Genomic DNA, 288,358 nt, shown 5'->3' on the forward strand with positions numbered 1-288,358 from the left:
GAGATTCCTACCCTGCAATCCCATGCAGCCAGGGCATAAGCGAATATCCCTGCAGGATAACTCAAGGCTGGGCCCGTTCCCATGAACAGCTAATGAAGATAGCTGCTGCTGTGGTTTTATCACCCTCTCTGCCTTTTTGTCATAGTTCCCTTTCATCTGTGATAACCAATGCTAGCTCAAGCCCGTTTTCAGGTGGTAAATTCACACGAGCCCTCTGAGACCTTAACCTTTCTCAGAGAGCAGTAAGGAAATAACTAGCAAAGACTGACAAACCAACTGTGAGAAACACTTTCTAGAGCCAGTCCCACTGAGGAGACAGAAAAAGAGCCCTGTAGACGGTCAGCAGCTGCCTTCTGGCACAAAATTATGAAAGCTCCTCTCACCTGTTAATGATTTGTGAAATACTTCCACTGTACTAGGGCTGCAAATGGTTAAGTCAACATGTGGATCATTTTCTATCACTGTTGTCCATCTCACATGCATAAATTAAATGTGCTCAACAGCAAAGACCTAACGCTACAAGCCAAAATAAATAACGATAAAAACAGTAGGAAAAGGACAGCAACATGAGTTGCAGTGAAATACAGCTTACAGAGGATGAACTGATGCTCGGTTACCCAATATTACTTTGCATTCATTTTACAGGAAACCTCTCAAAATTGTAGTCTCTGACGTAGTTATTGCTGCAGCTGGAAGTGAGCCCTTTCCCTGCCATTTCACACCCTCTGAGGCAGGCAGCAAAGCCTGTGTTGCAAACATAGCCAGGGGATCTCACCTCAAGTTAGTCGTTGTTGTTGTTGTTAACTTAACGAATGCCCCAATGCCTTTATTTGCATTCATCTGTCAGACATTCGGCTGGTACCACTATAAAAGCCATTGTAATGAACGAAGTGACCGTTTGGGGACGGTAGGTTTGCGTGCTGTGTGCCCTCACATCACTGCCTGGGACACGCCAGCAGCTTTTCCCCAAGCAACAGCTCTGAACAACAGCTCTCCTGCAGGATAACTGTAGTGATAATGAGTGTTGGTCTGAGCGTTGCATTACAGGGCCAATACCTTAGTACATTTAGAGCATCTGCCACCATTCCTTGTTGATAGCCTGCAAGACGACAATATCCTATTTAAGCCCTTTATGCACCGGTTCCCTCTGTAGGTACTTGTACGCCCTAAATCCTTCCAGGGTGGTGTGGTGGTTAACTATAAGTTAGCAGGATACAGGTATCAGCGACAGATTAGAGATAAGATCTCTGTAGCAACATTTGGGGAGGGGATCTTGACCCTGGCAGAAAAGGAACAACAGTAATCAGGGAGAGGGATGATGAGATCCACTATATGAATCTTTGCTTGTGAGGCTGGACAGGAAAGCCAGCATCCCACAACTGTTAAGCTGCAAAAAACCCCCTGCATTTCTCAGACTTAGGGGGTGACAGATACAGGCCACTTACTATTACAAAAATTTAACAGGTACACTTGCATTTATGTAAGCCACAGAAACTAGCCCCAAAACCAATAAAATTATGAAAGTCCTCATGTTACTTTCAAGTCATTTGCAAAGACTAAGCTGTAACCCATTAAGAAGGCCACTTCCCCTTTAGAAGTAACAGATGTTCCCTCCTTATTTAGCTAATATCCACAGCCATTTAATTTGTCTTGCCAGGCCTTCCCTTCTCCCCTACCAATGGACAAAACTACTGTTCGTCTCTAGCTAATGGGGACAGTTTTTGCATTTTGTAACCACACAAGGAAGCTGTATCAGCAGAGGGGTGAGCCAGGGTGAACTAGCAAACTGCTGCCTTACGTGCCGAGTGGGTATTTACTCCTGCTGAGGAAACTGTCAGTGGGAAAGGTTGCCCAGGACTGGCCTTTGCATAGCTTGTAAATGCCACACAAGCTGCAAAGGGATCCTCTTACCTCGTTTGTCTTGTTCTTCACCCAACTCAAGGATACTCTCATCTTTTAAAAAACTAATCAAAACAATTTCTTGCTAATTTAACTACCAGCCCTTCTTCTCTTCCATCTATAACTGAAACAGTACTTTATACGATTGCTGATGCTCCCATTTTCATCTTAAACCTGGCTTCTAACTCAGCGCGACTCTCAAAATGCTGTGACTAAAGTTTCCAAGTAGGCAGATCCCTAGCCCTCGGCTGTTGTTGCCCTTGACATATCAGTCAGCACCAACGTGCTCAGCCATGGCCTTCCTCAGAGATCTTCATCTCTGTCCTGGGACCACTGCTTTTGGGGTGGCCAATATTGTTTCTTTGTGTTCCTAGGACTGCCTGTGTCCATCCATTGCAGTTTTTGCAGTCAAACTGAACTGCTTTCAGACAACAGCTGGGCTTTCCTTTTATTTTTGGAGAACATCCAGCAAAGCGGGGCACTGTTCCCAACTTAGTGCTTCCAGGTGATGCAGTAATAATATCATCATAATAACAATACTACTACTATTACTACTACTGTTACGGAGAACCAGGATCACATATTCCAGTGGCTACTGTTTGAGCAATTCTTAAGCCAGGTTTCCACGCCAGGTTTATTTGTTTAATCTGTTTTCATAAAGAAATGAGACAGGAGCTGATGGAACAAATGGATTACTGAAAAAGGGAAAGAGGGAGATCAGGTATTGTAAATTAAGCTGTGTTTCAGGGTTGGTCCTATGAGTTGGAGTTTGCCTCTCATTTAAATCACCTACCTATGTGGAAAATAAAAAATAAATCTGGAGCTCTGCATTCTTTCTTAAGTTTCTGTTTGAGCTGTTGGTGCTTTCCCTGCCCCTTCACACTGCCTCTCTTCTTTGCTTTTCTCTGTTTCAAGTTTGTCTTATAAAAGAGAAAACATCATGCAAATTTTTACGAGATTGTACAGCCCTTCGACCAGCTTCAGTGGGTGAATGAAAGAGGTTGGCAACATATAACACAATTCTATTTTTAATTCCTCAACATCTGTTCAGTATCAATAGATATCACTGCTGTTGTGGTCTAATACATGAAAGGCAGTCCCGTGTCTCTTCTCAAGAGAAAGTATTTTTAATAGTAGGAACACTGAAATTAAAAGTATGTCATATATATAGTTAAGCATGTGTATAAGAAGCTTACTTTTATGAGGCCCAACAGCTAATACAAAAATATCCAAAGTCAGAAGATGGGCGGGTGATTGTTGCATACACAGCTCACAGCTGCTGCTGCTGCTGTAACTCCCAAATTCCCAGTAGGGAAATAAGAAGAGCATCTGTGGGGTATCTGTTGGCTAGCAATGACAGTTTGCAGTCTCATGTTTCCTGGAGGCTATGACAATTTCACAGAAAACATACGTTTCAAGAGGAATGGCATAACCATAGCTGCCCCATGCTGTTTTGTAAGAAGGTTGCTGCTGTAGAATCATGAAATCACAGAATGGTTTGGGTTGGAAGGAACCTTTAAGGGTCATCTAGTCCAACCTCCCCTGCAATGAGCAGGGACATCTTCTGACTTTGGATATTTTTGTCGTCCGTCCAACCTGACCTTGAATGTTTCCAGAGATGAGGCATCTACCACCTCTCTGGGTAATCTGTTCCAGTGTTTCACCCCCCTCAAAGCAAAGAATTTCTTCCTTATATCTAGTCTAAATCTACCCCCTTTTAGTTTCAAGCCATTACCCCTTGTCCTATCACAACAGGCCCTACTAAAAATTTTGTCCCCATCTTTCCTGTAGGCCCCCTTTAAGTACTGAAAGGCCACAATGAGGTCTCCCCAGAGCCTTCTCTTCTCCAGGATGAACAACCCCAACTCTCTCAGCCTGTCTTCATAGGAGAGGTGCTCCACCCCTCTTATCATCTTTGTGGTCCTCCTCTGGGCCCACTCCAAAAGGTCCATGTCCTTCCTATGTTGGGGACCCCAGAGCTGGGCACAGTACTCCAGGTGGGGTCTCAGCAGAGCAGAGGGGCAGAATCACCTCCCTTGACCTGTTGGCCATGCTTCTTTTGAAGAAGACGGGTATATGTTTGGGTTTCTGGGCTACAAGCACACATTGCCAGCTCATCTCCAGATTTTCATCCACCAGTACCTCCGAGTCCTTCTTGGTAGGTCCGCTCTCAATCCCTTCATCCCCCAGCCTCTATTGATACCAAGGGTTGCCCCGACCCAGGTGCAGGACCCTGCACTTCGCCTTGTTGAACCTCATGAGGTTCACACCAGCCCACCTCTCAAGCCTGTCCAGGTCCCTCCAGATGGCATTCTGTCCCTCAGGCATGTCAACCGCACCACTCAGATTGGTGTTATATGTTACTACCACTACTTTTAAGACTACAGATGGGGTATTTCCACCTCGGCAGCGTCCCATGCCAGTGACTGTGTGTGGCCGCTCCCCTGCCACCTCTCCTTTTCACGGTTCCTCGCTGCCCAGAGCGGCACCGAGCCCGGGCCCGGGGTCTCCCTCAGGCCAGCCCCTTGGCAGCAGCTGCCAACCAGCCCCCGGGCCGGGAACCACCGGCCTTTTGGAACAGGCGCTGTGAAAGGCCGCCGAGCAGGGCACCGCTCCTCCCGGCACCGCTCTCTGCCCCTAACGATGGGCCCGTCCCCACCCGCAGCCCAGCCCGGCCCGGCCGCTCTCTCCTTCCTCCGCGGCGGGGGCTCCGACCGGGGAAGCCAGGGGGACCTTCGGCCGCTGGGGCCCGCCGGCTGCGGCTTTCCACAGGCCGGCGAGGGCCGGAGGGACAGCCCGTCCCCTCACGGTAGCCCGAGCGGGGAGCTCGGCCGCGCCACCTGCCGTCGGCTTCGGCCCGCCGTGCTCGGAGCCGTGGCGGGGCCGCGCCTCCCTGGGTCCCCCGCGGGAGCACGGCACCCAGGGACTCGCGAAATCCTAAATGCCAGTGGCTGGGATGGCCGTGCCTGCCTGGAAATGCGGCGGTGCCGGCAGGCAGCGTGTGCTCCACCTCTAATGCAGCCAGCTCGGTTATTCACCGCCATGGAGCTGCTGGAAGCGGGAAGGCCGTGTGGGGTGGCAGCACCCGAGGTGCAGGGCGGGCACGTCCCGTCTGGGCTGAAGCCCGGCCCGCCGGGGCTGTGCTGCCCGCAGGAGTTCGGCGGAAGGCGGCAGAGGCGCTTGCTGTGTTCGTCCCCATCCCCGACCCCCCCGCCCCGGCGGCAGCAGAACCGCCTGTTGGGAGAGGTTTGTGTTCGCTTCAGGTGGAGCAATCCACGAGGCCCAAACTGGGAAGTTTGGATGGCTGAGAGGCACCTCATGAAGTTCAACAAGGGCGAGCGTAGGGTCCTGCACCTGGGGAGGAATAACCCCATGCACCAGTACAGGTTGGGGGCTGACCTGCTGGAGAGCAGCTCTGCAGAGAGAGACCTGGGAGTTCTGGTGGACAACAGGATGACCATGAGCCAGCAATGTGCCCTGGTGGCCCAGAAGGCCAACGGCATCCTGGGATACATTAGAAAGAGTGTGGCCATCAGGCTGAGGGAGGTCATCCTCCCCCTCTACTCTGCCCTGGTGAGGCCACACCTGGAGTCCTGTGTCCAGCTCTGGGCTCCCTGGTTCAAGAGGGACAGGGAACTGCTGGAGATGGTGCAGCAAAGGGCTACCAAGATGATTAGGGGACTGGAGCACCTCTCTTATGAAGAAAGGCTGAGAGACCTGGATCTGTTTAGGCTGGAGAGGAGAAGATTGAGAAGGAATCTCACAAATGCCTATAAATATCTAAAGGGCAGGTGACAAGAGGGTGGGACCAGGCTCTTTTCAGTGGTGCCCAGTGACAGGACAAGGGGCAATGGGCACAAGCTGGAACAGAGGAAATTCCGTCTCAACATGGGGAGGAACTTCTTTACTTTGAGGGTGGCAGAGCACTGGACCAGGCTGCCCAGAGAGATGGTGGAGTCTCCGTCTCTGGAGACATTCCAAACCCGCATGGACACGTTCCTGTGCGACCTGCTCTAGGTGACCCTGCTCTGGCAGGGGGCTTGGACTAGATGATCTCCAGAGGTCCCTTCCAACCCCTACCATTCTGTCAGTCTGTATTTACCAGTTGCTACTCAAATGAAGCCAAAATTTTTCACACACAGAAAAAAAAAAAAAAAAAAGAAAAATGAGGCAACTGCATAAGATGTCAAAGCAAAGCTAGAAGAAGATGAGCCTGGAAGATCCCAGCACTTATCCCTAAGCCTAGATTGATCCATATCTAAACCTTAAATTAAAGCTACTCTCTTTCTTCCCTTCCAAAGACAGCTTTTGCAAAGTTGTTCCCCACTGACAATCACTTCAGTTATTGTTCAGGGGACCTATAACGCGTGCCATGAAATGGGCAACTATAATTTGTTCACAGCATTAGCAGACCATTAAGCTACAGCTGTGGTTACAGTTTGTTTAATTTCCTAAAATGTTCAACTTGGGCATGAATGCTATGTAGCTATGACAGCATTGGTCTGTGAGTTCTTTACACATTTTTGCAGACACTTAAAGCTAACAAATGACATCACTTGAAACCCTGCAGCAGATTCTTGTGTGATTTGGTCACACCAGTTTCAACAGCCACTGTAGAAGCCCATACAGAAAATAAGCCCCCAAAGTTATTGTCCGAAATCGGATAAAGTTGTGACTGCCTTGAGTGGACTGCAGTGGGTACCAATAAAGGCAGTCATAGCCTTGCTGTTACCTGGCCCTCTCACTTATGCTGATAAATTGTATTATCTCTGGCCAGGATATTTGTTTGTACGAACACTTTTGGAGCAGTTGTTTTGATACCTAGACATTGCTGAAATAAGCAACAGGAGATAAAATTCTAAATGAACAAAATTATCTATTTATGTCTCAAAATTGTTAGGGTAATGGATAAATGAAAAGGACGAACATATTTACAAAAATATATATGTGTGTGTGCGTGACAAGTTATATGTAGAAAGATCACACTTCTTTTTGTCAAGCAACAACTTCGTTTCATTCATCCCCCTTTCCCCCAACCTCTAATTCTACCCAGGTGGTCATGAACAAGCACTGAATAAAGGCTGCCTCAAAAACTTCAGTAAACTCTACAAAAATGGACAGCAAAGAATGCTTAATTTCTTCTCAAGGTGTTGTCCTGGGTTGAGCGACACAGGACTAATTTCTCTTCTAATGCTTGGGAAAACTGCACTTTTAGAAGACTCTAGTGTCTGAATTTGTGAAAATATTTACTTTATAGATAGCTATGGTATGTGGGATTCCAGGTCTCAGTGTTTTCAAGCCTTGCTGGGTGCAGGGATGAGGAGGAGCGAGGCCTGGGCATTTGACCCAGGCTGGCCAACAGGATTATTTCATACCATGAACATCACATTCGATATAAATTAGAAAGTTTGCTGCATAGTCTGTCTCTCCCTTGATGGCAGCGGTCCAGAGAAACTCCTTGCCCCAGTACCAGACCGCTGAGCCCTTCCCTTCGTCCTGAAGCCGTAGCGCTCGCAGCGTCCGACATTTGCTGTCCACTGCTGGGAGTGCACAGCTTCCTGCTGATAAAACTGGATGAGTATAATCCGTGTATATCTTATATTAGTATCAGGATCAATAGCGGTTCTTTAGTATTATTGTTAATTACTTAGTCTTATCCTATTAAATCTATTTATATTTCAACCCTCATGTTTCCCTGCTTTCCCTGATTTCCCTTTCTGGGTGGGGAGGGGTCATCGGGTGACAGAGTAATTGTCTAAACGACAATAAATTGTTATGGGTTTTCTCAAACCATAATAGGTGTTTACATATATGATGGGGGGGCTTGCATATGCGATGCTGTTTCTGATTTAGGAAGTGCTGTTCAGAAGTTACTCTGATTATATGCAGTATAGGCCTATGAGGAGGAGAACCTGCTGACTAGAAAGGAGTGTGAGTTTCTTGTAGCCGAGCCAGCTAGTCCATCTCGCCACCTTCCCCTGTGGATGGGGGAATTTTAATGGCTTTGATTCCAAACTCTGTGTGGTCTCTATGCTGTGACGCTACGTAAGCATGGATTACAAAGTCTGTAATTGACTTACAGATACGGTAAAACCATCTATTGAAAATGGTAGTGTCACTACAAAACTTGCCTTTGTGTCCCTTTTCGTTTGTGCACCTACTTGTGCTATGTGGCCCTGAAAGCTTCTTCGCATGAGAGAGTAACCGTATGCACCTGACACAAACTGTAGTGACCAGTGACAGTTTCCGTAACCCTGATTCTCCTTTTCAAGTCATTTTAGGTCAGACGGCGGGATGGGAGTTACAGGGGTGTTTGTAGCTGTCACTCTAGCGCTACTCTGTTCCTTTATAGGAAACTTTTACATAACAAATAAAGCTGCTGTCACAGTATGTCTCCTGTGTTTGAAAACAGATGCTTGATGGAACATGTGAGCTAAAACCTCTGGTTACTCCATAGTGATTTACACTCATTGGAGCAGAAAAATCTCCCTGGGTGGGCACGTGGTGTTTGGCTGCAGCCTTCCTTCCATTGTGGGGGGAAGAGAGAAACCATTCCACCTACGAGCCGATGTCCACAGACCCCTTACCTGGCATAGACCCAGCGGGCTAGAGCAGCTCACGTGTAACACAAACAGGACTGTGTAGCTTCAGAGCCGTTTTCCAACTGGGTTTATTGCTGCATTTACGGAATACCACACCTGAGCTCAGATACTCCCTGGAAGACAAACCGGTGCAGGCTTCAAGCTGGGAATGTCCTGCAGACCTGGGAATGTCCTGCAGACACACAGGCAGGATTCCGATGGGGACTGCCACCTGGGTCAGTGCTTGTGTCACACGGTGACTGTGCTAAAAAATCCCTCTCAGAATTAAATAGGAACAAAACAACCTGGTCAGATTGTACAGGAGGCAGGAATAATGAGGTAAGAATTGTTCATTACAGGATCTACTGCACTTCTCTTTGAAGGATCTGCTGTCGGTATTAGAATAAACCCCATTTTTCTCTATACGGCAGCTGCTCTACTAATGCATATAAGCTACCAGTGGTTAATGTTTTCTCTTTTATGGTGTATTTAAAATATCAGTGCATGTCAAACTCTAAATAGGCTAGCTACCAGCTGGGATTTCAGTGGCTTCTGTCAAGTGCTTTAGGCTGCATGACTCCAACATACCAGGATTTGTACTTGTTTCACAAATCGAGCATAAGGGGAAGACAGTCATCAGAAAGGTAACAACTTTCTGACAGACAGCTGGCAGGCAATGAAACGGAAAGTAATGAATCTGCTCCCTTACTTTCCCTTTCACACTTTTCTGTTTAGATTAATAAAATTTGCATGGGAAGAGTAACAGGTGTCTTTTGTCATGAAATCATATGTAGGAACATATAACTCCATATATATGGGCTATACCTTAATGCAAACCTTTCTGTCCCATTAATAAGACCCCTGTTGTTAACAGTAACTCAACCCCCCAATTGCAACAAGTAAGAAAACATTATATTGATAAAAAGCACTATTGAAATGTGGGCTTTCAGATTCTGCAATTCATAGTTTTATCCTTGAAAACAACCTACTTGGAAAAGCAACTGATGGTGTTCAGCATTTCTTCTGGGAGCGATATTAAATACAAGTAGCTGTTTGTACCCACAGAGGATGGGGAAAAGAAAGATGGGAAAGAAGTTAAATTCACCAGGATATGATGCGGAATGAAAATACTTTTGCCAGAGTTTCATAATAATCTTTCTGGAGTAACAAAACTTTAACTTGCATCATCACGACAAGCAGTAAGATGAAGTTTGAGGAGACAAGAGGTCTAAGAAATTATGCCAAGTCTGGGAACTAGCCTTTGACGAGGTCTTGCCTCTGAAACGCACACATAACTTCAGCAAATTTCCCAAGTTCTCACTATTGTATACAAGGGAAGGAAAGCGAGAGGAATATTTTTCTTAGTTCCTATTTATATCAATCAAGAACGTGAGGCAAAAATACAACTAAGGCAAAACTTTATTTTTTTTTTTTTGGTAGAAAGAAAAATGAAGCAGTCTTATAATTATGCAGTATTTTCTAGGTTTCTTCTGCAGCAGAACCTTCACCAAGCCTCATTAAACTGATAGTCTTACTCAGTGCATCTTGTTTTCAAGTAAAGCAAAAATGAGATTACAAGTGGCTATTTGGAATATTTCTCCTGACCATGGCACCCAAATGCCCATTAAAGGGGGATAACAGCCACTGCTATTTTTACTCACACACTTCTTAAACTGTGTCAATCGTACCAAATCTTTTTCCAGTTGCTACCCCACTAATTTTTTCATTTTGCACCATACCAAATATCAGTGAAACTACTGCGTTTTTGTCAGTTCCACAACTCGGCTCTTGGATGCTGGTACCTGGTTCAGAAATTGCTGTCCTAACCCAACTCACGTTAAATTTGAATACATTTGAAGGTCAGTACGACATACACATACATCTTCACACTACACTTGCCCGTTAGGCAAATGCAATATTACAGTATTAATTTTACTTGCACTTAGGTAAAAGCGGAACTCTATTTGTCTGCAAAGCAAGAGATCTTGAATGGTATTGCGAATCACACGTACACGCGTTCCTTCTGTAGTCTTATACTAGCTATATGTATACACAACTTAAGCAATGAAATGGTTTTTAGCTTGTTCTTTATACAGGACACTTGCTACATGCCCTAATAGTCAGTTTTCGGAAAAAAAAAACAAAAACAAAACTCAAACAAAACTGCATAATAGTGCTTTAATATTCATTTGTTAAAATCAAAACCAGCCTTGTGGTAGCTGTTAGGTAGTTACCAGTCTCTTCCAAAGACATGCAGTAATAAAGAAAAAAATTCTATCCTTAAGCAGCATCTGAGAAAACAACTTAATGTAGCTGCCACTTAGTGGCAGCAATCATTTAGGCATTTTTGGTATTGATACATTTCTTTATCATATAATTTGTGCATTAATCAACAAAAACGTAGGCCCCAATCCAGCAAGTACTTGCCTGTGTGCAAATGCTTTTCTTCCACGTGGAATATTTCAAGTTAAGGCTCATCAGATGAGCAAAGTTAAGAACTTGTATAGATCTCTACAGGAGGGGAATTCATAGTGCTTAAAACTTAACTGTATTACTTCATAGAACTAAGATCCAATTCTAGACTTAAGAGAGCGCAGGAAACACTCCTATAAAGAACAGATATGTTGCTTTAAGATAAATGCTTTCAAAGCTAACAAGAGCCTCTAGAAATGCATGTGCCTTCTCTCCGAACACTTTAATTCAACTTGGAGTAATGTGGGTCCAGTCTTATTGTCCTAGCTCCTGACTGCTGCATGAGGCATCAATAAAGTGCTTGTCACAAATTCCACAGTCGTAGAATAAAATAAAATTTAAGTACCTCCAGAATGTTTTCAGATTTATAAACGATGGATGAAGGGCGGATGTCTGATCCCCAGCATGTTTCCCTGAATCAATAACAAATATCACGTTCTTCATTCTGAAGATACATTAGAATTCTGCTAGGACTAGGTATATTTCACCTTTGTCCCAGTGAAGTCATCCTCTGCCTCCAGGGGAAAAGCTTAACTGGATTTAATTTCAATGTAAATGTTCATGCTTGACCAAAACATGATGCTCATGCAACTTCACAAGCACCAGCGTTCAATGTGACAGTTAGGTTTGTTTCATCAAGCATGAAGCACCAGTGTTGTTTACAGTATATCCACTCTGAATTGTGTTCATAATTTGTTCCCAAATGCACCATAATCCTGAGAGGTCTTGCTTGCCCTTTGACCTTTCCTTTGATTTGATGTGTTTTGTTCCTCTTGAATAAAGTATCTTTGATATTAGCTTTGATATAAATTGTGTTGGTCTTTGTGGCATCTTCTCATTAACATATTTCTGAATATCTGAATTACTAAAACTTTCTCTTTAGATAGATACATATATATATTTCAATTTTTTTGCTAGCTTTCAGATAATTTATCTATGAGAACTGACTTAGACCGTATGCTTCTCATACAAAAACAAATAACGGTTTGAAATATTTAGCCATGTGTTTGGATGATTATTTTTTTTTTAAAGGCTTCGGTGTTGCTTATATTTATCTTCCAGTCAGCTACAGGATAATAGCAACAGCAAACACATTGACAATGCAGTTCATTGTTCGGTTTTCCCATCTCACTGTGCAGGTTCCTAGAAGAGATTATTACAAAATAAAAATAGAATTCCAGTGTCTTTACTACATTCACATTTTCACATTGTAAATGATGTTAAATTAGTATGAATAATTCAGCTGTGATTTAAGGTAAGTACTATTATGTCATCTTGGCTATAAACAGACTACAGTCCTCAAAACACTTTCATTATCTTGTACATTGTTTACTACCTAACATGAGCCTTGGACGCTTAAGACAGTTTCCAGGAAAACACAATTTCAGTACTTCTCTTTAAAAGCTGGGCTTGAAAAAAATCCTTGAAAGTCTCATACTGAAATTGGCAAGATAATTGGATGAGAAATCAGAAAAAAAAAAAAGACTGGATCAAATACATTCTAGTGTATTTACTTTCTGTAATTTTTCCTCTTCTGTTGTATCAATGCCTTACAAGCCAAAGAAACATGAAGATTAAACTGTACTCTTTTACTTCATTTTATGATTTTATTTTTTTTAACCTTGGTTGACTTTCTAATGCCATCTCTATTTTAAAGTTAAATCTTGGTGCCCTCTTCTAAAAAGAGCTTTCTGAGTCTGTGACAGACATAAGATTATTTTAATCTTGTTTCCCCACAGTACTCGGGAACCTGGTTTAAAAATGCATTTAGAACTAATTTAGAAGCCAAAAAAACCTCATCCAAAGTCTGGCTGATAGTTAAGCAACTGAAAGACATACTGTTAGTCAAACTATTTCTATTTTTTACCAAGCCTGTTCTCCTCCAAAGTAGCACTGTCCCCTTACAGTGGACAGGCAGATATGTTTAAGACTACGCACTTGCATTTACTGCAAGAAACATTTTAATGCCTCTTCAACTGATCTATGGTTACTGATGAGAATTAAATGTTTTGACTCTTGTTTCAGAATGAAGGCATTTCTACTCCTGCTTCTCATAATTAACAAGCAATCGCTCTTAATGCAGGCACTGATGCTAACAAAATATTTCTGCTGGGATTGTAAACAAGCATCTAATCCTGGAAGCTACTGCTTCTCTATCACTTTTTCGAAAATGTTCAACCTAACTATTAGAACTGAGCAATAAGTAACATTTCTTTTACTACAAATTTTTAATTTAAGTAAGTGAGGAAACTTACCATCAGTTGTGGTATCCCAGAAGCACGAGCTTGCTGTGTGAAGACCAGCTCCACTCCTCTGCATCACCGCGCAGGTTACTGCAAGAGACAGTCATAAAGCCAAGGAATTAATTATTAAAGCAGAAGAGCTGAATCATTCAGTACTTCTGAACTCAAACCTGCGTTACGTTTTCAAATGACTGGCAGGTGGCATTCAGCTAAGTCAAAACCTTTTTGACAACCCCCTCACCCCAGTATTTTCCTCAAGAACTTGGCATTCATTTCACAACTATTTTTACTCACATAAAGACCATGGCTTTAACAAAACGCTTGCTAATAAGATTATGATTTTTATCTTTTAAACTACTTAGGTATGGCTTGTGTCATGTGCACCTCAGAACGGGATTGCAGGTGCTGTCCTCACAGCTACAGCAGAAGTTGCACTTGATGAGAGTCGTTTCCCAAAAGTACTGGTTGACTGCTCTCTGAAACCACACTCTAGTGACATGCAGCATTTCTAGACTGACCTGCAATGGTCATAAAACCAGTGACAATCTGAATCCAAGACTTTCAAAACAGAACAGAGTGCAAACACTTGCTACTACATCACTACAAAAGGACCGAAGTGCGTTAAACTTCCACTTATTTCCACTTCCCTTCCACAGGTGTAAACACAATGGGACACAACTTAGATTACAGGACTAAAGTCTTTCAAATATCTGTGGTTATAGGAAGCTTAATCCTACTGAAAATTTTATTTGAGATATGCAATTACTTCCTGAACTGATATAAAAAAGTTGATATAATTGTTTTGGAGCTGCTTAACAGGCAGGAAAGACTGTGTAACGTGTCATCTTCTGTGCCAAGTGTTGCTAGCGTGCTTAGCCCTGGTGAAACTGCCATGGTTTTACCGCAGGTATTACTAAAAATCTATATAACAGAAGAGTTCACGTATCTGCTCTGCTTTGTTTACAGTTTAAAACTTTCTACTGAATATGGAACTGCATTCAAATGAACCTTTCAGCGATTATTTATTGTGATAGTATCTGGTAGAAGTATGACTGCTTGTACTTACCGATGTACTTGTATGTTTTTCCAAGTTTTACCAGATGTGTCAGCGACTGTTCTACTATAGCAGCAGTCCACTGGTTGACTTTGTTGTGATTATAATCTGCCTTGCCTATAACACTTTCTATGCACTAAAATAGAGAAAAAAAATAGTTACAGTAAACATACTTCAAAATGTAGAGGCTTAAAACGTCTTGCATAATCTGAGGAATTTTATCCGGCAATTGGATTACTTTAAATCCGTTGGGCTCATCAGGTATCAGTTGCTGAATGGGAAGTAAAATGAGCCTTCTCAGAAACTTATTTTTTTAAACACATTACCACGTTACTACATCGTGAAAAATCAGAATCTGACTGAACATTTCTGGTAGGAAAGACCTTAGCCATATGCTTTCAGTACCAAGTTAAACTAATGGATCTATTTACCAGTGAAGATACTGACACATCCCACTGTTCCTAATGACTGCGTGGTTTTCAGAAGCTACTGTAATGGAAATAGTACTGCTCAAATCAATACTGTCCGCTTGGGCTGGCCAACCTTTTGGAGCCTGTGAGCAACATACCAAAATCTTCAGAGCTAGAGCAACAACAGTGAAATGGGAATAGTGAAACCCAGCTTAAAAGATGAGGAAGGTATGACAGTGAGAAACACTCAAGGGTCTTGCAGCACAAGAAATACCTTAATTGCTTGAAAATTGCATGTTCTCCCACAGTTACAGTTGGCCAACCCTTGCTTAAGCTTAAAATGATCGAACAGAAAGCCTTCTAACCGTAACTCCTAAACTGCACTCTTTACTCCTAAGAAACTCAGAATTCTGTGATGATGGATACTTCTTAAAACTGAGAAATTCAGATAAGAAATGCAGACCTGGAAAAGGAAAGTAAAATAAAACTGTTTTCTCATCTGATTCAGTAAGATGAATCCCACACACTAACCACCCACTAACAGGCTGTGTAAGAAACTTGTGCCCCAGATCTTAAAAAGCCCAATTAGTTCTGATTACAGTATATAAAGCTGGACAAAGGACTCAACAGAAACAAACATTCACAAAACAGTATAGAAGAAAGATAAGGGACAACAAGGTCCCTCAGGGATTTTGGTCCTTCCAGAAACGTACCCAGTACTAGAGCTCCTCAGCTCTGGTTAAGCTTTCAATCAGAGGCAGAAACACTTGACTTTATTCCCAGCGACAGGAGACTGTGTCATACAGTATTTGGCCTTTCAAGGCAGGGACAGTTATATAAAGGGTTGAATTGCCATTTATCTGACATCCAAGAGCTTTCTGTTGTGTACTAAAGCAGTTCTAAAAGTGCAGCCCTTTCCCTTGCTGACAGGGCAGGTGGGAAAGGACCTGCAGAGCCCCTCTAAGACCTCCTTTCTCAAAATGCTATTTCCCTGCCAAACCTGTCAGCATCTGTATGCCACAAGCTCTTCATTAATCACTTTCCAGTTACTAGGTATATCATTTAGACCATCAGGCTACTCACTTTCAGCCAGCTCTTTTTGTGTAAAAATTGTTTTTCAAAAGCATTGCTAGAATAACGAGCTCATGTAGTGCAACCTCCTGCTCAATCCAAGGCTAACCTCACAGTCTGATCATGTTGTTCAAGGCCTTGTCAAGTTTTAAAAGTCTCTAAGGCTGGAGACTCCACAAGCTCTCCCTGCAACCTTTCTACTGATTAACTACCCTCCAGCTGGATAAAAAGGAAAACAAAATAAAATCAGAGTGAATTTCCCTTGCAACTTGTGACTGCTGCCCCTCACCTTTCCACTGCAATGAGAATTCTGGCTCTCTTGTCTGTCATCTACCTTCTCCTCTTTAGGTAGTTGAAGACAGCAACTAGATGAAGCTTAAAGAAGCTCCAAGTGAAACTCTGTCTTTATTTGATATAAATAATACTTTCATATAAGATTAAATTTATCTGGGATGGTCAATGAAAGTAACTGCTTTCACTATAGTGCAAGATAAGGTAAAGAATTTCTTTGAAATACAGCTGTTAGCTTAAACCTACCTCTTTAACGATGTTATGGGCCTCATCAGCATTGAAGATCATCTGTAATAACGATTAATTATTATTATTTCTGATAGAAAAGTAAACAAATGATGCAGTCTTACTGTAAGTAACACGTGATGATCAGGCCCCATGTATTGTTATTTGCATTGTGTAGTCTGTTAGTATAATTCTAAAATCTTACTTTTTTCCCCCAGCACCATACATACATTATTTAGTATTGTTTTGCTAGTCACATTTGAGTGGGTCCAGAAGCTTGGGCCTCAGTGAGCTTGGAAACAGGTTCAACTTACACTTTCTGTAAAGATTAAATTCTACCACTGTCAAGAGAATATTCTCAAAGACAAAAAGTTAAATGGCAAATCTTTTCCTCTGGGTGTTAACCATGGTTTCTACTGGAGTCACAGACTTCCTAACCTGTAATATTTTGCCGCCAGATGGTAAAACAAGGTTTCGCAACCCTAGCATCAAAAAGACTGGTTTCCGTACTCATTAGCTTACCCAAGTAACTTTCTCGAGTGCAGAAAGAGCTTGCCAGTTTTAATATCTCCTATTTTCTGCTCATTCCTACTCGCCACTGCTTAGCTTGGCTTCCAAAGGAGACACAGCATGTGCCATCGTGCCATCTGCCCCTTCATAGCCATCAATTTCAAACACACGGGCGAGGACAGAAACCTCAAGGACAATAACGTTTCTATGCCGGTTTTTTTTTAACGAAAACCTGTGCCTAGAGACCCGCAGTGAGCCCCCCGGGGAGGGAAAGGCTCCCCGGTTGCGGCTGGCGGGGGCCAGCCTGCAGCACAGAGCGGGCCCGGCACTTGTTGGGTTTTTTCCAAGGCTGTTACAGGAAAAATGGCCGCGGACTGACAGCACCACAGCGAGCGGCAGCACCCCACAACACCGCTCCCACCGACCCTTTTAGCTCCCAAAAGCCAAGTAGGCCGGTAACGGCCGCGGCCCCGGGCAGGCCGAGGGCAGCGCCAAGCACCCCCAGGACGCCCCGCTCCGCCCCGAGGCGGGCCCACAGCTGCTGCCCAGGCCCCGGGTCTGCCCGAAAGACGCGGCACGGTGGGCACCCGCTGCACAGCCCGCCTCTGCAACCACAGCCTTACACCTGGCCGTCCCGGCCGGGGCAGGGCAGAGACCCCAGCAGCGCTGCCCGCCCTCCACCGAGCTCTCGGCCGGCTCCCTCCGGCGCAGGGCCCGGGGCTGGCTGGCGGAGAGCCCCACGCCCCGCCCGGGCACAGCCCGCAGCCCCCCGTCCCGCCCCTACCTCGTCGTTGTGGGGGTGAAACTCCTCCATGGCCCCGGTGCGGGCGGTGGCTGTTCCGGCAGCGGCGGCGCTGGCGGCGAGTCCTGCGCGGCTCCGCCTCCGACGAGCCGGGTCGGGCCGGGCGGGGCCTCCTGCGGCAGCGGGGCCGGGTCGGAGGGCAGGGGCGGCGGGATCGTCCCGGGCCGCCGGGTACCTGGAGACGGCCGTGCCGAGCCGAGCAGGAAAGGAGTGAGTGTGGGCCTCGCAGTCCAGCCAGGCCGGCAGTGACCACCTCCGGGCGCTCGGGCTGGCGGGGCCGCGCCGCTGCCCGCTGTGGCGGTGGGTCTGGGCCGGGCGCTTGCCAGCTCTCGGCAGCGCCGAGGCGGCCCTATACCGGTCATTGCAGGCTGGCGTTAGCTGGTGTCCCGCAATAAAGCAGTGAGGTGTCTATTTGTGACTTTATTGCCAGGTGTCTGCCCTTGGCTGGACGTATGAAACTCGTAGAGGAGCAGTTCCTCCAGAGGAGCAGCGATACCACGACCCCTCTCCCCCTTCCCCTCCCGATTCGGAATGAATCTGTGTCAATTATCTGACACAAAGTTGCCATTAGGTTTTAATAACTGCATTTCAGGTTCTTCTAATTCCACTTTATCACAGAATCACAGGATGGTTCGGGTTGGAAGGGACCTTAAAGATGACCTAGTTCCAACCCCCTTGCCATGGGCAGGGACACCTCCCACTAGGCCAGGCTGCTCAAAGCCCCATCCAGCCTGGCCTTGAACACTTCCAGGGATGGGGCATCCACAGCTTCTCTGGACAACCTGTTCCAGTGCCTCACCACCCTCACAGGAAAGAATTTCTTCCTGATATCCAATCTAAATCTACCCTCTTTCAGTTTGAAGCCATTACCCCTCGTCCTTGTTATAAAAAATTAATCCTGAGTTCTATATTGACTCAATACATTATATATATAAATACAACAGATCTTTTCTCTCTCTCTGAAGTTGCCTGGGAAACAGAAAAGATACCTAATACAAAACAATGCAGAATTTTCAAATGCTGGGTTTTTTTTTATTATTAATACTTTGAGGAAAGGTCTTGTGTTGATTTACCCCCTGTGGTATCTGGTCTTTCTAAACCAGACGGAACATGAGAGAGAGGACCAAGGCTGCCTTCAGTTCTAGTTTCAGTTTTGGCAGCGTATGTTTGGACTGATACATGCTTACTTGACAAAAGGGTCTTTTGCTCCATGTTAATTATACGTTCATTGGAAAAACCCTGAAAAACACAAAAGTAGAAGAGGAAGCAGAGGTAAATATTTTTATATTGCCTTGCCCTCCAACTAGCTTTCATGTTTAATATTTGCTAATAGCTATAGTAGGAGGAGAAGCCTGAACATAAAATCTCTTTAAAAGCAGATCTTTATGAGCAACCACAGATGGATGTAGTCATAGAAAAACATATGAAACAAAATCTCCTTCAGTATAAAGTTTTTTCGTGTTGTGACCTCTGCAGTATTTTTGCAGGCTAAGCTAGGGATAAAATTTCATGTTTATTTTTAAAGAAATAAAAGGTAGCAGAAGCCTGTGTTGCATATGCATTGGCATCCTGTAGACAAAGCTAACAGTGATAAAATAATTTACCCTTGGATTCTGTGCATTTTTTATTCTCTGTTTTTTCAGAGATCATGCATCTTTACATTTGTATCTTTGGATGCAGTATACTATCAAAGGAAAATAATTTCTAGACTATTTTTCAGCTCTGTTTAGAAATATTCAAAGACACACATCCTTTGAAATATTGACACCAAGTATCTCAGTGAATTCTATGGAAAATAGAGAGGGTTCCTGAAAGACTGATAAGAGGGTGTGTGTACGGAGGTCCTACTGCAGAGAAATCACCTATCCTTCCACCCCGCTACCCTTTACAGCAGGACATCTGAGGAAATTCTCAGTCCAGCGGGCTCAGCTCAACACCCAGAGAGCCGTTAGAAAAATATCAAAATGACAAAATAATATTAATCCAGGAAGTGTTTACGAATAAACACCCAGCGTCACCCATGAACAGCCAGCACAGATTTGTCAAGAGTATATGTCAAATAATCTGATTTTATTCTTTGGTAGGACAGCTGGTTGAATGGATGAAGAGGAAATAAATAGTAGGTGTGTTATTTTGTAGTAAATTAGTCTTTGTATGCTCTCCCACATAAGAATATATCATCTAGGGAAAAAGTAACCAATCATTCCTAATAAAAGGTTATCAAAGTAGGAGGAATAAACACAAGAAGATGGGTGGTTTTTTGCCCCAAGGGCTAATCGGTACTAGACGTAATAACTGGAATCATGGAATAAAAATGTTGCTTATAAAAGCTTTTTAATGACAGCACGTTGAAAGAAGTTACAAGCACATTGAATGACAGGATCAAAATTAAAAATATTGAATAGGTTGGAAAAAGCAACAAGAAGAAATATCATAAAAAAAATATAAAGTACTACCTGTAAAACAAACCAGGACATCAAATGCACAAATACAAAATGGGGACTCATTGCTGAGGCATTACTGCTGCAGAAAAGCACGGAATTACAAGAAATAGGAACCCAAGTATGATGTTATAAATAGCTAAATACATCAAAGAATACCATGAAGGGCACAAAAGGCAATCTTGTTGTTCTGCTTGGTGTTGACCAGGCATTGAATGTAATTCTCAGCCCAGTGTGATGGGTGGACAGAGACAGAAAAGCAATTCTTCCTGAAAGCAGCAAGACCGAAAGGAAGCTTAGAAAATGTGATTTGTGGAGGAACTGCATTTGGTTTATATCCCTTGCCCAGTCTTCCTTGTAGATGTCTCTGGCTGCGTAGCGATTTACTGAAAAAGGCGATTAACGAGACAAGGTATGATGAAAGGTAGGACAAGAAATAATGGCTTTAATTTGAAATCAGGGAGATTTATGTTAAATATTAGGGGAAAAAAAATCCAAGTATAAGAGTAATAAAGCACTGAAGCAGACATGGTTTTGGAATCACCTTTGCTGGATCAATAACACGTTAAATAACATCTGCCAGGCGTCTAGCTAACCTTTAGAGAGGAGGAGGTACTAAATCATCTTTTGAGATAGTTTTAGACTTATATTTATTCAACTTCCACAACTATTGAATGGTTCTTTTCCCTTCTTTTCTAACAGATTCACATTTTATCTAATTTCAATAACCAAAGTCACCAATATTTTTCCTTTTTTTTCCTGAGAATGACTAATGCTACTACTGATTTCACAAGAGCAATGCTAAATTGCAACAAGGAGCCAGTACACTTCTTTATTACACTACTGCAAATTTTGAACTGGAAAATGCAAATGGGTTGGCAGTATAATTAGTTCTGCAAGCTGTAATAGGAAATGCGAAAAGGGCTGAAAGAGGTGGCTCAGAAATACAACCCTAAATTTGAAAGAGCTGTAGGCTTTCATCTTTCAAATGCAGAGCAGGAGCTCTTAAAAAGACAGCGAATAAACAGAGCAGCTCAAATTGTTTGTTGATTAAAAAGCAAATATTTGAAGCGGATTTGGCATATTGGAGAGGTGGCAGTCTGTGCAGATCCTCCGCTGCTTGAGCACAGCCAGTAAAAAATGTGAATACTAATGCAGCTAAAATAGTACGCCTCCTGTCTCAATTTTTTCCTTTGGATTGTTGTAAACATTTTAAACCTTCACATCTACCTTGAACTGTTGAATACAAAATCATTAGAATTCTGGTATTTACTGTGTCTGACTCTAGTTCCTAAGCTACATGTGGCTGAATGCCGGAGGAAGGACCGGTGTCTGCTGCTCTTGTTCTTGCTCTCTTCCTACACACTCACTGCTTGGTACCACGGGGAACGGCGTGGTGGATGAGATGGACTCTTGTGCTCATCAATATGGCAGCATTTGTGTTGGCCACATGGGGGACGCTTGGCCCTAGCAGAGGTTTTCATGATTTGCTTTTCTGATTTTTATATTTTTTTTTTTTTTTCTGAGAGGTGTTTTAATGTTAACTCCAGCGACTTCCTAGAACTCCTTTGAAGAGCTGAATGCCCACTCAACAATTGTTTAATGAATTCTTTGTGAATTGTCAGAGACATCGCTATTTCCATAGCTACAAATGGTCTGTCAAAGCGGAGTCTGTATTTTTGGAATCGTCGCGGTACCAGAAAATCACATAGCGATCAGGAGTGAGAACAGGAGTACAGCACCCAGCCTGTGCCAGCAGCTCAGCCCAGCCCTGTGGAACAAAGCACGGAGCTGGAATTGCTGCTACCGCATCTGCGTGGTGCTGCCTTCTGTCCCTTCGGCTGCTGAGAGCAGGGCATTTGCCCAGTCCTGAACTGGAGTGGCTGTATTGCAAGTCCATTCTGGCTTCCTTTTGTTCGTCAGATGAGCTTTGTGATATGACAGGGCACACAGTTAATTTTAGGGTTAACCTTGACCACTGTTGAATGCCCTAAATATTTATTGTCTGTGGTCAGACGTACATCAAAGTAGAATAATTTTCCAGTGCTATTAAGTTTGCATAGCACCCACTGTAGTGGCTTACCCGCTTAAATGATCCAAACATTAACATTATTGTTATGACATCTGATAAATTAATAAATAGGAAGTTTTAATTCTCTTTCGTGATTAGTGTTACTTGGATTTTTATAAAGTTATTTTCTGTAAGCGTAGCTTACACAATGTTCTTGAAATGAGAATGAAACTACAATACTTTCCTCAAGTTAGATATCTCTTCCAACTATACAGAATTTTCTGATGCTACACATTTTTAAAATGTGCAATAAAACCATAATGGGTAAAAGCAAATGATCTAGTGAAATCTCTTCAAAGGAACAAACTAAAAACACATGCTTGCACTCTGCATTAAATGGTGCTTTGATGTGCGTGCTGTTTGTCTTTGAATGTGTGGAACCATAAGCTTTAGAAGGAATAAGAATTAATTCTTTACTTAAAGTATTGATATGCAAATTGGTCTATTTTTTAGATATCATTTGGTAGTACTGCTGCCAGTTGTTTAGGAGTTTCAATTGCGAGGCTCCACTTGATTGAGAATGCTTCCAAACTTCAGCTATTTGATCAAAAACTGTCTATGTAATTTGCTACTTCATGTTGGATATTTTTGGAAAATTAGCGTAAAACTGGTTAGGACACTTACTAAAATGAAGCTAAGGAAAAAATATTTTCATCACAGTAAAAAGACAGACAATTTTTACAGGATTTTATTTTTAGGAAGTCTAGCACCTTTATACTCTAGAAGAAAAAAAAAAAACGTATTTGGCAAGGAGATCATCCAAAGAGCAAATGTTAGAAGAGTTCTATGAAAACTCACACAAGCAGGTCCAATTATAGATCTCTGGAAAACTGTTTTCACATTTGCACAGGAGTAATAGTTTTAAACTGAAAGAGGGTAGATTTCGATTGGATATAAGGAAGAAATTCTTTCCTGTGAGGGTGGTGAGGCACTGGAACAGGTTGCTCAGAGAAGCTGTGGCTGCCCCATCCCTGGAAGTGTTCAAGGCCAGGCTGGATGGGGCTTTGAGTAACCTGATCTAAAATGGCAGGGGTGTTAGAACTAGATGATCTTCAATGTCCCTTCCGACCCAAACCATTCTATGAGTCTATGATTTTTAGAGTAAGTTTGTTAGAGGTCATCATAATTATTTAATTAAAAATTCTACTTGTACTGAATATGCTGCCTGTCTATGCTCTACCCATTAGCTACATGAGCACAACACGGCTTTGCATTCAGCTGCTGCTTCTGAAGGCCATTAGGGCTATGGCTGTTATGGGAATGCTTTCTGCTTTCCAGGTATTGCTGTGTAGTTGGGTGGCATCCTTATTTCATCTCGGGAGTAAGTGTGTTAAATAAATACCTTCCCTTTCCCATGCTCAGATCCCCTGCCTCCCAGCACCCTGGGCACCCTGCCCGGGCAAAACTGTGGCATTGAGAGACAGGGCAGTGGTCTGCACGGTTGGTGGACCAGGGCCCTTGTAATGGGCTGCAACACATCAATGGGTAGCTGCAGATGAACCTGTGGCACTTAGTACTAAAAGAGAGTACTTGGAGCTCTTCTTTTCTCAAGGGCTCCTGAAAAATCTTGTGTGTTAAGGCCACTAGAGAGCAACCAGTGAGGAGTAACCTCACTGGCTTAAAAAGAAAAGCCACTATCAGAGAAACAGAGTTGAGGGACAGCGTTACATCTGAAGATGGTATGGACAGTATAGGCTGAGACAGAGAGACAGACAGACAAGAAGGGAGCAGAAGCATGGTGGGGAGGGGATGAGAAGTTGACAGCCAGCATGGAGCATTTTGGAACACAAAGCCCAGTTTACCTGAATTTCAAAATGCCTGTGCTCATCCACAAATAGCTGTGAATCCCACTGGCAAAACGAAAGATACTCCACTATCGGAGAAAAGTCATACCCCTTCTTGCAACCCTAGGATTAATTTTCTTATACAGGCTTATCACAAACTCATGCCGGAGCCATTCAAATACAGCAACTCAGAAGCGTTATTCCTACGCAAAATGACTATTCAAACAGGAACTACTGAGCTGTAAGGGGAGCAGAGCGCTTGCCTCCTTCACTTCCTAAGCTTTGAAACTTATTCTAGCATGAAGCAGACAGAACAGTGTCATGTCCTTGTGCCCAGGCAACTCTACAAACCTATTTCACTTGGGATAAAAGCTGATCGACATTTTTAATTTCTTTTTCATGGGAAATGCTGATGTTTCAGACTTTACAGTTTTGGCAGAAATTCAAATTCCAAAACAAAATGCAATTTGTGGGAACTGGTCACCTGCTCACTGAAGGCAATATATTTGTTGTGGCTTTCATCACAGGGCAAAGCAATCCGTGATGAAAATAACCCACATTGGTCCATGCTGCATGCACACTCTGGAGCTATCACCAACTACTACCAACAAGCATATCTGGCAATAAAGAAGAAAAAGTGTTTGATGAAGATAGGATGAGGCACTAATAAAAATGTAGGATGAGACTGTCTGAAGAACTGAATGCTGCTGTGCGTGGCAGTAATTCATCAGGAGAAGCTGTTACCTGCCCTTAAGGATGTTTGCAGGATTTTCGTGTTCATAAGAACTTCTACCCTCTGCAAAATTAAAGCTGAGGAGATAAAAGCGGGGGGAGGAGGGGGAAGGATATGAAGAAGAGCTCTCCTGCAACAATATTTTCCTTGTCACTGAATGTAAGAAAAGCTAGTGATGTAACTAATTAATGTCTCTAGTTTTTAAATATAAGTGTTTGCCTCAAAGAAAGAGATAAGGGGTTTTAGGCTTGTTGATAATACTAATGTCCAAAATGGACTAATGTCCAAATTGGGCTAATGTCCAAATAATACTAAAGTCCTTGAGAGCAGTTCTCTCTTTTCTGCTTTTAGGAAAAAGGCAAACTCTTACCTAGAAAGAGAACAACATGCTTTTTGCCTTAACACATGGATCTGACTTCCTGTTTTGTTTTTTTCTGTGCTGGCATAGAGGTCCCAAATAATGGCACAAACCTCCTGTACTGTGTTTACATGGTAAGGTGCTGGCAGTGGTTGGGGGCCTGCAGGGGTGGCCTCTGTGAGAAGACACCAGGAGCTGCCCCCATGTCAGACACAGCTGGTTCCAACTTGCTCGAAAATGGATCCTTTGCTGCCCATCAGCCAAGCTGGTGGTGCCTCTGTGATAACATGTTTATGAAAGGGCAAAAACCACTGTGCAGCAGCTGTGAGAGAGAGGAGTGAGAAAAAATGTGAGAGAAACAGCCCTGCAGACACCAAGGTTGGTGAAGAAGGAGGGGGAGGAGGTGCTCCATCTGCTGGAGCAGAGATTCTCCTGCAGCCTATGGAGAAGACCATGGTGATGTAGGTCGCCCTCCTGCAGCCCATGGAGGACCATGACAGAGCAAATATCCACACTGCAGCCCATGGAGGACCCCATGCTGGAGCAGGTGGACATACCCTGAAGGAAGTTGCAGCCCACGGAGAGCTCATGCAGGAGCAGGCTCCTAGCAGGAGCTGTGGCCCATGGAGAGGAGCCCATGCAGGAGCAGTCTGTTCATGACGGACTATACCCCTTGGAAAAGGCCCCAGGCTGGAGCAGTTCCTGAAGAACTGCAGCCTGTGGGAAGGACCCATGTTGGAGAGGTTCGTGAAGGACTGTATCCCATGGGAGGGACCTCGGGCTGCAGCAGGAGGAAAGAATGAGGAGGAAGGAGTGTCAGGGAGGAGCTGTTATGGAATGACCGCAGCCCCTGTTCCTCATCTGCCTGTGATGCTTGGCGGGGAAGAGGACAAGAGTCAGGAACAAAGGAGTGAAGTTGAGCCTAGGAAGAAGAGAGTGTTGGAGGGAAGGTGGTTTTAGTTTCGTCCTTGTTTCTCACCATCCTACTCTATTTTTAACTGGCAATAGATTAAATTAATATTCCCCAAGTCGTCTGCTTTGCTCGTGACAGTAGTTAGTGAATGATCACCCTGTCCTTATCTTTACCCGTGAGCTTTTCCATCTTACTTTCTCCCCCTGCCCTGGCTGGGGGTCTGGCAACCGGAGAGGCTGCAGCCAGGGCTCCCCGTCTGCTTCTGAAAGCAACACGTTTCTCTAAACCACTAGCTGTACTCTGAAAGTGTTACGGAATAACTGTCAGCATGCCTTTATCCACTAATACTCGGTAATTAGAGACATAAGAAAGGCATGAGGGTGGAAGGTACTATTTGAAGGCCTTTGAATACCAGCTTTCTTAGAGCATGAGAGGAAGACGCATGTGCGTTTATCATTTGTTCCACCTCAGTCATTTTTTTTCACGATTTGGTAAATGCAAAACAGGAGCAGCAAGAACAGGTAGAGAACAGAATGATGAAGCAAAAACCTAGATGATATGACTGGGCATTCATCATCCTATGGTTTGTTTTTCTTGTTCTGAAAGTGATGCCTTAGTTCCAGTAAGACAAGGAAATGAGAATATATCTAACAGGTGAAAAGCAAGGGACACTACATTTAGGACGTATTACTAATTTTTTACATCTATTACAGAGCATTATGCTGTATTAACATCTTTTGGACCAATTCTAGCTATAATTCTGGATTTACAAATTCAATATATAATTGTGTGTGAGTGGAAAAGACTGGGTTTCCCGAGTAGATCAAAGACTGGGTTTCCCGAGTAGATCAAATAAGCTTTATAGAATACATTTTACTTTTCCAAAAATGTTAGCAAAACAATGTGCAAGGCAATTAAGTGGGAATTGCTAGTGATCAAAATTTAAAACTAAATACTTTAAAGTGAGTGAATTGCATGAGTTTATTCACTTTTTTTTTTAACCAGAAATTGGCTGAATTCAGTTTAGAATGTTTCCAGATCTATTTGTTCAAAATTCATCGAATGACTTCCTCCTACAAATCAAAATTCTCCACACATGGTTCTTGAACAATGTGTGATCCCTACATTGAAATTCTCAGTTGCTATTTGGTTTACTTAGGTACATGGGTAACCTTCAAAGTCAGAGAACCAGAAATAAATAAAGTTTTTGTGAGGCTATTCATATAGCTATGAAGGCTCAAAAATTTGGATTATTTCTGAGACAACTGTTTTATTTGTCAAGATTTCTGAAAATGGTAATGTGTGGTAAAGAAAATGACCTTTGGTGAGCTTGTCGTGTAAACATCAATGTCAGACAAGGCTCCCTGTTCACATGTTTCTATGTCTTCCTTTGCTCCTGTTAAATGATATTAAATAATACCTTAAAATGCATGGAATATGGTGTTGTTTTAAATGTTATTCAACCAGTCATCGTAGTGCTGATGTAAGATTATAAATTATGAGAACTTGTGCCCAAAAACTCCTACAACATGCATGTTTGAAGATGACAGGTTTTATGTTGTATAAACATTCAAGTAAAAATAAGAACTGCTTTAAAAAGTATTTGTTTAAAAACATTTAGTCTGCGAATTTTGTTACTGTGTACTATACATAAAACCCTCTTCATCTCAGTCTTTTATAATTTAGAAATGCTGCAGTATCAGCTGCTAAAAACAGGCACACTGCTACCCTTTTCTTGAATGCAAGACCTTAATTGCATGAAAGTTAAATAAAACATATGGTTCTTTACCATGACCAGAACTCTTATCTTTTAAGCTATTATTTGCTTTACTGAGGTGAAAAGAACCATTATAGGACTGGGATGCATTCCTGACAGTGTTCTTAACAGCTGATGTAAGATGCCATACCACTAGGTGTTGAATTAAAAACTGGAAGGAATGTTTCATGGATGGATTTACATTTTGGTGGTCTTACTTTTTTTTTCTTGTTGTTTGGGGAAAAAAAAAACACCCAACGCACATTATTTTTAAGGTGAAGGAAACACCACAGGACAGCTGAGCTGCTGTGAGGTCTCAGTGCCGGCGCGTGAAGTGGTCCAGCCCCTCTCCCCTCAATTCCCTTCCTCAGCAGCACAACTCTGCCTTCCCTGGCAGAGCCTCTGGTCCTCCGCTGACTCCTCACCCTGGGGATGTGGCTCACTAAACCAGCAGCAACAAAAACTGAGTAACTTCCCGCTGGTTTTCTGCACTGGCTTGCTAAGAGGTCAGACAGACAGCAGAGCAAGGGAGAGCATCGTTGAAAAACAGAGAAAAAGGTAGTAAATAGCGGGTTTCGCCTTTCAGTGGCTGCAAACTCTTAGGCAAACATAGCTTTTTAACCAAACATCAGCTCATTTTCCCCAGGTATCAAAAGCATTTTTTAAAATAATCTTTTTATATAGTGATTGTTTATCTATACCTGTACTAGGAGCTACTGTTAGGCAGCAAGAAATCTTAATGATTCTTGCCTGCCATAGTCCAACTTTAAGGCAATGAGTATTTATTGCAGCTAAAAGGGAAGAGCCATTGAATGTGCCTTTTTTTCATTCTGGCTGAAACAATAAAAACGTTGTCCAAAGTATTCTCCAACATACCACAGAAAAGCATGAAAATAACTCTTTTTTGGACTAACAGCCTTCTCTGAACTGGAGATATGGGAACCAGCAATTGTCTTCATGTGAGAAGGGAGGGCTGGCCAGCAGAGACGTGGTTGTGCCTAAGGACTCTAAGAAGCAGAGCTTAATTTGGAAAATGTGTTTTCTACAAAGAGAAAACTGGATGTCTGCATAGAAAAGTGCCTATGGAAAGTATTATCTTCCTATAGTGTTCAAGGCACCACAGTGTGGCTGTGTTTCTAAGTCACTTAAACCATGTTGAAGAAACGCTTCATTCAAGATGACAGCTTTTCTCGTAGCAAAAATTACCTCATAAGGCTACAACTGAAAACCAGTGCTTTGAGCAAAACATAATGCAAATGAAAGAAAGACAAATTAGTGTCTCTTGCCATGTCATTGAGTTTTCCAAAGGGTGAAGAATTCTTTTATAAAATAAATGGAAGTATCTTTTGCTGTGAAGATACGTTCGCCACCGTAGTTATTTTTCCAAACCCCGTTTCAAATGCAGAATGCAGCTTCTTGCTTCCTAAGCAGTGCTTCTTGTCAAGGACAAGTTGAACCAATTTGTTTGAGCTAATACGTCCTTTCAGTTTCTGACCAGAGTGGAAAACATCGGTGTATAAATCATGCTTTAAATGTCTGGTGTTGGTGTTAAAAAATATCTTTGCCTGCAGCAGAATACTTCCATAGATGAAAGACAAATTTGAGGATCAGTTGGTACAGGTAAAACCTGTAGTTTTACAGACTCATTTTCTGGTTGGCATGTGTTTGTACGGTAAATCAAGATGATGCAAAGACATTGGTGAAACATCTTGACCCTAAAGTAGTTCAGTGACAGCAAACACAGGAGAAAGAAGAGTTTTGCCTGAAACCCTAGAAATTTTTGCAAGCCACATATTATTGACAGGCTCTAAGGGTCCTGTGCGTGCGTTCTCAGACAAAGTAACTATAGTCATCTTCTAGCGTTTTAGGGAGGTTTTGTTAGAAGAAATGGCGCAACTGTTCACAGCTCCAACACCAATGTTGAGGTTGCATGAGAAAAATAATTAATGAGCTAGGAGAAGACTGTTTCTGCTTATTCTCTATTGTGGGGAATTTTAGGGGTGGTTTTGTTTTTTCCCTCTGCATCTTCCGAAAAGCCCTTGTCAATTGACGATTAGATGATTGCTAACATTTAGGTGACTTGAGCTATCTTCTTGATGAACCTCACAAACTTTATATATAGGAAATCAACTGTTCTAATGAAATGTTTCTGTATTTTGTAGAGGCCATTAAAATTGTTTGCAATAAAATATTTGAGAAAAATACAGGTATTTTACTGATGGATTTGCTAATTGATAGAACTGTAGCTAGCTATTTTGAAGTAAAATGGTAATTCTAAAAGTACTTTGGGACATTTAAGGTGAAATTATATGTTGTGCTCCCAGTCTATGCTTTGCAGGTGCATCATACATGTTCAAGTTCTTTTAGTGGTTCCTTCAGTGTTGCCTTGAGGAACTTCTTCATGTCCTGCTGTGGAACACAGTGCACCTGGATGTTAACGAAACATTTCTTTATGCAGCATTCCATTCTACAGCTCTTACTCACTTTGCATAGTTCGTGCTCGCGCAAAGAACACCATAGCTGACATCAAAATAATTGTCTAAGTAAAAAGTACACACAGTAATGGGGGCTGTAAGAGCACTCTCTTAACTTGCATGAATTCATTCTAGGCAGTAATTCAAATATCGGCTTAACACAGCACAGTGAGACGCCAATAAGTGCATTCTCTTATTCGTTTTCTTTTCAATGTACTGAAGAAAGGCAGGAGCAAGTAAATAGATTCCTCACTTTGTGATGTGAGAAAGGGAAATAAAAATGTGTTGCTGCATTTGATGTATCTCTAAGTTTGCTTTTAACTTCTTCTTTAGAAAGAACAGGAGACACTGTAATTACCCTGAAAAGCTTTTTGTAAATACCTGCTTTTCTAAATCTTTTCACTGGCTGAAACAGAAATGGCATTGTCTCAGCTAATGACATAGGTTCCCCCTTTTTCATTTCTAAGCCTGTGACACATAATTTTCCTGTTTATATAGTAACTAACATTAAGAAAAACAGAAAAACCTTAAATAATTGCCTTTTCAAAATGTTGCCCTCTTGTACAAGAGAAGGCTTCATTCTTCTTCTATGGCATTTTCTGCATCCTTATCTTGCGTTTGACATAACTTGTTCTGTATGGAGAGGAAGAGAAGGCTAAGACAACAGTGAATAACTGGAATGAAGCTTGAAAAATATTACTTACTTTTCCCTCAGAAGTAAATTTCTTGGCTTTGTAATAAGAAAACCTCTTCATGTCACATAAGTAAAAATAATGGGGCAAGTAAGCTCACCGACAAGAACCTCTGACTTGCAATTGACCCAATACTGTTGTCAGAAACACAAACCCCAAATCCTAAGGAAAGCAGATGGGTACAGATCCCACGGCTACTGGGTTGCACTAGTCTCGTGAACATTTATCATGCCCACTGAAAAAACCATAGTTGACAGGGCTATGTCCAATTCCAACAAACCCCATATGTCACACTCATCAAGCAGGAATTGAGAAGTAACAGTCTCATATGAAATTAAATATTCCTGCCCAGGGAAGTGCTGGAATCGCCATCACTGGAGATATTTAAAAGATGGGTACAAGTGGAGCTTAGCGACATGGTTTAGTGATGGTTTGGCAGTGCTAGTTGATGGTTGGACTCGATGATCTTAAAGGTCCCTCCCAACCTAGATGGTTCTACAATTTTAGGATTCTATATGTTCTAATAAAATTAAAACAGCAGGCATAATAAAATGTAATAAATCTACCTTCTTTCAAGAAGGAATGCTGAACGAGCTGACGAATGGTTTAAAGAAACATAGTGGTGCTATTGCTTCTGCAGCAGTTTCTGTATTTCTTGAAATGTTATTTTGCCTTATCATTCATTAGTGCATAACAGGTATTTTTTCAAAACATAAATCTGACTTTTTTCCCCTTTTAACTGGCAGTGGAGAGAAGCACATCAGTATTGCAAGCCACATTAAAATTTGAACAGGGAGCCTTTTTACAGAAATGCCAAAAAGTTCTTCATTTAAGATGCAGAACATAGATCTCAAACCACTGAAAAAACCACACAGCAATAGGACACTTCTATTAAAGTAGCTTCCATAAATTTCTGAAGTCTCTGTTTTTTTGCTCCACCAAGCAACAGCTCGAAACCCTGAGCAATGAGAGTTAGTAAAGAGCCCACTCCTCTCTCTTCAATGTGTCTGCAATTATACTTTTGGAAAATAGCCCAGGGAGTGCTTAAGTGGGTGATGAGAACTTGCATATCGCAGCTTCCTTGACAAAGCCTTCTTTTAAAATTTTGTTCTCAAATTCTGCTCCTATCACCTGTGTTGTTTAGGAGTGAAACGTAAATAGTTATCTCACAGCACCTCTTGCTGTTAACACCTATGGGTGTTTTTGAAAATATCTCTTTTCTATTTCATGCCACATGATTTCTTACTCAAAATCTTTTTGTTTAGCAAAATGCACGAATAGCCTAGTTTTCTGATATTTACTGAACAACTAGATTAAGGTGAGTATAAATAAAAGCTTGCGGAGCACTTTGTAATGCTACCTGAAATGAAAGCAAACTAGCTTTTGTTCATTAACACTATTGAGCTGAACTCTGTGTAATTTGTGCAAGTTCTCCATGTTTGGAAGATGTGGCTGTGTGAGCCAGGATATCAATAAATGTCTTAAGTTCCTTGATTTCTGGTGCGTGGAGTTAGCAGTTCTATATCCAGAGAAGAAAACCGTCTGGAAAACCACCGTCCCAGAGGACAAGAGAGTTGCCATAGCACTCTGGAAAAGGGCCATGGATACTATGAGCTGTTCCTAGCGGGAATGGGACCACAGTGGGGTAATCCTTTACAACGATGCAAGTGTTACTGATAGAGACTGAAGTCACCCATGAAACACTAGCAAGAATACGTTACCCTTCTAAACACACCGCAGATTTCTGTAATCCTGATCTATAAAGCCCTTGCTTCACGTGGTCTGTTATGGATCACAAAGGGCGCTTAATAAATATGTATTGGCATGGGGCAGTGCCACCGAAATGATATGGTTCTCCAGTCCCTAAGAACAGCTGCTTTATATCCCCACAGAAACACAGCAAGCCTGTGATGTTTCTCATAAATTCTCCTTGTACTTGGGTATCCTGGGTGATAATGCTGCATCTGAGCTCTCAGGCTGCTGTGCAAAGGGATATTCGCTCTTACTTTCACCAGCCTCTCCCCCCCTCCAACAATATTGATGAGACAAAACCATAAAAAAACCCCACATAAACCCGAAGCTGTTGTTTTAATACTTAAAATTAAACCATGCCTTACAGAATATATTCACCTGTGTATCTTTTTTGATAATGATTCACACTGTTATAGAGACCAATGTGTTAGCCTGGTAATTACAGGCAAATGATGTACCTGAGCATTTAATTTAGAGCAGATCCCTTCAGTAGCTTTTCCTGAACAAGTCAAAGAACGATGTTGTGAGGATAACATGTAACAAACTCAAATTAGCATTCAAATGTGTTATATTTACGTAGTAACCAAGTAAACATTGCACCTCCTAAGTACAAACTTCCCAACCTATGCATCATTTGGAATAATACGAGCACTGTAGTTTTTTAAAAAATGCAAGACTAGGAATTTGAAGGAATTACATTGCTATTGTGCATAAACTGCAATTTTTATGCTAAAATTTTATGTGTGAAAGCCGACCTGGAATTTTTTTTTGCATGCATTGACATTTTTTGAAAGTGGTAAAATTAGACCAGTTTTAAAGCCAGTTACAGCTGTGAAAAAGAAAAGCTCTTAAGTATTTTCACATGGCCAAGCTTTGTTTACTGCACCAGTTTCCAAACCATATTTTAACACATTAGGAAATACACATCAGTGCTAAATTAGTTTCCTTATCTTTCTTAGGTGCCTGCTATGTGAGCTCTTCAGGTGCCCGAGGATGCCTATGAGAGTGAATGAATCATTCAATTCATCTGGATGAATCAAGGTGCTGGTTTGCTTGGTTACCTTTGAAATTTGGAATATTTTGCAATACTTGTAGCTGTCTGATAAATCTAGCTCACTTGAACCATTAAAAGTGATGGTCATAAAATTTAAGAGCTATTGTATATAGCTGTAGGGAGGACAGCTGGGACAAGTGCCTTTTATTATACACTTACATACTATTTTACCCTTCAGATGCGTCCTCACACAGCGCACAGAACAGATACAGCCACTATGGTTGAAAAATCGTAAAACTGTCGAGTAAATACCGTTTTTTTTCTCCCCCCCTCCCGCTTTCCAAGCCTGTTCTGAGAAACCACTGACTTGCCTCCTGAGCCGCTAGCTACACAGAAGTAAAGCACCGCTGAAAAGGAGGAGATGGCGTTAAGGCAAAGCGCAACCACCGCAGCCAGAAGCGCTGGATGCGCACCCTCCCCCGGCACCGTCGGACGGGGAGACCGGCGCTGGCGACCGGGGGGAAGCGGGACCCCAGGGCGGGGACCTCCGGGGCGGGTAGGGGGAACGACAGGAGAGGGGCCACCTCGGAGGCGCCCCGGCCCCTCTCCCCGCAGTTCGGGACGGCGGCGGCCCCGGCTCCCGCCCCGCATCCCCGGCCCGGCTGCTCGCCGCCGGCGCGGGGCGCTGCGGGGCGGCTCGGTACGGCTCGGTGCGGCGCTGCCGGAGAGAGGGCGGCCGCTGCGGAGCGGCGGCGGGGCCGGCCCAGCAGCAGCTGGAGAGGTACGGGGGGGCCGGCTGGGCGGTGGGGCAGCCCCGGCCCTGCCCTGGGCTGCGGGAGGAGAGCGGGGCTGTGGGCGACGGTGCCAGTGTCGTCCCCCCCGTACCCCCGTGTGTGTGGGTGGGTCTGGACGCTCGGCGTGCGGGGTGCGCTCCCTGGCGGGGCCGGGACTTCACCCCCCAGCTCCACCGAGCTGCCGAGTTGACATCAGCTGTCGCGGCGGGGATGCTGCTGCTGCTGCTTGTGTGTATTCTCCTTCTCCTGCCGAGGCTCCTGGTAAGTCCTTCTTTCTTAATAGCAACTCTTCGGGGTATTCCCCCCCTCCTCCCGAGAGAGGGACTCGAGGGAGACAAGAAGAAGGAGGAGGAGGAAGGAGCCTGCGGCGCAGTCCCGGTGGAAAGCGAGTACCGCGGCCGGGTCGCTGCGCTGGGTTGGTCCCGCCGGAGCCCTCCCCGGAGCCGGGGGAATGCGCTGGCCCGGCTCCCCCCTAGCTGAGAGCGGGCGCTTTCCGGAGAGACGGTTAATAACCTGACGGGAGGTGCTCGGGTTTTATTTTTGAATGCTTTCTACCATACGTTACTGGGAAAACTGGAGGTGGTGGATCTTGCCCGTCAGTGATGCCATTTGTGGTTCTTGTTCGGTGGGAAGGGATAATAAGGAACAGGCACTTAATTGTCCTCTTCGTCACTGAGCAGGTGAGTGTCTCAGTGGCGCTCAGGTGAAAATCAGCTCTTGGTTGTGTGCTACCTGAAGTTTTCTTCCAGGTTTTCACTTTGAAAAATATAGTCTGCTTTTTATACTTCCATTTTATTATATGACTATGCAAAGAAAGGAGTAAATGATGGATACTGAGAACCACCTATATAAAGTAGTTTGGGTAACTTGGTAGTTACTGCGTGCAGCTAGCCAATATGCATTTCGGCATAACCAGTGTGGAGCTGTACCACAAGGAATAGTGAATCAAGGGCTTCTATGCCCTGGAGTTATTGATTTTTTGAAAGCCTTGGGAGGGTTGATGGTCAGTCAGCCAGGGAGTAGCCCTTTACATGAATACGAGAAGACAGAGGAGCAGGTGGGAAAATGACCTGTGAGGTACCCAAGTGTGACTGTTCCGCTGTATGCGCTTCAGGTGAGAGATTTGTGTGCAAGGTGTGTTCCACTGCAGTATATAAAACATTTAAAAGCCTCTCAGAGCATATGTTGTCTTGAATGGATCCAAAAGAATGAAAGAAGTGATTGGATTGTTGCCCATAAATGCCAAGGTGAGGCATAATGGGCTCTTAACTCAAGCCAGAAAAGGTTTAAGAACATCCGGTGTTGGAAATTTGAAGTTGGACATCCTGAAACTAGACAGAGAGTGCAGGTTTTTAAAGTAACAGCACTCATTACACTAATAAATTCTTAAAGCTTAAGAATTTATTAAGAAAAGCTTAAAGAACCAAGGATGTTTTTTCTAAAAAGAAAGATCAACCTAAAGACAAATCTGTTTTTAATAGGACTTAGTATGGGAAACTCTTACGGGCTACACATGGGGGAGGCTGAAACAGGTAATCATAATGAATCCTTATTGCCTCTATTGGTCATATAATTAGGAAAGCTGTGTCATCTCTAAGGGCATACTCTCTGTATACTCTTTCTTTCCCTTCCTTTGCTTCCCCCAAGTTTCTTGATGTAAAGGGACTCGATAGTATTAATGGTTAGCTTTTGGCTATGTGCTTTTTTGTGTATATCTAATGTAAATTTTTCACCAAATGCAATTGGATCCAGGGGTCTCCATGCTTCTGTTTTGCAGTCAAGTGATTATAGAGAAGCTCTGGAAGGTCAGAACTGCAATGAGAGTTGCTGTTTGTAGATCTGAGTAAGGTTTGAGGAATGTGGTTTGTAAGGCTGGAGGTGTGGGTATGATTTCCAGACCATATCAGTGTGTTTAAACATTTGAAGTAATTTAACATGTTAACATTTCTACGCTGTCTTCAGCACTATGTTTAACCTTAGGAAATATTTATCAGCGTGTTTTGACTTTCATAGATTTCATGGTAGTTGAAATCTTAAGTTCTTTTGGGGATGGAGAACTGCTTATTTAACCAAAATTCTCAGTGAATTTTGGATTGTAGCTGTATTTTTTAAAGTGGAAAAACAATCGGTATGAAGGATCTTGTTAAACAGTTTTCAGTGTGATGTTGCAGTCATCTACTTGTTTGCCTGTCTACAAAACATGTTCTTTATTACATAATGTTCTCTCCTCTAAATCTCCTTATCAAGAGAGACGAATTTCATATCTGATGACTAACTGCTGTCTATTAGTAAGACATTTGATCTTGCAGGGTGGGGAGGGAGGAAGGGAATCCATTTGATAGAGCGGCGGCTGAAGACAGCTGCAGTGCAGGATTGCTCTGTGACTGAGCACTTTGTTTCCCAGTTCTTTATTGCCTTGCCTACATTTACTCTGCCTTCTAATCAAACTTCCTTCATACCAGGGATGAGAACGCTGATGTGTTGTCCCAGAGCCTGGAAACCTAGGAGAGCAGAATAGGTAAGAACGGCTGGAAGAGTAGACCTTGAAGAACAGCGTGGGTTTGAGTCCAAGGCTGGTAGGTAGGAGCTATATTTGTGGTAGGTACAGGAAGCTGATACGTGCGGATTTCTTTTGGGATTTTTAGAGTAGTTTTTCTCATCTATTTATATAAAAGGACCATGTAAACATATACGTACAATGTATACTAATGAGCGTAAGATGAAGCCCTCTGCCTGTTTCAAACAGCCTGGCTCTGCTGTAAAGAAAAGGTCTTTTTAACTTTGTACCTTAATCTGTCCTGGATGTGACTGAGTGGCCCCATTCTGTGTGGCTTTCCGTAGGCTGAGGCACAGCTTCAGAGCAGAATCAATTGCTCAGGAAATGAATTTGTCTGTTGTTTTTATCTTGGCCTCAGCCTGCACTGAAATTTCTTCATAATTCAATTACCCTAATCTGTACCTTTTTATTTTCACTGTAACTTTTCCCTGGGAATGCTTTTTGTATTGCTTAGAAACCTAAATGAATATAAGAAATGAAACAAAATTACATCGTGGTTTGTACTAGATTCCACAAACGAGTATTAACAGGAATCTCCTTAAATGAGCATTTTATTTATTTATTCTTAGAAGAGTTGCTCTGCATCTTCACTTCAGTGCATTTCTGGAATATTTAAATTATCTGGAGCATCCCTCACTGTTGACATATAAGTTTTCTTTTTAGTTGCTCAGTCTTGATTGCAGATTAATTTGTCATAGCTTGCTTTTGTGAGAAATCACCTTTCACCACAGCCATTTTGTGTGAGGAAGACTGCTTTTGGGAGTTACGCGTTGGGATAACTTGTGATCTGAATGCAGCGTCTCTCTGCTGGGGCTCTGGTAACTTTTGGGTTAGACTAATACCTTTGACCTGTACAGCCTCGCAAACTGTGGAAGTAGCAGTGTATCAGCAGAGCGGAGGAAAGCATGTTCGCACATGAATGTCTCCAAGTTTTTATATAATGTATTACAGGGATGGGGACAGTAGAGGAATTGTATACAGCACCAATGCATTTCCAGGGGGTTGAACAGCAGAGTGGAGCTTGAAGGAAATGTTTGGGTTTTTTTATTTGCATGGTACAGAACTTGCAGGGTATTATCTGGATACCACAGAAGCAAATGTCCATGACCATGGGAACGCTGTTTCCAAGGATTCTGCTAATAGACAGATTTCTGTGAGAAAGCACTGTTGAAAGCAAGCCATTTGTCATTTGGAGATGGTATTTTTCATTTGCAGTCACTACATGGCACAGTTGATGGCTTTTTGAGGAATTGTGTATCAGCTGGATCTGAGCTTGTCTCCTTACTTCTGGGGGTATTGCAGAACTGTAGAAAAGGTCAGACTCGGGAAGAAATGTACTTAATATCGCTTCTAAAGCCTCATTCCTTTTCCTGAATCTTTGCACAAAATTCCTAGTGCCCGATGGGTTGGGGAAGAGAAAAACAGAGGAAATAAGGAACTGAATTCCCATTCTCACAATATTAAACCTGCTTAAGATAATACGTAGGCTAATGATGCCAGATGCTTATGCCCACGTGTGACTTTGGAAGGCTAAGAGAAGCACAAGTCATACATTCCATTAAATAAAGATCTGGTGTAGGAATCGCCATCCATTCACCGTAGGCATTAGTGCAGCAATAGTAGTGACCGCATTATGGAGAGTGTTAACAGAGATGGGCAAGAACATGAGATCTTATGTAAAGAACATCTTTATCTTGTGTAAAGTAATCCAGAAGACTGGAAGATGATGAAAGTGAGTATTCTCGAAACCCGTACATTCGAAACATGTTTTGGTTTTACATTGGAGATTAATAGTAAAAATTGCAATATGGCTGCCCGCAGTGATACGTTGCATTGCAGAAGGCACTTTTTCTAACAGCTTTTTCTGCACTAGCTGTTGTTTCTGTAACATTTTTACAGTTGCCAACTATGAAACAGCTTCTTTGACTTTTGTCATGCTTTGGAGTTATCTACAGGTATCTACTTCTCTCCAGGAGTGTTTCTGCCCCTTTGGTGTATAGATATATTTTAAGTAAACTAAGGCGATATGTTAGTGAAAATGTCTATTAACTGTTGGCAACTGTATCTAGATTAGAGCCCTCTCCGTTGTTATTACCAGTGATAAGTTTTAAAGGGGGAAAAAATAACAAAGCCCTAGCTAAGTTTTTATTTAAGCCTGTCTAGTTTTGAAACCCTTGCAGTCAGAATAATATGGACAAGTAGGATGCAGTCAGGAGAAGAAAAATCATTAATGCACTGGAGAATAATGAGTTATTAGGGGAGACAAAAAACTAGTAAGGGAGAAGGCAATACCGCCTCGGTATTTTCTGTTTCTGCTGTGAAAAGTTTATGGCAGCAAAGAAAGGTGGAGAAGCATGAGTAACCTGTGCAAACACAAGTGTCACCTGGCAGGCGCTGGGGTGAGTAAGGAGTGTCCTGAAAGACGAGGGTGTGAGGAATTCTGCATGCCATGGTGCTGCTGGTATATTTGTAAACCCTCTGCTTTCATTGGTATACGTTTGTCTGGCTTTGGCTTTTCTAAGTGCAGAACCTGAAAGGAGGGCATTTAGGCAAACATATCTACATGTTCTCCCAGTATTTGGGCTGTCAGCATCTCATGCTAGAAATAATATTCCTGTTTTTTCCTGAATGTCTACAGCAGGGGTTTATTTTGGTTATGACTGTGAGACTCTTTAAGGGAATTGTTTAAACAGTATTGTCGTGGTTTTGGCATGGGACAGCGGCCTTTGCAGGACAAGTATCATCCGTGATAGGGTACAAGTCTCCCTTGATCAGACATTTTCTTAAGATTCTTTTTTTTTTTTTTTTATGAGACGGTTTCTGATTTGGCAGGAATTTGCAGTTTGCCCTGAAATCACTTTGAATCATGACCTTGCCAATGACATTTCAGTCCTACTGTGGAAGGGCGCAGAAACATGTCACAATGATTTGTGGGATGTGAGTTTTGAAAGTGCACATTCTCAATTAAGTGTTTAAATAATTAATGTAATATTTTTTTATATCTGAATTGAAATTATGAGCTCACTTCTGATTAACTTTGTGCAAACATTTTAATGTTAGTTTGCCACACCATGTTCCCAAATATGAAAAGTCTGTGTTTGGAAGTAAAAGCAATTAAGCTTTCAGACATAAATCATTGATACCTGCAAAAGCCTTGTCACTAATTTAGCGAGGATAATGCTGATGATTGCTACAGGTGTTTCTAACGTTCTTGTTGTTCAGAGTAAGGTTGGGTTTTGAGGAAAACAAGGGAAAAGAAATGTTCAAAAGGATTTGTGTTCGTTGTCCACATCCTTCAGCTTCCAGTAAGATTGTAGGTGGTTTTAATTGATGAATTAATTTAATCTAATGGCTATTGCAGAAGGTCATCTACAGTGTCCTGGACAATGCTTGACCTTTGTCCAGGAACAAGCCTGGACAGAATCCTGCTTCTGCTTTGAATGGTGCTCTGGTAGCAGTGTCTCTCTTGTATGAGGAAAGGAAACTCAGTTACAGTCTACCTCCTTGCATGGATCAGGGATGCACAACACCAAGTACATTTAGAAGTACTCTACATATTTGGTGCTTTTACAAGAGTAAGACCTCTTGTTCAAAAGTAGTGGTATAAAATTGTTTTGCAAACAGTTTGTCCCCTTCTGAAGATTGCTCTTTCTCTCCCAGACTCAAGATTGAAGGACTTGCTCCTGGGTAAAAGCCAAAGAAGAGCTGTGGGGTTTGGGTTTTTTTTGTCTTGCTTTGAAAGTCTTTGCCCTCTACTGCTTTACTGAAACAACTGAGCTGGAAGTCCCCTTTCTGAACAAGTCCAGTCTTTCTCCTGGCCCATTCCTGTGCCTGCTCCCATTGAGAAGGTTCTGGCTTTCATTCACTGAACGTCTGTACTCATTCACATGTTGCCTTCTGATGAGATTGAAATAAGACAGTGTTGTTACTTGAGATGGATTAATTCCATTAACTTAACTTTAAACATACTGCAGATCAATTCAGAGACTGGCTATGTCTGTAGCATGCCACCTTAAAACGCATGGCAATGTTACAAATGATGTTTTATGAGCCTGATCTTTCTCTCTTTAATTGAAAAAATAATGTTAGAAAAAACAACTGTTTCTTGACCTTAAATCTGGGCAACACCCTATTTAATCTGATTCTGAAAACATAGCCATCAGCCAATACAGCATGGATTGCAAGTTTGTTCATGGGGTGTGTGTTAATTTGTACCACTAGCACACAAACAGCTGATCTCAAAAGTGAAAACCCCATGAATTAATAAAAAAAGAGAGAACTTTAATTGCACAAGCTGTTTATGGTGGAATAGGTTATTGTAAGTACTGTGTGTAGTACGTGCGTTTTGATCACCCTATGCTCAAAAGTTAGGAGTAATCAAAGTCTCCTTTGATACTCTTGTCTTTTGACTTCATATAATGCTTCTGATTGTACTTGGAAGTAGGCTGCACCTGATGTACAAACTTGTACTTTTTTGAAACTGCCTTTATTTTTGACGTTCTCAAAAATGCCCCCTTTGACCTTCTGGTTTGTGTTAATAGTGAGGGAATGAGACCAGGTTGAAGTTTCCCACTGTGACATTTGAAGAACAGACGAATGGCAAGAAGGACAGAACAACGTATCACCCTGTGGCAGCCTCACAGAGCCAGGCTGTGACTTTCTTTTTTCGATAGGGAATTCAAATGACAAAATAATCAGTAACAAGACAGGGATTGCTAAATAGAGCAGAGGTGCTTGTCTTCCTGTTGTCACTAGTTTTACAGTGGAGATACCTTTCACTTAACAGAGGTGCAAGCTGAAGCCAGAAAAAATAAGAGTGGTTTTCCCCCGTTGGCTTCAGGGTGCTCTGTCCCTCCTGGCCTCTCATTGCATCAGGGCAGGATACAGTGATGGTGGGCAGAGAACATGCTGGGGTCTATTGCATACCCCCAGGCGGCCGAATCATGTCACTCGGACTTCAGAAGGAGGAGAGAGCGAGCATGAAATGGGTGAAGACAATAAAAGACACTCAGAAGTTCAACGTTACAGTTTAACTGTAGTCTGTATAGTAAGAAAGCTGTAGCTTTATTCAAGAAGAATGAATATGTGTATATTCATATACATAGAAAACTCAATTCACAATCAGATTTTTTTGTTAATTAACTATGTAAATGTCTTCAGACAGTTATGCTTGAGGACAGCAATGAAGTAATGCTCAGTTATTAGTGCATTAATTATGTGAGAGAAGGCTGAAAGCTTTCTTAACATTACTGCAAATATTCTTGAGCCTTGCTGTCAGTGCAAGGTGCCCCACTGCTATCTTTACACCTTTTTTTTTTTTTGTTGTTGTTTTGGGGAGGAAAATCAAAACACCTGTAAATCGTGAAGGATAAAATACATAGCAAGATATTCTTCATTCAGTATTGTCAGCAGATATTTTAACCATGTTTTCGGAAGGAAAGCACTAAAAATATATATGATAAAAATCATCTAGGATATGAGGTCTTAAAAGTGTGGGTTCCTGGGGATCAATAATTGTGGCATCCTTTTATGTGATGGTAAGGTGTTTTCCTTTACTGTAATACTAACATGCATACCGACATAGCAAAAGAGTAGCAGCAGAAGGATTATGCAATATCACGTCTCAAGAGGGAGGAAGGAATAAGCAGGAGGCCAGTGATGATTAACGGTCTGTGTTTTGTTGTTTAGAAAGAGTTTCTTTTTGCATCCCAGTGGATTTCTCTGTTTAGTTTTGGAGGACCTAGTATATCTAAGCAGCTTCTTGTTCATTTTAAAAGCAACATAGCATAGACAGAAACTTGCTATTTTGAAAGAATATCTTAAAATATCACTGGAAAATTCCTCTAATGTTAAAGTGTACTCCCTGTGGTATGATATTCTTTGTTTACCAGTGAATATGGATAGTGCGGAAATCTGATAGTGTGGAATGCATGGCTCCCTAAAAATGAGGAGAATCTTTCAACTGGTCAGAGTCGGCATTCAAGCAAATGTTTCTGAACTAGCCAGATGACAATTACTTTTGTATTACAAAACTCATGCATCCTTAAATTAAGAGACTATGACCATATTCTTTGCCCTGAGTATTAATACGTTACAACTTTTCTGTTATTATTTAAGGAATCCCACGGTGTTGATCCACCCGACTTATTACTGCTGCGCCTCCACTTAATACCTTCTGGAGTTTGAGGACGTTGATTCAGAAATACATAGCACAGTTCAGTATAATTGTGGCTTTTTGCCTGTCGATTTTGTTGCACTGCAGTAGTATGATCCTTAGTAGTAGAGGCTGACTTCTCCAACTATGTTTTGAAACCCTATCATATAAAGAACTGTAAATGGAAGATCAGCACGAGACAATGTATAGAAACAGTTGAACAGTAATGATCACGACAGTGTTCTAATGAAATGCTGTGCGGTACTTGAGATGTCCAGGATTCTCTAGAAATAAATAGAAATGTTGCCAGTTATGCTTTTTGGTGGACTTTGGCTGAAAAGTTTTTCAGTGATTCTAGCAGAGAAAGAGTATGACTTAATGTGCTTGGGGACTGTGCTGCTTTATTGCAACTCCCTCACTACCTGAGACTTTTTTCTTTTTTTTTTATTTTTCCTTCTAACCATTGTAACAAAGCATTGTATTGAAGTGTTGAGTTTGAGGGGAAACTAAGAATGAAGCTGAACCATACTGGACACAACTGAAAATATCATGACAATTCTTTTTCTTTCAACAGAGCGGTATCGGTTTATATTACTGGAGGAGTTGGATCCTGTATTTAAAACAATTTAAACCGGGCTCTTCGTTCTCCTGAAGAATTCTGTCTGGCACAGTGGGTGGGGGGAGTCCTTTTAGTGTCCTTCCAGACACAAATTTAAATGGTTAATTCCCTCACACACATGGACACTCATATATGCACACCCCTGCGCATCTGGAAATGTGCTGGAGGCTGGTAGTTCTCAATCTTCTATGAAAACTCAAATCGTGTAAAATTGAGATACGCGCACATTCATGGGGGCAGGTTTTAATCACAAGCTTGAAAATAGATACAGGCTTTGTGGTAGTTCTGGATTGGAACAAAATCTATATTGACTGGGTTTGAGTAGATTTTATTCTAGAGTGAGTTTGAACAGAAAGATTGTCGCAGTGGCAATGGTTGAAACACAATGAAAACAATTGCCTCAAGCTCTAGTAAAAGCAGATAATCTTTCACAGCTCTAATTGTTTCACCCTTAGAGTCCTTTTTCCAACCCCTGGTACAATAGTTCTTCACTCTTTTATTCCCCTAGAGCACTAAGGACAGAGTGACTACCAAAATCCTGTTACACCTTCCCCATGCTGAAAGACTGCAAGTATATATGTGTCTGGAGACCTCATGAGGGGTGAGTAGAAGCTGTGACCAAAAACGGAGGTTGCCCACTTACTGAAGGAGAGCAGCCAGCCAAGCTGAAAACAGCAAAATAGTATTTAAGGCTTACAACCATTAACTGTGATATTTCGCTGAGGTGCAGTTTTTCATGTTATTGGAAAATACTGCATAACACCTTCATTTTCCACCCCGCAATTCTCCATGTAACTCCATAACTAAACGGAACTAGTGCCCCTATGCCTTCTCAGCTGCACTATTGCAATTCAGAGACCTGATAGGTGTCTAAAAAAATCAAAGCAAGCTTTCTAAATTTTGTGAAACCTACTGAAAGGAGTAGTTTATGTTTTGATACCCTAGGGTATTAGTCTTAGCTTTCAGTGCCTTGCGCTCTCAATCTACCCATTTAATTAACTTTTAAACCATTTATATTATTGACTTAGACAAGAAAGTCATCAAATGAATTGTTTGGTTTGGTGTGTAGTGTTCCTGCTTTTTGCTAAGTAAATACTTTCAGCTGTTCCAGAAACTTGAATTTCATTGCTTAAGGAATGACACAGATGTTTATAGAAAACTCTTGAAAGACCCTCCCTTCTGGTAAGGGTGAGAGCAGATGGAATTAGTTGATTTGGATGTATTACAAGTGGCATAACCAGCAAATTTTATAGATCAGGTTGCCCAGTATGTACTTACATATATATATGTATATAAGATGTTTTATATTTATTTTATTTTGTGGTTTGTTTGGGTTTTTTTCCTTCCCATTCTCCCCAAATTTGCCCAGATTTTACCCTTGGGAAGTTTCTGTCTTCAGCTATTTGGTAGCTCTAGCAAGTCTTTATCAAACTTGTACGAGCTATGCCTTCCTCCAGAAGCTTAAAATGTGGTTTTAACCAGATAAATTTTAACAGCGTCTGCAAGAAGATACTCCCTGATAGAAAATGCTCCCTATCCTGTTAAGTTTGAAATCCCTGTCCTGCAACTTGTATGTCAATTTGTGAAACTGGAAAATGACAAAGAGAGAGCAATGTGGGGGTTTTTCCCCTTGCTTTTTTTTCCGAAACTTTAGCTAAAACATGTCCCAAAACATCAGTGTGGGTATCATGGAAAACTTCGTCTCTGATGGGCAACTTGGTAAAGTTGTTAAGAAGATGACCTTTTATCGTAGAAAAAAATATGGGTTAGTTTTTAATGGAGAGGCTTCCTGGCCCATCTCATGTTATATGCAAACTGGAGAGAAAGGGACCCTTTTGGCCACGGAAAAGAAATTGAGGACTTTAGCAACTTGACTTAACGTGTGCATTTTAGTGAAATGTCTGGTATACCCATAATATCAGTGAGCCTCATGATCCCTGATGTATTTTCCCTTGAGTTATCCTCTTGAGGCAAGAGAAGGGGTTCTCCCAGTGTAGGCTGGGAGCTGAATTACGGAGAAGCTAAGAGATTTGCTGCGGTTTACACGCGCTGGAAATGGTTTCTTCCTAGTAGTAGTCTGCTGTTCCTCTCGGAGGATTATCATTTTTAGTATTTTTACGTGTTGATAGAGATTCTCATGAGCAGTGGTGAACTGATGATTTATATGACAATATATCACAGAACAAAATAATTTAATAAACTTCACAAGAATGTTGGGATTTTATAATCATTTACATGGAAATTACTTGTATGGATGTAACTTTTATTTTAGAAGTTTCTATAATAAATTACTGAGGAGACATAATCTGATTGAAGAGTTAGAGACAAATAATATTAAACCTGTCGTATGTTTACATGCCTTGAAATGAATTGTAGTAAGCTTTGACTGCTACTACGGGAGAAGAGAATATTTGAAAACTGGATGAAAATTTCAGAAAACTCAATACAAGCAAGGTGTCAGAGCAGGTAAATTGATGGATGGATTTTGAGAATAGTTTCATGTGAAATTATACACATACACGCACATAAGATGAGTATTATGTATTCCCCAGCATTCTGGTGAACTTGGCAGTCTGAGTCTTACTTACCCAATTACACAGCAGCATGGAAAATGACTAATCCAAGTAATCTGTGTCTAGCAATTAAGCGGTCACTTAATCCTGATTTCTCATCATCTTCTCCAGGCTGGAAGGTATGTTCCAGTGTCTAAAAGAATTCAGATACTTCTGTTCTCTTTGTATCCACAATCGGCCATGAGTAATCTTCTTGTCAGGTGGTTTGTACCAGCAATAAGGCCTGCACTCAATACATCTAGGATCAGTGGATTCATTTATTAAACCAATTTTAGTCCACACCTACAGACCTGGAAATCTAACTGTGCCTTTCCTTTAGCCTTCATGGGTAGGACTTCCCTGTTTCCAAACATTTGGACTGTGTATTAACAATTAAGCTTTTTTTATTTATTATTTAAACACAATATTTTTTCAGTACCCTGACTTACCCCCTTCACAAACAATGTGGAGAACATCCCATGGGTGAGATCATCTCCCATCTAGCTCCTCAGTGATTAGCCAGAGACACCCTCTCCTTGATCTGCCTACAGTCCCAGGGAGATGCTAGTCTGGCCTGGTGAAATAAGTCAGATTTTGCTTGCATGTGGGCAAGGTGTCCTTGGCCCAGGCCATCTCCAAACCTCTGCTTTCTCTTCTTTTGACGTGCAGGCTTGTGTCTGTTGTCGTGTCACAGGACATGTAGGTCTACCTTGAACCACGGGATAGATGCTTCCTGTGCACGTCAGGTCGTTTGGAAGGACTGGATCTGCACAAGGAAGCTACACCTGGGGATTGGGTTTCTTAGTGGGTTATGGCCAGGAGAGATGCTAAGTTGTGGTGGAGCACGCTAGATGTTATCCTGCCCTTTTATCTCATCTGCTAGGTCTGTGATGGAGCTGACCGGTTCATGCAAGTTCACAAACTGGGGGAAAGCACTTGTGTTGCTGTGAAAGAGACATAACAAAAAGGGAGACTAAGATGGGAGTTGAATGAATCTTACAGATGAGGTTTGACAGGTTTGCATCTCTGATGGTAAAATTCCCCTCAAAAAAAAGGTTGCTGCTGTTGAGAAATGAGGTCATCGCTATAAAGAAGTAACTTTATTCCTTTTTATGGTAATTCATGTTGCATCTGCATTCAAGCTGTATGCAGAAAATGTGATTTTTTAGGTGACACCGGAAGAATTGTGAGTGAGTAAGCCTTGCATAAGAGGCTGAGCTGTGGTTTGGATTTTCATGAACATAATGGAGTGCATCTTTGGATAACTTTTTGTACTGATGCATGTGAAACTAAAAAATTTGTTCCCTAAGGTTTTCTGTGGTGCCTGTAGCCCACTGTGGCAGTGGGACATTTGAATCCTATTGTACCATGAAAAAAGTAAAAATACATCAACACCACTCTGTGTGTGCACCAGTCCTACAAGTTTTTTTATTTATTTTTGCAGCTGGTTGAACTTCAGTATCTTCCTGCACACTTTTGGTGTACTGCTGGCAAAGTTGAACAGTATAGTAGAGAGAGACCATTCACTCATTTTCCACAGCTTAGTGATCATTACTGTACTATAATTAAACTCTAAGTGTATCTGTCTGTTAGTTTACAAAATCTATTGGGTAACATAGCCAAAATATATCCAAGTTAGTTTATCATGTCTTGGTCATGAAATTCAGTGACCTAAAGATTGATCCTTTTCATAGGAAAGTACATTTCAGCCTGCACCCCTTCTCTCTTCCCCCTGCTATGCACCAAGGAAAGCACCCGAGCTGTAATTTAATTTAAGGAAAGCTTAAACTTTTGTTGTTGTTGTTGAATGGAGCGGCGTTCCCTGCTTGAACGCCACATGTTTCCTTAAGGCAGGAAACCTCACTGAGGATGTTATATGCAAACAGCTCTGCATCCTGTGGTCTCTCTGCGAATGTTTGAACCCATACTGTGTTTGACCTATGGGCTGGCACAACCGCACTGCCGAGCTGCGCGATCAAATGGGCCGCTAAACAATGCTGAATTCAATTAGAAAGTTCTGCCATCTGCCATTCTGTATCATTTTGAAATGTATCGTGCTTCCATTTTTTAAGAGACTATTCAGTATTCCTGCAGGTAGTTCAGTTATAGATTTAAGAGGTGAAGGAGTGGAGGAAGGAAGGCTGTGAATCTCAATACATTTGCTAAAAAGTAATAGAGTTTCTAGGACTCATGGTTTAAAAGGGGAAGGAACTGCCCATTCTAAGGGTGATCTAATCTACTATTTCAGTAAAATCTTGTAGTTTTCTTAGCAATGGACTAAAGCAGTAAAGACAATGTTGTCTTCAGATATTATTTTTAACGAGCATTTATACTGAATTACACCTACAGAGAAAGTGCAGGTTGATAAAAGGGATCAGGCTAACCTCAGCTGTTGTTGGGGCTGGTCAGTAGTTTTTTTGGGTAAAGTCTGAAGCAGTTGAGAAGTAAAAGGTTTGTTATGGTTTGAGAAAACCCATAACAACTGGGGTAAACACGGAAACACGAGAGTTGAAATATAAATAGATTTAGTAGGATAAGACTAAGTAATTAACAATAATACTAAAGAGCCGCTATTGATCCTGATACTAATATAAGATATACACGGATTACACTCACCCAGTTCTATCAGCAGGAAGCTGTGTGCTCCCAGCAGTGGACAGCAAATGTCAGACACTGCGAGCGCTACGGCTTCAGGACGAAGGGAAGGGCTCGGGGGTCTGGCACTGGGGCAAGGAGTTTCTTTGGACCGCTGCCATCAATGATGAGACAGACTACGCGCAGCAAACTTTCTAATTTATATCGAATGTCATGTTCATGGTATGAAATAATCCTGTTGGCCAGCCTGGGTCAAATGCCCAGGCCCTGCTCCTCCTCATCCCTGCACGTGGCAAGGCTTGAAAACACTGAGACCTGGAATCCCACATACTATAGCTGTCTATAAAGTAAATATTTTCACAAATTCAGACACTAGAGTCTTCCAAAAGTGTAGTTTTCCCCAGCATTAGAAGTTAGTCCTGTGTCCCTCAACCTAGAATAAGGTTCAATAATCTGTTACTAAGTACAGTCCCCTCAGAGCAGAGGAGAATTTTTTATCCTTTTGATATGCTTTTAATAGCCTGAGGTGTGTTCTTTACTGGGCTATGCTTTTCGTTCAGTAGATCATGGGTGGCAAAGACAAAGCTATGTTATTTATGTTATTAGCTTCTGGTTATATTTTCTGCTTTCAAACAGCAGTTTTGAAACTGTAGTGTGTGTTATTAGCTGAATTTTACTGCTTTGTCCTATGCATTGTACAGCCCAAATAACGTTCACTCTAACTTTACTTTGATTATTTTTGGTTTTCTTATTACATCTTTTTTTGAAGCTTATATTAAAAAAGCTTATAGAAATATGTATTCCTTGATGGCTTGAAAGAAGTTGTCATCTCACAGCTGGAAAGGCCATTTAGCTTCTGGGACTGACTTTCTTAGTGTCTCTTGCTATCCTTTTGTTGGAAATGATTAGTTTTACAATAGTCCTGCTGCTTTTAAACAAATGTTATAGAGAACAGTTTCAGATTTCCACTTGATCTTAGATGCTCTGTTGAATTTGAATGTAGAAACTTAATCATGTTTCTTATAACTGGTTTCCCAGTTTATCAGTTTACCTGTGTCACTATCACTTTATATTAGAGTCATTGTTCTACAGTTCTGCAATGGGGTGTGTGTGCGCATATATATATGTATATATGAAAATATGTAATGGATAAAAATGGAGGTTTTTTCCCATAAAAAATATGTTTTGTAGCTTTTTGGAGGGCATAGGGAAGTCTTTGCAAGGAAAGAAGAGAATGAGTGAAGGATTCTTCTCTATAACAAGGTGAAGTATTCAGGTCCTCACACTCAGAGGTACTGGGAGAAGGTTATCAAACATTGGAACAGGCTGCCTGGGGAAGTGGTGGAATCACCATCCCTGGAGGTGTTTAAAAGATGGGTAGATGTGGTGCTGAGGGACATGGTTTAGCGGTGAGCTTAGCAGTGTTAGGTTGATGGCTGAACTTGATGGTCTTAAAGGTCTCTTCCAATCTAGACGATTGTATAAGTTTCTTTAAAGTCATATGAGATTATGGATGCTCAATATACTTGAAAAATCAGGCCATCTGTAACTGGAGCATCCAGCCATCGAGATACATTAAATTACTAAAATGTTTCCCTTCCTGTCCTGTCATTAACTTAAAGGATTTTGCTTTTCTATCTAAAACTTGAGATTATGCATCAAAAATACTATATAGATCTGTGTTTGTAAGGTACTTGGATACATGTGTACAAGTATGATAGACAAAGTCAAGTCTTCTATTAATTCTGTATTCAGGAGTGAGAAAACATGCCACAAGGGAGGCATGGGCTATATGCTGAATGGTGAAACTTGGAAGAAATTTTGGGCAGCTGTCTTGCTGTTGTATTTCCTGTGTCTTGAATGGAACTGGAGTCCTGTGGAAAATAACAATTGTGGTTGTGTATTTTTTTTAAGCTTTCTCATATTGCTAAATGAGCAGAATAAAAATTGACACGTTTTTAAGGTGTTGAACAGTTGAAAGGCTGATTTAGTACTGAAAGCTCTGCCTAAGACTTCATGGCTTAGGCGTTTTTGTTTTGCTTCTTGAAGAACTCCAGGAATAGCGTACACAATATAGTAATGATTGTGTAGGGGTTTTGTGCACGCACACAAGCTTAATTGCTGAGGGTTGGAATAGCACCGACGTCCATGAGTGGTAAAGGCAGGAGTTATTCTGGAATATTAACTTGGGATGACCAGAAAGTGTTTTAGTCAAGACCTCTTTTTTGTTTGCATTTATTTACTCTGGTTTCTGGAAACATTATTGTAGGGTCTTTGAAGAATAGATGAAAAGATGTGTGTTTGATCATGCTGATTTGCAATAATGATAAAGGAAAGAATAAAGATGTAATAGAGTAAAAATCATGCACTTTTTTAAAATCAAGGATGCTTTCTCATCTCGTAAAATAACAAGCTTCCAATCCTGACAGGTTCTTCCTCTGCAGTCTCTGAGGGGACCCGAATGGTTACAATCGGTACCCAATAGTCTACACGTGGAAATGTGGGGCAGTATTTGCTGGTAAGTGGTGTTTTAGTACCAATGGAATGGGAAGATCTCTTGATCTAATATTGGAATAAGTCACAGAAAAATTCATGTCCTTTTCTCTTTCTCAGCCATCTGGGTTTACCATGTAGGGAGACAGTTTTTTTCCAGATTTTCTTGGAAGATAAGCTAGTCTGCCCCAGACAAGGTGCATGCATGAATCCTCTTGAGAGTGCCTGCTAGGCTGAAGTGCATGAGCTGTGTGCAACAAGAAGCTGATATACTAATAAACATGGGGAAAATAACAAAACCTGCCCCAAATCTCTGCGTGAGTGAGTCAGTGATTGAATAGATACATCTTATTAACCTTTCAATAGTCCCAAGCTAAAACTGTCCTTATCACTCCTACATACTCCCTGAGGGCATCTATTAAACTATAGTTGCTGCACGTGATATGCAAGGAGAAATGCTCAGCTGTGGAACGTGGGTATCCAGCATTTGATCATTGGAAAAAATCTAACTCTGTTCGCACTGATAAATTATTAACGAGGCTTCCGTAAATGTATCCTTAACTTCCAGAAATCTGTATTGGTAAATGAGGAACTTGGCTTTACAGGTCAGGTTGGGATGGGCTCATTGGTGTAGGTTAGCAAGAGGCAGTAACGAGAGTTACTACTGTTAGCATCTCCTGACAATGTCCCCATCATCTTGGAGAGCAGGTGTTCTCCGGGTGAGGATGTGGAGCCACCATCCCTTCCATGCTGGCGAACTTTGGTTGCCTACTCCATGTACACTGGACCATCTTGGAGACAACTTGTCCCTCTCTGAAAGATCTTTCATAGATTTCTTACTGGAAGCACACATCAGTGATGCTTTCCATCTTAAACCCAAACCAGTGAGTAGTTTGACCCTCACGTAATGATACATGTTGGTACTGTTTCAAGTGGCATAAGCTGTCTGTATTGCAAATGCAGTCAAAAGGCCAAAACACTTGATATGTAGATTGCTGGAGTAAATCTTGGCCAAAAGGAGGCAGAAAGCTGCTATAGAAAGGTCAGGTTATTATTAATATCCCATGAGCACGACCCTGCACAGTCATTCTCCTGAATAATTTCTCTTTTGCCATTTTACCTAAAAGCTAATGTACCAGTAATATGGTATCTGTGCCCATCACCTGTTCTTCCAAAAGCTTTGAAGAGTAGCTCTAGGACAAGTAGCAACTCTGGAAACTCACCTCCAGGTTCCTGAACTCTTTTGCTTGTAGTGTGAATTGTAGGAATTACATACCTAGCTGGAAAGAGGAAGAGATGTTTAAAGTATGGTAACAAACAGAATGTGAAGAGAAGAGAACTGATTAAGGGTTTGTCTGTGTCAGAGTAAGAACTGCTTCTTGAGGGCTTCTGTGTCTTCCTGATGTTTGTACAGCACCCACTAGTATTATAGTATGGAATTACCTTGACAGGTCATGGCCAGAAGGATAGATGACAAAGCTTGTGATCCTTTTCTTACAGTTAGCATAAAGTATCATAGTATAGTGTACATTAAGTAGCCTTTACGTTAGAAAAATTCAGTTGCTAACAGAGACTGATTGAGACCTCAAGTATCCTAAGGTATTTCTGCAATGGAAATCTGTTTTCTCTCATGTCTTATAAAGTCATCTTTAGCAGTTACATCTGCTTCCTTCCAGTTTGGAGCACTTCCCACGCAGTGATCCCTTGTGCAGCTTTGAACTTCACTCCTCCAGCCCTGTGCCTGGCTGCTGCTTGCTAGCCAATGTTGAAGACACTGATGAATCTGCAGGTGCTTTTTTTGCCCAGTAGCCTGAAGCCAGACAGTTTGTTCAGCAGTGGCAACGTCAGCTGCATGCCCTTTTCTCAGGAGAGATACAACTGAGGAACTGGATGGGTTGTGCTGGGAGGGCAAAGCATTTTAAAGTGGCAAAGAAAACCATCCCAGATGTTCACTTTGTTTGATGAACAGTATTTTTGGAGAAGTCTGTTGCTTTTCTTTGCTTGTTATACAATGTATGGAAAAGGATGCTGATCCTGTGTATGGTGCTGTCAGGCAGTCTATATAGGCTTTTGCTGAAGTTGCTCATTGGATTCATTGGGGTACTAGAAGATCAGATGGCAGAGTGTAGTTTTTCTAAGCTCTGGTCCTTAGTCATAGATGATATGCGTGGCTGCTCCCCACAGACATACTGCTATTACTTTGAACTGTCTTGGATAGGCATTTATATTACAAATTGCACCTTGGGAAGCAAAGGAAAATCTCCACATACTCCACCACCTTCCCTGCCCTGCTGAAGATGATCCTCAGGATCTGATAGCTGATGCACAACCCAGTCTTCAGACTGACAGCAGTGTAACCTATGAAAGTGAGATTACATTTTCTAACTAGATTTTTGTGGGTTTTTTTTCCTGCCAGACACAAAAATTTTGGAAACTGATATGCTTACAAATGCAGACTTTCCCAGCCGTGCTCATTTTGAGGACACTGGGACAATGTACTGATGCACTTCGTGGCAAGAGTTAAGCAATCTGTTTGCTTTATTTGTTGTTTATAGAGAAAAACCTTGTAGCGTTATATTTAATGAAAAACAAAACAAGGCAATACTCCAAGCTCATCCCACTTTCTGATTAAGCTGTTTATATCCTCTGGTAGGTTTATGGACAAGTGTCCTTGTGAACAGCTCATTTTATACTGCAAATGAGAAGCAGGATGCATTTGCTCATGTGTTTTGTATGCCTGCATTTGAGGTAGTCGTGATGCATCCCCTTTACAGTCAGTGGAGAGAAATGGATGCTACTAGACAAGGATTCCTCTAACCTTTTAAAAATCTTCTCATGAAGTGAGTCATGCCCTAGAAATGCCTGTTTCTCTTCCTTGTAGAGTGGGGTTGGGATGACTAGGTCAGAATAAATAAGAGACATCATAGGATGGTTTGAGTTGGAAGGGACCTTTAAAGATCATCTAGTCCAACGTCCATATCCACCCTCCTAGCACTGGGCAGATGAATCTCCGGAAGATTTTTCACACCTGTCTAGACATAAGTCATATAATGTCTGATTATATAACTTTGGTGTGCATGAAAAAAAAAACAACTTATTTCTTTTCATTAAAACCTGAATCCAGTTGCTTTGCTAAATCAAATGGAAAGTTATTAACATACATAGTGGATAATGAGTGTTACTACACCATCCTGTTGTTGCAGAAGGGCAAATGAGCACTTAGCATCTAACAGGCTGAAATGATGGAGGACTGGATTTCTCACCTCCTACACACACATGCCACATGTACATTTTCTCATTCAAAGCACTCACACACCAGCTCTGGGGTTCCCTTCTGCTCAAAGCCAGAGGGGGTTTCACTGGCTTGGTAGATACTTTTCCAAATGGCCCTTCTTCTAAATGCTGGTTCCTTCTTCTCTGACTCTGCTGCCTGGCTGCTGGTCCTGAGTAGTCGTCTTGCAGCCCTCTTGCAAAGCTCAGAGATAATTTAATTTTTCCTCATTCATGAAGGAAGCAAAGTCAATGACGGAATTTTATTAAGTGGACAAAACCTCAGATTGATAGTCATGAGTTTTTCTGCAAAATTAAGTGTTTGATGAAGTCACGGCACCTTCTTTCGACGAGACTCAGTTCAGAAAATTAGTGAAAACATTTGAACTTGAAGACTTATAAACAGGTTTCTATTGAAATTTTTGAAGAATCCTCATCCATTTCTGTGGATTTTGATGTGGGGAAAAAGGTACCACAAATTTGGAAAGTAAACAGTTGAGAGATTTCCTTCAACTTATCTGTTAAATTTTATAACTGTGAGTCTTGGTTAAATTTGTCATTTATCCAGCTATCAAACAAAACTTATATAAGGTGCATATTAGAACTTGGTTTACAACTGTGTATAAATCTGTTCTATTCTAGGCCTCAGTTCACTTCTTTTCTTTCCGTTTTATCACAGAAAGTATAGAGACACAGGGAAGAACTTAAACGTATTAAGGTAAATTTCAGTGCTGAATGAATACTGCCTTCATACACACTGTGACTAAGCAATAAGTTGAGATGACTCAAGCCCTAAGTCATATTTTCATGGATGACTTAACATTGCACAGATGTTTTAGCTTAACAGTAGCAAAAATATTTTTCCTTCCTTCATTCCTTGGTTCAGATCTGTGCGTTTGTTTAATTTTGCTAGCTGATGCATTGAATTTTTTTTCCATTTGTACCCTGGGAGGTATCATCTTTTCTGGATAAATGCTCAGCCAGGACAATGACCCATGTTTACTCAATGATGAGCAAAACAAAATAAAAAGGTTGCCACCTTGTTGTGTCACTCTTCCCATGCCTTGCCTCCTGCGTGTAAGTATATTAGCTAAAGCAGTGTAATATGGAGAAGATTATTAGATATTTGTTTATTCCAAGGCATCACCTAAGGGGTTAAATTCTCTCATTTCAGTGTTTTGTAGGATCTCTGGGGAGCGTGGCCTTGTGTTCATAAGTGAATGCCGTCTGGTGTACTCTCTGCCTCTGGTCTGTTCTGCACTTGCTCCCCTGCCCGCGTACACGCTGCCTTTCTCCTGATGTAGTGCACTTGAAAAATAACCCGGGGTGGTTGGGTGTACCCAGCCCAGTGGTGTACTCTACAGGGAGATTTCACTGGGCAGTGGTGTTCCCTGTTGCACGTGATATGCAACCTGACAGGCAGCTGTGTGAGCCTAAAATTCTACAGCAAGGAAACGGAAAACGTCTTTTTTTTTTTTTTTTTTTTTAAATGCTTTTTCATGTTACTTGAAGTTTCTGATAAGGGCTGAAAAACAAGCAGAGGAAGACCTGTAGTAGGAGCATGGTTTAATGAATGGTCAGACCGGCAGTGCTGAACTTACTCTTGGCTCTCTTATTTGTATAATCAGGCATGTTAATTTACTGCTTTCTTACACTGTAAGGCGGAATACTTTATAGACTTCATGAGCTTCAACATTATTGCTTAAGTCTTTAAACACTTATGATTTTGGTTTTGGAAATGTTATTACACTAGTGCTAGAAACTAGATATAGCTCGAAGGCATTAACTGTGGTTGGAGAGAGATCCGCAGTCCTGTAGGTATATGACAGCTTTGCCAAGACATTACCAGAACGCTGGAACTGTGCCTGACCTAAAAAATGAACTGCTGCTGAATCCATTCTTTTTGTTTGATTAATGAATCTGAGTTTTTCTGATTACTATGAAGTCAAACACACTTATGCTACATGACTTAGAGAGGTAGACTTAAAGAATCAGAGTTTCAGCTTTTCTCTCAGCTTGCATTCATTCCAGTGCAATAATACAAATTTGCATGATAGTTTTCTGTGCTTTTAATGTCTCTTCAGACAATGTTGCTGCCTCTCATATGTGGCCCTTTCTTTAATGCAATATATGACTTGCCAATTCGTAAATCTTCCAGCTCTTATATCTAAAGATCTTTGAAGTTCGTTCTTAGTCAAAAAATCTGCTTACTGTTTGCGTTGTAATACCAACTAGAGCTCTCACTTGGTCACTAATCCATATGCCGTTAACCAAGATCGCATTCAACAAATTTGGTTTGCTTTGCTTTTCTTGCTGCTTGACTTCTGTGTCTTGAGTTGCTCTTCCTTACCTCCCAAATTTATTGATTTTGTGCAACAAGCACTTCCTGGTGCTTCATTGCCTGCTGGCACTTAGTTTGCTTACCTGGGCGTGTGCCCTCTGCAAACACGTCGCTGAGAAGTGAAGCTGGTTTTTCTTGCTCCTGTATATGGCAATTGTATATTCTGTAAGCGGTATGCGTAAGTTAAAACAGGAAGAGAGACAGGTTGGCCATTAGACTCTCAACATGGTAAGCTTTACATTTGCTAAAGGTTCTTAGTACAACAAGAACCTTTTAATGTCTTTCTGCCATTTTATTAGACTTAATGTTGGCAGTCCTTGCCTGCCTTCCTCCACCATAGGCTTGCCTACAACTGTGGGTCTAAGAAAAGATAAAAGACAACGTGAAGCATGTCTCGGTGGCTACCTAGTGATGCCATCTTAGTTTTGAATTTTATTTCAGACCCCGACAGGAGTGAACTCAGGACACATAGTACGGGTGTGCTTTGAGCATTGCATATATTAAACGTGTTTCTCTTCATTCGAGTGTCAAAGCTGGGTGCATTGGATCCAGATTCAGCAGGCCGTGGTACGTAGTGCCAGCACTGAGCTGGAAAGTGGGAACTGAGGCCACCTGAAACCTATGTCAGAGGCAGCAGTGCCATCAGTCCTGCTCCTGCTGGGTTTCAGACATTGCCATTTGCCTCCTGCAGTTTTAGTTTGGCCAGGGGTTTGTGCCTGTTTGAGAGACAATGGATCTCAGTTTGTCATGTGGCAAAAGTCAATTACAGTCCACAATACCATGCTGAATTCGGCTACTGCTGATAGGAATATCTTAACCGATACGGAAATACTGTTTGTGCCTGTCCCAGATACACCCGTGCTAGTAAATATGTGTAGTGCAGACCATGTTTCTCTGCTGGCAAAGAATTTCCCACCAGCAGTAGTGGAAGGTTCTGTCACTCAAGCAAAGTGAGGTGGTTGATGCTGTGGTTCCTGTACCACTGCAGTCAGTGCACATGGAAAATTCTGCTTCCGTTGCTGAGTCACTAAATTGTTCCACGTACTGGCTTCTGGCTAAGTAAACGTAACGGCTTGGTGGTGGGAGTAATTTCTTGCATCAAGCAATTTGATAATAGCACCATTAAAGAAAAGAGGATAATTCTGCTCCGTTCATCTCGCTTCCTTTCAGCTCTACTTCTGTATCTTGGGAACAGGATGCTTCTCCTCCTTCCTGAGAAGATGAGGGGAAAGCGTTTTGGAGTGCAGATGAAGCTGTTGATTTGCTTGAGGATACACGTGGCAGTGACAGTAGTGGTCACTGCAACTGTTGTATCTACAAGTGTAGCTGATTGTAGGGGATTCCGTATATCCTGTAGCTCTTAACTTAACATCCCACACAACGACTCAGTTTTGGGGGTCCTGTATTTCCAGTTGTCACAAGCAGCTATGCTAGCAGTTAGCAAAAAACATATATAAATAAATAAAGCGCAAGCATGTTCTTCCCCACCGTAATGCAGTTTTCTTTTTTTAAACAAGCCTTAAGTAATTCTTTTGCCCTGGGAGGGTGAGCAAATGCTCTCTGGATAGACATGGTACCTATGTACATTGGATGAAAGTATACTACAGGATAAACTGCACCTTATTCCTCAGTTGTAATTTTGCAAGAGCTGCCATGTGCTACCAAGTCTCTTATTTCTAACGTGTCTTCCTCAACATTATCTTCAGTGAGGAAGTCTCCATTCTAGAAATCCCTTTCCACAGGGATAAGAGAAGTGGGGAAACCATGCAGATAGTCCCCATGAGCAGTTCTTCTACTTCTTTTCATGAGGCAAGAAAAAAAAATCACATACCCAAGAGGCTCACTTATATACTGTCTTGCCATTGTGTCGCTTCATTCCTTCTCCTTTACCAGTTCCTTTACAAGTCCAACGTTAGATTATTGCATTATTCTGACATAGGAATTTAATACTCTATCTACAAATTGAATGTAGGTTAGAACTAGCCCCATCCTATTAGGGGACTTTGTGTTTTTCCATGTGTCCTAATCTGCATTTTAGCATTCCCCAAATGCTCTGTTGTGTGAAATCTTCACTCAGTTTAGGATGAAAACAACTACTTTTCCGTACCAGCCACAGGGCTGCTTAATAAAACATCAAAAGTCTGTTAAAAGAATCATTGTCGCTTTCTAAAAGCTGGCTGCCTTCTTTTGTTTTTAAACCCTAAATTGGTTCATAATTCAGCTTTTGTCAGCTGATTTATTCTGGACTGTTTTGAGAGAGAGCAAAAAGCAGTGCAGGAAAGAAGTATGAATTTTCCTATTAAATCTGTGAAACAGATTGGGTCAGGCCTGAAACAGGTACGGTCTCTAATCATGTGTTGTCTAAAGCAGGGAAGTCTTAAGTGGTAGTTTGTTACAAACAGTGTGTCATTACTTACTAGTCTCCTTTTCCATGCTGCAAGTGTTCCTGCTGGTTTTGCTGTCCCCGTTCTTTTTGTTTAACAACTACGTGTGTAACAGAAATACCCACCACTTACCACAAAAGGTATAGGAGCTAAACCAGAAGGTCTCCTGCTGTGAGGTGGGTGATGTTTTGGTACCTCTTGTACCAGCACATGTCAGTACGGAGGCAGTGTTATCAGAGTTTCAAAGCAGAATTTGCCTAATCAGGCAGGAATGAAGTAGGATGCAGGGACAAGGGATTTTTGACTAGATCTGTTTCATGTAGGGTACAGATACCTGCGCTATTGTGCTATTTTCATTCCTAAAATACAGCCTTGCAAGAGTAACCTTATCTAAGAATTGGGAAAACTTCGCTTATGCAAAGTTAACTGCTGCTAGTACTTCAGCTGGTTTGGGGTAGAGTGTATCACCTTGACAGATGTCATGAGTGTACTGTGTTTAGAAAGAATCTTGTCTGAACAAATACAAGCTTCTCTTGAGATGTGTTTTGAAGCTTCAGCAGCTAGGCAGTGTCTGGTTAGGATACGTCATATTTTTGAGTAGCAATTTCATAGTGCAGAAGAAAATCTGGAAAGTGAGGTGGGTCCGAATCTTAATGTCAACTGGCTGGTTGGTGCACATGCGTTAGATAGCTGTCAGACAGAATTCTGGGTTATTTCAGCATCAGAGATATTACTGCAGCCCCGAACACAAAAGCTCAGTGTTGTGCTGGAGACGGTGTTCCCCCCCTGAAGTAATAAGGGAAACCTGAGGATGCTGGTTTTTAAAGACGGTCGTCGGTGGGTTTTATGTCTTCCTAATACTGAGTATGAGATCATTAAAGAGGCTGCCGTCCTGGCTCTTTAGGAGAATATTTTTGCTAATTCACAAGATATTTTAACCTACACAGAATTGGTTGAACACATAAGCAGGTAAAATTGTATTTCCCAACAGTTGCTAAATCCCACTGTTATGTGATAAAAACAGTTAAAACTCACAAGCTTTTTGTCATAAATGGGACTGAAGGATTTATTCCCAGGTATGTTCAGTAAAAAATAGAAAGAAAGGAACAAAACCCATCGTGAATAGACTAAAACTTCAGTTGATCATAGTCTTTCTATAAGAATAGTTTTTACTCCAAACACCTTTTTGTTAATGTGGGTAACATAAATGTAATTTGGGTCGATCTGTCTATTTGATAAACATTATAATGCTCTGCATTATTCTCTATATTGCAAACTCTAACATAGTTTCTGTTGTCTTTACGAACAAGACTATAATAATTTCTATTTGAGATTCACATAGTTCCCCTGAAAGGCCAGCTGTCACCATGAGATACCAGAATTCCGTTGACTAGCCCACCATCCAGTGGGTCTGCTCCAGTCTCTCTAAGCCAGTCTCATCTGGCACAGAAGGCAGTGGTAACTTGGAGACCAGTTGCAGTGCCAGGTTGTGCCTGTGAGCAGGAAGAATAATTCTTCCGTTCTCTCCTTTGTTAACACCTTCTTGTGTGCTTCCACTCTCCAGGCCTTCAAACCTCTTACCACCACCTCTGGTGCTGGCCCATAAATCCAACCTCTTCCCCACCTATTCCTGAGAGTAGCCAGGTGTTGCTGTGACTGCCTGTTGATCTGTGGCTCGGAAGGATCTCCGTTCACGTGGCATTTAGGTCCTACCTTCCTTCTACCTGCACAAGTTGCCTCTGCTCCCAATGGTGCATGTTCTGTGGTTTAGGATTTCCTCACCGGCGAAAGCTATAAAAAGCTAAATGGAATGATCTTTCAGCTGATTTACATCTGTCACAGGAGAGCATAGCACTCCTTTAAATTTTAAGTCCATCTAATCTGACAGTTTGTGACCTCATCACCCTTGTCAGTGTTTAGTTCTGCCCTGGAGTCTACATATTGGACCCTATGATCCAGGTAGCAACTTAAATAACTGGATTCCCAATTATGGCATGTCAGCCTTAGTAATTTTGGTTTTCGTATGTGCCTCCCTGTATTTGAGAGAAAAATCTTCCAGGACATTCAAGGCAACAGATATACTTAGCCAAAGGGAATTTTTGTGGCTTTTGGATATTCTGGTAGGAGTACTAACCTCTTTAGAGTTAAAAGAAAAAAGCTCAGAAAATATGGCCAGATGTCAAGTTAATCTTTTGAAGTGTTTTTTCTTTTCCCCGAATTCCCAATACCAGAATACATCTTAAAAGGTAAAGTGTTCTTGTCAGCCTGCTTGTTGTACCACTGTGCTGTTCTGCAAAAACCCTAGTTACCCATAGGGCATCGTCAAGACAATAATGGTGCTGTCAGAGACCATTTTTAACACTTTTATTGTCCTAGATTTCTAGTTGTATTGCTCATTTTTAACCCTTAACCTCTTGGTTTTCCATTTTTCAATAAAACTTGGAGGGTTTTTTCTTCATTTAAAAAAAGGAAAAAAAGAAAAGCCTGTCAGAATAATGCTATGTGTGACCTACGCTACCCCGCAAGGCAGACTTGTGAACAAAAATTCGGAGCGCCTTGATCAGCCAAGCAACTTGACTTATTCTCTGACTGCTGAACTTGGCTCTCTGAGTTTTGTGCCTGTGGCCCATGCTCCCTGCCCCACTGATGTTAGGATCCGGTTGGGATGAAAGGACCGTTTTCACCAGGCATTTTGCTTCAAGAAAGAAGCTAGCCTTCTTGATAGTAACAAAGTATAATTCACATGTTGAGTTTCTTCCTTTTGCTTACAAGTAACTTGGCCTTATGGTATTAATAGAAACACCATTTTCAAGAATTTAAGAATAAACGTATCAATCCAGTGTTTTTTCTATCAAAATAAATGCAGAGAATCTTTTTTTTTTTTTTGTCCTGGTTTGAGGTAAAACTGAACCAATTTTCTTTCCAGTAATTTTGCTTTTCAGTTAAGCCTCTTCTAACTCTCGTGGCTTTTTATAATATAGCAATCTAGCCAGAAGTAGTAGTCTGTGGTTTGTTTGTTTCCCGATTTTCAGTAATAGTAAGCTCATAATTGGCAATCCTGACTTGTATTTCTGCCTTGCATTGACTTTTTGTGTGCTTTCAGTTTGAGTATGACCTTTCTGTCCCATTGTCCTACCTGATGAAAGTGACGCTGGTAGTTGGATACAGATTGCAGAAGCAGCGAGATTTATATTACTGTTTTCTTAGGTGAAAAAAAGGCGGGGGGGAAGGTGAAAATGTGGCGGTTGTGTATACTTAATGATATTTTCATTAATTTGAACATTTTAAAGATTAATTGAAACAGGTTACAAAATATCAGAAGAAATTCCCATGGTCATGTAACGCTAATAAGAGGGAAAATCTCCTTTGAATTTAAATTGTGACATTTGTATCCTTTATTATTTAAATAGTCAGATAACTGGGGGAATGGGGTATTTCAAAACTCATATTCTGAAGGAGTTGGTGAACAGCAACACAAGACTTTAATTTGATGCTATTGGCAACAGTATTTGGTTCTTCAGTGGTTATTAGGAAGGGAAACAGAAAGGGTATCTTGTCTTATAACCATAGTTGTCTTAGACCGTGAACACTACTCCTTCAATTCTCTGCGCTACTTATCTTTGTTAAAATCATTCCAAACTGTTGAAAGCTAGGGAAGCAGAATCCGCTTAAAAAAAAAAAAATATTAAATTTCTTAAAAGCTGTTTTAGTTCTTCCAGCATGCGTAATATAAAATAAATCTGCATTATCTTATAGCATATGTGCTGCTATATACGCACACATATGTATTTGCACTTATGTATGATGATGTGGTTGCATTTTTCGTGTATAAATGGGCTTATGTTTGTATACTGTCTATAATGTGTGGTATGCTTCAAAGTACAATGTGCATCTGTTCACATAGCTTAATTTTTTTAAGGAAAAGTGTCTTGGAGGTCATGCCTTGTTTCGATGTGAAACTCTGTGTTTACTTATGAGACTGTGAGGGCTGGATTTTCCAACCAGTTAACTGGTCAAGTTCAGAGCTCCAGTATGGACTAGGGTGTCTCTTCTGGTTTTGTTTGGAAGTTGTTTTCTGTTTAGAAATGACAAAAAAACCAAAAACAAAACAAAAATGAAATTTGTCTTACTTCTGGTTGGCGACATGTTAATGAGTCACTCTAAGTTCTTGCTGTATTTACTGTAAGGGAATGGGCATTTCTAGAACACATCATCCTAAATTAAATGCCTGCAATGGGTGGATAAATCACTCCTTGAAAGTTCCTATTTCTCCAAATTGACTGTGAAGCGAGCATAATGGATGACTTGCCAAGATGCAGGCGTATACTTGTTTTGAGCGAGTCTTACCTTTAGTGCTGTCCTCTGAAACCCTTCCACTTGTTAATTTTTACTTTTCCCTTAATCTCAGGGAAATTAGTAGAATCATTCCTCCTCCCTGCCCCCATGCTTATTACTGTTAGGATGGAAGTATTACAAGGTGAATATAGTCATTTAAATGTGTTGCAGTAGGAGGATAATTGCGGAGCCCTTGTGGGAGCATAATAATCAAACATTAGTGAGGAAATAAACAACAACATAGGAAACATGACGCGTAAGTAGCTCCTGAGATAACCTGATAGTCTGCGAGCCATACTGTGGTGGCTTTCAAACCATTACTAGATTAAGCCTTTCTCAAATCAGACCATGATGGTAATGTCAAAATCACCTACGCTTGTTTGTTTTGGCTTCCAGGTAGTTTGAAATAAATATACCCAGCTATTTTGTGGCTGCAAGCTACAATTATGCCAGGAAGCTGATTCTGCAGCTGCTTGTGAATGCAGTCTGAAGGCCTGCAGTGTGCCAGCGAGCATCAGCCAGGACACAGGGGCATTCAGGAACCAGGAAAATTACTGGCTTTCTTGAGGAAGAAACAAAGAAGAAACCTTTATTTCTTGCCTAGTTGGAAGGCAAAGCAATGCAATCTTGACACCTGGTTAACTTAAAGAAGCATTTTTTTAAAAATACCTTTTGACTGTGTGGATCTTGTAACTCTTGATACAAACTTGCCTTTGGACTTGTGCAAATAAATCATTGGAAGAATTGATTGGAGAAAGCAGTCACTGAAAGAGTGGCTGTTGAAGAATCATGACGAAGCACTTGGAGATCATCAATTTGTCATTCTTGTTGGAGCATGAAAGGGAAACAATATTGGGAGTACTGAAGAGAGATGAATATCTGAAAAAAGTTGAAGATAAAAGGATAAGGTAACCCTTTTTATTATTGTTAAAAAATATATTCTGTGATATATGTATTTTTATGACACCCAGTGAAGATTTTCGAGATGTACCGGGGGAAGGATGAGTGCTGGGAAGTGTCACAGTTAACGTGTATTAGAAAGAAAGAAAATTGCTTGGTATGTGGCAAACAAAAGATTTTTTTTTTTTCCATTGCTTCAAGGAAAAAAAGTAAAAGTGCAAAAACATATGGCAAAGTTTTTTAAATTTCAGGTTCGGTAGATTTTGCCCAGTTTGTCGGAATTTCCCCCTGTGAATGGAAGGCTTTCGTGTGGCTCCTGAACCTTCTTCCTCTGAGAGGAGCTGTATGCTCTGTGCCTTCATAGCTGACTGCGGGAGGGGAAGTTCGGAAGGTGTCGCAAGGAGAGAAAGTAGGTGTCTGCCGCTGGACAGGAGCCCATGCATCATGGGGCAGCTGCGAGATAGTGACCTTTATCTTTCTGTTGTAGTACTTACAGAATAGGGACAGGAAGGAACACTTCATTTTTCAAATGACTTGGGTTTACAAATAAATAAATAAATAAAAAAAATTGAAGTTCTCAGGCATGGATCTCAAAAGTCGCTGATAGAAGAAGTAGAGACTTCAGGGTATTATGAGAGTCCATGTGCTCTTTTCTGAGGAAAAAAGGTAAAAATCAAAGTTTAGGGAACAATGTGTGGAGGCAGGCTGAGAGTCAGCTCTTTTTGGTAACTGAAATGCAGTTAGTTCAGCTAAGTATCGGTTCTGCAAAGGTGTTTATGCTTTCCCAGTGTGTTGTTGCTGCTTCCTCTCGCTTCTCCTCGCTGCCCTTTTAAACTTTTATACAGTGCTGGTTCTGAGAAACAAGCTTAGCGGGGATGTGTGCAGCACTTGCTGTTGGCGAGGCTGCTGAGTGTAATGGAATACAAAGGGAAGATTTCCAGCCTTTGCTGGTTTCTGTCCACGTATTCCAAGGCCGGGCTGCATTGTTCTTCCCTTTGATTTGCTAAAAAGCATTTTAGACATTGTGCATTGCAGAGATGGACGTTCAGCACCTGCTAAGGCTTCATTTGTGTAAAACTATTTGAAAATCCATGCATAGCTAAATGCCAGTTTTGGAAGTATCTCTACCTTGAGAGAACCAAGTCCAAGTGCAGTGCCCCTGTTGGTGTGCAGCCCATTTAACTGGAGAAACGTAGTGGCCCATCTAAATGGAGAGGGCTAAAACTGGTTGCTGCTTCTGCTGCAAGACTGGAAGGAAAGGTGTTTCTTTATGGCAGCGTGGGCAAATTAATCATTTCATCGCCTTCGTGATTTGTCAGATGAAGAAGAAAACAGAATACAAGAAAACAGATGGAGCACTGTTTGTTCCAGGCATTGTGCTCTGTTTTGTAATAGGATGAGCATTTCAAAGTCAGTATTTCAGTTTTCTAAGGTGGTGGCCTTGGAAATGTGTGTTGTGCCAGTAGTCGTCAATTAAAGGCGTCGGAATGAAGTGCAGATCACTAGCTTCTCAAACTCCCAGAAAGCTTTATTTTCTACTACTGTTGTTTCACAATCTGAAGCGGAAAGTTGAAACTCCTGAGGTTTTGTTCGTCTGGGGTTTTTGTTTGATTGGTTTGGGGTGGGTTTTTTTTGTTTGTTTGGTTTTTTTTAATACGATCTCTTAAACCCCCTAATTCCCTGCTTTTTTTGGCACTACTGGAAGTTACTCTGCCAAAACTACTGCATTTGAGAACTCGGGGCACCTCTGGAGGATGCAGTTCAGTAAAGCAACAGGTGTTATTGGCTTATCTCTGTGTTGGTACAAATGGAAAGAGCACCCTAAGAAAAGGCTAAAAATTAAGTTTATATGAAATATAATGCTAATTAGGATAACTAACGATGCAATGTGATGCTTATGCATACTTCTAGCACCTGTATATGAACCAATTGGTTTCAGGTGCAGAGTATATTTGGAGAACTATTGCTAGACCATATTGTGCCTGATAATGGTGGAATGTAGTCTATAAAAGGCATCCAAGGTATACAAACTGTAAAGAATTAGGTGGGTAACTGCTTCCTAGGAGACTTCATAATTTTTCTTGCTGAATGGCTTGGCAAGGATATCTTTAATTATGGCTTATAAGTATACTTCAGAGGAACATTTGTTGTCTTAGGAATTCCGTTTGGTGCAATCAGTTCTATATTTTATTGAAGTACTTTGCAGAAGAACAGGTCCCTTTGTATTTATTTTCAAGGCATTTTTCATTCTGGCAAGATGCTTACTTGTACATTGTACTAAAGAATTTTTACTAGTGTGTTAGTAGTTGATAATTGTTTTTTCTGTTCCTATTAGTCTTCAAAAGCCATCATAACTTGAAGGTGTCTTTCTATTCAACATGAAAGCAATAGTAAGTGCAGGAGGATGTCCTAGTAATGAAGTTGTTAAGAGTTATTTTCACTGTCACTGCTCATACTCGAGTTCTGGAGTGCAGGTGACTGTTCTTGTATTTTTATTTGATGTACAAATATTTCACCTACGTGAGAGAGAAACACAGAAGGCAGCAAGTAGTCTTTCTGTGGTCTAGTTTTGATAATACAAATAAGCAACTTGCTTAATAAATGTTAGGGTTTATGTTCTTAAATTTAAGCATGCATCTTGTGTGACTGGAAATTTCCTTTGAATATTTATTGATTTACTTGTGCAAATAACTTACAGTCTTCTAAACATTGATTCATAGTACTTTTGACATCAGTTGAGTGACCATCATGATTGTTTTCAAATGCTAAGATTATTTGGGTGAAACCATTAAATTACATAGAGCTAAAATAGCTAAGAATAGTGAACTTGACCATTTCACTTGACCAAGAGTGAAAATTAGGGTGGTTTTTTTAACATGTGAGTTGCTGGGAGAAACTTGTATCCAGATAATGTCAGTCAGGACATTCTGAACTGAACGTTTTGGTCTGAAACATGTATCTTTTTCCTTATTTCCCCATCCTTTTACTATTTTTAAATAGTTTTGTTCTTTTAAAGACCCTTTTTATGAAAACCCATATCACATTTAATGTGTAGTGTCACAAGTCATGAAATCACTACTAAATGGAAAGAATGTATTTGCCGAAAGCGGGGTGTACCATGTACTAGGTGTGTTTCATCTAACTGTTGTTGGTTTGTTTCTGTTCCAACAGCAGCCCCACTTGCATCCTCCCCAGCCATGGTGCCACACAGGGACCTGGGCCTGGTGGTCATAGCATTTTGCATTTGGATCTAGCTCTTCATCTCTGCTGCCACAGAGCAAACACGCATGACACACTTAATGCTAACGTATGTTGCTTTCTTACCTTGACTATTTTCCCAGACAGCGTTTAAAATACAAAGGTTCTTTACATTCTTTACGAAGCACAGCTGTAAACACCGTGTTTTTAGAAGAGGAGACACCAGAGTCATAATTGCTGAACTGAGAAAACAAAGGAGGACCATGCCAATTTATTCCAAGGACAAGGCTTTATTGGGTTCTTACTTGAATCATTCCCTCAGCATTTAGGTTGCCACAGGTAGTACAAGAATTGCACCAACTCCGGTTCTGTATTGAAAAGGAAAGTTGGCATTCCTGTCTTTTCGACTAATTAAAATGGCATCTCCTTACCTGTACGAAGAGATCCACAGAATCAATTTAGGGTATTAACTTCATTACAATATAGGAGAAACTGTTAGCATGGGTACCACCGTGTGGTAACTACAGGCAAGTACTTTAGGAAAAAGAAAAAAAAAGTTTGAGTAATGGGAATGAGAATTGACTTATCTGATCATCATACATTTGGACTTGTTTATAAGCACAAAGTGATTGCAAGGTAGTATATAGTATTGTATATGGTCCTGGTTTTGCAAAACGGCCAATAAATATTTGAAGGAAAGGGTCCTTATGTTAAAGCATATTGCTCATCCGTACGTGTACAGGAAGTTAGGAGTTGCTTGTCTGGCAGCTATCTCATTTGTCAAGTGAATTTAACACATTGCTATTCTTTGAACCAGAGACTTTTCGATCAAAAGTAGTTACTATTGTCAGTACTCCAAATGTAGAGATGCCTGATTTGCTCTCCAGTGTTCTTTGAGTATGAAGATACTCCATTGGTGAAAGAATTTCTGATGGTGATTAATTCTGATGCTCTGGATACAATTTATTTTGTCAAAGACTAGTAAGAAACCAACAAGCAATTTGCATTTTATTTTTTTTTAAATCTTAGTTTGTAGTTGAGACGATGAGGGATTTACTCAGAAAAAAAAGTTCATCCGTGGAAGTTTGTCTTCATTATAGTGTCCAGTATCATTTCAGTTCCCGTGCCTCCTTTCCGTGTGTTCACTGGGCTCCGTTCTGCCATTCATTACGCTGGTTCTCTTTTCCTTTGTAAATTCATTCTTTGCTTTTTCCTGTTTCCTTTTGTTGTCACCAATATACCTCTGTACTCAGGCATTCTTAAAACAGCGTTTATTGTACAGATCTGTTACATAAGCAAAATGTGAAAATCTGTGCTTATAAAATAAGAACCTAAAAAATATTTCAGGTACTCGCATGGCTAGATTTTACAGTGCAAGGAGATCTCAATGGATATTGGTAATACCCCATCCATTTGTGAACTGGCAATAATATTTACTCTTACTTTCCACATGTTGCGTCAGGCAGTGAAGGGAATGTGCTTGGATTTGGAGGAGGTACTGGTAATCAGTCTGGGAAGGAAATTTCCTTTCTCCCTCAGCCTCCAGCAGTGTGTTGATACCAGTTCCTGCATAGGAAAATTCTCTAGTATCTAAGTTACCAGCTGCGCATCTTCAGAAGGGGGATGTGTCAGCTCAGCTGTACAGGAAAAAGAACTTTCTTAAGAACAGGTGCAAGACTGGAGCAATTTCGTATATTTAAACTTTTTTCCTGCTGAAGTATTTAATTATAGTTGGTTGAGGACAGGTTTGTGAGGTTTTTTTAAATTGTAATTTTTTATGACTCTTTGAACTCTGGAAATTTAGAATGGCAAAATAATATTAGGAATACTTGGATTTTTCTGTTCTACAACTTAAGATGAAAAAGGGTTTTGAAATGGGGAGAAGGAAGATGCAGGAGAAACTTGAATTCTAAAATTACCAAAATGAAAAAATGAAAAAAAAAAAAACCAACTGCAAAACCAAAAAACAATCAACAAACAGTTTGGCATTTAAAAAAAAAAAGTTACCTAACTCAGAGCAAGGGGATCATGCTTACAGAGGTAAAGCTATGATGGCATTCATTTAAGTGAATGGCTTGAGCAGCGAGTGTCGTGCCTCTTGCAGCAGTATAGCTGTTCTGCTTTTCAATATTTGGGGAATAAATGTTCTCTAAAATAAAGCATATCAATAAAAAAAAAGTGGATCTATTAAGGCTTCTCGTTGCTTCTTCCTCTTTGCAGCATTAGGAGGATTTGGGAATATTCCATCTCTGGAGGCTGCATTTGTAAGGGAACGAGTGCCTTTGACTGCCTCATGACTTTTAGTGTCAGTAGGGAAGAGTTAGACTCTTTTAGGGCCTCTTTTGTGCCTCTTGCAGGTGGTGGGCAACTGTCCCAAGAGCTATGACTTTTTGCTGCACCTTGGTTTGGGTTTTGTAGAATTGTGGTCCTTGGTGCCCGCACTTTTTTCCTCATCTTTTCAAGGCATCACATTTTCATATTTACTTGTTAGATGGACTTAATCTAGGATCTGAGTTATTTCTCAAATTCAGTGTTGTTTAAGTCTTTTGTTTGTTTGTTTGTTTTGTTTCCTGCTTTGATATTTTATATGGGCGTTTTGGGCCCTGTTTGGAAAGGCTTAGATCAAGTCATTCAGTGTTACCTGGAATACTAATTATGACAGAACTCTTCTCCAATGCACTTAACGTATTTTCTCAGCCAGTAAAGAGATCTTAGTATAAAATCAGTTAGAGGAATGGTTAAGTATTCCGCTATCCTTGGCAGTAACAAATTTGCTTTTAATAGCTACCTTCTATCAAACAGCTCTTGTAATAGATGGTTTAGAAACTTCAGTGTATGATAGGATTCTTTTTCTCCAGCAGCTTATTAAATTGACTTCTGCTGAGTTTATTTTCTCTTTTGTATTACTAGAAGAGGATTGATTAAGAGTAATTCTCGTTTAATATTTGAGATTAGAAATACCAAACTGTATGCTTAATTACATTCCTTTAAAATTGAGGAGAGGTCAAATATTAGAATGGCAGAAGGCAACTGGGTGTTTGTAATACAGCTGGTTCCTGTCTTGGGGGCTAAAGGGTAGCTGTAAGTCGGTCCAGCTACATGCTGCACTTGTTATCCCTTTTCAGTATTGCGTACCTAGTGCAGGTAGGCAGTGGCTGTTTATAGGGTTTTTTTCAGATGACTCACACACTTCCTCCTACCCTTCCTGGCCCTTGAGATGTTTCATTCTGTAATTTCTTAAGATCTGAGCATATTTGTTACAGTCAATCAGTAGTTCAATTCAACAAATAGTATAGGGAATCCCAAAAGAAAGTTCATATCCAGTGTATCTGTCCATATGTTGTTTGCTCGCTTTTTAAATTTTTCTATTTTCTTTGTTTGATTAAGTAGTGGGAGAAGCTGCGGGTTGATTTATTTTATCTCAGTCATGAAAGGCAGCTCTGTATTAAAAAACCAAGAAAACAAACACTTTTCATAATTTATGCTGTTGGCAGATCAACCATCATCTCATAAGAATTCAAGATTTTGTATCACATAAGCAGTGGAAAATACTGTATCAGCCACCACTACTGGATAGTAAGAATAATGCCTTTTTAATGTCAAAAGAATATTGATAAATCTTTCAATATGTTAATCTCTAACCAAGCCTTTGTTTAAAAATGCACTGTTTATTGGTTTGGGCTGGTAGAGATTTCCTTATTTTAAATTGGAGCTCTTTAAAACACAGACTTTGTGTCCAATGATGCTTCAAATTAAGTAGAAAAGGGCCTGAAAGTTGCAGGGGAAAGGGAGAAAGCTGGAACGGAAGGAGTTCAGTGAAGGTTTTGTTTCAACATTGGACACCTGGATGCAATTTATAGGACACACTGATAATTACCAAAATGATGGCATCGCACTGCCTGTGGAGTTCCTGAAATGCAGGGGGTCACTGTTGATTTTATGTAATTAAGTAAAAATGAGCCACTGGAAATAAGTCTGGTAGGAAAAACGAGCCTTTGTTAGTGCTTAGTGTTTTAACCCTTTTGAGATGTGAGGATTAACAATATTCATCTTCTGGATCATCCTGACACTTGGGCAAGACTCAGGTGGTTGTTTTGCATGCAGACGTTCAAGTCCTAAAAGAAATCAAAACTGAATTGCACGAGCCCCTTTAGTTCTATGGTCTGTGATTAAACAAATCTTTGCAAAACTGAGTAAAAAGTGAAAATACAATTGTGTCTCAAAGACTGCCTCTATTGAACATTGACTGGCAGTTTTACTCACAGTTTCGACAGAAGACCATGAAAAAGATGAGGTAGGGAGAGAAAGGCCATTGATCGAGTAAAGCAGCAGTGGTCCAGGCTGACAAGCTCATTAGGTGGGATGAGGTGAACAGGAGAAACATTGTAATCAAGAGAATAGGGTAGAAGGGGGTGTGTACCAAGCATATCCACATACATCTGTCCACAAGGAAGAACAGGTCAGAGATGTGAAAGTTGGGACAGCCCTGCTGCAGTCACCATAAGTGGCGTTTAAGATTCTGAGTGGAGGGAAGAAAGCAAAAAGGATCACAACTCTGGACTTCAAGAGAGAAGATTTTGGATTGTTCAGGGACTTGCTTGAAAGAGTCTCATGGGAAACTGTACTGGGGAGAAAAGAAGTCCAAGAGAGATTCAGTGGTGCCCAGTGACAGGACCAGAGACACACAGCTCACAGAAGCCACCCCTGAAGCCCCTCCATTGCCAAAACCTTGCCATGTAAACCCAGTACAGATACGTGGGGAAGCTGAGCAAAGCTGAATCTGTGTTTATTGTTGTACTTGGACGTAAACCACAGCTGTCACCTCTGTACCAGTAAGTTAGACTGACTTTTTGAGATGACCTATGAGAAATGAGTAGGAAGAGTGGAGTGGCTGAGATGCGGAAGAGGCCACATGGAAGCAAGGAGCAGTTCCAGGGCTCTGGTTGAACAGTGTGTCCTTGTCTGCTGTCAGCTCACAGGGGGACAGTAGAACAGAAATTTGTGGGTGCAGTTGAAGGGGGTGATCTAGGTAGCAAGTGCAAACTGGATCTGCCCTTCCTTTTCTTTTTCTTGGGTCCATGCTTGAAAGTTTTCTGACAGCGGTGTTTCCCATTGCAGCTCTGAGCACTGCTCATTGGGTGGACCCAGTGCAGAGGTAAGTGGATGACTTCAGCAAGCTCCAGGAAGACAAAAAGTAGATGAGAGGGACAGAAGCACCAGGTATTGGCCAGATTAAGAATTCCTAGTGAAGGAGGGCTCATCTGTGACAAGGAGGGCTTTGAGGGTGAACCTGGGAAGTGCTGCAACACCTCTCAGTGTGTGAAAGCACAATCCAATCTTAACAAATTTCCCTGAGATTAGTTGGCAGTAGAAGTGGCTGTACTAAATAAAAGAGCCATGTAGTACAGTACTTTGTCTCTGACAAATTCACACTGCTGAGAGGGGAGAGAGTAAATCATCAAGCATTTTGTGAACAGTGTTTGATATTTAGTTAAATGTAAGTGACCATAACCTCAGTGGTAATTAGATGTCTTCACAAGCACTGAAAGGCGTATTTGGTGTTCAAGTGCATAGAAGTGGTATCTCTCTTTTAAAATGGTGTGGTCGAGAGCGTTCTGGCAGCTGGTGGTTTTTTTGGCCTTTACTTCTTGGTCCAGAAGCAGCAGATAAATTGACTTTTGCTGTTTGAAGGCAGGCTTGTTTAGGAGGTAGATACAAGGAGGGGGTGGCAAAAGAGGTGATGGTCTGCTTTTCCTGTACATGATGGCAATTTTGCAGCACAGTTGGTAGTTGCTGTAGTGCAGGTCACCCATCTCCATTTGGAACTGGCTGATTGACAGAAGAGGAAAATCGGCATGGACCTGTAACTAAGTGTATCTCTGCGGGAGGTAGGTAGATGTAAGATGCAATCGATAAACTGCAAGAACAGTTAGTGAAGTACCAAGAAAGCTTGCGAAGCCTGGACAGACTTTTGAAGGCTGTGGCATGAGAGAAAGGCTTTTTGGGTTGAATGTGGGAGAAAGGTCCAAAGCAGAATGAAGAAATAACTTTTGGATAGAGGCCAACAGATGAAAATGCTTGTCAGGATTTGTAGTCGCTGCCTGGAGGGATTGGACATGCCCTTTTTCAAAAGCTGTCAGAGGCTGAGCATCCGCAGGCCAGGTGGCTGCAGAGCAGCTGCTGTTCATGTGATTCCAGTGGGAAGAAAAATGCTAGCCAACCTTTTAGTAAGGCAATGTATCCACAAATAACCTAGTTCTGTCAGAGCTTAGTCCCTGGTGGCCTAAGTGATGTTCCCGGCCTCCTTCACTGGGTTGCAACCTGTGATCTTTTATTGGTTTTATCTTCCCAAAGTTTTTTTTCTTCCTGTCACCTTTTTATTGATCTTTAGGTGAAGCCAGTAGCCAGGTTTTTTGAATCCCCCTTAAAGCATCTATGTGCATGCAGAGATTGTGATTTCCTGGAGTGCTTCATGGTAAAGGGGCTCTGGAGGTTCTTGGCTGATGGCAGTGCATGAAAGAGATCATAGGGAAGGGTGAGGGAATGGGGATGCAGCAACACCCGGGCAAGTAAAATTGAAAGAACTTGGCAGTTCCTGAGCTGAGGCCCCGGGGGAGGAACTATTCTTGTGTAGAGTGGAGTGCAGGAAGGGTTTGAAAGGATGGAGGAGCTTAAGATAGGAGGGTTTCAGGGGGAAAGGGGAAGTCAGGAAAGAGCCTGGAGAGAGCAGGGGACCTGTAGGTTGTTTACTGAAAAGATTGAGATGGATGAGAGGATAAGAGGAGCCTGGGGGTTGAGTGGTTAGAGCTTCAGCTGAGAAGGGTTGAGAGGACATAACAATTTGGACTACATACAGGACTGCATTAGCAGTTGAGGCCAGTGATTATCCCCTCTATTCAGCAATTGTGAGATCACATCTGGAATACAGTTTCCAGTTTGGGTCTCCCCAGAACAGGAGGGGCATTGACATACTGGAGGATGTTCAATGGAGGACTATCAAGGTGGGCTGGGGCACATGTTGTAGAAGGAGAGGCAGAGGGAGGTGGGTTTGCTTAGCCTTCAGAAGAGAAGGCAAAGGTGAGACACGATTGCTGTCTTCAAGTCCTTAGTGTGACTGTACAGAAAACATGGAGCCAGACTCCTTTCAGAGGTATACAGTGAAAGGAGGAGAGGCAATAGGAACAATCTGGAATGTGGGAGGTTCTGGTTAGATATTAAGAAGGCTTTTTTTTTTTTTTTTTTTTTTTTTTTTTAAAGCCAAAGCCCTGCTTTGGCTGTGAGTTTAGACTAGCTGACCTCCACTATTCCCTTCTAACCTAGATGATTCTGTGGGTTGGGGTGGGAGGGGTAAGAGCTAGAGGCTGTGGCATGGGAGGGAAAGCTCTGGAGTTGAGATCAGCAACCAAAGTACAAGGAGCTATTAGTGAGAGATTTGGGTTATGATGGGGTCCTGCTTGAGTCCCTGGTTTGGGAAGACAGGCATAGAAAACTGTCTCTCCTGTCATCCTTCCTGACTCTTTCCCTTCAAATTCCTTTTTTTGCCGTTGGAAATACAGTAGTTACATCTCACTTCCATTTATTTTCTTGTTAAGGACGCAACTCATGCACCATTGAAATTGCAACCCAAAACTAGGTCTTAAATGCAAATATTTTTATCCTGCAGAGTCAGTGGCAGAACTGGTAATCTTTATTTAACATTATTTAAACTGGTGTTCTTCATTTATTTTATTTATTTGTGGCATCACAGCATAACACCATCTTCTATTTAGATGGGGGTTTTGTGTTTGTGGTTTTTTTGTTGTTGTTTTTTTTTTTTTATGCTTTGAATAGCCAGTGCAGAATTGCATACGCACTCCTAGCTAACTCTAGACTGGCATAGTATTAAATGCATACTAATTACAGGGAAGATTTTTGTCTTTTTCTTCTGTGGATGCACAGGATAGTCCTAGTTTTGAGCTGTTGTCAACCTGGGCTCAGCGTGACTTGAATTATTGATGAGGGACAAGCAAAGATGTTTTGCCAATTGTCCAGAACTGCGTATCTGTCTGCAGTTACTTATACTGATCTACCACGAGATTTTCCTCTTGAGTGCATGTCTGAGAGGCGGAGGATAGATTTATTCTTCTTTGTCGTATGTGTGTCAAAAAATATAGTGAATATAAAAAAAAAAACCCAAAACATTTTTATTGCATTTCTTTGTGTCTTGCAGTTTTTAGCACTAAATCCTTATCTGTTAAAAAGTTCTTACAGATTATTGAGTTCTACCTCCAAATTAAAAGATTTTATTTTCTTACTTCTAGGAAATTGAAAAATGAGCTTCTGGAAGTGAGAAGGAAAGGTGGAAACCGTCATTGTCAACAGGACAACAGCAGGGTCTGCGTTCGCTGTCAGAAAAGCCTGGGCTTCATCTTTGACAGAGGAGACCTGTGCCAAACCTGCAAACTTCGAGTTTGCAATAAGTGTCGTGACGTGGCAACTGACGGGCAGTGGAAATGCTCAGTGTGCGCCAAGATTGCGTAAGTTGTGCAGCTTTCATAAATACATTTAGAGATTACCGCTGTGTAAGTAATTTTGTGCTGCTGTCCCTGTTCTACGTCCCTTTAGCACAAAAGCATATACATAGCAGATACACAAGGGAAGAGGCTTATCAGTGGGTTTTATTTGCTGCGCTATTTTGCAGTATCTTTTTTTCCAGTTCGAAGCCAGTTTCAACTAGCTTGCTCTTTCTGGAGAGAGCTGCAAGCATCGCAGATACTAAGCTGTTGGTGGGAAGTACTCTGAACATGAGAGAAAATCAGTTACGAGCCAGTGACAGTCTAGTCACATTATGAAGACATAAATGTAAGAATCAAGTAATTAAAAATTAACAAAACAGAATTAAGAATAAGTGAGGTCTGCGTGTTCTGATGTGGTAGGTGGATTTTCAAGGAAAGAGAATGTAAAAATTGTGAGTCCAAGCACTTCAATACATGCTTCTATCCTTGCTTTCCTCCCCCTGTCCAGCGTTTATAGTAACAGAACATCTCTGCATGCAGAGAGAGGGCTGTATTCATAATGTCTCTATTAGTGAGCGTTCCAAAGTAAATTGTGCTGTGGTGGGAGGTAAAACAAAAGGGGATAGACTATTCCAACATTTCTCACTTTTGGAATATTGAGCATGGAAATGTCGGGTAGCAGATCACAGTGCTGAAAAGCAGAGAATCAGTATTCTAATACAGGATATCAAGTGAATAAACAAAAAGAGGTGTTATATGTTCAAAGATACACTTGAAAGAATAATTCACTTGATTGCTATGGTAATATGGGATTTTGTAGCTTGACACTGTTAAGATAACGGTGAAGGAAAGGAGAAGCATATCGGGCAACAAAACTGGGTTATGTATCCTGACATAAGAACTGGAGATCAGGAAGATAAGGCTTTTTGTAAATTGCATCGGAGATTGAACCCAAATTGCTAGTTACGTCAGACCTTGGCTACCTAGACAGTTAGTGGAAAATAAATACAACAGGACATGGAGTTTAGGGTTTGTGTCTTCTAACTTTAGCTCTGGAAGGTTAACGTCTGTTTTTAGCTAGATGCCTTAACTCTGCCGCCAGTGGGGGACATCCAGAGGACAATGTCTCACCTCTTAAGATGAAACATGGTGAAGTGCTTGATTTTGTGAAGTGGTTCTAAATCGGTAGGGGCCTGCTGAGCTCCTTGTAGTAGTTTGCTTCAGCCAGCTCCTGAGGTGAACTCAGTGCTGTGCCTTTCCGAAATGACGGGCTGCAGGTGTGATGACAGAGTGGAGAACAGCAAACACAATACTACTCTTTAAAAATGAAGAAAGGAAGAACAAGGGATTTGTTGACCCTGTCAAGTTACCTTTAATTTCTCTAAAAAAACCTGAAACAAATGATTGCTGTGCTGTTTGAAAGCTGAGAGATAACAGGATGATGACTAAGAGCTGCCTCAAGAACAAATAATGTCAAAACCAATTTAATTTTCTCCTTTGATAGGGTGACAGGCCTCGTGAATAGAGGAGGATCTGTTGATGTCTTATAACTTGACTTACATGAACCTTTTGATACTTTCTCTCATGCCATTCTAATAAGCTGATAAACAAGGGGAGCTATGCCCTGGAATAAATTCTGTCAGTGTGATTGCAGACCTCCCTGGAAAATTATAAAGCTCCGTTCTCAGGATAGTTATGGGCATTTCACTGTCAAAACAATCCAAACCAAACAACCAAAAAAACATAAAAACCAAAAAATCGAAACAAAACACAAGCAGTGGTATAGAGTGGGATATTTCCTGGCTTTTTACTGTTAAGTATTTTAATTAAGGACTGTGATGCAGCAGATGAGTTTGCCAGTTACACCTGCAGGTGACATAAAACTGAGAGCTGCTGCAGGCATGCTGACGGATGGAATTAAGATCCATAGTGATGCTTACAATTTAGAGAAGTGGTTTGAAGGAAGAGCAGGTGGTGGCTCCCTAAGGGCATGTGGAATTACTACGTTTGGGAAAAAATGCAGCTGCAGAAACACAGAACGAGGATAAAACCAGCTTATGCAGCTATTTCTTAGGAAAGATCTGGCTATCATACTGAATGAAAAGCTGAACATGAATCAATAGTATTTTCCACTGTAGAAAAGTCCAGCATCACACAGGGATGTACAAGCAGGTTATGGCCTGTAAAATGCACGACGCAATCCTGTGTTGTGTAGCGAACTTCACGTTGGCCAACTGGAGAAGGTTCAGCAGAAAATAACAATCACAAGCCTAGCACACAGTATGTCCAGAGTAATGGAAGGAGTAAGAAATGTTTGACCTAGGCAAGAGAAAACTGAAAATAACTGAGTTTTAAATCTACAAAAGGCAGCTGCATTGAGGGCGCATAAAGGCTTTTCTACTTGCTTTGGATAGGAAAAGTAATGTTATAGTGAAATTGCAGTGAAAGGGTTTAGATTAGGTGGCATGAATATTGGTATAACTTGGAGAGGTTGCAGAATCTTGTTTTAAAAGCGGGTTGGATAAACCTCTCTCAGGACTGATGACACCAACAAAGGTCCTGTTTTGGGGCTGAAAGATGGATGAGGTCATTTCTCAAAATATATGCCACCCCTGTTTCTTGTGATTGTGCTGCAATTCTGTGTGCCAAGCAATGGTCCTAGCAATCATCTTGAAAATCAGTTCCAGTTGAAGCCTGCCTCTAAGTTATTACAAACCATGCAGTAATTTGTTTGCAAACTGCTAAAGTTTTGCCTGTATTCAGCATCTTTATTAAATTGAAATCTCTATCCTTTCTTTTTCTTCATATGCAGTGTTTTTGCAAGGCTATAATGACAGTTGATGATTTGTAAAATGCCTTTTACGTTGCTAGGAATACACAGAGAGATTATCTTCTGTGTGGGCAGTACAGAGATGAAAGTTTGAGGTATAGGTATTTCAGTTAAATCATTGCCCATAATTTAAATTCTTTCATTTCTGCTTTCCTCTCTCTCACTTAAGTGAGAAACGCAGGGAAAATTAACTACATTTGAAGCCTTTTTTAACTACAGTTGAAGGAGGAGCTCATTAAGTTAATATGAATAGGGCCTTTGGCAAGATTAAAAGGCAGATGGCAAGGACAAGAAAACAGGAATCCAGTGTTAAGAGACAGTTATACCGTATAAGTAGCAAACAAAAGCAGTAGGAGGGGAAAAAGCTCTTAGCTCTGTAGTATTGATCTGCATACAGTTCTTGTGTCTGTCAAATTGGATTGTTTCGCCATGCTAGTGACTTTGCAAAAAGTGTTAGGAAACTTTTTTTTGCCCCTGTCCTTTTCTTTTAGTAACCTTGATGAATGAGACTAGGTTAATGTTGATATCTGTATAGACTCTAGCACCTGTGGTGCTGTTCCATTAGCAGAGCCAGGTCATACTCTTATTATAACGTATATGTATGTTGTCATACATACTGTGAGACCCTTAAAAGGCAAGGAGAAGGACTCATGGCTTTCATGAACTCTTTCCAGTTTTGGTGCTATACTAGTTCTTGGCTGTTCTGCCAAAATTGTCCTCAAGAATGTCTATTAAGTGCCACTTAAGGTGGTGACAATAGTAGTAACCTGTACAGGTCTTCTTATATAGCCACCAGTTATACCTGCAGCAATACGTTCAGAAGCAAGTTTTTCAGAACTGTTGTAAAGCCTACTGCATTGCACCTGGTGTCAGTGAAGAGAGTCTGATGATGGGTGTTGACTGTGTTCGTTCAAAGAGAGGTTGACAAGTACTACAGAACTTACTGCAGAAATCCCTTACACAGATAATCCGAAATGTTTGCTGAAACAAAGAACGTCTTGTGGCAATAAAAGAAAATGTAGGTAATATCAGTCAGCTTCTGCCCGTTGCTTCATTTAATACGTTTTGACCTTTCCTTCCTACCGAGCATCTTGAGTCCTGCCTATCCACTCATAGCACAGAAGTTTGGGATACCTGTAGTACAGCAAAAGGACATTCTGTCACATAGTCTGGAATCAAATGTTATCATTGCTTTAACATTTTTGGTGGGTTTATGTCCATCTACCAACAAAAAAATTAAAAAAGTGTGGCTGGCAACTTCAAGTATGATGACTTTGACTTGAGGATCAGGTAATTTCAAGACACTCATTTTTTTAAGGATGTGGTAAACAGTGTTATTTTCTGAAACAAATTTTTTTAAAAATACATAGTAGCATGATGGTTGCTGTAGGGGTGAGATACCAGTTTGTTTAGTAATACAATATAAACGTTCATCTGCCAATCAGAGCATCTTCATCTGGCAACAAATGAATCTGACTTCTGTCCTCCAAAATAATCTTTAAAACATTTCATCTGCCATTTCTCCAAAGTCAGACTTGCCTGAAAAGAGCTTATGGTGATGGGGAAGCTCATTACAACATATTAATTACATTCTAAAACACTTTCAAAAGGGATTCAGTGAATTCGAGGAAAGACATTTGAGCGTGAATAGTGAGAGATGTTCATCAGTATTTTTAAGTATAACAAACTGAGGTTTATATGTCCTACAGTTTACAGTTACTGAAAAAGGGTATTTCCCTTGAATGTCCATAAAGAGAAAATTACTGTTTGTTTCCCACATGGGAGTTATTATCAGCTTGAATATAAAGTTGCAAGATAAAGCATCTAAAGTTCAAGAGGGGTTAGAGCTAAGTCTTCTGCCAAATTCTTAGTTTTGCAGTTACTGAGGGCAGAGAACAAGACAGTCTTTATTTATGTGATTGTGTTTGATGGTCATGTTGTAGTATTTAATCACAGAATCACAGAATGGTGGGGGTTGGACGGGACCTCTGGAGATCATCGAGTCCAACCGCCCTGCCAAAGCAGGGTCACCTAGAGCAGGCTGGACAGGAATGCATCCATGTGGGTTTTGAATGTCTCCAGAGACGGAGACTCCACCACCTCTCTGGGCAGCCTGTTCCAGTGCTCTGCCACCCTCAAAGTAAAGAAGTTTTTCCTCACGTTGAGATGGAGTTTCCCGTGTTCCAGCTTGTACCTGTAGTCCGTTGTCCTGAGACACTGAGAAGAGTTTGACTCCATCCTCTTGACCTTTAGATATTTATAAGCACTGTTAAATTTCCCTCTCAGTCTTCTCCAGGCTAAACAGACACAGGTCTCTCAGCCTTTCCTCATAAGAGGTGCTCCAGTCCCTTGATCATCTCTGTAGCCCTCCACTGGACTGTCTCCAACAGTTCCCTGTCCTCCTTGAACTGGGGAGCCCAGAACTGGACACAGTACTCCAGGTGCGGCCTCACCAGGGCAGAGTAGAGGGGAAGGATGACCTCCCTCAGCCTGATGGCCACGCTCTTTTTCATCCACCCCAGGAGACTATTGGCCTTCTTGACCACAAGGGCACATTGCTGGCTCATGGTTTACTTGTCTTCCACCAGAACTCCCAGGTCTCTCTCTGCAAAGCTGCTCTCCAGCAGGTCAGCCCCCAATCTGTACTGGGGTTATTCCTCCCCAGGCACAGGACGCTACGCTTGCCCTTGTTGAATTTCATTAGGTTCCTCTCTGCCCAACTCTCCAGCCTGTCTGGGTCTCTCTCAATGGCAGCACAGCCTTCTGATGTGTCAGCCACTCCTCCCAGTTTTGTATCATCAGCAAACTTGCTGAGGGTGCACTCTACCCCTTCATCCAGGTCGCTGATGAATATATTGAACAAGACTGGACCCAGTACTGACCCCTGGGGAACACCGCTAGTTACAAGCCTCCAGCTGGACTCTGCACCACTCATCACAGCCCTTTGAGCTCTGCCATTCAGCCAGTTCTCAATCCACCCCACTTTCCACTCAAATTAATGAGGTAAATTGAGCCTGTATGTAGCAACACACCTGACGAAAGATGCAGCTTTCTGCTCTATCCCCTGCAGATCATCAGGAGCTTTCAATCCTAGGTGCTAAAAGAGGAACTTGCAATTAAGGTAATATTTTTCCCTGAATCTTCATAAAATGTGGTGAGTTCATTTTAAATTTGGCATCTAAAATGATCAATAGGTTGAGGGAAATCAAGTTCTTCAAGCAGTCTGCTGACAAGCTCATTTTGCATTGATGCTGACTGTATTTCTTATTATGAATTTGTCTAGAAATCTGTGAACAATGCCTTTATTTTGATTGAGTTCTTCAGCAAGATTAAATGCCTAGGTGATCCAAGTTATTACAGCAGAACAAAGCAGTGATGGAAAATTTATCTTCATCTTTGAAATAATTATGTTGTCTTAAAGTGTCATGAAAATTCATCAGTATCTTAGTAACATGTATTCCCATTAGGAGCCTAAAAACAGAGGCATTTCAAATGTTTTAGTATGAAAATGCTTTTCAGAATTCTTATAATTTCTTTTTATTTTAATAACACTCAAGTAAGTGTGCCTTCTTTTAATCGGGTCAAAAATTTCTATTTAATAGCCTCGCAGCATATTAATGTTACTCTGGAATTAAATTATGTTACAGAAAATGTTCTGCGGAATTGAATACATAGCAAAAGGAGTGTGTACATTTTGGTATATTCATGTATAGGCCTTTGGTCTTGCCATTTTTTTTCTGAATTTTACTCCAAAGAGGAAGTAAAATATCTTGAGGAACAGGAGAAGGAAAGGAAACTAGACTATCTCTCTCCCCTGTACTGTGGATGTGGATTAGGTTGGGTGATCAAATGGATAGTGAAACTGTTTTATCAATGTGGGTTTTTCCCCAAAATAAATGAATAAAAATAACAATTGGGACTTTCCATCTTGAATGGAATTTTTATAATTGGGCATTTAACCATAAAGTGTCTTGCAAAAATGAGAGTGGAAAATAACAAGCTGACGTTTTGGCAGGGTTAGGCCACAGGTTATGTTCCATTTTTAAACTGAGCTGTGCGTTAGTGAAGTTAATTCATTTAGTAGGAGATCACAGAGGGAGAAGAAGCACGAAATCGTAATATACTCCCTCTCACATGATGATGTGAGTAGGTGGATCAGTAATCAAGGACTTTAGCAGATACCTAAAGTATTTGGTACTAAACCTAGCTACCCGAACGTGATTTTTCTTTAAAATTCTCACAGCCGTTTTGAGTATAGGAAAGAGCAACCATGCGAAACTTGCTGCTATTACAGTTTATAACACTGTTTTCCTTCTTTCTAAAGCTACTGACCTCAGCATCTGTTGCACATCTTGGAAGGCCAGTCTAAACACTGTTTTGGTAGAACACATACGTATTTTTAACTTTGTATGCTACATGCTAACTGAGAGAGGAAAGTAAAGAAAACGCATGCACATACCATGATTTGTAGTCAGTATGGACCTTGGACCTATTTTAAAAACAACAAAACCCAAACCTACAAGCACTGATTTGATGTACTGTTGAGTAAATGCCCTTGTTTCGTTTCCCCCTGAAACAATTATTTAGTGGGGATGGGTTCATTTAAGTCTTGTATCAGAAACAGAAGCAAAATGCACTATCTCGGTAGGGAAAACAGTCTCCATTTGTCATAATTATAAATGTATGAAAATAACATCATCATAAGACTGTTTAGGTCTCGCTCTTCAATTTTTGATTCAGAATGTCAAATGCAATTATGAAATTCAAACGTCAAGTCAGAGACTTAGGCAATCATTTAATCTGAATTCATTTCTATTTATGTGTAGAACAAAAATTGTTTTAATAGCTACTCCTGACACGTATGAATGAAATGATTAAGGTAACACGAACAGTAGTCTTTCTGTGAATTGTTCAGTATACATGAAAATTACATCCAATATTAGTGCACTAGAAATTCAAAGCTGCAAAGCCTAGGGGTTTTCCCCTTATTTCATTAGAATGTGATATTTCTGTGGAGGTTATGTGTTGGGTAAGGAGGTTTTCACAAAAGAGGACTGCCAGCTGAAGCCAGGACCCCAAGACTGACAGTAACATTGATGATAATAAGGACAGAGGTCTGAATTGAAGGGCCATGCCTCTAGACTCGTTCCATGCTACGCTCGCAATGGCTGGCTATTGGCGGCAGTTGTTTTTTCCCTTTGCTGTGGACAACAGGATTGGCTAGAGAGGTGAAGCACTTGACCTAAAACAAGGCAAAAATCCCTTTATTTGCTATGTTTTGTGCCTCGGTTGAGGGAGTTGTCTGTGTTTTACTGCAGACCTAGTTCTCTCGGTGAAGTCAGAGTAGAATGGGTGTGGGTCTTCTCAACGTAGCCCTGCCAAGGAGTTGGCACTTCAATTTAAAATGTGGATCTTATTACTGCTTAATAAGATCAGCCACAAGAAGAAGAAGATGGGCAATTAAGTTTCCCATCTTTAGCTGAACTGGCACATGGTTCAACTCCATCGGTATAGTGGCTGTCACACTCCCTTGCCGGCTCAGGCCTGCAAAAGGGATCGTTTGCACCATCCTCTTTCCTTAGGGGTCCAGTTTGTGTTTGCCAGAGCATGCAATGATGACCCCAAACTTCTTTGGCGAAGCAGGAGGGGACCAGCAGCATAATTAGGGACTATTTAATGGTGGCAGGTTACAACCTGCAGAGAGATGCAGGTAACCTTAGTAATGACTAAGAGAAGTAGATTGCTTATTTATCCTTTGCCAAGAGACAGATGGATCAACTGTTGTTGCTCAAATAGATTAACCTATCTCTTCCTTGAACAGCCTTATGTGACTGAGAGGAAGATGAGCATGGGATCAGTAGTTACTATGACAAGGGGATGGTGATAGGAAGAGAAAGTCCTTCTCCACAGTACTCCTGCCTCACTCCCCAGCTTGGTACCAACCTGTCCCCTCTTGCAGGCTGCTTCACTCCCAGAATGAGGAGTAGGAGATGATGTTGGGATGGTAGGGATTGAGTGGGGACAGAGAGAGGGAGACTGATGGTGACCCAAACCACAGTGGAGTGGAGGAGGAGAGGAGGGCTCTCTCCCAGAGATGATTGCTGGGAGACGATCTCGTCTCTCCATCAACAAGCACCCCCACTGATCCTTCCTTGCACAGCCCAGCAGCCCTTTATTCTTTTCTTTCCTGGCCTCCTCCCACAGCCACCCCAACCGTCCTTCCCTTGGTTGCAGCTCCTTCAATCTCTCCAGACCCCATGACCCTCCTTGAGCCCTTGGTCCTGCTGCTGCAAGGCTGAATCTCCACATCAGATTATAAGGTTATATGGTAAAACAAGCAAACACACTGGTCTTGGCCACCGTTCCACCCAGGCCGATGTCCCCTGGGCACTTGCAATGCAGGAGGCACCAGAGAGGTTTTCTTTCCTTCATCACTGTTCACGTCTGGCCAGAAAATGTAGCACATGGCTCTCCAGGGACCCTGTGGTGGAGGGACTGCCCCTCCATGAACCACAGTAGCCCAGATGAGTGGCAGAGTTCAGGGTTGTGTGTGGAAATAGTTACAAATTTTTGCTTGTAAAAGCCTATAACTTTGTATGGGGCAGCCTCCCACGCTGCTAAAACCCTGGGCGTATGTCACACCTTCTCTCTGGAAAAGGGTGAAGGTGCTTGTCTGGATAAGGGGGTGGGGAGTGCCCAGCCTGACTTTGATCAACTTAAGCATTGCTGGTAAGATATTGAGGATGATTAAAATCTCTGCCAAGGGGAAAATTGCGCTTGTGATTTATGGTCAAAATTGGGAGTAACTGAGGAAAAAAAAGATGAATGAACTGTGCACTACATACTGCAATGTAATATGTCGTTTATATTGCAATGGAATATGATGGCGTAGTGAAAGGTCTGGAAGGTTTATGGTTTGATATAATGCATTAAACTTGTTGTAAACCTTGGCATACAAATAGCTGCACAGAGAAATGCATGCTGTAAATGAATTGTGAAAATACACATTCAAAGAAAAACTGCAGACAGAGTTTTTCTCTCTAGCCAGAGAGTGCATAGTTTCTAATGCAATGAATTCTTTCCAGTGTTTATGTCTAACAAAAGTAATTTAAAAATTCTGAGTAGAAACGTAGAGATTTTATTTAATGCCTTGCATGATGACTGACTGATTGTGATGATGAATTATACGGAGCTTTGTCACTAGGAGTCTGCAACAACAAGATAAGACAATAATCTTCTATTTCTATGCTTGTGGCCGCATGTTTTGGAGTTTGATTTGTTTGGTTTGGTTTTTAGTGATTCATGAAAAGGTGCATGATTTATTAATAGGTCAGAAAGAACTGATGTTAGGGTTTTTTTTTACCAATGACAGGATCCTATTCTGTAATTCTTAGTATTTTCCCAAGTCAGACTCTCTGTTCAGGCATGACTCAGAAGTAATTTAGTAGCAAAGATATTGATCAGTGCTTTAAATCTATCTGTAGTAATTTTCATGCCCAAGAGACTAGATGGTTTCTTTTCTGGTATAGGTTTGAAAATAAGTTGTCTTATTGATCATAAAGTAAGCAGGAACATGTCTTGAGCTAAATCAGTTTTTAATGGGTTTTTTTGGTTTATTTATTTGTTTTTATTTGTGTAGTAGCTTTTTTGCCATCAACTGTATATAGTGAGGCAGTAGAAATGGTGATGCTTTACCATAATGAACCTAATTAGGAAAGGGCTAGTAATCAGCATAAAAATATACCTATGGAAAACAGCAATGCAGTACAGGATTTCTTTGTTGCTAGTAAAGGTATGAGAATTTGAAACCAGAAAAAGCAGAATTATCCAGAACAGTAGCAAAGACAAAAGTTCATTGCTCTGCACCTCAGACACGTTGTTATTCATAACAGCGCTATCATGTGAAGAAACTGCGTGTAGTGGCCCCCTATGAAGTTTAGAGATCAAAAAATACACATAGGCTTGCAGCAACCTGCATATAACCAGGCTGGGTCCATGAACTGCTGACTTGGCTGGCAGGAGCTTCGGTGAGGGTTCTTGTCCCTCCATTTGCTGTTGTTGTTTCTACATCTCTTGTCAGTTTGGAGATACTGAAAACTGTGGGGTTGAGTAGCTCACTAACCAAAGGACTAGGAGATGGTATGCTGTATGTTTCTGCAGAAATCTGGTAAATGATGTTGAAATGCTTTTTTGCCAAGTAAATTTCTGTGTACTGAAAATTACTTTGCATTTACGAAGCGAGATGATGTTATTTTTCTGCTGCATGTCCTACTATTCCAAGCTTTGCAATCAATCTTTTTACTCTTGATTTTGAACTGTGCAAACATTGTCCAGAGTTTGTGAGCATGACGGTTGAATGATGACCTAAAGGTTTAAGCAGGAGCTTTGGTTGGCCAAGTTTATTAATGTGCGTGTGTCTCTGGCTTTTCTTTTTGGTTTTTCTTTTTTTTTTTTTTTTTTTGTTTTCCCTATATAGACAGCTACGGATAGTGACAGGAGAATGGTTTTTTGAAGAGAGAGCAAAGCGCTTCAAACAATCAAATCTTGGAACTGATGTTGTCAGACAGTCTATCCTACACAAATTCCCAGGTAGGGACCACAAGAGAGACATTTGCTTGTGCTTAACACATTCAAACCTTGTTTCCAGAGCGTTTGGCTTGCATTGTATTTTATTCTTCACTGTTGAAGATGTAAGTATAATTAGTATTTTAATCTTAATTTCATATTTGGGTATTACTGTGCAGTGATTTGTGAATGATTAATATATAGGAAAGGTAAGGTATAGATGAATGAAGAAGTGTTTCTGTGGAGATGGAGAACTGCTTAAAATCTCACTGTCCAAACAGGTGGATAGTATTATTCACCTGCAAAGCCGGCAGCAGAGGCTCTAAAAGTTCATTCTCAGTTCCTGCCAGGAAGTTTGGCTGTATCCAGAGATCTAGACACAGCCATTTTTTTTTTACTTTGGCTCTATTACTTGCGATGGTGGTGTGTAAAAAGTATTCCATTTTTCAACTCTGAAGAAGAAAGATAAGTGTTAACTCCTGCACTGTATACCGAAGCATGGGCTATATCCAGACTACTTGGTACTTTTCAGTTCTCACTTGACTTTCCTTTTGCCCAGATATCTCCAACAAATTGCACCTGCAGTTTTAGGTACAGTAAACAGTCTGGCTGTCTTGACCCAGCACAGCAAGTGTACCATGTCTCTGAGCTGCTGTGGTACCTTGCATGGCGCCACAGCACCGCTGGTTTAAGAAACAGGAGGTTTTCCTGAATGCTGACGCTTCTGTCTTCACTGAACTTCTTCACTCTGCTTGCAGAAGCTGTTATTTAGGTAGTCTGTTTCCAGATGTAGCATGCATTTATCACTTTCAGAAGGAAGGTGATGGGTATGGGCAATTTGTAGGGAGAGGGGACTGGTTTACTGCCATTGGAAAAATGCCTGGCGCAAATATACTGCTTGGCAAAACGCTGATCTTGCCAATGTCACTGTCAAACTGGTAAGTATCTAACCTTCTCTGGGTTTTGATATTATGCGGCCTGTCAAATTGGCTTTGTGATTTGCTACTTTGTTATTTGATAGATATGTTAAAAATATGAATTTAAGCCATTGTTTCTACGCCTTGCTCCTAGTTGAACAAACATTTTAACTAGGAAAACATTCTTTCATTTAACACAGAAAATACCATACACTACAAAACCTTTCAGGTCTTTTGGTTATTAAATGTTGTCAGCGATAAATTCAGAGGCATAGTTCAAAACAGGAGTTGATATGGAGAAACGTTTCAAGCTACTTGAAATTTTCTTTTCTTTTCTTAAAAAGAAAAGCCAAAGAACCTCGCAAGGTTTTTTTCGCGTGATATTTTATCATATGGTTTTATTTAATATTGAAAAAATTAAAAATCTATTTTTGTAGGTTGTTTGACATGTGCTGCCTTTTTTGTGCAAACATTCACTTTTTTTCCCCCCCCTTCTCCACTGAAGATACAGTTTCCAGTAAGGATGAGGGTAGAACATTTAAAGATCAACCCCAAGAGAATGAAGAAAAAAGACCAGATGTATCAGTCTCCTCCACAACTGGGCATAAATCAATCTTCGGTGGACCCAGAAGGATAGGGTAAAGCCTTTTCTTTTGGAAACTGATAAATCAAATAACAGCTGTATAAGGTTGGATGAATTTTCTTTTGAGTTTCTCCAGTGTTCCACATCAGCCTCAAACTTCTCAGGGTTAGGAAAAGCCTTCATTTAAAAGCCTACTTACTATAATTAGACTGCTGTCTCCTAGGAAATGCAACAGTAATTACTCTTCAGCTATAAAGGTAGCAGAAAAAAAGGCAATTTTACTCCTGCATTTTTCTTGTTTATACTCCAGTGTGTCCCTAAAGGCAGGTTTGCTGAAGAAGCAAATGCAAAAAGTAGTATTCGGAGAGACTGTATTTTACATACACTGGTTGGTTCTGCCCCCAAGTCAAGTTCTCCTTTAGCTTCCAGCTGTGCAAACGCAGTCTAACAGTCAAGCAGCGCCCCTTTTTTTTTGTGCGTGTGCCAGTGAATAAACAGATACATTGCTGCTCATCTTGCAGTCTCGGTGGCGAGTGTAAAGCCAGTTTGGCTATGCCCTGAGAGGAGCGCTCGCTTGCTCTCAGAGGACACGGAAAGATGCATTGAATATACGGTTGCACGAGTGGTGTTTGGCCGTAACTTGAGGCGATTGGGTGAATGGGAAGGAAAATCTGATGAACATTCACTTTCATATCATGGCTGGAGTTCCACGGGCTAGTAGTTGGAAAACTTTGTTTCTGCTGGAAGAAAGAAGGCATGTTATTATGGATCCTAAATATAGGGTGGGTAGGTAGGTAGATTTCTGCAGCTATTTTTACTTCTCAGGGGAGCTGAGTGTGGAATTACTTGTTCTAGTGACTCCAGAAATTAACGCGAGTGATTTATCTCTAATATTGGGGAAAAGAGCATCAGAATGCCTCTGGCTTCTCAAATTAAGGTGAAGAAAGAACCAGTTTAGGGATTCTACCATAATAGGACCTAGATGTTGCTCTGAATCATGCTAATTGGTAGCTATATTAAGAGTGCATTAAAGTTTACTTTTCTAATCCTCTTTTCATTTAAATTCTTTGTGCAAATCTGTTACTCATATTCCCCTATGAGAAGCAATTATTTTTTATAACTCTGTTGTTTATTTTAGTGGTGTTCAGCCTTTTTCAGTTTCTGGCCTGAAGTGTTTTCTGGTGGTGATGTTGCCCATAAAGGAAATTTAATCCTATGAAAACTAGGCTTGCTTTTCCTAGTATTTTTTGTGGGCTTTCTTAGAAGTAGTTCATTATTCCTCCTCTTCCTTCCTTGCTTCTCCTTCCCTCGGGTTCCGCATTCATATATCTCGTTAGTGGATTTGTTTTAGCAAAGCCATTTTGGGGCCAACTCCTACTGACGCTTAGTGTCATGGGATAATGTAACAGTCTATTGTTGTTTGCAAGTCTGTAAAGAATACTATTACTTTTCAAAACTTCATTTCATTTCTTTCATTTCTGTCTTATTAGGCCACATGTTGCACGGTAAGGGAATGATGTTACGTTTTCAGAAAATAGCGCGTTGAGGGCATTGATGCATATAATTGTAGAAATTGCAAGGAAATCTTTAAAAGAAAATAAAGATAGCGTAATTTGCTAGGGGAAAATATGCATACTTGGTCAAAAATACTTTGCTGTGTATAAACTGTGAAAAAAAAAAAAAGAGAAGAATTTTCACAAAAGGCACTTCTGGTTCAAAGCTTGAAGTGGCCGTGTTGAGTAGGAGGGATGTTTTAACGTTTTGTGTCTTAAAAAGCAGTTTATAGAAAATATGATGCTTTCTTTTATTCATAGGAGTCAGTTTGATAGTCAGATTTGGTCCTCTATTAACTCTGATATCCAGAGCTGTCCATAGGTCAGACAGATGAAATTAATAGAACGCACACGTCAGAGTATTTCAGTCAAGCTGCTGTTTCCCGGGAAAAAAATTACAACTTTTAAAATCTTTTATTCCCCATTTTCATCAGGAAGGTAATTAGGGCGGTTACCAAAGGAGAAATTACAAATGCAAAAGGTGAAGGTGAGAGGAACACAGGCTCAGAAGCTGAAACCCGAAGTCTGCGCAGCGGCAAGTCAACGCCTTGCTCTGAGAGGTGAGCAGCAGAAATATCTGGTACAGTTTATGCCGGGATTGACCTAGGGATGCGTGCTTAGCCCTCTGTGCTGCATTGTGTCTTTGAATGCTCAGCATTAATGTTATTTGAGAAGCAGAGCTTTTTTTTTTTTAATTTATTTTTGAAAAAAGAAAAGAAAAATAAGAAGAAAAAAAACCCTAAAAATTATCTCCATCCATCTTCCTTTTTTCTTCTTGTGGTTGCCTGGTTGTTTTTTGTTTTCTGGCTTTTAAGTGATGAGCTGAGCTGTGTTCCTGTTACAGAGCTGAGGCCCTTTGTTCTAAGGTTTTTCTTCAGTAATGACATGTTAATTGATTATAATTTATATTTTCTTCTTCAAAGGCTCTGTTTGCCCTTCTCTTTCCATGGTTGTTGTCCCAGAGAGATCTCTGCAGCAGTTTTGTTATGCCAGCATGCAAGAAAGTTACCGTGCAGTTAACCATACATGAAGCAAAATAGTTTTGTTAGGGGTGGTAGAATTCAGCACCTGATAAACTCTGTGTACAGGCTTAGGAGGATAAACAGAGTGAAGTACTCTAGAAAATAAAGGCCTTTATGTTTGATTGCCTTGCTTGATTTCCACATAAAGCATCAATTTCTAGCTTTCACTCTGAGCTAATTTCCACCTAAATGGTGGAACTTCCCAAAAGTTCCACCTAAACATGAGGAGGAACTTCTTTACTTTGAGGGTGGCAGAGCACTGGCACAGGCTGCCCAGAGAGGTGGTGGAATCTCCAACTCTGGAGACATTCCAAACTCACCTGGACGCGTTCCTGTGCAACCTGCTCTAGGTGACCCTGCTCTGGCAGGGGGGTTGGACTCGATGATCTCCAGAGGTCCCTTCCAACCCTATGATTCTGTGATTCTAATTTCACCTAAATTAGGGATATTGAGTCAGTATGGCAACTTCCTTCTCTACCCATCGTCTCATCCTCACCTGGCCAAGTCAGTGTCCTTGTCAAAGTACATGGTAACCCAGCTGTATTGCCAGGAGATGGTTTTGGTAGGGGGATTGAATTATTTTCCTAAGGAAGATGTGGCACTTTCTAAATATTAGTTTGTGGAAAGATTGAAGAGCAGCTCATATTTTTCAGTAGAGGGATGAAAATTCCTATCTTGTACATGCGTGGTTAAATACTTTAATTAGGTATTTGAGGATGCTTGCTTTAGTTCATCTACTATTAATTTACAGAACTGAGTAGTAATTATTAAAAATAACAGCAGTTTCCCAGGCTAGCCTCCGTAACTGTTTTGATTTGCAAATTAAAAGAATACAACAACATCTTGTGACACTGTAGCAGTCCTAGATTTTCCTGCATGTTTCTGATTTTTGTAACTGCCCTCATCTTTTTAGCTGCATTGCCAAAATTGGTAGTATTTCACCTACCAGCAGGGAAACTGAGAGAGAATTTTTATTCTTTCTAAACATTTTGGCTTAAGAGAAGCCATTTCTAAACATTTTGGCGACTGAGCTGGGAGCAGGGACTCCCAGGCCATGAGTTCATTTCTTCAACTGGTTTAATTCTACTCCAGCAAACACATTTACTGATTTTGCAGCTGCATGAACTGGGAGGCTGCATCGGGATACTTCTAGGAGAAATAGTATACAGGCATACTACCCCATCGTACTGGGGTCTCGTCTACCACATGGAAATACTACGTGGAAATGCCCAGCATGGCCAAGTTCTAACAACATTTTTCTTTTCTTGTCTACTTAATATGTTTACAAAATGTGTTGAACCTCTCTCTAATAGCAGACTGAAATAAGGTCAGATTACAGGAGAGGTCTGTTTAGCAAGTTTGACTCCTGCAGAACCCCTTGTAACATAGAATCATAGAATCACGTAGGTTGGAAGGGACTTTTAAGATCGTCGAGTCCAACCATCAATGTTTTCAAATCTTTTATCCCAGCCCACTATTACTTCTAGACGCTTCTCTTGATTTACATTAGTTTACAGAGTGGGGGGTGGGGGGGAAGCTGTAACAACAATTTTTGTAATAGAAAGTCACAACGATCCATCAAAAGCAGTGTGACATGCAATAGAACTCAGATTTTCAACATTTTTGCTACTTGCTATACAGTGAAAGATTTGGAAATTAAGGTGGGTGCATCTAAGTCCAACAGCTTTGATAAGATACAGATGACAGCCAGTAACCTTGATTTTCCTGACTTTGCAGCACAAAAGATGCATCTTTATGTAAACAGATAGGACCAAAATTCAACCAAAGCACATTTGGTTGGATTTTTTGATCACTAGCTCATCAAATTAAAAAATAACAGTGCATGTATATGAAGTGTACATGCGCAAGAGCATGTTTTATTATGCGTTATCTACAGTTGTCAATATACAAAATTGGATAGTAATAGCTAAAAACATTACCATATGCTCACTAAAAGACAAAAACATGGTTGCACAACATTTATAGACAGTCCAGGTGTTTGGTGTTTTCCTCTGTATTCCTTATTTTCAATAACTTCACCAATGTGGATTCAGAGTGTGTGCTCACTGCTTAATCTAGTGGTGAGACAGAAGTAGTTGTGTTCCAGAGTATTTTTTCTCAGTTCAGCAGTAGTTCTAACAAAAACTTCCATTGTGGCAGAGAAGATTTTTACTGCAGTTACTCTAAACATGATATGATAACCTAAACCAAGTGAAGGTGAAGCTTATTTTGTCTGAAATTGTACTGTAAGTTCCAAAAACTTTCTCCAGTAAATTTGCACTACTCTTGTCCCCTGACACTGTATTTTCCATATGGAAAAGGCTGCAATTGCTTCATCAATTCCTATTTACCAGTAAGTAGGAATGTATGCAGAACTGTTACTGTCCTGCAAGACTTTTTGAGGTTTCTCTGAATTGTGAAGAAAAATGAAAAAGTTTGAACTGATGTTTCTGGAAAAAGAAGAGTAGATCAGCCAAGAACTTGTATTTTTACTGCAAATCAAATTTCAAATTAAAATGAAACTTTAATTGGAAATGCGTTGAAATACATTTTAAAATGATTTTTGTTGTTTCAAGAGGTCAAAAAAGGGCAACAGCTTACCCTTTCTAACCCTCAGTGTTCATGTGGACTAATTGGTGTTTTCTAATAGAAAATGTCCCATGGAAAAATTTCTGCCTGTTGTGGCATTAGACAGCAATTGGGTTCTGGTATGCTGATCACAGATGCTTTTTTGTCACTTTTACTAACACAAAACCTGGCAAAAAAAGACTTGTCCAGCTTTCCTAGCTTCCCAAGCTGGTTAAAAGAATGACCAGTTTGGGTCAAGAGTCATTATTGTAAATAAGACAGTGAGGAGGTTTATGTTTTTCTAGAGAGGACATAGAGCAAATAGCCAAGGATTTTAGACTTCCTGGAGATAGTGCTGGCAGTAAAATCAGCTGCAGAAGTGACCAGAGCTCCCATGTCACCATAGTTTTCCTTCAAACCAAGGAGCAGCCTGGTAGGAAAGGTTGTATGAGTTGTTGCACCCGCTGTTGGGATGCGAATGCAGCTCGGAATGAACACAGATGAATGCAGCTTCTACAGCCTGGACAAGAGCCACCCATTTGGGCTACTCACAGTTCTGGTCGAAATGCTGAAAACACGTGTTTATATAAAGTAATTGCAGTTCACCCTTGCCTGTGCTTTTCTTTCCAGGTGACCATTTCCTTGCAGTGGATCACGCAGTTTCATCCAGGGCGCTGTTATTCCAGTAAACTGTTAGGACGGCTGTTTTCTTGCAGTGGTTTGCTAAATGGGCTGAGTTGGTTTGCTCAAAGCAATAACGCTTTAATGCTCTTCTCTCCATCCCAGAGGGAGCACTCCTTCACTGAACAGCAGCGATGCAGAGGCCGCTGCAGGCTATCTGAAAGGGGCCGTGGGTCCTGTGAGCAGAGGTAATGCTCCCATACCTTCCCTCCCGAGATCCCTGGCACTGAGCACCCGCAGCATGACCGCAGATTATAGCAGGGTAAGTACCGTCAGGGAGGACTTGGCTGGTATCTGCCCTGTTAGATGCTTTAGATATCAGGACTGTACTAGCAAGTTATTCTAAGTTGTCATGACTTACATGGAAAGTACAAGGAAAGTGAAATTTATAGCCAGAGGTAATGCTTTCTACCATTTACGTTTGGAAAAAAGTAGATGAGTATTTGAGATCAGAGCCCTGTTGAACAGGTCAACTTCTTTCTAACTTCCAAATACTTGGTCTAATATACCGCCTTTCCTAATAAAAAATAAGTTAGTGTATATGAAGGGAAGTTTAGGGACCCGTAAATAAATTAGTAGTTGTTTTATTTGTATTCTTGTTGGCGCACAGCTTGACTTGATTTCAAGTGCATTAGATTTGCTTGAAAAAGGCCAATCCATTTAATTTAGATGGAGTTATGTCGTTAGCTATTTCTTTACAGGAAGGCAAAAAGCCATAATGATATCAAGCATATTTGCTTTATTTAAGGGGTTATATTGGCATAATTTAATTAGTTCAAGTCCATTTGGCTTTACCCTGACTGAAATCATTATCCTGGTATAAAACCAAAAGGTTTTATCTTTTCTTTTATTTCTTTTTTTTTCTTTTCATTTATAAGCTAAGTGAACTTTTAATAGATTCGCGTGTTTCATTTCCCTTCTCTCATTGCTGATGCGATGCTCTGATTCTTCAGTTGCAAACTCAGAATCACAAAGCACGAATCACATCATTGTGCAAATTTTATGCATTATCTGTGCTGAGCAAAGCAGATTAGATTGTAATCTAAATATATTCAGTAATAAACTAGATGCTAAAGGAGCTCTGGAGTTCTGGGAGCTAATAGAAATGATTCTTTTGCAGACTGATGGTGAATAAGCTCACTTTTTGTGTTTATGGAATGCGCTTTTTTCTTATTGGGCAGGACACTGGCTTAGAAAACGGTGTGATAATTCCAATGAGTGAAAGCGTACCTGAAGATTTAGTAAAAAAGCACTGTAGGAAAGCATCTGGAACACCTTCCATTGCAGTTTCGAGGATATCTTTGTCATCAGGCAAGTATTCATTCTTTTCCTTCTTTCTGCCAGCCTTAATAATCATCAGAGGGTTGTTCCTATTCTTGTGACTCTGCTCCTTTTGTTTTGAAAGCACGTTGAAAGATCAGATGTAACGTTCATAAATTTCTTCATATTCATTCTGAAAATTCCTCCCTTTTACTAACCAAGTTTATACCACTTCACAAGTGTTACATTTGAAAAAATGGTAAGCCTAACCCTAATATTAGGTAAATCACGTGCTCTTTGAATTGTTACAAGATTTCATTCATAATTGCACGTTGTTAAATCATTCTCTGTGTGGTCAACTGTATAAAATACTATCTATCTGCAATCCGTATAAAATACTACTGTGCTGCTGCCATTACATTTCACACCCACTTTACTCGGAAGCAAATTTGGGAAACAAAGAGCTGTCAGAGAACAAGTCCCTTACATACCTCGTCATTTCTTTTTTTAACACGTCACGCACTGAACCAGTCGATTCAGCTGTAATTTGCCTCATTTCATTGGAGGCTGTTAGGTAAATGAGGCTTGCCCAGGAAGGTGCTGTCAGAGCCACTTTGCAACAGTGGGTGAAGATCCTCCTTTTCCTACCTGAAGTAGGCGGCAGGAGTGCCCTGCACTCTTCTGCTTCTCCCAGGCCCTCCGTTGGCTTCTCCCAGGCCCTCCGTTGGCTTCTTACAGGGCTAACGGAGCGGGTTCAGGTTTACAGGTTTCTCTCTGAGATGCAGCAGGGCTCGCTTTATTTCATCTGAATTTAGCCCAAAGCACATCCCACAGAGCGCATCAAAGGAGATGATAACGTTCTTCACCTTAGATTTTTCAACTTGAAAGCATCAGAGTTTCTTTGAGAATATTGGACAGTGTAACTCCAGGCAGAGGTGTTAACAGACTGCTACTTCTTTATGAAGCGAAAATTCTTCCTGTTTCTGCTACCTTATAAAATAAAGGGGTTTCCTAGTGGAAAAGAACTGGCCTCATGTTTCCAAAGCATATGGATGCTGGGCAAAATTGCGGGCAAGCTAGGAATAGGCCTTGGACTCTTCATTGTGTCCTTGTTAGAGGATCTCAAAGGACATTAAGCTCAAGAGAGTGACTTTTCCTGTCAAACGAGCTATAGCCCAGGTAGAGGACGAACAGTTAAAAACTTTCCAGATTCCTACCTGCAGAATCTAAAAGTATTCTCTCCCCCCTCTTTTTTTCTCAATATATTGAGCAGTCGCACAAAAGATTCATATGGGGAGGACTACGAAAACCTTTCTCCAAGACATCTGACGTGTCTTATACCTATAGAGTGGATAACACTCCTGTAGGACTGAAAGAAATTTGTGTGCATCTTGAGAGTAGTTTGCTTCCTTCTCCTTTCTGCACAGGGAACACCAGTAATGGCAGAAGTACTTTCTATGTCCATCTGTATCCCTAGTTGCTTAATTCTGAAGCAGACACTGGGGGGAGTTTCGTGGTGATGGGAGATGTGATAATCACTGTGAACACTTAGGCTGCAGGTTTTTCGATATTCCAGGCTGATAGGTCTACCAGAGAAAGTCAAAAGCTTGATCTATAGTATCATCCACGGGAGACAATTACAGCAGATAAATAGTGCAGGGGGAAAAGTATTGGCCAGAAGGCTGAACAGCATCAGAAAACATACTTTTTCATTTATCATATTGATGTTCAGTTGTCATAGAGTTTGTGACAGATACCTAAAATATTGTTTTGATGTTTTTTCTTAAAAAAAAAAAAAAAAAAAAAGGCTTTGGGGTAACACTTATTAAAATGTGTAAGATAAAACGGAATACTTTTTGTAGGAATTATAGCAAATATTTCAATTGTTTTTATTTTCCAGATCGTAGCCGATCTGAGATAGATTTGAGTGAATCTTTCTCTGAAGGAAATGAAGATACTCTGAGCATAAGAAGCAAATCTGTACCTAGTGCCTTAGATCAGGAACTGGTGAGTTATAAATATGTAAATGTTTATCTGGTGGAAATCCTGTCTGTTCAGACTTCTGAAATCAGCACTGTATGTAAATCTATATAAAATATAAGTAATGCAGAACATTGCTTCAGGGATATTTAATGAGTTTTTAAACAGCTTCATCTTCTGAGTATATTTTAATGAATAATCACAGTTTGTTATTGATTTGCTGCTTTTTGAGTTTACAGATGAAAGAAGTCTGGCCTGAAAATAAATTTCAGGCTCTATGTTACACATGCTCCAAAGTCCTGTTAATTCATACTTTCTTAGATTTTAATTTTGATGCTGAGAAATACTATACTTTAAAGGCTTTAATCTTTGTCTGGTTTCGATTTTCCTCTCATATATATTTTCAGCAACTGAAGCCCCAGCCTTGTGTTCTGCCACTCTTTCTTGCCTCTTCTTCCTGTTCACTGTTTTCTCCCGTACATCTCCATGCCTTTTTCTATGTCTTCTATGGGCTGCTTTTCCTGAAGTGATTCACAGCTTCCCTTTCCTCTTACGTGCATATCCAAGATACACAGGCTGCAGATGTGCATCAATGCTATAAAAGAATTTCCAGGCTTGTTAAATATGCATGAGGGGGGAAAAAAAAAGAAGAGCTATTTAAATAGTTCTTCATCTAATCATAGTTTGTTCTGAAGATTCCAAATGTATGCTTGTAGCTTAAAAAACCCATAAGCCTCTGTGTTATGGTTTATGCATTTTGTCTATTGTCATAGTCCTTCCCTACCATCTGCTCTTTTGAGAAGAGCACTGGCCATGGGAGATGATGCCCTTCTTGTAGCATTTGATACTTGGGCCTTGGTGGGAAACAACCTGTTGGGATTCCCCTCTGTTTCTTGGATTGTAAGCACTCAGAGAATTTGCCTGCAGCATTGCTTTGTTTGCGTTAATCTTTAAGGAAATAAAACAAGCCCTTCCTGTGCATCAGATTTCTGTGGAAGAAAAACTTAAAAAATAAGTGGTTTATTTTTTAATTGTAGAAAAGAAAAAGGATGTGTTACTGATTGAGAAGCTGGAAAAGGTTGCAGAAGAAAAGCATAAAATAAAAAAATACAGGCTTTAAATACTTTATATTAGTTCCCTGCTCTAATTGTACATCGTGCCATAGTTATCATCTAGGAATTTCTCTGAGGCGGGTGCCAGAGAAGCCAAGTCCAGAGCAGTTTTCTGTTCTTTGATTTTATTTGATTTTTTTGTCTTCCTCATATTTAGAGCTTTCTTTTTCTCTTCCCCCCTCATTCCCCCCTTCTCCTCTTGCTGACTCTGAATGAAATTTCAGAGTGCATCTCACCAGCTTTCTAGCTGCTCTAGGAGACCTCTCTTGTGACATTAGCTTGATTTAGTTGCTCCACGGTCAGTGAGAGTGTTAATTCCCCTTTAAATTTCATTCATAATGGGGTTCCTAGATCTCTAATTCTACCCATGTCCTCGCTTGCTCTGTCTTATGAAATCAATTGGCTGCATTCATCAGCTTTAGTGTTCCTGCGTTTTGTAGGATAGTTTGACTCACAGGAGTCCTTCAGAGTCTTGCCCTGTATTCATTACGTGTGCAGTCTTTTGAGATAAAGGTTGTATTCCTGCTGGAGTTTAGCTGCTTTGGCGCTTGATATAAGAGACAAAAATAAAGGTATCCGATGAAAATAACAACAGCTTCTGCAGCCTGAGAAAAGTTATACCTTCTTTTCTCCTGGCCAGCGGGTGGAGCTGGCAGAGGCCCTTCATTCTCTTATCTCTGGGTGATGAGAGCTGACAGTGGTGTGGGAGGTGCCACACGTCAATAGGATAAGCGGATTGCTGGAATTTATCAGCTGAAAGTGTGGGCTTTTTTAGCTGCTTTGCTCCCAGCTTTATCCGTGAAAATCCATTATGCATACAGAGAAACAAGCTGGAAAACTGAATGGGTATTTTGCTTCTCTAACTTCCCTTGCTCTTGATAGTGAAAAGGGACAACCACTAGAAACCTACATACTATAGTATGTATTTGTCAAGGAGTGTGGGGAACCAGTTAAATCTAATATTGTGTCCAAATGTGAGCACCTTATCTAGAGGGGTGTGTGCGGAATTCCTGACCAAGTAGTGTTCATTACATGCTCGGCTGCTTTATTAGAAGCAATTGGATAACGTGCATTTTATGACTGTGAGATTAATGTCCTACTAGCCCTAACTTTAATAAACTAATACCACTAACCAATTATGTCGTTGCAGTTCTATAACACCTCCTGAGAAGCATAATCATTGTGGTGCAAAATGAATTAAGAGCATAGGTTAAATGTTAACCATTTTTTTTTTTTTTTTTTTAGTTCCAGATTTGGTAGTCAGCTAGCTGTCGTTAGGGCTTTTTGTGAAGGACTTTTAATATTCGAGTGCCTAAACTAGAAACACTCCGGTCTGAAGATGTTTCCTTACTGTTTTGGTTTTTTTTTGTCCCGTGTTTAATTATTCAGCAATAAAGTGTAGCATTGTTTACTTAAAAGTCCACAGGTATGTATGCAACAGTGTAAAGGAAAGAGCTTTGCATGTGTTACCAGAATTGCTTCTTCCTGTTGTACGGGCAAGAAACTGAAGTTGGGTGTTCTCGGGACAAACTTTAAACTTGGGTACATCATCTGAATTCTGAAGCCAATGAGGAGGGTAGAAGTGAAGGACGGGGTGGGTTTTTTTATTTTTTTCAGGGTTTTTTTGGTTTTACTTTTGAAGGATTCAGCTCTCTATCTTTCTCCCTGAAATAACTAGCTCTGTTGTGCCTGGGTCTCCATGGCCTTTTTCCTTAGAGTATAAAATATTTGTGACTTCTTTTTCCTGTGGAGTGGTAGCAGTGCCCTGAATAGATTAGAAAGAGAAGAGACGAGTAGAGGAGGCTCATTGTAAGAACATGAAGCTAAGAGGAATTTTTGCTTCAGTATGTAAATTTTGGTCCCAAATAGAGTGATGGCTTATCCTGATTTCCCTCTGCTCAATATTAATTATGCAGTTACAATCGGAAAGTAGTAATAGAAGACTTTGTATCACTTTCATCTGATTTTATTTTATTTCAGTCACTGGCGCAAAGAAGGAGGGATTTAACAGCTAGTTTTCTGCATGCTAATGACAAATGCTCTGCAGATGTTTACATAAACTGTGACAGTTCAGCTCTCCAGCAGCATTTCTTCTCTGCTCTGTTTTTCCTGATGAGCACAGAAGCCTTTGAGACTCCTGGGTTCGAATACACTGCTTCTCTGTTTAGTTTAAGAGCGTGAGAGCGATTAAGCAATAGAGAGCGAGGTAGGTCACCATGTGAGATTTTTATAGCTGCAAAGCAGACAGAAGGAATTTGAAGATTTAACTTCCATTAAAACTAAAAGAAGAGTCTTTCAAAACACCTGCCATAAGGTTTAAGGAAACACATAATATTTTCAAGTTACAGTTAATAGGATGATAGCTTTCTGTTAGATTTTTTTCCTGTATCTTTTACTTAAAGTTAGCCATCCTACTAGGACTATCAACTAGATTGTAAGTTTCTTTTAAATTTTACTTTACTGCTGTGTTTAAAAAATGAAAATTATTTTTTTTCTGTATATGGGCTAAAGATGTTACATTGCAATCTTGTTTATTAAAATTCAAGCATGTACATGAAGCTGTGCAATTACTGATTTTTCCCCTCCATTTAAAAAAAAATTGTTAAAATTATACAGGAGTGTAATTATTTTAAAAATATGCACATCAACTGGTGTTTTTCTTCGCTTACCCTCAAATATATTCAGTGCGTATGATGGCAGGACAAGTTTCTTCCCATGTGGTTTGACAATAACCTGGGGCTTTCAGCACATGGGTCTGTGTTAATGATCATGTTCAAGGAATCATCGCCTGTCACCAGTGTGAAAGGGTGCGAGTGTAATGCAAACTATGCGTTTGTCCATTTGTGTGCATGTGAGTGGGACTGACATAAATGTTGAAAATAACTGGAAAACTGGACTGTTGGATTGTAAAAAAAAAAAAAAAAAAAAAAAAAGTCCTGCAAAAAATATAGAACCTGGACTGTAACCAGGAAATCAATCATCTAATGACTTCTGGCTACAAACATCTTCGGGTAAACCAATACCAGTGATCCCCTGGTATGAGACCTTAATTCAGTGATTTCTTTCGTTAAGATTTGAAAAATTCTCATAATCTCCTTCTAAGATTTCCAAACCTGAATTCCTGAATGGAAATAGTAGTAAGTAGAGTAAGGTAATTCAGATGGCATTGTTAATGAGCATGGAAGTGGGTTTTGTTTATGTGTAGAGTTGTTGGCTGTGCAAAGGTAAGCGCCTCCAGAATAAGATATGAAGTATGTGTGTCAAGTTTTTCGCTTCTTAAGCAACTGAACCCTGAAACCCTAACAGCATCTTTTCCCCTTATGCTGTGTGCCTGTGCAAAGATATGGAAAATGTAAATCAAAATTCCTCTAGAGATTAGAATTTTGAATGCATCCTGCCCCATCTTCCTAAAGTGGAAAATATACAAAACAAAACTAGGTGACAGATGCTCATCAAATACAGAGCAGAACACGACAACTAAAATGCCTGTTTGTCATTTAGGATTATCTGGATGAAACAGAAGAAGATATTGATGACATAGTGGCCTCTCGTTATTCAAGGAAACATGGACATTTGACAAGTGGATTATCAACAGTAAGATCTTGAGTAGAAAGCACATGCTTTTTTCTTCCATAAAAGACCATTGCTCCTCCAAAAAGTTTAACTTCATACCACTTAGCAGCAGACCATCTTTCATCCTGCGCTTAAGAAACATCCTTTAACATTGAGATAGTTTTTCTCTTATATTTTTAATGCTGTTCAAGCTAAAATGCTGCTCTCTGCAGTGCATGGAAAGAGAAAGCCATTTTGCGTACTCATTGGCAGATTTCCTCACGTGCTCAGGTTACCACCAAGCCGACATGTGGAGAAGTCAAACCATAGGTGTTTGCAGTTACATGACTGCTCAGCTTTGCAGCGGAGCACTTAATCTCAATTTACTTGAAACGAAGAGAACAAACCACTTCCTGATTGATCAGGTTCTTGGGACACAAACACTCATCTGTGTGTTTGCACTTCTGTGGCGTCGTTGTCCACCCCCCAACCCAGCTTCTCCCCTTCTTTGTGACATGATTGATATGCCACCTAGATCTGAAAAGTATTTCTCTTTACAGTGAGGAGGGAGATACTTGGGGATTTTGGTTGGTGACAACTTTTCTACCTTCTGCAGTAATTGTAGTATTTTTCTGTTATATCCTTTTTTTTCTCATCATACCCACAAACCATACACCGTAATCAGATGTTTGAGTCTTGTGGTTGTCTAACTATTGCAACTTAATGTTGGTTTTAAAAGGAATAGCTGCATTTTCAGGTTGTAACAGGTGCTTGAGATGCAACAAAATTGGTATAACAAGCCTTATGCAGTTCATTATGCAGTCTGTTATTCACTGGGGAAGAAAATGGATGATAAAAGTAGCCTTTAACGTGTCTAGCTTATGACTGCCTGCTGCGTACTTCATTTTTGGGATCTGACACGTATGACGTGGGCAACTGATAGCATCTTCAGAAAAGTTGCAGAGCCCACTCTTCATGACTTGTGCCTAAGAATAGCTCTGGTCGGCATATAGAGTACCAGAAGGCCACAACAAACTCCGGGTAGAAGACGAGAGAGTTGAAGGCGATGAAGACAGATGAATCCATATGCTAAAAGGGAAGAGAAAATTTGGTCCATGACAGTAACCAATGAACTGTCCTTTCTAGACAGTATCCCCGGTAATCCCTATGCAAGCAGAGCCCAAGGAGTGCCCACTTAAGCTCTTGATCCTAAAGAGATGGGGTTGGCTGAACCCAAGCTTGGCTTACCTGGAAAGGAGAAAGGGCTGAGAAAATTGCTATCGGTGCATTTTTGGACCTTAGATCTGGCCATGTCTAGACCCTTTTCCCTTCTAATTTGTGTAGTTCACAGAAACAGACAGAACAGAGACGTGCAGCACTTCACACCGAATCAGACTTGAGCAAATGTAGCCTGTTGACATTGGTCTAATTAGACCCACTTACCTGAGGTTGACTATGACTCATTGTCTCCGATGCTTGCTGGTTCCATGGATTTTATAGACAGAATTATTTTTATTTCCTCTGAATATTGATATGAGGGTTGCAGGTGCTTAAGTGCTTTCTCTGTTTAAGTTGCTAGTTGAGGAACTGTATTTAGAGAGCCTTCCCTCTGTACTGTAGGCAGTGTTCCGTCGGTGCATTGGGTTTTGTGCTTTGCTGTAGATTTCCCTTTGACTTTTTTCTTAAGCAGAGCGCACTTTTTCCACTGCTGTAGGTTTGAGATAATCTCACATCTCAATGCTCTCATTTCTCTGTATTCACCATGACATGGTTTTTAATGTCACTGCAATGCTACATTACTGGCGAAGTTGCAAATGGCAAGCTGCTGCTCCCTGCAAGAGCAGGTCAATTTTACAGGTTCTTTTTTTATTCCCCTTACGTGTGTTTTACTAGTTATTAACATTCCCCCTCTCTCTTATTTTTACCTTTACTCTGCTTGTTGTAAGCCTTTGAGCCTTCTGCACTGTACAGAGTTTTTTCATGTACTTGTCTGTCAAATGACAGTCTACTATTATGTCACGTTGAAATAATGTTATAAATGAACAGTAGGCTCCAACTGCATGATTTTTCTTTTTTTTTTCTTTCAAATATGAGAATTTAAAGTATAGTATGAGTACTCTGACAATGAGCATTTGAGGTAGAGGAAGAAATATCTCAAAGGGAAAAGGTACTTGAAAACTACCTGTAACATGAGTGAGGAAAAAATGGAAAGTGACATTGTATTTTTCTTTCTGTTTTCCAAAGCTAATGTATGAACTGTGTATTTAGTTTTCCCTGCATCCTTCACCGATTCCTCTCCCAAATACACTAACGTGGTGGTGTCAAGATGCATCACATCAGTAAGACTGAGTTGTTTCAGTGCCTTACTGCAGTGATAAGATACGATGCAAAACAAATATAATTCTTAGTGAGGTACTAAAATGAAGCTCTGCATCCTCCGTATATGGTGGCTGTTTACTACTTATGAAACTGGAAAATTAGTAAATTTCTTAAGGACATCACATTTAGCATACGTCATGTCCAGTGTAAATGCCACAGAACAGAGTCTGTGGGGAAAGTCAAGCATATCAAATACTTCATCTAAATTTGTATTATCTTGTTTGTGTTTTGTAAGCAACCCAGAAATTGTGTTTGCATAAATTCTAGGGTCAGAGTTCATCTATTTACGGTTATATTAGAGGTTATCTATTAGGACTTTATGTTGGGTTTTTTTTTTTTTCCCCCCAATCATTTACCCCTTGCTGCCCACTTACCTAAAGATTCAGTAGAGGAAAAACTCATCCATCTTCTCATATTGGTATAACCCTGTTTGTTTTCTGAAGTGGGCACATAAATTGTGACTTTCATTTACAGTGATAATTTAGGCATTTTGTAGCACATACTGGGGCTGTTAAGTTCACTAGCAGCATCCAAGGATACTCATTTTCACCTATGCTAGAGGTGGAAATGCTTAAACGGTAAAGGCTGGAATGTATCTTGAGAAGTGTTAGCAATTGGAGGAAATATGACATATTTGTCTGTGTGTGTTGATAATTCTCCAGTCATTCTAACCAGTCCTGTTCATGGTATTTCAGCCAATTGTACAAAGGAATAAAAGGACAAGCGTTTTTCTTTTTTTTTTTTTTTTTTTTTAATTTAAATTAAGTATAAAGAAGGCCAGCAAAAATACAAAAACCCACCCTTTTTTGCTGTTTGTTATTCCTACACAATGTATAAAGTTAACTTTATGGCTAATGATTGCTTATTTTGGTTTTTCATATCTTTTCCTGTTTACCATATTGACACAGGCCTGCTTATCCCTCCAGCTTTCTTTGCTGCAGGGCCCTTAGGCAAGGTGCTCCGAGAGCTGAATTTTGCCACAGACCCGTTGTTTTTGTGTGGCTCTTCCCCTTGACTGTGCTCTTCCTTCTTCCCTGCAGCTGATAAAGAAGGAGGTAGATCAAGATGTAGTTTCCCTTGAGGTCATTGATGAGATTTACAGATACTGCTCTAGCAAGCAGAGGGGGGGAAAAAAGGTTTCCTCAAAGATCCTATTACTGTATTTTTTCCTGGAGTGACATGTTTAAACACTTGTGTGCGTTTTTACCTACTCTTACAAACTCCACAGAGAAACTGCAATTTCTTACAAAGGTGCCAATCTTGCAAATATATGACCGCTTAGCTATTGACTAGCTTAAGTGAGGACTGACTTCATACAGACGTAAACGAGGACAAGTCCAAACACAGTGCAATACAAATCCAAATCTGTTGAGTTGGTGTTCTAAAATGTAATTTGTTTATTTTGATACAGCAGATACTTCATTTCTATTTAATTACCTTGAGCCACGCGTCCTTCAGTACTCAAAGTACATGGAAAACACTTAGCATTTTTCTGATTCGGTGATAACTCTTTCTTTCTTTCTCACTACGGCTTTGCAATACAAACTTCCTTTACCTGTCTATATAGGTAAAGATTTATCACTGCACTTATTCTATCTTATTGCAGCTATCTAATGCTCTTTTCTCTTGATCTTTTGCACTGCCTTCTTTAAAGAATTCCCCAGAAGGCTCTGACAGAAAATGGACGTATTTAAACGTGCCTGAAAAAGACGGTGATACCGTGAGTTCTGAATCCTCTGCTTAGCTTACTTTTAAGGTTTCTCTCTAATTTCTCCTTTTTTGTTGAAGACTGTACCCGTGTGTCTTGCAAGGTTCCTATGTGTTAGGATTTAGATGGTTATATATGTTTTTGAGCAGTCTTGCTCAATGACTCAAAAGAGAACGTGCGCCAGATTTCTCGAATGCCTCTGATTCTGGCAGTGTGCATATTGCTCTGGTTTTCTTTAAAAATATTTAGTTCTTTCCTAATTGTAACCTGGTGTGAGTGAAAAAAAGAGATTGAGGGGTGATATATTATGTTGCAGTGGAAAATTTTGTGCGATTACTGCTAAACTTTTGGATTTAGGAAAACTGCAATAATGGTGAGTTTTTCTCATTCGTTTAGAATTGCTAATGAGACATGAGTTTTACTTTAAACAAACATGGATTTATACCATCTCCATTATGGGAAGCATGCTTATAACTATTCCTAATGGTTCTGTCAGCAGTTTTCTTATGAGACAGTAAAAATTAGGTGGACAGCTGAGCCAGAGAGGTGATTTTTTTTTTTCTGCTTGGAACTTACGTGAGCTTACAATTTATGTAGCCTGTCTGCTCTTCAGTTCATGCATGAATTAAATGGTGGTAATTTAGATTTAGTCATGTTTATAAATAGGTTTGGGTCCTGCGTGGAAAACATCAACTGTCTAGACACTTAAGCTCTTCTTAATTACAGTTCTTATTCCCCTTTACATCAAATGGTGGTATTTCTCTTCTATGATATATCTGTTTTCATAGCAAGTCCTAACAAGTGTGACAATATTGCAAGGCTGTAGCTGTATGAAAAAAGCAGATTCTGCAAAAGAGTAATTTGTTTAAACCTCTAAGTCCTTTTTCTCTCCCCCTCCAGACTAGCATTAACAGCATGCTGAGTGTATATAGTGAAACTGGTGACTATGGCAACGTGAAGGTCAGTGGTGAAATCCTTCTCAACATCAACTACAGCTACAAAACAGGTGCCCTCAACATCCTGGTGAAAAGTTGCCGAAACCTGGCCGTTGCAGATGAGAAGAAGCAAAGGACCGATCCGTAAGCACAGAGAAGAATTTCCTTTTAGGCTCTGCTAGGGGTGTCCTCCACCATGTCACGTGCTGTGGTCACTGGGTTGTGATACGAGCCTGAGAATTCACAGGATCCAGTCGCTACAAGCCAGCATTCTGATGGTGGTTGATTTTGGATTCCCTGCGAAAAATGCTTTTTCAATGTGTTTATTAGGACAACATGTGCCCGTTCTGGGGAAGCAATAAGATTACTTAAATTATCAACCTGCTTGATAGTAAAAGGGCAAAAAATATGAAGGGAGGCTGAATTGATTTCTTCTAGAACCAAAACTAAAGTATATGAGAGGAGCGATGCTTTGGAGGAAGGAAGAGATAGAGATAACTTTTGTTTCACGCATCCATAGATTCACTTTGTAAGGACCGTATTTTCTGAGCTTCTCATAGTTTTTATATAATATGTAAACTCTTTCATCAGGAAGTAGTAATTAGCGTCTCTAATCATGTGTAATCCTATCGTATGTAAGGTATGAAGATTTTCATTCTCTAGTACTTTCAGTGTATTTGTTGACGACAGTAATGGTATACTACAAAAGGGAAAGCTTTCTGCATTTCTGACAGAGTAAATTAATTTAGCTCTTCCTTTTGTTATTCTGATCCTATCAGATTAACATCGCTATGTTTGTAGATAAAGACCACACCTTTCCACGTTTTGCATCTTCTCTGTTACACATGTGCGTTGTTTAGACTGCAAAAATTGATTTCCTTTTGTGTGTTGCTGATGCAGCTATGTCAGGTCCTTGCTCAAAGTGGTCATTTTTATTCCCTGCTGCTAACTTACTACTTTATCTGCAGATATGTCAAAGCATACCTTCTGCCTGATAAGTCCCGCCAAAGCAAACGCAAGACCAAAATTAAAAGTAACAGCACCAATCCAGAATTTAATGAAACACTGAAGGTGAGAACACTGTCTCTCTCTCAGGCTGTGATGAATGTTCTGCTTGTGCTCACAGGCATTTTCTATGTGTGTTCCAGTACGGGGATTAGAATTTGGAAGAGATGCCTCAAAAGGGGAGGTATTTAAGCAAAACCATCTCATAATCCTATGAGTTGTAATTTCTGGCTTTCAGCATTGAGGAAGTGGTTTTGTTTTGTTCTCCCTTTTACAGGTAAAACTTCTATTAGTTTCCATAGGTCCCTTTCCAAACTGTTCATGTTCCCATCTAACCTGAGCTCCGAGTTGTTAAAGGCACCTCAAATATTTTGTATGCCCTAAATTAGCGACTGATGCTGAAGTAGATCTAGCTTAAAACTTCCCGTCTAACTGATTTCAAAGAGAAAATAAGCTTTTGCAGTAAGATCTGAATTTCTCTGGAGGCTTTTATTTCTTTCTAAAGCAGAACTGACTTTGATAAGAAAATGCCAACAACGGCTTCACTACCTGCTTTCCTAAGAAGCTGTGGTGCCGTTCATTTTCTGTTGCAAAAGACAATGACAGATTACTTTCTTGAGGACTGGTGGAGCACAACGCCCAGCCTCTTTCGTTCCTTGCCTTTACCCGCATCCACTACAGAGGCTGAACTATTTTGAGCTCTTCGTGAGCTGCTTATTCACCTCCTTGGCTCTGTGGGGAAGGAGGGAATGGTGGAGTTTCTGCCCAGTGCACTGTCTGTCTGGTACCTGGACCACAAGGCTCCTGGTGATTCCCCTTCCTGTCAGTTGAGGAGAGTTGTCCCAGCCATCTGTCGTGAGGCCAGAAACTCCTTTTAGTTTCTCCTGAAAACTTTTTTTTTTTTTTTTTGTAATTTCAGTGAGGTTTTAAATAAGTTTCTTATAATAGAGGCTAATAGATGTTCCCTGGCCAGTATACTTGGCTTAACCTGGCTACAGAACCATTTTGCAGACTTACATACACTTGGTCTGTGGTCTGGCCAGACTGCTTGCCGAGGGGAGAGCCTCTTGTATAGCCTCATTTTTAAATGGTTTATAGTAAAGTTAAGACTTGCCTGAACTTGAAGAAAAAAAAAAAAAAAAAAAGAAAAAGAAAGGTGTTAGACTCCATTTAGAAAGGAGCATAGCACTAAACATGTTTGCTGGTAGGGAGCTTGGTGAGGACCAAGCTCAGCAGCTTGGTAAAAACGCAAATTGTAACAAAAAGGACTTACTTGAATTGTGGGTAAGCGAGCAAGAGATAGATCTGTTCATCCCAACTGTAACTACTTTTTAAAAGAGAAAAGAAAAATAATTAAATCTGCCTGTATCTTCCCTCTTTGACTTTTATTCCATTATTGCTAAATACGACATGACTCACAGTGGAACTGTTGGCATCTAGAATTAAGCATTGTAGCCATATCTACACAGGAACAGCCTACTTGTGTGGCTCGCCAACGGGCTTGACTGGTTCAGCTTTTGGAGAATATGTGTCCGTGTACAGATGTTGCTCCTGATGAGAGGAAAAAAAAAAAAAAAAACCATCTGTGTCTCTTCAGCTAACACTAGGAGAAGGGTGAATTTCAGGGAATTAATGGGCCTTTTGCTAAAAGCAGAGTGTGCAGAGCTCGAATTCCAGATGCTTGCAATTTTCTGTGTATTTGCTAGAATATGAAGTTTCTTCAGAGGAGTTTTTTTAAATAGCTTTCAAAATCAACAATGGTTACTAAGACTGGTAGGCTTGGTGCCTGCTTTGCAGATGCAGTTTTGCTTGTTTTCAGAACAATTTTTTGTAAGTTACAAAGACGCCATTGAAAAGGAGAGGATACTATTTCTAGAAAGTAGTGTACAGCAGACCCCCTTTAAGGATGAAAGAACCAGTGGGATTTCTTCTTATGAACACAACTTTGATGTTGATCTGCTTATTTGACATAAACTTTTAAGGAATTAACACGATCATTTTTTTTAAGCATCATAATTTGCTTTATAGTTATATATACCCAGTAAATAATAGAGAAAAAGAACAATTGTCATAGTAACATTAATTACAATTGGATACTTACTGCAAAGAGAAGAGTTAGGTTTAACATTGACGTTATGAGCTTTCTAGCTAGATCAATCTTGTTTGCAAAGAAAACAAATCTCTTTTTCATGCTTCGTTCGTTAGCTGCTGTGGGCTTTGTGAAATTGAGCTAGAGCTGTAAAAGGCTCCATGGAAACTATTATTTATGCTTATTCTGAGAGTTTCTTTTTCTCTTTTTCTGTTGCTAGTATGTCATCAGTCACACACAGCTAGAAACCAGGACCCTGCAGCTTTCTGTCTGGCACTATGACCGATTTGGACGCAACAGCTTCCTTGGGGAGGTGGAAATTCCATTTGATTCCTGGAACTTCGAAAATCAGGGCGATGAGTGGTTTGTGCTCCAGCCTAAGGTAAGGGTTTCCAGGGACCAGTGAAAGTGTTGCGAAGCAAATTTAGCAAGGCTTAGTTATTTTTCCTTTGGAACGTATTTATAGAATGATGGCTTTGAGTGTCTAATGTGGTAATAAAAGTAATATCTTTGTTCTTTATTCAATCAAAACATACTGGTTTTAAAGTTTTCATGAAAAATTTACACATGATTGGCTATTTAAAAAAAAAACAAAACAAACAAAACAACCCCCCCTCATCCTTTAAAATAAAATATAAGTTAATCTTTTAATAAACTGCAGTGGAGAAATGACTTAGTAAAGAAATCGATTATTTTTTAAAACTAGCACGTAAACCAAAGGACTCTTCTACCACTCTACCTCTACCCAACCCTTAACAGTTTATTGAAGAAATAGGTCTTTTTTGTTCCAGTTCAAAGTGCTTCACACCTTTCAGCTGTGACAAAATGACTTATTAATCTCTTACTCAACTTAACTAGGAAGGTACAAGATAAGGCTTCTCAGCAGCCAAATCAATCTGTCTGTGAAACAGGAGTCGCATTGTACTTAGCTAAGGATAGGGTGACTTCTGCCTCTAGGGCACCCCCTGCTTTGGCAAAGGTGCTTATTTTTGCAAGAGATTCAAAGAGCTATTGTAAGATGGAGGATTAAAGGCTTGTGCCTTGCTTGCTCCTGCAGCAGCCAGAATCCCCACAAATTCCAGTGGTTTAGATTGCTGTTTCAGAAAGTGTATATTTCTTGGTCCAGAAAAATCCAAGTTTTTACTGCAAGTGATGTGGAGACAGATTCAGATGACTTGTTTGCTCTGTGTTCGTTGTTTTTAAGGAAATAGTGTCATATTCAGGGGTTTAGGAGGGAGCATTTGATTTGTGCCTTTCTCAGGGAGGTGAATGTGATTGCTGTATAATTAATTTCTAGGTATAACCCTTTGTGAGGCTTACACCTAAACTGTCACAAATTTGTAATTTAGGAAATAATTTGCCAGAAGATAGTTAAGAAAATTGGTCTCTTTGAACACTTACACGCCTCACACTTTCTAAGTGCCAAGGAAGATCATTCCCAGTTTCCTAGTTCAGCTTTATTAATAAGGGTGACCACCAGCCCTTCCCTCATGGTCCAGACAGGGTGAGACCAGGAAGAGAAGGAGGCTAATGACGTCAAACATGTTTCAGTCAGCGCTGTGTCCAGGCCAGGATTATACTGTCCTCCTTACAAGCTTGCTCCATGTAAGTTACTCTGGTCAGGTCTGCTCTTGAAGTAGAAGAAATGTCTGCTACATCTCTGCCATAGCTCTGGCTGGTGTCAGGTGATGCTCTTATTTAGTACCCACCGATCTACAACAAAGAGATACACATCTAGTGTTTGTTTTGCTTACGGTTTGTATGCAATGTTGGTCTGAAATTGAGCTTCTTATCATGCAGTTGCCTCTTTGTGTCTCATCTCAGTCCTTAGGGATTTGTGTGTGTCCGGTTTTGTTTTTTTTTTAATCCTGACAGTCGTGAAGCTGTCACTGAAGAAGTCCTGCTCAGGAAAAAAGTAATGAGGTGCTACACGGTTCAACCATTCCAGCTGGAAGGTGTTGTCTGATTATTTCCAAACCCATTTAAAGGATTTTTAAATGAGTTCTCTTTTACCAAAAAAAGCAAACGCAGAATTGGTTTGTCCGCCTCCTAAATTGTTACAAATAATGTTTCTAAACTTAAAATGCTGCTAAGATTGTTGATCAGCAAAGGGGATAATATTTTTGAAAAATCAATTATTGCATTTTGAATTAAAAAAAGAGCACGGGTTAAAACACATGCAAATTACATGCTGTCCTCTCATGTGAACTGCCTGATAGGGACAGGAATGGCTGTGAAACATTTCCTGAGTTTTATTACAGCGCTTTATTTATTTTATCATGAATCATTTAGCTGCTTTAGTGAAAAGGTTGGAGACTTTAAGACCTGTTTCTTCTATGAGCATCAAATGTCTGTTTTCAAGAGGAGTGTGGTTAAATCAGAAAAAGAAGAGAAAATAGTTCTGTGGTTACAGTGGAGGCAGAGTCTAGAGCCATGTTATATGTGGGTTTGGGGAGGAATCACGGAATCACAGAATCTTCAGAGTTAGAAGGGACCTCTAGAGATCATCTAGTCCAACTCCCCTGCTAGAGCAGGGTTGCCTAAACCACATCCCTCAGGGCTGCATCCAGGCGGGTCTTGAAAATCTCCAGAGAAGGGGACTCCACACCCTCCCTGGGGAGCCTGTTCCAGTGCTCTGTCACCCTCACTGTAAAGAAGTTTTTCCGTGTATTTGAACGGAACTTCCTATGTTCTAGCTTGTGCCCATTGCCCCTTGTCCTGTCGCTGGGAACCATTGAAAAGAGCCTGGCTCCGTCCTCCTTAAACCCACCCTTTAGATACTTGTAAACATTAATCAGGTCCCCCCTCAACCTTCTCTTCTCCAGGCTAAAGAGTCCCAGCTCTTTCAGCCTTTCCTCATAAGGGAGGTGCTCCAGTCCCATAATCATCTTGGTTGCCCTTCGCTGGACTCTCTCCAGTAGTTCCCTGTCCCTCTTGAACTGGGGAGCCCAAAACTGGACACAGTATTCCAGGTGTGGCCTCACCAGTGCAGAGTAGAGGGGGAGAATGACCTCCCTCGACCTACTGGCCACAGTCTTCCCTATGCAGCCCAGGATGCCATTGGCCTTCTTGGCGACAAGGGCACACTGCTGGCTCATGGATAATGGAGGCTGACAAATTATTCCTGATAAAAGAACTTACACCATCACTTGTCCACCAGCAGAACAGAAAAAATAATCCTTGTTGCCTTTATGGGAAACTCAATCCTAAACTTACATAGTTTAGATTATAAGTGAGATGCCTGACTGGCAAGATTTAGATGTTGTGCAAATTATTCCACGACATTTTACTACAGGTTTTCTTTTGTTCCACGTTGTAGCAGTTGGCCTCAGACAGTGGTGGAAACAGAAACGTATTTTTCAGAGTCAGTGCAGGAAAGTCTGTGTTGCTGTAAAAGTGCTTCAAAGTCACAAAAGGGCCATGTTGTTGTCACTAAAATTGCTTTGTTTCTTGTCCCATCCTTGTGTACAAACAGCCTTAGCCCCACTAAACATAGAATGGTTCGGGTTGGAAGGGACCTTAAAGACCATCTATTTCCAACCCCCCTGCCCTGGGCAGGGACACCTCCCACTCGACCAGGCTGCTCAAAGCCCCCTCCAGCCTGGCCTTGAACACTTCCAGGGATGGGGCATCCACAGCTTCTCTGGGCAACCTGTTCCAGTGTCTCACCACCCTCACAGGAAAGAATTTCTTTCTAATATCTAATCTAAATTTCTCCTCTTTCAGTTTAAAATCGTCACCCCTTGTCCTATCACTACACTCCGTCGTAAAGAGTCCCTTCCCATCTCTCCTTATAGGCCCCCTTTAGGTACTGGAAGGCTGCTATAAGGTCTCCTCGAAGCCTTCTCTTCTCCAGGCGCATGGTTATCGCCTTGGCCTGGAGTCTATGATATAAAGGCAGTGCGGACTGTACATATCACTGTATGTATTTCTGGTGGGTTTTTTGGTTCTGTTTTCTCTTGATAGAATTTTAACCTTCCTGGGGAGTTGGGAAACAAGCTGAATGCGTCTCGTCTCAGAGAAATACTGTCAGTGATCAGGCAGACATTCATCTATAAGCAGTTCTCTAAAAGCTTGTGTGGTTCCTTGGTGTGTGTGTCTCGGCACTCCAGGGCACTCTCTCTTTATACTTGTGCTTTGTCACTGTGATGGATCACAGGAAGATTTTTTTTATTTGCACCCAAACCTAAGCACTGAAACACACACGGAAATGCAAGCATCTGTGTAGTCCCGCCTCCATTAGTGGACGTCTCTGAGCAAGGTTAGCGTATGCCCGAGTTTTTCATAGACCCGACCTCTAATGTAAATATACAAGACTTCTTTTTCACTGCCCTTTATTTTTCTAAGAGAAGTCAGTTAGAACTGACACACCATGTTCTCTTTGCGTTGCATCTACTGTGTTTAAAATTTTGTTTCTAACTTACAACACAAATGGAAATTCAGCATGTGTCAGTGACGGCCTAATGTTCTTTTAACAAGGATGCTCTGGAGAGTACTGTATGCATTCTTTCTGGGCAAAATTCAAACATTTATAAAACAAAAAGATGAAGAAATAGTAGCTGTGTAGAAAAAGAAACAGATACTGGCAATAACAGTTTTCAAGAAGTTTTTCTATTTCAGAGCTGGACTCTGCTCCCTTCCCCAACTCTAGTTCCCCACATCTCCATTCCATGAGTGACTCGGGAGTGACTCTTCTAAAATGTATGAAACCAATTATGGCTTAAATTCCTGACTGGGGGAAATTAGGGCTGCGTGTAAGCTTAAATTAGCTACCGTTTATATGTCCAGAAATATGTTCAAGGTTTTTTTCTGTTTGTGTGCTTCACTTATTCATGCTAGATGTCTCTCTCCTGTGTATGTTCGCTCAAGAGCGTCTAATGCGGAGTGGCTTTATTCTCCGGAGCACTTGTATTCCCTGGCTCATAAAGTTTTCTAAAGTGGACTGCATTCACTCTGGAATGTCTCCTTATCTGAAAGTGGGCTGGTATGCCTTGATTTGTTTAAGAAGTGTTTCAGACACTATATGGGTTCAACAAAATTAAAATCAAAAGGAGAAGGTGAATACTTAACCTAAGCTGGATTTCTGTCTGTTTGTTTTCTTCTTTTCAGGTGGAGTTTGCAACAGATGTTGGACTTCAATATAAAGGAGAACTGACAGTTGTTTTACGTTACATTCCCCCAGACAGAAATCTAATGCTTCCTCTAGGGCAGTTTCAAGGTAAAACAAACATTAAAGCCAGGTTATGATAACATCCTTCTGAGTATTAAAATGCCTACCTAGGGTGAAGTAATGGTATAAGTGAAGATTGAAATCATACTTACATATACTGGTTGTCTTTATCTGTGGAAATTCTGAACACGAGTGTGTTTCTCCTGCTTCGTCCTCTTCTCTTAACATTGAACTTAAGGATAGAGAAGGGAAGAGGAGTGATGCATGGCTGTGACCTAATTAAAAAAAATTGAGACATTAGATAACATGACCGAGGACAGACACGTATAAATAAAATGTCTACATCATACTCTGTGGGTTCTTTGTTAAGCTACTTATATACAGTGTATAGTTGATTGAAGTCATAGACTTCACTTAGTTCTTCATGCTTAATTGTTCTTAAGCTTACCTATCTCCTCATTTTCACTCTTTTTTCACACCGCTTCACCTCCGCTCAGTTTTACTGTATTACTGCTGTAATTCAGACCTTTAAAATACTATTTGAATTCTTTAGGCTAAGCCATTATTTTCATCAACAATGAACAGGGAATAATAGTTACTAACTCTTCGCACTGTAGTATCATGAGGAATGGCTGTCATCTGAGGTGAAAGCAATCGCTGGGTAGTACCTGAGTGAACATGGATATACCTGACACAGGTGTATCATTGCCTTAGTGACAGAATTACTTGTTAGCATTAGGTGTATTAGACTTTTTTCTTTTTCTTTCTTTTTTTTTTTGACAAATGATATTGCCTCTGCTAGCAGTAATTCCAAGATTTTCTCTGCTAATTGTTGTCTGAAAAGTCCAGATGTACACTATCTGCATTTTTTTTAAATTAGTGCATTTTAAGATCACTCCTGATCTTTTTTCCTGATGTTTTCAGCCTGAGTCAGGGTGTATGATCCCTGCTGATAAGCCTCTTGGAATCTGCAGCAGTAGCAAGTACACGTGTCCTCACGCTGCTGCTCAAAAGCAGTAGCGTGTCAGTGCGCACCGTGTCCTTTGTCACAGTCTCTGAGGAGCACCGCATCCTTACGCACCAAATACATGCGGTGTATTTCGGCATTTTAAGATTTGAGGCAGAGGTTTTATACCTTGCTTGTGGTGTAGGTCTGCCTTAGCGTCGGTGGTGGAAGTGGATTCTGACAAGAAGGTGGCACTTAAAGGACATGCAGTTCTTTGTGTTCAGCGCAGTAAATCCACAAATACTTGGATTCGGAAACAACTTTGGATAGGGCAGCCTCTTGCGTCCAGGAAGGACTAGCTAGTTACATGGTCAAGTTCTTTATCAAATATGTAGTGCTTTTTCTGCCCCTGCCTTATTAGTTTCTCTACCCATAGAGAATCAGAGTCTCCTTATAAGAAATATTTTAATCGTTTTGCAGGAAATGAGTGAAAGAATCTAGCCAAGACAAGTTACGTTTCCAAATCAGTTTTGCAGTGTGTATATAGTTTCTGATGATGACGTTGCAACTCTGTTCTATGTATAGGAAAGAAGAGCTTTAAAAAAGGAAAAAAGGGAGACTCTCGCATGCCATCTGGAGGTATATTAGAAGTCCTTATAAAAGAAGCAAAGAATTTAACGGCCGTGAAATCAGGAGGCACGTCTGACACTTTCGTGAAAGGGTCTGTGGTTTTTTTTCTCCTCACTTTTTTAATGGCTGCGCTGAATCATATTTTGTCTGACCCAGTTTTTTCCAATATTTACGTGTATGGAATATCAGTCCTGAAAAGCAACTAGCATCTTGAAATGGTATGACAAAGAGAAGGATGCTGTGGGATAAGGGCAGAGAGGTACAAATTGTCCCAATGGTTAAATACAACCGTATTTAAATACTACTCAGTCAAGAACCAGAACCATTCATGCACAAGTATCCAGTGTGCTGATGTGCACGCTGTTATAGAATATAACATTTGGTAAAATAAAACACTTAACACTCAGTCAGCAGAGAGAGGACAGTGATTATTCATCTCTCCTGGAGGCAAGAAGTTGTAAATTAGGGCTCTCACACTGGAGGTGATACCTGATCTGTCCATTATGACATTTACATTTTAAGGAAATTGAAACAGTACATATTTTTAACGAAGAGAAATAGCCAGACTGCGTTATGAATAAGAAACTTATTTTCAGGAAGATACAAGTCCATCTGGATTCCTTGTAAAACTGCAAACGGCACCTTCAAACACTGGCATGCTCCATCAAGCTGATGTTCTTTCTAATGGATGTCACCTGAAACATACAGAAAGAGAAAATTCATTATGTGTGTGAGGAAATTCTGTTTTGATTCAAGTAAATATGCTGAATGAGGAAAGATTTTTCTCTCTGCTGTAAATAGTTTCGTTATTTTTTTTTTCTAGTACTTAATTGGGAAAGCTCTTTGGCATGTAGTACAGTGTCAAGGAACACATTTAAACCCTGAGGGTTTCCCAGAATTCTATTACTGACTTCAAACATAGTCTCTTAACCCTAACTGTGTCTCGTTGTTAACATTAAATATTCTTTGACGGAAGATCTTTAAAAATTCTGCTCTTGTGGCTTTCAGATTTGATTTTAAAGACGCATTGTTATGAAAAATTTAAGGCCTGTGTCACTTACATGCCCGTATGCATGTGGGTACATAACAATATATACAGTATGACATATATGCACCTTTTTGTTAGATACGCAACATTTTGTGTTGGACAGTCAAAACCCAGACTATATAGAAAAGGCTACATGTAGGGTATGCTTGTGTTTGAATAAAATGAACATACTCCTGCATACCTCATTGTATTGGATCTTTCATAAATGTAAGTTGTGCTTTTGAAATGTTAAATTTAGGAAATAATGGATAGCTTAAAACATTTTTCTTTGACAGTTTTTGCTTTCAATACTAGCTGTCAGAATTGCTGATTTTTAGATATGCTCTAGTTCATTAGTAACGGTTTGAGTGTTGTTACTAAATGCTGACCATAGAAAGTATCCTGCCTTTAATTCCTTGGTGGAACTGGGAATTTATCTTGGTTTTGTGGTGTGCTTCAAACTATCACTAAGCTTAATACACATCATGTGGAAAAAGTTTGAGCTATTCTTTCTGCGTAGTTGTTCTCCTATGCCATCTCTCTTTTCCTGGTATATGTGAGGGCATTTCCTTTTACCGGAAATAGGCTGTCTGATCCCACCGGAGCTCGCAACAGACTTCAGGGAGAAAATGCTGTCAAAGCTTTTTTTACATTAGCAGTAGCAATGCGTGGCCAATAATCCTCCAGACTATTTTTAATTAGTGGTGCCTGCCGTTGCTGATGCGGATTATTCAGCACAGCGGAACAGGAGTCTGTTTTCCTTGGACTGTTGGTCTGTCGTATGTCACGGCTAAATGCATAATCAAGCTGCCGCGACCCAGTTGAGGTGCTGCAGTGGTCCAATCTGCACTGTTAGCTTGGGGGAATTTGACATAGGTCAGCCCACTGCAGTAAACTTAGCTCATGCTTACTGTCAAGTAAAGGTCTGCACAGGGATTGAGGTCTTGTGATAGAATTTGTTTGTGTGTCTGACCCTTTGGTATTCATGTGCAACTACATAGTTATTCCGTCAGCTTCACTGAAGGAGGTGAAGGTACAGACTATGAAAATTTGTACAGACCTCTGGTTTTGAAACAAGAGTGTTAAGTTCACTTATTTTCACTAAAGGAATTCTCCACTAAAAGTAAAATGTGAAAAGCTTGCCAGACTTTACAGCCTTTCTGCACTTAATAGGGGGGTTAGGCAACTCAAATGAATAATGCTAATCTGCTGAAGTTCCTTCCTTGTCAGTCATGTCCATTTCTTTCTGGAGGACCTCCTGTCCTGGTTTGAGAGCAAGACTGGACTAGGTGATTCCAGAGGCCCTTTCTAGCCAATATTTTTATGATCCTGCCTATACTTAGTCTCACTGAAAGAAAAAGTTTGTGGTTAAGACCGAAGGCATGGGGCAAGGAGACCTAATTTCAGTTTCTGCTGGTGATAACTGACATTGTAACTATAAGAACAAACGGAGCACAAGTGCAAACTATGCACTTCAGGTATACGCTTAATTTAATAGCGGTGGGGAAACGGGATCCTGTTCCTATTTGGGACTTTACATGATTGTAATTCTTTGTGAATATTATGTGACACCCCATCTATATATTGAATTTTTCTTTTTTATATCTCCCAGATATCTTCTCCCAGATGACAGCAAAGCTACGAAACACAAAACTCCCATAATAAAAAAGAGTGTGAATCCCCACTGGAATCATACCTTTGCTTTCGGTGGCTTGAATTCAAGGGATATACGTAATGTCTGCCTAGAACTGACTGTGTGGGACAAGGAGTCACTCTCCAGTAATATTTTTCTGGGAGGTGTCCGTTTGAGCACTGGAAATGGTAAGATCCTAACTGACTCATGTTTGCTTTTCTTTTTCTGCTCTCCTTCTTCCTCACTGCAAGTGATTCGTGAATATGAGAGACAGAAATGTTACAGAGTGTATGGAAAGTATATGGAAACTTGGGGAAATTGAAAAGGGAGAGAAGGCACCGTGTAATATGTAATGGTTTGGTTCTTTCCTCCATTGAGTGAGACATAAAAATTTGGTGCCCAGTTATACTTCAGCAAAGTCTAGAAGAACTGGGAATACCTTGGAAGTGTTTCTTATTGTCCCAGTGAGGAGGACGAGACTGATTTTGTCTGACAGCAGCCTTTCTGCTGGCGATGGTGTGATCTGGAAGAGGTGTGAATCCGTTCCTCCTCTGTTAGGAGGAAGTTGCTTGTGGTGCGGAGTGGGAATGTGTATGTACTTCTGTCCGTGTGCCGCAAAGGAGTGTAATGACAAACTGGTGCCCTCCCGGAGCTACTTGTCATCAGCATAACCCCCTGTACAGGTGGTAGTGTAAAGTGCTTGTCATCTTTCTGCAGGCTGTTGGAGCACACCAGCAAGTATTAAGTAACCACTTACTAATATGCCAAAATGCCTCATGTTTTTGCAATTACCAGGTGTAAGTAATGGCAAGGAGGTTGACTGGATGGACTCTCAAGGGGAAGAGCAGCACCTCTGGCAGAAGATGATTGACAGTCCGGGAGTTCCTGTGGAGGGGATATTAATGCTGAGATCCAGCATGGGGAAACGCAGACTCTGAAAGACTTTAACTACTGAGGGGTACCGCAGGTACTCCTGACTTCAGTGGTGTTCAGGCTCTTGTCACTTTGCCCATTTGAAAGTGGGGAAGGGTTGTACTCTTTGCCTTGGATATTAAAGCTCCAAGTGAGATTTTAATGCATTCTGCACTTTCATGCACACCTTTTTAACCCAGGCTTCTTGTATGGATTGTGTTTCTCCTGAAGCCAGTGAGAATTTGGCCGTGTACAGAGATTGGACTGGCTTTCTCCATCCCTTCTGGAGGCTGGTGCGCAGCTGATGAAAACCTCTGCTGGGGAGGGTGGGGGGCCACGGAGTGAGAAAATTTTCTACTTAGTCATTGAGTAAGTAATGCCTGGTTTACATATCTCCTTCTGGGTCAAAGATGGCCTAGAAGACAGCAGTGACACGGTACAAGCAGATGCAGAGTGATTCTGTGCTTTGGTATTTGAAAGAGAAAAAGCCATAATGTTATGAAGGGTACAAACAACGTTTCTTTATCATGTTTGCTTGGTGGGCTGTGCAGCGTGCAGGATGGCAGGCTTGGGACCAAGCAGCCCACCAAGGAAGGCCAATGCACGGTGTTGCACGCTGGAAACAGGCGGCAGGTGAGCTGGTGCACAGTGCTGATGTTCTGGCATTCTCTGGCTTATTTTAAGGCACTGTATAAAAGGCAGTCTTGGTTCAACATAATCAAAGAGCATAGTGAAAATAAATCATAACAAATCTCCAAACAATTTCCAGAACTACATGGCATTACTGTGTTTTTCATTCAGTTGACAACTCTAGCCAAGACCTTCTGATGTCATTGAACAGAGGGAATACGTTCACGTGCCTGTCCCCGTCTGATGAGTTGCTGAGATGAGACATGTGCTGGGTTTGGACATTGTTAGCTAAGACCTCGATTCAACAGATCGTGTAGTAAAGTGACGTGATTAAAACACATGCCAGAATGATTTGCAAAACTGTGGAGTTTTCTCTGAATGGGCTGGGATCCCAGTCAGCTGTTGATTATTAACCAGAGTAGGACTTTTTTCTCCTGAACTCTCCCTGTGAGTTAACAGTGGATTTAATGATAAAAGTGGGGTTTGGCCAGTTCAATCATTAATCTTATGAACAGTGACAATTGTTCAACGGTGATTTTGCCATTTGGTTTCCTAAAGTGATTTTACACCTACTTAGATTCCCCGTACGCTGGGGGCTCACACAGGTCATGTGTGACGAGCGTGCTGTTTTGAATAGTTGCTGTGGGCTACTCCTACCATAATGAGATAGGATTATAATATTTTTTTTTTTTTAAGGACAGCACATATCTGCTTGCAAGACTGGATAATAACATAATTGTATGGCATGTGATTGCTCAGTGTATAAGCCAAAGGAAGGTCAGTAAACTGAGTGAACTTTTTTTCTGAATTTTCCAGAATTAGAACCTAGCTTCCTATTTGAACTGTTAAATTAATCTATAGCTATTCTTACCTTCCCCCCCCACCAAGTGTTTTATTTTTGGAAGTAATGTAGTATTAGTACTAAGGAAACAAATTGAGACATAATCCTTACATAAATTAACAGAAAAAACCAAACGTTCAAAGAATGTATCATTCCCTGTAGGTCAAACCACTAGTATTCAAAAATTTCTGTGAAGAATAAAGACCATAAAATCTAACTTCTTTGAGGGATACAAATGTTGTTCTTCACAATCCAGAAATTGTAAGAAATATAGATTGAACAACAGAATATGAACTGATAGCTAAGTAACTACAGCTGAAAATTTGACATCTGTAGCTGTCCTAATGTACGATTCTGTACATTTATTTAGAGCTAAATCCAAAATCTTAACATTTAATGTCCATTGCTTTTATTTTTAAGATACTTTATGTTGGTTTGGTTTGAGTGGCTTGAAACTGAGGGAAGTCTACAGGCAGCCTTTTAAAATCTTAGTATTATTAGATAAAAAATTATTTATTTTTATTAAAAAGAGTATCTTAGTTTTAATAAAAGTATTTGTCCCATTATGTTTCCTTTGAAAGTTATGATATGACTTTAAAAAATCATTGGAGGTACTGCTTGCCCAGTTTGAGACCCCCAATTTTCAGAAATTACCAAGTCATCTTCAAAAATAAAACTCCCATAGAGAATCTCAGTTTGGGAACCAAAAGTCAGTAGTTGCTCAAGAAAACTGACTTCATTTTCCTTCTTCATTTTTTTTTTTCCTCAAGTCCTGCTCAAGTGAAGCAGTGAAACAAGTCTAGTCTAGTTTTAGCTGGCCTTTCATTTTATGCCCCAGGTGCTGTGAGCTGATAAATTAGAGCACAAATATCAAGCACATACATTTTATGACCTTTTTCTTATCATAATAGTTTCTCTTTAAGTATTAATTTTTGGTTTGGTTTAGTTTTGGTTTGGTTTTTTTTTTTGGTGTGAGTGTTCTCCAAAGTGAAACAAAACCTATCTTTTGGCACCTAAACTACCTCTCTCTTTAACAGAAATTGTCTGAGTTGTCTTGGTTGTTTGTACTGCAAACCTGCATTCATTTTGGGAACAATAATATTATAGTGACACGGAGGCACGAGCTTGATTTTTCCACTTGCTAGAAGTTTATTCAAAGAGATAAAGCTTGTTAAATCTAAAGAAAATGATTCTTCAGGGTAAAATTCCAGATAGAGCTGTAGGGGAACGCTAGGCAGTTGGATGTTTTCGTTTTGTTTCATTTTAATGGTGAAAGTGGGAAAATAAAAAGAATACAAACTCTAGGATGGACCCCAAAATGGAATCCTTTTTCTCTTGCCAAACTGGAAAGCTTAACATGTTTTTTAACTGACCTAAACTTTTTATTTTTACTTGGAGTACAAGAGTTTGTCTAGTTTTTGAACGGTAATATTTTCTAACCTTCTAAGCATTAACCTTTTGGCTAAATCACGTCTTGCTTTGAAAGGAAAAAGTCTGTGCTTTACCGCTTCAGCTTCTGCTCATTTTGGTCCTATGGTAGAATTTGTGACGGATGGACTGCTCTGGGAATTGTCACCCAGCTCATATGCGGGCTTTAAGTTCTGCCTTTTCCTTCCAAAGGGCTAAAATTTCACTCTGAGCCTGCACATGAAATTATAGACTGGGCTGTGAATGTAGGTGTCAATTGCAGTTCGGCATATGAAAGGAACAATTTCACCCGGAAGTAATTTTGCCCGAGGCGGTGGTGTTGGTTGTTGATGGGATTTGGAGTAGTACGGTGAAATTACCTCCTAGATTAGCAGTGACAATTCTGCATTATGGTAGCGTATAGTAGATATCACACTCTGCCTTAAACGAGCCTGGGAGAGATGATGAACATCATGTAAACACTGGAGCAATTTGGAAAGCTTTGCCGTTCTATGATGTTATCGGCACATTTGTAGGAAGCGTTTGATTTGTGGAAAATGTCACATTTAATTATCTCTTATATCTTTGTTCTCTTCCTTTACAAAAATGATCTATGGTTTGGAAAAAAAAGCACAAGATGATTAACTGCAGATGTGATTTCTTGTTTCCCGGATATTTGAATTAATTGCCTATAATTGTGCGTCATCATGTACTGTGGGTTACCAGGCTGAACAAAAAGACAGAAAGCCAGGAATTAGACTAAAGCCTTCCTTTTGTATGTATGTTTACGGTATTGAAGGTGCATGAATGGTTTATTCAAGCCTAATTTTTAGGAGAAAATAGCCACAATTTTACACTGATTCGTAAACTCCTGCCCTGAGTAATTAGACCCAGCAGAGCTGATGTTTCTAAAGTATTTCTCCACACAGACTTGAATAACTGAAGATGTGTCAGTGGAGAAGAAACCTTCTCTACAGTGGTTTTTGAAAGTGTATTACACAATGTGTTTTGCTCTGATACATATTTTTTCTAGCAAGGTAACTACAGGGCTTTCGTCACTACCTTTTGCCCCCTTGTGATTAGATTTTGAGGGTTTGACCCATTAAAGAAGAATAAAAGTGCAACTTCTGCTGTAAAACCTCAAGCAGGGCTTAGTCTTTAGACAGCGTGGTTGTTGCCAGTGTCCATCAAAAAGAGCTGATGCTGAGGGCTCTCCAAGCCCTGCCATCAGACTTTGGTATCTGGACCTGTTCTCTGGAAGTTTCTCTGCTCAGTTTATCAGCTATATGAGGAATTTAGGCTTCTAAATGTTGATGCTCTTGCTTGCATGCCTACGTGCCAAAAGCAGGCTAAAATAGGTTTGCAATGGCAAACGTAACATCCTACGTAACATCCACTGTGTTACATTTGAGGGAGGGTGGGAGGAAAGCTGCAAAGACTCTGAGGGACACTGTTGCCATCTTCCTGAGCTAATCCAAGTGCCACTGCCTTCCTTGAATGCCTTTTAGATGCCACATTTTGATCTTTCTTTCACAGCTGGATGCTTTAGCAGATGTTTTAAGAGAGAAGGCATTGGGATGGTGAGTATGTTTTGATCATGGTGCATTAGATTAGACTGGAAGCTTATTCTTCGGTGCCTCTTCTTCCAATGCAGATTATGCTAAGGTAGGATGAAAAAAGCATTTTTATGTGTTAATTCTCTATTTTAATTTTCCTGCCTCTTTAGGCCCTGTCAAGGGTAATTCTAATTTGTATTCTGCAAAATATCAACTACACTATAACAGCAGAGCAGCCATTGAGCACGCCCTGGCACTAATTGATAAGGAGAGGTAATAGGAGGGTTGCATTTAGAGTGGCATAATTTTGGCTTCTTAAGGCGTATGCAAATTGCCCAGCTTCAGGCATGTAAAGTTTGCATTTGCTCTGTAGAGTCAGTGAAGAGAAAGACTGCTTGGATCTCCTGCACCTTCAAAAAAGAGCTCTGAGTCCTGTTTCCACAACTGCCTAGTTTGTAGATGTACACAAGCTCATAGAATCATAGAATTGCCTAGGTTGGAAGGGACCTTTCAGATCATCGAGTCCAACCATCAACCTAACTCTGACAAACCCCATCACTAAACCATATCGCTAAGCACTATGTCCACCCATCTTTTAAATACCTCCAGGGATGATAATTCCACCACTTCCCTGGGCAGCCTGTTCCAATGCTTGATAACCCTTTCAGCGTAAAATTTTTTCCTAATATCTAATCTAAACCTCCCCTGGCACAACTTGAGGCTGTTTCCTCTTGTCCTATCACTTATTACTTGGGAGAAGAGACTAACCCCCACCTCGCTACAACCTCCTTTCAGGTAGTTGTAGGGAGCGATAAGGTCTCCCCTCAGCCTCCTTTTCTCCAGGCTAAACAACCCCAGTTCCCTCAGCTGCTTCTCGTAAGACTTGTGCTCAAGACCCTTTACCAGCTTCATTGCCCTTCTCTGGACACACTCCAGCACCTCAATGTCTTTCTTGGAGTGAGGGGCCCAAAACTGAACACAGTACTCGAGGTGGGGCCTCACCAGTGCTGAGTACAGGGGGACGATCACTTCCCTAGTCCTGCTGGCCACACTGTTCCTGATAAAGGCCAGGATGCTGTTGGCCTTCTTGGCCACCTGGGCACACTGCTGGCTCATATTCAGCCAGCTGTTAACCAACACCCCCAGGTCCTTTTCCGGGCAGCTTCCCAGCCACTCTTCCCCAAGCCTGTAGCGTTGCATGGGGTCATTATGCAGGCAGGACCCAGCACTTGGCCTTGTTGAACCTCATAGCATTGGCCTCGGCCCATCGATCCAGCCTGACCAGACCCCTCTGTAGGGCCTTCCTACCCTCAAGCAGGTCAACACTCCCGCCCAACTTGGTGTCATCTGCAAACTTACTGAGGGGGCACTCGATCCCCTCATCCAGATTATTGATAAAGATACTAAAGAGAACCAGCCCCAATACTGAGCCCCGGGGTGAGGGTGGTACCTGAATCTTTGCAAGGGTCTCTCTGCCCTTCATCCTTCCCTTCGGTTCAGCGACCTGCACCAGAGCCTTGTACCCGAACGTTGATCTCCAGTATGTGGAAGGAGGCAGCATGCTGCAGTTAAGTGATAGCCCCACTTACTTTGATCCATACAAGGTAAAAAGTGAAATTTTACTTCCCTAACATACAGTATTGATTTTCAGCACTTTGCAACAATGACAGAAATAACCATCTCCTGAGAGCTGGTCCATGCACTTTGTAAAGTCTTTTTTTTTTTTGTAATAGTTTTTAAAAAAAATATTATTATTTATTTATTTTTACACACAGAAATGTTAACATTTGAGAGCCCTAGAGAAATGGTGGTAGAATGTGTGAGGAATTCCAAAATAGGATGCGGACTTTTATTTGCAGTGATGTCTTCTACCATAACTCAGTGTGAGAATGCTGAGAAGCACCCTAGCAGAACGTTACCACTGTGTCTCATGAATTTCCTGCCTGGTGATTTTGTGTTTGCAAATGCGGTTTGATAAGTGGTAATAATACAGTGTTAATTATACTGTGTATATTGACACTGGAAGGTGAATCTCTACTTGCTTTTTAGGTGTTTTTTAGGTTGCTTTTGAAACTCACCCTTGCCGCATCTTGGCCCTTTCATTTAGATTAGTTATTTCAACAATTCTATTTTGTGGCAATAACATCTATATGGCTGTGTGCTACTGCTCCTGAGAGCTTGCTGTATATTTTTGAGAATAGTTCCAATTGGTGGGGTTTGCCTAAAGCCAAGAGTAGTCATTTGCTGCGGCAATTAGAGAATGAATGTCCCGTATCCCTCATTCTGCTTAAAATCTGTTGCTAGCTATTTGTTTAATTATTCTGCTGGAAGTGAACAGTAGTAGCACCAAATGGCATTGCTGTATGTTAAGTTCTGCCCAAATTTTGACAAAAAAAATGTTTCCTGCCCAGACATTTTTGTACTGTGCACTGTATGTTCAGTTTTGTGGACAAAGGTGGCTGATAATATATTTGCAGCTGTTGTCAAGATTAATGTTCTGTCTTTTAAATTAAAATACTGAAACATCGCTGTGTCCTTGTCTCTCCTAAAATGCATTACAGCAAACCATAAATGTGTCTCCCGGGAATATCCCGTATTACCTCACTGAGGTAAAGAATTACTTCACTTATATGTGATGAATAATGCAGGAGGCCTGGCAAGTCTTCAGAGATGGGACTCCTTTGACAGTGTCCCTCTCTCTGCTTTTTTTTGTTTAATTTCTACACTTTAAGCGTTTGTAGGCTATTTTTTCTGTCATAAATGTTAAATCTGTTTTCTTTTTAATGTGCAATTCTAAGAATAAGGGAAATGCAGTGTTCTCATCTCCCTTGCTAGAGAATTATTTTACATGTGCCTTAACCCTGCACGTTCAGCAGGTCCCCCCCTCCATCTCTGAACCATCTGCCTCTTCCCTAGTTCAAGGTCCTGTCCACCTGAAAATCCAGGTTTGTTCAAAATGCAGCTTTTCTGTAATTATTGGTCTTGATTTTTATACTTTTTTTTTTTCCAATTAAAACCAAAAAGCATTTGATCACTCGATTTATCCTTGCGGCTGAGTGGTGTTCACTTCAACTGACCTCCCAGAGCCGAGGGCTCTCTTGCATCTTTTCTTGATTCGCCAGTTCCCTGGGGTTTTGTGCCCTTGCGGTCCCTTCCCGACTGTCTAAGAAACACGGAGGCAAAAAAATGCTCCTGGGCTCTGGGCCTGCGCTTGCCTCCGCTCGCTTTGGCTCGGTGCGTTGGATTCCTGCACCCAGGTTAAGGGGAAACCACCTCAGCAGGGTTCACTGGTTTCTTGGCGTGATTTGGGCACAGGCACCTGGCTCTTTCTGCCTCACACCACTGCTGTCTAGCTTGTCCCCATGCTGGGTCTGGTCTTTATGGGGGTGGGTCCTGGAACACCTGTAAACTGGAAGGCAGCTGCAGGTGGGGAGGAGCCCTCCTGGCATTTTTCTGCTCCTTGGACCTTTGCTTGGGACTGTACTTAAGGATTTGCTCGGCAGTCTGAAAGGCACATCTGTAACTTCCGTACAGTTGAACTGCAGTCTCTGCTCCCCTTCTCTTTGGGGTGACAGAAGCCAAGTTCTCCTTGTAAATTTGGAGTATGGGACAACCTAATTACTGAAATTCAGGTCTTGGGTTACTTTCTGGGTGCATGGGTGGCAATGGGAGATACGGTGGTACCTAGACATGCCCTGGCTCATTCTGCACGGACACTGGCTTTCCCATCTGTTTCCCTTGCGTTTTACAGAGTGTGCGGCAGCTGGATCACCGCTTGGAAGAGGCCAGAGAAGCCCATGTGCTGTCCACGACTGCCAGTGTCCCCACTGGCTCCTTTAGCCCAGGCAGCCGTGCTGCTCTCTGCCTGCCACTGTCTGCAAACGCTTCCCCACTCTTCCCTTCACCGAGCTGCCATAAAAACACCCTCCAGCCACAGACAGGGAGAGAGATGTGGGCAGGAGCTACGTGGCCGAGAGGAGCTGTGCCATCTCCTGATGGGGTAGAAGCACTCCCTCCCTTTTCCCTGTGGATGTGGAGCACTGGCAGAGTGAGGTGAGTGGCTGGAAGTGATCTGGGGCTGAGATTGCGCAGCCTAAGCTCCGTTATCTCACCACCTCAATTTAAAAAGTGGGTTGCGATCGTAAGAGTATTTAAATGTACTTCAGATTACTTTTTAGCCCCTGTGTTTTCATTAATTATGTGATGCGGTCTGACTCATGCTCTTATGTAAGTCCTGAGCCATAACGAAGCTGCGTGTTGTAGTCATTTGGCGCAGAGCTGTAAGGGTCATTGGTGTTTTCATTAAAAGACAGCACTTTCTGTCCCAGGGGGGATGGCTTGAGCTTCAAGAATAGGAATGCGTAACTTCCAATTTTGTCTCTCCTCTGCAGGCATAGAGGAGGTGTGTGACTGCAGGGGTTGTTCTCATCAAATTGGGTGGATTCTTGGGTAGGATCTGGGGAAAATCAGGTCGTTTACAAAATCGTTTTGTGCTCATGAGAAATTGCTGCCTGCCACAATTTATCCCCGGTAGTTTCGTTTGCAAAAGGTCTTGCATGACAGAAACATGAATTCTTTTCTGGTCTAAAATGACTGAAGTCTTTCGGTTCATATTCAAAATTGAAAAGTACGTCCAGATTGATGCAGGAACCTTCAGCCCATGGCTGTATCCGCACACTGTGGTCTGTCTCATCTCCTGCAATGAATAGCCTGGAGGTGGGAGTGGAAAGGACAAGGCTCGTGGCAGGTCTTGCTTCTTGGAAAACAGTCTTTAATCCTCCCAACTAAAATTCATGCTTTAAACAGGATTTGCATTTTGACAGCAGTGGTAGGATTAGAGCTATGGCAAGGAGAGCCATATTGGTAGCACAACAAAGACTCCAGCCTGTGTGGTTTTGGGGGAGCTGAATTTTCTGATAATTTTTTTTTTTTTTTTTAAAAAATGTAGTAGCGTTAATACTGCACCTTGTTTATGCAGTGTTATTTTTTTCTGGGAATGAAAGTCTGCAGGATGAGTTCTGGACTATATTTGATTATTTTATTTGAACATATAAATGCTGGGCTAGAGTCAGAAATACTAAGTCCCTTGTTCAAATATTCCTTTACCAAAAAGCCAATCTGCTACATCCCTGCATACGGTACATGCAGGCTGATTTGATTCCAAAACAGAGACGGCACATGATGTTTTTCACTGTTCCCTTCCTCCCCACAAAAACGTACAACAGAAAATGCCAGAAACCTTATAGTACTAATCAAGAACAGCTTTTCTTAATCACAAGATTTTAATAGGTGTTCTGTGTAGAACTATAACTAGTAATCCAATCACTCGTGCACGCTCCTCTATTTAATTCAATTTCCTGTAACAGCCCAGTGATTGCAATCACTTTCCTGATTGTAGCAATCGTAAAGGCCCACTCCTGTTCACCCAGTCACGAAAGAAGGCTGGACGCGCCGATTCTGTACCTAAATCAAAATGGAGCAGCAGCAGATTGGAATTGCAGCAATACAGTAGAAAACTCAGACCCGTTAGAGATGATTAATATATTTTTTTAAAATTTTAAATCATTGGAAAGCAGCTGATGTGCTTTTTGAATGAGGAAAGTGAGGGGTGGGGAACCCGTCTGCCTGTGCATTCACGCTATACTCATACGCACGCCAAAGCACCTGAGGCAGAGGACTGCATCCGCCGCAGGATGTGCATGGATGTCTCCGCAGGCTGGCTGGTCCGCGTGTGACTCTTTAGGCCTGAAGCAATGTGGTGTGCTCAGCCATGTCTAGTTCTCTTCGTCACCGGTGTTACACAGGCAGCAGAGGAAAGGCAACTCGGGGTACAGCTGTGTCCACCAGCATGCTGGCTCTTATCCTTCTCGCTGCTCTACAGTGGGGTCCAGGACTTTCCTTCTCTTTGGTTTGGCCAGGTCTGGGAAAAAATGCTATTTCTGGTTTTGTCACCAATCCTGTCCTTGCGTCTTATTCCTAACGGCAACACTTAGAAAGCTCAGTCAGGGCTTCCTTGCCCTCCGGTTGCTCATCCTTGCAAACCTGGCATGACCACGTGCAGAGTTCAGGGTTTATCCAGACCTCCTTTGCCTTTGGCATCAGCGCTGCAGGCAGCCAGCGCCAGGGCTGTGCTGTGCTCTCATACGTACTCTGGGGAGTTTAGTAACAGTCTCCTAATAGCCCCAGAAGTACACCATCAATCAACCTTTTTAAGAGATATGCTAACTTCAGAGAGTGCGGGAGACTCAGTTCTTTGGTAAGGATTGCTTTAAGGATGCTGACAAACTGTTTCTCCACTGACACCAGAGTGTAAAATTAAACCATCTACCTCACAGTAAAAGACAAACAAGCGTCTGGCTGAAAGAGCAGGGCTGTGCTCTGAGGGGCAAGAATGAACAGCACAGACACTGGAGTGCTGCTTCTCAGGCATGTCAAATTATTCATCAGATCTATAAACTGGTTTCCAAAGCTTTAACTCTCAATTTTCACTCCTTTTATGCTTACGTTCTTCATGCATGATGTATATTTTTTGCAGTGGATTGGCAAGACTGTGGGCTATAACAAAACCAATTAAAAACACTTTCCTTTTCTGATTGCCTCCTAACAGTTTTCACTGAGCAGGGAACTTTTTTGTTAATTTTTAAGTGCAAACAAATATTTTCACAGCTCTGGAAATGACAAATCCTTGATGACGTTTCCCTGGGGCTAATGTTACCCTACCATCGAATCAACAGCCTGGTCTGTCTCCAAGATGAAGAGGGAAAAGGAATCTGTTACTCCAAGTCCGTTGGACACGAAAAGCCACGAGCACACCAGGTAAGAGCATATTTTTCTATCATGCATCGCAGTATGTGGCCTTGAGTAATTACTGCTCATCTTCTACACTGCTCACTGCTCCTTTATCATCTTCCTTCTGGCAATGACTTCCATGCTCCTGCTATCAGCTATTTTCTCCTCACTGCTGCTGAAAACAGGTACTTGCATTGCCTTTGCCTTATGCTTTGTGTCTGTGGGTGACCATATTATTAGTGGAACTGAAGACACCCCCGGGTCGCTTGTACACTTTAAATTTGAGGCTGATGTCTCCGTTATAATGGTTTGCAGAGAGCTTACTTTGATGCAACTTTTGAATAAATCAATCAACTTTTATCTCCAACAGGAATTTTAGACAACTATCTGTTTGCAAAACAATATTTTATTAATAAAAAGACTTATAAACAGTAAGAAAGAACACCCCCCCCAAAAAAAATTCCAAAATAAACTCCCAGAGACGTGCCTCAGTTCTTCACTGTCTGTACAAGAAATTCCATTGGGTAGTAATCCTACATACACTTTTCTCTAAAGATGGCTGAAAGTACAAAAAAGCATCATGCATACTTCTATGCACAGCCAGAGAGACTTAACAATACACATAAAAAATCTGTACATCAGTGATTAAAAAAGCCATGCTTTTGTGTAGCACCAAGGGGAGAATTATGTGGATTAAAAAAAACAATTCACTGACAACTGCAAGCCCTGCAATCCTGAATTAGGGACACGATTGACCAATTTCTGCTTGCAGTTTCATCTCTTCTTTTCTCAAGGGAAAATTGTCAATAAGTGCAAAGAGCTCGGCTGGCGTTGCTGGGAAAGGATAGCGTTCCTTGTCCATTCCGTGCTTGTCCATCACCACAATGTTGAAATTGTAATGGGGGATCCTCAGCAGCAGCCTGCAAAATAACAAACTCGTTTTGTTAAAGGTACCTGGGCACTTCAAACTAATAAATGGCAGAACCAGGCTGTTGGGTCTAAGCAGAGGAAGGCAGGGATGGCCAGAGGGGGCTATAGAGGGGGGGCTTTGTTTCAGCTGTAAGAACAAGGAGTCAGGCAGAGAGCAGGTGTCTGCACGTGCTGCTGGCTGTACCTCTGCATTAGGGAAGGGTCAAGGTAACTGCACCCAGCTCTGTTTGAGTGTTAGCATAGCACATCCCATTACCTATTGCTATCGCAAGAGGAAAAAAAAAACAAACAGAAGACAAAAAAAGTACTACATACATTGCCCAAAGAAAACCATTGCGATGGAGCTAGAGTTACAAGTAGACTATTCCTCTTCTTGTCTGGACTTACTCCATTTCCTCAGGCGTATCACACAAGATGTTGCCTAAAATGGTCCTGGACTTTTTTCCTAAATAACTACTACTTTCCCTGCCAATGAGGCCTTCACTTTTGCCTCTTTTAGTCCTCCTGTCCCTAGGAAATGCTGGCACTTGGAAGTCTCCCTTTCAAGTGAAAATCAGCCCCCTGCCAGTCTACACCCAAGCCAGAACGGTTTAGGCACCTCAGTAAAACCACTGAATGTTGTAGTCAGGCTGGGGCGGCTGAGATCGTTTCCCATTTGAAATACCACCCATATCATTTCTACATGTGGGACTTCAAAGAGCAACCCCTGCGTCCCCTCCTGGCCTGGCCACCGCCACCAGCAGCGCTGCAGGGAAGGCGAGCTGTTGCTGCCGTTTGGGGCTGCACTGGCAGCTGCTCCAAGGCTGTCCTCGCGGTGTAATTGCAGACTGTTGTGACTGCACAAATACAGACATACTTGAAGTATTTTCAGTGGCAGCACCCAAAAATATAGACCTATGATGTAATCAAAGGGATACACAGGGAGTTCACATGAATTCTAAAATTCACTTGGGTTGAACAAAGGGTCAAGAAAGACATGGCACTTGAAAGAGTGGCATAGACTTCAGTTTGTTTCCCATTTAAATAGGTCACGGCCCACTTAAATGTGAAACAAGCTGGAGTCTATGGTCTTAATTCCATAAATACCAAATGCCCGTGAATTTGCAGTAGCTATTGCACAGACAGAGATCAAATTAATCCCAAAACATACTCATCCACATCTACCTTCGAGTGCCTAGGTATGTATGCTAGAGTAGAGGTATATTTAGAGAGTAAGATGCATGGAATGAAATGCAATGCATCATATGCACTAAGGTGCAGACACAACAGCAGTGAGAGATTACTTTACCTGACTTGCAGGGCAAGTGACGGGGGCAGCAGCTTTACACCTATTCTTCCTATTTGTGCTGGGAAGACACCCACCAATTCAACTACGGTAACGTGTCGGAGGTCTAAACCACACTGTGCCGGCTGGAAGGGTTAAAAGAAGAAAGTGGTGTGTTAGTTATCGGTGAGAGAACAGGGAGTTGTTTTGAGTGTGCAGCGAGTGTTCATAAAGGAGTCCAATCTTCTTACGTTAGTGAGATGGTTGAAACTGAAATGAGCACATACATTGAGAAGTCTGTAATTCTTGCTGTGAATAACTACAGCCTCATGACTCCAGGGGATGTTAAATGACAGATTCTCAACTACTCTAAGAAACATAACACACAGGGACCACCTCGGAGAAATGTAAACTTGTCTTTGTAATGACATGAAAAGATGCCAGGGTATTAAGCACTGGGCCAGTAATCTAACTTGGCAATCAAAGTAAGGTATGTGAGATGGAAGTTGACTGCAAAAAGTTTTCTTTCATGCCAACTTGTTCGACCACTGTCAAGCAGTTTAAATAGCCTTTAAATTTAGTACTTTAAACTATTTCATTTTGATCAATACATTGAATTTTCTTGCCAAGTTAATCTAATGTGGGAAAAGAAAAACTTTTTTTTTTTTTTTAATACAACTGTAACTTAAGCCAGCAGTTAAAAACATCGTCATGTTTATATCCCAGTGACTATACTGAGTTTTGTTACAGTTAGAAGAAAAGAAGCAGGATAGAAGCACTTGTCGCTGTAAAAGAATATAGGACTGGCTCCTTTCCCTGAGGACACAGATACGTTTCTGAGATACATCCCTAAGTTTAGCAAAAATCCAACAAGAGCATCACATTTACAACACATAAGAAGGACAATTACCAGTAGTTTTCTTTTTTTTTGGAACAAAATACCCCCGTGCTATCTCCAGCACTCTGGATGATTTCTATGCTGAGTCTCTGGTCGTTTGTTTGCTGGTACACTTTTTTTCTGAAGCTATTCACACATTCCATTGTAGTTACAAAGTCTGCAGTCTGCTTTGCATGAACTGCAACCACTGACGTGCTGTATCGTTTGGGGTTTTTTCAACCTCTTTAGGAGCTGAGTTAGGGAATGATTATTGAGCACAAGTTGATATTAAATTAATTTGGGGAGAATGGAAGAGGGATTCAGCGACTGAACAGTCAGAGGCAGCACAACACAGAACTGAGCTGAATTAGAGACTGGGGAGATGTTTCAACTCAAACCCATATAAAAATGACTAATCCAGAAACTCCAGTGGCTGAAATATAACAGCTGAAGTTTGTGGATTTATATGAAAGAGTGAAACTTGTCCTCTGGTGTCTGTCTTTAAAGAAAAAAAATATCGTTGCCCCCTCCCCAAAAACGTGTTTTACCTGCAGCATTCCCAACTGCATCCTGTAGAAGAAGTTGGCTGCAGTAGGAGTTGAAATAATTAGCAGTCTCCGCTTCTCATAAAATTGATCCAAAAGCGCAGCTGCAGTCCTCACATTCACATTAATATTCATGGCTAGAATTGAATTTAAAACAAAAGCTGCAGAGCATACTGAAAACAGATCTATTTCTAAAAGCGCAAACTGTTATATAGTAATAAAGAAGATATGGGTGAAATACTGGCCTCCTTGAAGCCAACAATTTTATCTTAAGCTGATCTGGCCTGCAAGATGGATTGACTCCAGATTGAAGTTCTGTAGAGAGCTTTGAGCTAAAACACACTTAGTTGTGAGGTACCATCATCATCCTAGGAAAGAGCAGCCAAAGGTGGCAAAGGCTTCACCTCTAAGTGCAAATTGGCAGAGGAGACGAAGATGTTAAGTTTCTTACCTCTGGGGCATTAAAGTTTGCAGCTGCGTTCCAACCCCACTCCCCTTCCCAAATTCTCACTGCCACCAGAACCATTGCTCTGCCAGCCCTTCTGGTAAAGTGCCGAAATACTCACTTACGTGCACAGGTTGGCTCCACTCCTGACCACCCCAAATTGTACTGGCATACTCTAGCTGGGCTTCCTTGCAGCTCGTAGCCACCAATGCAGGAGAACTCACATGTAGCACCATAGTTATTTCCATCACCTGAACACTTGATGTAGCCATTATCTGGGGCATTTAATTTTACACAGCGCCTGACTAAGCAGGAGGAAAAAAAAAAAAAAAAAAGAGACAAGGCATGCATGACCCTGTTTGCTACTAGGGTAGCATGGTCAGCGGAATACCAACATAGAAGACATTTTTACTGTTTGCTTTCTGTATTATTGGAGTCACATACTTAAAAAGCCCAACCCACAAAACCCCTCAACTCATACCTAAACTCAAATGATACAGACGTATAGGGGTATGCGTGTGATTGTGGTATCATGGTGAGAAGAGGTCATGAAGCACAAAGAGAGCTGAAGTTGAAACCTACAGGCTTCATCTCTCTATATTCAACTCCAGAGTTCAAGACCTGGAGTTGTGAAAGGGCAGCCCTGCTTGACAGATGTGAGTCACAGCTGAAAAAACTCCTTGCACGCTTGTTTGAGCAGCTCACAAGCTAAGTTATCAGGGAGAAGCCAGCAGGAGGGAAGGCGTGTGGAGCTGGAGGCAGGAGCAATCAATAAAGCTCTTCCCTGACCTGCAGAGCACTGGCCACCCACGCTGCTGCAGGCCTGGCCCTCGGGGTCTTGAGCAAGACTGCGTTCTCCTTTTCAGCATCCGCATACAGCTTATATACACATGTGTATGCAGACAAATACAGAAATGAGGACATTTCTCAAATTGCCTACTAAGCCAGATGCAAATCAGTGACTGTATTTATAGGGTAAAAACGTCATTCTTACCTCTGACTTTAACAAGAAATTTGCAAGTGCCTTTGTTTTCAGCTCTGTCATACACAGTATAGTGGATTTTGTGGTCGCCTTCTGGAAAATGTGACCCTGGTGGCAGGCCTTTCAAAATAACACTAAAAACAGGACAGACAGACATAAATTCACCAATATTTTCCTACTCACAATGCTGTAAAAGCCTGAAGAGTGACATTTGTGGCATGCTGAGATTGTCTGGCTGTGCTGCGTGACTGAAGGCTGTGAGTAAGTAAAGGAAGAAGCTGGGCAGCAGCGACCAGAGCATTGAAACTTGCTGCCAACAGCCCACCTGGAGTCGTACAGAAGGATCCCACCCTTCAGATTTTCAAGATCACAAGGGAGGCAGAGTGGGCAGGGCCTGCTCGCTTCCTATAAGACAATCCATAGTGTGGACAAGCATCACGCCATACCCAAAAGAACTCGAGTTTCCTTTTCCTTACGTAAGGAAAAGTGAAGATTGATCCTCCCTCATTTTGTATCATGAACTGTCAGGGCTGCAGCGTGCCCCAGAGCTGGTGGAGTTTAAGAAAACTTCCAGCCTCTTATAGTGGGGACATACCCTATCCGGCAGCTCTGCATTGCTCCTATGATTATACTGATGTACAAAAATGGAAGAGAAAACGAGATTTAATGTCACAGCAGAAGGGTGTGGTGAGCCACAACAGCGTTTTCACCTGGAATTGTTCCTATCCTGCAAACCTGTCAGGAGAATTGAGACGCGTTAAACGTATCCTCAGTAGCGACGCAGTGAGCTTGAGCAGTGTTCCACGAAATGGGAAAGCTCACGCTCACAGGACTGCAGGACCCAGTGCATCTAAGGAAAGCACTGTCCACTCTATAAAGCATCATAGTTTAGCAAGATTTTATAAAAATAGATTTATGGAAAAGCTTCCATAGATTCAACAGCTAGTCTCTTCAGAGCTGGGAGCAGTTACTCATATGACAAAGTCTACATGGGATATTCCCCAGGTCTTTTTTGCCTGACAGACATTATTTAATCAAAAAGGCTTTGGAATGTCTTTATTGTGACACTTTTCAAAATTTTTATTTTATCAGGCTTAATTTTTTTGATGCTGTTAATTGCCATAGAATTATCACATTAGACTTTAACAGCAATATTTTTTTTAACTGTATAATGAATTCTTCTTTCTGATATTTTTTTAAACTGTAACAATAAAAAGGCAATGTCATTGTGTCTTTCAACAGCTTTTTTGTATTCACATAAAACTGTAAACATCTTTAAGCTTACAACTTCAAGATTTTAAGCTTAACCAGTCCACTAATATAGAGTTAAAAGATGTAACTTGTGTAATGAAAAAAGCAGATTTTCTATACTTTTTCCACTACAATTATCTAGATAATAGATAAATTCTGCATGATAAAGATGGGAAAAATCAGAGACGCTGGTACCTTCAGAAGTGCACCTTGCTCTTCTGGAAAATGTGACTGTGAAACCATAAAAATTGACAAGGAAATTTTGAAGAAAGTGTTAAGTTTAAATCCCATGTTTAAAGCTCCCTAAGTTTCAGCTGAGAGGCATTACTTTAGAAGTAACTGCAGAATGCTGTGACATCAATACTCAGCACTACCTCAGGAAGAAACCTAAAAATGACTGGAGGTATTGTTTTGTGACATAATTCGTCTTTTTTTTTTTTTTTTTAAGACAGTCAAATTTGCCTCTGCTGCTACCTCCGATACACTATTATCTTTTCATTGTTAAGTATAAAAGGTAACTTGGTGTAAGAAAACTTCTTGTATATGAGAAGAGACCCACAAAGAAGCTCTGGAAAATTTCACAGGTGCAGTCAAAATGCTATTGTCATTTATTCCATCATCTCCAAAATAAACGCAATAATCTGCTACCCCTCTACATGCCAGGTCGCAAACGATTCAAGCTGACAATTTTTAATTTTTCAATTAAGCGTGCAATTCTTTACAGGCCATTGACATGTGACAACTATAAACAAATATCTTGGATGAATTATGGAGAAAGGGTACCTGGCCACCCTCATCAGCTGAATTACTGACCAAGGACCCCAGGAATAAAAAGGAGAAAATGCAAAGGTTTACAGATTTGCACCTACTCTGTCAGAATCCCGTCAGCCGTGTCCCGTCCCTCTGGGGTGTCCCAGAACACTCTGGCCGTCAACTTGTTGGGCTCTGCCGTCTTCTCCTTCACACTCGGGCACTGGATTCTTGGAGGTTCGGTATCTGTTGAAATAAACATCACAGCAATGGCAAAAAGAGACACAACGTAAGATTGACAAACTTGTCATTTTGCAAGGAATTACTGCTGCATTTGATTTTTTTCAAGTACTTCTTATAATAGTGCCTTACAAGTAATACAAAACAAAAAGCAGCCCGGGTAAGTTTTGAAAGCTTGTTTAACTGCTAGCAGAAGATTGTGACTATTATACAGGAGTTAAGGAACAGTGGTGATGATAAAAGACCTTGATGGGGCACAAAGGTGATGCACAGCTCCTGGTCTTCAGCCACTTCTGTTGCCAATCCTGCCAGCATAGCAGAAATAGATGGGTGAACCAAGCCCAAACATCATCACAATCATTAATTAAAAAAACACAAATTATCTTTAATAGCTTAGTCTCAGATTTTTTTATCCATTGCTTGGGCTATACCCAAAATAAGTCTAAATCCCTGAAGTCATATACCAGCTTTGAAAATGAACATAGAGACAGGAACGCAAACAGAAAACAATCCCTAAAGTGCTGCTTAAATTTAAAGGGGGGGCAGGCTTTGTCTTTTCATTTGCAGGGCAGACACAAAAACTGTAACCTGGATTTCTTTCCAAAAAATAGCACTGCAAAATGGTTTAGGTCTTTACAAAGCATCAAATATACAAAATAATTTCATAGCCCCTCATATTCCACAAGCAACACACAATGTTTTCTACCAGTTTAACTAGGGCAAGTGCAGTCCTGCTATAGCCCCTTCAAACTTTTAATGGTATTCCAAGAACCTGGGACTCTTGAAAAGTGGTTTATCTCTATTTCTTCTGTAAGAGTTTTCCTCCAACCCCGAACACGGCAGCTTTGTGAGCCACTTCCATAGGAAGAGCTTCTGTCCTAATTTTGCACAGAAGGAGTTGGGGGAGGCACAGGCCACATAAGTTATTCAGAAAACATCAGGAACATTGCAAAGTTGCTTACACAAGTGCTAATTTTTGTGGGATTCTTTTTGGTAAATAATGAAAAAATATATATCTCCTCCTATGGTATTGGGAAGCCAACCCTTGATTTCCTTGTAGATCCTACTAGAAGGTGGAGCTACCAAGAGCGGGTTCCCACTACAGTGAGTGGAGCAATCAGAAACGAACAGCAGACTCCTCTACACAGCTTTGGAAGCTTCCTGTACTTTACAAGAACGCCCTTCATTAAAGATACACAAGGCACTTAGTTCTTCTTTATGGATTCTTTAAGTTTTTGACTTTGTGAGTTCGTTCACCCTCCTTCATCTGCTCCAGTATGCAAATGAGTAGGATTGTCAAGCATCCGCTCCAGCTGTAGGAAGCACTTTGTCCCCCTCCTCATATTTCTTATTCACTCCCTTATTTTTAGAGTGCCTTTCCGTTATGCATGGAAAACTGCTCATACCGCAGCCAGCGAGAGCTCTGCCCTCCTCTACAAAACTATGCTGCTCTCAGTAACCCCCCCAGTGTAGCTGCATTAGGGTGGGAAATAACCCAGTCTCACCAAGGCTGCTTCTGGCTCTGGTTAGTTTACTGTGGCGACGGCTCACCCCTGTGCTATGGGCAGTATACATTAAATAAATATAATGTTGGAATAAAAACAGAACAGCATTTAAGGACCCAGTGTTTTAAGCACTTAATTAATCAGAAAGCTCATTAGCTATTTAGTGCAGAGAAGACTGGTTGGTACGAACTGGCTTGGTCTTCCACGTCGTAAAGACAAACAATACGGTTACCGTGGGAACCAACTAAGCACCCAGGGGCCAGGCAGCCTTTTTAGCTGGGCTTAAAAATTCCTGGAAAGCGTGTTTTCCTTGGTCATTTCAGCTGCCTCTCAGCATTCAACAGGCACCATTGAACCCCACCAGAATAACTCTGCTTTGAAACGGACCCAGAGAAAGCCGCTGTCTACCAAAGAGGCTCTTTAACTGCAGTGGCCACCGGGATGTGTTAAACCAAACAGCGCTCGTGCCCTTGTACAAAGTTACAGCCGATCTACGGCATATTAAGCACCTTGGCCACAGCTTGGCAGAAGGAAGACAGGTCTAAAAAAAAAAAACCCAACCCATTTAAAGGCAGAGGAGGTGACCAGAGAACATCCAGGCAAATGCAGAAGTGACAAAACTGAAACACAACCCTCCCCCCACCAAAAAAACCCCTTCAATAAAATGTATGATGTGAGCAAGGTGCCCACCTGCAGGTTAGAAAACTAAACTGGTCCCAAAACATACCCCAATGGAGGAACCAACAAGATTGCTGACTTGTTTGCTGGGGAGGTTTTATCAGAGGGGAAAAAATCATCCTGTAAGCGCCAGATTGTCGACTCTCTCAGTTAGTATTCCTGGCCAGAGCTGGAGCCAGGACACGCTGCAAGGTGTCTGACCCCGAACGGCTGGTCTTACACTTTTACTACAGCATCGCTGCTGAAAGACTGACGAAAAGCCAAGCGGAGTTATTTAAGCTGTTTAGCGGGGTTATGTATTAAATGGGTGAATCTCGCCTGCAAGGTTTACATCACGGGCAGGGAAATTGAGTTTTCATAAAAAATTTGGCGCTGTTCAACCACTACATCTCTTACGTTCTTGCCAGCTGTTGCTTTTCTCGGCTACTTGGCAGCAGCAACTGGTATTCTGGCTCCATGCTGGGAAGTGGCACTGCAGACATGGCATCAGCCATCGGGAGGTCAGCAGTGGAATACCAAATTTTAAAGCTGTCTTTTGAACTTTGTGGAGAAAAATGCTAAGTTTTCACAAACAGGTTTTAGATTTATTTTTTTTTTTTTAACCATACTTCAGGGATTGGCCATATTAACAGCATCGACAACATTTAAAGAGCTTATTAACTGCCTTTCTCACAGTTTGTTAAAGGATTATGTTTACTTCCTTGTGAATGCGGGATGACAAGAGGAAAGAAGCAGAGGGATGGTACTGAATGCCCACTGCTTGCTTATTCAAGAGTCCATATGGGACAGGTAAACAGCCTGTTGCTACGTAACCACGCTGTTATTACTGATTGCTGATGACATTAAATGATGGCTGGAAGTTAATTCAAAACATTAGTCTGTGTCAGAAGCACAAAGAGATGAAGAGACTGGAAATCATAAAAGGGGGAATGAAAAAACGTTGTTCTGCTCTCCCCGCCTCTCTCCACAAGGCACTGCTCTGTATTTCAAAACATCCATTATCAGGGCCTGTATAAGCTTGTTTCAGACATCCGTAGTTGGAAGCTGTTAGTTAACTACCTATCAATACAGTCTTAGGATGTGACAAAAGGATGACTTAGCACAGTGACAGCCATTTACCACAACCTCTGTTATACAATCAGCAGGAAAATGAAACCTTTATAGAAGAAAAGACGGTGACATTTTTCAATCTTCTAAAGGAAAATAACTATTTCAATCTATGTCACAGTGCATTAAGGATATAATGGAAATATTATTCAAGTGAGTATTGGCATTTTTAGCTAACTGATAACCAAAAGGAGATGGACGTTGATTTTTTTAATCAAAGTTATTTCAGCAACATGAAGGATATCCTTCCTTTTATAGGAGGGGGACAGACAGTCTGCTTTGTTAAGACAGAATAGTCACTGTCTGTAAGGGCTTCTGTAATTGACTGCTAAAACATACCTACTTTTCTTTAATTTAAAAAACAAACATCTTTCCCCCCCCTTTAATGAATACCTGTTTCAGCAATGATGTTAGCATTATGCCTTCCTACATGGACCTTCACTACTGCACTGTGAACCCCGCGTAGTTTTGTGCAAAAATGCTAAGCAGCACAACTGCAGTACAAAAGGGTAGAGGAAAGCCCCTTGTTTTCAAGAGGATTATTAATTCGCGTCTGCAGTAATTTTTCCATACTTGATGCTAATAGCTGTGGTGTCCCCAGGCCACCTCTCTACCTATTCTCAATGACATGCGCTTTACCAGCCCGTGCCTGTGATCACACGTAACATCCCTACTGTGCACATTGCAACCAATTGCTTCTATGCTAACGAAATAAACCAGTCTCTTTGCCTTTGTATTATTTCATTGCTTCCCTCACCTTAATTTTACCCTCAGCTGAAGGTGAGTTTTTCAGTCAGTTCTCTGCTGGCTACTAGTAAGCTTTTGCAGGCTGCAGTTCACTGATGACTTTTCCGTAACTACTGAATTACAGTAAGGGATAAGTGTTCAATTGCAAACCGCATTATGCTGTTAGGGTCATGTCTGGTCACAAAAAATTCCCTGTCCTACCTCTCAAGGGGTCAAAAGATAACTGTATTAAACAGTTTGCTAACTACATAACTCACTATTTGCACATAGGAATTGCATACACACAAGGTTTGAAGGGGTCTTCTCCATACTATGTGGTATTATCAGAACTTAACTAATAGTATCACTTTTACTGGGTTACTTGGGACTTGCAATTATACCTTATGCAACAATTAATTATCCTGCATGTTTGGAATCAAAAAGAAGTGTTAGTGCTAGTTTAGCCTCTTTTTTTTTTGCTTAAGACATACTTGCTTACTCTACTCTGCAAGACAGCATCCTCTGTAATAAGCACCTTGTCGCTGCAAACGGATGAGGTTCTGGAAGTGCCAGGAAATACAGAAAACAACATTTTATCATTCCCAAACTTAAAAGTGTTTGTTTTCCTTCCTCTGCCCACACCATTGAGAAGGACCAGGTTTGTTTTTTGTAAATAAAACCAAGAGACACCACAAACAGCGGGCTCATTTCTACATTTGTACAATGCCAAATGACAGGAAACCCGAACAAAATTCTGCAAGCATCAGGCCACAGCGGAGAAACTCCAAAGCCATTTGCTAACCTAGACGGAGCCACAGGCACTCTGAGGAAAACCAAGTTATCATACACAGAAAACACTGAGCACAAATACGCTACCACCCACAAGCTAAAATTACAGCTAGCCAATTCAGATGGCCAAATACTTTCCTTTGTGGGTGGCTGCTGAACCTTTTATTGGAGACTTCCCAGAAACAAAAGCAGCAGCTGAGACTCAACTATCTTCTGAAATCTCATTAGTAGGAAGGAAAGTTAAATCTCAGTATTTGTTTATCTCTCTTTTGATTTTTGTACATAAAAACCATTATTCCAGCTGAGGTTCCCAGGAGACCGCTAACTACGTCATGAAAATTGCTGCCATAACTAACGTGAACTAGGCTGAAATTTAGTTTAGCTCACTGCAACCATGCTAGTAACTACAATCCATTCCTATTCCCTGGATATGTTTGGAAACCATGATTCTAAGACAGAAAGGCAACAGAAGACGTCAGACAGGGGGTTTAGTTTAAAGCTGTTTTATCAGTAAGTTGCAGAGAGCAACAGAAAACATGCTAGAAGAGCAGCACAGTAATTACAGACTACCAATGAGTCACCCAGGAGATCAGGGAAGGCTGCTGTAAGCATTGTAAAGCACTGACCATTTACACCAGCCTCACCTTTATTAAAGTGATAACGCTCGGACCTAATAGCATATGTGTAAGGAATATAGTCACTTGGGATTGAAAGTACTAAGTGACTGAGACCACTCTGTATCCCTTGGAAAGCTGTTCCCCTCAAAAGGGACAGTTGCTTTTTTCCCCCAAGGAAGTGGATCAAAGAGCATTTTGGAATTCATTTGGATGATTTGTGCACCAGCAGATACCTCAAGATGTAGACTTCCCAGGACGCAGGCTAACCATCCTACTTACCAACGCAGGATGCTGGCCGGCCGCTCCAAACTTTGTTGTCCATGCATGTTACTATACGGTCGCCTTTCAGCTGGTATCCTGGTGAACAGTAGTACTCGCACCTTGAGCCGAAGTAGGCACCATCTAAACACTTGAAGCCCCCATTGGTCGGCATGGACAAGGTGGGGCAGCGCTTTTCTGGAATAGAAAGCAAAGATTTCTGGAAACCTATTGTCCCCCTTTAGAGTAATGTGAATCTGGGGTATTACAGAGAAATACGGATGCAGCTAGCAAACGACAAGTGGGAGAAAGTCATGGTCCACGTGAGGCTTATCAGCTAATTATTAGCTGCATTTCAAATTTAACTTTACATACTGAGTCGCCTAATGCCATATTTCTACCACAAAAAGATGGTAAGTGCCTATTCCTCTCTATCCAGAAAATGTTTTACTGCAAGAGCCCACTTAGACACCGGATACAAATTCTGCCAGCTTACAAAATCCAAGAAGGACAATATCTTAAAACAGCTTTATGGCTCTGTCATAAAATTATTCCCATAAATCAAAATCCCACACTCATAAAACGTTCCCTATCTTTGCCCTCTGCCAACAGTATTTGTACCACTCATGATACTTTTCATGCCACGTACCACTGTAAGATCCTGAGCAACAAGCCCACATACATATCAAAGTATACTGTCGATATTTAAAATGCAAATAGCAATCCCAAGATCACTGTTCCAAAGGCAAGTAAAATTTATTGTCTGCTGAATCCGAGGCGCAAGGCACACACACAGATTTCATAGCTACTTACGTTTGCACAGCACTTTCCCAGACCAGCGTTTGCTTGACTGACAAATAAGCTGCTGAGGACCATGCAGTTCGTAGCCTTTTTGACAGCGAATATCACATCTTGTCCCCAATACGTTCTTGTAATATTCCCCTTGAGGGGTCCTGCAGTTTGCATAACCATGTTTCACCTTAATGGGGGAGCACCACGGTGTTTCTAGCACAGAGAACAAAAAAAAACCCCACTCATAGTGCTTCGCAAAATGTGAAAGGTCAGACACAAACATAAAATCACTTCCTTTATTCAAGGTCACAGAGAAGAAACGGAAAAAAAAAAGTCTTATTTAGAAAGCCACCAACCCTCAAAGTGGAGAAGTAACAGTGCAGCAAGGTGCACTAAGTCTAATAAACCAGAAGGTCAGCCCTTCAAAGACTGGCAGCTCTTTTTTATTACAAAACATTAAAGATTGTAGCCATTAGAAGGTTGGGGGGGGCTATGTTTTTTTGTCCATGGAATAAGTGTGCCATCGTGTGGACAGTTTGATGGCAACCGGACCTTTTTTCCCCTCTTTGTTTTTTAAATGGATACATCTAACTTCTCTTTGGTAACAAAAGTTTGCGTTAGGAACACCTTTGCTTTAGCTGTAGTTGTAAGCTTTACAACATTTAGCTCTCTCACTGCCCACTGAAAATAAAAACAAGTCTTCTGTAATAACTGGCGCGGTACAGGACAGTGCCGTGGCTGAACTCTGCAATATTTCAGGCTCTCCCACAATTATAAAGGATGTGACTTACATAAATGACCTTGCCGATATGTCGAGCCTGTCCATATACATCCTCCACGTGTCAGGACAACCATTCAGGGTTTAAGTACGGCTCTAGTTTTGCAAAGTTACTTTCCAAGTTAGCACCCAGGACCGCCAGGATTGAATCTGAAGGCAAGTGTCCCATCCGACAGAGTAAGCGAAGAGCTTTCGAAAAAGATCTGACCTCATTCCTCTCTTCTTGGTAGTAAGCTGTATCTTCCAAGTGCAACATGCGTTCAGGCACAATGCGTGTATTTGACAGCACAAACCCCTTCCCTTCCTACTGTTAAATCCTTCAGAGGGTGCCGATGTTCATCCTATATACTTAGCACATATTCAGAAAAGGGAACCCAAGCAGCAGACATTTAAATCCAGTTCTAAATGTTCTTAAAGGTGTGGACTTCATGTGTTGTACTCTTCACCTCAAGGGATGGGTGGACAACTACTTTTCCTTAATATCATGGAAACGTAGCCTGAAGTACAAGAACTGCCTTCTAGCTGCTCCTGGATGCAGGACAGTGACACGTGGAGGGATCCACTAAATCCGAGGGAAGTGGGAATTTGGCTGGGACTTCACGGCTAATGCTCCTACTGAGCCCACAGGACAAAGGGAAACACACGTACATAAAACTGAACCTTTAATAGATGGTCAGGGCTACACTTTGAAATACTCAGCATATGGGTACCATCTTGCGTGTGTTTAATACCATTCTGTGATACTGATGGGTGCAGTATCAAATAAATACTTCCCCTTCCCAGCCAAAGCTTAAAAACCTTTGTTTAGCTTTGACAACAGGGTGCACCAAGAAAGCTGTGCTTTTTCTGCAGCGGGCAGCTTCTCAGCTCCAAGATATGAAAAGGAGATACCGAGAGGGAGGAGGGATTAAAAGGCAAAAAGAGAAAGATGACAGGCCCTAAAATCCTGTGTGACAATGTGTGACATGCAGGAGATACATGACAAAACTTTCCAAGTCTGCAAGATGCAAAAAGCTAATAAAGATGGAAAGCTAAAGCAAGATGGAAAAGCTAAAGAAAAACCAAAACAAAACACAAAGAGTTTTAGCCTTCATCCTTAAAAACAGGAGACATTTAAAAATAATTTCTCAACCCTCTTTAGCAGATGTTCACTTCTAGCTCTTAATTCCTATAATTATTATCATTCCTATTATCATTACATTTTTCTACACAATTTGGATCAGCTCTACACATAAATAAACAAAAATCAATACAGCCTGGTACGCTTCTCATACATAGAATATTTACATTCAGTGTACATTGTCTCTAGGCCATATTTATGCTTTTCCAACGGAAACTACATTTTGCACCTACATTTTGCTGTGCTGCTCCTGAGTCAACACAAATACCCTCTGAGGACTAAAATCAGAGATTAATTGTCAAGCTTTTGACTAGACCAAGTGCATGTTCCTCTGGACTACTCTGTTTCTGAAGCAATCCTATTGTACTGTGACGTGCTTATTTTTTGTATTTCACCAACACATGGGAAAACCCTTTACAAAGATGTGTAAGTGGCATTACTCCCAATGTCACCAAACACACAGTAACTGAGGCACGGGAAAGGAGCAGACCAGTCTAACAGCACACAGCAGGCTGGGGGCTGATTGCACTTCAGCTTTTCGGCTCAGCCACACAATCATCCTGTCTCCGGTTGTTTTTTTTTCCAACCTATGGTCCTGTTTTCTAGAAGTACTGAATGTCAAATACATCCTCCACTCTTTACCACCATTTTTAGAACTATTTCCTGTACTTCACCCTAATTTCTATCCCATAGTTACCAAAAGACATTACAAAAAACCAACAACCAACCCAACAAACAACACCAACAGCTGACTTGGGCCACTTTGTTGAGGGGCTGTATCACAACGGCTCACATTTTTCACGCCTGCTGTGAACCAAATTAAAACTGTGGGAGCAGGAGAGAAGCGTGAGCTAAGAAGAACAGAAGTCCGTGAGCTGCTGCTGAGGTAATGAGCGATGACAGCCCCATCTCTGCAGCCTCCTTAAACCGCCCAGCCCGCTGCCACTGGTGCCGTCTCAGGCATCGCCCCCGACCACTCTCTGGGGGAAGCCACGCACCTCGGATTCACAGGTGTCTCATTCACCTCCTGTGGAGAAATCCTCCTCCTCCTGAGCTAACAGCAGCTTCTCCACAATCTCCCCTTCAGTGGTCTCATCCCCCAAATTTCCAACTTTTCTGTCCCGCTTGTTCTTCTCCTACCCCGAGACCCTAAACTACTTTTATTTTTTAAATGAATAATAAAAAAAAGTATTTACCGCTTGCTGTAGGATCTCCTTAACTAAGGAGGAGGCCTCAGTTTTTCTGCAGAGGGGTTTAAACCTGAAGCTCCTAGGAGAACACTGACCGAAGAGGCACAACAAGGGGGATGAAGACTCAGGCCGGCTTAGCTTTTGCCCCAGCCAGCTAGGTAATCCTTCAGCAAATCAGTTCCAAGATATTTATGCCTCAGGTTTTCCGCATATAAAAGGTGCAAACGCACGTGGCTGATTTCCTTTGTAAAGGGTGTGAAGACAAATTGACTTTGCAACATGTTCAAGGGGCTAATAAAATAATAATAATAAAAAAAGGCAAAGCAGCTGTTTCAGGTATTGCAAATTGCCTGAGTTTTTCTGCAAATTTTTGCGGCTTTACAAATATGCTTGCCTTGAATAAACAGCTGCATATATATTTTTTTTAAAAAGTAGCTAACAGCTAACAAATGCAGTTTAAAGCACAAACAGAATACTGAAAAAGCCCCTCCTGTAGTGTCGTTGCAGCTACGGTGGTCTACAGAGAGAAACAGAGCAAGGCTCCTAGGGAGGGGTAACACATCTTTTACTGGACCAAATGATACTGTCAGAAAGAAAAACAAAACCAGACATGCTTTTGGATGCAGATAACTTGGAGAGCTTAGGAGGAACATCTGTTTGATCTAAAACATTATTATGCTTACTCTAGAACTGAACCTGATTAGAAAAAAAGCGGGTGAGGCAGGGCTTATAAGGGGGCAAATATCTGGGTTTAGACCAACTGATATCACTGAAAAAAACCCCAGCTAACTTGAAAAGCTTATGTGCCTGAAAGCACATCAAACGATACAACAAAGTTTCAGATCAAAGTTTGTTTATTTTTAAGTGAAGGCACATATTCATTTTCAAAGGCTAAGCAGTTAACGTGGAGTATTTATGGAATATGAGGGCTAGATGGGGCCCCAGGAGGTCACACAAGCTGTTCCCTGCCTCAAGACAAGATCAGCCATGTTCCCGAAGGCTTTGGGAATAAGAAAAGTTACAGGTTCCCCAGGCACCTCTTCTGGAGCTTCACTATCTGCACTGGGCTCTGTTCACCTAACGGAAATTTGAGTTTTTACTTACCAGGACTTATTTAGTATTTTTTTTTCTGTTTAACAGAAGGTTCGCACCATTCCTTAGAGATACAATAGCCTGCATTTAACACTTGGTAGTAAAACATTTCAGAGACTCACTGCTGCATTTGAAACCACCGGAAAACGGGCAGCAAGCAGAAATGGCTGAAGCCACAATGTTGCCTCTACAGCTAGGGCTACCGTTTGATCAATACGGGATCTGAAAAAATACATTAGGAACATCAGATCATCAGTGGCTCTAGAGCTGTGATGCACACAGGAACGGCTGTACTCGGGAAGCCTGTCCTCATCAAATGTGATCCCAGCCAGCCATGCCAAGCGAGTGGAAGGAAAGCATTTTCTAAAGCATCGTCTCCTCTCAATCCTGTTTAAACAGCAGCTTCAGCTGAGCATTTCCTTCACAAGCAGCATGCAAAGGGGCAGGCTGCACTGCTGCTTGCTGGTACACCATCCAACAGGGCTGAGGGTTCACCAGGGAGGAAAGGAAAAACTCTTTAAAAATGCTGTGGGCACAGAAAGTCTCGGTGACGTTCCTGTGGAAAGCTGAGCAAGTTGAAAAACATCCAGATGAATACAAAAGGGTTTGGTAGGAGGTCCGATTTCTCCACCCCCCCACCCCACCCAATAAACTGCAGTGTTTTGTTTGCAGATGCCAAAGAGGACGAATTTGTGTGCTTGCTTGCACTGCTTAGTGAGAGCGTGTGCAAAGAAAAGCCAATGCTGCTTACATATGCTATCATCAGTTGAGAACATCCATTTAGGTATTTGTCACGGGGAAGTTTTATCTGCCGAGCAATGGGCCATACCCAAAATGCTCGACTGCACATATACGGAGAAGCTCTGAACGCAGCTACTCAGCCCATTTTCCCTTGCTTTGTCTTTCTCCATCCCCTTCCCCCAGTACCAACTTAAATAAGTATGCTAATGAAGAGTGAGCCTTTTCTACTCCAACGTTTTATACTCTTAGATTCACATTGTCTGATCTTCAACATTTGGCAGTAGCGCTTCCAAACTCAGAGCAGTTTTTAATACGTGCGTGAATGAGTCATTATGTTTCACTTACCCTGGTGACACTTTGGCTGACATGGGTATAATCCATTTTGGATCACCATATAAAAGGAATTGATACAGAACCCGCATTTTAACTACTTGCCTGCCCTGGCATGAATTGGCACTGATATATCTCTGTGATCTCTGGAGTTCTTTTTCTATGTGTCTGCTGAGGGTTACACGTTAAAAGGCAAAGAAAAATGAGTTTACCTAAACAAAGCTTTACAGAAATATTTCTGCATGTGTTTGAAAGCAAAATTTTATACTGAAGTATTTTACTGGGAGGAACATAAGACATTTATGGAAAGAGCAACATAGCTATAGCATCTGTGCTTTCCTCTGTTGTTCATAAATGTCTGAATCACTTTATGACTTATCTCTTACAAGGCCCATTGATTCTTTGCAGAGAATCGCTAACGTACAAGACACCAATGCCCAGTATTTTCAAGTAATCAAAATGATTATATTACAATGGTAGCGTGTCCACAGATTAGTTTGCTGCAGTTACTATTTAAAGTGACAAATTACATGCTATGTTCCTTTATTGTTTAGGCTTCTGAGGGATTTTGGCAGTGGAGGGCTATTGAGACAGAAGCAGACCTTTTAAGAAAATGGACACAGTAAATGGAAGATTTTCTGTTAGTGGCAAAAAACTTCTCAATCCTGCTGAACTGCAAAATCTTCTGGAATAGGGAAGAAAACCTGAACTTGCTTTATAAACATGCAAGTCCATTCAGTCATTCATCCAGCTACATATTTTGGTTTTGGAATGTACACGTTCATTTGTTAAACACATTTCACTTGGCATTTCAGCTAGCAGGTTAACCTGAAACGCAATCAACTTTATGGTAAAAATAAAGTCATGAAAATCAAGTTCTCTTACATATAATTCTATACATTACCATCAGCAGGCCCAGGTTTTGAGTCAGCTTATCATTGATGGTTTTGTTAGGATGTATGAAGAAGAAAGAGAAGCTCTTCCTAGATTTTCATGATTTAATAGTCTGATCTTCCAAAGCAAAGGCAGTGCAAAAGTTACTTACTCAGGTGCATAAGAGAGTGATGATCAGCACTTGGTCTAATTTCCATTGTTAAAAAAAGTAGAAAATAAATCTTGATCTAAAAATCCATGAGAAAACCCATGGAGTTGGATCTCCAAGATTTTTTTTAATCCATGGAAAGAAAAAGAAGGAAGCTTTCTCTCAGCAATCAGCTGATCCTCTTTAGCACATAAGCAAAGCATTCACCTTTATATCTATTGCGTGCATACACATCTTCGTCGTCTTCAAGGGGTGAATATCCCGATCCTACAATACAAAATAGAGAAAAAAACTGCAGCAAGAAAGGAAATATAAATTAAGAATAAAAGAAAGCTTTGCGAAAAGACATGCAAGATTAGGATGCGATAATCTGTGCAATGCCATCAGCATGGGCTTCTGTGAAGCTCAGATTCATAGCAGACCCAGTTTATAGTGAATTTGGAAGGGGCAAATTGATTTGATGATCAAGTGAAATAGTAAATCTCTCTCACTGCTACTCGAGCAGTGTTGTGCAATGCCACGTTGCACATGTCAAGTCAGAGCTCCTCTGTTATGCAAAGCCCACCACCTATCATGAAGTTGATCTATTAAGCAGAGAGAACAGAGCAGGTACAGGTGAAGGGGCACATCACAGGTTTCACTATAAAGTGGTTCCATAGCGTAAGTGGCTGTTAATAGCCATCAGGCCAAACAGCAGAAGTAAAATGTGCATAACTCAAGAACAACCCTCTTTTACAACCTGTATGATCTTCATACCAAGAACAAAACACTGAGGTACATTACCTGCCACACAAGTTACACTCAAATCAAAACCACAGTTTGGTATCAAGCAGTCTTCTGGGGTTGTTAAAAAACAAAGAGATAGTTCTGTACTTTTAAAAACCTGTGCAACAGTTAAAATCTTAAAATAAAGGTAGAAACTGCTGTATAAAAATCAGAAACCATCTGGAGCACCACCATTCAAGTAATTCATCAATAAAACATGGCAGTCAGCAAGAAAGCCTTCAAAATATCCTCAAGTGACATTTATTTAAAATAAGCAGCTTCAGAGCATGAAGTCTAGTCGAAATTCTAGATAAGTCTTCTCCAAGAAAGCGGTCTCACAAATTTCCCCTCTGAGAAATCTTTCCAAAAACCTTGCATGCAATAGGCAGGTACGAAGGAGGCTCAGCACTACGCTACAAGAGCTTCTGACACATAGTATCTCAAATTACAGCTATGGGGATATTTCATCACCATTTATCCAGGTGTGACAACGCGGTCTGTACCAGTTGCTGCTTAAAGTTAGGCTAAATAAAATAATTCAGGCACCTCAATAAGCTATTAACTTCGTGTGCAAAGCATACAATTTTCTGCAGAAATCATAGCCAAAAGACCTTAATGGCTAGCATGATTTAGCATAAGGATAAGAGAGCTAGCGTAACAATGTTTGTCTCCCCAAAATTGCTATCAGCATCTGTCAACAGATTCCACTTATTATAAAAAATGAAATAAACTTCCCAGAAACCAGTGAAACTTTATTTCTTACTCTACCAGCCTCAGGAAAACCCAGGAGAGAAACCCAGCCCACGTCTCTGCAGCTGCTCCACGGGAATAGCTTTACTGCATCAGTGCCCTCCACAGCATCAGCCGCAGCGCTGCTCGCAAGGGTTTGGGCCACCTGGAGATGAGGCGCTTTGCATCTCCCATGACCCTTCTCGCCTCCTCACTTGCTCGCTGGGTGCCAGCACCCAGGACCCAGCACTCACTCCAGGAACCGCAGGGAAGAAGGGGACACGTGTGCTCCACCATTGGTGCAAAATCTTGCACCAATACTACAGCTATGTGAACCACACTCCTACATGTGAAAAACCAAGAGAGTCGTACTCAAATCTACCATAAAAGCAGCAAAAAAACACAATTCACCTCGGGGCTGATTCAAAGCTTGCTGTTATCACCGAGAATCCTCCCACCAGTTTTCAGAAGGCTTTGAGCTGGGACCTGACGAAGTCAACTTCCAGACAGCTTCTCCCCTGAAATCGAGGGCTCTATACAGCACAGGCTTCCAATCGCTTGGGAGCCACTTCTCTGCATTTTCAAATTTGTGTTGTTGTGGTTGAAGTTTTGATGACTAAACACTATCTCTGAGAAACTTCTCGAGATAAAAATGTTAAAGTTTGTTGTGCTGCAAGTCTGTGTAACATCAAGAGCAAGCTGTGATCCCTGAGGGCTTCATGGAAGCCTTGATATGTAAATGAACACCTCTAAACATCAATTATTCTGTCAGAAATTGGGATACTCTTTGCTATTTACTCAGTTTGAGATAAAACCATTATCTCAGTGTTATCATTCTTAATTGTCCAAATTTTAATGTCCAGTGACGTTAGCATTTAAAATCAGTAAATGTTAGAGCCATATCAGGTCTTGCACATTTACCTTTCCTTAGATGAGAAATAACTAAATGCATTTGGAAGTCATCTAACAAAAATTGGCCTTAAAGAGTTATTTCTACTCTTGCCCTGAAACGAGGCTCGGTTCATGGAGTTTGACATCTCCCATTTCCAGCTCATTTTCTAGCTTGAAGTGAGAAGCACTGTGGGTTTCTCTCCTAACAAGGAATGTTTCGTTAGTGTTAACAACGACAGCGGGCCTGGCCTGGGGAACCACGGGAGAGGTTGTCCTCACGCTACCCAGGGAGCATCTCACTCACAACTTTTCCACAGCCTGATCTCACAGGGAGCCCACTGGCCGATGCCGGCCCTCAGCGGGGCCTGTGCAAGATGGAGGCACAAAGGGTAGTTTGGCCATTGCCCACCGGCACCAGGCCACACCATGAAGAATAAACCCAGTCCAGAGGGCTGTCCCTGAAGAGCTGGGCTGGCTCTGGAAGGACGAATCTACACCACCATGCCGCTGCCCTGGGCACTGCAGCACTGCCTCACACAGAGGTGCTGGCTTTTCTCCTGTCTCCACATGCCCTTCTTCACACGTCCCTGGACCTGATATGCTCACAGAATCACAGAGTGGTGGGGGTTGGAAGGGACCTTCAGAGATCATCTGGTCCGACCCCCCTGCCAAAGCAGGTTCACGTAGAGCACGTTGAACAGGAACACATCCAGGTGGGTTTTGAAGATCTCCAGAGACGGAGACTCCACCACCTCTCTGGGCAGCCTGTTCCAGTGCTCTGCCACCCTCAAAGTAAAGAAGTTATTTCTTATGTTGAGATGGAATTTCCCGTGTTCCAGCCTGTGCCCATTGCCCCTTGTCCTGTCACTGGGCACCACTGAAAGAGCCTGGCCCCATCCTCTTGACACCTGCCCTTTAGATATTTATAAACATCGATGAGATCTCCCGTGCCTCTCCCCATATTCACCCATCCATGTTGCGCTGACAGAGGCCGTACAGGGCGTACAGCCGTGTTACGCAGCAGCCCGCCATCAGAACTGTCCTGCTTTGGCAGATGGTTTCTGTCCCAGCAGCGACGAGGCCTGACCTGGCGCCTCATTCCCCACTGCTGCCACCCCATAAGCCATCCTGAGCAAATCACCATGGCATCTTCATTTTCTCAGCCACAAAACAAAGTACTTCTGCTTCACATACGTTCAGAATTAGCTACCAAGCCACATAAGGACAAAGCATTGTTCTGTGTGTGAAGTGCTAAAGTTATCACAGTACAAAAACTGGGTATTTGAGGAAGAATGACAAGAACAACAAGCTGCTTTACAGCTGTCTCACATCACGGTTCAGGATACGGCAGGTTCCTGCAAAAAACAGCTGTGGATTTTGCTCTAGCAGACGACAAGCAAAATGCATGAAATAACAATTTTAAGATTAATCAATTATGAGATTAATCTATGGACTTAAACCAATTCTGTTTATGTTAGGAAAAAAGATTTCTTTATTCACAAAATATTCACTACATTGTTCTACCTGGGTGATGCCTAGGAAAGCTTTCTCTTTACATACGTTTTATTAGGGCATAGAGTTTTAATGAGACTACACGCCACCTAGCAGAAAAACACACAGCAGTATCTGTCACCAAGAACCCAACAGTCTGTGCTGAATGAACAAATCCAGGGATATGACTGCCAGACAGGGCAGAAGGAGCTGCGACAGTAAGCTGGTAAGCCTTCTGATGAGGTAAAAAACCTTGTACAAGAAGTATTCACTACTAAGAGAACACATTTACTATTCAAACTGGCAAGCTAATGGGACGCTCAGACACACAGCGGTTACCCATTTGTGCATAACCTAAATCAGACCATTTCGGGATCAGTTTTGCCTGAGTTTTGTGGTTGCCAAATCCAGTCCAAGTGTCCCGATGCCAGCCTTCAAGCCAATTCTCATTCAGCAGAACACTTAAGAATCTCCTGAAGTGATCTCACCAGCCTCAAAGGGGATCACTTGTTTAACCCTAAACCCACTCAAAATTGATTACAGATGTTTACATTCAACATCAAGCATCTGATGAAGCAGTCTGGTGCTTTAGCACCACAATCTACATCCAGTGAAGGCAGCTATTCTCAGTTTCTCATGTTGGCTCCATTTCCACACTTACAGCCCAGTATTTGCTCTCCTGGCCGGGGGCCTTGGTCTACTGAAAAAGAAAGGGAGGGAAAGAGAACATACAGCTACATTCCTGAACAGGCAAAGATTACAATGGCACATTCACGTATGCACAAAATACAAGATATATAAATTAAATACAGCTAAACATGCATTGAACAAGATGCTTCCTTTATTTCTAGGATCGGATCATCCTCCCCTTTGCCTGTTTGTTAATAAGGCTACAAAAGCTTTGACAGGAGGGTATTTCGATTGCTACACTAGAGCGACAATCAATTTGTTGGTGTTTGCTGAGCCAGAGAAGGAAGACAAATGCTATCAGATCGCAGAGGAAGTTTTAAGAGGACTCCTGCTGTCCCTCAGTTTGGCTCAAAACCCGACTTTCTTATGTACATTACTCCTTTGTGCACCACAGATCCCTGAGCAGAGAGAAAGACACTATTTCAGACTACAAGATCCCAAATTTCACCACAACCGTCAGGCACACCAATTTAGGCCACAGCAGGCAAAACCTCTCTAATGGGTAGGTAACCTCCACAATAAAACCTTTCAGATATGGTATTAACCTTTTTTTAATTAATTAATTAATCCCGATTAACCTTTAATTGGAAAACAATCTTTCCATTCTGCCTTACCGCCTCAAATGTCTCCAGAACTGGAAAAGCTACCAACAATTGCTTAGGCACCTTGATCCTACAAAAAACGAAAAGCTTTGCATTGTTTCCAACCTGAAAACAGGCACTTTCTCACTGGTTTAATTCTGACGAGCAGCACCAAGGCAAGGTTTAAAATAATAATAACAATGTAGAAAAAAAAATCAATACTGAAAGAAGACTTAAAGGTTTCTTTAAAATAAAGGAAAACCAGAGCACCAGTAAGCGAGAAACACAACATTAAAGCCTGCAACTGCATATAAACCTTAGCAGAGTGATTCACGGTAAGATCTTTACCACGGTCGCTGAGATTACGCGCACACGGGTAAAGGGAACAAGGATTCTGGTGCACTGTTTGATGCCACTGGTTATGTGAGTGATTGCACGTGGGCAAACGTAGGATCATGCACATGGGACTCCTCTCCCCATTGCAAAGTTCACCCATGCAGGTCTGCTGGCAGAATCAGGGCACCAGAACATAATGTCATATGCAGGTATGCACGCGAACAACATTTAACATGCTACTGCGTTATAAATCCTTTATAAATGAGAATAAGAAGGAATATGGACTATAAAGGCAGGATAGCTATGCAAACTTGTTTTTCTCATGACTGACATAAAATTTCTTAACCCTTTTTGAGTTGGATGAACTGAAAATAAGCTTCAGACAACAACAGCGTACTTCATGAAACCAATCGGGAACCTTTTACAGTTCACTGTCCTGAGACAGGACAAGTTCAGGCACTTAAGTACAAGAGGCTACAGCATTTAGCCTGCAATAAGGGCTTTTGTCTGAACAGCAATGCTCACCTTCCTAATTGAGCACCAGGAAGACTGAAGAGTTTTGTATCTACTGTACTTGCAGTCCTGCAGAATACATTAATAAAAGCTCAGATTTTTTTAGGTGATGCTATTTTGTCAATTAAGACCACCGAGTTTCTTAAGCCTTTTTTTTTTTCCCCTTCTTCTTTCTCATGGTCTTTGTCTCAGGGTTTATAAGGATTACGTACAATTGAGGTACATACTATACAGCAGCAAAAGTCAGTGTTCCAGTTTATACTCTACTGAAGCTTGAAGTCTTAAATATAGCACCAATTTACTTAAGTATGTATTTCAGTACAGAGGACTGCATTTCCAATTTTTCGAACATTGCTGGGAAAAGGAGAACAGAAAAGCCAGCCCTAAAAATACAGTGATAATTTCCAATTTCAGCTGCATGGCAAATTTCATAGAATAACCAAAAGGAAAGCAAAGCGAAAAAACCCCAAAACAAAACAAAAAACAGTTTTAAGGACACTGTGTGTTGCCCACAGGGAAACAACGTGAGTTAAATGAGCTTAGCTGGCATATTCTCTGGTCTGTGGGCACTGTCTACTCTTGATAGTGGGAGGAAAGGAAGGCTCATTCCAGAGACTATCTATCCAAAAAAGATGAGAGCACTTGGGAATTCCTTCCATATTCAAACAGCTGATCAGTTTAAGCACGTGTAAGAAGAGGATGACGAGTTTCCACCAGCAAGTCTGTAACATCTGGATTTAGTTCCTCCAATGTTTTGCCTCAGAGTTTTACATTCCACGGCACCTGAAGCCATATCAAATACATGAACGAAAAAAACTTAGTTTTATGTGCAGCAGACTGTAGAGCTTCTTGCGGTACAGCAGGGCTAGGTCACACTAAGACCTCAGAAGTCTGGAAGACGTACATGAGGTGGCAGAGAAGGTACCAAAAATGGTCACGACCATCACGTTAGAGGGTTTTACTTTGTGTGAGAGAATACTTGTACTCATTTTATGATGGCAGTAAAAACGGAAAGACAGGTGTTTTCATCTCATTCTTTACTGGTTGAACATTACGCCCCAGTTCTGCAAAGCTTGTGCTTAAATGCCATTGGCTTCAGTGAGATTTCAGTCTTTGTTTAAAAGCTGTCTGCACACTTAGGTGTTTTGTTGCATCTGGTCTGAAAGGCTTAAAAAAAGCCCATAACAAATATAAAAGTAATTTTGTTACATAAATCACAGCGGAATGTATAACAGAGGAAAAGCCAGCAAAATCAATTAATAAATAGCCAGAGATATTGATTAGCCTTGAATCTTCCTACGGGTGAGTTGATACAGCAATGCAGCTGTATTAATTAACATATTTAAATGTAGAGAATCTAATGGCAACTGTCTTCAAAATGTAAGTCCAAAGATACCATTTGCCTTCCTCTTTCCTCAAAGAATCTTCCCACTGGCCACACCACTTTTCATCCCCCTGCTTGACTCAATCAGTCGTCCCAATCATCTTTGCAATGCACAAGATTGCAAATTAAAGCACAGAAACCCGACAGTCTTGTATTCAGCAAGAGTTGCGCTGAACCAAGAAGCAGAGGATATCAAGCGAATCATGGCATATTCCCAAATCCAAACTCAGCTCATTCATCCAGACCAAGTTAACAGTTTTTCCAGTAATCTTCCATGCAGTTCAGTAGCCCAGATGATTAACTTCCATGTCTAGAAATTTCCCTGCCTGTATTTATGGAAATACACATGTGGATAGCAAAGATTTGAGCTTCCAAGCACACCCGCAAGCCCCACGCCACTGTTGTGCTTCTGCTCCTTGCAGGTGTAAGGTCTTTCAGGCAGAGAAAGTAATCCCGTAGTAAGAAGATCCCCTCAGGGCTACACACAGATGAATTCACTGTGTCTCGGTATCGATTAAGATGCAAACACCATGTTTTAAAGCACAGGTTTTAACTTGCTTCAAGAGAGATGCCTCATATGAGATTCCATCAAAGTACAGCTCTTGCAAAGTAGTCATAATCAAAGCTCAACTGAAATGCAGAGCAGAAAGCTTCAGAATTAGCAAGTTCAAAAGAGGTCAGAGATGTCTGAAGTTTGCATGCCAGCAGTAGCTTACGCCTTGTGGAATGAAGCCACCCAATTGCACAGTAATTGTGAATCTGACTAGGAAAATGCAGGCACAGGTTCTTTTCCCAAAAGATCATCTCTTCCCTCCTCCCTTGCCATCTGTGACCCAGTGTGACTATGAGGAAACTCTGCAGCTGACAACCAGCCACGAAGGTGTTTCAAAACAGATTAATTACACATGTTGAGAACACTATGGTTTTACATAGCAGTCAGATAACAAAATGAAATGAGTTTTATGTGCTGGCAAATAATGTGTGACAAAGAAAACACTACTACTGACATAAGGTGTCTCATTCATTCCAATGAAGTCATATCCAGCAGCAGGCAAGCCGTGCCCTCTCACAAAAATCTCACAGTTTACTCTCACAAAAATCAGCAGTGGGACAGAAATGGCTTGGGCACAGAAGTTAGTATTAGTCCAGAAAAGCTCTATAAAGTACAATTCAACTCTGCTTCCTTTTACATACACAGGTAGCTAGGTATCTTAGACACAGCAAATCTAGAGCAGAACACTTTCCACCACTGATTTGGTTTTGGGGGATTTTTTTTTCCTCCCCAGTCTGGCAATAAAAGTGGAAGTCATTCAAGTGGCTCTGACTCAACCCAGGCAGAAGTCCTGTAACACAGCAGCAGTCAAGGGAAAAGCTGGCAGACTTTAACCAGAGGCTATATACACCTTTGCCAACACACGTGTACAGTCCAGGAACCACAGTGCAGTCCTAGGCTGCTCCCAGATATCCTTCTCCATTGAAAATGCATTTGCTTTTACTATAGTTGTGTTTTTAGAGTTAGGGTAAGCAATGTATTCAAATATTGCTTGCAGTACACTCACAGAAAATGACCAAAGACCTTAGGTAATTTATTTTTTTTTTAAATACTATACAGCTGAAGCAGTAAAAAACTAACATACTTCATGAAAATTGTGTCCTTACATTCAATGAAAACAAATGAGGCATTTTCAGAATCCTAATTCTGGAAATTCTGGCTTGCTCTGGATGCTCTTTAAAGAAAATCTAGATGAAAAGGTGAAACATAAGGATGAAAGGTCTCTGCTATTGAAATAAACCGTCAATTTCTGCAAAAAAAAAAAAAGCTCAAGGGGCTAATAAAGATAGACTTGGGAGCTGACATTGGTATGTCTTCAAGGGAAATATCAGTCATCTCCTGTGTTGTTCATTATATCCCACGTAGGCCTTATTCCCTTGATGCTGAAAAGTACATCCCACAAGGTACCACAATGACTGACGGAGTGGATGGGCTACAGGGGTCAAGCTGGGAGTTTGCCTCAGAGGGAAAAATCTGAACATTACGTACATGAACAGTGCTCTCATGAAATGCTGATTTTCAGCATGGCCAGTGAATTGTGGTGTTTGGTTTTTTTGTTTGTTTGGACTCATTGCCAAACCACTGCCAAACACTTAAATAACTAGAGAGGAACAAGTTTGTTTCCATGATTTTTCTTATGCTGGCAAGAGAAGGCCCAACAGCATCTGCCCTCCCTTTTAAAGGGCTCCGTCTGAGCAGGATCTTGCAAATAAACTGAAATCGAGCAAAACAAAATAAAATAAAAACCCCCAAAAGACAGGCAAACAAAAGAAGTCCCTGAATATTTGGAACGGCAGCTTATTATGCCAAGAAACCAACAGGGAGGGGGCTGGAGAAAAATGTTTCCTTTGTTCAGGCCATGGGGAACTCAAAGTTTGACTTTTGCTTAAGTAACTCCAATATATAATGCTAAAAAAACCCCTAGCGGCAGCATCTCTCTTCATGATCAGGAACAGTCACAGTACCACAAACTGTTACCAAAGGACAAAAATTGTCACAAACACTAAAATATAAATCAATTCAGCTGAACAAAATGTACGTTCTTTAATCAATAGGTTTAAGGAGGGTAAACACACTGCATCACATCTACACAAAACACAGCTATCGTGGCTTCACGCTGTATAATAATAGATTTTCTGTTCTGAGCACATACATGGTCTAAGCCAGAGGTGACGCATTATCAGGAAAGCAAAGTGCTCATTATTTACAGCAGCGACGGGGTTGTGCATGGAAAATACAGACAAGTCTTGATATAGAAGAATTCGCACTCTGTGCCTGACAAAGCACAAGAGGCTCTGCAAAGGCTGTCCGCACGTTGCCCATGGTCTGGACATCCGCGAGTGTTACAGGTTTTTCTGTTGCTCTCACACAGCATTGTATGATATCCACTGGTAATATATGTCTACAGCGAAACCCAAACTCTGTCCCATCCTGGCAGACACCAGCTCATCTCAATTATTTACAGCTTTGTCACCGCTCTTATGAACTACAACAGCCTAATCTACTTAAGCATGAAGTTCCAGGCAATTAAAGAAATTCCAGCTATTTTATAACCCTGCAGCACGTCTCCACCTGCCCTCTGTTTTCTAGGCTAGCTTCTCACAGCACTTCTGCTGCTGGTGTAAATTTGGCCCTTTTCTCTACAATGGTTTGGCAGCCTGAGCTGAGAACTGCCCACCTGCATCCTGCTAGCAACCCCTCCTCTTCTGCCAGGACTTTGGAGGCTACATAACCCCCTGGAGATACGTGTGACCAGCGCCCAGAGGCACTCTATTTCCAAAGCTGCTTTGCTGATGGATCTTACTTACACATCCCAAAAATCAAACTGATGTGTGAATTTGGAGTCATGAGGAAATGATGGGCTGGCAGGGACCTGGAGAGCTTTCACCTCACTGAAAGAAAGCAATACAGGTCTGTTGACAGCATTGTTCAGCTGTGCATACCTGGTCTCATCAGAGAGCCTCTTCCTAAGAGCTGGGGTGGCTGAAGCCCTCCAGGAAACCAGGTAAGCTGTGTCCAGGTGAAGTCAACAACCGCCCTCACAACAGCCGCACTGACCAGTCTGCCTCCAGGCTACCTGAAAGGGTGAAAGACTACCCCAGGCACTGGGATGAATCCCTGTTCGGACGAACATGCTTGGATGCTGCAGTGGTTTCCATCCCTGATGGCAGGGCACACCTCCACCAGGACAGCAGATCTGAGGAACAGCCCTCCCACCTGTGGCACAAACTCTTCTAGCTCAAAGGGCTCTCACAGGCCATTGCCACCTTCTACGCTAAGCAGAAGCAATTGCTTTTGGGTCAGTTTTGGGGTTTTTTTTTTTTTTTTTTTTTTTTTTTTTTTTTTTTTTTTTTTTAAGGTTTTTCTCATGAAATTTATAAAACTGAGATTATAACAAATCAAGCCTGAATTACACATAAAATCCTATATAAAGAAGGTTCTTCAGAGGCTTCTTCAATGGGGAAAGGATGAGAGGACAGGTACGCTGCGGGCAGGCGCACTGTTAGATGTGCTAGAAGGCTGCAAGATGGAAAAGCAAACTGGGACTCTGAAGAGGCAAACAAATGCTACCACTTATAGATAAGACTGCTGTCTTTTAAGATCCAGAGAAACAATTCATGTGAACATACTTCAATATGCTTTTTTCCCCTCATATTAAAGTATTATAGGGTGTTTAACATAGGCCTACATTTTAGTAACAGATTGAAAAGGCAGAAAAACAGAAGGCCACTTGTACAAGGCCAATAAGGGACTGAAAAGAGGTATTACCACTAGTAACTAAAAAGAGGTAGAACTATTAGTACATGGTTAATTAAGTAAAGAACATTCAAGCTGAAAGTCTCCTTAATGACAAATTCCAGTGGACTTTGGGATAATTTTCCAAAGGAAGAGACTGAAAACTAATCCTGATCTATTCTGAATTGATGACAGATGAAGAAACTTTTTTTTCCCCTATTTAAATGCTGACACTGGAAACTGGCACATCTCAGCATCTAACTTTTAACACTACAGCACCAGATACACTGCTTTCCTCTCCTCTCTGCATCCTTGAGTCACATGTTATTTCTGACGCTCTGCCATTTTAAAAGTATTTTTCAGATTTTATGAGGAGACTAGAAGAAAGACTCTCTAGGAAAAAAAAAAATAATTCAGCTTTAAGTATCAGACACTACACCAACACTTAAAAACTAAACATCGGGAGCTGACTGTAATCCATAGGAAACTCTCCAGCAAGTTCCTAGAAAACAGAAGGGGAGTGGAAAAATGTGAAGTTACTGACTGTGATCTCCTCTTGCTCTTTAGTAAGTGGAGTCACACAGTGTCAGAAGCAACACAGAACTATGGTAAACTCTATGCTGGCAGCGAGCTCCCCTGAGGACTCCTCCCCTGGGGACTTCTCCCCTGCACAATTTTTCTTTACCTTCTCTGCTTAAGTCACCACTTAAAAAGAAAATACATCTTTTGTTGTGGCTCATTATCCTCAACTTGCTCAAGCAGGACTTCTCCCCACGTTAGCTTTAACTTGTCATCTTGCATTTTCTCACTACTTATCTTCTTATGAATAAATACAACTGCAGTCCAGAAGTCGTCTGTCACAGCATACTTTACATCTCACTTGCATGTGAACAGATTCCTTTTAGAGAAACTAGAAGCATCAACATTGTTTTACAAAGTCCCTGCTGTAGAAAATTTGTTATTTTATCCATGACACCTGCAAACAGATGAAAGCATTAAGGTCTATTGGTATTAATACTGGAGGCCCTTCTTGGAAGAAAAACAGAGACCTTCCAGGACTACTGATGCTTTACTAGTGCTCTGCAAGGGTAGCATGAAGCAGAAAAAGCAGGCATCACACTAGGGAGGAAGAGCTGAAGGAACGACCTAGTGCCATGTAAGACAGTCAGCAGGTCAAAAACTGAGCAAAGTTGACAGAAAAATAGGTGGAACTTAAAAAAAAAAAAAAAAAAAAAAAAGAGGTGCAGAGGAACTTAAAATTTAATAGCAAACTAATCAATGAAGGAAAAAGTAAACAACTGCTGTCAAGACTCAGGAGGTAGGAATTTAATTTATTTCTGAAGACTATTATTAAAAACAGCCTCAAAGCAAACAGTATTTAATACAGAGTTCACATCCAAAAGCACAGAAGTTGTGTAAACCAACTGATGAGAACTGCCTTGCTCATTTTATTTAAAATAATAAATGGTAATCATATCCTAAGGCAGACTCAAAAGTTCTTTGCTACAGCCAGCATAAAATAATGCTGATTAGATCTTAAAGGAACATTTGAGATGCTCCCTCCAAACCCTTCCTCATTTTTCATTAATATTCATGTCAGTGGCAACTCCCAATCAAAAGGATGTTCTCCAAGTTCTTACTTCCATTGAAAACAAGAGGGTAAATAAGTTTATTTCCGAAAGAGTGGTTACCAAGGTCATTTGTAAGGATATTGGCTTAGATGTCCCAGTTTCACTAATGATACATGCATATCACAAAAATCACAAGATTATTACCAAAAAATATACTGTACTGATGGCTTTTGATACCATAGACTTTGATCTGTTGGTGATTCTTTTAATTATATCTGCTGAAACTACATGATTCGTGAGAAGCATCAGCTTTATATTAAAAAAAGGAGAGGGAAAAGGGCAGTGAAAATCCACTGCCGCTACCAAAAACAGCAGAGGTGACCAGAGCACCTAAAGTCGGACCCTACAAGAAACCTTTTTGGAGAGAAGAGGAACGTGTATATGGCCAACCTGTAGGTTTTTCAAAAGGTATGAGCTTGAAGAGTGGAAAAATGCTTTTTCCTAGTCCTTGCAGTAAATGCTGAGGGCTTCTCCTTCTCCCTTGGTAGCCTGGTCCCAGCTTCTGCAGAGCCTCTGCACCGCTCAGGGGATGAGTTTAAGAAAGCAAGTGGTCAGGGAAGCAGAAACCAGAAGGGCATCCTCAGCTAGCGCAGGGCAACAGAGACGGCGACCACACCTGCCCACCTCTCTCCTCCTCCCACCTGCACCACATCGTTAGCAAATATCCAGCAGCACCCCTTTCCTTCTCCCCATCCCTCCCATCCTTCGAGGCCAAGAGCAGATACTGGGAGGCTGTGGCCAGCACCATGGTCCTCAGCAAGACAGATGATGCCCCACCTCCTTCAGCTCCTGGCAATGCAGCGGCAGGTCCAGCCCCAGCCTCCTGTCGTCAGGACAGAGCGTGCGGTGAAGCAGCAGGGCTGAGCAGGGAAATATGAAGTCGTGCTGTATTCTGTGCAGCTATGTTACCTAAGGATGGCCACACTCTGGGTCCCCTTTGTTACGAGGAGACTGATGCCTAGCATGGATGAACAACAGCTGGCAGGAATGACCAGCTCCAGCAGGCACGCTGGCAGGCAGGTTCACATTACCACAGTCAGGGTTCACTTATCGTAATTAGGATACAATCCTTTAATAGCCAGTTCTATGAATTTTAGTTGTCCACAAAGGCAGTTTAGTACTGAAAAATTGCTCAGGTTTCCTAAGTGTCCTGAAGATGGACAATCTAGAGGCTCTTGGAAAGAACAAGCAAACTCCTAGCAGAACAGACATTTTTAAATAACAGATTTATGGATTTGTTTGTATTCTTGTCACAGTAAGTTTCTTCTGAGAGTCAAAATATTATGCTATTCAAAGCACCTGAGGACATACAGCAAATATCAGTTGCTTTGTCTCATAAAGACAGGATAGGGATGCCACCATATTTCTCACTGTTTCTTTCTCACAGAAGCCTCAAAGTCTGAAAAACTGACTGGTGAGATTTCAGGGCTTGCCATTAAAGGCAGACTGACAACGCTGCAAGTTTGTCACACAGACCAGAGATATGGATATAAGAATGTCAAACACATGTCAAAAAAACCCATGTCAAACACAATGCAGGGAAAAAAAAATATTAATAATCCACACAAGAAGTACTAAGCTAGTAATAACTCTCACAGAAAAATGAAACCATTGCCTAAATCCTTACCAAGAATTAATACACTGTAAATGATGTGGAATTTAACCCAAAGTCCAGCAGAAGATCAAACACGTGAGACATATCACTCCCCACAATGCTTACTCCAGCTCCAACCCTGCCAGCCCCTCACACATCGGAGCCACCCTGTCCCTGCAGTGGGAGCCAGTCCCCGTCCCAGCTCTGCTCGCTGCCTCCGGGCTGCTGGGGAAGGTCCCTGTCCTGCTGCCAGCCCTCACGGCATCAGGACAGACCTAACCCTGAAATCTTCTATGTAGAAATCAGAAGTCTGAAAGCCCCCCCGCCTCCCAGCTTTTTGGTTGTGGTTTTGTTTTGGTTTGGTTTTTTTTGGTTTTTTTTTTTAAATAATCAGAAAAATATCAACTCTGCAGTTTTCTACGTATCTCAACCAGGCATGACATTTCGCAGAAGAAAATAACATCTCTTCAGCTGTGAACTGGCACAGCTTTTGGAAAAAGCCTTCATGATTTGGACCACCCAGACACAAACAAAATCAAATGCTTGGGTTCCTTGATTTCGTGCTCTCACATTCCATTTGAATATCTGATCCTGTGTCATTAAAATGGTGAAAGATTTGAGATGGATTTCCACTGCAAACAGACCAAATAATAACCAAAGGATCCACATACTTGCCTATCTACAAGCATGCTTTGGACTTTTGTTGGGGTGTTTTTCATGATTTAAAGTTTCCCTTGTTTCTTGTGAAATTTTGCTACGATACGCAAAATTGGAAACACACTGTACAGTCAGTTTCACAGTCTGGTGTGTCTTGTATGCAAAAGACAATCATATATAGTTTATGTATAGTCCTGTGTGGCCTTTTCACATCAATGAAAATGGGATCTTACATTCAGCAACAGCGGTAGAATGCAAGGGGTTAAACAGCTGTACAGGGCAGCTCATCCAGTAATTTGCCTCTCACCACTCTGTCCCTCTGCAGCGGACAGGCTCTTCAGCATCTCTTATGTGCAAAGGCACCAGTTCAACAGCAGCCGGAGATGAGTCAACATTTGCCAGTAAGAAATCAGGCCAAGGGCAACCTCCAACAAGACCTGACAATAAGCTCCCTGGTTCCAGCTCCCTTACTCAGCTCACTCTGAGAACAGAAATCGTTTCTGGGAAAAAGCGGCTATATTACAGGACATTTCAACCACCTCTTGACAACCCACCACCTTGCAAGAAGCTCTTAGCAGGATCAGTCCATCAGTAAATCATGCTCCAGCCTCCAAAAATTTTCAGGAGCTTGTTATGGGGCTGGAGCACCCTCATCGCAGGTGGCTGCGAACTAAAAGCCCAGAAGAGATGCAATCCTGCACGAACTTGTCAGCTGCTGTATACCATTGAGCCTGCCAAGGCTTCCTCCTCCCCTGCTCACACTCACACACACGCAGCTCCTTCCACAGTGGAAACTAGAAATGACCAGGAATTAAATAGCAATTATAATCCAAAACATAAGCTGCTGCATCAGGTCTCACAAGGGCTTGGGAGGAGGGTGGTGAGAAGAGCCTGCAGTTTGCTGAACAGGTGCGCAGGGCTTTCCAGTTAAGTTTATTTAAATCATGCAATAAAACTAATCTGTGCAGCCACAAGGTCTTATTTAAAATGTCTTCCCTTTGCGCACTTCTGTTGCCATTTATCAGTCCCTCTTACCATGGTGCTTTCATCCAAGAATGACTGAGGAGATTTTGTAGAGCACGGCTTCCTATGAACTGGAACCCTGAGAACCATCAGGCTCTACACCACAAAACCCATTACTAATACATTAATTTATTCTCATGTGTCATGTACTACAGCGTGAATTTTTTCTGTTCACCACCCTGCCTCCTCATTCTCTTTGTGCAATAAAGAGTGGCTTTGTTAAAGGCAGAAGAGTAAAGAGAGACCAGGGTTGTGCTTTAGAGACGACATTCGCCCATCGCAAATACATCACACCCCATTCTCCTTGTGAGGGGCTCACAAACTGGGAAATATTTTATAACTCAGATGGAGGACTTGTTTTCAATTCCTTTGTACTGATCCCTTTCGGCAAACTGGTTTACCCTTCCAACAGGGAAACCAGCTATACATCAATCATATTATCACTCTGATGAGTTACAAGCTGTCTTTTATTGCACACACAATATAGGCGGGTTTTAATGTACATTATAGCTAAAATGTGTGAGTCGTTTTATAAGTATGCCACATATTAAACTGGCAGACAAAAATACTGCAAAAAAAGATGACTTCGGATAAGAATAAAACAAAAGAACTTCCAGGGCTGCAGTGCACGTCCTGCACTGTTACCGGTATCTAAGAGGTCTGAAATGCCTTGGAGTCATCTAAAGATAGTTTAATATTCTTGGTTTTGACATTCAGTTGGAGAATCCCCAATCAGAAGCACTTGTCTTTAAACAGAGCCAAAAAACAGTCCAGGTGTTCATATTTTCCAAAAAGATGACAAGTTGTCAGCCAGTTAACCACTGCAAGCTTCTAATGTGCTGGTGGGAAGGACAAAAGGTATCAGTGATACACCGACAGCACTGCTGGCATTTATGCAAAAGTTGCCTTCCCTTATTACAGAACTACTCAGGATTTGATGCATTTGACTGGAAATTTCCTTAAACTCAAAGTCAAAGCAAGTTTACAGTTTCTCCCATTTCTCCCAGACAGTTATTTTCTATCTCATTAAGAGAAATGTCAAGTACCAACGAGAAACAAAAAACGTGGCTCCCGATACCTACCAAAACGGAAACGCAGCCAAAAGCTGCAATTGAAGCAGCCCAGAACCACAACCAGGCACACGTCACACCTTTTCAGCTTGAGAGAGACACAAGAGCAACCTGTAGCAGTTCCACAACTACACACACCTATACGGTTTTACTGAATATGATGCACTACACATGCAATAGCAATAATAATAGTACTTACTCCTTATACTAATGTTTTCAGTCAAAGTTCTCCAGACAAACCATATTACAAAGGGGATGCACACACAGGCTAACCAGCTGCCTTAACGTCACAAAAAGATATCCGTGGTACAGAGCTGAAGCAAACTACCAGATGCCTTCACAAAAAACACCTTCGTTGTCCCTTTTTTCTTATTACAGTAATAAGAAAGGTGGTCCCTTTCAGCACGGGGCACTCACATCCATTCCTTTCCCAGGAAAGTAAAGTATAGGAAAGACCTTTTTATTATTTGTTGGGTTGCGGCGTGTTTTTCTTTATTTAAACATTTCACTGCCACCGTAACTCAGTGCCAGGCGTATTGTTTCTGGTATCTGCCTCCAGGCAGCTTAGAACTGTGAATGTCTGCGAGCCAACATGTTTTTAATCTTCAAAAATAGCCAGACAGAGACATGTTAATTTTGGCCTGTTTTACTTATGAGTGACACAGTATAACTAGAGAACCACAACGGATGGACTCAAGATGGGCAGAATCAAATTAAGTAATTATTTTTATGTGCATTGCCCAACAGTTGAAAACTCTAAAGAAAACTGTAACTGGCATAGGCTCTTAATGCCGAGGCAGCAGCTGGAAGCAGTATCTCCCCCCCATCTGCCCAGTCAGTGTCAGGCAGCCTGATGAAACACCACCGAGGGACACCAGGATGGACCACAGACCCGAGCAGCTTAAAACTCTCGTGGTACAGCCAAAAAGGAGACAGACTTTGCTAAGCGACTCATGTTGCCAGCCCACACTGGTTAAGTGTAGGCTTTGGGTAAACCATGCGGCATGACAAGGCACTGCTGGAGAAACCCGAGCCCATGACTGCTTTCAAACTGCAATGCTATTCTTAGTGGATATGTGTGTGACACGTCTAAATCCAGTACCGTAAACTGCAATGGCATTTCCTGAAAAGAACAAGAAGAGGGCGAGAAGTAGGGAAGAATAAAATCAGATGTCTTCAATCACACTGCTCAAATTGTAAAAAACCCTCTCTACTCAGAGTTGTGACAAATTTTAAATTTTACACAATTAGAAAAAAAAAAAAAAAGGGTCTCCTTCTGTAACAACAACACAGTAATTTCAGAATCTTCAATACAAACTTTCCTTATAAGACAAACTTCTAAATCATCCAAATTGCATTTCTGGAATATTCTCACACATGTATATTTTTACCCACTGCAAGATCTGGAGCAAAAGATAGCCGTAACATAGAACGTATTGTTATATTTTTTCCTGCAAAGCTGCAGAAATTTCTTCTGTGCCTCCCTGAAGGACACAGCTGCATGTCACAATTCAAAGACGACACAAATCAAAGACACATATACACATACGTAGATACTTTCTCACCAGTTTCCAACAAATGAGTGCAATCAAGAATCTTTATGATATGCATCCTACATGTTTTGATTGTGGGGTTTTTCCCCTCCCCTTGAAAACAGCTCATAATGACCTGCTTGTGTTTCACTAGAACAACCCAGAACATGCCTCTTTTCATGCCGTTCTCTTTTCTTTTTGAGATCTGTGCATCAGGCAAAAAACTTGGTCTTGTAGAGCAGCCAACCTAAAGCCCACTGACGTCACCTGTCCTCAGATGAAGACACATTTGCATTGAGTAAGCAAAAGCGTGAAGTTGTACCAACTGTATCTGCTCAACGGCAAAAACCTTTGCCAAAAATGCCCTCCTGCCCCCAGCCTGAGCTGCAGAGGCTCAGCACTCCAGCTTGACTGGGGGTGTTTCCATCTCCCAGGCTGTCATTTGTCCTGCATGCTGCCGGGAGGGAACAGCAGCTCTCCCGACTACTGAGCTGACCTTCGACAGCTGAAACCAGGGCAGTAAAGACCAAGAGATGGCCAGCAAAGACACAGAGAACGCCAGCTGAAAAAGAAAGCACCAGCCAAGGCAATAAAATGGGTCCCACCCTCAGTGCTTATTTCACACCAAATGGCATGAGAGGGTAAAGGAAGTCATCCTAGATAAATTTATGTGAGCCACATCCCGACTTGGCCTTGCCATCAAGCTTTGCTCTCCCCGGTAGCTTGCGACAACTCACTGTGAGATCACATGTAAAGCCACCACATTATTCCCATCCAGGGAGCCAGCGATGCTCATGCAGGGGAAGGCAAGAAAGCTGAGCAGCCCACCTCAAAGTCAAGAGCTAAGTTAAAAAAGTGCATGCAGAATAGCAGAAAAGACTTGAAAACTGCTGCCCGGGTGAGAGAAGAAAGGATGTTTCCAGCAATGAAAAACATGAACAAGAGTAGGTTTGGGAGAAAGCCATTTTGGAAACCTCTCCTGTACTTGCAGACATGCCCGGGAGCCCTGGCCAGGGCCCGGACCTGGACCCTACCATGTTGTAGTACCTGAACAAACAGGGACCGAGGTGAGGGATCCTGCCTGAGGTCTTGCACGCCAGGAGTCAGGCAGCACGGATGGGCAGGAGGAAGCCCAGGACAGCTGGGGAGAGAACAAGGAGTCCACCCTGATGGGCAAAACCAAGCCACAGCTGTCTTAATGCTTCCTGGAGGGAAAGCACGACTCCCAAAAGTAACCAAAAAGAAAAAAGAAGATGCTGTTGAGAAGGATATGAAGGAACATGAAGTAGCTGCTTTTGCAAGGTAGCATCGGCTAAGTGCTAGAGAAGAAAGCACAAAAATAGCACTAAAAATAAAAATCAGGAGTTGGTAACGAAGGCCAGTCAGCCAAACCAGGGAACCACAGTACTGCCAGCCCAGTAACTTCTGCTTAGGAAACAAGCAAAAACCCACGAGCAACACTTTCTCCTCAAATAAGCCTTTTAGCAGAAAAGTTCCATTTTAACAGTAGTCCAGCATGAAGGTATTTTGACAGACTCACTTGGGCGTGCTGGTAGCAGGCTCTTAACGTGCCCCCATGCTGAATGCATTCTCCCTCCATCTTCACAGAACTGAAGAGGGGGATGTAATTTTAGACTTTTCTCTCAGGAAAAATCCCTGCAGCTGCCAAGAAACACTAGTTAGTGATAATAGTGGTTGGGGGAAAGATTTCTTATCATCCTTATGTTGCACTTGACAGAGCTTTACTCTCCATGTAACTACTCCTTCCACATTTCTGTGCATTACATAGATGGCAAAGACACCATTTATTTCCTCAAGCACAACAAAAGGAAGATATTGGCATAGCTGAGGTTCCCATATGTATTAACTTGGGGAAATTTAATTTATTTCCATGGGTCTCTCAAGAAATGTAAGAATCCTTTTTCTCGTCATGTGAAGATATGCCAAATGACAAGTTGAAGTGGTTTCAGACTCTGGCAGGGCTCTTAAGTGGCTATTTCAAGTTACAGGAAAGATCAAAATCATTACAGTTAAAACCTATAATTTGGAGCCACTTTCACGATAGTGCAGCATAAATTTTCAGTTTGAATAACCTTAGCAGTGCTCCTTTAAATACAATCAATAGTTAGAAACAGTGGCAGAGACGTGCTGGCCAGCCAGCCCTGTCCTCTATGCTGAGCTGTTAATTTACTGCGCTAGAAAAATTTAAGTGAATGCCTTGTGAAATGGATGATCCCCATCACACCACAATTTTTAACATATAACATAACTTGAAACAGCAAATAAATAAATAAAAAAAAACCAACACAGACATTTCAGAAGCAGAAAAATTAGCCAAGTATTTAGAGGAACGTGTAATTTGTTACCTCAGTTGGGGAAAAAAGATTTGTACTTTCAGAGTTTCACAGAAGTACCAGGAAAGACACAAAGACTGAAAATATTAAATTACAATCTGTATTACAGTACAGTATACATTACAATTTAATGAAGTATTAGATTACTGATACACTTTCTGGACAAAAAATTAGTACTGTGATGGGGGTGGAGGTAGGGAGGGATGGGAGTGCTGGTGTTTGCCTCTTCATAGCTTTCCACTCCAAACTATCACACGAGTGGGCTGGGGACCCATCCCTTGGAAACAGTCCCAATGAAGATGCTCCTGCGACCCTTACACTACCTAATCTCACATATGGCAGCATAGTACAGGTCTCAAGAATTAGGACCATTGCATTAGTACCTGAAAATTTAAGTATTTTTTATATATACACCTTATAAGCTACCAGAGAACCCAGTTAGTGACTCAACAATTATTTCAGGGCCTCCTCTGAGATGGTCTGCCTGCGGTAATGGAATCGCAAGAAATTCCAACATAGAGTCAAAACACGCAAGAATACAGGATTCGTCATCTGTGTCTTTACAGCACATCCATGCAAATTGGGCTCCTCACACTCTCTCTGGCATTCAGTAGATTATGGTTCATCAACAGTGCATTAAGACATCTGACAGTGTAGGCTGAAGTCCATGTCCCTCTCCAAACTCCATTCTTTGTGTAAATCAGCAGACAGCAGTACCTAAGTAGTAGATTTTTTACAGAGACATCTCCAATGGGGAAAACCAAGGAAGAGCAAGTTAAGTCTATGCAACTCGCCTAAGGTTATGTATCATGTATATAAGGAGTTTGAATTTTCAACCTAGTGGCTTATTCAACTGAATGCCGATACAACAGCAAGCCAACTCTTGTTCCCTGTACCTTCATTAGCCATAAATTTGACCCCACTGATACCCATACTATTCATCTCTCTACAGTGGGAGAAAAACAAAAAAGAATATGTTTCAGGAACGTTCTTGTTTATTTACAACTACTGGTTTCAATTGTCTGATAGATGAGGAGACTACAGTAAAATGCACCTCAACAGTACCAAATTGTTTTAAGAACTGATGTTTTTGATATTCCAAGTCATATGCTCATTCACACCTTTCACAGATGAGAGCCTGCCTGTACTGACGGCAGTCTCAATTTCAAGTTTTTATAAATACCACGTTTATACACTCTAGACATTCAGGAAGCCCGTATCATGTCTACTAGCATTTACTACTGCAGTGGACCAACAATAAGAAGGGATACAGCAGGTTGCAGGGGTGAGGAATAGCTGCTATTGATGTTCTGCTGCACCTCCGATACCATCTCCAATGCCTGCCTAGACTTAACTACCCAAGCTGTTATATGCAGTTAGTGTGCCTGTGCTCTTTGGAAGGTATATTTCGCTGCAAGAAAAAGGACAGTCAAACAACAACTTATCAAAAGCACCTCTCAGGGAATTTTCACAATTTCACTCTTTGTGTGATCTCACCCTGGAGATTTCAGCTGCACTGAACGAAGCCCCCAGGTGTTGCTGAAGAGCAAGCAGCCTGAGCAGGCCTAGCACGGAGGATGTGGTGACCTGATTACTTAAGGACCACTCGGAAAGAAATGTAGTGCTTTGATAATGCTTAAAGGCATGAGGAGTTTTCAGTAGGGAATTACTACAGGTCATGAAGATGGCCCGCTTCACGTGAGAAAACATGAAAGCAGCATCAGGAGATGAGTTAACACTATTGATTGATATAAACATGATATATCTGTTGCACTTGAGGTCACCTGAGAATGTCATTTCTATTAGGCTTCCCTGCTGCTGAAAGTCTTATTCATTCATGTGCAACCACCCAGCTAACTGGAGCTTATTTAGAAGGAGCCAACCTGTCCAAAGCACAACGCTTGGGATGAAGCTGTGCCTTAGGACACACTTATCCGCTTGTATTCACATGCTGTTTTTTGTCTTGTACCAGGACCACAAGCAACTTTAAGGCATCCCCTGCCTTTCTGCTCTGTGCTGAGCCAGCATGACCAACGCCTAAGTCTGGGTCCACCACCAGCACGCTGTCAGCACCCTCAGCTTCAGGGGACCAGGGTGCACAGAACCAAGAACACACGTGGATCCTGACTGTACTTCTGCACAAATTGTCACCCAAGATTAACAGGCAGACAGCAAGCTGTGTTTAAAAAAAGCCAACAACAAAAAGTTCAGCTAACACAACAGGGCCCCACCCTTGGCAATGCAGAACACCAGCTGCTTTGGGGCCTGGAGACTGTTTCTTGACCATTTTGCAGCTCGGCCTGATGGACAGACAAGAGCTATGAGTGGGACTCAAGATATTAATTGCAATGCCCTATTTCTCAAAGCCTGCCATATGACTCCAAGCAATCTTAAATATTTACGTCCTTCAGTTTTGTCTTCCTGTCCTCTTTTTGTCCTTTTATATTTACAGTATAAACTCAATTGGGCAAGGGCTGCCTCCCTCTGAAGGGCTGCAGCATGTGTAAGTCTCACCCACAGAGGCACCCCTTGCTATACAAAGCAACCTGGAGAAGAGAGACCCTGTCCACAACCAGACCCCCATCTACTCATATTTAATCCAAATATTTACACGTTACACGCATACCACATGCATGTATTGTTTTTCATTTAACTATATCTCACACAGCTTTTGAAAACAGTTCTATAATACTACAGGGTCTTTAAGTGATTTTAATGGCATCTCTCTCGAGGTTCCCAGTCCCTTCACACCAATATCCTGTTCCAATGCGCAGTTTCTTTTTTAATGCAGTATAACCACTTCCCATTAATTTTATCATAGATTACCTTTTCCTTTCATCTGTCTACTAAGAGCGTAAAAACACAAGTACAACAGTCTTACACCACACAGTGCCACTTGATTTCATTTCTATGTACCCAAACCACCGAACAAGTGTTTTCCGTACATATGTATGCATGTACATACAGCTGCATCCTCTCCCGGCACTACTGCAAGGTCAGCAGTGCTCTGCCCCAGCCCAACAGGGTAAGGACCCACACTGGTTTTTCACAGCTCAGAAAACCAGAAAAGAAGAGATGGGAAAAGCTCTGGGGAAGAGCAGAAGAACCTGATGAGAAAGAGTCACGAAAGAGCCCAAAGGTCCTCCCTCTCACTCTCCTTAGTCCTTAAGAAGTTTTAAGGTTGTTTTAACTTCCAAAAGGTACATCTCCAAAGTGTTCTTGAAGAGCAACCAGACTTTTCTCTGAGTGGTCCATCGAAGAGATTTTGTCAGCGCATCACAGGCTTTGAACGGAACAACATAAAAAGACCACGGGCATCTTTTCAAGACTTGAAACTACAGTTACAGGTAATACAGCAGCTGCTTCAAATGTTTTCAAGTATTTTAAGAATTTTAAGTATTCTGATATTTTTCAATCCCCTTCCTAATGCCAAGGACATCGTTAATTCAATCACATTTTCACAGACAGAATACTGTCTTGTTTTTTACTGCCTACCATCAAATATTGATCACAGAACTCTGTTTACGGCGTGTTAATTATTTCTATTTATTGTGGTGTTCACCTTAGTCTTTGGCTTATGAAGCACAAACGTTCTACAGAAAAAACTTCAGTGTTACCAAATTATGAATTCAAGAGCCGATTAGACTACTTCTGACGTTTCAAGAGCAATCTACTACTGAAAATAAGCATTTTGTATGAATTCAAAATAGGCTGTTTGGCTCAATCTACAAAATAGTTAAACGTCAACTTCCTGGTAACAGTTCATTGAAGTAGGTGCATGTATAATCCATATTCAGGAGGGCCACATACACATGCATCCTATGAAGATTTTTTGAAGAAGTCTGCTTTAGTTTACTTAATGGCATTCTCTACCCAATGTGCACCATTACATACCAACACAGTACCGTTAAAGGAAATATATATTTACAGTTTCACTAGATTTCATATTGAGAATAAAGATTTGAAAGAATATCACATTTTCTCTATTAAAAAACAAACAAACAAAAGAAATGGAACATGAAACCTTAACTTTATATTAGGGTTTACAAATACAGCTGCTGATTTAAGTTCTTTGGAGCCTTTGACACTGAGCATGAGAGGAAAATTGGACTTTCAAATGAGTGGAAGCTGAAACAAGCAGTTTATTGTGCAGCCAACTTGAAGATTACAGGCAAAAATTGGATTTTCAAGATTGGAGAAGTTACATTTGGCCTTTTAGGAAGAAAGAGAAGGACAGGATATTAGCATCCTCTGCAAACTAACTGAAGGCTAACATTCACATGAACCGCAAAGTAAAGCATTCAGTCATCTTCCTAAGAAAATAAAGAGAGTTTGGCAGTACAACAGTCCTCAGAGAAATGCCAGGACAGAAACTTCTGTTGTCTTTGTTGATTTAGCAACTGATGTGTCCAATACCTTAGTGTTTTGTAAAGAAAGAACATAAACGTGTGTTCCAGCATCTTTCATGTTGGAAAGAAGCCACTTAAAGCACGCCAACAAAAATATGAAAAGCTAACTTCCAACTCACAAATACCACCGTTATGCCACTTTGTGCCCCTCCATGGGCAGAACCATAGCTTAAGTAGGGATGGCTCCTGGATCCAAAAAATAGGCACCCCCAATAAACAGCGGTTCTCCACCTGCAGAGCTGTGAATTATCAGCCACATTTCTCACCTGCTCCTTGCCCCCCACCCCTGGCAACCCCCAGTCATGCACCACAGTTTGAAGGAATACCCACTGACTTTGAAGGCTCTGTTCTGACCACAAATTTTCATTGACTGCACCTGTGAAACCACCATGGCATGCCAGTTTACGCTGGCTTCACTTGCCGTGCCCGCCAAGTCAGCAATCTTCAATCTGACAAGGTGCTGCTGCTGTAGAAGAACAGGCAGACCTCTACGCCAATTTCCTTTTGCCAGAGAAATGGGCCTAAATTTGAGCTGATTTCAATTTTTGCGAAGCGAGATGCAAATAGTTAGAAGTGAAATAGCATAACCATACACTTTTAAAACTACACAGAGCGTTAAGAGGCCGGCCAGATCTACCCTTTCATTTTTCACACTGAAAACTGAGATCCGCTTTCTGCATGCGCCTGCCTGCACACGGGCAACAAAAACGGGTGAGAGACTTTTAAATGCCAAGCTCCTGGAGCCAGGGCTTGGTACACCAGACATATCCTCGCCCCCCCCGTTTTACATTTCAGGACACCACAGAGCCTCTGTTTTACTTAAGCAGCTCGGACCGGGCGTCTTCTCCTTCCTCCGTCCGTTTGCCAGGACAACGGCAGGGAGATGCGGATGTGCCGATGCCCCACGTGAAAAAGCGATGGGCCACCACCGACCTGCACTCCGCCTCCTGAAACCCCAAAACGGATCGAAGTTTTAAGCGCGCCGGATAACCTGGGGCTCTACGCCGCGGCGGCGGCTTCGTTTCAGCCGACGGCCGCCCCAGGACGAGCCACCGCAAGGACAAGACGGAGGACGAGACAAAGCGCTCCGGGCTGGGACCCAGCAGTAAAGACAACAGCCCCTCTCCCCCGGCCGCTCGCCCCTCTGGGCTACCGGGGCCACCGCGCCGCTCCCCCGCCGCCCCCCTCCCCGGGCCGCGTGCGGGCAGCGATCCCCTGCCCGGCGGGAGGAGGCGGCTCCCCCGCCGCGTCCCCCGCTCATCCCCCTCTGGGGGGCTCCTGATCCCCTTCCTTCCCTCCCCTCCCCTTCCCTTCCCTTCCCTACCCTCGTAGGCCAGGCTGGGGCAGGCCCCCAGGGCGAGCAGGGCGGCGAGGCGCAGCCAGCAGCTCCCCATGCTGCGCGGCGGCGGCGGCCCTTCCCGGCTGAGGGCTGCGCGGCAAAGGGGCAGGCGGGGGAGGAGGAGTGGGACGGAGACATTCTCCGAGCGGGCTCCCGGGCGCCGCCGGAGACTCCTCCTCCCTCCTCCCGCCGCCGGGACAGGCCGCCCGCCCCGCCCCGCATCGCCTCCCCTCCCCTCACGCCGGCAGCGGGCGGGAAGGGGCTCGGGCGGTTGGGAGGGACGCGGTGCTCCCTCCCGTCCCCCGGGGCTCCGGCACAGGAGAAGCCCTGGGTTTGTACCCCCGCGAAGGGCTTCTCCCGCCCGCGGGCGGCGGCGCGGCCCCCTCCGACGTGGCCTTCGGGAGTCACCCTGGCCCGGCGAGTGCCGTGGGTGTCCCTCACCCCTGGTGCGTGGCGTGGAGTCCCTCGCCCTTGTGGGGCGTGTGTGTGTGTGCCCTGACCCGCTGTGACAGTCCCGGCCTCAAGCAGGGCACCGAGCTGGCCGGGGCAGTGTCACCTCCAAGGCTGGGGGGAGCCAGCCCCGGCTTCACTGGCGTTGGGGCTCCCCTTGAGCCAGAGCGGGATGGGGAGGAGAAGCCGGGCTCCCTCTGGTCCCTTCTCCTCCAGCAACCTGGGATCTCGCTTGGGAAGGAGGCCGCTGCCATCGCATCCCATCCAGGGTGGCGGTGGCTGCCGACCACAGGCCGGGAGAGGTTTGTGGGCAGGGGAACGGGCTGCGCTTCCCAAGATGTACTGCTCCGCTTGCTCAGCAATCTGCAGACGGCCAGGCTTAAATGTTCAAAAATCATGAGTCAGATCCTCAAAAGTCATGAGATGCAGGAAAAAAAGTTTGAAGTCTTGACATTTCCCCTTAACTTTTTGAGCTGCTAGGGTGTTGCAGGGTCACATTTTCAGGCTTTCTTCCATAACCACAAAGACTAGAGGCTTTTTTTTCCTCCTTCCAGATGAAAGCGAATTCCCCAATCGCTCCTACCCTACGGAAGCGAGGGCCGCAGGCAGAGCATCAAATGTTCCAACGCTTTTGATTTGAGATCTGTCAACCCTGCAGCTTGACTACAGCTCAGCTTGGATGTTATTTTTTTTTTCCCCCACTTTCCTGCCATTAAAGGTAGCATCTAATGTGCACTGCAAACTGGTGAAGGCACGGGAAAGCACTGCCCCCAGCTAGTGTGGTGTCCGTAAAGGGCTTGCATGCTGGGGCAGTAAGGGGAGGGAGAGGTCTCAAGGGAATTCCTCGGGTCCCACTCATGTGCTGCGCTATTTGCAGCAAGGCACAGAGCAATAGGGAAATACTAACTAGTAAGTAAAGGAATATTTCTTTACAGGATACCAGTTTTCAGAGGGAGGATAGAAGTGCTAGTGCCTGTTTCGCCAACCTCTGAGGCTGGCTATACCAAAGTGGCCTAAGAAAGAAATGAGATCTTACTGGGCAGGCGCTGTGTTTGGGAGCTTTCTCCAAAACATTTTCCCCTATTCAGATTTTTTGTTTGGATCAGGAGTGCACCTGAAGTACACTTCCTCAGTCGAATCCGCTGTGTTTGGTGTCTAAGACTGAAATATGCACAGGAGTGCGGGCACCTCCAGCACCCACATGGCCAGGCTGGAGCTCCTCTCCAGCAAAACACCTGCGCGGGTATGGATAGGCCCTGGGTCCTCAGCACCAACTCTTCTCCAAGTTGATCATGCTCTGCCCAGGCTTCGATATAGAGTTGTGATCACCTTGATTAAAAAAAAAAAAAAAAAAAAAAGGCAATAAAAACACAGTAACGTCATCTGAGCCATTGCAGTTTAACACCCTAAGGAAAGATTAGATTTCCGTGTGAGGAGAGATTAAAAAGACCAACTTTACTCTGTTTGAAAGCAGAAGAACAAGGAAAAAGGAGTGCTTCAGGCTATTATTATTGGCACAGATATCATAGAAGAGATTAAAGTAAAAGGTTAGACATCTGTAACAAATAGTGGTAATCTCTGTGGTTTATCGGTGCTGCGAGTCTTTGGTAAAAGTTCAGTGCGTGAATGTGCTGGAGCGATAGAGGTACCCAAAGCAGATCTTAATGGGTCAGGTATCTCTTGCTTTCTCTTTGTGTACGTCCTTTTAGCTGCACGTTTCCAAAATGCTGGCCTTCATTTAGACATTGTTCCTAAGAATATAAGGTCCATACTGGTATGATAGCATTGGAGAAGAAGCCTCTGCCAGCAGAAGTCTTGGTGCAGCTGCAGCTTCTCTATCAGTCCAGATATTGTCCAAACCACATAGGGCTCACAGCCTTTCTCCTGGGTCGCTTCTTCTACCCTTTGAAAACTGCACTGCCACCGTACAGAAATGTGCTGGTGGTGACAAACCCTCCCTGTCCGGCCAGCCTCTCAGTGGGAGAAGCGAACTCATCAGTAGTGGGTGCGATCAGTTAACGCTGCTGTGGCGTCTACATGGGTACAGGCACCCATCCCATCTGATTCCCTGGAATCAACGAGTTTTTAAACTGCTCTTGTGTTTGCTCCTCATTGCGTAGGCACAGTTCTGTGCGTTCAAACAGCTGAACCACAGGGTGTTTTCAGGCTGGTTTTTACAATGTCTTGGCTGTCGACTGCATGGGTTTCTGCAAAGCTTGCTACGTGCGTTGTGCCTGAGCTCGCCTGGGATGCTGGTTTTCCTCTAGCATCCAACTCTTGGAGTGCTCCGGCTGCCCTGAGAAAGGCAAGAGATTTAAGAGTTTACATAGTCTGCACGTTACAGCTCAAATTCAGAGGCCAGTGGGAGCAGAACCAGCAGTGTGAATGTATCCTTCATGGACTTCATGTTTGAAATTAGCCTTGTAAACACGCCGATACTGAGGTGCGCATTCATTCAGACGCGAGCTCGCTCTGGAGCTTCTCTGTGCAATGTAACCCTTAATCTACATCTTTGTTAGAATGACAGCTATGTAAAACCATCCAAAAGATGGAGGCTCAAAAGACATGTTCAAGGCATCTTAAAAAAACTTTTTTGAATTTGTAACACAAATTAGATTTTTGTAAAGTAATTTTCTTAAGGGACCTTTTAATAGGAGAAAGCGTTTGGAACTAGGAATCTATTAAACAAATGTCACATTTATTGAATTTGAAAGCATAGTCCTGGTCATTTTTACCTCCCAGTTCAGCTTTCAATTTTCATAGAAAAAAATTCCAAATATTTAAGCTTGTGGTTATTTGGAGTTCCAGGCACTACTGGCATTACGCAAGAAATAACCAGTGTGCTTTTCATTGAAGACTCACAGTTTTTGAATGTTCAGTGGTAAATGAAATGCAGTCCCAGCTTAAATAAAGAAAACTTTCAAAGCTGAAATTAAGCAACAGAACAGGATGAAAGTGTGTGAGAATGTCTTAGCTGAATAAACAATAAGACCCAAAGCAAAGTTAGGTGCTCTTGGAGACTTAAAGATACATTCTTATTATGCTAAGGAGTTAATTTAAGCACATGATTTCATGCTTTTTTTAGTAGCAGTTCAGAAGTACAGTTTTACTGTTCTGTACCAGAATAGCTGTAACTTAACTACAGTTACAGTGATAATTAAAAATACTTATTTTGGTGGAGGGGAGAAATCCATTAAAGTACAATTTTTAATAATGTTTAACAATCTAATCATTTTTCTCCAAATAGTCAAAGAATGATAAGGAAAAAAACCCCTCCAACTCAATAACTCAGCTGCGTGTAATTAAGTTTTGGAAGCCCCAACTAAGATTTTATTAGTCATACCTCCAGGATGACAAACTAGGGGGCCCAATCCAAACTACGCAGTGTTTTTATCCCATCGCACAGCCTTACTGAGTGAGGATGCTCTAATACTTCAGGTTACTCCTGCAAATATCTGCAGAAATAGAGACAGTCCTAAAATGATAATAATAAACAAAAAGATGCAATTCTTCTGTACAGTTCTTACAAGTCTTGAAGTTTATTAATTACTTTCTTATGATGTATAGCGACAGCAATAGTTAGAAATACTTACTTGTTGCTCAACATTTGCTGTTATCAGACCCTCCTTCCAGCTGCTTGTAACTGCCAGCTCCCAGGGCCAGTTTTTTTCCCCTGTGGATGTCAGTCTGTTGCGTATGAACTTTTCTAGGACACCGGTCCCTGTTAGCATCCCACGCTGGGGGCATCCTGGGGGCTTGCAGGCTGGTAGGGTGCACTCCAGTGGTGGGACGTTTCTGAACAAAGAGTCCAGGAGAGGGAGACTGAAATGGAAACATGGATTGGGATCAATCTGCGGAGACAACGGGCAGGAAGAGCAGCTCTGCTGTAGGCGCTGCTGTGATGAGGAACTGGAGGCACTGAGAAGAAAAATGGGAAAAAAGGGTCAGGGGAAGACATGGTCAGAAAGATGTAAGAAGACATCTCCACTGCAGATAGCACACCTGTCAAAGAGACTTCGCTCATTTTGCATTTTTAAATGACATACTTGTGTTTTCTAACAGAAAGCTGGTTTTCCTAAAATGACAGGCAGGAAAGAAACACGCGAGGCCAGCCTACAAGAAGGCATCACTGGCTAAAAATATCAGAAGGATGTAGATCAATGGAAATTCTTGTTCTATAAGCTTAAATAACAGAGATAATGATCAAATAGTTTCTTGTGTGAAATAATAATCGTAAGTTATGTCCCAATAATTTTCTTTCCTAAACCTTAATGTCACAGTCCTTGACAACAATACAAAAGAATATACTGCCCTGTCTGTAGAAATAACATATTTTAGGGAATGAAAATGTCCTTGAGGGCAGCACTCTCTGTCTGTGTGTTCCCTCCCTGAGCACTTAGGTGCTCCCTACATCAGTGATCTGAAGAAGTCTCCTTGGGTCTTCCCAGTTAATGGTGGCCTCATGCCCTCCCTTCCAGCAGTGGCATAAAGGAGATGGCTTGACTAACTTTCCCTCCATTTCTCCACTACCGAAAACCTTGCCATGGAAAATTTCAACATGAAGTCTGGGTGAGGCACATACATAGCATATACATAGTACACATACGTAGCAAGTCTTCAAGAACATCAGTTCTTGCCTTTTCCCCCTTCCGTCTGGTGGGGTGCGTGTGTCCTACTCACAGAGTGTCTTTAGGCAGACAGCAAACCAGAGATTTTGCGGGGGCGACAATATTGCATTCCTAGTTAGATACTCAATGATGCATAAATATTTTTAAGAATAGTATGTGGTATATCAGCAGATACATGGTTTACTGTTTAATAGACATACTGAAGAACAAAACCTCTGTATTTTTGATTTTTTTAAAGCTGTTAATATATCTTAAAATGCATCGCTTCAGCTTTTGATGAGTGTGATTGGAAACAGCTGTGTCTAAACTGTTTCAACATCAAATGAATGGTCTTGAAAACGAAAGATTCCTTTGTGTACAAATAAGAGAACAACAGTTTAGCCAGATTTAGATTTTGCAATCTGTTTTGTTGATTCATTACTATCTGGTCCCGAAAAAGAGACTGCTAATTATCTAGCGTGATTAAAATGTAATTCCAACACAGTCTTAGAAGGCGAATAGGTGTGAAGTTTGAGACCTCGTCAGCATGAGGTATTGAGCAAAGCAGACCTACCACCAAAGGATTAATCTCTCCAGTTCTCACCACCGATAGTGGCCTCATCACACTTAACCAGGACACTATTTAAGTTCTAAAAGGAATTTAGAAGGAATTTAGGGTATGAAAATGTTGTAAACCCTTGTGAGTAGTGAATAGTATAAATACTATAGCTCTTAAAAACACTCAGAGGGGATTTAGAGGTAGTTTATTTGTATTTTAAAGAGAGAAAATAGTCCTAGGATGCAGTAAATGATTATCAATTTTCTATACGACATTTGGATATTTTTAAATGTGCTCAATGTTGGATTTTAATATCTCACTAGAATAAATTGCATTTAATTAAAATAATTTAGGTATTCAATTCAAATATTTTAGGTCTTTTTGGAACATTTATTTTTTACTGTGTTGTTAAATATCCATGCTGTTAGTTTCATGTCATAAATCTGAGCAAAGTGTCACTCCTTCACCCTGGGGGTATTAGATGTAGAGAGTAGTGACAGTAGTATGGCTAGTGGTAGTGTAACTTTGCTGCTTTAGGAACCACCCTTTTCTGGGTCAGCAAGGAGCCTGGCCAGCAATTTCAACAGAAATTGAGTACAGAATGGGCTTCGTGTGCAACAAAGCATTTCTGATATACTAAGTAAATGTCAAAACTGCTAGATGTCAAAAGCCAGTTGTCAAAAGCTGGACAAGCTAATATCGTATTCGCGAGTACATTTTAAGTGAAGCCCTACTTAGTTTATCAATAGTCATGTAAGATTAGCTTGTGTATACATGATTATCAGAAGTTACAGTGGTTTACCATTGTGATATTAATTCAATTTACTTCAGCTACGCTAATGTTAACTGCATGACTTAAAATCTTCCCCAGAGACAAAGACTGGACGTAGTTTGCATATTATACAACTAACTCATGGAAGAAAAAGGAAGAAGTTGCACAAAGTTCATTGATATATTATTATTATCTTTGGGTATATAAAATAGCGTTTAAGCAGCATGTTCTCTCCTTTTCTAGTTCAATCACCACAAACTTGCATAGGAACGGTAGCTGCAAAATGAATCCTGTGCTTCTTGGAAATCAGTAAGCATGCATATGTAAATATATAGATGAAGTGGAAATTTCAGGAGGTCAGGTAGATCATTCATATACATACATATGTTTCTCTCTATATATATCTTCGTGTATATATATATACACCTATGTATTTGTATCAGTGCATGTACTTATATATGTCTGCATAATAGCACTTCTTTTTAGATCATTCATGTATACCTAGTCTTATATTTACGTATCAGAGTTTGACCACCGAACATCTAGACTGAGAAATACATGGGTAATGGTATTTTCCTGTCTTTATATTTTTACAAATACCCATAGTCTAAAACTTTCAAAATACACTACATAAACATATCAAGGCACCAGAGTACTTTAAAGTCAAAAGCGATACACCAGAAAACATAAAGTTTTCAGAGAATTTTGAATCAGAAAATTTGATACAGAGTGAGTATCTTTAACTGCTTTTCAGGGGCCAAGGGAAGGAAAATTTCTGGCTCCAGAGGCCGGGTGGGATGAGACAGTTACACCTTCGAAGAGCACAAGCTCCACCTTGTGGTAGGTTCGACGGTGAAATTTTAGAAAACCAGCAATTCTAAAGCACAATCTGAGTTGTACGCCAGGGCTGTGAAATCTAGAAATAAAGATTTAAGTTGATCTTTTAAGATGATCTTTGGGAAAGTAAGAAAAAGCAGAGAAAACTGTGTTACAAATGTTTCTACAACTTTTTCCTACTCACCAGTTGATTAAAGCATTTCAGTAATAAAACTCCCTGGCATTTTTATCATAAGGACTGTGAACTTGTTAAAAAACCCCAAACCTTTAAATTAATACACATGTACATGTAACTTGTTTTATTTGTTTAAACTTTTTTTATTGCCGAGGAAGACATGTAAAAAAGACATCTGAATAGATTAATTTGTTCCTGCTTCTTCTTAAGTGAAGTGTATGGACAAGATAAATGTACAAGTCCCTGAAACTGCTTTGGTGTACATCAGTTTAGAATCCATTACATAAACATCTGGAGCATTACTTTTACGGGTAAATCCCACTTTAAAGTAGTATTTTTCACTAAATTAGTTCACATTTTTAAGAAAAGAAACTGTCCTTACGGTAACAATTTCCGTGACTGATCTCCCCTTAAAAATAATTAAAGCTTATTTAATTATTTTAGTAATGAGGGCACTATTTACTTTATTCCTCCTTTTCTACTTCTTTACTATTCACAACAGTATCCAAGTAGAACAGAAATCACATGTGCATTCAGGAAAACAAGAAAATATGCAAATATAATGCACATTGGCAGAAAAAAAAATAGCTCATGTAAGGTTCACTGCAGAACTCCAGAGCAGCCCAAGGAAAAATAACAGAAACAAAAGGATCTTAATTAACTCTGGCAAAGGATGACCAAAGCATCCAGGTTTTTAGTGTGATGCCTACTGTAGCACAGAGGAGGCCCCGTGAAAGAATCTGGGCACCTGCCGTACTTATAGGGACGCAGTGTTCAGCTGAATCAACCTCTAGGTCAAAACCAACTCCAGACACTTCTGACTATATTATATAAAATTTAAGCAACTGTCAATCTAGGAAAAACTGATCTAGGAAATCCAAAGGCAAAATATGGCCAAAGGCATATTAAAATATGTTCCTATGTCAGTGAAATTAAATAATTTTCCTAGTTTTTCTAGAAAAATCATCTGCCCCTTGTAAAGTATTCTGAAAAGTATTCAGTTTAGAAATAATTCTTTGTTTTATATTTATGCTAGAGGCTGTGTACATTCATAAAAACTAAGCATATTTTAGTATGCTTAGTTTTTAGTTTAGGGGCAAACATAGACCCTGGATCTGATTCATCATGGTAAGGGTTGTATTTCTTATTCACCTGGACTAAATTTCCAGAAATCAAATTTTATTTGGAGGGAATACTGGTAATTAGAATAGTGTGTTTGTTACTTCTGCTTCTTGGACTAATAAAAAACCCCAAACATTCTGCTCATCCATACCAGTACTGGGCTTCATTACTCCTGCTGCTCAGTCTCCATCTGAAGAAAAGCTAGGTTGCCTGAGAAAAACATGAATATTTAGCCCGTAATGATCTGTTTGTCATACCGATGTTTTCCATAGTAACTCCGGTTACATTCTTTTCCTGTAAGAAAAGCTTCACTAGAGACTCATTAAGGTATGGATGCTCAAAGACTATAGGGTTAGAATCCAACTGAAACAAGAGTGAGGACGTCCAGTTTTTATTGGGCCTGATTCTGTGAGGAAAGAGTCCCATCAGCTTACGCCGATTTCAGCAGGAGTGAAGGTGTTCAGCATCTCTCAGAAATGAAAGGTTTCTCCAAGGCCCGGTTTGGCAGGACACTTACCTATATACTTACGCTACTCTTAGGTACTGTTTCCAATGGAACCGCTGCCATATATGAAATTAGGCACATACTTAAGTAACTTCCTCAGTAATGGCCTATATGTTAACTTGAAAGTTTTATTGCTATTTTTTCAAAGTCAAAACAGAAAGATGCATATGTATTTCTAAGTAACTGAGTACCCTCTTTAAAACGTGAACTTCAACATTCTTACCTAGCTTGTTAAGCCAAATAATATCTTACATCAAAGACTGAAACTTTGCAAGAGTATCATACTGAAAGTGGTACTCTGTAGACTGAAACAGAACAAAATTAATTATTTAGCAAAAAACATGAAATACCTGTATTCAACTTTTCACATAAAAAAATATATTTTGTTTTACAACACTAACAGTTAAGGCCACAGAACTCCAGCAAGATGCTGTTAAACGTATCAATTGCAACCATTACAATTACCAATAAATATCAGGAAAATGGTCTGCACGTTTGAAATCACAGCGATCAAATCAATCAAAAAAGCAACCATTAACATCTCTAGTGAGTCATAACTGTTTTCAAGTAAAAATTGCACTATGTGCTTTAAGACTGTCACATTCTTACAGACTATAACAGTGTTAGAGTAATATACAAGTAGAAGATTTAATCCTTCTGTCCTGGTTAGTCACAGTTTCCCTGGAATTCTCCAATGTATGGTTCTGGTTTTCATCTTTACTCTCTTCACCAGATACATCTTCCTTTTCTTTTTCTTGTTCATTCTGTAATGGCTTTCCAGATCTATCTTCCTTTCCGCTACATACATTCTTCTGGCCTGTCAGTGGCTTTCGCTTAAACAGGGAAAACTGAAGTAAAAAACAGGTAAATAATATACCCAAAACCGCTGTGAAATTCAAGGTCAAAATCCCACAAAGCCTTTCGTAGATCAATTTAGGTCTCAAATTTCTCCTTGTTAAAATAAATAATTTTTTTCATAACAAAATTACTATTTAAAAAATGCTAATGAAAAACATTCTGCTGCAATATTTGAAATGCATCAAAATAGCACAAATGAATCAAGGAAGTTAAGATGATTGCATTTTGTCAAATTACATACTGTACAGTTTGTACAAAATACTGCAAGTGGTGCAAAATTATCTGTGTTTCTTTCAAACAAGCGTCTGAGGCAAGGTCCAAAAATAAAGGGTCAGATCTGCAAAGCCCCAGAGCAGTGAATGCTCAATATGCTTCATTATAAACATGTGTGTAGTCCCATTAAAGTTAATGACAATGTGTTTTTATGTCAGTGAGACTGCACACAGGCTTGAAGTTAATCGGTGCTTAAGGTGCTTTGTTCAACAGGAAATGCAGCAGCCAGTCTCTGCAGAAGCCTTTGGGTCCTAAACCTGTAAGAAATTCCATATAAGGTACTCCTCAACATGCATATATATATATATAAAAATAAAAAAACCCGCTCTTTAAATCAGTGCAGGTTGGAAATAGATACAACGTCAACTAGCTCAGCTGCTGCTTTCAGAGAGAAATATGGTGGCACATACTTTCAGATAACGTCTCATAGGAACCAAGTCCTCAGTTTTCACCTCACCAAAATCTGATGTGATTAACAACCTGTCTTTTATGGGCATGGTATACATGAACAGGTGATAATGGGCTTTACCTCATTTCTACTGACAGAAGTACTACGATTTATTTTAATAGAGCAATTATTTGGACAATTTTAAATTACTTTATCGCAAACTAAAATAAAATCTTAAACAGGTTGCTCAGCAGTTTAGTTGTTCACGCAGATCAGGTAAATTGGGGTATTTGCTTCAGCGTGGTAACTGCCCACTGCCTTCTTGGTCACTGGTAAAACTAGAAGGAAAAATCAGGCCACGTACCCTTTTTCTCCCAGTGGTTCCTCCAGGTATTTGGTCATCAGTGTTCTCTGAAGAACTGTTCACAGTGTGATTGTCAGTGCTTTCTTTCTCTACAATAATATAAACCTTTATATTAACTTCCTTCTGATTCTTGCAAATTAACAGCAGAAAAAAACTGTTCCTCAAATTATTTTTGAAGTAAAAGTCACTAAATAAAATGCGGATCTTAAAAAAAAGCAATCAGAATATTCAGTTCAGTTTGATGCCCAGCCTGACAAGAATGTTATTATTTTTTTACTCGCTCTACATAATGCCCTTATAGTATTCTCCATGTGCTGGATTTTCAAGAACAGAACACTTATGGCAGTGACATTATATAAAATGTTTTGACTTGATGCTCAATAGTTTCCTCTTGCTGACAGAAGGCAACGTCTTCCACACTGATTTTGAAAATATATTCTAATTTGGAAAAGCTGACATTTAGGGCAGAAATTATGGTTCAGCATGAATTTTATTCCATAGAAACAATTCTGGGAAAGGAAAAACTTTCCATCTGAGTTGATGTTCCTGTGTTTAAATTTTCCTATACTCCCTGTGTGAATGATACAAATTTAGAACTTAATATCAAAACGCCCAGATCACTGGATGATGGAAAAATATTTAAGCATTCATTCTGGACAAGCTATTTCCATTATAATGTTGAAAATAAATGGCATAGCTTCTTCATTATTAAGGCAGTGATCTTCTTTATACCACATTTGTTATTTTCTTTCAGAAGAACAATCATAGATTATTCCAGAATTTCTAAAATAAAAAAAGTATTTTTGACTTGTCTTGCATAAAGGGCACCCAACTTCATGGTCCCAGCTTTTCTAAAGGAATATACAGTTCACTCAAACTGTCATCAAAACTACAAGGAACATCTAGACTTACGTCTTCAGCATCTCTGAACAGTGTTCAGTAATTACCACATTTCACCTAAAATAATCTGTTTGTGAACGTAATGAGGAAATGTGAGTTGACAGAGGTGAGAAAGACTTTTGACAAGCTTCTCTGCTGAAATGAAGAAACACGGCACCTAAAGATATTGCTTAAAAGATAATCAGTTACCATTACTTTGTCACCACAGAGCTAGAATTGCTCTTAGCAAGTAAGATATAGTCCTGCTAAGAGAAAGTCCTTCTCGTGGACTTCCTCCAATATATAACTGGGAAAAGTATTTTTTTTTTCGAGTCGTTAACAATTAGTAATGGTTTTTTTGCCTCTCAAATTTCATCACCTCTCAAGAACTGCTTCGCCAACTACTGACAATAACTGTATTGTTCAGTATTTTTATAATAGAGATTTTTTAGAAAAGTTTTATCTTTGAAATGTTTTATTATTTTGGAATGTCTGTAACGGTCCAGTTCTTAGGAACTGTATTCTTACCCTGCTGAATGATGGTCTCTTTCTGAGTAGCCTCTTCTGTCTATAGAGAGACAAAACAATGAAATCTCTATGTTCAAACTTGTTAAAAAATAATTTTAACTATTAACACCTACGTATTTGTTCCTCCCTCTACCAAAACCACCCCAAACAATAACTTTGAATTTCCAAGATAGCTACGCATGTATTCAAACTAATGTAATAGAGCCAAATTATTTCAGAGACAAATAACTTAAGTGTTTTTACCTCTACGGTTTCCACTGTGCTATTACTGCTTTTCTCTCCCTCAGGTGTTTTACTATGTTTCTCTTTTTCATATTTTTCCTCTATTTCCTCTTCTTTCTCTGTTCCTCCTTCTCCTCCTCCTGTTTCTTCTCCTTCTGCTTCTTCTTTTTCTTCACCTTCTCGTTCTGCTTCTTCTTCTTCTTCTTCTGTTTCTTCTTCATCATCATCACCATCATCATCATCATCTGTCTCTTCAGCTCCAGACAAGTTTTGATCCTTTGACAAAATGGCCAAAACATAATTTTGAAACTCGTGCTGCACAATGATATCATGGTCCTCATCCTACACCAGCTAATCAAACATCATAATTTGACTAAGAACAAGAAAACTCAAAAGAAAACATTCCAAGGAGTAGACAGAGTAAGGATAAAGACAAGGACCCTCATTTGAGGTTTGCTAATTTTAACAGATTTTAAAAAAAGAGACCTCCAGTGAACATTAAGAGTGCAGCTGACTTTTACGTTTGCGAACATGTGTCTCCTTAATGGAAAAACAATTAAAACAAACTTGGGTTTGGAAAAAAAGATACTTAATTTAAATGTTTGAAATATGCATAAGTAACAAAAGCAGCAGTAATTCCAACACTGAAAAAATCATTAAAATCTATTCCCCAAGAAAATGAATAAAACAATATCACACATAATGTTCAGAATCATCTAATTCAGTATAGACACTACAATTTGAATTTAAGTTGGTTTCAGCCTAAGTTAAAACTTCAATACGGTAAAATAAAATAGCCAGGGGCATTATAAAATAAATTTTGAAAAGTACAAATGTTTTTGTAAAAATGTGTAGGAAACAGACCCAATTATACCCTTATCAATCAGACTGCCATTACTATGCCATTTCTGTATTTATAACAGCATGAAATACAATTTTTTTAAACAGAAACATTCTCCCTCCCATTGCAGAAATATAAGGGCCTAAATCAAGTCCAAGTCAAATAAAGCGAATACTCATTATCATATCAGAGTGCCCAGATGTACTATTACGTCTTTGCATTCTGATGCTTTTCTTCTATGATTGATGGAAATATAGGTACTGAACCAGTATTTTATGTTAAAGAAACCTGAACAACAAAACACTTCTGTTCCACTGCAGCCTAGGTCATGATGGGAACTGGTGTGAACAATCTGCATGCTCTTTTGAACGTGTGATAGAGGAACGGGTCTTGTTCTGAACACCTTTGTATACTTGGATCCAAATGCTGTCTCCTATCTTTTGTCAATGTTTTCCTTACTCCCTCTTACTTTTTAAAAATTTTGCTTATTGTCTCCATAATGACTGTCTTCATGCTCATCAGAAGGTAACTTGCTAGTCAGGAAGACCAGGCTGGATGGGGCTTTGAGCAGCCTGGTCTAGTGGGAGGTGTCTCTGCCCATGGCAGGGGGGTTGGAACTCAATGATCTTTAAGCTCCCTTCCAACCTGAACCATTCTGTGATTCTAAGAGACCATTAGCTAATGTTTCTAGAGGCTGGAACACAAGGCTGCTTAGTCAATAATGTCAGGGGTATCACAAAGCTTAATAGGTTAGTCGTTTCCTGGCCTGTACCCTTCAGGGTGAGTTAACTGGGCAGCAAAGTATTTTTGGACCTTACTTAGAAGCTTTCCACCCCTTTAAGCAAAACTGCACACCTGGAATTAAAAACCGCAACGATACCACAGGTAATCAGCTTGTACCACTTCCATTGTTCTCTTTTGCCCCATCATCCATAGGCATGTCTGGTGCCCTTCACCGCTTCAAAGACCAAATTTTTAAACTTAGGATACCAAGGCTCACTGTGCATACCAGCACGTCCAGCAGTTAGTGGGAGGAGTTCTCCACAGCGTCTAGTATCGGTGCAGCACACACCGTGTTCTGAGAACCACTGTGAAATGGGCCAGCGGCACAGTTCCGCATGGTGTTCAGGCTACACATTAACTACACGCTGATGCTACGGAAAGCACCTGGGAAACTGAGGATACCCTGGTAGCACGTTATATTGCCAGCTACGTATTCCAGCTCTAGAAATGTTAAGAGTGAAATAAAAGCTGAAATCAGCACATGCCATTGACAGAAAGTCCCTTTTGTAGCATAGCACAACGGTGATGCAAACAACCGGCATTTTGCAACAGATGAACACTTCAGCTCACACGACTGGGGAAAAGACCTTCTCCTAACAGGTATTAGTTCCTTAACTGAGGCTTCTTCCAGTCACCTTTCCAGCCTGGCTCTGTAACTGTGAATTTCACTGCAAGCAGCGAAAAAGGTGATCTGCTTTCAACTCTAACAAAAGAAAACCGAGCACAAAATATTTCAGTGAGATGATTTCTTCTCACGCAGCGAGCAGACCGAGCAGCAGCGCCCACACACACACAACACTGTAGGGCAGAGCACCCCGTTCCACATTACCCCCTGGTGGCGTGCCCTGGCACACACTGTTGTGCAGGTGTCCGGCAGCAATGGACAAAGATTCCCAGTGGGAATCCCACTGTCGTGTCCTGGGGGCTCCGCACAGTGGGAAGTCATTCTGAGAACAAGCACAACCACTGTTAGAATCCCAACACCTGGCATTTCCAGCACGTAGGAGGAGACTGACAGCAGGTTTCAGAAGGGCGTGATCATTTTTTGGAAATGTTCTTGATATTATTTTTTTTTGTTTTAGTGAGAAGATTGATTATGAAGCTAAAAATGACAAACTCTACAAACTTGACTCTTCTATAATATATTCTGGCATCTACGACAGAAAGCAAGGGCTAATAATTCTTCCACCTTTCTAGAATCTGAGAAAAGGCTGCTTCCTACATATCAGTATATCTGAGGAATAATGCATGTTAAAAATGGAAAATGTTATCATGTAAACTCCTTTGGAAGTGGTGTTATTTATCATTGGTATAGTTTATCTGTAGACTTGAATAGTTCCACTATGGGTACACACTGCAACACACTGTAAAGAAGTATTTAGAGATAACACGTGCACAGAGTTTTTTCTTTGTAAAAAATGTAAAAAAAATTCCACTGGACAAAGTACTGACACTCGGTCTTCCAGAAAAGTATCAGATTGACATGGAATTACTTAGACGCCTGCGAGAAAGCCAGAATTTTCTATTTTTGGTTCCTTCAAAATTAAAACAGTCTTTGCAGATGTTCAGCATAGTTATGGCTACGGAAGGGATTCAACCTATCCATTTCACACTGGAAGAAATTTAAGATTAGTAGGGCACGTATGCACTATGTAACATGCATCTACAAAACACAGCAAAACGTGTAAAGACAGCTAAATGTAAAAGAAGAGTTTAGTCCTGCTTTGAACTACTGAAAATGTTCATCCCACTTTATAAGCACGTGCAAGGATCCCTAGCTCTGCTGATATAGAAATACTGGTCAAGCGGTTAACAACAAAAATACTGATGTTCCATATAGTGTGGGCAATAGAAGTAGTTAGGATTTGAGTTCTGAGGGAGGAACTTCTCTTAATTACACAGTAAAGAGTCATGACATATTCACATGAAAATCAGTCCCAAAGTGGAACTGATATGAAAAAAGCTCATCTTCCAATCCTCACCTTTTCAGTTACGTATCCAATCTCAGAAATGACCTACACTTCTAGCCTCATCTCTAGGCACACTTGATCTCCAGCCTTCTATCTAACGACAACTGTCTTCCTCCTCACCTAAATATTCAAAACATAATTCAAGAAATGCAAAGCTTATTTTCTTCCAAAACAAATTCTCCTACACGGATAATAAGGTGTCTAATGAGGAGCAGCACTCTTTAATTCTCATTAAGCTGGCAGGTAAAGCTACTGACAGTAACCAAGAAAACCAGAACTTGCTGCTTATAGATATCTCCTAGAAGCACAGCCTAATGCTAAATGAAAGAATATAGGAAGGAAGAACTTTTTTTTTTTTTGGTAAATTTGGTGAAAATCTCATCAGAACTACATGCTCCAAAGGGTTAGGAAAGTTGTCATGGAATAAAAAAGACCTTTTTTTGGCTTCTTTATAGAACCAGCATTGATCAGTGGGACTTAGAATAGCATTATTCTAAGTACAATTAACAAAGTAAAAAATTACTGTCAGCATTCTAGAATTTTCCTAACATGTGGTAAGCAGAATCAGTTGGACACATATTTAGCATATTTGAATAAAAAAGCAGAGCACAATCAGTGTGGTGTCATCCCTAACAGCATACCTGTAGTGTTTCAGAAACTGTACACCAAGAGTATCCTACAGTAGCCTTAGAAGACTTATGTACAACTCCTATGCCTACAAAAATCACTGCCTTTTTTACAGGTGCATAACGGCTGAACTTCTACTGTAGTGTTCCACAGGTTCTGCTTACAGTGAACTTACGTATCAGGTTTGGATTCTATCATAAAGACATTTCCTATCAGCCTAAATGAAGATATCTAAATGTAGGACTCTACAAAGGAGGTAGAATCAAGGCTGCCATTGTAGTTAACAGAGATCCTTGGTGGAAACCCTTTGATAAGCACCGCTCATCCTAGGAATCTCAGACATCCTTACGTGGGGCTTACGGAGACCTGCATCATTCTGGACCCCACCTCACAGCCATGTAGGATACCCCACAACACCTAAAATCACACTAGATGTGTTTGTTTAGGCAACTGAGCCATCCATGCTCCTCATCAAAAAAATCGGTGGAGCTGAGAGACACTCCTTTCACCCCAAAGACGACACCTACTGTTGTTAAACCAAACAGCTTCCCAGACTGACCGCATTTACATTTACTATATTTGCAGCTTGTCATAGGTGTCTCTGGCTGTCACCTTATCCGTTCAACTTCTAAAACAACCCATTTTGAATAATAACTCTGATAGCACAGTTTTATTACTGCAATTTCCGCCTGGCCATTTATAGGCATGTTTTGGGGAGTTTTTACCAATGGTAGTGAAGGAGAGATGAGAATGTTATACTACAGATACTCTTTTTACTTTAAAAGATGAATCATCTGGCCATTAAAAATAATCTCTGAAGAATGCGAGGCTACTAATTAAAGCAAATATATATATATGTGTGTGTATATATGTATTATACACATACTATACATATATATTATATATGCTATGTTATGTTATATATTATATATAATCTCTGCATTATTCTCTCTGATTATGTTTTAGGAGGTTTATTTTCTTATTCCACTTTAAATTCTCTATTCATAGAAAGATAATGCTGTAAGAATAACTTCAGTAGTTTCACCTCTAAAATTGAGATGCAGAGAAGCTGACTTGGCCAAGGCCACACACAGAAAGTCAAAAGTAGGAAAGAACATACAAGTAAAATATTTGAAATGGTTTTCATTTAAGCCTAAGGTTCCAGCTTCTTGAAGGTCAAAAAAGCGGTCAGTAGTATGAAACAACCTTAAACATTTTGTACCTCTAGCACAATACATCAGTACAGAGGAACATCAGTCTTGAAAAGATGACCTTGCAGACTTAACAGACTATATAGATTTTGTGTAACTGTTTTGTTTGCTTAGTATTTTGCATGCGTTTACGCTGTTTTTCCTGTAAACCTAGACCTTCATAACAAGACATTCTTAAGGATAAATTTGCTGTATCCAAGCTTTAGGAGACGAATGACCTTATTCACTTATGGTTTTGGCACAAATATTGCCTTAGTGGGTATAATTCAGTGGGTATAACTGTCTTCTGCTAAAATGGCTGCAGCTGGCTTTTCTTTGGGCAGATTAATATCGAATAAAAGCATTTCTTTTCCGAATGCTCTGTAAAAATGTGCCCTTATGTCTCCAGGAGACAGGGGAACTGTCTCACCTGGTGTCATGCTCTGGCTGAAAGACAGTCTCACTGAAGGCAGGGGACACGTCCCATGGTAGACCTTGCACAGATGACAGCCGCAAACTAAGTTTCTCTGTGTTGCCTTAACTATTTCATTGTGGATTCCCCCGGCATACTTTATGGAAACTGAGCTCTGGCAGATGGGCTGTTCATAATTATCATTTCAGAAGGGAAGGCTCTTGGTATCTTTCCAAGCCTTCTCAAGAAATCAAAATATTTTGTGTTTTCCACCACCATTTTACGTTTCTAGGAAAGAAAATCTCAAAACCACTGGTGAGACAAATTCAGTCGCAGATCTTTTGAAAATCTGGTGAAGACTTGGTGATGAAGACAAATCTGTAATTACTATGTGTACCACTCGGAAATGGAGAATTCTGGGAAGCTCTGGTTTACAGAAAAGATATTTCTGTTTCTAGTTGCCCTGGAAACTGTTGAAAATCCACAGAGAAGATTACTAAAGAGAACTGAGAATGAGGTGGTTAGCTACTTGCTTCTTCCTTGGTGTTGTTCTGCCAAGCAGCCACAAAACAGCAGTTGCTTAGCAGAGTTTTTAATCATTTAAGGAACAGATTTCTCCCATTACCTGTCCAGGCCATTACCTGTAGCTGCCCAAAAGCATGCCATGGCTCTCTTACAAGCCTATACAACAACGGAATGGAATACATAACTAGCAGGAGTTTCACTATGAAGCAGAAGACTCTTAGAAAATGGGTATCAGGTTTAAAGAGGTTGGTCAATGGGCATAATGCTGTCACATGGGACTGAACAGTGCTCCCTTTGTAGATCACTGGTAAAGACAACTACAAAATACATTTCTACAAACCATCCTTCTTTTTTGATGCAGGACTGAAGAGGAGTAGGTGGAGGAATCATATCCCCCACTAGCTATCATTTTGCTCACCAAAATGCTAGTGCACATCAATGTCACTCCTGAGTTGTCCACGCTGGGAAAATGCACTGTGTTTACATTTTTCTAAAACAGCATTCAAAGTAATATTAACCATGATTTTACATGCAGATGAGAGAAAAAAAATAGCTCTGTTTACCCTTTGTTGGTTGCAGATATATGGATGGGTGGGCATGTAACATTTTGTCGATACTGATCTTGTAGTGATGTCATCTGATGTGAAGTGACTGGAAATCCTGCCTGACAACACTTAGTAAAGCCAAGATAAACAGCTTTTCGTTTCCTACTTATCAGTTACAGTGAAAGCTTAGCACTTTAAAATCCACACACTGCTAGCCATTTGTCATCTTGAATTTGAACTGGGCTTTCATTTTGTAGTTATTAATATAGAAAAGTTTTTAGCTCAGCTACTCTAAACCTCAGAGAAGTATCTTTCATTTTAATGATTACTAAAGAGAGAGCCGTCCAATTTGATGACTGACAAAATTCAAAGACGCAAGTACTCAAATGAGAATACTCAAATGAGAGATTTAACAATTTATTCTTTCAATGGCAAGCAGTAAGGCAGTCAACAAGCCAAACTAGATTTTCCTTGTATATTGTGATGGAGACAAACAGAAGAGGTCAGCTGAATACACTTAAAAGAATTTTCAGTAAAAAGCTGAGCCTGTCGCCATAGGTTGTCTAAAAGTTAACACCTAGCTTCCACTACGTTATATTGCTTTCCTAATTGTACAATTCTATGTCAAGAGGACTTGACATGGATTACCAGATACTTGTAACAATCCCTTAATGCTTCTGTCTTTTAAGTATCCTGGAATACTAATGCAACGCTGCACTCACAATTTCAGGCACGTTGTGCCGACAGTGAAACAATTGGAAATCATTTGTATGTCAGGCATGAGTTTCCATTGCCACGTGTCAAGCAAAAAGTGAACTTTAAAGATAGTTATCCTTGTAAATACGATGGAGGAAAATGTTTCAAAGTAGTAGATGCCCACACAGTGATACACTGATTACCCTGAGTATGCGATGACTAATGACCACAACAGTACTTGCGATACTGCAATTGCATCCTTCAACAGGATGGTGTCACTCTGAGAAAAATGGAATAAAATAGGGAATACACAGCTGTAAATAACATTGTTCGAAACTGACTGCGCAGACTCATTTTTCATTGTTGTTCTCTTAAGTCTTTTTCTGACAATACTTTGCTACGCAGTATATTTTATTTACTGAAAGCCAAAGACGAGGATCTAGAAGTTTCCATAGATCTGTGCACTTTTGTCACAGGCTGGCAGCGCACGTACTTTGCATTAAGAGAATTAATACATTAATCAAGACTTCAGGTGTCATTCTGAGATAGTACACTGACATTTATTACACAATAGTAGACAGTCCTTTTTTTGATGGCATTATCTTAAAAATTATTTCAGTTGTCTTTGGTGTAATTCTGTGGCTTGCCAGCTTGCTGTTGTAGGTATACCTGGAGAAAGATACATCTCTGCATTCTTGTTTGAGTAAAAATAACTAATTAACAGTGTATAAAATTCTAATGTAAAACTACATTCTAAAAAAGACAGTATTTGTACTTTCAGGCTTATTTTGGATTTTGACTATTCACTACAAAACCAACTTAAAGAGAGTCATCTAAAGGATTCTCTTTCTCCAGCAATTTAGAACAATTTTTTATTATTTATTCCTCAAGATAAATCAACATCTGAAATAGCTCAGATGTAGTACAGCTTTCATATACAAAACTGCTATATTCTCAAAAAAGTTTGCTTTCTTTGGAGAACAAATAAATAATATCAATTTCCGGGGTGAAAAGGAAAACAAACAAACAAACAAAAACTTCTACAGAACTAGAAAGGATTTTTAAGGTGTTTTGTGAAGAATCATAAAACACGTTGGAGACTGTTTACATCAAGTATAATCTCTTAGGAGCTATTTTACATAGCAACATAAATAGCCTTTAATGCTCAGGCGCTTAGAAATAGCATACCAAAATAACTCCTGGGTACTTAAGCAAAACAGATGAAATATAATGAGCAACTCCAAATTAGAATATGTTGATGTTATCTCAAAAACTTAGTGTGTCTCTGGACGATATTAGGCTGCATAAAATGAATTCTTAATGCTAACAGACACAGAGAAAATCTAACTTGGGACTATTAGCCCACACTTGGATGTAGTTGGTGCATTTTTTCCAAATTCTTATAGAAAAAAGTTTTAGTGTCTGGCGTTCGTCATGCAGCTCCTACGTGGTTGCAAGTGAATGAGGACTGCCACTACTTACTGCTTTTATTGTGCCACATAGCTTAGAGTACTGCGTGTCTCTCCAAAATCCTGTGCTTTTCGTTGAAATCCTGCCTTAATCATGCTGATTATTAGCCAGTGCTTAGATAAAAATATGGGCAAAGACAAATTTTCGCCAATAATAACACAGCATGCAGGAAGGTTCTCCAAGATTCCCTGTTCTCCGTACGTTCCTGAAAGGGATGCCCCATGAGTTACTGCTAAAATCTCCACAGCCTCCAAGGCTGTCAAATTCCCCATTTCAAAATACTCTGATATAAAACTGGCAATTTCTGTACAACCATCACTAATCTTTAAACCCATTCTCATCTTGTATGAGTAGATTCTTCGAGGCACACCCAACTTAGTAACCAAAGTCCCACCAGCTTTCCCATGAGATTGTCCTCCGTAACATACTGGCACTTGTGGAAGTTCTACCCCAGCAATTGGAAGGCCGGCTTTAAAGCACGGCTTAACTTCTTTCTGTACTCTTGATACAGGACACATTCAGGTTTGCTTTCTTCTTTTTCTCCTCAGAGATGACAACGAAGTGCCTAGTAAGAGATTAAAATTTGCAGCAGTTCTGCCGCTGTGTTTCTAATTATGAGAGTCGTTTTGTGCCTTGGCAAGACGCTGGATAGAATGAAAGTATTTTAAACTTCCTGTAAGAAAACCAGCCTCTGCCAGGGTGGCTCACAATCCCGAACTCACATTAGACTGGTCATCATTGCTGACTTTCCAGTTGAACAGCACAGCACAGGCTCTTGTATTATCCTTGGTACACAGGCAGTGGGAAGTCTTACTCTTCAATACTACTACGATCTATACCCTTATAGCTATAGGTGCAAATCAAGGCTTTGTTTAATATAAAATTCTGCTTAGAGCTCCCTTTGTTTATCTCTCTCTCACACTCTCAATATGAAACCACAAATACTTCACATTTCACACAAACCACAAATGCAATGCTGTGTAAAAGGCGGGGTACTCACGACAAATTTATAAAGCTCTAAATCCGTAACATTGAACCTGGGACATTCCATCAGAATGCCCTGCAGCCCACCTCAGATAGAGTCGTGTCTGATTTTTCAATGCTGGGACATTTATGAAAGCCAGAATGGTAAATATCTTTACACTTGACATTTCAGGACACTGAAAATAAATATTTTCTTAACTAAGTATGTTTTTTTGAGATAACAGTATTAATATTTGTTTAAATTATTATAGCATGAGGTTGCCAAGCAAAGAAGCAACTGACACTATCACAAATCCTTAAAAAGGACAGCGATTAAGTGTACTTGCTTTTTCTTTTGGCAATAGAAAAATAAAGCCTCTGTAGCTCTCAGGAGTGCAATTTTCTCAGGCCCAAGCTATCTCTCCAAAATCCTTTCAATATGCAAAAGCTAACCTCTCCTGTCTCCATTAAAACATATGACAAATTGTACAAAAATATTACAACTCAGTGAGTGACTTCAGATCATGAACACGCTCAGAACTTCACTGAGGACAAAACTACAGGTTTGCCATTTGTGCAAGCAAAATATTTCCTCAGTTGCTCATACAATGCCACAGTACTAAACACTGTCATTTATTTGAATCGGACATTTAGAAATTAGTTGAGAATTTGCCCTTTTACATTTACTTTGCCCCTTTTTTGCCTTTTTACAGATCTGACATTCTTTTGTCTGAAGATCCTGTTATTTCTGACCTTCATTCTGCTTCCCGTATATTCATTATAAAATTAAAGACAATATACAGAAGTTCAGGTGAGTTCACAGTTCAGAAATCCAGCCTACATGCACTAAGAAAAAACTCAGATTGCATTAAAAAAGATGTTCTGCCTTTATTCACTCTCATTTGTTTTAGAGTATTTAACAATACTTTTGTTAAATGACTGGATTCACATTAAAAATTCAATTAATAAAAATAAAAGACGTTTTGCTATTCTGAGGGGTAAGATCTGGAAGGTAGTGTCACCTTTGGAGAAAGTAAGCTAAAATTTATCTTAAAAGTTGGCTAAAGCTAAGGAAAGCTAGGGAAAAAAGCGGAAGGCAATGGAAGCAAAAAGTAAATGTCTTTTTCTGCGTGATTGCTAAAGGTCCCATTCTAAAGAATAACCACGTACCTATCCAGACAAGACACGGGGACAAAAAATGGTGAATGAAAACCAGGCATTTTCTGTAGTTTGGAGTAAGACATTTTTGTTATTCAGCATGAATTATGCAAAGAGAACTATTATCTGAATAAACAGTTTGATATTTTCAGATATAATGGAAAAATTTACCTGCTGAAATTTTGCAGGCATAAGAGTTGTGCTAGAGCATATTGAAAAGTAATCTGGAGCACCCTTATCTCTAACAGGAGCTAAGTGGCAAGAGCAGACTTGCACTCTGCCCCTCAAAAGTGGGATATGTGATTGCAATTCATGCCTGCTATAAAAGGCAGTATGTGCATATGCAATTGTATATACAGGCTGAGAGAGTTGGGGTTGTTCAGCCTGGAGAAGAGAAAGCTCCAGGGAGACCTTATAGCGGCCTTCCAGTACCTGAAGGGGGCCTACAGGAAGGATGGGGAGGGACTCTTTACGAGGGAATGTAGCGATAGGATGAGGAGTAATGGGCTTCAAACTTCAAAGAGGGTAGATTTAGATTGGATATCAGGAAGAAATTATTTCCTGTGAGGGTGGTGAGGCACTGGAACAGGTTGCCCAGAGACGCTGTGGATGCCCCATCCCTGGAAGTGTTCAAGGCCAGGCTGGATGGGGCTTTGAGCAGCCTGGTCTAGTGGGAGGTGTCCCTGCCCAAGGACCCAAACCATTCTATGATTCTATGATATATATGTGTGTAAACATGTAATTGCATACGTGAACATGTATCTGAGAGTGTCCAGGGGGATTAGAACTTCTGAGATGAGCTGCAGAAAGGCGCTTAGAAATTTGCAGGTCCTTATTAACAGTTTATGGATGTCTAGTGGTGCTCTTTGTTGTATTGCCACTCTTGATCCTGAATGTGTAGTTGCTTGATTGCTGGTTAACTGTTATTAATAAATCAATACACCAATTCAATCTTGATTTGATTTAAACCACACAGCTGAACAGTTTTTCCGTGCAACAATCATGAGGGAATAAATCATGAAGAGGAAATAAATGCCTTTTTTTCTAATACAAGAATACAGAGACATCAAATGAAGGTACCAAAAGACAGAATCAAGGAAAAAAAAAAAGGAGTTACTTCTTCCAACAACATGTAAAGTTATCTAAGAAGTGTTTGCCAAAATATGTACTGGATGCTAAGCAGGTTAAAAACTGATTGAAAGAAATTCATAGAAGAAAAATGGCTATTAAATATAATAGATACATCTGCTGAACCACAAATTATTGAACATACTGAATATATTCGGTATACTGAATGATCACACAGGAGAAGTAACACTGCACGTTTACTCTGTTCTTGTATTTTTTGCCAGGCATTCCCTCGTAGGCACTGGTAGAAAAAAGATATTATACTAGATAGAACTTTAGTCTGAGCAGTTGTCTGTTGTTTTCTCTCTCCATTGCAGGATTTTTTTTTCTCTACTAAAAACTAGTTCAGCAGTACTTCTGCCGCGTTGCTTAAGTACTGCACATAAATCTTTTTGTATCCCATAATAAATACCAAGAACATACTGAATTTCCACAAAACCACAAGTACCAAACTTTACAAACGAGTATGAGTCAAACTAAATAAAATTCCACTCGTTACGCTAATAGAGTTCCAAAGTCCCCCCAAAGCCCAGAAACACTGGCACAGTGTACAATTTATGTAACGATTCTGTGGAAAACCCTTAGAAGTGCTGGAGTAATGCTCTGCTTTTCCTCTACCACAGGAATGAACCACAAAACAATATCAAATCAGTTCTCAATTCAATGAATTTTCATCCAGACACCACAAAGAAGAGGAGATGCCCGTCGCTTGGCTTCCTTTACTCTCCTGGGAAGATTTATGCTATCGGCGCATGTTAAGAGAGAAACAACAAACGGTCCCCACTTGCCTAAGGATTTATACTAAAAGCTACAGCCAAACAGTAAATGAAGACCCATTTCTATGTGGAATTGGAAATCACTTGCTTCAAAGTGCTCTCACTTTTTTCCCCTTTTCTCTAGCAAATAGTTTTCATAAGAAATAACAGATTTTTTTCTCACAGCACAGTTTTCTTCCAAAGCTGAATTTTAGAATCACAAATAAGTAGATGTCATATCCAAGAAACATGGGTTTAGGCCTATACAAATACTTTTCAATATTACTTTAAGTTTAATCACAGTTACATCCTAATCTTTCCAAAGAAAGATGAAATAACACATCTTAGCTCCACTTAGTTTCAAAAGCAAGTATTTTCACAGCAGTTCAGTGATAACGCAGCACTTGTGAGAAATAAGAGAGGACTCTGTTGTTAGAGCGCGCTGTTTTCTGGGGAAGTGCATTTAACTGTTAAAACATTCCACTCTATCAGAATATGAGGATACTTACCCTTTTCAGACAACTTACACATGCTGATGTCAAGACAATGTATTCCAGAAAATCCCAAAGCTTGAAAGAAATTTTACAGGGACAAAATACAGTCATTGGACTAACTTTTTGCTACAGTTAGGGCATACAGCATGTGACTGAAAGTGATCTTACCTTCAAATGCGGTATATGGAAGGGGTGACTGAGGTAAGGAGGATTGAACCGCACTAGAATCTACTGTCAAACTATTAATCTACCACAGCCTTTTTAGAAAATAAATGCTGGAGACATTGTGTCAGAGGTAGTTTAATGCCAGTATCTTACAAAACGACATTAAAAATGTTTCATAATCTCAACATAAGTATTGATTCTATTAACATTTTTATTGAATGACATTTATTCATTTTGATTCCTTTCTTCTCCTGTCCTCATTTTCAAATAGGATTTAAATAGCTATTTTTCTAGGGAATGTCAATACTGAGATCTGTTTACAAAAATTTCTCAGACCACCCACAGTATTTAAGTAATAACACTGTATGACGAGTGCCAATCCCTTCTTTTGCCAGTTCAAACACTAACAGTTGAAAGAATAATGCAATATCTTACGAAGTCACAAAAATAATTTGCAAGATTTTTTTGTGTATTTTAAGGAAACTCCAGAAGTATTAACATACTCTGTCTTTTCCAAAAACAATTCAGACTTTCATGCCCTTTTCTCCTCTATTCCATCTGGCTTCTTGGTTTATTACATCATCCTCTTTTTGGAGACCACAGAAGTGATTTTTGGGAGGGCAAAACACAAACCTCCTCAAACAAAGAGAAGCTTAGGCCCTCATCCTGAAAACATACACTTCACACCGCAACAAAGTATATTCCCCTCCTCGAGAATTTTAGATGACTAATGTAATTTAGTCTTTTGTTGGTAGATATTGAATCTTTTGTTTATTGCGCAGTATACACAACTAAATAATGTTTTACAGGTGTGTATTTTCAAATTCTTAATTACATCTAATCACCAAATGTGATAGTCAAAAATTATGCCTAAACAGATGCATTCTTACTCTAATGTAATCTAGGGCAGATTCTGAGACTTGTATTTGTCTTTTTGCACATAATTTTGTGCTGACATCAAAATAAGAAATCAACCTTAAGGCCTTCAAAAAAGCCCAGGCCACCATTTACCCAGGCTTGTATTGCCAGGCAAATTTGGCAACTTGTCTTTTCTTTAATTTACCCTGAGTACTCAAACATTTTACCAATATATGAGCAGAAGGAAAGTAGGGGGAATACAGAGTGATACCAAAATTTAAAAATATGTATCTTTGATGATAGTATTACTGACACTTCTTTTGTATAAGGCACATTAACAAGCAAGCTATCCCGGAACTAAAACGAATGCATTACCTTAGGAAATCTGATGCAAAGGCAAAGAAGGTTACACTGTTACAATGTATAATTCATGTTGTCAGCATGACATTATAATTTAATTAAGAGGCAAACGCATTTTGCCTCCTCAGCAATTATTTTTTAAAATCTGTGTCATACGTGATAAAGATGATTGTGTAAATGACTGTATCAACAATTTATATGATTTCTCTCATAAAAGCTTCCCAAATCTAAACATTTTCTTCAGTCCTTTTCAAGAAATTGGCACTTAAATATATGCATAATAATATATTTTGACTACATTAAAAAAAACTGTAAGTTATAAAAATCAATCTGACATAGTTCCAGAGTTTCCTGAATAGGCTTACTGCATGTCCAGTAGTTCCTGCTACTTTAGTGTTAAATAATGAGGTAGCACATTGTTCCAAAATTGTTCTGAATTATGTAAACCATTTGCTACATGCTGTTTGGACTTCATTTTTTGTTTAGAGCTGTTTGGTAAAGCAGTACTTTCCGTCTTCCCTGGCTTCCTGGTTTTGCTTTTCTTTTGTGGAAGCTTATTACTATCATTTTTTCTTTTACCTTTTGCTTTTTCCTCTTCCTCTCCTTCTTCCTCCTCGCCCTCATCCTCTTCTTCCTCCTCTCCCACATCCCCTTCCTCCTCTTCTTTCCCCTCTCCCTGTTCCCCTTCTTGTTCCTCCTCTCCCTCTTCCCCTTCTTCTTCCTCTCCTCCCTCTTCCACTTCTCCCTCTTCCTCCCCTCCTTCTTCTTCCTCCCCTCCCTCTTCCTCCTCTCCCTCTTCTTCCTCCCCTCCCTCTTCCTCCCCTCCCTCTTCTTCCTCTCCCTCTTCTTCCTCCCCTCCCTCTTCTTCCTCTCCCTCTTCTTCCTCCCCTCCCTCTCCCTCTTCTTTCTCCCCTCCCTCTTCTTCCTCTCCCTCTTCTTCCTCCCCTCCCTCTCCTTCCTCTCCCTCTTCTTTCTCCACTCCCTCTTCTCCCTCTCCTTCTTCTACTCCCTCTTCTTCTTCCTCCCCTTCTCCCTCATCTTCTTCCACCCCTTCTCCCTCTTCTTCATCTTCTCCTTCTTCTTCTCCACCTTCCTCTTCATTTTCCCACTCCTCTTCCTCCTTCTTTTCATCTTCTTCCCCCTCCTCCCCTTTTGCTTCTGCCTCTGCTCCTTCCTCTTCCTCCTCCTCTTCTACTTCATCCTCCCCCTCTTCTCCTTCTTCTTCCACTCCATCCTCTCCCACCTCCTTAGTCCTCCTATTCACATTTTCCTCTTCCTGTTCTTCTTCAGACAACTCTTCTTCTTCCCTCCCTGCCAATGATCCTTCTAACTCCTCCTCTTCACCCTCTTTGTCTTTTTCATTCTCCCTTTCTTTTTCTTCTTCATTTTCTTTTTCATCTTCTCCTTCCTCTTCTGCCTCTACCTCTTTTTCTTCCTCCCCCTCTGTATCTTCACCTCCTTCCTCACTGTCATCTCTTCCCTCACTTTTAACCTGTTCCTTCTTTTCTTTTTCAGTGTCTTCCTCTTTCGCATACTCTTCCATATCCTCCTCTTCTCCCTCACTCAGCATTTCTTCTTCCTCCCTCAGCCTGCCTTCCTCGTCTTCTTGCTCTTTGCCATCTTCCTGATTAATCTCTTCAGTCTTTTCTGCACCCTCATTCTCACTGTCTCTTTCAGCCTGTGATTTCTCTCTTTCATTTTCTTCCTCATTATCTTTTCCCTCTTCATCTTCCTCTCTTTCTACTGAAACTTCATCTCTGTCTTTTTTAACCTCGCTCCCTTCTTCCTCCTCCTCTAGTTCACCTTCACTGTCAACTGTTTCATCTAGTTTTTCTTTTTCACTTTCACCCTTTTCACTGCCCTCACTCTCCCGCTCTTGGTTAGATTCCTCCTCATTCTTAGTTTCTAACTGCCTGTCTTCATCAGATTTAGTTTCAGAGTTTGTTTCCTCCTCATTCAGATTTTTTATTTCAGCCTCTTCTACATATTCTTTCTCATTGTTTGTAGCTTGTATCTCCTCAATCTCACTGTCGTCTTTTTCTAAGTCCAAATCTTTCACATTTTCTACTGTTTTCATTGCCTTCTGGATCCCTCTGTTTTCATAGTACTCCTCTTCTTTTTCCCTACTCTTATGTACGTATTTTGCAAGATCATTACTACTTTCCTCAGATGAAGATGGTGACATAGTTAAGGCTATTTGTTTTAAAAATTGATCCTTTCTTTTAAAACCCCTGTGCTCTTCACTACTTTCTTCTCTGACACAGATTCTTTCACGTTTATCAGATTTCACAACAACATCCTTTATTTTGTTTCGACTCTCTACTGCTTCTTGACTTCCTTGCTTTGTAATAGGATTGTATTTTTGTACAATTAATGAATCAGACTGGGGCCGATCCCTAGATGCAGATGGAAGTACATCTATTTTAAGGGATTGCTTAGATTTAACAGTTTTTGAGTTTTTGTTGGAAGAACTTGGTTTTTCAGTCAGAATTTGTTTTTCAGTGGGGCGATTATAAGTTACTTCCTCTCTGACAAATTCAGGATTTTCCACATTTTCTTTTTCCCTTTTCACTAATCTAGCAGTTTGTCGAACACCACTTTTCAAAGTACTAACACTTTGTGCATGCTCAGGTTTACCTTTCATTGTATTTTTTTTGGCCACAGGCTTCCCTGCAAAGGCACCACTTTTTTCTAAATCTTGTGCCAGTGATTCTGAAAGGGAAGACTGCTTTTGTAAAGAGCCAGTGTCTTTTGAGGCCTCCTTCATGAAATCAGAATCCTTGTTTTTCAGCCCACCCTTACCATCTCTTTTCAGTTTCACATTTTTATTGTTCTTCTATTCCACGTGAGAAGCAGAAAATTAAAAAGAAAGAAGGAAAGCATTAAGGACAAATGACAGCAAAAGAAAAAGGTTACAAAAATATCAGAACAATAAAAGAAACAATTTGTATGAGGGGACTAAAAGAGAGGATAAAAGGTAGAGTCTTTTACATGAAATGAATTTACAACCGCACATACTAGAAGAATGTAACATTACGTTGATGATAAATGTACTACTACTGCTTTTTCACTATCCAAGCACTCAAAGTGGATGCAAGAACTGTGCAGCCTGTATCATGTCCCGTAAGCTAGAGCACATGCAACGTGTGAGGCTGTGCAAACAGAAGGAAAGAACTACAGTTCTCTTACACCTTCCTCCACCTTCCCCCGTGGGAAATCTTCTGATGCGCTCACTGTTACGCTTTTTCTAGTCAGTCTGAAAATCTGTTTTCTTTCTGCTTTAAATTTTAAACTTATTTAACAAATTCTGCAGATTTTTTTTTTTAATATAAAGTAAAATTATAAGGAAATATACCAAAATGCTGAAATGCTGAGATCACTTTAGGAGTGAAACAGAAAGATAATGCAAAAGTATTTTAATTTCATAATTAAAACCAGTATTTTTGCTCTTTTAACTATACTCCACGGTGAATTTCTGTAAATAAAATATTTACTTACATTGTGTCCTAAAAGTCAATTAAAATATTTTAATATCAACAAACCAGTAGACATGTATATTACCAGCATAAGTTACAAAGTGTGTATGGTAGTCTTTTGTTCACCTTAAACTGGTGAAGTATTATATACTGTCATCTCAAACTATGCTTGATATGAGGAGTTCTATATGCATGCACAAATTCTCTCTGACTTCTGTCAGCTTCTTATAATTTTACCTCAGGGATATTCAGAAAACTAGCAAGAGGCGGCCTACAAAATTTGCCTAGCTTTTTTTTAAAAAAACAAAACAATAAGCTACAAGGATAATACGTGACTTATAGATCTTTTAAACATCAGTATAAGTGTATACATATATAATTAGTAACAGTACCTTTTGTTTTTGGAGTGGTGATAATTTTAAGGACTGGTCACTGGGATTCAATTTCATTGCATGTGTCTGCAAAGATAAGATCTCTATTAAAAAAAATAAATATAACTAACAGGGAAAGCAGCATCAAAGCCCAGTTCTACTAAACAGAGCTATTTTAAGTTATATGAACATTTTAATACTGTTGCATAGTCAGGTTGAGACAAATCTGTATAATCACTCAACTCACCTATTTCACTTCCACTCCCTCATTTATTCCTTATCAAGAGAGAGAGAGAGTGGTAACCAGCTCAGATGTCAACATCTAAACTGTCTGTAGAGACTGAAAGCTACACGCCCCCTCTTACAGCCCACCAGCACATTTTAGATACACCTTCCACTCACCACGAAGTTGTGGCTACAAATCGAATACCTTAACCCCTTATCATCACAACCTTCAACTTAACATCCCGTTTGACACCACAGCCTTGAAAGAACATGCTCAAAGAAACATAAAATACATAGAAGAAATTTTCATTGGAATCTAATGCCTTTATCTCTTCTATATAAAGCAAGAAAAAAGAAAAGGCAAGGCAATGTAGAATACTACTAGATGGGCAAGTATAGTGAGATTTTGGCCATCCCTTCCCATATACTCCAAATGACAAGATGATGTTCTCTGCTGCTGTTTGTTAACTGCTTATGGTTTAACCACCATATTGTTTTTCAACACAGTGAGCACAGACAGTTCTGGTCTCCGACTCCCAAGAATTTGTATCATCAATATGATATTAAAGGTTTTGTCTCCTCTTGTCACACTTGTCAATATGATGTATGTTGCCACAATTGAGAAAAGTTGAAACAACTATGCTGTAACAGATTATTTGCATTCAGATTCAAGAAGAGCAATCATTTTTCTTCGTATTTTGACAAGTTTGCCAGACAGAATTTTTCAAATTTACTGTTCCATTCTGACAGATGTTTTAAAATTGATTCATAATCGGTACAAAAATGAGAAGGAAGTCTAGCACAAAAAGTGTGCAATATGTTATAATAATGAAGGCCACACTACGCATTATATCTGAAAACAATTTTTTCCTTGTAAATGAAAAGAAAGTTTTATAACTATTAAATAAATGGTGTGCACAAACAGATTTTTAAATTACTAAGGACTGTTAAGTGCAAACAAGCAATAATTCCTGTAAAATGTACAATTCGTCCAGCATAACTGACAACGTATCTGAAGCAGAGTCCACAGTGAGTTGCTCATTTGTTTCCATTCCGTTGAAGTTAAAAAAAAAAGACAAAAACCAACATGCTTTCTGCACTGCATCCAAGGCCAGGACATGCCCTATCTGCCGAGAGACCAAAACGTTTGTGAAGGTGTACAAATGATAAGGTGAATATACTTTTTAAGTAAGAGAAATATGTAGGAACATGCTTGGGAATCATCAAATAATCAAAATGTCTGCCTTTTGGTCTTCCCCTTAATATGATCTACCTGTAATAAAAAAGCTCTTCTCAGAACAGGAAAAGACAGCTTTCTGCTTAATTTCCTGCAGTTCTCTTTCTTGGAAATCATCAAGATGAGGAAGGTCAGAGATAAAGATCACCATGTGGTATCCAGTGTCCTTCTCCTTTTCCTTCTGATACCCAGAGCTGGGGAGGGGCTGCACTATTTGGACTGCTTGAATTGCATAATACAACATTACTTGGAAAATTAAAACAAACTTTAGCATTGGATAATGATGATGCATGCTCATTTAACAGTATATCAGTATTTCTTGATGCCACATACAATGTTCTCTGCTAGCCAGGCCAGGAGTTCTGTACTAGAACCTGAAACATGATTTAGCTGCTTTGTTCTTCCCCTGCATAAAAACTACTGAATCACAGATTCATTAGTGGAATATATTACCATATTTAGGATGTCAGTTGTATCTCCAAGGTTTCTGTCGTTATTTTCATTATCTGAATCTTCTTCTGCAGAGCCTTCACCAGGTTTCTCTTTTTGATGATTCTTTTCTTTAAGGTAAAATAGGGGGAAATAAACAAATACTATAGGAACCAGTGATATATAGCAAACAGAAGACCCCACTCTTGTAAAACAGAGATTCTCGCTATTTCACTGACATGGGACTGAAGTCCTGAGATTCCTCACTCCTCCAGCCTAAGACGCAGCAGAAACACTTCCACCTCCTTTTTGTCAGTATTAACATTAGAGGTAGCTCAGCAATCTGGTCTTAATGCACTGTAGATCTTTGGCCATTTCTGCAGGCTTTCAAAGCATCAATATTACACGGAACAAAGCTTCTTTTGGATAATCTCTTTAATAATAGTGTACCAATTAGACTAAATTAACTGCAGTCGTATTATCTACATTGCACATTATCTGTGTAATGGATGGAGAGACAGTGAGTTTAACTCCAGTGCAGCATCATAAAAATGTATCTACACCATTTTCAGGTTCACCTCAAGTTCATCAGGTGTATGACCAGTTTCATGTGGCACAAAACCTCTGGTTTTAGGCCTCAGAAGAGTCTAAAGGCAATTCAAATTTCACTGCATTGCTTTCCTGGAATGAGAATGCTAATGGACATGCTGGCAGCTTTACAAATAATCATCTTAATTCTAACCGAATTAATTACTTTTAAATTGGATTTGACTCTCCAATAAATCTGAGCATTGCATTCTGCAATCTTCAGCATTGCTCTTCCCAGGAAATCACACATGCCCAGGAACCCAGATGAAGTCCAGAACTGCTCTAGAAAATCTGTGCGAAAGTCCAGCACTGTATCAGTATCATTGTTACCCAGGCTTTTGCAGTAGCTAGAATATTGCAAATCCTTATTATCTTAGATAACAGAGAGCGAAGAGTACTTTTGCATTTCCAAGTGAAGAAGAAAGCTCCTATAAGAATTGGTAGACCTCTTTTCTTATCCAAGGTCTCTTGTAGGCCTTCCTGTGTCTTTACAACTGTTCCTTATCAATTTTTTTCTGTAATTCTTTTTTTCTTTCATGAAAATGGAGAAAGTGGTTACTAATCTTACAGTATTTTTGTGAAGTCACATTTCTACAGGTTTGAGGAACCTCAGGTACAATTCAGAAGTTGCTTTTCTTTCACTCAACCCTCCTCTAAATGCTTAAGCACATTTTCCAAACATGAATCACATGTGAGGCAATTTCTTGTATGCATGTTTCGACTTTCACATTTGCATTCTGACAGAACCTTTTGAGGTAAGACTAAACCTAAACCTTCTTTCATGATCAAACTGAGCATTTGTTTATGAATGATGAAAGCCAAACTACATAGTTCTCAGAAAACAGCAACAAGATGTGGGGACACTTCACCTTTTTCATGGTCTCTTTTCACAGGTTCAGCTTTAGGAAGACTTGGTGCAGAAAACCAGAGTGGGCTAGTGTTGCTAGTCACAGGCAATGAAGAGTTTAAGAACCGTTCTCCCAGTGGAGGAAGAGTTCGTGCCATTCGAATAAACTGTTCTGGTGACTTCTCCTTTAGAAGATTAAAAAAAAAAAAAGAGAATAAAAGTAGAAGAATAAAATGTAAGCAACCTCTCACATTTAACAGTGGTATTTTCCTTTAGTTGATGGTACAGTGTTGTAACTGTGTTGTAACTTTCAATTTCTTGAATATTTTAATTATTTTTTAAAAGTGGAGAGATCTAGCGGGATTTTGGGACCAGTGTAGATATTAATTCTTCTTTCTATACATTAAAATTAAACACGCATTTTAAGGAGTTATATTTATCTGCCGGGCGTATGCTGTGATTTTAGTTTTAAAAGTTATTTTGTTTCCTAAAACAAGTATGGCAACTCTAAACAGCTCTGAATTTACCCTCTCTCGACGTCGCATTCGTGCCGATGTTAGTTGTAAAGTGTTTGTTAGTAGTGGGTCTCCGCTCATTTTAGATATAGTAGCAGTCAAACGGCTCTCATATAAATCGTCTAAGAGTGTTTCTTCAGATCCTTTAGGTCTTGGAGCAGCAAAAACTAGCATGTGACAACCACCACAAGCAACCTATAGCATCAAAAAAGGGTCTGCTTATTTGGTTTGCAAGTATCAATACAAGGATCTAATTTTCTTACAATCGTCTCTAGGGACTTAGAGATTAAGAAAACCATAACAAAAGTAAGAGATGTCAAAGTGCTTCAAATTTAGCTCCTAATGACGTTAGCAAGATAAAAGTATGTAATTACAATTACTAATGACTAGTGATCTATGTTCATTTCTTCCTACTTAAATACAACATATTTGGATTGAACAGAACACACGATAGGTCTATCAAATTATTGATACAGAAGAAAGCAAAGATATTTCCACTGATTTTGAAGTGATTGGAGCTAATTATTTTTATGCAAGTCAAATGTGGGCAATACTGATAACTTCAGTGATACAAACCTAGATACTTTATCACAAAATCCACAAAATGTAATGCGAAGTCCTACATCCTCCAACAGATAAAGTATAATTACATAAAGATCAGATGTTTCACTTCCTAAAAAGTTTAAATCCCTTACCACTTCTGATAAAACTTCCTTAAACTCTAAGTCCAGTAAACAAACAGAAGTGAGCCACAGACTTAGTCCCAAATTTTGCTCAATCCTGTGTCATGTTTGTATTTTTGATGCTGGCAATTCTGTGATACTTATTTCTTAAACACCTCAGGAAATAGATTAAAGCAATGCCCTTCAAAGAAAACTGTATTTCTCCTGTCTCATTCCATTTGGACTCAAAAAAGCAACTCCTCAAATTTTCCTAAGATTTAATAAACATCCCACTGCACAAATAATCATTAAAATTAAAAGATGCCACTCTGGTGTTTTCAGAACAGATATTAGTTTCCCCCCTACTGCCAACAATCTAAGAGCAACAAATATTTAATTTTATAGGCTACTACCAGCTCTATACACAAAAACACTATAGCACAACACTACTGAATAAAACCCTACAAAGCAGTCTATATGTGTAGTCCAAGCCAAGTACATTCTAAACTAAATGAACAGTGTGATAAGTAAATATAATTTCCTTTTTCCTTCAATTCGTGTTGTCTACTAATTAAATGTTGTAGAAAAAAATGTATGATATTTCAACTCTCATTAATACCATGTTTCATAAAAATATAAAAGTTTTGATGTCTGAGAAGCATGAACAGAAGTTTTACCAAAAGGACTGTGAACCTCAAGAAATTATAACATAGAGTGGGATCAAACTGATTTGTAAAATTCTCTTCTCCAAGTCCTAACTTGCCATGTCGCCCATCTCCAAAAGTAAACATGAGGCCATTCTCTGTATATAGGAAAAAAAAAAAGGGATGTTATTAATAACAAGGATTCAGCAGAAAAACAGCACAAAAGCATTACAATAGAAGTAAAAGGCCATGCAACTGAGGAATGTTTCTCTTCCAAAAGCAAAACCTGAACAATTATTTTCAGATTTTCAACTGACGAATATGATCCAAAAATATATATATTTTCAGTCAAAGTAATGTCGGAGATCAGAGTTAGTCTAGACAATTTTGGAAAAAAAAACAACAAGAAAACACTACGATTGAAATTATATAGCAAGACAAAGGCTTCTAAACTAGAATACTTGTTAGCAAGGCATGATTATGAGGTCAGAATTCCCCAGGAGACAGCATGTACAGAACTATGCATGGCATGGCTGTGAATCAGAAATTCCTAATATCAAATCTGGCCTTCTCACTAGCTCACTTAACCCGTAGAACTAGTAAGTCTGCAAATATCTTCTACTGCTCATTTCATAAAGAAAGATTTTACAGTATAATAGAGAATCACTGGAAGTGCATTTCAGAATTTTTCGCTTACATACCTGCAATGACAGCAGTATGATTTTCCCCACATGTAATGTTACATATTTTATGCCTCCTCAAGTGTTTCACAGACTTTGGTACTGAAGTTTCAAAAATTAAAGTACCGTGGCCCAGCTGCCCATACTGTCCAAGTCCAAAAGTATATACATCTGTCTCTGAAAATGTACAGGCAAAGTTAACAACAAATATGCTGATATATACATTATAACCTGCTTTCTATTAGCCGTTTATGGAATGACATCAGCATCAAAAAAGCAATGTTTTATCAATTAAAAAATGTACCAACTAATCAATTAAATTTATCAGTTAAGAACAAGATAAATAAAAAAACCCCAGGCAGTGAAGCACTAAAAAGCATACAGAAAAGAACTGTGAATGGTTCAATATGCAATATATTTTCTAACATAAACGCAAACTAATCCACCGATCACATGTACACAAAATATCAGCCAACAAAAAATTTATGGGAGTTTACACACTGCAATTAATTCGAGACCACGGTGTTTACTTGTATGTGTGTTTTCAACTAGAATAGTCTCATCTTAATTTCTGGTTATCTGCATGTACACTGTATGATCCTAAATTTAATAGACTAGACCTGGTTAAACCAATACTAACTCATATGTAAGAAGAGACTGGAACGCTAACAGAATAGGTTTCGGTATTCTGTTCAGCTACCAAATGAGCCCTGCATTAAGTACAGAGAACACTATAATTGTGTTATCTTGTGACAGAATAATCATCTTTCCACATTTATATGTTGTCTATTTAATGGATTGTCTGTGCCAGGAAAAAGAATAAGAGCTTCTCCAAAGCAATAAAGATTCTTGGTGTGTCCATCCCTGGCATTCCATCACAACAGAGGAAGACTGTGAAGCTTGGAAATCTTAATGAGATCATGCTTAAAAAGGGAAATACAATGACTACCGTTTTTTTGGGAAACGGAGAAGTTTTCCTGGAATTTTATTCTCTGTCCCTTTTTCTTCTGCATGTAGGCAACAAAGGAAAAGCTAGAGAAGTACTAGTTACAACTTGAAATATTGTTATGAAAACCTGTGAAAGATTTGAGAATAAAATATTCTCTATTATATAAAAGATATTCTACATGAAGCATAAAGAACTGAGACTTGGAAGCAGTATATTACAGAGGGACCTGGACAGGCTGGATCGATGGGCCAAGGCCAACTGTACAAGGTTTAATAAGGCCAAGTGCCGGGTCCTGCATTTTGGTCACAACAACCCCAGACAACGCTACAGGCTTGGGAAGAGTGGCTGGAAAGCTGCCCAGCAGAAAAGGACCTGCGGGTGCTGGTGGACGGCCAGCTTAACATGAGCCACCAGTGGGCCCATGTGGCCAAGAAGGCCAACAGCATTCTGGCTTGTATCAGGAATAGCGTGGCCAGCAGGAGCAGGGAAGTGACCATGCCTCTGTACTCGGCACTGGTGAGGCCTCACCTCGAGTACTGTGTTCAGTTCTGGGCCCCTCTGTACAAGAGAGACACTGAAGTGCTGGAGCGTGTCCAGAGGAGCGTGTCCAGCTACCAGGCTGACGAGGGGTCTGGAGACCAGGTCATAGGAGGAGAGGCTGAGGGAGCTGGGCATGTTTAGCTTGGAGAAGAGGAGGCTGAGGGGAGACCTCATTGCCCTCTACAACTACCTGAAAGGAGGTTGGAGAGAGGTGGGTGTTGGCCTCTTCTCCCAGGTGAATAATGACAGGACCAGAGGAAATGGTCTGAAGTTGCAGCAGGGGAGGTTTAGATTAGGTATTAGGGAGAATTACTTTACTGAAAGAGTGGTCAGGAGCTGCAACAGCCTGCCCAGGGAGGTGGTTGAGTCACCATCCCTAGTGGTATTTAAGAAACATCTGGATTTGGCACTTCGGGGCATGCTCTAGTGGCAGAGATTGTAGGGGGTTTTTTTGTGTGTGTATGGTTGGACTCAATGATCTCAAAGATCCTTTCCAACCATGAAGATTCTATGATTCTATGATCATTACATCATTGTCATGAACGTGGTGCAGAGTACGCCTGCTCCTGCTGTGCAGATGCCATCAGGTGAAAAATCTCATCACCTTCAAAACCAAGAGGAATGGGTAGCCACAGCTGAATGTGTGGAACAACAATCGATGGACAATCTTTGCTTTTTGAGCACTTCTTTGTGTTGAGGAAACAAGGCCACTGCAATAGCAAAGTAAGTTTCAGCACCACAAATGTAGTTTATACTGTGCAACCAAATTCTCAGAGCATTAACAAACTGGAGAAATATTAAAAACAAATTAGGATGCCGTTCCCCCAAATTAATCCTTCACTACTATCAAGGAAGGAGAAAGCAGAGAACAGACCAGATTCCATATTACTACCACAGTACACTTAGCAACTTATGTTGAACTTTCCGATTTCAAAGGAACCAGGATGAAATACTGTAACACTATGTATGGAAATACTCTTTCTAGGAAAGGGTTTGCCCTTTCTGGCCCTTTTAAATTGTTCCATGTTAAGACATCATGAATTCACAGCATAAAAAAACCCCAATGGTCTCATAATTTTTCAGATCGTAGATGAAAAATACTCAGTAAAGCCGTTTTTTTTTTACTAAATGTAATAGTAAAGCTCCCTCTGCTGGAAATTTCAGTGCAAGAAAGCAACACCACCTCAGGATCTTTAAAAAGTAAAACAAGTATGACATTTTCTGTAACATTTAGACTCTCTGCATAAGAATCAAGAAACTGCTCCTGGAAGACAGGAACTTTCTATAGGCAAACCAAAGTCTCATCTTCAATTTAGTAAACGGCTTTCTCACTTAGGAAATGGCTTATTCCATAAATTCTATTTAAAAGTACTGCATTTATATAATATCTCTTTGGAAACTGTCAGATCTTGTAATTTTCAAACTATATGGTTTTACTGATTAACATAATTATTTTGAGTGAAGTTGGAGTTTTTCCATATTATTCTTAAGACTAGCTTGGAGCATGGAATGCCTTTTTCATAGAACAAGTTAGACCTCTAAAGGCATTGGTGTTTAGAGGGAGATGTTCTCAAATCATAACTTTAAAACTACAGTGAATTATTTTCTTTTCCCAATTTCTAGTGACAATGAGGAGAACACGCCAATCCAAAGCCAGGTTAGAGTGCCTTTGTAAGAAGAATGATTTTTTTCTACGGCCCCTACAGACCAGGGGCACCTAAATTTTGCTTCTCCTAAAATTCGCTTGTTAGTTAATTATCAAGGCATAGGAAGACAAAAACCTTGCACCTTTCCTAAATGATTCAGTGCTCTGGTGCAGAAGTGAGGCCAAACCTCACTAATAATCTCATTTAGCAGAAATGAGGTATTTCCTCCAATTTGTCTTTATAAATACGTGGAAAGAGAAATCTCTGACAAACCATCCATAGACTTAGTGATAAAATGAGAGAGGTGAATTTCATCATTCTGAGCTTGAATTTGCAAATGAATTTGCTAACAGCACGAATCCAACAGCGGATACAGCCCCCCTGTCACCTTCTTACTGTCCTCAGTCCCAATAAGGATATGGTTGGACGACACAAATTAAATGTACTGCCAGCAAAAGGGCAGATCTCGCTCTCCCATTCTCTCTCTTCAGTCTCCACTTGCACCGTCTCTGCTGTCCACCTGGCTATGTGGTGAGCCAGCTCAGCACAGAAAAACAGGTTTTGGGGGTTTTTGCTGATACACTTTCCTGTAGAATGGTCAAGGCAGAACTAGAGCGCAGTACTGCCGCCTGTGCATCAGTGAATCACGAGAAAGGCTCAGGCATACCAGCAGCACCCAGTTCCTGCCTTGGCTTCCAGGAAGAAACTGCTGCCTCTCCCATGAGAAGGGCCCTTGAAGGATGAAGAGAAATGGTTTCAGAGCCTGCACAGAAGCCAATGGTTTCACTGTTCCAAGTGACCTCCAGCACTCGAGCGCCAGGACTGCTTCCTCTTCCCACATTTTCTTTTTCAGATGAATGGCCACATTCCCCTGTAACCATCTATATTCCACCTCTGCAGGCATCTTCTGGAGTATATGACAGCTCTTTAATCTGCAGGACCGTTGTCCTGGCAAAGATGCATATAGCTTTCATATTTGTTTTTAACACATGCTATTTACTGAAAAGAACCGAGTGAGCTCCAAGAGTGTTTTTAAGATTCATGCATTCCTTGCGATGTATTTAAGGCTATAGACAAAGTCAAAAATCCACAGAAGAAAGCCAGAAACAGGCAGATACGCTTATATCTTTCTGCGTAGATTCATTTCCCTTGAACTTTATTATTAATAATTATTAGTATTAATATTACTACTACTATTATGTCTATGGGCTATTCACTCTTACTATAGCTTTATTTTTAAACAGTTTATGCTGAAAAATATTACTGTAAAAATAAGCTGTCGACACAATACTCAGTTTTACCAGAGCTAGTAATTGGATTTGGGGATTTCAGCATAAATAGTATACAGACTTAAGAATGGCTTGAAAAATCTAGATAATGGTATATGGTTTGAACAGTCAGTTCTGTCATGAAAAGGTAGAGTTTTTTTATCCTTTTCATTTGCTGTCAAAAGGGTATCTTGACTTTCTTTTCTTTTTAAAAGAACTTGAGACAGAAGATGAAAAATCCAACATTTTACATACTAATGCACTGATGTGCTGCATTGTTATGTCAAACGATCTATTCTCGAAGGACTCCCTCCCTTCAGAGAATAAAAGGAGGTAACATCTCCTTTCATGCAGAGGATTATTCCCAGAGGATCTGTCATCATCTGAAAAAATGGAGGATATTAAGGCCACTCCCAATCATCTGTTTCTTCTCCAATTTCTAGATTCACAAGTTATTGTTACTCTACTTTTTTAAAAGCTTTATCGACCAAGTACGTAAATTGGGATTGCTGCTCTCTCGTGTTTCTTTTGAAACAATACCAACAGCTTTCATTTTCAGTAGGAAGCACTGGCTAGCGTTGTGGGTAGTAGGTGCAGGTTTTTGTAGTCTCTGAGAGAAGTCATCTGGGATGAGGATACGATCTTCTTGAACTGGCTGATAGACTGTCATGTAATTAATAGGTTTGTGCTGCTACAGTGAGAGAAAGCTTTTGCATGATAGAACTTTTAACTGCGATTTTGTTTATTCTCTAGAACAACTGCAAATATTAAAGACAACAATAAGACTTGTACAGAAGACAGTTTCCAATACCATATTCAACATTTCTAAACCCTTGTATCTTTAAAACGTTTTTTTCCTAATCATTGCTCTCAACAGTTTAATTTTTTGTTCTCTGGGGAAAAAAAAAATGAGTTTCCCATTCTGGAGTTTCACAGAAAAAAACACGAATTATTTTAATATATACTTTCTATCATTTACTCTGATACTTGCTGGAGAGATTCCAAACAGTAGTTTGATTTAATAAGCCAGATAACAGCGGTTCTTAACATACAAAATTGCCAATAGAATAGATAAGACAGTCATAAAAATGAAATCAAATGAAGTGCTTTGGAATAGACTAATTATGTATGAGAGTCAGGAAGAAACTTGCCTCGTACTCAGTAAGATAACTGGATTATGCTTTCTTCTAATTTGATAAACCCTAAGTAGAACTGATGACGAGAAACGAGCCAAGATATGCAACAGTTTCTCCATATGACATTTTTCCTATTCTATTCCTATATTAAATGAGATAGATGAAACATGGGAATATACAAAACTCGGACACTCATTATTTTTTAAGACTGAAATGACACACCCTGAAAAACTGGAAAGACCCTGAAAAGATGAAAACTGCATCAGTATATATTGTGTTACTAAAGCCAAACAGCACATATTTTCACAGAAGATTACATGAAATTCAGAATTTCTTCCAATTTGTACTATGTTCTTACTTTAGGAAAATGAGCTTAAAAGAGGTATGAATGTTTCTGCTCCTCATTAAAGATACATCTCTCATCAGAGTTCTCAATTTGTGGTCACGCCACTTCATCTCAAGATGCAATATACGCGTCAGTACTGATTTCAAGTTAAGTTTCTGGTGCAAACCCTATAATGCATATATGCTACACTCACTTCTTAAATGATTAGTATACAAATCTATCTCTTTTCCCAATTTTTTCCCCAAGCATTTTTGACAAATCTTCTTTTGAAACAGAAAAATTTGTGTATGTCAACACTCCTGATGAAGTATCTTTCACTTGAGACAGTATTTCCATTATCCTCTACTCTTTTGTTCAAAGTGTCTTACGCAGAAGTTCATACCTGTAGCCTATTTAATAACAGTTGAATTACATTAATAAACATCTATCTGACCTTTCACTCATCACAACAACTACTACTCCTTAGGAAAATGTATTTTGTTGGAGGATATTGTTTTCTTCTTCTCTTGACCCAACTGAATCTTCTGGCACTCAGCACTTTAACCATTGACTGCCAGCTAAGTCAGCACTGAATTTCTCATTTGCCTTCTACTACAAAATCTATTTCCACAGGCAAGTAAATCTTACATACTAAGACACCGACTTACTATGGTGTTTTCTCCACTATTTTTGGGTTTTGGCATTATATTTTGCCTCTTTGTTCTAGCTCTTGTACAGATTTCACTATAATGCTGATGTCATCCAGGTCTATGTCTTCCTACTAAATCTCTCTAACGGTAATTTGTTATAATGAAATTTTATCGCATGAAATACCATTAAAACAAAGTATCTATTGGTTGGCTTCAGATTTATAGTTAAAAAAACAATCAATAATGATAATCAAATTTGTTCTGCAGAACTTCACTTCATAACCCACAAAATAATGCTACAATTTATACATTTGCTGCCCCAAAATTTATGGTAATTTTTTTCCTAATAATGATAATCTGATTTCATCTAAAGAAATTTATTTTATGACATAGAATTCTGCCAGGGTAAGACTCTGGTGGAAGAAAAGAGACAAAGGCATTGAAATGTAGACAAATGTTTGCATTATTTCCTGGACTGGCTACTGTTATTTCCTCTTCTTAGTTTTCCCAAAGGAGTTTTAACCTATTGAGAATCTTGCAGCTTGACTCATCATTACCCATAACCGTTCCCAGCACATCACTTCCACCTTTACCCTCTCCAGTGGCTTGCAGTACAATACCGCATCATATTACATATAATTTCAGTTAGATTTTCAATTTATATTTTAGATATTTTGATTACATAACCTTGAAGGCACTCCACTAGATTGACAAGAGATGGCTTTAGCATTTTCAAAATACAGATTTAAGGACCAATATTTATACATATTTATACCTCCTACTTGTTTTTATAGTTTTTGCATTTGGGTAGGAGATTAATTACAGGCATATTATACATCTGTGGATTTCATTACAAGTCAAAGCTGGTATTTTTTAAATCATCTGTGGGCAAAGTCAAACTCCCCCTTCCTTCTTCGACAGTACTATAGTTCAGGATAGAACTTGTGTAAATAAATAGCTATCAATGCTTTGCATATCTCTTTGAAAGCTAATTTATCATTGGGCCACAACTATTTAATAGTACAGTAATATACACCATATTTTGTCTTCCAAGTACTACACATACAAACCTGTGAACTAGTATATAACAGTTGTATTTACTGATTTTTATAACTTGTACAATATGTTGAATGTCTATATTCGTACTAGTTTTATACGCATGTTAAAGATTCTGCTTAAAGTCACAGGCAAACTCTGCGTCACAAAAGAGATAGTTAATCCATTTAGGCATCCAGTAGATTGTGCATCTCCATCACTATTAACAAAGAGCTACTTGAAAAGTGACTTCCTAAACACCTTCCTAAATATTCAAGGTCATTTAAGTTTACTACAGAATGGAAGCTTTCCTCTAAAATTCCACACACACACCCCTCAGTACCGCTTTCAAGCTCCTCAGAGGACAGAAACACCGACCATCTGTGTTGCATTGCCTTGTTACAATCCCAGTACAAAGGGCACTCAGACTCTGTACAGTATCTCTTAAAATGCTATTTATTGGAGCTAACACTATAAAGAAAAAGAAGATAGTGTCAACAATCTTAACAGCTCTTCAGATGCTGGAAATCCTGAGCTGTGTGGAATCGAACCGGCCTACATCCAGACACAGCATGCTACACAGATCCCATGTGTGGAAGGTTACCCCATTTTGGTCATTTGAGCTCTTACAGGATTTTCTCACAAACAAAACAACCCTATTCATTGCTTATACTGTCAAATAAAAAGGACATTCACATGGGAACTTGCTGCTGAAGGTTTAGATAAAGGCAAGGACGGGCAGGTGGTGTAACCACAGGTACCACACAGGAGCTGCCTGTTAGCTCCTCTGTTACAACCAGCTGGAAAAGTTTATCCTCCAGCAAAGGGATATGCTCAGCACAGGCCTGAACGTCAAACTGCATGCGCAGCACAGCACAGCACACGCCTGCACTTGGGTTAACTGTTACATGGATTTCTACCTCCTTGATGTACAGTGGTCTTCCAGTTAGGATCACTACAGCAGCTTACACTTTAGTGGGATGTAAATTCTTTAAAGTAAATTGAGTTTATTTTTTAAAAAGCCAGTTAAATTGCATACCTGTTAGCACCACTGTGTGTTCTCCACCACAAGCAACCTTATTCACCTTTTCCATAATTCCCAGTACAGGCTGTGGGACTCTATTGTTCTTCAGCTGTTCAGGCAATAATCCCAGTTTCCCATTCTCAGGTTCTCCAAAAGTATAGAGCTCACCATCTCCTGTGTAAATACAGAACAGAGTGGGACTTCCAGCATGAAGTAAGGATGGGTTGTCAAGACTGCAGACACAAATCAGTAAGATAGAAAAGTGTATGAACATCATGGAATAATTGAACATAATGTCCAGAGAGCTGTGCAAAGCAATCTGCTTTGATGGAAAAAGAAGGAGCTAAATTTTAGCCCCTCTCCATGATGAGAACCACAAAATTTAGCTTGCAAGGAATCTAGACAAAGGAAAAACAAAACCACATATATCCTTTTGAGAGGTTAATTCCCTCTGTAATCAGCATTTATGTCAACTGAAGTTGCTATTAAGAATATCAATTAAAACAGAAAATGGTTTTGCATGGAATTTTGATGGAAAATCCACACTTTTTTCTTGTAAGATAGAGAGAAAAAAAGGCAAAAAGCAGAGTAAATGATATGAAACTGTTTGGTGTAGAGAGCAAGAAGAGACCTGTATATCCAACAACAGGAATACAGCAGTGATTCCATAGCAATAACTCCACCAGAATGAAGTTCAAAAAAATATTGAGAGGTCTCTACAGATCTCTTCTTCTAACTTCTTTCTGATCTGCTAGATAATCATATGAGAAGACCTTTCTCATTCACCCAGACTTTTTAAGAATCCAGTTCAAAAACTATTCAATCCTAAATTTGGGTAATTCATTTTACTTTCAAGTTTCCATTGTTTTCTCTTTTCCAATCACTCCCTTTGCTTTTTCATTGCTGTACATCTGTATTACAGACAGCATTCCATATATACATCTATCATAGTTAAAAATGATTTCTGATTTTCTGTGCAGCTATTCCAACCAGCTGTTTTATCAGGGCAGAGTGAGGTTTAGGTAGAAACCATCTTTACTGCCAGGAAAGCTTCAAGTTAATAGCTGAGTGTCCTCCACTCCTGAAAAGATTATCTGTGGAGTACTATCCTCATACCAAATTGTGGCCCACAATCTGAATTTGAAATTACTTGCCAAAAAAATCATCATACACTATTATGTAAGAAAAAGTTTGACTTTTAATCCCAGTTGGATATAACAAAGCACAAGGATACACAAAACTCTAACATGGAGCTAGTCCAAGACAAAGAAACGTCTAAACCAGCGTAGGAGCTGTCTGCTAAAGGAAATTCGAAGGGAGAGCTACAGTTACATAATCAAGAAATCAAGATAATAACAAACCCCAGACATACACTCCGTTATTAAAGCTCAGGCATCAGAAGCACCCATCTACAACATTTTTGGAAACACACAGATTTGTATTTCAGTACAAAATGTACTTTTACTTTCAGAGGGATACATCTAGTATTTTCAGAGGGCTACATTAAGCGTTCACAAATGTACTTGCGTAGCATTTAGAGGCACTGCTATTGCACGATGCACAAGTATCTGAGAGATTCTTAGTTAAAAGCGTTGAATTCCTTGCCAACATGAAAACTAGGCTAACCTTAGAAATGCTGGTCTTTCCCCACAGACAATGAAAACAGAGGAGCTCAAAGACAGTTTTAAAGCAGAAGCTTTATTTAAGCGCTCAGGATTCACCATTTGAGAAGCCCATTCCTCTCTCCCCTGAACACAGGCCGAGCATAACAAAAAAAGCTTATTACTATTGCAAATATCCCCCAGTTTGCATAGCTGCTACATTTTTTGCTTTTTCCTTGCACTTTGTCAGCCACAACTTAAAATTTGGGAAATTAAAGACAATGGCAACAACCAAAAAAATAAGCCTACACAGAAACAGGAAATATGGAAGAGCTAAAAGTAAACCTATGAATAAAAATGTAAAACAGAAAAAAATGAAGCTGCATATGCATTCTAAAAAGCAAATGAGATTAGTCAAATTACTAAAACCAAGTTAATAAAAATGTAAGGATAAGATTCAAAATTGAAATGTATTAAAAATTCGGCAAACCAAGCCAAGACAGGAAAGGAATTTTATCTTTTTGAATTTTTAATTCTGATGACAAGAAAGTCAAAACTGGTGTCAGTAAGAAATGTATTATTTTTATTGAATCTTCCTGAACTTCAGCCTGGCAATACACTTGTTTAAAATTTCCTTTTGCATGAATAAAAACTCAGCGAGAATTTCAGGTTGCAAAACTGCATCTTCATTTTGTGTAACTATGGGACAACTAATTATTAATACATTTTCATTTAAGACATCTGATAAATCCAATAGATAAACTAGATTCAAAACGTTTTTCCTGGAAAACTCTTTTGCGAGCAATATCTGTTTTTTTTTCTTTGTGGCACTTGGCTCTGGATTACTTTGTGCTAAAGGGTGACTACAGCAGTGGGTGCACAGAACAGAGCAGCACAGACTGCTGTTGTCAGGACCCTCCATCAGAAGGGCTTCGATTCATTCTGAAAACCCTTGAACTACTATGTCTTTTAATAAAGCACTGCTTCTCCTCCCATCCTCTCAGAGGAAGTGATGCTGGAGCAGTCATGCTCATCTGTGATGTATGTTACCTTTGGTATCGACAGTTCGCAATATGCAAAAAAAAAGGGTCTAAATTATTATCTATTTTCTTCAAGGGAAGCCTGAAGATAGGTTTTCAATTAATTTTAACTATACGGAGAATCTGAAGGAGAAGGACTTGGGGGTGTTGGTTGATGAGAAGCTCAACATGAGCCAGCAACGTGCGCTCACAGCCCAGAAGACCAACCACATCCAGGGCTGCATCAAAAGCAGCATGGCCAGCAGGTCGAGGGAGGTGATTCTGCCCCTCTACTCCACTCTGGTGAGATCTCACTTGGAATACTGCATCCGGCTCTTGGACCCTCAGCACAGGAAGGACATGGACCTGTTGGAGTGGGTCCAGAGGAGGGCCATGAAGATGATCCGAGGGCTGGAGCACCTCTCCTATGAAGACAGGCTGAGGGAGTTGGGGTTGTTCAACCTGGAGAAGAGAAGGCTCCAGGGAGACCTTATAGCAGCCTTCCAGTACCTGAAGGGGGCCTACAGGAAGGATGGGGTGGGGCTGTTTGCAAGGGCATATAGCAACAGGACGAGGGGCAATGGTGTTAAACTAGAGCAGGGTGGGTTTAGATTAGACATTAGGATGAAGTTCTTTCCAATGAGGGTGGTGAAACACCAGAACAGGTTGCCCAGAGAGGTGGTGGAAGCCCCATCTCCGGAGACATTCAAGGCCAGGCTTGATGAGGCTCTGAGCAACCTGATCTAGTTGAAGATGTCCCTGCGTACTGCAGGGGGGTCGGAACTAGATGATCTTTAAGGTCCCTTCCAAACAGAACCATTCTATGGTTCTATGATTCTAAGCATGTCTCTTATGGTAAAGTTCACTCAGGACCAAAAAAAAGATACTATGCATTTTTTCAGATAAATCAGCTTCAAAATTATTTAAATGCATAAATTTATCAATTAACTTGACAATTCTGAAGAAAATGTATAACATGCTCAAAGTGCAAAAACCGCAGAAAGGACTTTTTTTCATAAAAGCTGAATTCCTGCTTTAAATGGAAAATGGGTCCTAAGCCTCAACATAAAGCTGCAACCCAGCACTTCCACCAAAGATTTAGAACCTAACTGTTACGGCACAATATTTATTCGTAAAGTTCACAAGCCTCTGCCTTAGTCAAAGAAACCCCAGACAATTTTATATTGTTTCTATATTTTCCAAGATCAATTCTGCCTCTCACAACAGCACAGATTCTTCAAGTACCACGCTCCTGTGCCACTAAGGCTAGCAACTGGAGTTACTGTCTTCAGTGAATGCTCTAACTGCACAGAGAGACAATCAGGGACTGACAATCTTACTGAATGTCAAGCCTCCTGCAGGGTTTCACAGGGCTCAGGCTATTAAGAGTAGCCACCCACAATCTATTCACAGAGCTACACCCTTCTCAGCAAGACAATGAAAGAGGATAGCAGCCATATTTTCCAACTATCATCATCAGAGGTGTAACCCCGTCCTCCCAGCTGTCCTTATTTTCTCTATCATTCGGACACTTTCTTTCCTGCACACACAAACTACACCAATAATATTATAATACTTCATTTACCTGCATGTATTTGTGCAGAAATACCTTTGCTGTATTCTTCTACACTTCTTTTCTAAGAGGTGTTCTGCAGTCATTTCAATCTGCCTGTTTTTTAAGAAACAGTAAATGATCACAGCTGCAGAAAAGTATCTTTCATTTCATTTCTAAACTATGGACTGTGTTTAGGCTTCTAGTTCAGTTTGATCTTCTGTTTTAATTCTGATCTTTATCCTTATGCCTACGTCCTTATACTCTGAACAGGCTGATACTTTGCAATTATTTGCAGCAGCATCAGTTTTCTATCCTAAAACAGTAGCTCAATTAACAACAAAAAATAAACTGCAATGTAAGGCTTTCTATAACCAAAACATTCCATTGACAATCCCCATTTTATTAGGGATTCTAAGTGAAAAGAAACAAAAAAAACCCAACCACAAAATGAACCCTCTAGTTTTTGGAAGGTAAGCATTGTTTTATTGCCACATATTTCTAGAAACAAGCTGATAAACCCCCAAAAGCACTTGGGAGCTAACTACTTACGTGGTTCTCTTTGAAGAGACCAGCATTTCTTTTAAAACACTACTGCACTGCAAATATTAATCCAATCACAATCTAATTAATAGGATTAGAGATTCAAATGGCCAAGCTTCCACTGACTTCCCAAACTAATCAAGTTTATTACATTTTTTCAACTTAATAATCCAGCTAACAAAGATAAACCCATTTATTAAAGCAATTTTTGAATACATTAGACATCCCTTTAAGGCAAATAGTAGTCTAAAAACTAGGAAGAATAGCTATCAAGCATAAAAAGAATCAGTCAAACCCAGATAAATTTTGAGTACAGTATGTGTGCAGTACATCTGCATTTTAAGGACACCCTGTTCACAATGGAACCTGGTTATTTCATTTCCTCCTCTCATGAGAGTCCTATTCTCACATGTTGAACGTCCCCCAGTGTGGCACATTTTCTGTATCACTAAACTTTAGGTCACAGGAGCATGTCAAGGAAATGGCAAGAGAACGGCCCCTCAAAGGCAAACGCAAGTACTGCAGATGAGCAAAGATAAGAGATCTGGCTGGTGGCAAATAAGGGCAGAAGACAAAAGAACCGGATCACTCTGTGATCCTTGAAATAAATGAAAAGTGAAAAAAAAAAAAAAGAAAGTGTTTATTCAAGACCAAATTGATTGAAACCACCTCAAACGCTGAAATTCTGAGCATGGAAGTGTCTGTGGAATGGCTGATCTTTAAAACTGGTCCTTAAAAATAACGACAAAATACATTAAAAAAAGGAATGCAAGCAACCCACAAAGCTCTCTATGAAAAGACATCTGTGAGAAGCTATCTTGACCTTGTTTACAGTAACAGTTCAGGCAGGGGGAACATCAGAAGAGGTCTAATATATTCAATTCCTTTCTGGCTCCATGAATGTAACTCTGCTGTAGACACCAGAGTACTGGTTAGATAAATTGGCTTTTCCTGTTCTTCATCTCCTTGGGTGAACAAATGAGCTATAAATGCTTGCCAAGATTAATACTTTCTGAAAAATCGTTGCCCTCTTGAGTGAGTGTGGTCAAAGACTAATCAAGCAAAGATCTGTATAACAACTCAACATCGTTGCTCTTTCTTTGTTGCTTTGTTTGAGACATACCTCTAATATGGAGACCTAACATCCCAAGTCTGCAAAAAGAAAGGAAAGGAAATGGGTACTCGGAAAAAGTCCTAAAGACCTAAAGAGGGCTGGAAGCTATAAACTAAAAACTTCTTTTCAGCGGAACTCTTTGAAGAATGCAAATTGAGAGGAAAATGGAGCAAATAATCATCTTTCCAACTTGAAGTGAGTAACCAGACCAGCCTCCTAATTTGCATATGGAAATGAGCTAGCCATTGCCTGTGGTTGTGCCTAGTCTAAATTTCAGAAGTGTTTTTTATTAAAAATAATTCAGGATAAATTCTGTTGTTCTATTCTACAAGTACTTTAGGCATTAGTGAGGCCCTCATGTACATGGTAGAATACAGATGACTCTGACATGTTTAATAGTTGAATTATCATCTGCAAAGAAGGCATTCTAAAAAGCAAAAGTGAGAAAGGTAATAAATCATCTTTTTGGAACTACTAGATTTGAGAAACTTTGTAGAACTGAAGTACAAATTCAGATGACTGAATGCCATACAATTTCCATAAAATATGCTTTTATCTACCAAAGGTTTGCATCAGGATTCCACTCTACTTTTCATTTTATAGTAGTTAAACACCTTAAAGACAAATGCCCACTAAAAACTCTTTTATAAGACAAGCTGTTTCAAAGAAATAACAACTTTAGTTTAAAAAAGAAAAAAAGCTGGGATTCACTTTTCACCACTTTTTTCCTCAATAGTGGCTTATTAATGAACATCCTGCCCTGGAGAGGGCACTCTGTGACCACACTCTGTATTCTAGCATCCTCATTAACCACATTTTAGTTTTAACCCAGATCGGCCTGTGTTCCTAAGAGTTTGCCTACCCAGTATACAGCTTATGTCAAACGTAAATATATTAAGAAAGGGAACCATATGGTGCCATGCTCATCAGTTCACCCAGCAACATGCATCAAGTCCTACATTCTGCAACTACGCTTTACTATTAAAGACAGTATATAATTTGATGCTTTTTATGTACAAGTCATGTTTAAAAGGTCAAAACATAGTAATTTTAGAGTATAGTTATGTAAGTCTATAGTTATGTAAGTACAGTATAGGTAAGTTACAGGTGTTGAAAGCTTTGCATACACAGTGTTTCTCTCATTTCTTCCATAGTAACACAATCTAAAAAAAGTTCCTCTGGTATACTTTTTTGATGTTGAGGGAATTAATACAGATTATACACTCACCTGAATAGTTCAAATTTCATTTCTGGAAATACAGAGCCACTTTCTTTTCCAGGTATTTCCTCCAAAAGTATATATTAAAAATAACACTAATGATTCTAATTTCTAGTACACAAGACAAAACCATACAATAAAAATAAACAGAAAACTCCCTGTGCTAGGCAAACATTTAAACATACTGCAAGGCATAATTCAACGACCAAATGGCAATCTGGGGGGGGAAAAAACCACCTATCCCCGTAATATGAATATTCCAAATACTCCATAATTATCTATTTTGCTGTTCTACCAGCACTCAGAGGCAGAATACTGAGAATGTGAACCACCGTTCTGAGGCAGTCCAACAAGCCCTACAAGCAAGTGTTTTCCATAAATGAAAAAAGAATCCACATAATACTAAAAGAACCACATTTTTTTAAGCAAAATCTTTTAACAGCATAGTACCTTGACATCCTTCCTCACTAGGCTGTGAGAAAAATAAGGTAACTACATTTGTACTCAAACAGACTCAGCTTGCAGAACTTCCAAATTCATAATTTAATGGCTAACTTCATAGCTAAAACAATGTATGACTACGGTACACTCAGAGTAAATGCGTAAACTTTGTTTTTAAACACTGGCTGGATATACACTGACACTAGTGCAAGAGAAGATCAATTCAGTAAAAAAGAACCCGGATATCCAACGCTAAATGTCTATGATAGTTAAAGTATCAGTCAAATAAAATTATCAACAAGGGCCCAAAGGAAAATAATAAAAAAATATTTCTCTTTTCACCACAAAAGAGGCCATCCACATGTCCATAGTTTCAGGAAGATAAATTGAAGCCCAGTTTGTGCAGGATTTGCAGATACTAAGGCTGAAAATTAAGATTTTCCATCTCACACCAAGGCCTGTTTAAACAGTAACAGGTTCAACAACTCCTCATTTTCACAGGTGATAACCAGTTCATCTTCCTACCAATATTTTAAGAGGCTCCGTTTCTTCTACCCAGCTGCTACCCTAATCTTTTTTCTCAAACTCCTCCATTAAAAGCTTCCGCTTCCTTAGAGCACTTGGCACACACTGTTCTCTCCTTGCTCTTAGATGCTTGTCCTCAACCCTTCTTCTAATGAGAGCTTTTCTTACATCCCACTGCAGTCTTTCAGAGCTTCTGCTCTTGTCTTTAAGGCAGAAATACACACCTTCTTACTATACCCTTGAAGTAAGGCTCTTTTTTTTTTCCCCCCATTTATTTCGAGTTCAGGAAGCTGTAGATTTCCTAACAGGTGTTGAGCTCCTGATCAGTCATAGGCACTTCATTCATTTACTGTAATAAAGCATCTATAATAGAAGTTGCACACTACGAGTGTAACACCTAATTAGTATTTGTCTAGCATAGGAAGCTCTCATTCTGTTAATAGCATATTCTCAGAGAGCTATATGGATATCATACATGGAAAAGTAACATTTATCAAGTAACCTGAGAAGAATATCTGATGGAATAGTTCCTGGGTACCCAGCAAAAGCTTCACAATCAAAACTGTTGATCCTTTGAAATCTTTAATTACACTGAGGGGCCTAAACTGTAAAGCTTAATAGAGTAAATCTATATGGCTGAGAGGAGTTCATGGCTGCTCATATATAATATCATCAGTACCAACTGACAAATTCACCCATGTTGGCAGTATTAAAAAAAGAGTGGCATCATCACTTTGGAAACCAACAGACAGGTGGGAAGAGAGAGGTGGAAAGCAACAGGAAGGTAGGTTGGTTTGGAGATCAGACACCGACTCCCTGTAACGCATGCTTCTCATATCATGTACTGCCTATTATATTGACACCATAACTTAAAATTTAAGACATAACATCAAACTTTGACAACAATCTTGCACTGCTAGCAAATGAGATTAATTTTTCCTCAAAACATAGTAAGTCTATTCAATATTTATATTTCTAGAGAAGATGAAGATGATTATTTGATCACCATAAAAAATCAATAATCTCAAGAAAAATTGGATTATTGAAACCATAACACCAATCCACAACATTTGTCATAACCTTCATGAAAATAAAGTGTGGCAAGATAGTCGTTCTTTCTAATATACTTTTGCACAACAATGTGCAAATGCAGAAAATTAACTGCGGATTTTTCTCACAGTATTGGTAATTCAACAATAACATACAATTACATAGTAGATTACATGCAAATTTCCCAAATAAATCAATTAGGACCACATTTTAGAGAACCTGTCTCTGGTAAAATCTCCCAACGTGATACAAAACTACACAGATGATTGTCTGCCACATGGCAGCTTTTAACAACTATGGCATATCTAGTTTCAAAAGTAATGAATGCCTCATTTGCTACCTTTACACAGATGATGATTTCAGAGCCACCTACTTGTATCCACTAACCGCTATTCCCATTCTCTTACCTGTTATCAAGGCAGAGTGATAATATCCACAGGATACAGAGGAAACAGGTTTTCCAACATCCACTTGACAAGGGACACAGACACAGGCTTTATCAGCCAAGCCAATCTGACCTTCTGAATTGTCACCCCACACAAAAAGCTGCCCATCCTCTGAAATGAAGACACAGATAGTCAACAGATTTAAAACCAAAACTAATAAAATGTTCAACTATCCATTTAAGACCATTTCATAAACTCTGTGTATGACACCACTAAATGTCATGATCTCGGGGATGTCATAAAATGGTATTTATCACATTGCAACAAAAGAGTCTGAAGTAAGAGGGTATCCTTAAGCTTTTCAAAAGTGACACAGAACACTTAGTCATCTACTGATGTTAGACCATAAATAGCAACAGGTAAAGTACTACGTAAAAACATTCCTTCAAGAAGAGTAAGATTGAGCGTATAAGGCAACGCAGTTGCCAGAGGTCAGTATGAAAATATTCCAGCGAATTTAAGGCATCTTCTCATTTCTGGTAGCAAGTCACCACTTTCTCATTCTTCCGAACTTATTCTCTGTTCTGACTTTGCTATACATCTCACTTATTCTTGCCTTATTTTTCAGTTCTCTTCCCAGCTGATTATATTGCCCAGTTTCATTTTATTTTCCTTAGACTATCGCAAAAGCTGTTCCAGGTTTATTAAGACCAGCTTCTGTTGACACAAAGACCAATGGCAGCAGTAAAAAATGAAAAATGTAGCAAACAACATGAAAAATCACTCGACTTTTCTAGAAGACATGAGGTCTTCTCTCTGCATATTTCTTATTGGTGGTAAGTAAGTTGTGAATAAAAATATGTACCATCTACAGTGCTACTGAGATGCTGTTGGGAACTAAAATCATTCAAAGTTGACTTACGAATCTCAGGAGAATGTTAGCAATTGTCACAAAAAAATACAAACCAGACAAGCAGGACAGCATCTCTCTCACCCACTCTTTTGCTCTCTGTCACATCCTGAAATGACAGCCTCAATAAGGTATCCTAAACATGTACAGAAACAGCTGCTTTATAGCAAAACTTGAGAAATTACACCATAGGGTAATAAAGGACCACCCATTCAGTGGCTGAAAGTATTATAAGTGTGTGGACTTCAACATGTCAGAATTCTGTAATTTGCCATCGGAGAAGCAGGTCATAGGTTAGGCCTCTCTCAGAATTAGCAATCACCCAGCTGTGTAGCCTGTACAGGTAGACCAAAATAGTTGCAGTAAGAAGTGGAATTAGAGAAACTTAGTTGTCATAAGATTCATGTTTTGTAGCTGGCTTCCTTGGAAATGAACTGAAGCTCTTTCCCATTTTGAGGGTATTCATACTGCCTCTGCTTTGCAAGGATTCCTACTCAACTAGTACAGGTTGAGATCCCACTGCTGGCCATCGCTCACGGAAAAGGTCTACTTTCACAAAAATTGTAGGAAGTTACCGAGACTGCCACCCCTTACCAGATTGTGTGGAAGTAGGAAATTGGCTATCAAAAAATTACTGTGGTTACTAGGGAAAGAAGATAGGGAAGCACAGAAAATACACGCACACACGCAGACAGAATGCCGGAATAAATGCTTCCCTGGAACACCAGGCTGGACGCACATAAATAGGTTTTATTAGCAGTTGCTCTTACCAGTTACTGCTGCTGAGGTGTATGATCCAGCTGCTAGCTGTTTGATCTTGTGCTGGTTGGTAAAAAAACTAATTAAATGAAATGTCGTCCTTTCCTCTGTGTCACCTAAACCCAACTGACCTTCACTGTTACCTCCAGCAGCATACACATTTCCTTTTTCTGCATACAGAAAAGCACATGTAATACAGAGAATAAAGACATTCTCATCAATGGTAAAAAGTCAGAGAAAACAGAGCAAGTCATTTAATTTTTAATGGAAAAGTATTACAGAAAAGTTGGGGTCTACTGCCCTGAAATATCCTCGAGTTGACATTAGCAGTTTCTGGTGTAGCCAGCAAAGAGGCTTTCCTGCACATGCTTGGATCAGAACTTTCTAAAGGCCTCACATGTACTTAGACTGACTGCATTTCCCACCATTCTGGAGACTGATCTAAAAAGTAAATATAATTTGAAGTTCTGCAAGAGTTCTGAGAAAATGACTACTACTAGCCCTGGCAGCCAGAAGAAGCTCCTTCCCCAAATAATATATATTTTAAGATAAAGCAAGAGGAAAATGGTGAATGATGTCATAGGCAAGAAAACTGAAGTTGTATTAGTACATAAATTAAAGAGATGCATAACTTGATAGTTTTGAGTACTGCGAATGAAATATACTTTTGCTTAGTTTTTTATTAGAAATATTTTACTCATTTTAATATTTAAATCACTTTCAATTTAATTAATTAGGTCTTTATTTTGTTTAAGAATCTCAAAGATGAAGTTAAAACTGACGACTGATACCTTCAACTTAAGAGAACTTTAAGATTTATATTTTTAATTTTAGTATGTTTCACATCTAAAATGCTCATCTATGATGAAAAAGATAAGGCCCATTAATAACACAAATCCGGACACAAATGTGATAAGCAACTGACATACAATTTATAAATGCTCCTTGCTATATAAATGCCCACAAATTATCTAGCCAGTGTGTACACTAAAAGTGACTAATATTTACCCTGTGCAGTCTTGCATACTCAACTGTTATTAAAATGTTCTGTTTTATTCTAATAGTCTTATTTACAGTGCTCAGGGTCTCCACATATATAAACCTCCTCATAATCAAACAATCCTCTTTATAATATTACCACAAGCTAAAGGATTGCAACCATAGATGGCTATTTCATTACATAAATTTCAGAAGCATGACAAGAATTTGCATCAATTCTCTGTATACTGTCTCTCTAAAAATTTTAGTTTATATTTACAGTTTATTTATTTATAACTTAATAAAGCAACTTGTCATTGAAATAGCAGACTACCTTGTCTAACCAAAATGCAACAAAATTTGAAGACTTGAAAACATTCAGTTCTATATCTACTCAAATATGTAACTTCACACTAACAGAGATAAATTACTTGTCAAAGGTAAATTTGAGTACAGATATATAAAACATACTAATATACTTTTACAAGGCTTAAATGAAATGTTGATAATTGTTAACCACACCTCAAATGCCAGCAGGAAAGTTTTTCATCTGTCTATTGCTAGCAAACTCCTATATAACATTATTTTATAAACGCATTGACTCAGAATAAATCAAGAATTCAAAGAACTGGATGTCAAACTCCCAAGTTTTAACTGTCCCATTTTCATTTATTTTTCCTTCCTCAAGACTCCTGGGGTTCCAAATGTAATTTTGCATGAAAGAAATGGAAGCAATCTATCTTTAATATGTACATAATATAGGTTACATACCTGTGTAAACTAAAGTGTGGTTTCTTCCACAAACAGCAAGTTTCGTTTTTTCTGGTTTTAAAGCTATGAATTAGAGCCAAAGGGGGGGTGAAAGTTATAAACAAGCTGATACCTGGTTCAACAACAAAATGTTCTATGCTTTACAGAGCGCTCTGCGTTTTTTCATATTTTTACCAACAGAATGATTACAAGATTCGTTGCCCATTTGAACCTAGCACATGACTTGTTAAATCAGGATTCCCCAAAGACAAGAAAACAGATATAGACCTTAAAAACTTATAACTGACACACAGGTTAACTTGACGATGGCTATTTCATCCCAATGCCACACTGCTCAGAATTTACCTTTTATGGGATACGCCTCAAAGAATATATCATGTCGCAGGAAAAAATGCATGCTTAAAGCTGTCTTCAGTTTTCATTAACAGCACTATTCTTAACTCCCTCTTAACAGTTTTCCCGCTATCCTTAATCTTCAAAATCATACCGTTCTTTTGTCTTGTCATCCCTATCTTCCTTTGTTAGGCACAGCTACCATTTTTCCTAGACTTTTGCTCTGCACTATTGATCACTAAACTCAATCGCCACGGATGGTCCTATCTGGACTAGCACGTAAAATTTTTCCATATACTATCCTGTCTCAATTTCAGCTCAATTACCGCCCACCCTTTATATGTACTTCTCTGCAGTCTGATCACTGTGAAAGACTGGGAATGTAGGTGAGAAAGAGAGAGAATACAGAGGTGCTTTTTCTCCCATGGCAAGTTGCACTCCATTTCAGAAACGGAAAAAATCTCACTGACTTTTCCATCCTCTCTCCAATTACTGACCGTTGCCAACATTTCAGCCATGTCCCTTTGCCCTATACAATGGTCTTAAACAGCATTATTTTTACATAATATATCTTTAATTGCTTTTCCACTGCACTAGTCCATGACAAAGCCAACAATCATCATCCCTTCCACAAACCTTTTCAGTCCTTCCAAATCAACTTTCATCAGCTTCATAACATTCATGTTGAAATCCCTTCTACCAAGTCACCAAATAAATCTACTTAAGCATGAACTGCCTCTGGTCTATCAGACACAAACATAAATTGTCCAAATTCAGGTTCCTGCCTATCCTATCTGACACCTATCACTACCACTAGGCTGGAATCATAATACTTCCAATGTTGGCTTCTTCCTACAATCTTAATTTGCAGCTTTATATTCCAAAACTCTGCCTCCGACTTCAGAGATGATCCTAATCAGCTCTTCAGAAGCCTGTGCTCCCTAACCTTCCTCCCACTTAGGCTAATCAATTGTATTTGATGAGCCATGCTAACAACATTGCTGGAAATTTTTCATAAATTTCATTAGTCTCTGGTCAAGTCCTGGAAGATATTTTCTCAGAAAATATGCAGCCACAACCATTTGTGATAGGGTTGTGATGTGACCATTTGTGATAGGGTTATGCCCCCCAGATAGGGGGCGTAACCAGGCTCCTTAGGAATAAGTCTGGGGGTGGCAGAATTTCAGCTCCCGCCAGTAAAAAGGAGAGAGGACCTATAGCCCAGCTGAAGTGCTTATACACTAATGCACGTAGCATGGGCAACAAACAGGAGGAGCTGGAAGCCATTGTGCAGCAGGATAATTATGATGTAGTTGCCATCACAGAAACGTGGTGGGATGACTCACATAGCTCTAGTGCTGCCATGGATGCCTATAGGCTCTTCAGGAAGGACAGGCAAGCAAGGAGAGGCGGGGGTGTGGCCCTGTATGTTAAGGAGTGTTATGAATGCTTTGAACTTAATGATGGTGATAATGAGACTGAATGTTTATGGGTAAGAATCAGGGGCAGGGCTAACAAGGCGGATATCGTAGCAGGAGTCTGTTATAGATCGCCCAATCAGGATGAGGAGGCAGATGAAATATTCTATAAACGGCTGGGAGAAGTCTCAAGATCGCGGGCTCTTGTCCTCGTGGGGGACTTCAATTTGCCGGACATCTGCTGGGAATACAATACAGCAGGGAGGAAACAGTCTAGAAGGTTCCTGGAATGTACCGGGGATAACTTCCTGACACAGCTAGTGAGAGAGCCAACTAGGGAAGGTGCCCTGCTGGATCTGTTGTTTGTAAACAGGGAAGGTCTTGTGGGGAATGTGAAGGTTGGAGGCTGTCTCGGGAACAGTGACCATGAAATGATAGAGTTTTCGATTCTACGAGAAGCAAGGAGAGGGGTCAGCAGAACTGCTACCTTGGACTTCCGGAGGGCGGACTTTGGGCTTTTCAGGAGCCTGGTTGACAAAGTCCCCTGGGAGGCAGTCCTCCAGGGCAAAGGAGCCCAGGAAGCCTGGATGATTTTCAAGAAGGAAGTCTTAAAGGAGCAGGAGCAGGCTGTCCCCATGTGCCAGAAGACAAGCCGTCGGGGAAAAAGACCGGCCTGGCTAAACAGGGAGCTAGTGTTGCAACTTAGGGAAAAAAAGAGGATCTATGGCCTCTGGAAGGAAGGGCAGGCCACTCAAGAGGACTACAAAGAGGTAGTGAAGCTATGTAGGGAAAAAATCAGGAGGGCCAAAGCCCAGCTAGAACTAAACCTGGCTTCTGTTGTCAAGGACAACAAAAAAAGTTTCTATAAATAAATTAGCAATAAGAAGAGGACTAAGGATTATCTCTGTCCTCTAGTAGATGGGGCCGGCAACATAGTGATCAAGGATGAGGAAAAGGCTGAGGTACTTAATGAAGTCTTTGCCTCAGTCTTCAGCAGTAGGACCAGTTGTTCCCTGAGTACCCAGACCCCTGAGCTAGAAGACAGGGATGGGGAGAAGAATGAAGCCCCTGTAATCCAAAGGGAAACGGTGAGGGACCTGCTTCAGCACCTGGAGGTGCACAAATCTATGGGGCCGGATGGGATCCACCCAAGGGTATTGAAAGAGCTGGTGGAGGTGCTCGCCAGGCCACTTTGCATCATTTATGAGTAGTCCTGGACAACCGGGGAGGTCCCAGCTGACTGGAGGTTAGCAAATGTGACACCCATCCACAAGAAGGGCCGGAAGGAGGATCCGGGGAACTACAGGCCAGTCAGTCTGACCTCGGTGCCTGGGAAGGTCATGGAACAGATCCTCCTCAGTGCCATTACACAGCACATGCAGGAGAACAGGGTGATCAGGCCCAGCCAGCATGGGTTTGTGAAGGGCAGGTCATGCCTGTCAAACCTAATATCCTTCTATGATAAGGTGACCCACTTAGTGGATGAGGGAAAAGCTGTGGGTGTTATCTACTTGGATTTTTGCAAAGCTTTTGACACTGTTTCCCACAGCATTCTCCTGGAGAAACTGGCTGCTCATGGCCTGGACAGGTGTACTCTTTGCTGGGTAAAAAACTGGCTGGATGGCCGTGCCCAGAGAGTGGTGGTAAATGGAGTTAAATCCAGTTGGTGTCCGGTCACAAGTGGTGTCCCCTAGGGCTCGGTGCTGGGGCCGGTTCTCTTTAATATCTTTATCAATGATCTGGATGAAGGGATCGAATGCACCCTCAGTAAGTTCGCAGATGACACTAAGCTGGGTGGGTGTGTTGATCTGCTTGAGGGTAGGTTGGCTCTGCAGAGGGATCTGGACAGGCTGGACCGATGGGCTGAGACCAATGGTATGAGGTTCAACAAGGCCAAATGCCGGGCCCTGCACTTGGGTCACAACAACCCCATGCAGCACTACAGGATTGGGGCAGAGTGGCTCGAAAGCAGCCCGGCAGAAAAGGACCTGGGGGTGTTGGTCGACAGCCAGCTGAATATGAGCCAGCAGTGTGCCCAGGTGGCCAAGAAGGCCAACAGCATCCTAGCCTGTATCAGGAATAGTGTGGTGAGCCGGACTAGGGAAGTGATCATCCCCCTGTACTCGGCACCGGTGAGGCCCCACCTCGAGTACTGCGTTCAGTTTTGGGCCCCTCGCTACAAGAGGGACATTGAGGTGTTGGAGCGTGTCCAGAGAAGGGCTACAAAGCTGGTGAGGGGTCTGGAGGACAAACCTTATGAAGAACGACTGAGGGAGCTGGGGTTGTTTAGCCTGGAGAAGAGGAGGCTGAGGGGAGACCTCACCTCCCTCTACAACTACCTGAAAGGAGGTTGTAGAGAGATGGGGGCTGACCTCTTCTCCCTGGTGACAAGTGATAGGACGAGAGGAAACGGGTTCAAGTTACGTTAGGGGAGGTTTAGATTGGGTATTAGGAAACATTTTTTCACTGAAAGGGTTATTAAACATTGGAACAGGCTGCCCAGGGAGGTGGTGGATTCACCATCCCTGGAGGTGTTTAAAAAAAGGGTAGATGGGGCACTTAGGGACATGGTTTAGAAGTGGCTTTTGTCAGGGTAGGTTAAAGGTTGGACTTGATGATCTTAAAGGTCCCTTCCAACCTCAGCAATTCTATGATTCTATGATTTGGCCCCAGGCAGAAACTGCAATGTGTCCTTGCAATCCCATTCCCAAAGCCAAGTGATGACTGAAAGCTAGTGAGAAAAGCTCCAGGACCTCTTCCTGCTGCCTACTGCCAAGAGAAGAAAGATACCCTCCTTGTGACTTTTTTCAATGGATGCCAGGTCTGGTTTGAATTCCTGTGATCTTCTCTTTATCTTTTATTCTCCATTGCAATTTGACAGAAAAAAAAAAAAAACTTGACACCAAATCCATTTAAGCCAAGGTAAGAATCAATCTCTCACATGGCTGACAGAAGATGTGAATCTGAGAGTAGCTGCATTCTCCCTCTGAAGTGAAATAGAGAGACGAGCAGATAAAGGACAGTAGAATAAACTAAATCAAGAAGAAAAGAGTTTGAACAAGCAGGATAATTTGTTTTTAACAATAAGCTAACAGATCGATCTGCTGGCAGAAAGGATGAGGCTAAGCGTTTAATGGTGAAAAGAAATGTGTTAATGGCATAGATCTGACTTGACATAAGGGAGGGGATAGAGAAAAAATATTGACTTAGTTTTGTTTGACAAGATAAAACGGGCTAGGAAAGATCAAGAAGATAACAGTGCAATTAAAACATATTTTACAACATATGAAAGAATATGGGCATTTATTTTACTGCTTCATACAAATATATTAACATTTATGCCCTCTCAGGCACTTCTTATACTTGCTAAAAATGTAGCAGTACTTGTAGAAAGTTCCTGATAGACTTTTTTCATTTATAAAGGTGCTAAGACAACAGCAATACAAAGGTTACACAATGCTGTTGGAACTCTGATTTCTAACTCAAGACAACACTGCAGAGACCAGGCATCTGATTCATGTCTTTGCAGTCACAATGAAGATGTGGTTTGTCAGAAAAGCCAAATATTACATAAAATGAGAGCCCTCAAAAAAGACAGGATTCTATGTATCTGAAGTAATCTTCAGACAAGAAAAGGACCCAGAATCCACAGCTGATGGAAAATCAATCAGGGATCCTTTTAAGGCACCTTTATGAGCTTGTGCAGTAATATGCTACCCTTGATGAGTAAAGAAGGCAGAATCAGTTATTTTGGAACTGCATCTTACAAACCACCTTTTCACATGGGTATCCTTTCAAAAAGACAAAAAAAAAAAGAAAAATTAAACAAACCTTTAACACATGTTGGTTTGCTGACAGTGTTCTTTGATCCTAGTCCTAATTGGCCCCAGTTGTTACTGCCAAACACGTATAGTTTACCATTCCCTGAAAAAAATCCACAGTCAGAATCTATACAAGTATTTGAATACCTCATACAAGACAAGATGGTCATTCACACACTATGCTATTTCTTACTTCCTTTTTAATGTAAGGTTTAATCAATACTTAAATGTAAACAATAATTAATGTCCTTGTGATTTTTCAGCACAAAAGTAGTAATTGCATTGTTTAAGTAGAAAATCCACATCCAGAAGAAGAGACAAAAAGCAGAACAAACGTCCTCTCCTTTAATTACAGCACAGATAAAGTGCTCTTCAGAAAATAAAATGTTGTACTCCTGGACAGACCCTGCCGTTCAGAAACCACAGTATATATGGACCTACTTACAAAATAACAGCACATTTAACTGAGCACCCACATCTTTCACCCCAAAGACGAGAATGAATAATGCAGCTTTATAATTAATGCAAACACAAATTTGTAACGTTCAGCTTATTTTATTTTTTAGGGAGGTTCTATTTCTTTTACTGCTAAATGTCTTCTCTTAAAATGATTTACAAATTTGCACTTTACAGAACATAGTTTCTGACAAATTTTCAAATGTGTTCACAAATTGTATTAATTTGTTACTCTCCCTATCAAGAAGAAATGCATAAAACCACCATGCAGTCAGGGAGTTTTATAAACCTAAATGCAAACATTAGATTACAAACCTTCAACAGGAGCAATGCTAGAAAAGTATTTCAGAAACCAGTATGACATGTCATTGAACTTGCAGGTTTGACCATTACAACAATGAACTATTGTAATTCCAAATAATCAAAGTTTTTTTAAGAGGACGGTATGCGAACAGATGAAGCTTTTGTCATCAGGCATGCAAATTAGGCAGACAAAACTGACTAGTGATGATACCTTAAAATGAATTAATTCCCTTTCATTTCATTTTTTAAACTATTACCTTTTGTAATGTTGTGAAGTTCATACCTAAAGATAAAACCCTTGTTTCAACAGAAATCTTTGCAAAACATTAAACTGATTTGTCAACCCCCCCCCACCTTTTTATAGCTGTTAAAAGGAGTTTATTTTTGATGAAGGCCTGCAGAGCTTTGTGAGTTAAACTCCATCACAAGGCTGTCACGTAAATAAACTTTGTCACCCTAGCCGTCAGCAGTTATCACATGATCACAAGGCATAACAGCAATTCCACGTGATAATGCCAAAATCTTACGGCTATTTGTACTTCAGTAGATTCCCAGTGAAGATTATGAATGTGATCTACAGACACTTTGAATTATGATATTGAAATGTTTAAAATATAACAAAAATATTTACTCTGTTAAAAAAAAATCCATTTATTTACTTAAATATAGACACACAGTTAAAAAAAACAAAACAACAAACCACCATCAGCTAACAATAATTAGTATCCAAAGTCCCAATCTAATTGTTAGATTTGACAATTTTTGGAACATGGGGCTATGTGTCAATATTACATCTTTCCAAAAAGTTGGAAGGGAAGAAAGTCTGAGGTCAAGTCCACACTTATGGTGCTCTACTAATAGCACTTATATCACCATCCTGATTTTCATAATGCAATCATGCCAAAATGCACGCAGAGCTGTCTGTCACTGAGAGCAAAATGTCCTTTCATAGGAAGAATTTTTATTAGCAAATGGCATCCTATAATGGTATATGCCTCCTTGTATCTTTGCTTATACTTTCAAGTTTATGCCTTTTAAGACAGTAGTACTCCTGTGGGACTATGATGCCAAGCTGCCGTAATTCAATTTAAGCACATTCTCTTTTATCCATTCAAAATTCCAACAGGTCATGCTTTTCATCCTATAATCTGCTGTTTCTTATACCAGTCTTTGAATTCCCAGACATTGCTTTGTAAGTCAAGGAGCTTAATAAGATGAGAGGAATTTTTTTACATTCTTTCACAACTGAGTGACAGCCTTTTATAATTTCAGGCTTCCAACAATTAGCAGTGTAACAGAAAATAAGAAAACCGGGAAGCAGGTCATTCTGGCAGTGAATGAAAACTAATAGGCACTACAGAGGAACCTAAACAAATGCCTGTAATGAAGCAACATTTCTGTGGCTGTTCAGCAAATCAAGTTTAGGAACAGACATAATGCAATCTAAGCTGGCCAGGAAACATGACAGAATTTTGTATTTTCCTATTTTCATAATTGCATCCTGAGATACCTCCAGTCATCACCACAGATGCACTGAAGTGAGGAACTAATTCAACAGCAGAGAAATAGGCAAGGATCATATTTCATAACTTGGCAAACTCAGATTGTTCTTGTTTTTTTTGCTTCCGCGTCAGTGCTGGCATACAGAGATTGTGGCCATCTGCCATCTGGAAAGGCTGGCAGAAGACAGGTCTGGCAGAGTAAGATTATGACTCTGGGCAGCAGAAGGGTAACAACAGGATAGAAAAGGACTACTCGGACTGTTTTGATGATGAAAAGATACTTCCAACAACAGTCTCCAGCTTCTTCCTGATACAAGACCAGATTATTTCTCCAAAGTATGCATGCATTGGCTTATCACTAGCCGATGTTTCACCAACATTAATTCAGGGGTATTAGGGAGGCCCCAAGGTGCTTACATCTTTAGGAACAGAGCTTTTGGGAGAGACTTCAGGAAGAAAATGTCTCCTAACCAGTACCTTTCTCAAGTGAGTAGCTGCTATCACAACCGTGATTCCTGGAAACCCCATCTGTCACATGCTCCCCTGGTTCATGAAGCGCTACTAAAGGCATTCATTCAGATGCTGGGAAATAACAGCTAAAATCCTCAACATGCTTCATGATAATAGCAGGCAGCCAAGCATTCCTATCATCTATGCTTAAAGGTATGTTCTAAATATTCCCTCTCTTGCTTTCTAAATTATATTAGTGTCGGAGGGAAATAAAATGGGTAGACAATGTACAGGCTTCGAGCATTTATTACAAGATTCTATTGAGAAGCTATATCCAAAGAAAACGTAAAAGGTAGTATTTTGGATGGAGTATCATAAGCCAGGCACCATGAATTTTTATTTATTTATTTGTGCTATTTTGTGAATAAAATATGTTAACAGCTCATTTAAAATTAATATGCAATTCAAATACATCTCATGAAAATGGGAATGATACCAGTTTTGTGAGGCAAGTCACGATATTCTCAAAATAAAAGCTTTATTGAGCAATAAGAATAGTCACGCTTAGGACATTTAGCATCACACAAACAAAAAAAGCGCAGTATATTCCTTGCTCCTACACATATCAAAGATCAATGCAAACGTGTACTAATCGTTCTAATTTTTCCCTTGCAGTTGGTGTGAAAGATACTGGGTCACGTTCTGATGGCCTGCGGGTAGGCAGAAGGAATAGAAGGCATCTAGTGTCCAAAGCCCTGGAGAGATTCCAAGGCCTCTTTGGTGTAAATTGTTGAATGTTTAATGCCTTAAAAAACTGGAAATTACAAGCATACTATCTTGTTGTGGTTCCACATGCACCTCTTTTCACCCCTACTTTCATACTTGATACTTCTTTCTTTCCTTCTACCCTCTTGCATTGGGGGCTTCAATTCTCTCCAGAGCTTTGAGTTCAGAAAAATGTGTCTTCCGTCATCACCATTTTCCCTCTTGTGAACAGGATCAGTCTCTTTGATCAAATGTGGGCAAGCTGCCTAGGATACTCTAATCAAGGCAAATAAACAATAAGACAGCTGTTAACTTTTAAGAGTTTTGTAGAAAAGAAAATTAGTAGCAAGGTATTGGGAGGAGATTCTTAAAAATATGCATAACATCACACCAGCTCCCAACAGGATGAATAAATTGCTTTCCAAAGTCTGCAGTTATAGAAGATGCAGGGAGTGGACTATCAGTATTCTTGGGCCAAAAAATATATATAAATGGGGCAAGAAACATTGTTAAACATATTACAAGTGATGCTGAGAGATATACTGCTCGTTACTGCGTTAAAGAATTAAAGAAGACAACTTAAAGAAGACAACTGCTTAAAACAATTCCTGCTTGAACATTTTAATGAAGATTGTGCTAAAGATAGAGAGCAAATGAATAAAGAAACAAAAATTTCAAGCCCAAACTCCAAAACTGGAGAAGGAAATGTTTCTCCAACTAGCTCAGCAAGCCAACTCAAAATCAGCAAGTAACTATCACTGGTCCTTTCTATTCCAACACACAGCCACAGTATGTCAATACAATTTTGGACTCTAACTCCTAACCTAGAAAGAACAGGGTGTTTCATATTTACTTTACACTTTTCTTCCTAAAAGTCATATGGGAATATTGATGCTGGATTAGATGAAAAAAAGTATTTGAAAATTTCTGAATGTTTTGTTTGAAGGCTAAATTCATTAGCTTTAGTTCCTGTTCATTTTCTTCATTCGCATTCAGTCAAGATTCAGTGCTAGATGTAGCTGTCTCTCCTGCACAAAACCAGCTTTAAGGAATGTTTTCTATCAGTTTGGGTGATTGTTTTACTCATGATTGTTGAGACATGTTAGTATAAAACTGATATTCCCACTACCTCTTACAGGGGGTGGAAAAAAAAAGGAGAAGGGGATTTTGTAACCTGTAAATAAAGACTGAAAATATAATGAAGCACGCATTAACACACACCTGCTTGAGATACTTTTCCTTGCTCAGTGATGTCTGTCTTTTCTCTCTCCCAGGTCAGGTTCAGCTGGATTTCAAGAAGCTCCTGGCTTCCCACAAGGTCTGTACTCTTCTCAGTAAACTCATTATCGACATGCACTTCTGGAGCTTTTATTCCAGGTGTTACTGCAGTTCAATGTCACTCACCAAGGGCTGTAATTCTACTGTATTATCCAACTCCATCTAACAATGCGAGGTCCACACAGGCATGCACGGGTGTGAAGAACAAATGAGGGACAAAGGTTTTCTGTTTTCCTTCACTTTTTTGTATGACTCTTGCAGTTTCTCTACTTTTGCTTGTCGTTGATTAGTATTTTACCCTCACTTTTGCCTCTACTTGACAATGTCTAAAAGCACCTTTTGGTGCCAAAGAAATTTTGTACTAATGCTTCTACAGCTCCCTCGCCTCAAAAGCCTTGAGAAAATAAAGATCTCATTATCTAGAAGTTTTCCTGTTGATGTATCTGCACACTAAAACAGCAAAGGCCAGCTACAGACACACTCTTGAAACATGCTGCATGTATTAAAATAACAGGGAAAAAGGGAGATAGTAGAGAAATGGTGCTGCATGCAAACTTATGCAAGTTGACTTCTTCAAAAACGTTATCTAAGTGACCACTGTTACAGTGACGTGGGAATTAGGGGATTGTTGCTGATTAGGGTAACAGTGCTGGCACAGGCTGGGGGAACTCAAAGAGGCAATTTAAATTGACTAGTCTAAACTGAGAATTATACTAGCATTATTTCAAACTGAGTGTGGGCATACAAAAGGATATATTAAAAAAAAATTCAAAAGGAAAATTTCACAGTGCCCTAGTGCATTCTCATCAATTTTATGCAACCGGCAATTTAACAGGAACTGGTTCAATCCAAGTGTCAAGTTTTCTTCAAAATAAACTATTCATGGATAATTCATCTTCTATGAAGTTAGGCTTGAAAAATTAGTTGTATCATTTCACCTCAAGATGTTCTGCAGTCCATGAAATCTATACTGGTTTTTTATCATGGCTGGAGTAGTTCATTCTAAAAATACAGCATCTTCAACTTTGCTTAGGGACGTAGCAAGAAACTCTCAGGAAATTATTTAATGAGCAATGACCAGTTGGGCCTTGATGAGGAATAAATACATTCCAATAAAAAAAGTCCTGAAAGTATGCCTATAAATTTCAGAACAACAGAGTCTTATTGTCTGTCAGCAGTCAATTGTCAGTACAATTGACACACTTACTCATGAACAAAAGAGTACTACCTTCCACGAAATTGAACAAATTCTTCAATGAGTATTGTTTCCATCATTGCAAAGAAATGAAAATAAACATTAATACTGCTCGCTGTATTGCATCTGAGCTTTTTTGAATGCTTTTGCAATTTATTTCCAATATTAGTAGGATTTTCTGAAGTTTTTTGAGTTGATCTTTCATGGGTTATTTTCAGTTGACAGTTAACACTAATTCAAATTTTCATTTCAGAGATACAATTTTAGCTATTGTTTCAGGCAGATTCCTAGTGAACTTGTTGACTGTGTTCAATAGGTACTGTTTACTTCCACAATACAAATCTCTATATTTAAGATTGCCTACTAGACACTGCCAGATTCCCAAGAAACATTCAAGCTGAACAAAGTCATGCTTACTTTAAATCCTGTGTGAAACATTCAGCTACTACAGATTTCCTCATGACAGTTCTTGGGCATGTCTTGTGGAAACCTTCAGTGACCTCACGCTAACTTCAAAGACACCCAATAGTTCCCACAGAACAGTTCTCTCTCCTTTCCACAACCGTGTTTGATGTATTACCTCAGGATTCAAATAAGAACCATAACTTTCCAAGCTGTATAAATATAGAACCTTTTATCATACAGTCCATTTCCAATACTGACCTGTAACAATAGCAGTATGTTCATCTCCACATGATATAAGTACAGGCTTGTCATTTTTGAACCAGAACTTGCTAGGAATATCTTCAGCAAATTTGCTTTTTCCAAATGTGAAAACAGCACCTGATTCTAAAACACAAAGAGATAATGTCAATTTTAGTGAAAACAAATTTTGCCTCATACATTTTGAAATCATCATTTCCTATTAATTCAATTGTGCATTTTAGTTTTCTATCTTTCTTTTTTTTTTTTTTTTTTAAACAGCTGAAGCGTTTTCTTCTATTCTGTTTCACCAAGACTACTTCATTTTCAGGCTCACATTTCAGTCCTCCTGATTCTTCTCAGCCTCCATGAATTTCCTAATAGAGTAGGTATTGCTGCTGGTATATTGTGTTCTGAGGATACAATAATTTATTTTAAAGTATACTAATGTACTTTATCACTACATTGTGTGTGTAAAAGAAAGAATAAAGCACTCTGAATAACTACCCCCAGAAAGTGAAATAAAAAATTCATCCTGAAAGCAGGTCCAGACAAAGAGCTCCCACTTACGTTTGTACTTGAATTCAAACAGGTTTTCCAAATTGGATTAGAGAGAGACACGCACACCCTGTAAAGAGGTGACAGGCTCCAAACTGACCACTCTTCCTCATTCATCTGAAAAGATACACGTGCTCGAAAAACGACCCCCCTAAAAACTCTCAGCCTTCAAAACACGGTTTGGCACAACAGTCTTCAATCATAAGACCATGATCTAAAAAACCCAAGCAAAACCACCCCAAAATAAAGTGCAGACAGCTCTTCCGCCCTTGTAATCTGACTAGTTTTCTCAATTCTTCCCACTTTCGAAAGTGGCAGCAATGTTTTCTAAAACATTGAATGTTAACTATTCATTCACCTTTTAGTTAAGCATGTGGCTTGAACAGAAAATATCAATTCTACAGGACAATAAACCAATTTACAAGTTAAATAATTTGCCAAAAGCCATGCAGACTATGTGTCAAAGCCCAATTAAACCTCCTATTTTAAAAAGTCAAACCTCGTGCTTTAAGGGTAGAATCATTTTTTGGAAAAGAAAACAAAGAAAAAACCAAACCTTTTCCTTGCAGACTTTTTGTTAATGTGTAAGCTATGATAACACAAATACACACAGTGACACTAGATTGCTTCTGTAAAATTACACATAGTTTTGATACGTGATATCAAACTATGATATCACATATTTGATAATAACATTGAAACATCTTTGTGTGTTTCCTTTCAATTAAAACAATCGCACCGACGGTCTGCACTGCAGCTCCAAAACCCAAAGTTCTCTCTTAAACCGTAAATGTGATGTTCATTTAGAAATTACTCTTTAATGCAAGTCTCCCGTATTTGCAAATAACATGTTATTTTATGCATCAGGTTCAGCAGATACGTATAAAATTGTAATTTACTACCTCTCCAATGTGTTTTCACTTTCACTGTTTTATTAAAAACAAGCCTTGTGCAGACGAATTCAAGCCTTTTAAAGAAAGGGTTGAGTTTTTCCTCATTTTACATAGACACACTTACAACCTTAGACATGCTCAAAGGCATGTGAAAACTTTATTTTAATCTCCAGCCAGACAGCCACGTCTTGAACATGCTCACAGTGCCCTCTTTGGCACTCATGCCAAAGTGGAGCACTTTGGTTCATTTCTTTTTCTTTCGGAAGCGTTAACGTGAGAAAATATATATGTATTCTTAATTCAACGTATAGGAAAAAGTAGACAGTTTAAGTCGCAAACGTCCTTTGTATCTCATTCATTCCACAACTGAAACCTAAGCCATCTGTTTGGAAATTAAATCCTACCGATTCACAAAATTAAATCCCACAGAACATAAATGAGGGTTTTGCTGTCTCAGGACCCAGCAAATGTTTAAAAATTGCCGTAGGTCAAACCACGGACCACAACTCATTTATTAACTGCAAATAAAAAACCAAAACACCCTGCCTGATTAACACGGCACCACCGTGCCATGCCGGTGACGACAGCATGCTTGCCCCCGTCTAATCTCTGACGTCAGCGCACGTATTTCTGCCGGAAGACACGGGCCCCAGCCGGCGGCCCACAGCCGCGCCGCAGGGCACCCGCACTCGCCGGCCGGCGGGAGCCGGGGGCGGCCGTCAAGTGCAGAGCGGGGCGCCCGGGGGCCGCAGGCGCAAGCCGGGGCAGGGAGGCGGCCGTTGGGGCGCCGGTGATGCCCTCCTCACCCCCTCCCCCCGCCCAGCGCCGCCGCCGCCGTGGGGGAAGCGGGCAGCGACCGCCACGGCTCTCGTCCCCCTGTGACCGTCACCCCACTCACCGGGCACCGGCAGCTCCTCCTCCTCGGCGGGCTCGGCCATGGCAGCTAGCGCCGGGCGGCCGCCCCCACGCCCCATGCAGCGCGGCGCTGGGCTGCCGGAAGTAAACAGAGGCCCTGCCACGGGCAACGGCCATAGAGAAGCGGCGGGGAGCGGCGCAGCGCACGACGAGGAGGCCGGCGCAGGGACCGGGGCTGGCCGGGGGGCTGGCGGGCGCGGCGGGGAGCGCCCCCTGGCGGCCGGCGGGGGAGGGGGGGCGGTCAGCGGGGGCCTGGTCTTCTCGCCCCGCCATCTTGAGGTTCCCCTGAGCCGGCGGCGGCCAGTCCGTGCCCCCCCACCCCCGATACGGGGAGCGAAGTGCGGCCACGGCAGGCCAGGGTGCTGAAAGGAGGGAAGAATCGCCTCCCTTGAAGGCCCCTTGCGAGTCTTCTCTCCAGCAGGGCTTTGCTTTCCTGGCACCGTCCCTACGTGCCTGGGCATCGCTTCTGTCTCCTGTCCCTGCCTCCAGCTGCCGAAGCAGCCATCTCCCACCGGGCCTCGGCCCTGAGCGCCCTGGGTAGCCAAGTCAGGCTCTTGATACCGTCTGCGTGCTTTGCTGAGTGAGTGGAGGGGCTGCCCTCCCTCAGCTGGTGAACAGAACATGATGCAGAAACTTTGTCACCACTGGGATTCTGCTGTCCTCAAAGACAAGTCTCCTCTGTTTGTCTCTTTCACCAGGATGTCCATGTGAAGTATTCCTTTTGGCTGCACGAGAAGACATTCAATCACTCACCCAGCCAGGGACACTTGGATGATGGCAATTGTGCACACCCCGCTGCAATAAGTCCAGGGGCTTGTAGCCTTTTAATCATATTTAATGTGCAGTCCCAAACTGCCAGTGGAGCTTTTCCCTCCCTGAAAAAAATCTATAGTCATTTATGGATTTACATTTTCTTGCTATTCTTGTGTGTTCCAGGTATGCCAGGTCATCCCTTGCCGAAAGAAAAAGGTCTTGTTTTCAGGATGTTGTGCTGCGACAGAGGCTGCAGCTGTCAGCCTGGGCAACCAATTTAAGCCTTGCTTTATGCAGTTTAATCAAGACAGTTGTTGGTGCATAAGATGAGATATCCATATAAGTACACACAAAGAAGTGTAGCCATGTTTTCAAAAGGGAACAGAAAGTGTGATTTTGCCCCTACAAGAGGCAGGGATTTCATCTCTTTGAGCCCCCGTATCTCTCTGATGCTTTCTGCCCTAACTACTTCTCCTAAGTCCAGAGCGAAGGGATATCCATCAAAAGCTGTTCGAAATAAAACTGAGCAAACTTTGTTCCATGAAGTGATGCCTGAGATTGTAGTTACCAGATACTGTGGTTGACAAGAATATAAATGCATTACGAAGCAACCAGGAAGATTCATGGGAAGAAGGTGTCTGCAGCAGGGTTTTAGCTTCTATGACTGAGGGGTCCTTTTTGAGGATCAACATCTGGTTGGGAGAGATGGGAGCCACCTCACAAAGTTGGACAAATGTAACTCTGCTAGCAGGATGGCTGACCTGGTTAAGGAGGTCTTTGAACAAGGAAGGATGGGGAAGGGACAAAGTTGCCAGCAGCGTCTGCAAGTGGCTGGACACTGAGCTTCTGTAAGTCTTCATTGGCCACCACTGAGTGTAGGATGTATGGGAAAGGTTGTTTATAGAGTGGGCATTTGGTTTTGGACGACCACTGCATGCAGACAAAACAGTTGTGCTGGCAGGGGCCCAGTTATACCACATTGTCCCAGTTGTTCAAGCAGACACGTACGACTGGAAGATCACAGAATCATAGATGCAGCAGGTTGGAAGCTGCTCCCCCTTGGAGGTGCCCCCGCTGCTGGAGCCCCACTCTGCAAAAGAGAGGCACCAAGGTCAGGCCCTTCCTCGGGGCAGGAGGCTGGGGAGCAGATGAGCTGTGAAAGGACATTGACCTCCCAAGGTGTTTCTTTTGGGTTGAAAGGAAGCACCATGGGCACGTTTGGTGCACTACCCCACATACATTGCTGTATAAATGTTTTTCTTCCCTGTCCGTACCCTGATTGCTGCTTCCTCTCGAGAAAGGAGGTGTCAAGGGTCTGTCTCCTGCCAGCTCAGAGAGGAGAGAGACCTTATGTTCATATTAGATGACCTGGTGAATGACAGGATGACCATGAGCCAGCAATGTGCCCTTGTGGCCAAGAAGGCCAATGGCATCCTGGGGTGCATCAAGAAGAGTGTGGCCAGCAGGTCGAGGGAGGTTATCCTCCCACTCTACTCTGCCCTGGTGAGGCCATATCTGGAGTACTGTGTCCAGTTCTGGGCTCCCCGGTTCAAGAAGGACAGGGAACTGCTGGAGAGGGTGCAGCAAAGGGTTACCAAGATGATTAGGGGACTAGAACACGTCTCTTATGAAGAAAGGCTGAGGGACTTGGGTCTCTTCAGTCTGGAAAAAAGATGACTGAGGGGGGATCTTATCAACCCTTATAAATACTTAAAGGGTGGGTGTCAGGAGGATGGGGCCAGGCTCTTTTCAGTGGTGCCCAGCGACAGGACAAGAGGTAACGGGCACAAAGTTGAGCATAGGAAGTTCCACCTAAACATGAGGAGGAACTTCTTTCCTTTGAGGGTGGCAGAGCACTGGAACAAGCTGCCCAGAGAAGTGATGGAGTCTCCAGCTCTGGAGACATTCCAAACCCACCTGGACGCGTTCCTGTGCAACCTGCTGTAGGTGACCCTGCTCTGGCAGGGGGGTTGGACTAGATGATCTCCAGAGGTCCCTTCCGGCCCCTGTCATTCTGTGATTCTGTGACTATATCGATATCCTTCGTTTATCCTAATCTACTTTTCTCTGACACTACATTATGCTCTCTTCACAAGTGTGTCTCAACCCATGTACTGCTATTCTTCCATTTTCAATACTAAGCCCTGAAATATGGAAATACGCTAAACCAGTTCAATCCTGATTTTGACATTGAAGCATTTTACGGTGTTGAGATGAGTGAGTCAGTTTTTCACTTGGTAGCACATTGAGCCCTGGCAGCCTGAGGGCAGCTAGCAGGATGAGGGGCTGGCTTCAGGGCTCCACGCTGAGAGACGCTGCTGCCACCCCAAATGTAAGAGAAGTGTGTCACAACACCGGTCCGACTCTCCTGCCATGCCTGGTGCTGCCGCTCGCTCGCAGGAGCTTACTGGGCAATCGGTCCGTGTGGGAACTGGGATCGGGCAGTCCCTGTACAGGGGTGACCTGACAGAGGGGCACTGGCCCCTGTGGGGCTGCAGAATGAGACTGGTGGCCTTGGCACCTCAACCACCTTTCCCCACCATCTTTTCTCCTGGGTGGCACACGCTCTGTGCTGGGCTTGAAGGCCATGGGAGTCATTTGCCAGAGAAGGGCAACCCAGAGGGAAATGATGGCATGGCTTTCTTCTCTACATGCAGCTCTGCTGGCTCTTTCATTCTCTTCCCATTCATTTCTGTTGGGTTTTGCTTCTGCCTGACTTTTCCCCTGGCAAGTGCTGTGTTTTCCAAGCACCTCAGGGCTGGTTTGGCATGAGGGGTCCTGAACAAATCCCACCAGGAGCTGTCGCCCTGCGCGACTTTTTCATGGCAGTCTCTCTTTCTGGGGAAGTCGAACTTTTTTTTCTGTGTGTTTTAATTATGTGATCCTCACATTGCAGTTTCAACATATCGCCTTCTCCGACAGATATGCCATCACCTTGATTTACACAAGTACCTATCTCCTTACACAGAGGAGGAAATGAGAAAGCAATGCTCATATTTCAAAACCACCTACAGTGCAGGTGGCGTAAAATCTTATCTGACAATTATACTTGAAGGCAGAAATTTAAATGAAATCTTTTCAGTATTTAGCAATTGACCAACATCAGATTATACAGCAAGAAATTTAACATAAGGAGGTATGCAGGCCGCAGTATTTAAGTTTCTGGGCCTCACTGAGGGCTGTTTAATGCTACCATAGCACAACTGAAAGCTTGGTCAGAAAAAAAACTCCAGGAAAATAGACATTTTTTAATGTAGCCCTTCTCCATTCTTGTCAGGGACCTGAGGGCACGAATAAGACTTAATGGCCTTGCCCAGCCCCACACCCGTGAGCCCAGGACCTCCATTGCGGCTCCACATGGGGCTGTGGGTCCCTGCCCAGGCCGTGCTGGTCACAGTCCTGTCCCCAGGGGAGCTGCCCTGCTCATGCTGTGCCCTGACAAGCCTTCTTTTGCCTTTTTCTACTAGCACATGCTCCTGTCCAAATATTTAACAAGCAGGGAATTGCTACGACATGGTGTTGACACAGGTATGATATGATGGGCCACCCTGGAGAAGAGCACAAATGGCGAGTGGTGCAATGGGCCCTGTGAGAAATCTCTGTCGGTAGAGTTTGACCGAGGAAAAGCTTCAGTGTCAGCCCCCGCCAGGCCCAGCCCTGTCTGGGACAACCAAGGCAAAGACTTCAGTTCTTGGTTTTCCCTCGTTTGCACAGCAGCGCAGCTTGCTCTCTGCTTCGTACGCCCTTTTTTTCTCTTAACTTTATTAGTGTGACTGAGAGAAGGCAACCACGAACAGAAGATGCTGTTTAACATGAGGAATGTCTTCAGTATTGCAAAACTAACCGGGACCAGCAAGCAGCTGCTGCGACAGTTTTGGTAAGCTTATCCTTGAGTTTTGTCTGGTGTTCAGTGACATTTAGTCAGAAACCTGGAGACAAAAGCATCTGAATCCTGTGAAGGAGTGAGTGTTTCAGAGAAAGGCACTTTTTTTCCTGCATTTTTAGTGCCCTTTTGCTTCCCAAGGCAGCAAACTCTGCGTCTTCGGGAGACTGGAGGATTTTCCCTTTTAACGTTTGTGAAATGCTGTTAATTCTTTCCATGGAATTTAGCAGCAAAGTCAAGAAGGAATGTTTCTTCTTGGGGTCAGTGTACACTGCAGGCACTGTAATCAACAAATAACTATTTTAATAAAGTACAGGAAATTCTTATGCATGTAGACAATTATCCTATCTACTACTGGGGGGGAAATTCTCTCCTTGAAGCTGCAAGGTGAATCTCCCCTTTGGTATTTTTTTTCTTCTCTATATATACTGGAGGCGTGCAGGAAAAGCATGATGTGATATGAGGCTCCAAGTTAACCAGGTAGACCTGGCTTCAGCCACATAGATGTCCCTGTCCCCTGTGCCTTCAGAAAAGTACCTGTAAGACAGTGTTTCAGTAAGCTGCTTCTCGTGCTTGTCACATCTCCAGAATCAGGTTAAAATTAAAGACTTGAAACTTAATTCCACATCTTCCTATGTTTTCATGTCCGTGTCAATAAGAATAGCATTAACAGCGTTGCGTAACAAATGGTTAGTGCTGGAAAACAATATATGGGAATTTCACATTCACAGGAATCCTAATGTGCAATATGTCATTTTTATTTATCATTTCTACGTTACATCAGATGAAAAACAAATGTTTTCCAAGTTCTGTGATTTATTTGCTACAGTTTTAAAGTGGTCCTGAAGCCTGGGTGATAATTTTTGTATGGATTTTGGATTTTCATTGCTGGCAATTGGTGGGAACTTTCTCTGGTTAGCAGAGATGATAGAAAAGCAAGTTTGGAGAACAACTGCAGTAAAGCTCATTTTCCAATAAAGTCATCCAATTTGTTAAGCTCCCCACATAATGTTTTTTGTTATTTTTAGGGTTTTTTTAACAGTCTATCATAATGTTGGCATAAGCTATCACAGCTGTGTTAACATTACAAGTTAAGCACACTGTGGTTGATACTGCAGGATAACCTAGTATCTATCAGTCTATGCTAATAGTCCAAAGTAATTGCTGTCCCTGCTCAGAAAGGAATAAGCCAACTGCTTGACGTTGCAGTTCTGCCTGTTACATTTTAACTTTGGTATGTTGTCTCATGGTCCTTCTCTGGAATTTATTTGTCCGCTTCTGCCTCTCTTTCAGAGGATGTGGACAATAGGGATGGCAACACATTTCTTGAAGGTCATAGAATAAACAGAATAATCATGGGAACACAGAGGTCAGGAGCAGAGTCCAACTTTCTGCTTGTAGCCTGACAACAGCATATGAGGTCAGTTATGTCTTTGCTTAGCCACATCTTGAAAATCTCCAAGGAGGGTAATTCCAGATCCTCTTTGGGTAACAATTTTAGTGCTTCACTATCTACCAGCGCAGAAATTTGTGGTGGATATTTCTCAGTCCACTTCTCAGTCGTGTCAAGTGGTAAAACATGACCAATGAACAGGAGTTCCTGCTTGGCAGGTTGAGATTAGAGAATCTCTAACTCCCTGGAAGGAACTGTAGGTTGCAATTAGAAACTTGAGGAGCAGCACCAAAGCTGCCCTGGAAACAATGCAGAAAAGGAGAGTAGAGTGACCAAGCAGCAAGCAGTTGCATAGATTTTAAAACAGGACAAATATTTTTGTTGTTCCCCCAAACTGTATTGAGTAGCAAATTCCTGTTCTGAAAAATAATGATAATAAAAAAGTCAGTTATGAAACAAATTTCCTTCAGAATACACACGTTAACATCAGAGCCAATCCCTTGAATATCAACTAAGAACCTTGGTATTCAAAGCTGGATTTCAGTAGCTTACCTTGCTAAGCTCTTTTTCATGCTATGGTGGAAGCTACCTGACCCATGAATGCCCAGCCTTTCTTATAATGTCAGGTATATTGTATTCTGCAGCTGTTGAATATAGAAGTACAGGAGATCATTTTGCTAGCTCGGTAACACCCACTTCAAATTAAAAAGTAGGGCATTTGGATGCATCCTAACTGTTTCAAGGTTGTTTACCTCACGATGGAGGCAAGCACGGGGACAGACGGACAACACTTACAGCAAAATATGTAACTTTATTTTGCTAATGACTGTAATGCTATGAAGATTCGTCTTTATGGCTTGGAAATGTGCATTATTATTTTAAATGGTATTTGCCACAAATATTTATTACTTCTGTCACACATACAGTTTAGATTATATTTCACTTAAGAATCGGGATCAAAGGCAGAGGAACAGACAGGGTCCGCCTCAGACATCAGCCATTGAAGGAAGAGAGTTGACCCTTTGATCCCTCAGCTTTTATACTGAGCATGGGGCAGATGGGATGGAATACCCCTGTTGGTCAGTTTTGGGTCACCTGTCCTGTCCGCTCCCCCCTGCAGGTGGGACCCCTCTACGCTTTTCCACTTTCAACCCTCTAATGGGGCAAATAACGAAATTAGCTGACCTTGGTTGTTACAGCAATAAATATAAGCAAGAGCCTCTCTGCATACCATTCCTTGGCACAAACTGCCTTATCACTCTGAACGAACCGTTTTAGACACAACGTGCTGTTAATTTCAGAGAGATAGAAGAGGCCTAGCTAAGAAACTAAAATTACTGAACAGAAAGTTGGTTCTGTTTTACCTCAAACCAGGACATTCCACCCCTTATTCCATACCATTTGCATCATGCTCAGATCACTAATCCTTTATTTATCAAATCTATCCATACACCATATATATATATAGAAATAGATATATGCAGTTTACTCAGTTATGATTTTATCTACAAAAGTCCACTAAGTCCGTATAGTTCATAACTGTAGAGTTTCATCTCTCAGCAGAATCTCAGGGTAGGAAAGATGAATGAAGTTCTCAGGGATGAATGAAATTCAGTGTGGTTCGTGCCCATGGGTAGTATGTCCATCTCAAAGAGTTGTGCTGGATGTCACTTGATGAAGCTGGTTCAGGTTTCATCACCACTGCGTTATCCTGAAAAACACTTATAGAACACTGTTAGTATCATATAACGATTAATATCATACAACTCAGAATTAAGTCTTCTCACCCAGGGTCAAATTTCCTTGGGGTACACATTGAGTTTCTCCATTCTCCAGCATTACCCACCAAGTATATCCAGGTCCTTGAGCAAAAACAGTCCCACAAATGGGTTTGCCTTTGCCTGAGGCAGGAAAAACCCAAACAGTTTTCCCTAACATATTCCTTTCATGCACCACAGGGACTTATCCCCTTCTACTGTATATAAAAGGTGTGATTGAGCTGGACCAGCTCGATTGATGGATCCCCTGGTGTTAACTAACAAGGTAGCGCGTGCTAAATGCTTGTCCCGATTTTTAAAGGATCCACCACCCATTGCTTTCAGGGTGGTTTTTAACAATTCATTGTATCGCTCAATTTTGCCAGAAGCTGGTGCATGATAGGGGATACGATATACCCGCTCAATACCATGTATGATATGCCCACTCAATACCATGTTCTTTTGCCCAATTACTTATAAGACTGTTTTTGAAACGAGTCCCATTGTCTGACTCAATTCTTTCTGGAGTACCATGTCACCACAAGACTTGCTTTTCAAGGCACAGGATGGTATTCTGGGCAATAGCATGGGCTATGGCATAGGTTTCCAACAATCCGGTGCTTCCTTCCACCGTTGTAAGCACATAGCGCTTACCCTGGTGGGTTTGAGGGAGTGTGATATAGTCAATTTGCCAGGCCTCCCCAAATTTATATTTCAACCATCGGCCCCCATACCACAAAGGTTTTAACCTTTTAGCTTGCTTGATTTTGGCGCATGTTTCACAGTCATGGATAACCTGCACAATAGCATCTATGGTTAAATCCACCCCTTGGTCACGAGCCCATTTATATGTTGCATCTCTTCCTTGATGACCTGAAGTATCATGGGCCCACCGAGCTAAAAACAGTTCACCTTTATGTTCCCAGTCCAAATCTGTCTTGAAAATCTTAGCAGCTTGGTCCACTTGCTGATTGTTTTGATGTTCCTCAGTGGCTTGACTCATGGGTACGTGGGCATCTACATGGCATACTTTCACGACTAGTTTCCCTAGATGGTCAGCAATATCTTACCATAATTCAGCAGCCCAGATGGGTTTATCTCTGCGCTGCCAGTTGCTCTGCTTCCACTGCTTCAACCACCCCTACAGAGCATTTGCCACCATCCATGAGTCAGTATAGAGATAGAGTATTGGCCACTTTTCTTGTTCAGCAATGTCTAGGGACAGCTGGATAGGTCTTACCTCTGCAAATTGACTCGATTCACCTTATCCTTCTGTAGCTTCTGCGACCTGTCGCGTAGGACTCCATGCAGCAGCTTTCCACTTTCAATGTTTTCCTACAATAAGACAAGATCCATCAGTGAACAAGGCATACTGTTTCTCATTATCTGAGAGTTCATTATATGGTGGGGCCTCCTCAGCATGAGTTACCACCTCCTCAGTTGGCATTGTGAAGTCTTTGCTGTCAGGCCAGTTTGTGATCACTTCTACGATTCCTGGACAATTTGGGTTTCCTATTCGAGCTTGCTGCGTGATTAAGGCAACCCACTTACTCCAGGTAGCATCGGTGGCATGATGAGTAGAAGGAACTTTACCCTTGAACATCCAGCCCAGGACTGGTAATCGGGGTGCCAGGAGGAGCTGTGCTTTGGTACCAACTACCTCAGAAGCAGCTCTAACTCCTTCATATGCTACCAAGATTTCTTTCTCAGTTGGGGTATAGTTGGCCTCAGAGCCTTTATACCCTCGACTCCAGAATCCTAGGGGTCGACCTCAAGTCTCCCCTGGTGCTTTCTGCAGGTCCAGGTAGGTCCCCGCCTGCAGTGTAGAGCACATTTTTAATGTCATGTCCTGATCGTATGGGTCCAAGGGCTACTGCATGCACAATCTCTTGTTTAATTTGCTCAAATGCCTGTTGTTGCTCAGGATCCCACATAAAATTATTTTTCTTTCAAGTCACTTCATAAAGAGGTTTCACAATCTGACTATAACCTGGAATGTGCATTCTCCAGAAACCCACAATGCCTAAGAAGGCTTGTGTTTCCTTTTTGTTAGTAGGTGGGGACATACATGTTATTTTGTTGATCACATCCAGTGGGATCTGGTGACGACCATCTTGCAACTTAATTCCCAAGAACTGGATGTCTTGTGCAGGTCCCTTGACCTTACCTCTTTTTACAGCAAAACCTGCTTTCAGAAGAGTCTTGATTATTTTCTTACCTTTCTTGAGAACTTCATGTGCTGTATTACCCCACACAATGATGTCATCCATGTATTGCAGGTGCTCTGGAGCTCCACCCTTCTCCAGTGTAGTCTGGATCAGTCTGTGGCAAATAGTAGGGCTGTGTTTCCACACATGGGGCAGTCGATGCCAGGTGTACTGGATGCCTCTCCAGGTGAAAGCAGACTGTGGCCTGCACTCTGCTGCTAAAGGAATAGAGAAGAATGCATTAGCAATGTCAATTGTAGTGTACCACTTGGCTGCCTTTGACTCCAATTCATACTGCAGTTCCAGCACGTCTGGCACAGCAGAGCTTAGTGGTGGTGTGACTTCATTCAGACCACGATAGTCTACTGTCAGCTGCCAGTCTCCATCAGACTTTCGCACTGGCCATATAGGGCTGTTAAAGGGTGAGCGAGTCTTGCTGATCACTCCTTTCGTCTCCAGCCGACGAATCAGGTTCTGGATGGGCTGATTCAGAGAGTCTCGGTTAGTGCCGTACTGTCGTTGATGCACTGTGGAAGTAGCAATTGGCACCTGCTGTTCTTTAACCTTCAGCAGTCCCTCCACAGAAGGGTCATGTGAAAGACCGGGCAAGGTAGACAGCTGTGTAATGTCCTCAGTCTCTATAGCTGCTATACCAGAAGGCCACCGATACTCTTTCGGGTCTTTGAAATACCCTCTCTTAAGGTAGTCTATGCCAATGATGCACAGAGCATTTGGGCCAATCACAATAGGGTGCTTCTCCCATTTATTCCCATTCAGTCTCACTTCAGCCTCTAATACAGTCAGTTCTTGAGACTCACCTGTCACTCCAGAAATAGGAACAGATTCTGTCCCTTTATGATTCGATGGCAATAGGGTACACTGTGCACCAGTCTCCACAAGGGCTCTATACTTCTGTGGCTCAAATGTGCCAGGCCATCGAATCCACGCAGTCCAATAAACTCGGTTATCCCTCTCCTCCTCCTGGCTGGAGGCAGGGCACCTCTAATGTTGAGAACAACAGCTGCAATTAGAAGATGAGTTCCTGCAAGGACCGGAGCATCGCTTACCATGGACTGGAGCATCTCTCCTCCCGTAGAAATTCATTCTTCCATCTGCTTTACCTTGCAACTCAAGCACTTCTGCCTGCAGGGCCGGAGTAGGTTTTTTATCCCACTTACTTACTCATGTCTTCTCCATTGTTGCAGAGGCAAAGCCACAGGAAATCTTGGAGTGGATCCTGTTTCCCTTGAGCTGGTTTTGTAGGAGGGCGTTTTTTCTTAATGACTGCAACCTGGGTCTGTTCAGGGGAAGAGTGAGATTCTTTCCCCTTCTTAGACAGTTTTTCAAGCAGTTCATGAAGTTTATCAGTTTTCCCATTTTGCTCAGCTATTGTCTTAGTCATTTTCTCCACTGTCTCAGCCATGGCCTTAGTTTGCTCAGCCATTTTCTCCACAGCTGCGACATGAAGGGGACGGGAGAGACTGTCTTCATACTGTTGCACCTTGTTAGCCACCTCATTTACAGTTGGTGTATCAGTATCAGATCCTCCCCAGAACATTGTTGTCAATGTGTGGGAATAATTTGATGGTGCACTCTGCACAAACTTCCTCAACAAAGATCGTTTGCATGGCATTTCATCAGGGTCTATAATCACTTGCCAGTTGCTATAAATCACCTCTCGCACAGCCAGTTCTCTCAGGTACTTAATACCTTTTTCCATGCTGGTCCATTTGGTTGCACAGCATTCGATATCATCCTTAAAGGGATACCTGCCCTTTACAGCTGCCAGCAGTCGCCTCCAGAGACTGAGGACGTCTGCCTTTCTCCCAACTGCTTTATCAGTCCCTCTATCTTTGGACAGGTTTCCCAACTGCTCAGCTTCTCTGCCATCTAAATCTATGGTATCAGCTCCATTGTCCCAGCATCGGAGCAACCAGGAGACAAGTGTTTCCCCTTCATGGTGACTGAAGTCCTTTCTTATATTTCGCAAATCCTTCATAGAAAAGGATTTAATTATTATCTCTGCATCTGAGTCCTCATCCTGTGTTAATGCTGGATGAGAAGGACCCTCTCCTGGATCTGATTTAGCAGGACGTTTTCCTTTATCTGCCTGAGAAGGACCCTCTCCTGGATCTTCTTCAGAGGAACCCCCTCCTACACTGTCTGGCTTGGGCTGGTCTTTGTCATCAGAGGCAGGGGAACAAGCTAACTTTTTCTGTTTCCTGGTCACTGGGGCAACTTGCACCGGTTCTGCGTGAGTTTGGGTAGCAGCTGCGCCCATTGCTGGAGGAGCTGGAGCCATGACCGTGCTCCTTGTCAGGGCTGGAGCAGCCAGTGCCGCTGCAGGTGGGGCTGGCGATACAGGTGCGGGGGGCGAGCAGGCGGCGGAGTGACTTTGACCGTGGGCTGCGGAGTGGTCAGTGCCACCATGGGCCTGGCCGATGCCACTGGCGCTGCTATCGGAGCCGGTGGTGTTGGTTGTGTCTGTGTTGTGGCTCGGGCAGTAATCTGAGTTGTTTGAGTTTCTGCTGTAGCTTTCAGTGGGGGGAGTTGTCTGAATTCCTGCTGCAGCTTTCGGTGGCAGGGTTGTCTGAGTTTCTGCTGTGGCTTTTAGCGGCAGGATTGTCTGAATTTCTGCTATCTTTGACTCTGGCCACGGGGTCTGAGTATCAATATCAGGTGTCCCATAATACTCACTCCTGCACTGATATTTAACAATAAACCACCGCTGCAACACATTCAGGAAACCCAACAACAGAATCACATACAAATGAAAGTAATATTCACTCTCCAAATAGCCCGAAGGTTTCTCATCCCCTAATTCTGTTACTGTCACTTTGGCATAATCATCATCAAAGGGTAAAGTAAACTTTCCCCAGGTAAGACCAAGAGCGTAATTAGCAAAAGAATCCATCCCGAAAGTGTAATTAGTAAAAGACTCCATCACGTGATGCCCAAGGTATACAGGTAGAACCGTTATCCAAACAATTATTTTATAAATCTGAAGGCAAATCCACACCAACATAGCATGCTTAGACCACCACATCCAAACACAAAGAATAAATAAACCATGCAATAAATTTGACCAGTTAATCCCCATTGCATCAATTAACTTCATACAAAATTCTCTAAGGACACGATACAAGATTTCATATAAGAACGACGTGATGTAAACTGTCTGTTCTCCCTCGACAAGTTGGAATTCAAACTATTCAGGCAATCTATCAGAGCTCCGTTCGGGCCCCACGTTGGGCACCAATAAATCTGTCATGGTTTTGGCCAAATCGGCCAATGGCCGGCAACAGACGCTCCCCCCAGCCTCTCGTGCGTGGAGAGGAGGAGGTGAGATAAAGAGCGATTTATGAGTTTAGAAGAAACTAAGCTACTTTAATAAAATATTAAGAATAAAATATAAAGGAAAATAATGAAATAGATACAGTATATACAAAACTGTATTAAGCTCCCAGGATGATGTCACCGGCAGGCACTGGGGAAGTCCCAGGCTGGACTCAGCGATGGGTGGGAACCGGGTTCCAGAATTGGAGTCAGGAACACACGGATTGGGATCAAAGGCAGATGAACAGACAGGGTCCTCCTTAGTCATCAGCCATTGAAGGAAGAGAGTTGACCCTTTGATCCCTCAGCTTTTATACTGAGCATGGGGCAGATGGGATGGAATACCCTGTTGGTCAGTTTTGGGTTACCTGTCCTTTCTGCTCCTCCCTGCAGGTGGGACCCCTCTACGCTTTTCCGCTTCTGACCCTCTAATAGGATAAGTAACGAAATTAGCTGACCTTGGTTGTTTCAGCAATAAGTGTAAGCAAGAGCCTCTCTGCATACCATTCCTTGGCACAAACTGCCTTATCACTCTGAACAAACCGTTTTAGACACAACGTGCTGTTAATTTCAGAGAGTCGGAAGAGGCCTAGCTAAGAAACTAAAATTACTGAACAGAAAGTTGGTTCTGTTTTGCCTCAAACCAGGACAAGTTTAGATTGTATTTCACTTAAGAATCAATTTTCAGAGACACTCTAAGAAAATACACAGGCAACATTACTCTAAACTTAGAAAACAAGAAATCCTCTCCTTTATCTGCACAGTGCTACACAAAACTACAGCCCTCCTGCAGTGTGGGGGCCTGTGCAGAGACCAGGCCCTGATGGTGCACATCGATGGGAATCTCTGTGCTGCTTTGTGCTTAGCTTAGTGATGGATCCTCTGGCAGTCTGCATAATCTCTAGAGCACATTGCCCTGATATATGACAGCATATCCTGAGTTCCAGCAATATTAATCTGTAGGACATCTGCATGGGCTACTTCTTCATATATTCTCCATGTTTCTGCTGTTCCTTTTCTCTGTGAAAAAAGTATTCTTAGTAATTGTGGTGGTATAATGTGTGTCTAAAGCACTTTTAAGGTGTCCAGAAGGTGTTTTACACTGCATTTAGGTATCTTCAGTTAAAGACAAATCCAGCTACATGATTTGAAAAGTCATGCAGTTTGTTCTGTGATGTCAAACAGACAGTAATTATGTGTGGTACTATTCCCTTAAGAGCTGCTCTCTTCCTCCGATTTCAGCTGGAGCCTACACCACAAAATTCTGCAGAAAAAGTCTTTCCCTCCAGATTTAACTGATTTAACACCAAATTCTTTAGAAGCCATAAAAGGCCTATCCACTAACAGGACTTTTACTCATTGTAATTAACAGAAGAATGAAGAGCAATTCTATTTTTTTTATCCTGAATTTTCCTAGCTGTGGGCACCAGGGCTTGGCAATTGGCAGGTGCTGTAACGGAGCCTGGCTTTAAAGGTGAGCTAAAGGGAAGCCTACTTGAAAATACAAAAGTGATATCTGCACTTGGTCCATTTGTTTGCATTGCTTTTGTCTCCATTCCATCAGATCAGTCTAAAAATGCTGCTTTTAATTAAAAAGATATGTTTAGCTTATATACATCCAAACCTTAGCAGTGGGGGCTGTGTTATGCTAAGGAGGGCTGTAGATACAGTGCCAGAGAAGGGACTAAGCTACCGCTCTCCCTTATTAATCTTAAGCCTGTGAAAACGCAGGCTTGGAGGTTGACTTTCATTAAGACACCTTGTCTAAGCTAGAGGAAATTTGATCATGTAACTTCTGTGGGTGATTATCAGCATCCAATTTCATGTGATTTTGAAGTTGCAAATCTGGCTAGAGGCCAGAATACACTGAATGAATACACTGCGCATGCCCAGAATGTCTCTTCTGTGGTAGGAGAAAGACCAGAGCGCATGGCTGCTTTGCTGGGTTTTCTTTACCCTCTTCCCTGGTGTAGTCAAGAGATTTCATACACATTTATAGAAATAACACTGTTTGTATCAGTGGGGGTGGAACATGGCAAGTGTCTGCTCATCCACAAAGCACAAAGGAGGGAGAAAGAGCGCCAAGATCTGTTCCTTGTCTTCTCTGCCCCCAAAGGTCAGCTTTGCAGTCTATGTGTAAGCCATTTCACCAAGCCCTGAATGGCTTTATGCATTTGGGTTTATTTGATTAGGCAGCATGCAGTCAATATATATGCATATCAGAAGGCAAAGGAAACTAGATCCAATGTACAGTTTATAATACAATTTGAGATACTGTTACAGCACTGATCGATATAGTGCATACTATCATGTTGTGTATGTCTGACAGTAAAAGTTATTTAAACCAATTAGCACAGTCCATCAAGCTGATCCAGCTGAGTCAAATGAGGGGAGTAGGAGAGATTTCAGGTTCTTGCTCGTTGGCTTTAGCATGTGTAAAATTTAGTGTTGAATGACAAAAAGCATATATTTTTTGCTCTTTTGACACAGGTATGGGCCACCAGCTCAAATGAATGTTCATCTGAAAGGTCGTGACCTCCTTACTCTACAGAACTACAAAGCAGATGAGCTGAAGTATTTGCTGTGGATGGCCTCAGATTTGAAACAAAGGATAAAGCACAAAGGAGAGGTAAGACGCTTCAACTGTCATTTAGGTCACTCAGACATTGAAATAAATATCTTTCTGAAGAGTATTGGGAATGAGCCATTCAGCTGTCTTGTCCTGAACATCACCTGAGCTCTTAAATACTGTAAATCATGTGCTACAAATCAAAAAGCCTTCCTGTAAAGTGTTCAGAGATGTTATTTAAATACTTCAGAGGACTTCGCAAGTGAAAAGGTTAAACAGCTTTTCACAGCTAACTCCCTTTTGTTGGCTAACCCCATCCATTGACATATGGTGTACATGCAGCACTAAATGTAGGAAAGGGAAGACACATCCCTGCATGGTATTAAATTAGTATCAGAGTTCTGCTTGATGTTAGCTCAAGGTGAGTGCCAAAATGCAGTTGCTTTATGCCCCTAGAATCCCTTCTTTTCCTTTAACCTTTACACTGCTAATAAATTCTTTGAGGGGCAAGAGAATAAAGCTGTGGTTAAAACACCTATGTAACTTTTCTAATGATTAAAATGTGAAAGAAGTATTTCACCCTGTAAAGTGCATAATGACTATAAAATTGAAATGCCTTCAATCTTCATGTTCCAGTATTTGCCTTTGATGCAAGGAAAATCCTTGGCCATGATTTTTGAGAAGAGGAGCACAAGAACAAGATTATCTGCAGAAACAGGTAGGTCTGAGCAATGGCATGGTCACATTTTATATGAAATTGTATACTGCAAGTATGGACTGAAAAACACCGCACAATTTTGCATTTAGCAATTTCTACTCAAGAGCAACCTGAAGTTTGAAACCAAAACCAGGAAAAGAATGGTAGCTTATTGTGTTTCACCTTGCATATTCATGTCACAAGCACATCACTTTGGTCACTGAAATTTCACCAGATCATTCCAAAACATGATAGATCAGAAATAAAGTAACTGTCAGAAGCAAGCACTTCTAGTGTAAGCTCCTAGTTTTACTGGCAAGATGCACATTTCCCAACATCTATTTTAGTAAGCAGCGCAAATTTAATTCTGTGCAAGCTCTAATAAATATTTTTCTAATGTATTATGCATTACCATTGTCACATTTCAGAGTATTTGTTTAGGCTGGGAATCATAGTAATGCCTTTATATAAATTAGGGGGGAAAAAATTAACATGATTACCTACAGGAGAAGATAACTTGATGGAGAGTCCAGGGTATTAGCCTAATAAGGATAGGCACTAAAACATTAATCTTTTAGGATACAGTCCTGCAAACACTGAAACACATACATATCTTTATTTACATGGTAGTTGTTCTGAAGTCAATGGGACCGCTGTGTGTACTTGCATGTTAGCAAGGAATAATTAGGAATTGGTGATGCATCAAGGAAGGAGAAGCTTGCCCTTCTCACATTTGAGTTGACCCAGCATCCCTTAGGCTGACTTCTGCCTACTGAAGGGAGAGGGAACTTGTTGAGTATTCACATCTCTTCACAAGGTGTAAGGGAGAAGGTAAAAATACTGGAAGGAAGAAGCAGATATGTTAACTGCAAGAATTTCTGAATTTGCCTTTGTATCCTCTGGCACAGCCATTTACCTGCTGATCCTGCTCTTTATGTAGACTTGTTGTTGCTTTCTGTTTTCTCCACATAAGCAGGACTTATGAATGGGTTTCTCTTGTGCATTCCCTTTCTGTGAAGATCACCTATGTTTTAATTCCAGAGTTTTTAGTCCAGTTTCTAGTCGCCTGACATACTGGCTCGTGGGCAGGTAATGACGAATTCTCTGAATTTGTTCTTCATGCTTCTGTATTCAGAGGGAAGCAGTATTTAGTCCTTGGCTTTTGAAGGCTTATGGAAGGGGGAAGCTCAGGGAAGTTCAAATGAATTAACTTAAGGATGGGAATTAATGCACATAAATTCATCCAAGAGGGATTAAGCTCTAGTGAAATAAAACCAATTTATTTCTGAATGAGAGCTTCCACCAGGGAGTTTAATGGAGTTTAACATCTATGCATTAACTTCACACCTTCGGTTAATTGGTCTTAAGTCCCCTAAGCCTAAGACTTTGTTTCAAAGGCAGACTCAAGTTTTTTCTGTCCATGGAAACTCTGTACATTGCAGCTGCTTTTTAACATACATGACCTCTCCCTTGGAATTTCTAACTCAAATCAAATGTCAGGTCAGGTGTTCCTTTTAGCTAAATAAGCTAATTTAATAGCAATTTTCTAATGTCCAGTGAAAGTGGACATTGACGTGAATTGGCCTGTTTATTTATAAATTACCTGAGTCATCTCAAATAGTATTTCTCATGAGTTGCACCTTCAATATCTTGAAAGAGGTCACTTATGGGACAAGGTTCTGGTGATGACAGTAATCTAAACAAACTTTGCAACTCTTGGGAACAACTAGATGAAAATCAATGGGTTTCATTATAAAGGAGTAGAGACTTGGAAAGCACTGATTACAAAATCTGCTCTGTGCAATGTCTAGGAGATTGCTGCCATACACTAACACCATGGAATTCTTTTCTGAAATCCTGCTGTCCCTGTGCCTATAAAGAACACCATTATGAACACGCATATGAAAAATAAATAAAAACAGAATCACAGAATGTTTGAGGTTGGAAGGAACCTCTGGAGGTCATTTGGTCCAACCCCCTGCTCAGGCAGGGTCATCTAGAGCCAGTTGCCCAGAACTGTGTCCAGAAGGTTTTCGAATAGTTCCAAGGGTGGAGACTTCACAACCTTCTGGGGCAACCTATGCCAGTGCTCAATCACCCTTTCAGTAAAAAAGTTTCCTGACGTTCAGAGGGAGCTTCCTATGTTTGCACCCACTGCACCACTGAAAAGCACCTGGCTCCATCCTCTTTGCATATTCTCTTCAGGTATTTATATACATTAGTAAGATTCCCTCGGACCCTTCTCTTATCTAGGCTATGCAGTTCCAGCTCTCTCAGCCTTTCCTTATATGAAAAATACTCCAGTCTCTTAGTCATCTTCATGGCCCTTTGTTAACATGGACATAGTGACTGTCTCAAATATGTCCATGTCTCTATCGTACTGAGGAGTCCAGAACTGGACACTCCAGCTATGGCCTCATCAGTGCTGAATAAAGGGAAAGGATCACCTTCCTTCACCTGCTAGCAATACTTTGTCTAGTGCAGCCCAGGTTACCATTTGCTACCTTTGCCGGAAAGACCCACAGGTCCTTTTCTGCCAAGCTGCTTCCCAGATGGGTGGCCGCCATCACGTGCTCGTGCATGGCGTTGTTCTTCCTCAGGTGCAAGACTTTGCACTTCTCTTTACTAAACTTCATGAGGTTCCTGTGAGCCCATTTCTCCGGCCTGTTGAGGTCCCTCTGGATGGCAACACAACCCTCTGGTGTACCAGCCACTCCTCCCAGTTTTGTGTCATCAGCAAATTTGCTGAGAGCACGCTCTGCCCCATCATCCAGATCATTAATGAAGATGTTAAAAAGGACTGGACCCAGTATTGACCCCTGGAGTACATCGCTAGTCACTGGCCTCCAGCTAGACTTTGTGCCACTGATCACCACCCTCTGGGCCTGGCCATTCAGCCTGTTCTCAACCCACCTCACTCTCTGCTCATCCAGCCCGTACATCAACAGCTTGTCTATGAGGAGCTTATGGAACACAGTGTCACGGACCATAATGAAGTCCAGGTAGACAATGCCCACTGCTCTCCTCTCATTTACCAGGCCACTCAATTCATCGTAGAAGTTTATCAAGTTGGTCTGATGATTTTCTTGTCCTTAATCTGCCTGGAAACGTTGTCCAGGATTAGTTGCTCCATTGCGTTTCCAGGAATCGAGGTGAGGCTGACTGGCCTATTATTCTCTGGGTTCTCCTTTTTGCCCTTCTTGAAAGTAGGGGTGACATTTTCTTTCCTCCAGTCTTTGAGCACTTCTCCTCATTGCCAAGATTGATCGAAGATTATCAAAACATTAATTTATAATGCACTGTAAGAGAACAGTTGATGTTTGTGGCTTTTCCAACACACTATGTCTCTAAACTTCTATTCTGATCACATTGCAACTGTACTGAATAATGTACAGCCCCTTGTGGTATAATTCATTGTCCCTTTACTCTCTTGAACAAAGATAATCTTGTCCTAAGACATATTGCTGAAACCCATATTATTTTACCATTTCTAAAAGTAGGAGTGGTGTTGTAAGTTTAATGGAGAACTACAAGTAACTTCCATAGGGTATTGGCAAAGCAAACCCAGTTTTGTGGAACCTACTAGATCTATTGCTATCACTGGGTATTATATTGGAAAATGCGACATCTCCACTATTGTATTGGAAAATGTCATCTGTTTGTAGTCAGAATCCCACACCCATTCCGCATAAAATCTTGTGTACTTTTTGAAAATAAAGATATTCCACATGGTCATATATTACTTGTAAAATAAACATCCTCAGTTATGGCATAAAGGTGAATGCCCTGTTTTTGTTATAACTTTGGTGTAAAATATTCTGATTGTCACTGATACTCTTAAAATATACAGCTGCAGTTATGATTTAGTGAACAAATAATTATAAATAAATCCAACCATTTCACAGACACTGAACAAAGGCAATATGTCACAGGGCAGAAATAGAGAGGAAACAATACAGGCAGAAAAGCTCTGTATACCTTCTTTAGTTATGCACTGGGATAAACAAGGTCTGAACAGCTTTACAGAGGTTCACTGCCACTGGCTTTAGTGGAATTACTCACAACTCACTCCTCTTACCCAGCAGGATGAGAAGAATACAATATCCGTGTGTGAAGACTACTACATACAGTCACAGAAATAATTACATGCTTTGTATGTAGCGAGGATGGTATTACATGGCAGAAATACAGCATCTGTTTTTTTTGTTGAAATGGCTAGTATTATTTAGCTTGGCCATGTTAGAGAGGGGGCAAGAGTACTCTTTTAGCTTACTCTCCACTTAAAGGGGTAACTTTTAAAAAATGCTTTTCAGTTTTTAGTTTTCTACTTTAGGAATATTCCTATAATTGCTGCCAAGAAGAGTTCTTTGTTATCAGTCTAAACTGAAAAATTCTTCCTAGATTGTAAATTCTGGCAGGCAGTGAGGAAACTAACAAATCCAAATACAGATGTCTTGAAATATAAAAAAGAATCCTTCCTTTGAGTTTGAGAAAATGGTTTTATATGTCTCCTGGTGTCAGTGGGGCATCCCCACAACTGTGTATCCAAAGCATGAACCAGAGGATTCACTTTGGCACACTTACCCAATGTAGCAGGGACAGGTGGGAATGGAAATTTAACCCATGTCTGTACAACCACCAGCACTCATGTCCTACGTGAAAGAGTTTGCATTAGTGGGCTTAATAATGTGCCACAGCCCAAGGCATAAAACTGTCCGTTTTTGAAAACTAACAGTAGTGAGAATTGCTGACATGAGATAATAATCTATTCTGGCTCTGTAATATGAACATTTAATACAGTTTGTTGGAGATACCAAGATTCATATAAACACTTAGCATGTGGCTTTGGATATGACCAACTTGTGACAACAAAGAGGGTTGGATCTTCCAGTTTAACACAGCACTCCAGTGTGTGCTTATTTGCTGAATTGGTGCCTGCATATCTTCAATAGTCATCATTTTTTTTTCTTTCTACTAGTAGTTTGGATGAAAGAATCTAAAGCAAAGATTTTTTCTCTGCAACTATATACAAAGATAGAGCACAACGCTCCTGTATTTCCAGATGGAAAGTTTGGGATGGAAATATGTTCCCAGGCCCTGCACAGATGGCTAGTTCACAAGCAGAAAGCCCAACACATTAGGACTCTGCTATGTACACAGACTCCAGGTGGTAGCTCCGACTGGGCTGCCTGATGTCTGGCAATTCTGAATAAATGGCCAGATTCCTCTTTTCCTACCTGGGCATCATTTATAGAAAACAGAACACGTCCATGGGAGCTGCCTGTGAAACATATACCGATACAGGCGTTTAGAAGCCTAAAATGCAGAGCTGTTATATTGTGTGGAACTTGCGGGGATAAATCACTGACATAATTCTATATGACTTTGAAAAAACCCACAAGAAGCTGGACTGGAAAAGTTACTACAAATGACAGTTCATCCTTGAGGTTTTGACTTAAAACTGGTAGTGAATAGATAGGCTGTAATATCTAGGCAACAGTTTGCATACACATTCCCATAAATACAGTGTTTGTGTCTGAGCTGCAGAGAGGAGGTGAAAGTATCTGAGGAAACCTAAGCATTTTCCTGCCTTAATACAAAAATGCTTCTGATTAACCAAGAAAGGACAGTAAAGTGACCAGCAAATTTATAGTGCTTTTCTAACAGCAAATAGTAATAGTAGAATAAGTGATGCTTCATTCTTGAAAGTTTGTTGTATCTGACTCTAACCTTGTTGAGATTTGGAGGAATCCTTAATGATGACAAAGGGAAAGTAATGTCAGGCCCATTCAATAAAATGAGTATACACTGACTGGATGGAGCAGATATTTGCTCTTCAGGGAGGGTCTGGAGCATAATTATTTTTAATATGACATTTAGGGAAATTGAGGTAGTCAAAAGGGAATGATTTGCCAGTATTATTTTTTATCTGTTGCATTTTCAAGTCTAGAGGCTGGCTGAACTGATGCAAAGTGGAAGACCTCACCTCAACCCTGCTTCCTGCAGGGGATGGAAGTTAATAAGGGCTGTTCTGTGTTAGGGGCCCAAATGTGGGGCCCAGGCCTGCCGCCTGAACCTAGTTGCTTGGTTTTATCTGTGAAAGGTTTCAGTGTTCACTCCTAGTTTAACCTTTTTTTGAAGGGTAGCTGTGGGATCAACTTTTTAATCTTTGACAGGCCTGCACAAATATGATGTTGAAGCTGCTGTCCTGACCATGTCTGCAGTGCCATCTAATGGCTACAACCAGCCCAAGCAGTTTTTAACCTTTTTTCTGTCTTTCTCTCCTCCTCCCCCCCGCCCCTTTATTTTTTTAACAGCATGAAATTTGTTAGCACCTCCAAGAGATTACAGTTTGTTAGAGAAGGGGGGATCTCTGCTCTTCTGTGCTGTATTCAGCCTTTCTCTTCCTGGCAATAAAAATAAGATAGGCTTCCTTCTAGATTTTTGTCACTCCCCCCCCACCCCCGCAGTGTTGTCTCGCGGTGTGGTTGGTTTATCTACACCGAGATTGTCTGGAAATTTCCTCCGTCATAGATATTAGTGACAGGGCAAGATCTCCCTGACAATTTCTCTACTAGAAGGGGGTTGTTCTTATGTGGAAAATCTTCCCCGGTGCACAGAAAATGCCTTACAGGGCTACCTACAGCCCAGTTCAAATCCTACACTTTGTACATCCCCAGTTGTAGGACCCTGTGTCCTGTGCTAGACTTATGCTACACCATTTGTGACAGTTCATCAAACAGCCCCCCTCAGGCCCCATCCTCCCAATATGTGGCTACGATGGACTTCACATTGAGATTTAGCAGAAGGAGGCTTTAGGCTTAAACCAGGCAAAGTCAGGGAGACTCAAGTGTTGGTGAAAAAAAGCTGTTTTCCTCCGTGTTTGTATCAGTTGGTTGCTTGTAGTAGCTTTCTATTTGTGGTGCAAGAGAAATAAGGCAGGGCAAAACCTGAGAGTTGCCCTTACCATGTAATTTGTCTTTATCCACAATACCCTCCAGACACCTTTTAAGTTCCCCAAAGTGTTTTATATTCTTAAATGATGCTCAGGTCTTTCCATGGTTTCCTGTTCGGGAATGGATTTCATTCTTCAGACCTAATCCATCCAGTTCTTTGGCTCACCTTGTAAATTCCGAACTATTGCAGGGTAGAGGGATGCTGGCAGGACCTGAGATCTTTCCTTTTCTCTCTGTCACGTTATAGTTTTTAAGGCACTTGGTCATATGTGACAAAGCTCAAGTTTGTTATAGTGTATGAGGAGACAGGATTTTCTATCTGCATGACTATACTTGAAGCTTCTTGCAAGGATGTGGAATTACACCTAGTGACTCAGATGGCCTTTCTAGGATGCTAAGTCCCTTGAAGTAGAAATTCAGCATGAGTGGATTACCTAGCTCTTAACAGGGAGACACAGTGATGCTTTTGGTAATATGTAGCCTTGCAGCTTGAATGACTTCTTCTGTGAACACAAATCAGAACTCATGCCTTAGGATTTCAGCAAAGCATCGCATTTGAGTGATTTTATTCCAAAATATGTTTATTTGTGTCTTCTGTGTCAGACTTCAAGTGTTTGAAACATTTAAATGCCCTGCTGAGTTTTACTATAATTGTTGTAAATACTTTTTACATGAAGAAGATTTTTAATCTTGACTGTAAGTATGAGGTGCTGGTGTTTAATTTCTTATTTTATTTTTCCTCACTGTAGGATTTGCTCTCCTTGGAGGACACCCTTCCTTCCTTACAACACAAGACATACATCTGGGCACTAATGAGAATCTCACAGACACAGCAAGGTTGGTAAAATGCCACTTGGTTGATCACTATGTATTCTATAGTTGATCAGGCTGAAACATGTCTTACAGAATTTTGGAAGCTAATATTTTCTTTCTGGAAAATGTCAGAAGGCACTCCAAATTTCTTAAATATTTATAGATCAGCTCACAGAATCTGTAGTTCAGTACACCATCATTCCATCCAGTCTAGCTCTCCAAAATGTCTCAAAACGAGGAATATTTTTGTCAAATTTGGCATATAGAGTGTTAATGAGAGTGACAGTCACACAAACGGAAACATTTAATGAACCTCAATAGTATAGCTCCACTGATGATGGCGCATATATTCAAACAAGAGTAGAACCTTCTGGTTCTGTGGCTCCTTATGGAGCTAGAAGCACAGTGCAAATCCAAAAGCAAAATGAAAAAGCAAGGATTTTATTTATCCTAGTTAGGCCAGCTGCTGGTGGACCTTAGCCAAACTGCAGTTATAGGGTGTCAATGAAGGCCACTCTGATCCCCCTGTTTCAGCAGCACCAAACTTGAAAAACATTTTGCAGCCAGTTCTGATTTCCTGTGCCCTCCTCCATAGCTGTACCCACTGTCAGGACTTCTGTGGAGGCTGGGCTATGGCATCGTTCTCTTACTGGCACCCTTGGAAGATTTTTATCATGCCGAGTCTTGCATGCATGCAGGGATGGTTAGCTAGCAACCTATCCCCATTGCTATAGCAGGGAAGAACTGAGCACAAGGTTTTTCTCTGGTGGATTCTCTTTGATGTTGCAGAAAGTAGGCAGAACATCAGGTTATCTTTTGCAGTTGCGCTTGCTGTTTTTCATAGCACTCCGTGTATTAAAGATTCATCCAGCCTCAGTATTATGCTGCTTTCTAGGCAGCCCTTTTGCAGACTGAGGTCAATTCAGTCAGGCCCAGCTGTTGGAAGGTTAGTAGTATCTGAAAAGTCCTTGTTGTTCTGGTGAAAGACATGCAGTGTCAAGCTCGTCAGGCTCAATTCAAAATATTCAATCAGCCAGCTGAGGTTCCATTGCCTCTGCTGTATACTACAGTTTTCACAGTCAGTGGTAGAGATTGTTTGAGATCTATGTTGCTGTTCTGTCTGTGATGAAATCCAAGGAAAATGGAAGAAAAAGACCAAACATTTGAACTTTTTAAGTTTTGTTTTCTTACTTTTAACTGCTGAAGACATATGGGTGTTAATAGTAGAAAGTCAAAATTTCAGTCTCTTGAGGCTTGAAAGTACTTAGCTTTCGCTCCCTGCTAGATACATAACTCTGCCAGTATCAAAGTAAGCTGCAACGATCGTGTTGAGGTGTTTCAATAAAAGTGTGTCTCACTGCCTTGCTTTAGTAACTACAAGTTTAAAAGATTCAAAAATTGTGTAAATTTGTGGGCCTACAAAGGGAACACATTAATCTGAGATTTAACAGTCAAGTCTGAGGTACTTCAGGCCACTGTGTCTAGTGGCCACTGTGTCCAGTTCAGCAGATCTTATACACTGCCACAGGATTCAAATACATCCCCTCAAAAGAAGTTCTTCATACATCATGGGATATAGCCCCAGTTTAAGCAGGACAGCTATTGCTTCATCAAAGTGTGCCATTTAAATGCTTCAGAGCCCATGCATCCCTGCTACAACTCTACTGACGTGAGAGATGGAGGATTTTTCAAGACATACATAGCTTACTATGTCATATTAAAGGTGAATGGGAAACATATCAAAGGTATGTAAATACAACAGTGATGTAAATAAGTATTATTCTCCAAGCATCTTGCCTTTTCTTCCGTTCTCACGGGACCATGGTAAGCAGAGAGTCTCTCAGCTGAGAAGGGAGAGGAGGAGAGGATGCTGACAGAAGGCGCAGTAGGAAGGAGATGGGAGGCTGGTGCTGAGAGATGGGCTGAAGAGACAGAACCTGACATGGTGAGAGCAGGAGTGCTGGAAAGACAAAGATCAGCTATTTATATCAGCTTAAAGGAACTGAAATTGAGAAGGGATGGGACATACCAGAGCAGTCTGATACGAATGAAAAAGTACAGAGGTGTCACATTTAGAATCATAGAATCATAGGATTGTCTAGGTTGGAAAGGACCTTTCAGATCATTGAGTCCAACCATCAACCTAACACTGACAAATACCATCGCCATTTGGGAAGGAATCACTTCAGTCTCCAAGACAAAATGATGTGGAAGGATGGCAGTGCCACCAAAAGTGGCAAGTGAAACCAAAGGAAGGGTTGATATACCAGGGCCAATATGAAATTGCACTGTGGCACTTGTAAATGGGAAGGGAAGGACAAACGATGAGAGTCTTCAAAGCGTTATGTCAGGCTGCCATGTGAGCTGGTGGCTCCTTATGGACTAGGGAGGCTGGGGTGCCAGGAGCTCCCCCTGAGTCAGGCAGGGCAGGGCCTCATCAGCTGGCACCTGTCCCGCTGTCCCCAGACGGGGAGCAGGGCAGCTGGGAGGCAGCCGGGGGCATCCACAGCCCAGGGCGTCAGGCACCTCTGTGGGGATGGGGGTGGGCCAAGGCCAGGCTGCGACCTCAGCCCACAGGTCGGGGTCCAGGTCGGGATCAGCATGGGCATGGTTACAAAACAGCGAGAGATGTGACTCCCAAAAGAAGGAGGTTGGCCCTGATGGAGGTTCCTCGCAGTGCTGTCTGGGAGCCTCCTTTCCCCTCTGACATCAGAGTGATGAGGGGTAGCCCTCAGCTGCACTGTTGCAAAGTTGGGTCTGAGCCCCAGCAGCCAAATCTCCAGAAAGGGAAATGATGCCATCAGAGGCCTTAGGCAGTGCTCCCCTGCAATAACCTCTCCAAGCAATATCCCACTAGATGCACAGGACTGTCATCCAGAGTCTCTGCCATTCAGATGCCAACACTGCATCAAATCCCTGTGTGTTCTGATACACAAATGGACGTGTTTTGTATAGGCCAGTTTTCATTCCTTCTTCTTCCCAAATGCGATATTAAAGGGCCATTGAATCTTTGGTTCACAGTCTCTTGAATGACCTTTGTTTGCAAGAAATAAGGCAAAAAGTAGAAGCAAGCACATCTTGCAGTGATTCTGGAGCAGTCTCCATTCTGTGGAGAAAGCTCCCACAATACCCACTTTCCATGGAAGCCTTCAGCCCCCCTTTTCTCTGTCACTGCTTTGCTCTTCCAGTTCAAGTCCCTATTTATGACACTGACCTGGTGATTTTGCTCCTCTGCTGAGTCACAGCACACACGTGCTACAGTGGAGTGAGGGCCTTCCCAAGTCCTTACAGAGCCCCACGTGCTCTGCTTCACTCCTGCTCTCATTAGCAGAGTTATTATTGACTTTGCATAATAAAGGCTGAGCAGTTTACCCAAAAGAACAACCTGAGTGTTAATTCCTTGGCATTTCTTGTGAATGAAGGATAACATGCCAACCTCATTCAGTTAATGTAAGAATCAAAAAAGAATGCCTATAGTAGACCCAGAGGGTATTTCAAATACTTGCAGCTGTGTGTCTAGGACTGTGAAGGCCTTAGAAGTACTTGAGATTGAGACTTAAAGCAAAAGGGGCACAGATCTATAAAAGTCCCAGTTTTTATTAAATTGCTGCAGGTAAGGGTTGAAAGCATTTCTGCTGTGCACATATGTTTAGTGACTTATTACCTGCTCATAATACATGTTTCACAAGACATTTACATTTACGCTGACACAGTAGCAAAAAGCTACCACCTATTGAGGAGCTCTAAGCCTTTCAGTGCTGTTTAGCATGTCTGATCTATTACGTGAAATGAAATATAAGTACTGTATCTGTATTTGCCACTGTAGAGCAGTTCCATTGTGCACCACTATAGCACATCCCCGTAACGTTCAGTGACAGCACCAAAGAACTCATAGGATGATTTTGCCAGTCCACTGGCATTGTTAGGGTATGAATCTCTGCATCTATGGGAGACGGGTTTCCTTCCCACCACTTCCTGAGAACACATCCACCATATGCCCCTGTAAGACTATGAATGACAGTGAAGTAGTCTTGTCAGAACTTTAAACCTTTTGAATGATGCCAAAACCACAACAAATGGACACATACTTTCAAAACAAAGCCAAAACTACCTTGGATAGCAATATGCTGCCCAAAATATATGCAAATGTCCCATTTTCAAATTCAGAGAACAACCATACCAAAAAAGCATACTTTTATTTGTGTTTAATTTTGGATTCCTCAGAGGATACACTTGAGTAAAAATTTTCAGCATTTCTCTGTAGAAATAAAAGTTATTTTGAAAAGAGAGATATGCAGCATTCCAATACATTCATATGTTTCCAAGCTCTCAGATTTTGAAGTTTATAAGCTCCCAGTCTTGCAAAAAGAATGAAAAGAGAAAAAGACCTTGTAGTTGGTGATAACATAAGAACCTTAAATGAAAAGTCACCTGATGAGCCTGTGCTTACTCCTCCTCACCTTCCAAAACTTCACCTTTACTTAAGCCTTTTATCTAGCCCGGTCTTTTTTCCTAGGGAATCCCAGCCTTACATGGTTTCCTTTAAATTGATTTGATTACAGGAGACTTGATCTCCTCAGATGAGGTATATTTTTTTTCTGAGTTCAATTGGATTTTGATTTCACAAAGAATAAACCCAGTTTCCACCTGGGTTTCTTGCTATAATACATGACATCTAGAAATGCTGGCAGAAGGACTGTCTGATGTCTTGCTGGTAAGTGTCTGATAAATCTAGTATCTACTTTCAACAGATTAAGGAAGAAAATCCAGCAGTTTTCACTAATTGGTAATTAATTATGACTGAATTTCCTCTAATGGCATATCCTGTAATGGAACCACCTTCTTTAAATTCTATATCAGTTGTGTTGGCTAGGAATCAGCTGTCCTGACATCCTAAAAAAAAAGTCTAAGAAAAATGGGCAATTTCTCAGTGCGATTGCCTCTTTTCCTTGACTGGTGGGTCTGGTTATGTCTTGTTTAGGGTGGACATCTGTTAGATGGCTAACAAAAGGGACTGTGCATGCCATGCCTGATGACTGGTTCAGAACAGAATACATTTTTCACAATCACATGCTTCAAGCTAGAATAAACACACAGAGAGAAAAAAAGAAACTCGTGAGCTGAACAGAAATAATGGCACAAACAACTGTTCCAATACCTTCCAATCAGTTCAGTTCCCCCTTTTCACTTGTAGCTGCTATCGGCAGTCTTTTCTTCAGAGAGCACTCTACAGGGAATCTTGTAACATCTTATAAGAGTTTTGCTTATGTGAGGAATGTCTGGTGTCAATAGAAAATATTTGTTACTGACTTCATCAGGAGATTTTTCTGTGTAAAGGCCATGGCATTAACAGCCCTATTTCCACAAGAGGAGGTACCAGAATTCTTCATGGCTAATCAGGAAGATAGATACTGCAAGGATTTTTCATACTCTTCCGTTCAGTCCCTTCCTTGTTTTGTTTTCAGGTCCTGCTAGAGATAACATGAAAACACACAAAATGCTACTTCAAAGTCAGGCTTCAGGGCCTGATTAAAACACAAAAATGCAGAGAAATGCAGAGCTCCAATCCATATTTAATTTATCTAAAGAATTCAGAGCATACTGAGTATGCTATGCTAATCCACTATGCTAATCTCTGAGTCTTTCACACTTTGGCAAATGAGTTTAAGGCCAGAGTGGTACGGTGATCCCTGCGTGCCCCTGTCTCTTTGCTGAGTTTCAAATTTGGACATTACTTTAATGCAGATACCATGTGTGTCATTACGCAGGTGTGTAGGTAGGAGAAAGAACAGGCTGGTGTTGTTGGCCTCCTGTTTCTGTGTTCATTACAATCAGTAAATAATTGTGATACTCTAAAACAGATCCGTATTCCTAATCCTCACAAAGGTCAGGCTACCATACAGAGACACTGTAATGTTCAGTCAATGCTACGTTTGTTCTTTGCTAAAAGACTCAAGAAATCTTATACCTTCTCTCTTCTGAAGTTATCCAGTTCTTCAAATGCTACGCTGCTATGCAATCTCTTATCTTATTTCAGGTACCTTAACATTTATTGATGTTACATCTATAGCTACAGTCAAATGCTAAAGATAAAAAAAACATAAAATACAGCAGCCGTTTTCATTTACTTACTATAGTCTGTCGATAGGTAAAGCTGCTTGCTTATTAGCAGCATGTTAAATGTCTTCATTTAAGTGTGTTATGCAGGCAAGATAAATTATTCAGATAGCTGAAAAAAAAATTGATTCATTACCACCATTACCACTTCTTATTAATATTTACGTGTTGCCCGCTGAAGAGTGAAACAGGGATATAGTTGTTATGTTTGACTTGGGTATTTTCTGCCGTCCTCCAGGGTGCTGTCCGGCATGACAAATGCAATCTTGGCTCGAGTTTACAAGCATAACGATCTGGACCTAATGACGAAGGAAGCCACGATACCAATAATCAATGGATTGTCCGATTTATACCATCCTCTCCAGATTTTAGCTGATTATCTAACTCTTCAGGTAACAATATAATCCCCATTTAATAACTTTTTTTTTTTTTTTGCTAAGTCTTCGTAAGTATTTGGGAAAGTCAGGTTCAAAATCATTTATTCCTAGGTTTTTCTAAGTGGTAATTACGTGGCACTTGTTATTTAAAGAGATCTTCATCCAGTAATACAATTAAGGACCTGTTTAATTTAAAACAATTACCTCATCTTATCAGCTGTAGTGGGACTGAAGTTAAGCGTAAAAATAAGTACGTCATTAAGAATTAGGCTGCAATTCAAAAAATATACAGGGGGCTTTACATATTAAGATAAAGGTGAGATGGTTTCTCAGCCAAAGCCAGTGGAAGTTTTTCCACTGACTTAAAAGACCTCAGTAGTTCACTCTTGATTCCTCCCTAACCTATGAACAGTTTAAAAGGAATCACTATCCATATATTAGGAAATTGGTTGAACAAATTTGTTTTGAAAAGCCAGTTAATGCTACCAGTGCAAATGCCTAGTGTTCAGGCACTTAAACCTATTTAAACTTTGCTCACATCAAAGAATAGCTAAAAAAGATCATATTGTGTAGTTTAATATAATGAAATAGTTGATTTGACAGCAGGATGTTTTACACATAGAATACCAGATGTTTATCTGTGAACAGAAGGACTATGCTGTTTTACAATCAGTTGAGAAACTGGCTTATAAAAAAGGTTGTTATACTGCAGTGCTGGTTGACATCTATGACGAACTCCTCTGACCTTGTTTACGTTCTGAAAGAACAAAAATCACACTGGTTAAAAAAGGGAGGGCAGAATAATTTCCTGATTCATTCAGCTGTGTTTCTCAGCTGTCGAAGACTTCGCTATGGGACATTCAGTACATGGAAAAGATCTAGTGGGAGTAATATTAAATTATTCATGCCTTAAACTGTAAGTACTGAAAGACTCATATGTTTATTGAAAATTACTTTTTCCGTACTTTGATTAGGTTTTTTGTAAAATTTTCAGTACTGAAAGTGAAGAGATCAGCAAAAATTGGTCAACTTGAGACTAAAACGCGTCACATACCTCAGGATAAGATACATTTGCGACATCACATTGAGCCAGCCTCAATGAACTGTTCAAATTACGTAAGACAGTAAGCTGTAATGAGAACATCATCAATCACTAAGTGTCATAATTTAATTTAAAGACTGTGCGCAACTGTAAACCAGGTGAATCTTATGGTTGTGTTTTGCTAACACCTTAGTTAGTTATTAGCATTTTATCACTTGTGAATAACAGGCTTCAGGAATAACCTGTGACTCACAGTCTACACAACTATTGATTTCTCTGCCCCTAAACCTGGTTTAATCAGGCCTCTGACTACGACACCAAAGTTCAGATTGCTGTTGCCCTGTGTTCCATCTCCAATCAATGAAGAGAGTCCACTGAGTACCTCTATCACCCTCTAGAGATGCAGCTCTTTCTCTACTGATCTTAGGGGGAAACCTATGGAGATCAGCAGAATGAGTACATGTGCTTGTTGATCATCCTCTGCTCCTCCTCCATTGTGTCCTTGTATAGGGCAGCCATGGTAGAAGCTCCAGGGGAACATGAGCCCACAGGCTCGACGTTTCCTTGATTTGAATACCTAGGGCAGCAGCAACAGCAGGTGGGTGTCCTTGTGTCCTGTGGAGGACATCTTTGGAAAGAGTGTCCCTGCCCATTTTGCATGATGAGGAAACAGGACCATAACAGTTGTTGTTCAAACAAAAGAAACATTTGACGTGCAGAGGTATCACGACAAAGTGAGCACTTACAGACATCTCAAGGAGTGGCTCAGCTTTTGCACAGCCATGGAAGATTTTTCAAATTTGCAGCACTTTCCCAGTCAGCCTGATAAGCAGAGCACTGTTTCCTCCAACTGTCCCCATCTCTCCCCCAGTCTTTCTAGTGTATTCCTTAGCCCAGAGTTTGTCAGGAGGTCTTTAGAGGGCAGCTGGGTCCCCATCCCACTTTGCCAAGGGCAGGCTGCACCGCTGCTTTCTGACCCACTTTCTATTCTTTCTTTCTTACCCAGGAGGGAGGGGGCAGGCAGGGGGGAGCTCTGGGCAGCGCTGTGGGTATTGGCACTGCCTGCTTTTTCCCTTTCTGACCTGCCCCTTTTTCCTCTCTGCACTGTACTGAGGTGGAGAAGACCGGTCTTACAGCCAGTAGCATGCAATAAAATGGCATTTTAATTATATAGCAAAGTAGGATTAACGCTTGATGAAGTGTGAGCCACGGGGTCTAGTTGTTACTTACCACCATCAAACTTCTTGTGGGATTTTTGGCAGGGTAAAAAGATGTTATCTGAGTACTGCCTGCAAGATTAATATAGGGATGTTGAATAGTACCACTGATTCTTTAAATGAGTTGAAAGTTCATATATAAGATTTGGACTGCTTTCCTGCAATGCGAAGGCAATTTATTTGATTTATACATACATGAAAACTACAATAGCGGTACACACTGCTAGTCTTATATTTAAATGTAGCTACAGATTTTGTGAAGCTTATTTCTCTTTAAAAATGTCTCTTCCTTATCTCTGTAAATGTTTTGTGACTGAATCTGGTCCTCCCTGCTGTCATTACGTATACAAAATGTACCTTTTTTTTTTTCTCATCTCTTTTCTCCTGCTGCATTTGCCAGTGGAACACTCTGGCCCTCATCATGCTTAGCACATTTTTATTCTTCAGTTTTCTAAATCCTATTAATTTTGTGATGCGCCTTCTTGAATCCTCTTCAAGCACTTTCTCCTTGGTCTGAAGCTGCCTAATTTCCTGGTTTATTTTGTCAGAATGTCTTCTTTCTTATGGCTTCTGAATCCCTTTTCACAGGTGCATTTTAATGTGGTTATTTTAGTGTAGTCTGTTGCGTTCCCCAAACAATGCGGCTGGTTTATTTTCAGGGCTGTCAGTTCTCATTCTGTATTCAGGATGTTCTTGTCAGATCACAAAATGTGCTCCTGTCATGAATATTGGGGTGAGATTCTTCAAGTTCAACATCGTCTTGCCCAGTGCCTTCTTCCTGAGCAACCTGGAGCCCCTCGTATGTTTGACAACTGAACTCTCTCTGCCCTTTGACACTGTGGTCAGGATTAATGCCCTTTATTATGCCAAGAGAGATGTTTTTCTTAGCATACATGCTACCCGCTTTCTTAAAATTTGGGTTGAGCTGAGTTTGCTCTTGAGTTATAACCCACTAGAAATTGTAAACATTATGCAACCCGATCATGAGGGTTTGGGGATTTGGCCTTTAAAGCCTATGAGTTTGTGTGCTGGTACTGTGCACACGCAGAGCCACCACTTTGCTTCTCTGCCTATGCTGAAGGCATGTAACAGCCACTTGCTGAGTCCACGCGGTACCTCTCAGTCTCCTGGCTCACAACTGCTCTGCGAAGCTTGCTGGAGGGCAGCATCACACAATTTGTATTCTGGGGACAAGTTGAGTATTGACATTGTTTCAATTGATATTAATGTCACTGACCAAATCAGATAACTTGTAGCTGACTGCAGGATGACCAGACTGGTAATTAGAGTGGATCCATATGCCACTAGCATTTTATGTCACTGGTCTGAAGGGAAATTTCTTTTTCAGAAAGAAATGGTTGACATAAGAAATACATCAGCGATTGCTTTTCAAATAGTGTTGCCCAGCTTGAAGGGGGCTGCCATATCTTCTCAACTTCTCCTTTATATGTGACCCAAAGAGCTCAAATTATTATAGTCTTCAAATTCCTCACCATCATCCTCCTCATGGTTATTCTAACAATGAGAAATCCCACCTAAGATCTGGACTGAGCTCTAGAAATTACTGCTTCAATAACCGTGACAAAAACCAATGCAGGAGAAGAAAGGTAACTGACCCAGCATCTGCCTTCAGCTCAGTTTGAAAGCTGGTAGATCCAAGTTTGCCCAGTTTCTCATTTACTGGATTGCACTGTCTGCCAAAGGCTAAAGCTTTGACTAGTGCCCCACTTTCCATTTTAAAATTTGACAGACTATTGATTCATTATTCAAAAGCTTGTTTTCATTGAGGGCTGTTATGACTGTTGTGGTCAAACATTTCAGAAGTAATCTATAATGGTGTCAGAGTTTCAGCCTAGCTGGAAGCCAGTCCAGGCAGAGGCAGACATGAATGTCCCTAATTAGTTAAACCAGTCTTCTCTAAACATACAACAGTGCTAGATCACTGAGTATGCTTATTTTTTCCCAGGGTTTGATACACTGCAACCATGGATAAGAACAGAATGAAATATTGTAAAAGCAGCATGAGGATGAGAAAGTTGACTGTATAATTGACATTAATCATTTATCAGGGATTTTTCATGAGAATAGCAAAGCCAAGTTTTGTAGCACTACAGCAGCAATCACTAGTTTACCAAAGAGGCATTCATAAGGGAGAAGGGCTCTGGACTTTCTAAATATGTTATTTTTTATTAGGAGGGTAAATATTTTGAAGTCAGGTTCCAAATGTAAAGAGAAACTGCAGAACACCCAAGCAGGTACAAAGCCTACATCAATATAACAGAGTCTGGAAAAGCTGGGA

General features: G+C 40.9%; 5 protein-coding genes across 7 annotated transcripts in view; 2 read left to right on the top strand and 3 right to left on the bottom strand.

Moving 5' to 3' along the window:
- Nucleotides 1-9,881: 9,881 nt before the first annotated feature.
- Nucleotides 9,882-17,666, bottom strand: DYNLT3 (dynein light chain Tctex-type 3). The gene is made up of 5 exons (XM_054186463.1): nt 17,541-17,666; nt 16,268-16,309; nt 14,262-14,385; nt 13,208-13,285; nt 9,882-12,095 (listed from the first exon to the last, which is right to left on the bottom strand). The coding sequence occupies exons 1-5, from the start codon at nt 17,568-17,570 to the stop codon at nt 12,019-12,021; spliced, it is 351 nt and encodes a 116-aa protein (XP_054042438.1). The 5' UTR covers nt 17,571-17,666; the 3' UTR covers nt 9,882-12,018.
- A 46,626-nt stretch (nt 17,667-64,292) lies between these two features.
- On the top strand, nt 64,293-121,296 carry SYTL5 (synaptotagmin like 5). The gene is made up of 17 exons (XM_054218639.1): nt 64,293-64,528; nt 76,019-76,234; nt 87,520-87,632; nt 89,031-89,163; nt 91,096-91,221; nt 95,038-95,194; nt 96,114-96,243; nt 98,093-98,199; nt 102,786-102,878; nt 106,870-106,935; nt 107,824-108,002; nt 108,827-108,929; nt 111,173-111,334; nt 116,062-116,170; nt 117,654-117,789; nt 120,338-120,546; nt 121,154-121,296. The coding sequence occupies exons 1-17, from the start codon at nt 64,410-64,412 to the stop codon at nt 121,294-121,296; spliced, it is 2,301 nt and encodes a 766-aa protein (XP_054074614.1). The 5' UTR covers nt 64,293-64,409.
- An 11,653-nt stretch (nt 121,297-132,949) lies between these two features.
- On the bottom strand, nt 132,950-179,969 carry SRPX (sushi repeat containing protein X-linked). Of its 2 annotated transcripts, XM_054213347.1 has the most exons (10): nt 179,805-179,969; nt 152,750-152,809; nt 146,271-146,462; nt 145,479-145,655; nt 139,657-139,783; nt 137,549-137,670; nt 136,680-136,859; nt 136,113-136,246; nt 134,712-134,833; nt 132,950-133,413 (listed from the first exon to the last, which is right to left on the bottom strand). In XM_054213347.1, exons 1-10 carry the CDS (start codon nt 179,872-179,874, stop codon nt 133,233-133,235), a joined length of 1,365 nt encoding a protein of 454 aa, XP_054069322.1. In that variant the 5' UTR covers nt 179,875-179,969; the 3' UTR covers nt 132,950-133,232. The 2 variants fall into 2 exon arrangements, with proteins under 2 accessions (XP_054069322.1, XP_054069324.1); XM_054213349.1 differs by lacking the exon at nt 152,750-152,809.
- A 24,240-nt stretch (nt 179,970-204,209) lies between these two features.
- Nucleotides 204,210-253,111, bottom strand: RPGR (retinitis pigmentosa GTPase regulator). Of its 2 annotated transcripts, XM_054220903.1 has the most exons (14): nt 252,926-253,111; nt 250,598-250,723; nt 243,996-244,088; nt 238,414-238,476; nt 236,676-236,834; nt 235,017-235,166; nt 225,561-225,719; nt 216,994-217,149; nt 216,326-216,450; nt 214,999-215,181; nt 214,494-214,656; nt 213,061-213,167; nt 211,167-211,232; nt 204,210-210,134 (listed from the first exon to the last, which is right to left on the bottom strand). In XM_054220903.1, exons 1-14 carry the CDS (start codon nt 252,999-253,001, stop codon nt 207,684-207,686), a joined length of 4,077 nt encoding a protein of 1,358 aa, XP_054076878.1. In that variant the 5' UTR covers nt 253,002-253,111; the 3' UTR covers nt 204,210-207,683. The 2 variants fall into 2 exon arrangements, with proteins under 2 accessions (XP_054076878.1, XP_054076888.1); XM_054220913.1 differs by lacking the exon at nt 214,999-215,181.
- Nucleotides 253,112-257,495: 4,384 nt separating this feature from the next.
- Nucleotides 257,496-288,358, top strand: part of OTC (ornithine transcarbamylase) — a 38,277-nt gene continuing 7,414 nt past the window's right edge. The window contains exons 1-6 of the mRNA XM_054184947.1: nt 257,496-257,573; nt 258,460-258,531; nt 268,757-268,900; nt 269,477-269,558; nt 277,243-277,330; nt 283,662-283,815. Coding sequence (XP_054040922.1) covers nt 257,496-257,573; nt 258,460-258,531; nt 268,757-268,900; nt 269,477-269,558; nt 277,243-277,330; nt 283,662-283,815 — 618 coding nt within the window. The remainder of the gene's footprint in view (nt 257,574-258,459; nt 258,532-268,756; nt 268,901-269,476; nt 269,559-277,242; nt 277,331-283,661; nt 283,816-288,358) is intronic.

Source organism: Rissa tridactyla, chromosome 1 (genome assembly GCF_028500815.1).
Source record: "Rissa tridactyla isolate bRisTri1 chromosome 1, bRisTri1.patW.cur.20221130, whole genome shotgun sequence".
Taxonomy (NCBI): Eukaryota; Metazoa; Chordata; class Aves; order Charadriiformes; family Laridae; genus Rissa; species Rissa tridactyla.

Excerpts from the sequence above, each read along its gene's own strand:
- DYNLT3 (XM_054186463.1), bottom strand. The coding sequence starts at position 17,570 with ATGGAGGAGTTTCACCCCCACAACGACGAG. Across the intron at positions 13,286-14,261 it reads AAAAACATACAAGTACATCG|TAACCTGCGCGGTGATGCAG; the intron begins GTAAGTACAAGC and ends TGTCTCTTGCAG. Across the intron at positions 12,096-13,207 it reads CTGGGATACCACAACTGATG|GAACCTGCACAGTGAGATGG; the intron begins GTAAGTTTCCTC and ends AATCTCTTCTAG.
- SYTL5 (XM_054218639.1), top strand. The coding sequence starts at position 64,410 with ATGACGAAGCACTTGGAGATCATCAATTTGTCATTCTTGTTGGAGCAT. Across the intron at positions 89,164-91,095 it reads GGTGGACCCAGAAGGATAGG|GAAGGTAATTAGGGCGGTTA; the intron begins GTAAAGCCTTTT and ends CATTTTCATCAG. Across the intron at positions 108,003-108,826 it reads AAGAAGCAAAGGACCGATCC|ATATGTCAAAGCATACCTTC; the intron begins GTAAGCACAGAG and ends CTTTATCTGCAG.
- SRPX (XM_054213347.1), bottom strand. The coding sequence starts at position 179,874 with ATGGGGAGCTGCTGGCTGCGCCTCGCCGCCCTGCTCGCCCTGGGGGCC. Across the intron at positions 137,671-139,656 it reads GCTGACGGGATTCTGACAGA|TGTTATTTTGAAAGGCCTGC; the intron begins GTAGGTGCAAAT and ends TCCTGTTTTTAG. Across the intron at positions 136,247-136,679 it reads AGTGGAGCCAACCTGTGCAC|CCATGAATATTAATGTGAAT; the intron begins GTAAGTGAGTAT and ends ATTCAATTCTAG.
- RPGR (XM_054220903.1), bottom strand. The coding sequence starts at position 253,001 with ATGGGGCGTGGGGGCGGCCGCCCGGCGCTAGCTGCCATGGCCGAGCCC. Across the intron at positions 238,477-243,995 it reads CAAACCAACATGTGTTAAAG|CTTTAAAACCAGAAAAAACG; the intron begins GTTTGTTTAATT and ends TCTAATTCATAG. Across the intron at positions 210,135-211,166 it reads CACCACTCCAAAAACAAAAG|AAGAACAATAAAAATGTGAA; the intron begins GTACTGTTACTA and ends CACGTGGAATAG.